The sequence below is a fragment of the Bombus affinis genome, chromosome 1, assembly GCF_024516045.1.
Source record: "Bombus affinis isolate iyBomAffi1 chromosome 1, iyBomAffi1.2, whole genome shotgun sequence".
Lineage (NCBI taxonomy): Eukaryota > Metazoa > Arthropoda > Insecta > Hymenoptera > Apidae > Bombus > Bombus affinis.
In genome coordinates, this window is record NC_066344.1 from 7,105,579 (window position 1) to 7,393,936 (window position 288,358).

Below are 288,358 nucleotides of genomic sequence, written 5' to 3' on the forward strand. Positions count from 1 at the left end.
TTACGTACATACAGATCTAGGGAAGGAAAAATTTTTAGACGGCAGTAGAAAAGAGGAGATCTTTATAGTGGCTATAAGAATTATTTGTACATCATTGCATTTTTATTATAACATTTATATGGTAATCAATTATGACCAAGCATATTATGTTTCATATCATTTGGTAATATCTTCGTGTAGTTATTTGTACAGATAATTTTCGAAGCTACCGTAGATATACAGGTATTTTTGCACATAATTAGAAGAATGTCTCTAAAAATTCTTTTACTTTAAAATCGCCCATCACTATGGAAACAAATTTTAATTTCCATTTAAAGAAATAAACAGTGCCTGTTAAATTCCTATTTCTGAACAATACTGTAAATCTACTGTTTCAAACTATTACGCGTATTATTACTTACTTCGACAACGAAGATAAATAAAACACTGTAGCAAATGTAGGTATAAATAAATGAAACACTAAATACGTACGTACGTAACGAACGTATGTAATCCAGTATCGAAAGCACATATATCAATTCCTATCTCTATGAAATTCAAGTTTTAACCCGTTAAGGATCGTTAATTCCACCGTATATCCACAGATAAAAGAGAAAGGAGAAAAAAGAAATATGGTAGCGGAACATCGTATCTCAATTATCGAGCACGGACGATTAAGATAACCAATAAAACGGGAGGAGGCGGATAGGAAAGAAAGTCCGAAGAATTCGATTAATTGCATAATGGGCGACCGTGGCGGGAATGAAATTCGCGTTATTGAAACTTTATCGCGCATAATTGGTGGTGGTAGCTGGCGCAGCGCGGAGTCACTTAAGTTGCATCCACAGGTAGTTGATTTCGCTCGGGGTGGTCGCGTTCCGCAGGCTGCAGTCGCGAGAGAACCAACGGTTGAAAGAGGGAGAGGAGTACACGGAACAGATGGCAACTAGTGGTTGAATACGACGCCGAGAGATCTCAAAAAATTTCAAACCCGGCGGTGGCTTCGTCGACGAGCGGCCGCTTTAATTAAATTCTTCGAGCCACTTCTTTCGCCGGATTTAAAAAACATTTGCTCCATCGCCCCGTTGTACTCTACGTCCTTACCCCCCTCACCCCTTCCTCTTTCTGCTTTGCCTTTCTTTTTCGAATAGTACGAATATCCGTGCTCGTTATCATGAAATTAGTGTAGTAGAATCTTTAATGAATTTCGAAGAAAAATATTCGTATTCTGGAAGCTGAAATACACGGTGGAATGATGGATACACATGATGGATAATATCCTCTTTTCGTAAACGTGGAACTATCGGTGTATCGTTTGTTTTATGGCAGACAATTCGTTTTCTTTCGCTCTTCTCTTCTCCGTCAATTCTTGCAGCGCTGGATCCTTAAACTTTCAAGCGACCACGTTGAAAATGGAGCTTTTATGAACGAACGCATGTTGTCTTTGAACAGAGCAACGTTTCGAGTAATTATAACTTTCTATTTGTTTACGATGCGTGATAGATCGAATATATTTATTTTTATTGAGCCCGTAAATTATTCTCTTATCTCAACTCTTAATTCTTCAAGTGGTCAGAGTGATACCTCTATGAACGTGCTATCCTTAAACAGAGCTACATTTCGAGTAATTAACTCTGGCGGTAAGCGCGTGGCTACATACGAGGAATACCATTGGCCAAACAGACGCAAGTGGTAACATTACACCAAGCTGGCCTCTAGTAAATACCGTTTAAACGGAATCCGGCCGAATTGTTGTTAAGCAATTTGCAACGAAAACATAGAGCGTTCGAGCGTGTGGTTTTACAAAGGAGCCAGCATGCAAATGTCCTGACGCGAATTGCGGATACGGGCACGACACGTTACCACTCTCCCTCCTATACCTTTCCAACTTCTCTGTGTGTACGTATGCGTTGCGAATAATTCAAGCAAACCGAGAAACATAAATATGTCGTTTGAGTACGACTAATGTGTACGCGCTTAAACGGATTTGCCACTTAGATTTATCGCATGGAACGATTTAAACGGATCGCGCAGCACGCTCCCGTAGAAGGTCAATGCAAGAATAACGCGTCCAAGATTAATAAATCTATAGCATCGTGAACACACACACCGGTTGTCGATTTAATCCCCAGCCACGTGAATCCCTTCCACGACCTTATAACGCGTCGCTTTGTTCCATCCCATTTGCACATCGTACCTTTCTGATCCATGGTTCCTAAGTACCTTTACAGACATCGATTTTTGTTCTCCTTTTTCATATATTATTAGCGCAGAGGTTTACGAAGGTGTTCGAACACCTAGAGATACCTTACCATGTTAAATTTGCAGAGCCGACAGGTCACTATTTGTGCCTATCAGATAATTTCAGAATGGGAGATTTAAAAGATGATATTCAATTGTCCTTATGAAGATGAATTATTTTTCAGGATAAAAAAGATCTTAAATCTATTCTCAAACTTATTCTCTGAGAAACAAATAATGGAAAATATATGAAACTGAATATTTTCAAATGATGATTATTATACATTACTACCTCCGAAGCAAAAAGAAAGAAACGAAGCCGAATGAAACAACATTTTCTAAGATCATCCAAGAACTATGTTACGTATCAAATGCAAAACGCGTACACCTTCGAGTTATGTAAGATTAAACGAGTAGGCTGAAAATTTTCTAAGGATGATTTGTGACGAAACGCGGTTTCCACGTCAAAGGTTTCCAATAATAGACCCCGAGAAGGCATCTTGTTACATCACACATTGCCAAGTTTAGCTTTTAACAAAAACATAACGCTTGAGCTTCGGCTTACGAGAAGACGTAGTACTACGTCTTCGATCGATCGCGAACGTTGTATCGGTCTCTCGAAGCTGTAGCGAATTTTTCGTGGAAGTTCGAAAAATGGAAAAATCGATGGCCAGTTTACGGCGCGTCGAGCAAAGGCCGCGTTGGTTTCAATCGCAGATCTGGACGTTTCTTTCTCGTAACGAAACAGGATCAAAGGGGACTGGCTCTGGAAACGAAACGCGCGTGCTCTCGCGTAATTGACTCTCCTCTTTCTTTCATCTCTTTCCTCATATGTATGCGTTCACGTTCGTGGCCCGATTTTTCGTTCTTTCGTGTTTCTTCCTTGAAATTGTTCGCGCGGAAAGCGAAACTCCCTGACAATGCTTACCATCACCTCTGTTAGTATTCCTCGTTGAAAAACGGGCTTCGTTTCTTAGTTGTTTCCGCTTCGCTTTGTCGCACGCGTGCATCTAAAATCGGTGTAAAGAGTACGAGCTGAAAAAGAGGAACCCAGTCTGTATAAATGTTGGAAAATAATCGTTCTTCTCTTTTTCTGTTTTTGGACCTTTGTTCGTTGAGAAAATGGGATGCAGTATCTCTGCATGTAACATGGATTTCGACACGTAAAAATACCTTGTGTCAAACTTTTTTTGTTTTGAAAACTACATAATTTACATATAGAACGTTTCGTTAATACATTGTATACAGTACAGTTATCTCGTAGATAACGTAGAAAACTTTTGGCCAATATATTGGGTTGGCAACTAAGTGATTGCGGATTTTGTGATTAGGTGGTAATGATAAAATCCGTAATCACTTAGTTGCCAACCCGATATAGTATTCTAATAGATTTCTATGAATTTGAGTGAAATTTAATGGAGAGTATTACACGTGTTTAACATCGAAGGAGTATTTGAGATACGGACTGTAGTTGGTGGGTAATTATTTACACAGGAAGCTGCCGAAAGTAACTCCTTAAATAAAAAAATAAAACGGAGGGAACGGACGAAGCACCGTTGTACGGTTCGTGTGACTTCAATCACGGTCCCTTTGAGGACACACAATTTGCTTGCTTCGGCCAGCACTGAGATCAAAGCACCTCCGTCATGCGTCGAACCGTGCTTATTTTCTTCCTTAAATTCCTCCTCGCTTCATCCTCCAGTTTTCTCTCCCGTACGCATACCGTTCTAAAAAGAAAGAAAAAGAAATGATAAAAAACAAAATCGGATTGAGCGAAAACAAAATGATTTCACCAAATATATCGAGTTTCGTTACAATCGTCTAAATTAAAGAAAAAAAACAAACGAATCTCGCTGACCAGAGTGACTTAACTTCAAGTTCATATTTGTTCAAGTCAAATTTACTCGAAATAGGCCGGTTCTTAGAGTTGGCATTAAACGTCAAGACATCATCTAATGTTTATGCGTGTTTCAGCAGAATATACAAAAGTTAAGTAGATAAAATGAATTTTTAACAAATGTTTAGTATGAAACAAAATTTCTCTTGAAAATGTCTGGAAACATTGACAATTTGGAAAATATAATTTCGATGTACGACAATGTATTAATATTCTCGTTAGTTGATGCTCAATTAAGATCCATTAAAAAGGGGAAAGGTTTAAACATAAAGATTAAACGCAAGAAAAAAAGAAAACAAAGAAGATACTCAGCATCTGTTTCTCACAAGCATTTTCCTATTTCTCGAGTTTTCCCATTCTCAAAGACTTCTCATTCGATAACTCGTACCTTTTCTATTGACTATCGTCTTTCTTTTCATCTTCGGTTCGTTTCGAGTCTCTCGTTTGCTTTTGTTCCAAATTCAATTACGCGTCGCCGACAAAGGAACGAGGTCCCGAGTTCCGCGAACGATCGATTAGGAGGGTTATGCAATTTTCAGAACGAGATCACGGAGTTCCTCGAGTAGGAGAAACTGTGCGACCGAACGTCGCGCGCTCTCGCTTCGCTCTTCCATTTCCTCTTCCCGTCTTTCCTGTTCCTTTCCGTTTCCTCCTTTTCGCCACGATATTTATGGTACACCCCTTAACGCGACTCCCTTTCAGGAGAAAACGAAATTCTGGCACGCGGAATGCGTTTGTCGAACGAGTTTTCTCCATTTCTTTGAACGAATGTGTCGCCACGCTCTTCTCTTCCCTTCTCTTCTCCACGACGATTTACCCGAAAAAGGAATTTTCCTCCATTTCTCTTGCCGTATTTCAATTGCTACTTGTGGTTAAAAGTATTTGTCGTTTGATGAGAAGTTGTAGCAATTTTGTCGAGACACCTGGTCGAGGTAAGTGAGATGGTATGGAAGAAGAAACAGATTTCTTTGAGCCATTGTGGCTATCGTATTATTGTATTTTCTATTCTTTAAAGATGCTCAAACGTTGTTCATCTTTTAGTTTCAAATATGTTGTTATACGATGGTTATGAATTTCAATCAGTATGGAGTTCTGCCGAACATTTATGAAAATTATATTCCTATAATTATCATTGTCTGCCGTTTCCATAGAAAATAACAATATAAATAGAATACGAAGTATGCGAAGCCTTTTAAATACGAGTCTCCAATAACAAAATAATTTACATTTAAATTAAAATATAAAAAATACATTCCGTAGAATATTACAGGTTTTATTAAAGCGAAATTGCGAAGTAATTGAAGCAACAGGAAACCGAAGCGAGTCTTCCCTCTGACATTTTCCATTTTCGCTATCTCTGTCTTCCTTGTTCCACGTCATTTATGTTGTTTCAGCGTTGCAACCCGTGATAAAGTAATCCCCGGTGCTCTTTGGCCGTGTGTTCCCGTCGAAAGTTCAAACTTTCGTCGAACGAACGATCGATCGATCAGGAAAGGCATAAATTAATGGCTTCCTCTCTCCTGTACCGCAGCGAAAATCAAGGATAAAGGGAGGGGAAGATTCCGGATACGCCGACTTTTATGAGGCAGCCCGAAACTCCCGGCCCTATCAACGAGAAGAAAGAAATAGAAAGGGGAAGCCTGAGGGTAGAAAGGGAGAAAAGTCATTACGGATGACCTGACGTGCCTCACTCTGCCATTAATATTTCTTTTACGCAAGATATTCGTGTGTTATACTCTGCTTCGAATGAATGATAAACAGAATTAAAGATAAAACTATTTTCGTCTTGTAAAAATTATTTTTATTTTTATTTCTACATTATTTTACTACTATTAAATATACGGAAGAAAGTCGAACTAACAGATTGTTTCTTCGAAGAAAAATAACATAAAGTTATTTGTTCGATGATTCGAGTTTTCCGCGCTTTTGGACGAGATTCAAATTCATTTTCCTTCGACGCCAGTCGCAGCAAACAAGTTTCAAAGGTTTCCATTTGTAACATTCGTGTTTCCTCGACATTGTGCGAAACGTTAAGAAAGACGAGGTTAACCGATTGTAGCTAATTCTGTTTTTGAGATTAACGTAAAATGGTTGGGCAAATCTCGACTGTAGATAACCCGAGAGAAATATTTGTACATGTCGTGCGTATCGACTTGGAAATATCTATAAGATATGTAATCTAAAATATCTAATTCCTTGTAATTTTACCCGTCTGGTTCGTGCATTAAGAGAAAAAACAAGAAGCAGATATTTTTTGTAGGATTTTTTTAATTTTATCGATCACACGAGGGATTTACCAATCGAGATACGTTACAAATGCCTGTGTATCTCGACGCGAACGTGTAAAATCTGCGAATAAACGCGGAAGAACGCAGCAAGGATGAGAGCGAAGGGGTGGATGGGTCATAAATCGAGCATCGATTGCGTTTCTTTCGATGGGACGGTGAGCGAAACGAAATCTCGATCCCCCAGCTGCGTCGAAGATCGTAAATCTGTCCTGTATCACGATAAAGCGTCCGTGGATACGTCAGCAGCGTGTTCCTATTGTTTTAGAATCCCTCGTACCCTTGCAACAGTTGGCACGCACTTGCAGGAGGGTGAAAACAGGGGATGCGACCGTTTCGTGACGGGAAAGCAACCCTACTTTGTGAAAGATAATTTCGAGGCTGCGATAATCTGTAACGCGGCGCATAAATTTTCTTCAGCTTCGCGCAACGAATCCGACTATCCTAACCACTTGTTCCACGATAAATTGGTCTCTCCTTTTTGTTTCCAAATTGTTCTCGATTCTGTTTCCTTTTTACCTTTTTATCAAGTGTCATGAAAATAAGAAAATTGGTAGAAATGAACTTGCTGATGAAAATGTTCAGATATATGAAGTTTTCATGAGAAAAGGGACGAACATCTAGAGAGAACAATTGCTCGTACGTTATTTAAACAAATGGCTCGTTTTTCAATTTTGTACAGTCTCAAAGTATTGATTCAGTGGTGGATTGTTGGAATATCTACTTTGGTAAAAAATTTAATTTCACGTTAAATATAGGAAGACGTCGTATAGTATCGAAAAATATACGCAAAATATATTTATAATATACGTATTAAGAGATAGATTATGCTAAGCTGAAATGCTATGAATATCTTTGAAATTTCCCGTATATTTTTTACTTTATGTATTTGTGTAGATTGTCTATCGTATTACGTTTTTTATCGCGGGAATTTATGATGTTTTATTGCGAGTGATTCGAAAGAGACAAGCGATAGAAGATACGAATTGATTTTAGGGAAGGGAGGAAGACGGGCAAAGAGGAAGCTGAATTCCTCGCGTTCGAAACGGCGATTGAATTGCTTCTCAAATTGTTAGGCGTTCCTCTCTGTTTCGAGAGTTCCGATATACGACGATGCTTATTGTACCGTCATTATTCGGTATCCGGTTCGAGGACGTATTTATTCACTATGAAAGGAGTTTTTATGGTTGCATAAAGTTTGGAATTATTCCACAACCGACTTTCGAATTTTTACGAATTCTCTTCAAATAGGATAGGATACTTATGAAAAGAGTATTTCATCGTTCAATTTTGTAAGTAAATATATTGTACAAATAAATGTTCTATAAATAGATATAAATAGATCTTTATAGAGAATTATAGATAAATTCGTAAACGAATGAAACACTAGGTATTAGTCGATATTGTTTTAATTAAAAAAAATAGAAAATATTCTACAACCGACTTTCGAATTTTTACGAATTCTCTTCAAATAGGATAGGATACTTATGAAAAGAGTATTTCATCGTTCAATTTTGTAAGTAAATATATTGTACAAATAAATGTTCTATAAATAGATATAAATAGATCTTTATAGAGAATTATAGATAAATTCGTAAACGAATGAAACACTAGGTATTAGTCGATATTTTTTTAATTAAAAAAATAGATATAAATAGATAGAATAGAATAAATAGATATAAAAATAGATATAAATAGATCTTTATAGAGAATTATAGATAAATTCGTAAACGAATGAAACACTAGGTATTAGTCGATATTTTTTTAATTAAAAAAATAGATATAAATAGATAGAATAGAATAAATAGATATAAAAATAGATATAAATAGATCTTTATAGAGAATTATAGATAAATTCGTAAACGAATGAAACACTAGGTATTAGTCGATATTTTTTTAATTAAAAAAATAGATATAAATAGATAGAATAGAATAAATAGATATAAAAATAGATATAAATAGATCTTTATAGAGAATTATAGATAAATTCGTAAACGAATGAAACACTAGGTATTAGTCGATATTTTTTTAATTAAAAAATTCCACAAGTTATCACGATAATTTATTCTATCGTTCTTTTTTCTTTTTTAATTTCTAACTCTGACAAGCACTGACTCTTTTTAGTCGAAAGCAAAAATACTGCAGGCAGATTGCTTCGACCAGTTGCGCATTCGGTGCACCTTTGCGTTTCAACCCCTTCAGCTCGAAGCTCGAAATATTCCCCGCAGCATGTTACTTTCAGAGCAATCCCCTCGGTATACGTTTAAATATTACTTCATGCCATCATTATTAATCACGTTACTATCTCGCAATTTTTCTTATTTCCACTGCAAAAACAATTTCGAAGAGGAAATTTCATTTCAATGTTATAAATAAATGATCACGCGGAGACCCCAAAATAAACAGCTACTACTAAAGTACAAATACCACGTAATCTTTTTCATTATTTCGTACCTAACACACAACGTGTTCAGTTTAAACGTATAATATACTATCGCATTTCTAATTAGTGCGAATATAAACAATTTTGGAATATCTATATTTGCGAAATTCTGCATTTATGAATCTTTGGAATTTTTAAATCGATAAAGTTTTGGAGCTTCAAATATTCGAATATTTGAAATTTCGAATGTTTGAATATTTGAACTTCATTTTCTTTTTTATTTTTCAGTGAAAAAATTTACGAATTTAGAACCAGCGATAGTTAAACAAATTGGACGACGATTACACAATTTTATTACTTTTTATATTTATTGTCATTTATGTCAAAGGGAACTCGAAAGATACATCAATTCTCCACAACTCGTTCCTATTCTTCGCTACAGGCGAATAGAGTCGATATTTCTCTGCTGAAACGTGGTTTTATCTCGAATGTATTAAACGTAGGTGAAAAGTCGAGATACAATACTCGCAACGAGGGTAGAATGTTGGAAGCGCAGGCCTCCAACAAGCGTCGAACGCGTTATTGAGTAATCTCACACGGTACGGACTTTATTTCGACGTTTCGCCATCGGGTGCCGGGGCCAAGAGGGCAGGATGCCAAGGGATCGGCGTAAGAAGGATCAGATAAAGTTCGAGATATGTTCGAGCTCCGCCTACGTAACTAGAAAATTCACTTTGGCCCTCGAGAATCGCGAATCGACCGACCTCGTCGACTGAACTTCCAAGTGTACGTCACTGCGAACATTTGCAGTTAAGTCGACAGAATGACAATCTGATAGACCAGATTCCGAGTTTCAAACATCTCGTTCTTATCTATGGTCGACCTTGGTAGTCCGTGGGATCCAAATAATCCAAATTTCAGATATTTGAATGTTCAAAAAAATTGAGTAGTCTCGAAGTTACAAATATTTTGAAATATATTCAAGCTTTCAAAGTTTCAATTATTCCAAATTTCAAAGTCCCAAATGTTCAAAATTTCGAATTTGTAAGATTTGAAACATTAAAAATTTCAAATACGCGAGTATTACGAATATTCGAAATTTCCAAGTTACAAACATTTAGAAATTCGAAGTTTCGAATCGAACATCTTCGTTTGTTGTAACATTTCGATCCTATTCGCAGGAATTGTTTGTTTTACAATCATTCGGTATAACATACCCTGGTGTACGCTTTACGCTTTACGCAAGCTTTTTTTTAAAAGAACATTTCATTTTCATTCCTCTGGCTCACTTTCAAAAAGAGCAAAGGTTTTGTTGGCGATGGCGCTCCGAAAGCCCTGTTACTAAGAGCCAGGATTTAGATTACGAAAGCAGTTTTCGTTGGGACGAGCCCGGGATAGTGCGATCGATCCCGGAGACACAATTGACGTTACGCAATACTCGACGGAATCGAGTTGGGGAATGAAGTGGAACGAACCGATTGTCCCCGCGATTGCTGGCAGATTAGGAATTTCAAGGCATGTCGTGCTCAGCAGAAACAGAGCGCCCCTGCTGTTCCATGCTCCGCGGTAATGAACTGTTGTCCGCGTAAAAATATGGCATCAGGGAAAAGGAACTTCGATACCCTACACCCTAATTCAACGTAATTTTCCGTCAGTATATGACTGTTCCATGAACCAGATACGAGGGTGCACGTGTTGCTTCCTGTGAGAGAAACCACGTGTTTAAATTTGCATATTTTTATACAAGAATTTGTGTATTTCTGCTGTGAAAATTTATTTAATAAATATATACAGGCCAGCTTTTACATTTATAAGTCTTACTTTTAAACGAAAATTTTATATACTCTTGTATTGTAAGCTTATCGATTTACAAGTGATCGTAATTTTGAAAATTCTTGCAGAACGCGTTACCATTGTTTTACAACTCGTCTCGCAAGACCATTTTTGTCAATAGATATTCCACTGAGATTTAATTTGAAATTGAATACTAATTGATAAAAATTTCTATTAAAATAAATCCAACATCTTCCATTTTAGAAAGAAACGAAGGAAACAGTCGTGGCATTAAACAGAAATCAAAATGAGTTTGGGGAACTCTTGGAAGGAAATGTCTTCCATTTTGTGGCATTATCTTTGATAAATTTCTTTCTGACGATCGCAAAAAGTCAGCATTTTAAAGTTTTTAAGGTATATCCTTGGCGATCAGCGCCAAACAGTGTGGCCAGCCATTCAACCTAACCGTGGCCAAGGCAGCTTAATTTTGGCGATCGATTAGAAGAGAATCGCCCGTTAGGCGATTAGAATGGTGTAGGAGGAAAAGTGGAGGGACATTATCGCTAATGGCGCGTATAATTCGCCGCCAGGGACTTGACATTTCGAATAATTTTTAATCTTCTTATACACCAAGAAGCATCAACTGTTCTTGATTATAGAATAATAAATAAAACAGTTATTAAAAAGATTTTAATAGCGAAGATAAGACGAAACGATTCTTACTTCGTGTATCTAGATATTAGGTGTTCTCCATTAGCTTCGTATCCATTAACCATTTATCAACTTTACGTATCTTTATATGTGTATATCGTTGACCTAAAATTATTTTATGACATAACAGAAAAACGTAAGAAAACATTAGACGACCTTCAAAATGTTATTCAGATATGAAATACAAATTCGACGATCGAATAAAATTTCGAAATTAGCAGAAGACAAAATGACAATATCTTGAACAAAAAGATAAAAATTTTATACAAGGAAACTTTCTATATAAAAAGCGATTCGAATCGATTAGGGTATCAATATACGGTGCACGTGCGAGGGCAGGTGCGAATGACGAAAAAAAAACAGAGCGGTTGGCGGGTCAATAAACAAGATTAGCTCATGCAGAAGCGCGTAGGAGTGACACGCAGTGTGAACGCACACCAGCTGGATAAATCACGGGTCGAAGGTAAGTGGCGTGGTTCGCGCCATCGTTTAATTAGCGATTGATTAGAGATAACGGCGGGAAGATGAATGCCACGCGAGATAAAGCTCAAATTCGACGCGGTTATTCGCGTTTCGAATTAATACGATCCAGTTAAATGAAATAGACCTAAATTAAGTACTATTAACGAGCAGATGTGTTTACATGTTTGGCTATTAACGCACTGTAGACGAGATGTTTTATCTTTGTTTCGTTAAGAATTTTTAACGAGAAAAATATTTGCATTTTTGTTCAAACTATGATAGAAACGATATAAGGCAATCGATTGAATCTAATAAATTTTGAACATAAAAGATTACAAATTTATGTATATAGTTTCGAAGTTTTAATCTTTTTTAATGAAACATTCAACATGAAAATAATATGTAATGATTAAGAAAGCACAAGTAATTTAAAGATACTTGAAGCAAAAAAATAACTGAGATGTCTGACCTGGAAGGAACAAGGATCGTGAGCATTGTACAGGATAGAGTGATATTTTTTATTATTTTCTTTTCCTCTGAAAGCTATTTGCATTAGGAGTTTTGAAGCGTGTAGTTAGGATTGTATTATGCCAGAGAGGGTGAGCAAGGGCTTGACTGTTCTATTTACCAATGCAAAGGGATTGATAGGGTCGTGTAAGAATAGAAGCACTTGTGTTGATTGCTTTAGAATGCTTTACGAGCAGCGATGGAATTGCTCCAATTGTTTCTAGTATATTGAACGATATCTACCAAAAGTAGTTTCTCTTCTTTAATTAAGAGACCTAAATAAAAAATGCCTTGAATTAGTATTTTACGACGCTTTCCACGATATGTTACTAATACTACCTAATTTTGTTGCATAATTAATTTTTTCTAATTTCTGAAAAAAATATATATATGCCACTGATTATGAAAGTGGTTTAAGTCATGTATTTTTCGTTTATTTCTCGAGATATTTAACGTTTTGCATTCAGCGAATGAAATGCGTTCTGTTTAACGACGCAACAACTTATTCAATTCAACGGCTCAATTCCTCCTACTTTGCAGACATGGTTTCAGATTATTACAATGTAAATAAACGAGTTCACGATAGATACGTATCGTAGGATCGATCTTGCAAATCGAGATGCATCAGCTGTTGCGGCACGGTTTCGTCATATGGCACGGTTATTACGCGACACCATTTAGAAAGTTTGCGCGCTGCTGGAAGAGCGACAATAGTCGGTAAATAGGACACGGGCGACGAGGAGAGTTCCGTTGAAACACGTGGCGAAACATCTGTCCGCAAAACACGAACCAATCTCGATATTGTCGTGGGTGATCGACGCCCCGAACTCCTTCGTTCCGGCAGAAATTGTAGCCGATAGTTTACGAGCCTTTGGCCACAGGTGATACGAAGAACATTGTTGATAACGCCAAAGACAGATGTGTATAAGAACTATGTACTTTATTTCTGAACTCTTGTTATCAGATAGCGAATGTTTATTCATTTACGAGATATGTAAAGAATTTGTAAAACGAAAAATTCCATTTTCTTCGATATTGAAAGATTTCCAATTATTCGTATCCTATTTCTACAATTTTTTAAATAGTACAATTGAAAGTAACTGTTATTATTTGTCGTATTACGTAAGAAAGAACGATACTATGTAACATGTAACGAATTAACACAATGTCTAAAGTCAAGGTTTACAACTCAGAACTTAATCTCTCCACCTATACCTAATACTGCCCCTCTAATTTCCAAATTTCGCAAAATCGCATATCGTCCCCGATCTCAGAAAATCCATTGTACTCCGCAAACAAAATCTTATCGCAAACCTTCTATACACAATTGTGTTTGACCATTGATCGGACCTGTGGAATCGATAACAAAGGAGGAAAGACCACTTCGAATTTTCATTCGTCGAAGGTTCATAACCTCTTGTTCCAAAAAACGGTTTAACGAGAAGGTGCCACGTACCGGTTTCGATTGGTCTGTATCCCATTTACGAAAACTCGAGCCGTAAGAGCGACGAAAGACATGGTTGGCGTGGGTCAGTAGACGGGACAGGAAGGCCAGCGTGATATTCGATACGAGGTATCGCGTGCGCGGGGTGGCTGGTGCCACCCTAACGTGGCACGTGGGGTGCTACCAGGTGTTGCCTAGACGTCGGGTCGATGCTGATCGGTAGCGCATGCGTGGCCATCCCCATTCCGCTTCGCTGTCCCCACTATCAGCTCCGCTAACCCTCGCGCGGACCTTCGTTCTCCCACCACTTTAGCCGACATTCTCATTTCTGGCTCCTCCACCCTCGACTTTCTCCCCCTTTTTGCGGAATAGGGGAGATAGAGGCTACCCTCTCCTATTCGAGATCTCACCCCAACGTGTGCCAGCTACCCTTCACCCCTCGCACCGTTCCTTCTACACGCTGCACTAACACCATCAACCCGCTACCAACAAGTTCGCGTCGCGTATCGGGCGACATAGCGTCACCACTATGCAGCCAATCTTCCATAGGAATTACCATCGGCCTCCCCCTTGGGAGTTTACACACTCGTCGTGACGCGAGGAACGAGGCCGGTGCCCGTGGCAGCCCGGCCAGCTGTTCTCTCTTCCGCTCTTTCTCTGTCTCTGTCTCTATCTCTGTCTCTCTCTCTCTCTATCTTTCCTCTATGTCTACATTCGACACGGCGCGGCGGCCTCGACACCGACCACTTGCACACGCATCCCTCGCGGACGGTTTCGGTGCACGGTTTCTTTTTTTCTTTCTCTTTTTTGCTCGGGTTCACTAACCTCCACCGTGACACACGGCCGGTTTCGAACGAGCTTCCGTTTCGGTGGATTTACGGGCTGGGGGAAATTAAGCCTCGATCGAACGTGAATTAATTTGATATGTTTTAGTTATAAGTTGCTTGGGGACGGCCTCGAGGTTTTTGGAACGTTCAACTAGGAAGGTATATAAGTATCGTTTATGAGAAAGTTAGAGAAAGCATAGAATACTAACAGCGTGGTTCATACTTCTGTTTAGACTAGCTACGATTTGGGCTAACCAAAGTTGCAGGCTACTATAAGCATACGATGGCGGCAGACTGCCATAAATCCGAGTTTGCACAATGTGTGCGTGCGCGGGAAAGAGAGAGTCGATCTGTTGGCGTACACCCTCGTCGGGACGCAATAGCGTCGATCAACAGGGTTTCCGAAATTCCCTCGAACTCCACACATTCTTCCTTATCGACCCAACCTCTGCATGAAATATCTTCCACGTTTCATTCTTCCGAAATTACTCCAACAGACAATCTTTTCCAGCAACCATCTCCTAGTTATTATAAAATTCCACGAAGTAACAAGCTAAAAGATACTCTTAAAGATCAACGAAGCGAGGCTACGCCAATGGCGATGCACACACGCGCGTTTCGCGCAAACGTGGAGGTCGCGCGCGCACACAATCAAAAGGCCTGCAGGAATCGAGAACTAGCATCGGCACCCTCGAGGGGTTGCGCAGCCATCCCTTGCTTCAGCAGAAACCATCAGCAGCAGCAGCAGCGGCGGCGGCGGCGGCGGTGGCAGTGGAGCGATTGCAGCGCCGCCCCCCGATGCTGACACAAGGGGAGCCGCAACGGAGGGACGACGGGGGTTCCTAGTTCCGTTGTGGTGGAAACGAGAGGTGGAATCGGTAGTTGAAGCCAGACGAGGAGAGAAAATAACGTAAGGTAGGGGATAAGCGACGGAGCGGCAGCGCCACCGACTAAACAGTCGCACCCCGTCGTTGTGATCGTATTCGAGGGCACCCCCTGTCACTGGCGAGAGCCGCGACAGGGAGCGACCGAGAGAGTATCGGACAGACAGACAGACGGACGGACAGACGGACGGACGGACAGACGGTCAGTCAGTCAGTCAGTCAGTCAGTCGGTCCACTCAGTTAGCCAACCAACGGAAGTTAGTAGTAGTCGTTGTGTGAGAAAAACTGTACTGCACGAGGGGACGGAAGAACTGAACAACATATATCTATACACGTATACATACATGCATATATATGTACAAACATTGAAGAGAGGCACGCTGATGAAAGAGGATCGAGAGACGTGGACGGACGGCGAGTGAAAAAGAAGAGCGGAGTAAGAACGAAGAGGAATATAGACGAAGATACAAGGAAAATCGGTAGTAGGCATCAACCTGATCAAGTAGTAGCATAGTAATTGTCTAGTGGTAGTACCGAGAGAAAAAGAAAACGTGAGTTTGCTAGTACGAATCACAGAAAGGGGTGAGGCCGGAAAAGTCGAGGAGGGTTCTCGTGCGAACAGGCTGGCATGGTGGCGGTGCATCCTACGAAGGAGCTGCCCTCGCTGTGCCGATGACGAGGCTGCAGATCACGCCCCAACGTGAGCAAGGAAGGACGAAGAGGAAGCCGCAGCAGGCACCGTCAACGGATAGCTCGATCATCCGGGGAGAGGTTAACGGCAGGTTACAGATACGGACGGCGCTGAGTGACGGACGGCGGCGACGGAGGCGACGGCGTCGCAACATCGACGACCGCATCGTCGTGGTTGACGGCTGGTGTAACGAGGAACGCGATACCGGCGATAGCGGTGCCGGTGGCGGGCTAGGCGTCGCGCTAGTCGACGTCCTCGACGTCCTCGACGTCCTCGGGATCGTCGATCGTCGTCGGTACGGTGGTGCGTTTGGTGCGGTTGGTGAGGGTGTTGGTAGTGGTGTAACAACGTCGGAGGTTTTTCGTGACAGGGATACTACGTCAGGATCATCGTCGTCGCCGGCGCCGAGTGATCAACACCTGGTGAACGAAGCACGGAGAACCCGTGGTTGCAACGGCTACGGAATACCACAACTGCGTCAACATGCCGCGCTGCCTCATGGCCAAGAAATGGAAGGCCTACCCGTGGCCGGATCGCGTCGACGATCCACAGGAAGAACAGAACGATCCTTCGAACATTCTACAGGAGCAGGGGAACCACGGGATACAGCAGACTTCCGCGTCATTAGAGAAGAGGCAACACAGGCATGAGCCAGAGGACGAGGAGATCGACGTGGTTGGGGATACGGATAGCAGGCAAGTCGATCATCAGCAGACCTGTTGGGGTCCGCATAGTCCAACCGCTGGTGCCACTGCACCTAGTCCACCACCACTGAACGCATCTGGTGCTCTGTATTATCATGGTGAGTAGGTAATCTTTAGTGTTATCAGTCGCAACTGGTCGTCAGAATACGTATATGAAAGCAACCAGCTATCCCTTAAATCTGGCCTAATATAAAATTCCACGTGTTGGGTTAAGGAGAATCCCCTAAAGGAATTACGCCATCATCTTATTTAAGATAAACGCTAGATCATCGTAGCCTACCCTCTATTTACATCTTCGTGCCACGCCCTACATTGCCCAGATTCCATGGATTCTAATCTCGCGCGTAGCATCGCGAATTGCGATCAAGAGGACCGTGCCACCACTGGTCACAGAGACTCTTTTACCCTCCGAGATTGGACCCTGGAGTCTGGCCATGCGTCGAGCCACGGGGGTGACACACCCGCCGATTGGCCGATCGGCTGCGCTATAGAGAAATTGCGGTACTCTACCGCGACGATAACACGAGGCATGCTCCCCATGGGACTCGCAGAAACGGATGCGAGATAACTATCGTGTGGACAACGTCTCCTTCGACCGACTAACCCCTCTTCATCCCTTTTGATTTAATGATTTTCCTCGTTTAGCTCGCGATCGTGCGATGGATTCTGGCCATGCGTCGCACGCACACGTATGAATACACGTGCACATGTATACATGCCCGCACATAGACGTAGGCACAGACACGTTCACGCGTTCAGCGACACACCCGCCAGGCCGATCGTTGATTCTACTGCGGATCTTTGGGTGGATCGAAGCAAAAGGGGAGGAATGATTCCTCTTCCTCGCTCTCCCTCTCGTCCCATTTAGGTCACGTTCCTTTTACGAACAAAGCGTCCGGCTGTGTTTTTTTTGGAACCGCCTTTTCTCTTGTGTCTCTCAGACAGATTTCGCGTTATGACAAACGGGGACATCGGATTTTCGGCAGACGCGCTCTGATTCGCTTTACGTACCTCTGCCTGCAGTTTCTCATCCTAAAAGACTCTCGTTAATATCGACGATCTCTACTTGTTATTATTCTCCACGGCTAAAATATAAGAACGAACATACAGATAAATTATTCGTTGATTCCAAAGAAATAAGAATTTCCCGTATTTATTTCAGCTAATAATAAGTGGTACAACTCGTAATATCCGAAACCAAATCTTTTAAACTCTCGTAGTTTCGTACCTTAAAATCCCAATCAAATTACCAGTTGCATTATTTATTTCTGTTTATCTGTAGAGACGGTAGAACGTTTTGAAAGTGCATTGAATATTGCTGCTCTGCTCTGCACTAACTGAATCGCACGTTTAATATACCGCCACAGAGAGAGCGCACAGAATTAACCTTTAATTCATAAAGTAGGAGAAACATTTCAACGTGCAATTTGGGTCAGATCTTGGTATTTACAGTTCCATCTCCGATCGAAATCCAAAGTCTGGATTCATTAGTTATTTCGAGATGTCTGCGATATTTCGAAATCACTTCGACGAGCCATTGTTCAGAGGGGACACGATGATGAACAAAATTAGCTACTCGACACAGAAATTACTAGCATTTCGAGGCTATCTTCTTCGAGAACGAGCAATTTCACGAACAATACATGTTTTAGCTGGAAACTCAAACGACGAGTTGGAAAACCAACAACAAACAGGGTACATGTTGAGTGCATTCCACAAGTTGACTCGAACGAACGCGTATAAAAAATACGTGCCCTGTCCATCATGGGGTTGAACATTTCAGTTCCTTGTTTATTTATAGCCCATTAAAGCTATAAGCACTTCGATTGCTTGGCTTATGACGTATTTTTGTTACCCTTTGTTACGCAATGAAAACGCTCGCTTTTGTCTCTCTCTATTTCTCTCTTTTTAACAATCACGTTGATCAGTTGGTTGCAAAAAATTCACGCGAAAGCAGCTGTTAATTGAATTCAGTTATCGATTATAACGCCCGACCGTCGGGTCTTTAACATGGCGCGAAGTGTTATGTAACACGTGTACCACCACGACGCCGCGACGGCGTGGTCGTGATTCAACGTAGAATTTATGAAAAACAAAACAACGATCGTTCATCGTTCTTATCGCGGAATTTGCATACCAGTAAACGTGTCCTCTTGTTTTATTCCAATCCTCGAATAAATATCGTTTGAGAAGAATTTCAATAAATATCCGTTTGTATTGTTCTGATTCTTGGATATAACGTATCAAATGGCGAATTATTTTTCTAATTTTTAATAATTATCACCGATGAAACAGTTTCTATTTTTACCCTTATTTTGATATTACCGTTATTGAAGAAATATTTTGGCTCGTCATTGGAAATTGTTAGAGAAAAATGTAATTCCTTGAGTATGATTTATTCGTAACCTTTCATCCGGTGTTCGATTTTATACATCGTTGAACGCGACCTTGTCAGATCAGAATTCAGGTCGAAAATATGTAAGAACGACGTGGCATCGATTAAACGGCTTCCTTTTACTGTGACTCTCAACACACGAATAAACGAGCTGCATTTTCTTCGCGGTCACGTAATGCCTCATTGTAAGGGCTGCTTCTCACGCTTCCCTCCTATCATATGATTCTCCTTTCACAGTGTTTACGTCCGTTTAATTTGTAATGTCAACCAATGCAAACAAATTATTAAATGCCGGACAAAATATAATATTTTAGAACGATTGTATTCGTTACCAAACACCCACAATTGTACGAAATCATCAGCCTCGGAAATAAATAGCTTTAGATAGTATTAAAGCTCAGAAAGAAATCCTTTTATCTTTGATCGATTTATTGCTCCGTAACCAATTGAATTACATATTAAAAAAGCATGTTGGTTCGAAGAATAACTAGTCTGACTCAAGTTTATGCTAGGTTTCCGTTAATTCCGATGCGATATTTTTAATAATTCCACGAAGAAGCTATGTGGATGACGATCAATTAAGGGAATGGCTTGGCTTCGAAATTAGAAGATTCGAATTAATTTTAGGCTTACGTTCGAATCACCTTCGGATTAGGTTTTTATTCCGTAAAAGAAAAGTTAGGTCTGTGAATTTTCCAAAACGCCGTAGCCAGAATTTTCGGAATCATCGGTGGCCCGGATCAGTGTCGGCGGATACGCTAATTGCCAGCTTTATTATCGCGACTCGCGAAACGGACGCGCTCGCTTGACACCCACTGCGGCTCCACGCGTTGCGCAAACGCGCGTCACATCGCGTTTTTCGTCGCAGCGGTTCCCAACAATTCCGGAATCCTCACCGAATTCGAACAAGCCTCGAACAACCGCGTTAAACCTTGTACCATACTTCAAAAAATTGGAAAATATCTATCGGCCTCTCCATCGAAATTATTCTATCAATCTCTTTCAAACGGTTCAATATCTTGTGTAATATGGTACCGATAATGTAGCGTGCACGGCTGGTTCGGAACGATCGGCGAATAACAATAGCAAAAAGGACCTTACGTCGCCCTTTGAAAGGCTAGAATCAACAGACTCGTGGGAGCGTGCAGAGCGTTCATTCGACATTATTGATTCTCACCCTCTCCCCTGACCCCTCTGTCTCTCCTTCAACCCTCCCGCTCTCTTACCCTCTTTCCACTCACGGTCTCTGTCTCTCCCTAGGCCGTTGATGAAATGCACTTCCAGACACGACCGCTCTCTTCTTTCTCTCCCTTTCTCTCGTTCACCCTCTCTTTCTCATCTTCCTTTGTGTGTGTTTGGAAGTGTACGTATAGGTTTGCGTGTGTATGAGTGTTAACTTCCTTTTATTTCAGCCAATAATAGATGCGCGCCGGTTGATCGATCGTCGGCCACGGTTTTCTGATTTATTGCTGTCACGCCCGTCCCTTACCCCTCTTCTGCTGTCGGCCCGCCGAGGAAATAGACCCCCTGCGATTCGTCAAAGCGCTGCTCTTTATTCGCCTTCTTTCCACAATCGAGAGATTTACGCGCCAACAGGGTTCTCCTGTTAATTTTCATCCGACTTCTCTGCTTTCGGCGCTAACTCATTTTTTTTTTTTTTTTTTGGTGTTGATAGTTTATCGTATTCGTGACGAACGACCGGTCGTCCTCGACCTTCGTCGAAGCTAGAGATTTTAATATCGTACGTAAGAAGATTCCTCGTTCTTAAAAACTGCGATATCTGCACACGCTGAAGTGCCATCTGTTGATATCAACGGCTCCCTTTCCATTATTCAGACGTTACGATCCGGTAATCCTTGTTGTTTATGAATCTCGAACTTCTTAAAGTCGCATGGACTTGCTTTATGGATGTTTTGTCGAATCTTCTTTAAAGAACCTCTAATACGACTTTATATGTGCGATATGTGTCACGGTATTGTCCACAAATGATACAACATATTGTTCCTGCAACTTTAGCGACAATTTCGTCCCGTTAGAACGTAATGTAATTTGAATAACGATACTCTAACAAAATCCACGTCCAAAAATATGAGAAACCATGTTTCGCTGAGATAAAAGTTATACTTGAAACTAATTAATTTCTGTTGTGTTACATACCTTTGAATATTCGTATCTATAACTTCGTTAATTTAATAAGTACGAATTAATCAAAATTGCTGTTAGCAGTGGAAAGATCTCGTTTATAGAGCGTTTATTGTTCGTTGAAAATCAGCAGGAACAGTCTGACTGATCGATGGCAATTAGGCAGGATGATCGCGTAATTAACAGTACTGCTTGACGAACGATGATTATCACGGCTGGATGGCGCTAGTGTCGGGATCAAAGGATCGGGTCAATGAAGGGAGGGGGATAAAGCCTCGTGACGAGAATGGAAGTTGAAGGAATAGGAGTTTCTCTGTCTTACGCGGTTCGAAAGCTTTGCACGAGGGAGGAAATCGATTTTGAAAATCCGCTGAGTACGTGCGGATTATCGGTTTAAGGATTGCCGTTCGACGAGCGCGGCTTTCGACGCTGGAACGGGGTCAACACCTTCCGCGATTTGTTGCATTTGCGGAATAAACTAGCTTCTGTTTGCCGAAGACCTTCCTCCAATCCCATCGTTGATGCAATTTTCTAGGCTTTACGTACGAATCGTATTATCATCTTATTCGAAGAGCAAATTAAAGTTTGCCTGTTTGTTGTTTTAGTTGGTTTAGGTTTGAAGTAGATTTAAAGCATTACGATCGCAACAAGTGTCGTATGAATAGTTAGCGACGTTAGATTTTTATCGTATGTAATTTGTTTTAATGATGCATAAAAGTTTCCCGTCACATCAAATCTGGAATTAGGTTAATTCAATCAATCCACTTTCTTAACTTTCGGGAAGATACGAGATAATCTTCGTTAATATACGTAAATTAATTTCGATTTTATGCGAAAGTTCTTTTCAAAACAATAATTTGTCGAAACGAGGAATGATTCACCGAAGGCCAAAATATTATTCGTTTCTCATTCCCCGATGTCTAAATTCTTTACGTTCGCGATCAACCATCGGAAACATCGACGAATTCAATCATATCGCGCTACAATCGTGAAACGTATTTGTATTATACGATCAATGATGGCAAAGATAATAGAACTGTAATACATTTTCAAAAAACAAAAATTACCCAATTCCAATTCCTCGTTACTTATTCCTAACGTCCAAACCTACACAAATCACCGAGAACATCGACGAACCAAGTCGTACCGTGACATGCACACGGAAAGACGAATTTGCATTGTACAATCAACGAGCACGTTTCATCGATTGCGACCGGGTAGACCGCTTGACAAATCTACTGGAAAACAACAAGAATTTCCAAATCGTTTCGTACGCACGAATCGCTAGTGAGAAAAGGAAAAGCATAAGAACCAAGTTAATCTCAAGTTGTGTTAAGTTTTAGCGTGGAAACGATTCCGACACATACATTTGTACCGAAAAAAATATTTTGAAACTTATTATAATATGAATTCCCGACTTCTGTCTCTCGAGAAGCAGCGCAGTTAACGGTAAAAAGCACGGAGACACGGGGTTGTCGACGCCGCGACATGGGCAGGCAATTTCTGCGCTCCAGTGTTCGGGTCCTATTCGCAACAATGCGAATGTCGCGTTACATTGTCGCAGCGGCGGTATCGATCGTGTCCGGTGGAAGGCAACGTGGCATCGAAGGCTAACTGTCGCGTGTCCTGTCGCGTGGACACTGGCAATAAAAGGAAGGACCGACCGTTTAACTGTTTCGCTGAACATTATGTGGAACTCTTCCGAAAGTATACTTAGAGCACAACTAGAGCCGAACTGACGTCGAACGAAAAGTTTGACTCGGTTGAAAGGTGTTGCTATAGTTGTTCATTGAAGGTTTGAGAAATAATGGAACACGTGTTTTTAACTCGTAGTTGGCATTGTCGACGATACTTGAGTGTTTCAGTACTTTGTTTCAGTTTGTTTTCTGCGACAAAGAATTTGTTACAAGATAGGATATAAAATACGAATTAGAACTACAATAGATGATCTGAGATCAAGTAGTCGAATTGAAATTGAAGTGAAATTATAGTGGTCGATTATGTTCCAATGATACCAGTTGTAGTTAATAACAATGTATGGGGCGTTGTTGTTGAATTTCATTGTTTAATTTAGTCATCGATCAACATAGGAGAAAAATAATATTGACATTTTTAATGAAAATGATAGATGTGAAAATTGGGGTAATTGTCCTTGGATAAAAGCTATTTCTACGAGGTAGATTTCAGATTTGCTGGATTTCAGACGCTAGATTACGTTAAAATTTCTACGTTTTTATCGATTGACAGTTTTAATGGATGGCTTAGGTATGTTCTTGCGTAGTTAAACGTAGATGACGTAGATAAACGCTGGATAATACTTTATCTTGACATTTGTCATGTGCCAGTGACAACAGAACTCTTATAAGCGTCAGATCGCCATTTACGAGAAATATACAATAAAAGGTCGAGAATCTTTATTTAGAAATATCACGGAATACCAAAATAAAATTAAGAAACATGAAGAAAATATGAAACAACCTGACTCGTAATGATATAGTACAAATCTTAAAAATTATGAAACCAATGCAAAAGGTGCACTTCAATTTTAATTCAACGAAAGAATAAACCCACGTATCATAGAGACAATAGAGAAATCATAAAAAATTGTAAAGATCGTAAAAAATACAAAAAGATATAAAAGTTCTTAGACGTCCTCTCGTCAAAGGACGATGCGAATCGAGAGCGACTCATGTTGTTATTTTGCCTCGAGACATTAACACCGTTATGATATGCGAAATGTAATAATGAACAAACTCCGAACAAAACAATATAGTCGATACGTGCAATCGTCAACCAAAGTTGAATTTAAAGTTTCCGGTACTCCCCCGACCAGAATAAATAAACGAACACGAACGTTAATGAGTCGATCAGTAATCAGTAGTCAATATTTATCGAGCGTTCTTATAGCGAGTCGTCTTATCAACCAGAATCAGTTAGTCAGTAGTCAATCACGAATCAGTTAGTTATTAGTTATCAGTCAGTCAGTCTTTGTATGAGTCAGTTATCGATCAGTAGTCACTAAGCAACACTTAGCGAACGACGACGAATTCTGTACTTCCAATAGTTTTAAATATATTTGACTACACCAAGTTTCCACTCGTCTCGTCACTATATACACCAACACGTTTAATCCTCTTCTATAGAAATTTTTCCCACACACACGCAACAGATACCCTTTAGTATAATACAGAAAGAAACTCATCGCCCTTTTCTTCGTTTTGGTCGTTTTCTCGTTAACAATCGCACATGCTGGGACCAGCTGACGCGTGCCAGCAACAGGAAATGAAACGGCGCACCAGTTCCGTGTGATTCACGAATTCAAATATTCATGGCGGGGACCGTGGGGGTTACGAGTGAACCGGCTGCCACCTATACACGTTAGAACGGAAAGTAAAAAGGGAGAAACAAGGAAGAAAAAGAGACAGAAGTATCGCGCTATCGATGCCCTTTAATTTTCGCCGACGACGTGTCTCGTTCCAGCCGAGAAAATCCTCCGAAGATAATTAAAGGCTGTCATTTCGTGGCTTGGCTCGATTCGTCGTTCGTATTCACGACGATCCACGCGGCGCAACCCCGTGAATCGGAAAACCTCGTGGCGTTTAATTTTCGAACCAGCAACCGTTTCCAATAATCGTTCGCCACGGAAATGGCCAAATTAAAGGAAACTTCTATGGATGGAATACGAAAACTCGTCGATGGACAAAATTTCAACTGTGTTGGATAGAATTTCGTTGCTGCGAGAATATTGCAGACTGGTTTCGGGTTAATTGAAAAATGCTTTTCCATGTTATCGCGGAATCGGAGAGATCGTACCTAGTTGTAAGAAGTCTCTTATTTTGTGTCTATATATATTGTATATCCTATTTTGTAAAGGAAAATATGAGCCTTCATTTGGCGTAAAAGAGAGTACAAGGTCTGAAAATTGCGCAGCAATTACGAAGTCATATAAATTTTAAATTGTAAAGTTACAAACATCCGTATGAAGTCACATAGTACGACATGTAATTTTATTATGGACTGAAATAACTTTTCACCATGGATGATCTAGATGATACAGACATTCCGTTATAATATTATAATTTCCAGAAATAATATTTTCATAAATGTATCAATTACAATAGATATATTAAAATTTTGTTGAAAACTCTGTCGCATTCTCTCGTGGGCGTAGAAAAAGACACATCCAATATTTGTCTTGGATTTATTGGAATATTTAATACTCAAGTAATTTGTTTTATGATTCTTTTTTCAATTCATTCAAATTGTGATTTATTAAATAAAAATATGGAGCTGGTTCTTTAGAGCTGGAATTCTTTCGATTAAAAATATTCTTGTTGTTTCTACATTAATTTCATTTCTTTTTCTGGAATTAGGGTTGTTTGTTTCGAGTGGACTTAGGCGATCAAGCTATCTGATTCGTTGCAACTAGAAAGGGTGAAAGGAGTTCATTGAACCCTCAACGGATGCGAGTTTCGATCGCATGAATTTCGAGACGCGAAACCTTCAATTTGCATTATTCATTAGCAGTCCCTAATCAGCTTCGAATCCCCCATTAAGTTTGATTGACCGTGTATCCCTCATTACTTAATATTCCGTGTTAATTTTAGCCCCGACAGTGACTGAGCCAATTCGTTACCTGCACCAACACGCCGAGATTGATAATTTCAATTGATAATCCTGTATCGATAATTTGCATTTCGATAATCCTTCTCGATCAAAATTGAGAAATATAATGGAATATACATAAATTTTATCCTTCGTTTACAAGTTTATAAATAAGTAGATTATAAAAGAAATATTTTCTAACACAAATGAGAATTCGTTAAATTTTATCAAACATACGATATGCAAAATATCAGAAGGATGAGACGCAGCAAAATATTATTTAACGTATGAAGCTTGATGAGATAATATCATCAATCAAGTATTAGATGCTAGAACCTATCTCTTAAACCATCAAGTTACAAAACTGACGAAACCTTGGAAAGTATCTTCCGTAAGAATACAAGTTATACCAAGAAACCTAAATTTGAGAAATTATGCGATACTAACGATAAGCCACAAGAGCTCGAGTCTCTAAGACGAGCTTCCCCATTTAACGAAGCAAGTTTATTAGGCGATTAATGTCACTACATCCACCAAGTACCTCATAAACCTAACCGATTTACCAAAACCAATCTACCCGCAGGTTACACGCACGAGTCATGGATCAACCACGAAGAACCACCAAAGTACGCGACGCTGCGCTCAGCGGCGGAGTTGGCCCGACCAGTGGTACCATCTCCGCCGCCTCCAGCCGCGCCTCAAGAGCTGGCCACGGTGATGACCGGGTCCAGCCTGCACCAACCACACCCAGCAGCCCCAATGACAACTCCGTCGTCGTCGTCCACCTCGCTATGTTTGCCCCCGAGAAAAAGCCTCTCGATGTGTTTTACCAGCACAGGGACGGCGCTATCGCTGCCCCCGAAGAAGAAGGATATTTACAGGCCCTATAGCCTTCAACCAATGTCGGAGATCCGCACGTCGGAGATCCGCACGCCGGAGATCCGCACTTCGGAAGTCCGCACATCGGAGATCCGCACATCGGAGATCCGTACGTCGGAGATCCGCACATCGGAGATCCGTACGTCGGCCGAGGAGGATCTGTCCGCCGCGCAGGCGATCCTCGACCTGAGCGCGTCCCCGGCTGCGCCCACGCACTCGGTCTTCATTCACACTTTATCGCCTCCGCCTCCGCCTCCTCCGCCTCCAACGGTACCCTGCGTCGCGACGACAGGCCAGCTGCAGCCGACACAGTTGCAGCCGGCGCCGACCGCGCAGCCTATCCCTGTCTCCGTACTGGTACCGGTGCCCAGCTCGCAAACCAACCAACTGCGACAACAGGAGCAAACCCCGCAGCCTCAGTCGCCCGCCACCGCGGAGGCCAACGCAAATTGCTCCGCCGGAAGAGATGGGTGAGTATCCAGGGTGGGCATTTCCATGAAAAGCGATGGAATATTTTTGTTTTTTTTTTCCTTTTATTTGATGTAATATATGGTTCTACTGAGAAGTACTATACAGAGATGAGAAGGCAAGGTTCTTCCACTTCGAGTATCTATTTTTATGATTATATCGGGTCGATTAGAAATGATCAATCAGATGCGCATTCGTTTGCCTAACCACCTTCTTATCTTTACACGGTAGATAATTCCACTGAGAAGTAGACGAATCTACCGAAAGGTAGACGAGTCTCTTTACATGTAGGGTTGTATATATACATATATATGTTGACTATATTTGGATCGTTATAGAGGATGAATGTAATATATGGTTGATGGATGAGTGATTGTGCAAATCGATGTCGCAATAAGCTTTCTGTATGTATGTGATATATACACGATAGCTTGTTATGGGTGTCACATTGCTTTAAGGTTGTTGTATAACGTATTGTGTTCGTCGATATGGATACGTGTATATATGTTCTCTCTCATGTCGTGTACATCTGGTTCACGAATCTGTCGCATGGGTGTTACTCGTTGTTTATAATAAATCTTAAACACCAACCTCGATTATAGGCAGTACACGAACTTGATCTAACCTCTCGGAACAAAATTCCAAATTTATCATAAATCACGGTGTTTTCCTTCCTCGACAGCACCAGCAGCAGCAGCAAGACGGTAGCCTACACGTACGAAGCATTCTTCGTGTCGGATGGCCGGTCGAAGCGTCGCAGTGTGAATACAAATGGCGCTGCGGTGCCTGACAAGGAGGCTGCTCAGCCGGATAGGCCAAAGTTCACGTGCACAGAGTGCGGCAAACAGTATGCAACCTCGTCGAACCTGTCCCGGCACAAACAGACGCATCGTAGCCTCGACTCTCAATCGGCAAAGAAGTGCATTCACTGTGGCAAAGCGTACGTGAGCATGCCAGCACTGGCGATGCACGTGCTGACCCACAAGTTGGCCCACAGCTGCGGCGTCTGTGGTAAGATGTTCTCCAGGCCTTGGCTACTACAAGGCCATCTGAGAAGTCACACGGGAGAGAAGCCATACGGGTGCGCGCATTGCGGCAAAGCGTTTGCCGACCGGTCGAATCTACGTGCCCACATGCAGACGCATTCCGCGGACAAGAACTACGAGTGCTCGAGATGCCACAAAACCTTCGCTCTCAAGTCCTATCTGAACAAACACCTGGAGTCCGCTTGTTTACGCGACGACGAGATGCCGCCGCAACAACAGCAACAACAGCAACCCGCTACCAATGGTAGCAACGCGACGACGCAACATCAACAGAGCAACAATCGTGGTTTGTAGCAGCGCTTCGACGACAGGAAGACCACGACCAGGCGCCTCGACGCCCTAGAGACCGCTGCTAGGGAGAGCTAGCGGTCGTTCCCAGCGACGCCCGGCTAACCGGGACGACGAGGCAAGATCGATGGAAGAAGATTGACGGGGATGAGGAGGGAGAGAGGGAGAAAGAATAAAGGTTTGCCGTAGGTTTTAAGTAGAAAAGTGCCAGTAGAGAAAATGGAGGATAATAGAGAGAAGTAACCTAATGGTAGATGGGTAGAGGGTGAAGAGAGGGGGAAATGATAGGAGTGTGTCGGTTTCTTAAATAATGTCTAACATTAATAAAAACGTCCAATAATGTTAAGTCTTAAAACGAGCAGAAAGAGAAAAAAAAAGAATAAAAAAACAAGATGAAACGACGATGGATAAAGGAGAGAACGATGAAAAAAATAAAGATGAGATGAAAGAAACGAGAACAAAGAACACGTCGAACGGTGACGTCCACACTGCAGTCTAGTCACTCTAGTCGATTATATCTAATACATTATGATATTATATTATTATATTATATATTATATTATTATTATATATATAGTATATTTACTAGCGCGTACGGTTCTAGTCGCGAGCTCGTTACGGAGACACACTATTTATTGATACTTAGCTGCCTAAATGAAATAACGAATAAAAAGAAAATTCTTCGAGGATTAAACAAGAATTACACACGTACACGCATATAACAAACCAAGGGGGACACACACCATGATATAACGATAATAACGACGATAACGAAGCAGATTATTAGAAGGAAATTAAAAGACGATAGATTCGGCGCAATAACGACTCAATTAGAAGAAGGCTCGACTTAACCACGAGCTAATGAAATTTCCGGCCGGTTTTCGATTCTCCCCAAATCCTTTCCCCCGCGAGACCCTGCATCGACGCTCGTCCTCAGCGTCCTAACGCCAATGCATTGGCGACACGGGTATCGAATCGTGTCTAGAGATCGATTCGTCGCTCTCGTTGAAACGTACAGTCGTCACCGGACCATTCTGTTTCTTTCGAAGAGCACCGGTTCGAATCTCGAGACGATCGGCCCTCTCCCATGTTCCTTTTTTCGATGGCTCCTTCCACGGTTGGACCACAATTACACTCGACCACAGGGCGATCGACGGATGATGGATACTCTCGATACAGGCGCTGGTGCAGGGCTGTACGTTTCTTTCGATGATAAGGAAGGAGGTTGTATATAACTCGCTCGTGTAACTTGTTTTCATTTTTCTCACGTTGATTGTTAGATCTCTTGGCGGCCGTTTGATGGTAACTTCTGCGGTTGAGTAGTGAACAAGGGAGTATTTGATCATTAGCAACCTTTTCAAGAAAGACATAAAAAAGCAAAAACCGAGATTCAATTTTATGTAGACCATATGTAAAGGACCTGAAGCGTTCGAGTAGACAAAATCGGGCTAATTATTTAGGTAGGAGAGAAAAATGAATCTCCTATTTGTTTTATAGAAATTAGCAGAAAATTCGAAGATTCTACGCCATATATTGCATAAGAATTATACCGGACGAAATAATAATGCGATAGATGTCAAAAATTTCCTTGTTCGCCATCGTGTACCTCGACCATCCCAATACGCTCTACGTCATGCAAAACCGTTCCATTCTTACGAACGACAGTTCGTGGAACTCCTCAACTTTTCAAATATTTAATTCCATCAATTTTCTCGTCGTTATTTTTACCTCGCACAGAAGAACACGGCTCCCATAAAAGAAGGGGGAGAGAGAAAAAAACAAGAGAAAGTCATCGACAGTGATGCGTGGCATAGAACGTGTTAACGACACGTGGACATCGATCGAACCGCCTCGAGGTCGTCGTATTTCCAATACTTCCAACGTGTTCACAGTTTTCAGCGATGTTACACGATCGGTTATATAGAAGCTCGAATACGAAATAAAGTAATATTCTAAGCGCGTTTACACGCGTACGCGTGTACACGTTTACATTACACAGTAGGTATACATAAGAACACGTAGAAGAAACAGACAAATATACACAGACACACGACACGAAGCGCGTTACACGTAATATTTAGAGCAGATTCGAGTAATAGATGCGTAACTTTGTTATACACATATTTTATAGAAGCAATATAACGAGTAAGGAAAAAAAAAGTAATAATGACGACGCGTACGGTCAAAAGCAATGTTTCGACACAACGAATTATATAATTATACATATAGAGGCGAACATCGAAGTTTAACGTGATGGAAAACGATGATTTGCTTCGGCAGAAACTTCTTCGATCGTCTGAACCCTAACCACGCTCTTCCGTTTTTCGCGATCGTCGTTCTAAATTGGCGCCACGACCAGTCGGATTTCGCGACTCGTAAAAATTCATCGTTTCTTCCTCTTTTAAACTAAAGCAATATCTTCGAACGTTCCAACGAATAGGCCGCTTCCATTTTAGAATTTAACGAAAGAAAATGATTGAATATTTATCGGTTCGATCGTGGGAGAGATCGACTAATCAGTGGCTTCGTGGTTTGCCTTTTAACGATGGAGAATGCGCTTCGTAAGGCTTAATTAGCTTCTGAGATTTTTTAAATGGGCCTATAATCAAGTAAGCTTCGTGCAACGAGTGGAACACCAATCTAGTCTTAAAAAGAAATTCCGTTTAAGTATATTTTATATAACGAACAACGACCTTCGCTCCGAATGATGAACGTAGTGTTAGTGACGCGTGTAAATTCCCACACTGTAAGCAACGCAACGATTACACATCGAAATTCGCGAATCCTTTTATCGTAATATTAAACGTAAATTCTTGGAACTACGTTTTGTAGAAAAACAAAAACAAAAAAACAAAGAAACATTTCGAAACAACGAAAAGGGTGTGTCAGCGAAATCCGACTGAAAAATCCGACCTCCGCTTCATTCGACCAACTTTTTCTCCGAAAGCAACGATTACAGCGCGCCGAATAATTCCCGGAAAAATAACGAAAAGGAAGAAAAAGAAGAGAGGAAAAGTATAGAGGGATTGAAAAAAGAAAAAAAGAAGGAAATACACGCGAAACACGATCGCGAGAGAACAAAGAAGAGCGTGGATCAGTGCCAGCTTGGGAAGAGCTGTCGCGACGATCCAACGAGTCCTTTTGTATTAATTATTGCCGACAAATAATTACCGCGTTGCATGTACAGAGTAGCCGACCTCACCGCCAAAACAGTAAAAAGAAGCAAAAAATTGCAAAAAAAAAAAGAAATATTAATCGCGAGAAAAAATGGAGAAACGAAGCACCGGAGAACAGAACACACATGAACACGTCTTGTACTATACTTTGTGTTTTCGCGTAGCGCTCGTACGCTCGCCGTTGGATTCCACCGAGGGCTGTAGGAAATTTTAGACTCTAAAGAAATGTTAGAAGTCTTTCCTCTCTATGGGATCCAACGATCGAGTGGATGAGAAATCGATCGATCCCAAAAAGCTTTTCTAGTCCTCGCCCTCCCCTTCGTGCATGGTGACGTTTGTTTCGTGAGTTTTCTCGAAAACGCCGTGTACCGCGTGCAGCGATTGCGATTGTCGCATACGTACGAACGTAGAGCAATAAAATACTAAGCAATACTAACGAATTAACGAGTTAATTAACGAGAAACGAAGTAAAATGAAATTAGTACGTCGGTCCGGGTAGAGAGCAGAGACATTTTAACCGAAGAAAAAAATATAAAAATAAGAACAAAAAAAAAAAAGTAATAAAGAATTAACGAAGTGCACCGTTTGACGCGTGTTTGTTGATTTGGTCGACCGAAAAAACGCAAATAAAAGGCATGTGCGAGGATAAACGTAGAAAACATAAAACAAAGAAACTAGGACGAGAGAGAGGAGCGATCTGAATAATCGTTGATCGCGCTCCTTTCCAGTTCCTCCACTTTGCTTTCGATCGGAGAATTCTTGACCACCGGCACTAATCGTCTCCCGGTTTTTAGCTACTGATTTCATTGTTCTTCATTACGTATAGTAATTATCTTTTACGAATTGTTATCAGTATTATTATTATTATTATTATTATTATTATTATTAACGTTTTTGGCATCATCGTATTTATTATTGTCATCGGTATTTATTATATTTATTTATTAGTACTATTATTATTATCAACGCCGTGTACCTTTATTTACCTCTATATAAATTCATCTTATTTCGTTGCTGTTGTTTGTTGTTGTTACGTATAGTCATATCCATTATCACTGGTGATAATGCTATCATTTGTAACTCTCCAGTTTGTCATCGATCATCTGTTCTATAGCGATTATAATTTTTGTTGTTGCTAATACAACGAGTCGATACAACGATCGGTATCGTTAAAATGCATCGCGCGAGGCAACGAAAATAAATGTTCGAAAAGGGAAAACGAGGCACACACAATCTCTGTCTTTATTTTTCTCTTGCTTTCCCGCGGCCGCTCTGGTGAAAACAAAATGCAATATGGCGTCGCAAATTGCACGTCTACCAAATAAAGCTGCTTCTATTCACGAGCCAGATTCGCGTGTACAGTCGTTGGTCGACGTAATTGGCCGACATAATTGAGCTTCTGGAGCGTGGTGATCGCATAAAGTCGTAGATTTCCGGTTCGAGCGAGGCGGAAATTTCAACGCGCTTAATATATCTGGAAGCTTCATTTCACCGCCGTATTGAAAGACTCCGAGCGACTATTCGAAAGCAATGTATTTTTGTATTCTCTGTTTACGGCGTCAGGGAAATATTTTGGAATAACACACGCGTGGAATTATATATATATGTACGTTTCTAGTGATAAGCTTGAATTATTTTCTATGGAACGTAATTGATAATTATAAGATTCGTAAAGCGACAATATTTATTTTCGCGATTTTTGAAGAAAATCTACCCGGGGATTAAAAACACGAAGAGACAGATATTCTTTTTTTAGTCTATCTTTTTTTTTCGCTAGATTCAGGCGATTAAAGCAAACCAAAGTCGGCTGATCTCCAATTAGATTGGTCGACGATAGGAGAAAAAAATTGGGCGGTGGATGCAAATATTCGGAGAGAAGGTTAGACTCCGAGTTCGTTACTGGAAATTGCACCGGTTCGTTACGGAAGTCTCACGGACAATTAAACTATTTTAATTGACCAGCCAGCGAGACCATTTCACGTTTGTCCTAACTTCACGGCGATATTAACGGCCGAAAGCGATTCCCGAACTAATTAAGAGTTCTTTTCCGCTCTGCCCGTGGAAAATTCGGCCTCTGTTTTCGACCGCCCACTTTTCTCCTGGCCTTACTGCTACGTCGAGAGAAATAATCGTTAATCTGTCTGTTTTCGCTGAGAGAACCATCTTTTCTTGAGGAAAACAGTCAATCAGCGTTAAAAGGCCGCGAGTAATGAACTGTATCTTCTTCTAACTTTGTGAAAAAGCGATTAAGAAAGAATAATTTCTTCAAGAAAATTTCTCTAAATTATTGTAATGAAATCTACAAAGGAAAAATTAACGAATTTCACGATTCTTGATGAAGCTTCCGATTCGATGCGCTCTTATGCACGGCATGCACCACGAAACCGGAAGTAGCGCTTAATGATCGAATAACGCGCTTCAATTAAAGGTTCTAAGAATTATTAGCTTGCACAAGGATATTTTTCATACCGATCTCACGAGAGCCATGAAAATGAAGGAAGACGAACGCTTTTGTACGCCACATTTGTGTCGCGCATCGATATTCAATTATTATCAAAAGGAAACACACACCACTTAACAATTGTTACGTAATAACGTAAAAAACCAATTCGACGAGTTTGCAGAAAGTAGAGATTTTTAGAAACGACGACACCGTTCTGGCAAAAGTAGCAGCTTCCCAGTCTAGTTTTCTTTTCCCTTTCTAAGAAAACTTTGCTCGTCTTGCCCGATTAAACGAAGGAAAAACAAACGCGCGTATCTCTTAAACAATGTATTCTGTACATACATACGTACGTACGTATATATCTATACATTACGTAAATATATAATGCATATATATACATAAAGATTTCCTAAGCTACATTTAAGGAAAACATTTACACGTACGCACGAACACAAAACTACGTACTCTATTAGATAAATCTATCGTGTAGCTCTGTAATTCGTAGTCTAATTTTCCTCTAATTATAGCGAACGTCCTTCGCTTATCTACTAATCGCTTTTCGCTTTTGACGTTATTTATGTTAGCGTTACTCGAACGGACAGCGCCGCGCGTTTTTATTCGCTAGAACAGCAGCATAAATAGTTGCGTGAAGTTCGTCAATTGAAAATTTCATGCAATATTTACTCTATCTTAAATTATCGATCTGTGCTAATGTAAAATTATATCGAAGTTCGTTGAAATGATCGTAAGTGAAAATTCCTTAAACGAGAAAATCTGTGGCGAGTTTGGAATAAGAAATTGTTTATACCACACAGAATTTGTGATGCTGAGTTAGCACTGTCAGCATCCCTGACATTTTTGACAGATCGTAATTACAGAAATGAAACGATCAAGAATATCGCGGTCTTTTACAATTGTCGATCGATCAAAGACAAGTTCGTCGCAACTATCGCTGCTTCCAGCTTCCTCCTGTCCGCGACTGTCCGTGCTATTCCTTCTGTTCCTATCTCGAGTGTCTGTGCACTTTCGTGAATTTCTATCGACGGCTGAGATCTTCGCCGTGTCTATTTCCTGTCTCCCTCGAGTGTCGATCGATGATCAACAAGAATCTTCAACTACGTTTGTCCGACTTTCCTTCTCAATCGGAAAATCAATCTTTAAGCTCGTCGTGTCGTCTATCTCGCCGCAGTTATAATTTCTTATCTTCTTCTGGAAGAAACATACAAATCAGAAGATATATATCTTTAATTGATTGTAACATCACTATTGGATACTATTGACTATCGTAGGATGCTCTTAAGTTCCTGTACAACCATGTTGTGCAACAGTTAAATACTATTATATAAAGCGCATAAGACTTTCTCGATCACATGATCAGACGGTAAATCCGGCAATTAAATTCAATTTGCTCACCTAGCAATCCTCGATCGCGAAGAGTAACCAGATGCGACCTACATCGCTGATTCGAATTGTTCTCGAATGCAATTTTCTGTGTTATCGACGCGATCGAATTAATTACATTTCGATCGCCAAAGGAGAGGGTCAGTTACGAAACCAATTTTCCGACAGTATTTCCAAAATATTGCTACGATTAATTTTAATCGAAAATACGATGGGACTCAAACGACTCGACGAGCTTTCTCGTATTCCATCGTGAATTATTTTGATAGTTTATGAAGTTTCCAAAATATGGTAAAAGTAATCAAGAATTTCCTCAAAGTATCTGTCGAACGAGAATCTCTCAACGACCAAAGACTATCAGAACGCTCTGCACTGTCGCTAGCAATTCTCCGAAACTTTGTCTGAACTTGGAACACTGTCGCGCAATCTCTCCTCTGACTAAGGCTACGTTTCGATCTTCGCTGTAGTAATTTAACAGTCGAACAAGCAACGCGAACACATTGTGGGAACACATTCGTTATTTCGTCGCTTTACTCGTATAGTTTACGGTTTTGTGTAAGAGAGAGAGAGAGAGAGAGAGAGAGAGAGAGAGAGAGAGAGAGGGGGGGGAGAGAGAGAGAAAGAGAGAGAGAGAAAGAGAACAGCAGAGACAGCAAAACTCGCAACGTCAGTAACTAGCGATCACCAATTCTGCTGCGTTTTAAGGACGAGACTCTCGTTCCGAGATAGTGTCGTTCGTGTTATATGAAGCGGCACGTTATGGTTGTCGGTGAGATGTTGTTGATCGAGATGACTATAACGATGGATGAACGACATCCTGGACGCGTCGCGTTTTATAATCCTTCCAACAAAAGCCTTGACAATTTTTTAACTATTCGTTAGTTGCCTTAGTATAAGCGAAAAGAGAAAAAGAGAAACAAAGAGGGAGAGGAGGAAATTAGATGAAGAGGATGACGAAGAAGATAGACGAGCGAACGCTTCTCCGACGCAATTTCAAGTAATGATTAATCCCGTGATTATATTGTACTTGGCACCGGTGTTTCTCTATCTGCAATATTAGAACATTTCGGTTTAACGAATATTTATTTGCCGTTTGAAAAAATAGCGTAAATAGTTCAAACTGTATTGTTGAAGGGCGAGAAATAATATCGCAATGACCACCACGGCAGACCATTTTTAGACAACCGCTCATCCCCCTGTTCCAAGATGAATCGGACACTCGTTATAAACGTGACCCCTCAGTTGTCGCATCATAAAGCGAGCCAAAGATTGTTCCTGGTTCGAACCGCGCCCGTGGCTTATTTAGTGAACGTGACTATATTGCCCGTAGAAAAGAAGCACGAATCGAACGCCTGAACCTTCGGATGAACATAAAACGCGGGTCCTTTGTCTCGATTTAATATAATATACACGCAATATAGGGATAGTCGATAACTTAGTGTACACAGTTATGATATATACGATATATTATCATACATAATATATTTTATATATTCCGAACGAAAGCGTAAACGATAATTTATTTAAGGGAACTCGTGTAGCTTTCGCCAAACGTGATTTTTCGTGTAAGACATGAACTCACTAAAATTTAAGCCACGCATAAGGAATACAACACTACCCCTATTATTCCGTATGTCTCGACAGATATATCCATATTATATATACGGGAATCGAGAACGCAGCCTCGTTTTGCAGTAGGTTCGAGGAGGCCGAGTACCTTAGACTCCGTCGATGATAATAAGATGCGCTTAATAGCACGACGTCACTTAGAGAACGATGTGTTCAGGATCTAGTTCTAGCGTTAAGTACATATGTACGCACCAAGGTAGCCACCGGAAGCGTGTTTCTCACGATCGATTCATCCGTGCTCAGCGGACCTTATTTTCGTCGGGTTTCGTTCGCGCTGGAGTTTCCATTTGTTTCTCCGCTCGTGGTTATGCCGATTACTATCAAAGATACGGTACGTATAGAAAGACATTCGTTCGAATATATTTGTCGTATAAAACGACGATATATTCGTAAATTAGGTTATCACTTTGATTTTTTAAACATACCACTATCGATACGCAAGTGTAGAGGCAATCTTTTGAAAATTGCTTGATTAATAGTTTGTTCTTCTGAAATTCAAAATTTGAAGCGTATATTGAGGAAGGTTTGAATATAAAAGATGTATAACATACGAATAGAAATTACCTTGAATGCCAGGTACCCATCCTGACGATGTGGCGAATTTTCGAACACGAATAATCAGGATAATACGTATTAACACTTCGCAACTACGCTGACACTTCATGCTTGATTTCGTTTCAAACGATTACTTTCGTTTTCAATCTAATCTCACGAATTTACTTAAAAATGTCAGCGTGTATGCACCTTCGATAACATTGCAGAGAGCAACGACACAACATTGAACACCACTGTTTCACGGTATCAACAACGAAAAGATCGTTCTTGTTGCAACAAACCGCCAAATATTGCTCACCTTAGTTCCTCGCTGATCGCGCCACCTGCAAAACCGTCGAGGTCTATAAAGCTATGTACATAGATTTACGCGTATGCACACGTAAATTTGAATATCGAAGCGCGATCGTGCAACAGCACCTCTTTATTTCTCTTTCGAAAGGTTGAAAAAGCAGAGGGACACGAAGAGTTCGGTACAGTCGAATACGATAAAAGGCTAAAGATAGAAAGAAAAATAATTCTATTTTATATTTTAACAGAAGCGATGCAACGAAGAAAGAGTTCGTGAAGTTTCATCAGTAAACTGCGGATGTGTTTATGCATCTATAGATAATTAAGTGCAAAAGTCTAGAAAATATATGTATATAACAGGCAAAAATATATAAGGTATCCAAAGCCAAGTACTTGTTGTATTATTTAGTAAGTAAAACGAGTTTCCATTTAGGTTCCATTCCTTTGGTTATCTTTACGAAGATAAAAGGTTGCATAAACACAAACATTCGCAGTTTATTTATTAGGAACAGGACGAACGAGGACAGTCGCGTAATAAATCCGAACGCTCACGCACACTCTTGATGCATAAACACAATATGTTATATATACATTATATACATCCATAGTATATACATATGTATATGCATTAGCGGATTAACGAAACTTGCCTAAGTATCGCCTACTACGGATTAATTACACCATTCATCTGTCTTTATCGATCCTTTCGTTCGGTCGCATCTGTTTCCCTTTGGTTCCCCTTTCTCCGCGTTCTATAGTGTAAATAAGAAGCTCATAGAGACGATGTAACGATGTAATGAAGTTAGTAGGATTAACAAAATAGTAGCAAAGGTGAAAACTTTAAAGCATATAGTATATAAGAGTCTCACGAGACGAGGTACACTATAAAGTAAGTAATGTTATACTGGCGAGAATTGGGTTCCCAGTTGGGCCAATATTCGATAAATATCGGCGTGAAGGATCTAGTTACTTTTCTTTTATCTCCTTAGTTCGTTCGTGATCGTAACGGTCGTTGCCTTTTTCGGATGGTAGAAGGCAGAAGCCAATCTCAACGTGACATTGCCCGGATTCGTTGGTCATAAGCATAAGAATTAATTTTAAGTTTCTTCGCTTCGCGAAACAACTTGTGTGATACAGTCACCCGTGGTTTTACATGTTTCCCCAGTTTCTTGCTGCTTCTCGACTGTATTTTAAGAGTCACGACGAATCGTGCAAAATTTAAATACTGCATAATTTAATTTAAAAAGATTTGTTCTGGAAATTGCTGTATATCGAAATAGATCACACAGGCCAGATTAGGGATAATAATTATAAACTTAATTAACGTGGATGCTAGTAAATATGGAACGTGACTGTGTAAATTGCAATATACGTCAATAGTAATTTCAGTTGCAGCTGATATCAATCGCGTACAGTATCGTAATTGCCAATACCCACTAAAACATATATTGGTTAGCTACCAATGTCATATGAGTAGTTATCGATCGTAATTAATAATCGTTAATGCAATTCTGCAGAAAAATTGAAATCAGTTTAATTGAGTTTGCGATAACGTTGGACAGTTATCTATTTTTTTTTTTTTTTTTATTCGACAGAAACTGGGGTAACGATATATGAATTTCACGTATGATTAATCCTTAAACGCTGATTGCATCCGGTGACCTAAATCCCAGTAGATTCCTAACCTAATTGCAGGCACATGACACGGGGCAAACGTAACACATACAAAATCGGTAAATTCTCGGATAATTTCTCGAATATAGGTTTGGGATGTTATACGTACGTGATTACAAGGCTAAAATCACTGAAATTGGCGATCGCTTTAACGTGGAGATGAAATTTATCGAGGATCGTTAGATGCAAAGAAATGCTGGGTTGAAGAGCCTTAATGAGAGAAGGGAACCTGATGGGTAATCGAATTTATTGAAAACTTCGCAAGGAACACATCGGACGTTTTCGTTGTCGTTTTAAAAATTTATGTTTCGTTCTTAGGAAAAGTGATATCATGCATTCATAAAGAATTTGATATAAAAATGAGAAAATAAATTTGATCGAACTTGTATTTGAAACTGTTGAGAAATTGCTCGTAAAAGCTGCATGGTGGACATCAGTTTCGTGAATAATCGCATCGCGTGCAAATCTTTCGAACGTGTTGAGAAAACAAGAAGAGTTGCACGCAACTTTACAGCAATAATGCTCAAACACGAGATTAAATGGCTACTTGTGTAACCACATTTGTGTCGTCGATGTTTAATGTTCGTGGAACAAGAAAATTAGTAAAAAAAAAAAATGTTGTATTAAATGTTCAATTATACTTGGTGTAATACTCAATAAGGAAATAAGAAAACGTGTCAATAATATTATTATATGGAACGCCATGTTTTTTAAATTGAAACGACTGGACCACACGGACGATCGTCGAAGCGGCAGCGAACGTCGCGTTTGTTGCGAACTGGCGCTTCGACGCGAGCTCAAAGATGAAAAAGTGATACCTTAATTTCGCTGATAAATTAACGATTCGGCTCATGTCTGATAGTAGAACTAGTCGCACGTACTCCAGTCAAGTCAAAAGCAATACTCGAATGTAGAATAATTTTTCGTGTGTAATGTCCATGAGTATGTACAAATATTCGAACACCGTTAAGTATGGAAACTTCGATGATTGACCATATTCGATAACACGATAACATGTTGCGAGTGAAACTTGTAACACGTCTCAATAGATGGTCGAAGTTCATAAATCTTAAACACGTAGGAAACAAAACTGATACGGAGTCGCACAGTCTCGTTTGAGTTGAATTAACAGAAAATATATAGGTATAGAAAATAAAAATTGATGCTGGAAGAAAGTTTCATTTCAAAAAAAAAAAAAAAAAAAAAAAAAAAAAAAAAGGAAGAAAAGAAAGACAAGCGCGTAGTTTTGTTTAACACATAAAAGGAGATGGTTAATGGTAATTGACAGAAGTATGAAAGTTCGAGCATGCTATTGGGTCATCGTTACAAGATTATCTACATAAGCAATAACACATTACGCCGCCTAATAATCATTTTAAAAAATGACTCCGGGTTCCCACGAGACTCGTTCTATGTGTGACACTCGATAGCAAACGTCCAACGAGAAATGCGCGCGATCGATCGATCAGTATTGCTCAAGGAACTAGAAACGAGTCAATAACGAGTCAATAAATTCGTAAGAGTCTCGTTAGTTTAATTAAACATTGTAGCAAGCTAACCAAAGTTTATAGCAGTGATATTAAGTACAAAAAAAAGAACAAACGAAAATAAAAAAAAATCGTGAAATTTCGTAGTCAACAAATGCAACTATGTATGTATATGTTAGTCAAATGTCACTTTCTTCGCTCTTCGATGTTGTTCGCGCGCATTTTCAGTCAGTAAGAAAGATCGGACAAAAGTGATCGTCAAAGATGCCGTGGTGTCGATAATGAAAACAAACCTGCAAAAAATATTTTGTACTTACATATAAACGAATGGTTCGATTTTAGTGGGAATCTACTGATGATCACTTTTTTCACTTCTCGTGTCACAAGAAATTTCTCTCTACGACTCTCACTGTTCACTGTATTTTCCACTTCGTCTGTGACCTATATGCGCACGAGAAAACATCAGTCGCAAGATCTGCAAAGCGTTCGCAATTAATAATTAAACTTTAACGAACATAGTAGACACTGAGTATAACGACGCTGGTGTTTTGTGGACGTAGAGATCTCACGTTATACCTTGTTTTTATATGAAGGATGAAAATGACTAGGTGAAAAAGAATCTTTTTTTTTCGCGTATCTAGCAAAGATAATAAAATCTGTTCCTCCTACTTTGAGTTCTTTAGATCGAATTTTTAAAACAGATACGGATAACCTGTGAAGAACTACGTCCGGAAACAAGTGCGAAAATGTAACAGAAGCCTCTCGCTCGAAATTCTCCTGTCTGTCGCTATACCTTTTCCTGTTTCGGCTTCGACTTTCCGTCTCCATGTGGCTTTATTCTTCTCTACCAACCAACTTCTCTATTATTACATATATCGCTTCCTGTCTAAACAACGTAAAGCTTGGTAGAAGGGTTAGCGGACACAAAACGACAAAACTGTTCGCCTACTCCCTCTACACTGTTTTCTATTGCTTCCCTATTCTCTCACTATCTGTCTCTGGTAACCTTTTGTAAATCGAACGAATTCTGTTAACGAAGATGGTTTGATGATTCTTCGTCAAGGTGGTACGCGTGAATTTTGATTCGATTCCGTGACGTTTCTAGCTTTAAGAAACGACTATCTAAACATAGAGGTCTGTCTTTGGAACTGCGAGCTTTCCTTATCGAAAAAAAGGAGACTAACAAGGTTGATAGATACATAAATTTGTAGCGCAGTTTGTTGTTTTGGGATAGTGTAAGAACGAGATAAGAGCGTCAGGGGTATGGAACGAGAAAGAATAAGAGAGGAAGAAAAAAGGAGAACGAAGAAAAAAGTGCCTATATACATCAGTAAAATAATTCGTTAGCGTGCATTTATGCGTTTCAACGAGTACGGACAGTGTCAATTACAGGTAAAAAGAAGCGACAAACAAGATACATGTGCGTGATGAAGACGAAAGATACGAGCAAGGATACGACGAAGCAATATCGAGTGACGATCCGAGATTACAAAACGCTTGCGAGTACCAATTATTAACAACGACTACGACGATGATGATAATGATTGCGAACTATGATTACTATTATTGTTATTATTGATTGCGAACCTAAATTAATGAGCTAATCGCCGTGGAGTGTCGCTCGGGTTCTGCTAGGTTATGCTAATGACGTTCGAGATAGATATTTTGCGATCAATTAAAAAATCGTTAGCCTGGAAGTTAATGAAACGAACAATACGAGAACACCAAATTGTATAATATAATTATGATATTATAGGTCGCAGTAAGTATCAATGCGTATTATTAACATTATATAGCAGTGTATTATCGTTTGGAAGCCAGCTTGAAATTTACGTTTAATGTGACGAAGAAAACGTCGTCGTTTAGCTGAAAAATCGTGCTTCCAAAGCATCGTCCCACGTAGATCCTCGTGAGCTCGTTCGACGCATACCACGGCGCGTTAGGGACGGATGTGATATAAGGTGAACCTTAACCTAACCTATAACGCATATAGATATTGATATTGTATGCATTGTGATAGTATTCTCGAGGAAAAACAAAACGACACACACCAATTCAACAACAAGAACAAGAAAAGAAAAATAGAACAAACCGCGTAAAAAAAAATCCCTGCCTCCTCCAAAGTGCGACTGATATTTACAGGATATTGTTCCAATTGGATGCTCCCAAGGAAGCCGGGGTATTCAAAAGCAATAACTTCGTAGGCGGTCGCGGATCCTCGATGAGGTTCCTTTGCGACCGATTAATATAAATAATAATAACGGCGCAAAAAAAAAGTATGAATAGGCCGATGAATTTTTAACCTTAATAATTTTAATTGTAATGATGACTTAGCGGTGCAGGATCACATACCGACGTTACAAGTCTGGATCACGAACAGTCGAACATACACACACGTACACACTAACGTAGTGAACAATTATTTGCTACTCGTTACGATAATAAACTACCGAGAAAGGAAATGAATAATTAGCGAAGAAGAGAGCGAGAGAGAACGAGTGTGTGTGAAAGAAGAGAATACGAGCAAGAGAATGGTAGGCATAGGCGTAGATAATGAATCATCTTTACACGAGCGCACGCACGTGCGCGCGCGCACCCATCCACATAGTCATGTAAACACAGACACACCATACAGTGAGCCTAATAAACGATTTAGTAAGAGTTATTATTATAATTAAAGAAGAAAAAAAAAAAGAATGAGAAAAGGCGAGGAGACTAGCGATGGCTTTTATAAGATGAAGTAATACGATGCAGCGCGACAAAACGCGCACCACTGGTTACATTGATATACATAAATCTATTATATATATAAATATATATATATATTATATACATAAAAAAATATTATATATATTATAGTATTCGAACTTTAGTTCGAAGAAAATAGCGACAGTACGACGAGTGGGTAGAGAGCGCAAAAATAATAATATTATGTTTCGTCGTAAAGATTTGAAGAAAATGTGAGCGAGAATGAGAGAGCGGATATGAACAAAAATTGTCAAATAGAAGAGCGAGAGGGACGTGAGTGAATGTAACAAAAAAAAAAAAAAAAAAAATGGAATAACAGTAACAGAAAGAATGAAAGAGTAGAGAAGTAAATGCAAAAAAAAAATAATACAATTGTGCAGGCATCCATATTTTATAGCTTTTACGTAAGAAATTAAACCGTACACACGCAGAACGCGAAGTTAACTATATATATTTATATAGATACGTTGACACGGTATTACCGATGAAATTATATCGAATTACTGGTAGGCTGGCGTTATTACGATGATTTATCGCTTTGATGATTAGTACTGTCGTTCGCGTTATTGCGCGTCAACGTGTGAACTTAAACAGATACACAACCCGAGAAGAAAATCACAACACGAAAGCAACCGAGTTACTTAACATTCGATAACGATTCTTTTATCATCGTTATTACTAAAATCAACTGTCGTTCTTGCTACTATTATTTTCATTTATAATTACTATTATTACCGGTTATCGTCGGTCGGATATTATTATTTATCGCGACGTTATAATTCTCATTGAACGGTGATGAAGAGAGATACCAGTTATATTATATCTATTAACGGAAAAAAAATAATACAATTATACCTTGCATGACTACGTAGGGCTATACTGCCGCCGAAGCAATACAAAGAGCAATATAGAGTTAAAAGGTAATTAACGAGATTAAAGGTACTAAAGGTAAACGATATTAATAACCGCGGAGAAAAACGCCGTAGATATTATACACTGAACACTCGACACTACTCTTCTTCATGACACTTTACACACACGCACATAAATACAGAAATACGTATTAACACACATAAGACACGCAACATGACAGAACACAAACAGAGACACGCACGATCATAATTACTTACACGCATGAACGCCCAGATACTCGGGACACAGAACACACCACAGGTGGACACTATGTATAGTCATTAATTTATTCTGACCGTAGTGCTAATTGTACTTAGCATTTACGTAGATGACACTAATTGCCTAGGTCGACCAGCTCGTCCGGGGTTCCTGTTGCCGTACGAGTTACACCCTCCTCTGATCACCCCTTTAACCTCGCCGGTATATTTCCCTTCCGCGACGCGAACCGAAGCCACGATCGTCGTCGACGATGTAATTTCCTACGGTGTATCCGGCGGCAACGGCGGGAACCCTCGTCGATCGAATTTCGCCTAATAATGAAATAACAAAAAAAAAAAAAAGGTAGCGATATAGAGTTATTCGTAGAATCGCTAATGTATTACACTCGGTGCCTGTGACAGCTGAGTTAGCTATCCGTTCGAGAACGAAATGATTGACAATACATTGTTGAATAGAGAGAGTGCAACTTATGAAGAATCTTCATATTCCTTCGAAAACTTTGATTACTGTTACCATCTTCCTATTTTCAGTCCATCATCTTTTTATATATTTTATATCTTTTTTATACTTATCTTTGAGTATTTCTTATTTTTAATTTGTTTGAAACTTTTCGTAAGGTTTCTTTGAATCGTCAGAGAAATTATCTTTTTCCGATTGGAAATATTAGAAACATATTTCCATCCTCTTTTAGTCTACTCGATCCTCGATATTTTTTTATTTATTTTGTCAAAAAATGTGTTCCTAATAAATCCGTTTAGTTTATCTCTAAAGTATTATTTAGCGAGCGACGGATAAAAAGGACACTAATCACGTGTTGTTTGTTTTCGATGTCTCTATTCGACAGCCAGTAATTTCCTCTATTTTCACTCTTCTAATTACCTACTCACTGATGTTTCCACATCTGGTCGATAACAAGTTCGACCGACTATGACAAAGCTGCTCACGGGTACCACCTGGAATACGTAGTATTAGCATGGTGTGAAAACGATAGTGACGCTAGATGAATTAGCTTTAAGCTTCTTTCTCGCTAAGAGGGAACCTATTATTATAATAACGATATTTACATACATTTGTATTATTTGTAAACTAGCGCTAATACAAAACTCCAATTTGTGCATCGACACGCGAAACAAGAAGAGAGTCCCGTTTCCCTGAACCCTTATTCCTGGACCCACGAAGCCCAGACGAATGAGTCAAACGAAACCAAAAAAAGAAACAAGAAAAAACAAAGAAAAAATGGTAAAAAAAAGTGAAAGAAATGGAAAATAAGCTCCCGCCCTTGTTCCTGTTCCGCTCGTTCGAACGGACTACCGTTTTTGTAACAAACAAAATACGAATATGTGAGTCACAACACTAAAAGAAAAAGAACACCAGGACACTTTCGTTTCTCCGTTCCAGTTTGTAATTTTTCGCTCTGTAACGTCTCTCGTCTATTATATGTATCTTCTCTCTCTGTAATATCGGGCCTTTTTCCTCCAAACGAAGTAAAACGAAAAAAAATGAAGGGAAAAACGAGAAAAAAAGAGAAAAAAACGACGAAGATGAAGAACACGGAATAAGAGAACACGAACTTTACCTATCCTGACATACTTCTCATAGTGTTGGATGGTAACGTTACAAGACAAAAGGGAATAAAACGTTAATTGAGCATTGTTATCTATGTAATACAACATAGGATGTTTTGTATTATATTTTCATAATAAATAGACACGTAGAAAAAGACGTATTAACCATACCAGTGTTATTTTTTTACTCTCCATCCACTGTTTCTTAACTAAGGAAAACTTTCGGATAAATACATACTTATTGATTTATTTTCGTTTCTTTTTCTAGCCTTTTATATATACGCAATCGAAAGATTGGGATTCTTTTCTTTAAGACAATGATTCCCTTCTCAAAATACATGGATTATTTACAATATTTGCAGTTTATACAATATTTACAAGTCTTTTGGTTTTTTCCTTCCTTCCTTACCCCTTCTCTTCTCTCACAACGTTAAAATTAACAGAATATTCGTATTTCCGAAATGAACAATTTTTGAATTCTTCGACTTTTGGATCTTTGAATATTTAAGTTTTCTCTTAAGTAATTATTTATAGAGACTTTTAAATTCGTTGTTCGTTCTTCGTTTTCTCAATCGAATTTTTAATCTCTCCCTTAGTTGACTATTATCATAATTTTACAACTCTTGCAAAGTCGATAGACAGACGTGGAAGAAGAGAGGAGTCACGGATAGCTCCGTAACAGGTCACCTGTTATATAATAGTTCCTGTCGACGTTACGAGAGGCATGAAAAGAACCTATAGAGGCGATCACGTATTGGCTCTTCCATTATAAAGCAACAACTTCGATACCCTTTCCCAGTAGCTAACAATAAAAAAGCGCGGATGTTGAACTTAAGGAGGCAGCCGAGGGCTGAGCGTAGAAGAAATTCAAGTGAAACTCAGCAGAAGTTAGCAACGTTTCAAGTACCCAGAGAATGTGGAACGTTTCGTTCATGAACCTTCTCTCGTTTCGCTTCCAAGCGTTCCTTTGCTTTAAATTTCCTTTTAATTGAAAAATAATTGAGATAACGTTGAAATTTCTCCAGTCGTTTAATGTATTTTCACCAGAAAAATTTATCTCTATCACGGTATAGTAAACAACTTTTATGATATCTTTTCGTATCTTCAATAGTTTACAAGATATTCATGAAATAACATAGAGATTACTTAATTTTTTGCTAAATCGCGATAAGTTGGAAATTCGATGAAAATCGTATCAAAGTAAATACATTGCCTTGTCAGTAATTTGATCTATGCCAGTAAATTGAAGATTAATATCTCGAATTAATGTTTCGAAATTAATCCAGCAGCATTATCGTTCCTAAATCATACAGCAGATATCATCGCGACGAAGTATTATATTACACGATAACTTTGGAATGATTTAAAGAGGATATCATCGCGTTTGGAGATGATCCAAAAGCAGTGTCTTTCTTCTGACAAAAGCCACTTGTTTTGCATTTCGTCCTATGCTGACTGCGCATGTGTAATTTGTCACATTCTTTTCAAAAGAAGATATAATATACATATACAGTCGCAATTAATATAAGCGTTTGATCGTTTAACCTTTTCGCTGTGATATTCCCGCAACAGAAAGCGCTTTGGCATACAGGTCGAAGCAATTTATCAAATCGTTAAAATGTCTCCACTTCAAGCGGACTGTATACATCATGCGATGCAACATTGGAAACCGTTTCGTTTTGTCCATTTTGAAACTGTTTCTTATTTTCTACCGTCCGGAAGCTGTAACTTGGCCTAGTTACGTAGCAAGAAGGTTAATTGGTTTATTTTATTATTTATTCTTTCCATTCTTTTGTCCTTGTTATTAGTGTAGTTCATAGCTTGCTGCTTCTATTATTTAATGTTAGACTCCGCATTGCATTTATGGAAAATTTAAAGACATAAAAGTGCACGGAATGTACGTGAAATGCTAAGACATATAATATATATAAGGTAAAATGTAACATATAGAATATATTCGCTATAAGATATAGTAAATAAAATATATTTCAATTTAAATTTTATTTCTTTAATTGTGTTTATAAAAATATGAATTGTCTCATGAAAATCCGCAACTACTTCTTACTATTTGAAGTCCTTTCTATCCACAACTTGTATCTTTATCATATCTTCTATCTAATATCATATTTATCTATGTAGTAATGTCAATATCAGCCATAGATCGATTAGATATACAAAATATACAAAAGATAGCAAATATCGTTTTGATATTTCATCGATTGTTTATGAAAAAGGAACGTGTAAATAATTACGCAATGATTCACCCAAATAAATTTGCACCACCGACGCAACTTCGATAAGTAACAGTATTGTCAGGTGAAATTCGAAACTCCGAAACTGTATTTTGAGAATTGCATACCGTGCAAAATTAGAATGCTGGTTAAGCCGATTAATACTCGGCTTACTTATTATTAGTTGGAACGAAGGTTTCAAAAGTGTCAAGATCAACTAGTCAATACAAGTATTCCTTATATTCGTATAATTTCAACAGTTTCAATACCTTAATTAAAGAATCAGCATGAATGGCGCAAATGTCTACCTTTTTGTTCTTTTAATTTCATCGTTGGAATATTTCATCATCAGTTCTCCTCGGACTTTCGTTGTTGAAACACTTAGTGGACCTGTTCGTGGTTTGGTGTTGCGCACAGTATGGAATTCAGTCAAATATTCTTCGTTCAAAGGGATTCCCTATGCGAAACCACCCCTTGGTGACTTGAGATTTAAGGTGAAATTAAGTAAAACAGTTCTTTTTTTCCGAGTGTTCTTGATCTGATTTCCACTGCTGATTACAATATAAAATTTGAACCAAAAATATCAAAATAAAAATCATATGAAAAATAAGTATCCCTTCACGAGGCAAAAATAAATATTTTTTGCGTTTAACAGTGATTTCACAGACAGAATGCTTCAGTGATATTCCATATAATCGTTTCATTTATTTTGATTATTACAGCCTCCGGTTCCGAAAGAACCATGGAAAGGTGTGTTAAATGCTTTCAAAGAGGGCAATATGTGTCCTCAGTCGGATTACGTGACGAGCGTATTTAGTGGTCACGAGGATTGCTTGTATCTGAACGTGTATACTCGTGAGGTAATTATCGTTTCAATCTCGTAAAGATTTGATACTAAATAATTTCGATAAAGTTTATCGAGTTTCTGGACCAAAGACTTTAGAAGATACAATCGTTATTAATAGATCATATTCAGGGGTAAAATAAGATTGAGACCAGTTATGGTGTGGTTATACGGTGGTGGCTATATGTCTGGTCATTGTAATTCGTCCTTATACGGACCTGATTTCTTTATGGAAGAAGATGTTGTTTTGGTCACCTTCAATTACCGTCTTAGTGTTTTAGGTATTACTATTACAAACGATATTTCTTCGTTTGAAATTAATTTTTTATGGTTGCCTAATTTAGGCAACCTTTACTGAATTCGTCGAATATTAATTATACTTCCAGGATTTCTGGCGCTAAATCATCCAAACGCAACGGGTAATGCTGGTTTAAAGGATCAACAGTTGGCTTTTCAATGGGTACAAAGCAATATTGCCGCGTTTGGGGGCGATCCAGAACAAGTGACAATTTTTGGAGAAAGTGCTGGCAGCACTTCCATCGGTTTTCACATGTTATCTGAACGATCCAGAGGTACATTTTTAAAATATTCGCTATTTTTCTGTTTTTCTTGCTTTGGATTTTTATTTCTTGTTTTATATCGTTCACTTTTTCAGGACTGTTTCGTCGATCGATTAGTATGAGTGGCACACCGTTGTGCCCCTGGGCGTACCATACACCGGAACAGATGATTCAGAATGCTTATAAACTCGCTGGCTTTCTCAATTACGTACCTAAGAGCAGGAATGATTTGTTGAATTATCTTCGTCACGCACCTGCGATCGAACTTATAAGAGCAGCGGAAAAAATTGACCTGGTAATTGATCCTACTAATACTGGATTAATTACTTGGAAATTTTAATATCGTCACATATTAATTCAAATTCCATGATTTCCTATATTTCTAGAATATATTGCCATTTCGACCGACTATAGAAAATCCCGATATAGATCCTACCAACAGCTCGTTTCTAACAGAATGTCCTATAACAAAATATCATAATGGAGACTTCTATCATCACGATATCATGTTGGGTTATACTCGCAACGAAATTCTTCTCTTCCTAGGTCGTAAGTATCACGATTATCTTCTAATAATATTAATTGCATTATATTATTGTACCGTATGATACTAAATACACTTACGTTTGACACGTTTAGCGCCAATAGGAGTGGCAAACATGATCGACTGGGCCAGAAAGTATCTCCAGAGTATAAATACACAGAATGGGAAATATACTAAAGAACCAATAGCTCTATTCGCGCAAATCATATGCAATTTCTTTAACTCCAGTTACAATAAGCTGGAGAAGGTAAAAATGATTTCTTTTTAGTATCTCTATATAACAATAGTATTTCTTATCCTTTTGTAATAATATCGTTAACATTTATAGGTCGCGATGGATATACTTTTCTCTGGCCCCATAGATCTGACTCAAAGGTTAATTACCACACACAATAAGGGTCACTCTACATATTATTATAGATTATCGTATCAATCAAAGTACTCTTGGCACATAGTTGATCACAATCCATTGAATGGTACATTTTTAAAAATACATACTATGACGTTACATATGAAGAATAGAAACGTAAAACAAAATATAAAATATAAAGAATGGTATTTCTGGAATTAATTGAGAGTTCTTTCAGGGACTGCTCATTTTGACGACGTTGGATATATATTCAATTCAAATGCACTTCATGCACCTACAAATCCGAGACACAGATTCAATCGATTCAGAAAAAAGATGGTGAAGCTGTGGGCTAATTTCGCCAAATATGGGTCCGATTAATTAGAAAATAAAATAGATACCTAATTACTTATACTATTTTATATATTTATATTATATATTAATAATATCGTATTAATACTATTCAGAAAAATTATATATGTTTTTATTTTCTCAGAGATCCTACTCCAAAGAATCATAGTCGTTCACATCTCGACGTCAATTGGACAAATTCTGGGCACAATGGTCTTCAACTGGACATTAACACCGTTTCCACGATGCATAAACGTTTGATCGATGCACAGACTGAAAGTTTCGAAAGATTGTACTACAGGATACTGCCACTGTTTTCGTCTTGCGTGAACAAGCCTATAAAATTTTTAAATTGTGTCTGATATTGTTGTATATTGTTACGCTTAATAAAATTAAGAAGAAAAGCTGTGTTCATCTTTTCGAGTTTCTTTCAACAATTATTAAAGCTCAGAACGATAATCAAAATTTTGTCGAGTGTCGTTAATATAATATCAGGACCACAAACGAAATCTCGATATTGTAACATGAAAAACATATTTTGATGAGTCAGGAAATAGTCTATCTTCAATTCCAACAAAAGAACAGTAAAAAGATAGCATTTATATGCCTAGCTTATCATTCAGATAGTAATTAACACAGATACATATAGAAATAAGATATAAATTTTCATGCAAACGAATTTAAATAAACTACGCGCAAAGATATCGAAATTCATTTAAATTTATGTGTACCGTTCAAAATAATCAGCAGTGTGTTGCTTCGGTAATTTGAAGGAAGAAAAGAAATCAGGAGAATAGAACTTATTCTTTTCGACCAACAAACTTCTGATTTAACATTTCTACCGTGCAAATCTCAGAGATGCTGACAAAATTCATTATCTGGTTGGTAAATTCCGCCAATCTTATCTCGGCAGATATACAAACTCAAACGAAACCATAGAAAACAATGTCATATGTTTTATGTATTCTTTTAACAACAACAATTACAATTCTTACCCGCGAATATTTATAAACTTTAGTTAGAAATTATACGTACGATATCTATAATGGATTCTTAATAACTGTAACACAAGCTGTCACGTGAAAACAGGAAAATACCTATAAGAATTTGTACATCGTCTTAATAACTCGAAATCAACGAAGAATGTGGCGTGAAATTCTTTGCTAATAATTACTAAACTCGTTTCGATATCTTTCCTTGTGAAATAGACTCGACACATTGGGTAATCATTTTCACGCGACGAAACTGTTTCTCTATACGTATGTGTTTCGAAGAATGGATCTTGGAAATAATTGGAAAATAATTTAATACAACGATACAATTAACAAATTTTAGGTAAATCGTACGTACTAATGTTGATCCAACTGGCTTAAAGAAGGCAGAATTGCTTTTCATGATTCATCGAATTTACAACAGAGGAGATACGAGTAAAATGTATAAAATTTGTAAAATTAATAAAATAAATAAGATTTATAAAAACGTAGAAATTATAAAAAGCTCAGAATTTTTGACGTCAGACGATATATTTATTCGAGCATAATTTGTATTAAGTGATACGAACAGATTGCGGCGGTCCAAAGAAAAGAGTTTAAGCACATATGTTGGCCGCATAACGACGTGCGAGGCCAGGACGTCGTAAAAGAAAAAGCCCTGACCAGGATGTCGTAAAAGAATAAACCCTGGGACTTGCAAAAATGCGCAAGGGCCTTCGATAATAAAAAAAATGCCTACCAATAGAAAAGAAAACTTCCTCTTTCGGGGACAACCTATAAATGAAAATGAGAAAAAACTCGAAACAGTTACAGACGATTAGTCACAATCAATCAGTCAAAGTTACAATGTAGACGAAGTTACAACCGGAATCGCATGTGGTGAATAAAGTCGAGTCGAAGGCAAGCAAATGAAAAACAGAGTAACGCGCGCTAATAAGATTGTGAAATCCGTCTCATAATGGTAATAAACTAGTTTTCAAATTGAAAAAAGTATTTCTTTGGCACCCTACACGTTCTAACACTTCAAGATAATCCCTGCAATAAAGAGAATTTCGTGCAACGTAAGACTAAAGCAAAATCTAAGACTAAAGAAGTGATATGAGTATCAAACAAAGTGCATACAAAATACATAATAGGAATTAACAGTTCTAATGCATTGCAAACAGTTTCCTTGATTAAGACAAAGAAACGAGTGTTGGAATTCTTATTCATTTAACTACCGCGTGTGCCTCTTCCTTGTTAGATTTAAAGCAATCAACGAGCCATTGTTAATAATTTGCTCTTTTTCTTTCTAAAATATTTCACAAGTAGAACATCTTTCTGTCAATTTTCTCGTATTGATCGCTCTCTTCAATACTCTCTTCGTTATCACAAAATAGTAAAAATAACCCTATTACCGAGCTGCGTGTAAGCGCCAGTTAACTGATATTTTATCTTCCAATCTTATTATCGTGCCAATAATCTGTCGTGTTTACATTTTTAGTATTGCAGCATACTAAGAAAATCACTGTTACAAATAAAATATTCCTTTCTACGAACGATGCAACATAAATTGATATACGTCACCAAGAGATTAATAAATCAAATCTTCCAAGTGTCTACTCTGAAAAATAAATTTCGGCGTATTTCGAAAGAGAAGAATCATCGCAACGTCGGAAAACACAGCTTGTTTAAAGTGGTAATCACGACTTCATGGTTCTTTCAATTAACTATCACATAGGTAGAGACAGAAAGGGGAGATAAGGAAGGAGACGTCCATAAATCGTTGAGCTCTGTGTGTTAACAAAACATGGGTTTTGCAAAATTCTGATTGACGCCATAGCACCTCGGATTACAGGAGAACGGGGTGTCCTCGACAACAGAACGTAACAAAGTTAAACAAGACCGCTATACTCGAGCGACCCAGCGCTCGATCAAAAGTGAAATCTCTCTGGTATGTACTTCATAGTGCTCCCTCGAGTTCGCGATTTTAGTTGGACTTCGTTAGCGTCGACAGACTAACGTTCGTCGATCGATCGACCAGCGCTCGATTTTTCCATCATAACACGCGTTTTCATCTCTTATTCTACTTTCTATATTATTAATATACAATGGATATTTTCTAATCGAGCATATTTTATACCATAATATCCAGAAAGTATCGTACTATTCTATGATATTTCTTGAAATAATTGAAAGAAAGGGAAAATCAAATAATTGTCAGTGAAATTAAAATATTATCGCTTTAATTGCTTGCAAATTCAATCTCTGGAGGATCTTTAAATTTATTTCTTCGTAAACCATCGTTAGATTTCACACAATGCCTTTCACTGGTGGAATCACGAAGTACTGAAGGAAGAAGATTTGTTCTCGTAAAGAGTTTTAGTTCATCTTTACGCCTGATAATTGGAATAAACGTGGATTAAGAGGAAGTGTGAATCTCGCTAAACCGTCGGTAAGCATCCGAGTTTAAAATATCGTCTCGACGAGATAAGTGGTGATTTGCTCGTTTGTTGGAAATTTTTTCCTCGTTTCCGCGGATTTTTACACCATCGCTCTATAGACTTCGACCTGCTTTGAAACGCAGCGTCAACCTCCCCGTGCTTGATCGACAGCTCGAAGATCGTATGATGTAACTGTTAAACAACGCTGTGTATTTGAAAGTGAAACTCTCGTGATAAACTTTCCAGAACATTTCTCGCCAACGGCCACTGCGTCTGCATCTAAAAATGTTCTTTATCTTGTGTACTGGAAATATTGACTGTTGTAGAGCAATCTAGCGGTTTACTTCATCAATGGACGACAAGTATTCGATTCGTTGATGCATTTTTTTCTGACAAGAGTTACGTTGATTCGAGATATTTATGTATATTTACCTATGTAATTTTATCTATTTATATAAATAATTATTTCTATACTTTATAATAAGTACTGATTATTCGTCAACAACGAAGAACTTCAGTTTACTTGTTATACTTTTCATCCTTGTTTAAGATAGCTTTCATCCAACATTCTCAAGAGCAATGATTTACGACGGTTATAAAATGTACCGAGAATTGCATCATTGTATTTGTTGCTTCAGTTACGTGCTGTTTAATTATTTCCATATTAAAATTCTTATCATATAATTACAAAAATTTGACACCACGAAAATGAAGTGTGGAAGCTGAGAAGAAAACCATACCTGTGGAAAAGAATGTGCAAACTGCAAATATTTTGTGCAATGTAATACACCAAACACCAAATATTTGATTTCACGTTGATCACATGGAGAAAACGCACTATAAATGCAGAATCGGGTCGCGAGGGTTAAAATCCTCGTTGACGCAATTTCATCTCGTGAATCTTCAGCTTCGTTCCACGACAACAGAGGTATCAATTTCACTTTCTAACTGGTCAGACACGCAGTTACATCGGTCCAATTAAGCATCTTAATCGAGATGAAGTATCATCACGATCGTTATCCGAGGAACGCGCGTTTATTTGACAGCTCTTGGCCCGATTACCGGCACGTGACTCAATTCCAATGGAAAACACACGAGCCAAGCGTTGCGTTCACGTTTGTTACGTTAGTAAGCGATAGACAGCGCAGCCGAGTTATCATAGTGTGTCGATCTTCTGTCAGACCGCGTTTTCCTTTCCGATACAACACGTAGCGTTATTCAGCTGCTCGACACGCTTGCGTGCTCCTGAGAAGCCGCAAATCATACCGTGCAAGTGGTACACGTCTCACCACCACCATGACAGGTCGCTCTCTATGGGGTTTCCCCGGTCTATCCTATAAAAACGCGTGGTTTCGTTTCGATCGAGATCGATACTATCAGTGGAGTTCTTTTCTTTGTTCTGCAACGGAGGACATTTAAAATTTTGAATTTTTGAAAATTTGAAAGTGTGAAAGTTTGCGTTCAAAAAAATGTTAAGATTTGAAAGAGAGTTTGAAACTTTCGGAAATTACAAGATTTAAATTTTGAACATTCGAAAATTCTTAATTTTAAATTTGACTTTAAGACAAGAATGATCGAATGTAATGACTTCATAGTCGTCACAGGAAAATCGAGGTCAAAATGTCGTAGGTTATGATCAATCGAAGGATTTTATATTTCGATGATATCACTATCTATGCTCACACGCGTAATATTAAAAGATTGCAACACTCACGGTCTCATCGAGGCATTTATTTTTGAGCTAATTGATTGCAAAGTGTTTGATCGATCGTACGTGATGGAAGATATTGTTACCATTAGAGTATTCCTTATTTATACCACGATTTCACAATGAGATTCAATTGAATAACGTTTAATACGAACTTAGGTGATTTCAAGATGTTGAGTCAAATAAAATACGATGTGATCGTGATAAATTTATATCTTTTAACTTAAATTTAAAATTCAAAATTAACCGTTTCAATCTACCAATCTCCTATCTCGAAAGAACACTCGTTTAATTATCCGCTCTAATTCACCCAAAGAACTTCGACTTTCAAATAATCACGTGCAACGATATCAATCTTTGTTCGAATTTTATAAAATCCTTTTCCACTTGGATAATTTCCACCTTTCAATATCATAAACTTGACATTTAAATTCTCGCGCGTAGATCGAAGAATTCCAATTGTTGGTAAACTCCTCCTTACGGCATTAATAAGCATGCGCTATACGAGACATTCCATGTAGAAAGTGGAAAAGGCCACGTGGTAAAATACCTATACTCTATAATTTCTTGTTCGTATGCCTGAGATAAGTTTACGTAATTTTGCGTAAGTCATACCGATAAACTGTTAACGCATAAGTACTTGTACGTTTGTTGTCTCAGTACTTTAATTACGTGTAACAATACACGTTGTCTGAAACACGTCTTCAGCATTTAACACGTTTTCTACGATATTATATGCCAACAAAAATTTCGCACATCGATTTGAATGAAAGAAACGAGAAGGTCTCACGAGACACGAACTAATTCACAGACGATCTAAGCGACGAGATGACGGCACTCAGCCCTGAACTAACTGTGAGACGACCGGTTTATCAACAGGACGAGCTTAATCATTTGTTCAAATATGCGAAGCCAAACGAAACACGTAAGTATCGTATGCGGATTCCCAGCAAGCAAATCCAAGAATCGTGGCGCCTCGCCAAGCCGCGATGCTTATTTGCCATCAAACGTCGCGTAATCATCGCGCAATGTGCTATGTTTCGTCTGATCAAAGGAATGAAAACTAACGATTTGTTATATAAACTTCGAATCGAAGAATCGAGCAAGGAATTTTTTTTTCGCATTTCAATTGCAGTCGAACGTTTTCTTTCCTTATTGTGCAGCATAGTTAATCGATTTTCATTATTACAGCTTTACGATTAATACTATCTACGATTACCTAATAATGTTATCGTGATTATCACGTGGAGAATTTGATTGTAGATATTCATAGTTGCAACAGAAACTGAATATATCGTGTTATTTGTGTTTGCTATATATATATATTTGTTATTGCAACGACTATCGTTAACAAGTAATATTTATCTTTCACTCTTGTACTATTTTGGGAATAGATTTCTGTCGTAATAATAAATCTTTATACTAGCTTTCAAATCAATCTCTTTTCCTTCTAACGACACCCTGGAAACCTTAATTACTCCCCACTTATTCCATGATTAATTGATGGGTTCGGAGAAATAAACGATACGAGGGACAAAATCATTAATCCAGGAAAACTAGGATTAAACTTTTAGACAAAAATCTCTATACTACCAGACATTCTATAATAATAAGGGTACAAAGATATGGCGCTTATAAATGATGGTCGATGTGACAGTTCTGAAGAAGATCTCGATGAAATGCAGAAAGGTCAAGCCGATGAAAATTCTGAAGAATACCATACCCCTTATCGGATGGTTGTCGGCTTACAAGTGGAAGGCCGATTTACTGGGCGACATCATTGCTGGAATCACCGTGGCAGTGATGCATATTCCTCAAGGTACGAACGTTTGCAAAGAGGCATTTTTATGTTTAATACAAATGAGAATAATAAATTCACTTTGAGATATGAATGAACTGATGCCAGATGTCGAGAGATGTCTGTTTATCCTGAAAATTTGAAGTCTTATGTTAAGAAAATTAGAAGTACAGTGTTTGGATCGTCTGTCCTGTCTCGTGTTTGAGTATCTTATTATCAGAGCTGAGTGTCAATGATATAAATCTGAAGAACAATATTAAAAATAAACGAATTTTGGTAGACGTCCGGAGTGGAAAATTTATTCAGAATAATTTCATATTACGTATTTTCGATAATAGTTGGACTAAAAAAATCAAAGGAGTTCATCGTCTATTTAGACGAAGAGGATCGACAACCCTATTACTCGATAAAATTTATTTTTCCTATACACTTGATCTTTACCGATCCAAGGGGTCAAAATCATTTTTCCCATAATTAACGCAATTACTTTTCAGGAATGGCGTACGCAATATTGGGCAACGTTCCACCAATAGTTGGTATCTACATGGCATTCTTTCCTGTTCTTGTTTATTTCTTCCTTGGCACGTCAAGGCATAATTCAATGGGTAAGCAGCAAACAAATATGATTCAGTAATTTCAAGACTCTCTTGATAATACTAACGATGATTCTAAGTATGTAACGTGTTACGAAATACGGAAGCTTCACGGCTGTTCTTCTTCCCTCTTTTTGTTAACCATCGATTAGTAGCCACTTGCCGAACTTTTACCATTTTGTACAAAAGTTGCATGTACATGCCTTTGATATTAATGTTCCCTCCGAATGTTTTCTCATATTCGTCCAGACGTTAATAAATTTAATCGCCGATTTCATAATTTCATAATTTCAAGGAAACAGTTTTCCGTGATTCTAAAACTGAATAGTTCTCGTAATTCGATGAAGCTTCCTAGTATCCGCTTCCTTCTAACTTTCATTTCGGCTTCACTTTCCAACCTTGCTTAGACAAAATCGCCACGCAATTTAGCATGGCACTTGACTGCTTTTTCTCGTTATAATACCATCGCCTGTGTTATTATTACGTATGTTTATCAATATAGATAACGAAAGTTCGATTATTCGAGTGAGTAATATCTCATTAAAATAGACATACCGTGTACGTATACACGTAGAACTTCGTTTAAGTTATAATCAGCTTGAAAAGTTTCATTCCCAGAAGCTTTTCAAATATTTCAACATTAAGAAAAATACCTGTAAAATTATCAATGAAATTTTCAAAACACCTTCATGCTGACCGTAGACCATTATTTTTATATACAACTCATGTAATACATCGACGTCTACTAATGTCCAAAAACATACAACGATCGAAGTTAAAAATTCCCACAACTTAATAGTTAAAATAACCAGTCTGTTGATGTCAAGGTACCTTCGCGCTGGTTTGTATGATGACCGGAAAAGTGGTCACGACCTACAGCTCTCAAGGACAACTGTCGAAGAACGCCACAACAGAAAACGAGCTATTATCCTCGACGAGTAATCGATATTCCCCCGTGGAAGTAGCCACCGCAGTCACTTTCGCCGTGGCTCTGATTCAGGTAATCTTTTACCGCCTCCTTACCGTTTTTCTTCAATCTACGAAGTGTTGGATCTACCGGAACATTCTATCTATTTTCCTACATGTGGAATCTTCAAACTTAAAATTGTTAAAAGTAGCAAATTAACGAAGAACAATTCCTTTCTTAATATCGTGTACCATATAAATGGTATCGCAGCTTTACAAATTTTGTAATTACTCCGCTAGAAGTGTCATTTTTAGAAAATACATGCAACTAGATCTGGAAAAACCCAAATATAACTTTTAATTTTCTAATCAATATTTTTATTTTTTAATCTTTCAATTCTTTCTTAATCTTTAATTTTTCTCATTGATCTGATAATCTTTCAGTTAGTAATGTATTTATTGCGATTGGGAGTGATTGCATCGCTTCTAGCAGATAGTCTCGTAAGCGGGTTCACCACATCCGCGGCGGTTCACGTGTTCACGTCGCAAGTGAAGGATCTACTAGGACTGGGAAACCTACCTAAACGCACAGGACCCTTCAAGTTGATCCTTGTGAGTATCAGATTCTTAACGGTAGACGTAATTTCCTCGTCTGTTCTCTGACAGCTTAAATTTTGGGCAAAAAGGAATATCTTTTTTCGTATAAAATTAAAACCTTTGGAGAACAGTCGAAGAAATCGATTATATTAGATAAGTAAGTATTACACGCGAAGACCACAGGAGAAATCATTCGATTTTTACGAGAGAGCAATCTGGAAATTCGAAACGTTCTAAAGCAATCTCGCGTTATTGCAATTTTACGATTGAAGAGAAAAGTAATTTTCAATTCGTTTAATGCGTTATAAATATTCGTGAACTAAAGCGAAGATAGGAAACTGAAGTCGGATTATTTGTTTGTTGAGCGAAATTTATAGGAGAAAATAGAAGGTTATCGAACTAAACGTAATTGATACGACTGGAGAGACCTTTAGTTAATTGATCGAACTGCTTGAACCATCGATACGTGTGTTGTCTACTTACTTTCTCCCAGAACGTAATATAGGAAGTTAGGCGAATTATGCGGAGAAAGATACAAACAAAATAACCTGCTGAGCTTAAATTAGAAAATTCTAGTAACATGAAAAATGCAAAAAAACGTTGAAGAAGAGAATGGAGAATCCTTTTTGTGCAAAATTAAGACTTTTAGAGAGCAATCGAAAAAATTAATTATACAGGAAAGTTTAATTTTTATTTGTCGTAGTAGCTATCATAAATCTTTAAAAGTGTATATAACACTCCACGTACGACCATAATGAATATAATTGACGTCCGACACGTGATGGTTTACCAATTATGTAGTTGCTGGCTAGTTAATCTTTTCGCTTCCATAATTAATGATGCTGTTTGTTCTTACATACGTATATTTCAGTATACCGTTGGAGGAAGTATTAATTAGCGTAACGAAATTTTTCCATGCGATAACAAAGTTTACCAGGCTATAGAATAGTCAACTTCTTTTATTTCTCATCATCGTAACATTGTCAGTCGCATTATCAAATGTTTTCTTAATATGACGAAACCATATTCTTGCGAGACCTTGTAACAGTGAACTAGTTGAAAAATGTATGATTTTTAACTGTGTGATTTTTAAGTGCGAAACAAGCACAAGGAACAGTGAGGAATAATTTAAAAAATGTGACTTATACAAGGCAAAGTGTTGAACTTCTTTTTTCGTGTAATAAAATTCGGCTGAAAGAAGATTTCTTCTTTCGCGTAAAATAAAAATGTATATCTCGTCAGCTGTCTATACACGAAAACCGTCGTTAAAAGATTTATGGGCTATTCGATCCTTGAAATTCTCCTTCATATGAATTTACTTCTTTGTAAAGGATTAACGAGCCGTATCGGCAGACCTCAATTTCAAGTACGTGCAAACGAGAAAACCGGCTATCATAGAATTTTATATCCTTCCTCTTCGGCAAACGTAACACGTGTCTTAAAAGAAACAGTAACTTCCTCGAGTGAATGAATATTTTATTCGTAATATTACTCACTTTTAGCCTTGATACTGTAATTGATTATGTTTAACAAGGAATGTTAGAATTATAGTATTATTTTCATTTCGTAAAAATATATTCATCTGAAGAGCAAGGGATGTTCCAAAGTTTTGAACAGAAGCGTACATCAAATTAAACAAAACACAATGGTCGCGATAATCACATCAGAATGTCCAACACTTTACTTTGTTCTTTTCGTTTCCGGGTCTCTACTTCCTTCAAAGACACTCTCTGAGCCTGCAACGTTTCTAATTGTTTGTTCCTGATGTCGTTAAAGAGGAAATAGCACGAGAATCAAAAAGTCCCGGTCGTTAATATCATCTCGTCTCGTTTCCTTTCATACCAAATACGTCGAATACCGCATGCAACACGGTCGATTTTCCACTTTGTCGTTTTCAACACGGACTATGTCCATTTCAAAGAACTCGGTTCTTGTTTCTATCCGGAGACAGGTGAACGCATGAAATGCCAAATGAAATTCCAACAGTGACTTTCTAACAATTTCAATTGCTCATTGAAAGAGAGAAACAAGTTCCGAGACATCCGGAATCCCACGGTTATATCTTGGAAAATGGAAGACTTCTTGTGGAAAATTGTTGGGAAAGAAAAAGTAGATTTCAAGGCTTTGTTAACACTTTAATTTTCCACGTACGCCTGTACCTTAAATTAAATTTTCATCGAAAGAGTATAAAAACGAAATTAGAAGTTCCAGTCAAAAAGCTATTTCAAATTCAATTGTCGCGTATGAAACCGAAACTTTCTCAAAATTAAATAATCTTGTGCCACTCTGTAGGCAACCTAATTTGAATTTCTTCAAGTGGTTTTTCTTTATGGTTCTAAAACTAAAGAAACCGCAGAAACGAAGAAGAAACTGTTCGAGTGACAAAAGACCTTCGCAATCTTCGTAACTTGTTGATCAATTTGCACCTGGCAAAAGAATGTAAAACGTGCTGCTTTTGACGATTAGACTATTCTTTCAGCAATACAGTTGCAAATAATAGAAACGAAGGAAATAACGTACGTTTAATGTAACAGTACTTTCACCGATTGTGTTTCACTTACATAAGGGAATTGAACTTTTGAGATACAACCTTATGGTGGATAATGACACTTACGTAAGATGATCGCGTTCGTTTGTTTTATTTAGAAGACATTGTAACAAGATTTTGGTCTTAAGAAGCTCAGTCCCTAATTATGGTTGTTTAATATCGTTTTAGAGTTACGTGGACTTCTTTAACAACTATCAATCTATCAATGGGATTGCCCTTCTGCTATCCTGTTTCATCATTTTGGTTCTCATTGTCAACAATGCGTTAAAGGTACTTTACAAAGTCGAATTAAAATATTATTTTAACTAACAGCATAAAAACCTTAGAGATTATATTGAAATATTATAAATCTTAATAAAACTTAATTTTTTATACTTCATTTCAAGACTCTTCGATATTTAAAAAATTTCAGTTTTAATATTTTCCAAAAAAAAAGAGCCAGGTAGCTGAAGTTACAATAAAAAATCGTATTTTATTTGCAGCCAAAGTTCGCGAAAATAAGTCCATTCCCAATCCCTATAGAAATGCTAGTGGTTGTGCTTGGGACTGTCCTCTCAGTGTACCTGAACCTTACGGAAGTTTATGGGATCGCGATAGTGGGTGACATACCAGTCGGGTAACCAAGTTTCTCGAAACTGTATTATTCACGATAGTTGTGTCGTGTTTCATTGAAACAAAGCAACATCTTTATGGTAACTTTCTCTTCCATTGCTTCCAGTTTGCCGTCTCCGACCTTGCCACCATTGTCTTTGGTACCGAACATTTTATTAGATAGCTTCATCATTACTATGGTGTCCTATACTATATCCATGTCCATGGCGTTAATCTTCGCGCAGAAACTCGGTTACGAAGTGGATTCGAACCAGGAGCTAATGGCGCAGGTTTGAATGTATATTTAACTTGGAAATTTCGAATGAAATTTGAATTGGAATTTCCGATGTATAACCCAAGCCTGAATTATGATATAGAAATATTCGATTGTATAACCATTAAATTAATCTTGAAATGCATTCAAGTACATCGCATGAAACGATAGCGTGTGTAGTCACACGATTAGAATCTGATGCATTGTTATTGACATTTTAATTAACCGAGGAATCAATTAAATAATTCATGTCGTAGACTTGACCTGATTCGTCAAAGTCAATCTCTTTTATCTATCGAAGCTGACACCGCGACCGCTTTAGAATTAATATAGCGCGATAGCAATCAATGTCACGCTGTATGAAAGATAATGCAACTCATTTACATAAGAAACTAATTATCGTCATTCTCAATGATTTCTAGGGTGTCGGAAATCTAGTTGGATCCTTCTTCTCTTGCATGCCATTCACAGCTTCGCTCTCTAGATCCCTGATCCAGCAGACTGTCGGCGGACGAACTCAATTAGCTAGTCTAATATCCTGTGGAATTCTAATTAGCGTTTTACTGTGGATCGGCCCCTTCTTCGAGCCTCTGCCACGGGTAATTCACAAATATTTGAATCATTGTTAATTATATAGTATACAAAAATCTAATAAAAATCTGTACAATTTTGAAAATCGACAAATTCAATCAATTATACGTGTAAGTTTCAAGTAGCTAATAAAAGATTATATTTCCATCGACAGTGTGTTCTAGCCAGCATCATCGTGGTGGCTTTAAAGGGGATGCTAATGAAAGTGACAGAATTTAAGAGATTCTGGAAATTGGACAAAACTGATGGGGTTATCTGGGCGGTGACATTCATATCAGTAATTCTGATGGACGTGGAATATGGTCTTCTAATTGGAATCGTGCTCTGCATCGGCAAATTAATCCTCTTTTCTATCCATCCTTACACCTGTTCACTCGCTCTAGTACCTGGTACTGAGCTTTATCTGGATACCAAGAGATATAAAAGCGTATGGAATAATGATAGTCTCTCTTTTCTTTTCTTTTCTTCTTTTTATATATATATTCTTCTTATCGAGTTACGCTAAAATGGGAATCTATTTCGATTAAAGGGGATTTTCTTTTTCGTATCGTGTATTTCTCGAGGCGGTACAGGCTGAAACGAGTCTGATAGATCTAACACGGAAGTCGTATTTTCAGACGGTAGAGCTGCCGGGTATAAGAATATTTCACTACTCAGGCAGCTTGAACTTCGCCTGTCGGCAACACTTCCGTGACGAGGTATATAAAATTGCTGGCCAGACGCCGAGAAAGAAACCTAATGGAGGCTTCAAACACGACGAGTTGAAGGAAGTTAAGAAGGTAAGAGATGCGATATAAAATATCTTCCAGTATCTTACAATAGTATCCAGTATAATATAATCCTGTTAATAAAATCATTATTTAAATCGACAAGAAGGAATATCAACGTTAACTATATCCTCATTACACCAGCCCGAAGAAACCATAAAACTGCCGACCCACTTTCGTAGAAAATTAATTTCCTTGTCATTGTGCACAGCTGAGAACCCTGATACTGGACCTGAGCGCAGTGAGTCACATAGACCTGGCGGGCGCAACGACCCTGGGAAACCTGATCAACGAGTACTGTGAAATCGATATACCGGTGTACATCGCCGGGTGTTCCGGTGAGTAGAATCGCGTCGCGGAACCATATGACCAAACCGGAAGCAATGTTAGGCCCGATCGATACGCAACGATTTGAACACATTGTAGGACCTGTGTACGAGATGATGAGAAAGTGCAACCTGTTGGAATACAAAGGTGGCCTGTTCGCCGCGTTCCCCACCGTGGCAGATGCCGTGCATTTTGCAAGGTCTAACACCGAGCCAGCATGGAGTTCGCCGATATACGACGACGCAACTGTCGCCAGGCTCTGATTGCGAATACTAATCGCGGCTACATGCGGCGAAGTTCATTCATGATTCCCAGGGAAAAATTTCTCAATCAACGTGATCGACTGACAATTTAACTGCCATGTTATTTCTAGACGCATGCATTTGACTGTTTGATGAGAAGTTGTGAGATGTTGAGGGATTGTATATATAACTTTGAAGAAGAGATGATTATGATAGAGTTGAATTGTGTACGTAGACAGTGTTTGTTAATGAAGAATATGTCGAAACCAGATAGAACAAATTGCTCAAGAAAGAATATTGTGAAGGTTGAATGTGCTCATCTTGCTTGATTCATTACAAATCGTATAAACAATTCTGTACCACTATATTTTTGAAAGATATTAAAGGCACACTACCTCGTTGTGGTAAATAAAACTTAGAATTGGGTGTGAAAATTGAACGATATTTATATGTACAGTATTCTTGTAATGACAAGTAATGTTTTGTGTATTATAAAATTATGAAACAAATAATATTTATAGACATACTTCCAGAATACCTATTTATGATATTTCTCTAAATATTTAGTATGTTTAGTATAAATATATGGCCTGAAACTACTTAAAATCATCATAATTCGCGCCATAGTAGAGCGCACATGAGAAAGCACGTCTCAGCGCATGCGCAAATAACGTCGCGTAATCCACGTCTAAATAAAAGCTTGTTTATGTGAATCTGCCGGCAGATCACTGTCACTTTTTTAAAATGAGTGCATGGATACAATATATCAAATCTATCCCGACGCACATAGTAAGTTTACGAATTAACCTCACACAAGTAATGTTACGACTTTTTAAAAGTGCATAACATTTGTGTTAGGTTATGTTATTTTACTACAACAGGTGTTTATATATATTTACACAAATTCGTACGTTTCCTGATTAAACAATTTTCTTTTCAGGACTATGATGGCCAAGCGCGAGCAGAAAAATTATCAAGAGTCATTATAACACTGTTCGGGGTTGGATATTATACATCAAATATTGATGTTCAATTCAACTTTATAAGGTTACTTACATATGCCTTATTTATGTTTGCAGGTGGTTGGATTAATTTGGGGATATGTTATTCAGCAATTTTCACAAACAATGTGCATATTAGGAGCAGGATTTGCACTGGCAGTTTTAATTACAGTTCCACCCTGGCCTATGTACCGTCGTAAACCTTTAGACTGGCAAAAACCACAATCTGAAGTTACAATTAAGCAAAAGAAGAAGAAATAGTTTGCTGTCATTTTTAACTATACTTAACAATATTTTGTTACAAAGTATTACATGATAATACTTGTTGGTTCAAGGCAAAAATACATGTTTCGAACATCACTTTCTATTTTAAAACCTGTACTTATGAATGTATCAATTTATGAGAAAGACTGTAATAAGAAAAAGTACTACTTATAGCGAATGTATCATGATTATATTAATATCCTAAAAGATTCTTAATTCAAATAAAAGAATGTTACAAAATTGTCAAACATTCGATGTTTAAATCGACTCGATCTTTGATTCTGGAAGGAGAGAACATTTAAAATAAAACGGCGTGTATTTATATTGCGGAAAGAAACATGACCAACATTTCGTAATTCCAACCCGTCAATTTTCTCGTTCGATTGCGATAGTCTCGTAACACAGTGACGCCCTTGAGACATTTTACTTCAATCTCGTTTCGAATTCCGCGCGAGCAGAAACGCGGTCAGACTTATACATACCGCGTGACTCGGTTTCTCCTTTAAAACTGTTACAACAATGCCGGCTAACTGTTGCATACTATTACACGACTAGAAATGCGTTTCCTAACCAATACCGTTGACACATAGAGAGTATTGTCGACACTAGTTGACTGACTCTCATTACTGTATTCCATTTAACTGATCAACGACACGATCTCTAGCACGAACTATGATAATTTCAATTGCAACCTCTTTCTATCCTAACGATACGCAAATTCGATAGAGGGGATGGAAAACAATGTGAAGGAATCCAAAGATGCAAAGTCTTAAATTCATTTTTTATAAGCGTTAATATAACTTAAGAATCAATATAAGTATATGTGTATGTATATACTCGTGTATAATTGGCTTTTGAAATCTTATACTCCAAACGCAATATATTAGATATCATTGAATTTCAATGGAGAAATTCTCATTTGGAAGCATTAGAAAGTACAACGCACGTAACGTTTGTGCACGTTATATCCGTAAAGTGATAAACCAAAGAAATTGCACAACAATTAAGAAAGTTATAATGTTATAGATACTGATTTATATCAATAATTACAGTAATATCTTACTAATTCGAAATGAAATTAATGTATCGAACGCGGAAATAAGTTATTTAATGGCCATTATTTTGTAATTTTATAAATTCGTTGGTTAAACTAAAATTTTGACTCACACGAAGAAGGCTATGATTATGAAATCTTATTTTCATTGATGTTTCTTTTATTTCCATGCTTAAAACACAGGTTATTTCAGCAATGATACACAATTTTACGAACTTGAACACAGATACGTATAAATACAACTTATGTACGTAGATATTACATTAAATTTTGTTCATTGTACTTTCTACAAATTCGTTAAAATTGGCGCTGCTAAGAAACTACCACTACAGTTTTCACACGTATAATAACAATTACCAACGTGTTAGTCAAGATCTATGACTATACTGTAGTTTGATTGCGTGGAAGTACCAGCTTACTTTATATTTGTTTAAAATGAGTTCTTGGGTGCAATGTATTAAATCCGTCCCAATGCATATGGTAAGTTAATTTATTAATATATGTAACTGTCTTTAGTTTGTGTTTTCTTCTTGGTTAGGTTATGTGGCACCATATGTCAATTCAGTCAGGTATCAGGTTCATTCCTCTATATTTCTTTGAATAAAATTTTTTTTCAGGACTATGATGGTCAAGCTTGGGCAGAAAAATTATCAAGGCTCATCATAACACTTTTTGGAGTAAAGTATTGTATTTAAAAATATTGTGCTGTACAGAATATGCTCAAGATTACAAATGGTTTTTTTTACAGATAATTGGATTAATATGGGGATATGTTATTCAACAATTTTCACAAACAATTTATATCCTTGGTGCAGGATTGATGATGGCTGCGCTAATCACAGTTCCTCCATGGCCTATGTATCGTCGTAAACCTTTACATTGGCAGAAGCCACAGTCTGGAGTTACCACCAAGTTAAAAAAGAAAAAATAGTCTATTCTAATTGTACTTAATAAAGTGTTATTCTTGTAAAAAATGCCAGTACTTGATAAGGATTTACAGCACGAAAATACTTTGTATATCATTTTATAACTAAGCAATATATTTATGACTGTGAAAGCAATGGATGAAAGTAATGGATGTGACAAATGTAGATTGAATCAATATTTTTTATTTGATCAGCAGTGTAGATATATATATATAGACTAATGTATATAATTCAAATTATATCGTACTATGTAAAGATAGTGCTCGTACCATCAGATTGCATTTACCTTTGTATCTATATATCAAAATAAGAATAAAACTCATTGTTTAATAAACTCATTGCCAGAATCGTTTATATGAAAATTTAATAATGCCACATGTTGTTTGTTACATAACAAAATATTGTTAGCAATAGCTTATCTTTGGAAAGTAACGTTTTTTGCGAAACACGAAGATCTATGTCTTCGCTGGGCTGTACTGTATAAAATATCGGACTCAGGATTTCCTTTTCGCCTCAAATCATGATTATATAATATGCAATAATCAAAAGGAAGAAATCTCGTAACAAGGTTGATTCAGTATAAAATGCTCGATGAAGACTGTTGATCGATCGATGTCGTCTTAATTTCGATTTCAATAAATCGGACGAACAATTAACCAGCCGTTTATGATTATATCGCATACCACGAGTCACACGTTGGATTTGTTCCAACGTTTGACTTTCATCGGACACGTTTCTCATTTTCTCTCGTCACACATTAACCGAAGCATATTTCCCTCAAAATCGGGCTGGTGACGTGACTTTCACGAGACAGAAGAGGTAGAAGCGTTTTGGATACGGTGGGGATGATTGCAAGCAGATTCTTACGTAAGCGGACAACGATCACAGCCACATCGAAAATACAAAATGTGCCGTAACGCCCGTTACTGTTTTCTTTCTCCTCGTCTTTTGTTGTTTATGCTCTAATCCTGTCCCTTTCGTCATCATCGTACGACGCGTCTCGTCGTTATGTATTGTCCATCGCTACGAAACTGGAATACAATGTTATGCAACGAAAAGGATTTCGTTGCAAGCCTTCTGCAAATGTACCTTCTTTTTATCGAAACGTGCACTGGCCCAAAACGAGAAAATAAAGAATTATATCTTGAGCAATGATGCTAAGAAGCAAAATCCTTTCGCAACATGAATCACTGATAATCCACGATGTTACAATCGCAATTTTTATTAATCTTTAAGTACAGATCATTCGTTTTTTAGAGGAGTTTTAACTTATTAACTCATTACTATAAAATAATGTAAAATTTTAGAAACTCTAACATCATTTGATCTCCTCTACTACTAGTTAAACCTTTTCCTTTAACATGCGTCTCTCCTTTTTGTCAAAATTATGCCATAATAGACCAACCAACTTAATTTATTCCAAATCATTTTATAATATATGCTCGTTTTGCAATACACATTTGGGAGGATGTGTATTCTCTTGTGTAATCTCGAATACTCCTAAATCATCATCATCTTCGATCCTTTTTTAACTTTCGCAGCTCGTAAAATACGGTTCGTATTCCAGGTGGAGGATTACGAAACGCTTTCTCCCTATATGATGGATATTTTAAGTATGCGAGCTACACCACTTCCTACAACACTGGCTGGGTCGACGCGGTGCACACACGAAAAAAGAAAAAAAAAAAGATGCAACAGGCATTACATCGACGCGGATCGAGGTTACCTTGCTCTTAACACTGACTTCTTTCGCAAAACAACTGAGACCACCTTGGCTAGAAAGCGAGTCAATCACTTGGACGTATTTCACCGGAAATGCCGAATCTGAAATTAAGGAATTGCATCTTTTCCTCCTGTTTTCTTTTCATCTTTTTTTTGCATCCTATACGATGTAGCGGAGGCAAGAGTTTTCACGTAACTGAGCTAATTGGTGACTACTAAACGAATTTTTCGAAGATTTAACGTGGTTCGATTCTCACAACATTTAGATACTAACGTGCAATTATTAGGTACACCCTCGCTCAAAACTCTTTGATCAGGTAATCGTTAAAACAAGAAGGAGAATTTATTTTGAAATTTTAAATACAATAAAGAAGCCAGATAATATATTAACAAATTTACTAAAAAGAATGCATGTAATTTTAAGTTCGCTATCTACTTCAAAAGTTTTATTGAGAATAAAAAAAAAGTGTTCCAAGATTTTTGAACGGGAGTGCGTAATAAATGATAGTTGCCAAAATCGTGATTTTCCACGTGGTTGTCCGAGTTAATAGATCGTTTATCGAATGCTTTGATCAAACTGATAATGTATTTTCTAACGTGCAATTAGCAGATGTATCTGTCGTAACTTTAACGCAAATTACATATTTGAGTTTCATATACATTGTATAAATAGTGTCAGTGGCACGCCTGTCAAATAAGACTTAATCAAACAGTAGAGGAATTGGGATCGATAAAGGTAGAATGTTGCAATTGCGTGCAGGAAGTTGCATATTGCATCTAATTTTTATCCACGCTGTTTACACTCAATTAACGCAGAGAAAAGGAAAAGAAAATTCGTGACTCCGATCGTTTTGCGCTAAAGGAACTCATAGAAGAGTAAAAATGTTTCGTGGAAAATGGCACTAAAAGATTTTCTAATGTGCACTATCGTCGTTAAATATTGAACAGAAAATGGGAAGAGATAAACTGAATTATTAGCAGGAAGAGAAAAGTTTTGCAACTTTACAGCGATAGCAACGAAATAAAGTTTCTAACTTATTCACGATTAGGCGCCAGGTGTTATTTGCCGAAGAAAAGGGGAACAGATTGATGACAATGTCCGCTATTAGACGTCTCCTATAATATAATTTTCCTGTTCCACTTCCAACGAGTTCTGCTCGACTGGCGTTGAGCTTGATTCGCGATACCACAATTAATAAGCAATAAACTGATATACAATGTCTCTTGCGTACATTAAGGCCGGTATGATTATATCATCGATCATGCTAAACCACAGAAAAATTTTCTGTTATGTCAATTACATGACTTTTGGGCTTGTTACGATGTTTCGACACTGTGATTTAGAGTTATGAATTTCTCTTTCTTGCCAAAACTACGAGAATATATTATATCAATGGATAGATTAATTGATGTATCTTGATAGAAAGTGCTGTTACTTAATGATTATAAGTCAGTCTTAGAAGTATTGAGCTTGTAGAATAGAAAGCATCTGTTTATCATTTATTAATTATTTATTTGTTTATACCTGATCCAGATATAACAGAAGACAAAATTTTGTAAACGTTTTGAGTGAAATCGATCACGTAATATAAAAATTTCGCCAACGCCTTCGACCAGTTACGCAGTAACGAATAATATATCTTCGACATAATTTTTTCCATTTTAAAGCACAATTTACAGCCAACGTTTATGTAACACATGCATATCTTCAACATTAAGAATTCCTTTTTGGGAATCATCCGATCGAAAGCATTTACGCATCCGATATTCCTACCTCCCATACTCTTTTATAATCGCTTCATTAGAATAATTTTCTTATTTTTATTACGACATCCTAATTTAAATCTATATTTGATGTAACATTTTGATGTAACATTTTGATGTAACATCAAATCGAGTCTTTACGTAGGAACCATTATTTTTCAATGGTATCAGAAATATCCGTTTTGTCTTTTAAAATACGAACCAGTTTCTCCTTTCTATCATTTCTGACAATAAAATTCACAAATGTTCACACTATCACCAAGTTTCAACAAATATAACGGGACACTTAAAATTCCATCCACTTTTCATTTCCAATGGCCATCGAACTTTCCTTTAGGAAATTCAACTATCGCACATATGCTCACAGGAAATTCGTGAAAATTTGGCAAAATCTACTTTTCACCACCATCTGATTCGACACGTTTCATCCATAATTCAGAAAACGCGGGAAACGCGCACTCGCGCTATTTCTACGATCGTCTACGTAACGGTGAAACGACTAACGGATTGACTCTTCCAATGAATTAATATCGTAATTACAGACAGGCTTTTGCCATTTCTCGGTCCTAAGTAAATTATATCGAACGAAGCTGGACACGTAGCGTACGCAGTGTGTTGTTACGCAGGCTTAGAGAACGCTTGGAACGGACGTAACCAGAGAGTCGGCCGCTTCCTATCTTTTACGTAACCGTAAAGTCGAGCGACTTTGGCTCTCCCACCCTGTGGCTTTTCACCGGGTGGTTTTGGCCACCTCGGTTGGTCCTTTATAAGCACACATCCCCGGCCGTTCAAAGCCAGAAACGTATCGACATCGGTAAAACATTGGTCTCACGTGTGATCGACGTATAATCGAGCTTCAGTTCGTCTCATTCGATTTTTCCTCTTTCTATCGTTTCTTTCTTTTTCTGCGACCGTGTCGTTTCGTGAGCTCGTCACGTCGAGCAAGAAAATTGTAGTCATTTAAAGAAGAAGAACAGACAGCCGGGCAGGATGCGCTCCCAGACCATCGTTGTGAGTAGAACCTTCGGCCAAGCTTCGTGTGGAGGGTGAACTACCCTTGTGGTTCGACGAATACAGTGATTTCGAACGATGTGTTATAAACTTGTAGAATTATACGAAAATTCTTTGTGAACGTTTTAGGAATTGATTCTGATATTAATTACTTTATGGATTATTTTTGGTAATTTTGTTTATGGCTTCGTTTGAAATCCGTACGAAATTTTGTGGAGATCAATGTTTCTGACCATATACCTAAAATTATATTAGCTTCCTTCTTGGTTTCTACTTCTTTGTATATTTGTTTTGTCTTTTTACCAATTATTGTAATGTCGGCCAGTCAGGTAGTTTTATAATGGTAATAGGTAAATTCATTTCGATAAATGTTTAATTAAAATTAGAACTGCAAACACTTTCACCCTGTCGAGACATGATTGCACGAAGCATGTAGGATGAGTAGTGAAACTTCGAAAAAAAAAGAGCAAAAAAAGTAACGTCGTGCATATAAATGACACGATACGCCGTGTCACGGTGCACTTTTCGCCTTATGGGCAAATCACAAATTCACATTCGTGTTGCAGCTAATCGTGTTCGGAATACTAGCCGTGGCCTTGTCTTCGCCAGTACCAGGCTACCATGGGTAAGTTGTCAAAATGTTTGAACGTTTCGTATGACTATTTTCACCTAGTATTATCTTCAAAAATAAAAATACAAATTTTTAAACACAAAATTAAGATGCATTATTCTGTTTCTTCTTTTAAGTTGTTCTCTTAACTAACGAAGTATTATCGCGTAGAATTTACATATTTTATTATTATATTTGTATTAGAATCTATAGTTAGTATATTAAAAAGGAAGACAGCCAACTCGTTTGAAAGAAAATCAAACGTATGATTTCAGTTCGCACCAGCACGTCCGTATCCATGTGCCTTATCACGTGCATACGGTTCATCATCATCACGTGAAGAAGATACCAGTGCATCACGTAGAGAAGGTGCCCGTCCCTGTTCCAATTCCTATCCATCACGTGCAAAAGGTGGCCGTTCCAGTGCCAGTCCATCACGTCGAAAAGGTGCACGTACCTGTTCCGATCATCGAAAAGGTGCCTGTACCCATCCCTATTCACGAAGAAAAGAAGTGGTGGTAATGGGAGCGCTTCGCTCTTCGGCTTGTTATTATTTAGGTAATTAAAACAAAGAATTTCTCGCATGCGTCAACGACATTGAAACAATCAAAATTTTGGTTAGAACGTAATTAACGATTGACAGACATTTAATTATTTTCATGGCGGAGGGTAAAGAATTTTATTCTCGTATTACGGAAATCAGACATATTTTGAATATTTAAAGAAAAATTGAAACGAGTACAAGTGCATAAAAAGTTTCAGTGAAAAACTTCCGTAAATGTAAGAAATTCTTGAATGACAGAAAAACACGATTGAATGGAAAATAACCAAAAGCACGTAGAATCGAGGGAAAAATTACAAGTAAAGATTTCTTGTCACTTTGTTGCAGATTCTAAAATAAGGGCGTTCGGGTTGCTAATAGAATTTCACGATGCTCCAATTTTATTCTCGCTCAACCAAATCGTTCCCGGAAGTACGCAGAAGCTACGAGAAGGGAATAGTACAAAATGTAACTCGAATTGCCTGCATCATTAGTCGTTTAAGTCTGTAATATAGAACTAATATCACTTGGTATGCACATGTGTGTACTTAGGTTAACATTATTTGTACATATTGTATCATGTTACTTTATTTTTTATACAATACACGTGTTTGTCAAATATCAAATGTACATTTTTTTCAAATACCTAAGATTTTGTGTTTTATGTTACAATTAACATTATTCGATAACTTTTATTAACAGTATTTTATTAACACAACATAAGTTCGCAACAACGGTTAACGATTATAATACAATAACAATGGAACAACGTTAACATTAAGAAGTCTTAGAAAGATATCGTACAAACTCTATGAAACTAGAGAAACTGTACGAGTTTCACCACTCTTCTACGTGATCGTGACCACCATCATCTTCTTCGTGTTTTATGTGAATCTTCTTCACATGCGTATGATGGTGTTTGTGAATCAATTCTGGCACGTGAATGACAAAGTGCGTGCTGCGGAGAACGAAACGTTATCGAATATAATGGTCCAGTGTAAAATGCAAACGATAATTAAATTTGTCGATTGGTAAATAATTACTGTTCGTGATGACCGCCAGGGGAAGGCATCGAAGCTACGAGGACGATTGAAACGACGAGGACAAGGAGGAAGACCTGAAAAATAAGTATAAATAAACAATAACATATCAAAATACCTGAGAGGGAAAGAAGCTTCACAGAAACGATATAAATAACGTGACTTTAAATGGTAGGTTAATACTACGCGAAATATTTCATGAGTCCGTAAGAGAGTAAATTAATTACGTTAGATTAAGAGCCCTGGTGAAAGTATCTAATATACGATCAGATCGCGTCGTTAAATGGTGAAATTATCGTGTCGTTGAGGCACGCCTCTTATTGTTCCTTTTATCGTTAAAGCCATTCTTCCTAACGACTTGCTGCTTCCATAGAAAACACGTTGACGTGAAATTGACCATACTCATGTGCGCGTTTAACTCAAGTATGAATTTAAAAGATACCATGAACATTGCTATGAATAAATATTTCATAACTATTTCACGGCTACGTGTATGTATGTATAGTATGTTTTCGAAGAATACGAAATGTACAGTTTTCTTCTTCTCTCTTTTATAAATTTGTCTGTGAACAAGTTAAGCAAAAATCACGAGGATGTTCAATCGAAACATTCAACAAATATCCAATTAAAAAATTTTTTAAACTAAAAGAACACGACACCGCGTTTCGAAGGTCAGCTAATTTTTGGAATTCACTCGGCGTTATTTTTGACAGACGCGTAATTTTTTGTCGAAGTAAATCAAGGTCAGCGAAGAGGATCGAGGTGATTAACACCCACTTGCGCTCGGAGTTTCGCCATTTTCTGCCTCGAGTCTGATTGCTCCAACGTTGAAATCCGAGAGTATTCCAAGACTGTTGCTCTTCGGGTACTAAAAGCTGGAATCCTGGCAAGCCTTATAAACGGAAGCATAATCAGTGAACGGTACAGGAACGAGCAAAATAGTTCCTGCGTGCACCCCACCCAACCCTCTACTCGCTCTCACTTGAGATTATATGAAATTTCACGTGCCCCTTCTATCATTGTCGTAGACACCGACTTGTCTCTCGTGTGAAAGATATCGCCCCAGTAGTGTGAGTGTAGTAGAACATTGATTTAAGAAAAAAAAGACAAATGTAATGGAGATGTTGCAAGGAAAAGTAACTTTATTTACTACGGAAGAAAGAAGTTTCGCGAATAATTCGAGATACAAATCGTTTAAGAAGAGATTGGAGTATTCCTCTTGTCTAATAATCGCTGCTTGTTAAGGAGAAAGCAAACATTGTAAAGAATTATAAATACAAATGATTTCAAAAGAAATCAGAGTGTACTTTATCTAATAATTGTTATTTATCGACGAAGAAAACACGATTTGGATATAATACGTATTAAAAAAGCGATGGAAAACAATTTTCTTTTAAAAGAAGGGACATTTTAAATTAAAAGGAGACATATTCGTCTCTCATAGACAATGTACTGATACAAGCTTGAGAAATATAAAAATTATTGAATTGCCAACGACTTTACATAATCGTATTTGCGAAACAGACCTTTTACAGTATCTTCTATTACCATAACTTCTATTGTAATCAATTGCGTTGCTTGCTCTAACAACTTAGCGAGCAACGACACTTCAAATGCTTTACTATCGACATTACGCTAATTTACGAGCTTACAGACGTCCGTTTCACCAGGAAACATTGCGCGTAATCGAATATCTCGAATCCTATTATTATTTCTTCTTCAATGGCCCATTTACGTTCATTGATACGTATTTAAACAGCCGATTGAATTAATAGAAAGTTGTAATCGATCTCGTTCGCCTATACTGTTTCGCTATTATGATTTCCAGGGAAGAAAGAAACGAAAGAGAAGGAACGGTGAAATGGCCCTTCGAAAGTGTTCGATCTTTCTGGAACTCGCGTTCACTTTCTCTGTCTTCTGTTACCGCTATCAGAGTAACGTTACATTGTCGTAACGTGCCATTTACCGTCGTAATCTCCATCATAAACACATAAACGATGCGTTTTGGTGATTCCAGCAAAGTATCTGTTAGAAATCTTATCGATTCTCTAAACACTGTAATATCGTTCGATGTCTGGAGAAATTTCGAAAAGCGTTCACCGTGATCTAGATCTGCATGTATCGATCGCTTTACGCCAATGGTACGAAGAAAGTAAACGGGGAATTATTCTTTTTTCTTTCTCAATCGAATCCCTCCTCCGCTAAATCAGCTGCACGTTGCACTTCATTTTGTTCTTTTTTTTTTGTATGTCTCGACAAATGGGCGACTTCTCACCGTAATGATACGATCTTGATATTTTTACTACGTGAAATAGGAATTCCGATGGAGAATTGGATAAACCTAATTGTATGTTGCGTTCTGTGTCACTCGTTCTTTTTAGACAATGATATCGATAATTGTTCATCCTCTGTATTTATAAAGTATAACGATGTTTCATTTTTTGTATTCAAATTTTATGAACCGGTTTCGCCCGCGAACGCCAAAACGAACGTGCGTGTGTAAGATTGGAGAGTGTAAGTACTCGCGCGTACGGTGTATCTCGTGTAAATTAGCGTAAAATTTTCTGTTATACCAAATGAAAATTTGAACGAATTAGCAACACGTCGTTTCTTTGGAAGTTCATAAGCATAGTTAATGGCTGTGTCGGAAAGTGAAGAATCTCGAATACGCACTTTTACAAGATCTCAGGCTAGAAAGTTTAATTTTCATTTCAGACAGAATATATCCATTTAAGGCAATTGCTTTATCTATTCGCAGATTTTTTATGTTTTGTCTACTTTCACAATTTTGTTATGCAAACGATCATCTTCTGAGAAACAGGAACATCCTGATTCATATCATAACAATGAGTTCGCTGACTTCTGTTATTCGTAATTTCGAAAGTCCTAAATATGAAAAAGAATATATAAACAATTGTTATACGTTGTATGCATGTTAAACAATTATTATACAGGTCGGTTCCATTTAAAAGAACGATTCGATTGTTGTTTGTACATGCATCATTGCGCTTTAAAAAAGAAAAAATGATGCTACGGATGTAGAGTACTCTTTGAGCCATTCATCTTTCTTATTCAACGTTTTTCTGTAACTGCATTGGTAACGGAATTACAGTCTGAAACAATTGCATAGACCACACTGTATATTACAAGGTTAATATTACGTTTTGTGTGATATATTACCACATAGTTATAAATGGAAAGAAAGTAACAATAAGGAAGTATTGACCGAATCTCAAAAGATTCAGACGTTCTAAACAATCCCTGTATTTTAATACCTTGTCTCGGCGAATTGTTTATACGGCCATTGATCTCGAGGCGCTGTTGCAAAACGAGAAAGATTCTCGGCGCAGACTATCGTAGATCAAGGACAACATCCGTGTTACTTGCCATACGAACGCCTAGAATCGTGCGAGTGAAATCGTCCTCCTCCGTGTACCGTAACATCTACTCTCTTTCACTTTTCGCGTACTTTCCATTTCGAACTAATCCTAGACGTTTTGAAGCAATTATCGTTCCAGAAAAGTTACTCCATTATGGCGAACAAGTTCGCAGCGATCGACAGACATCATTCGCCTGTTTCCCGAGATCAGTATCCTTGATTAATTGCTTTCTACGACAACTAATGACCATGTTGGTTTGAAACTATGGGAATTTAGTGGCTGTTAAACCCTCTACGATGATAAAATATATTTACTAGGTTTCAGTAGCATTTTTGGATCCATTTGAACACAAAGGAACGTTAGCGTTCAATTTGGGCATCCAGATTTCAATTGTTATCCAGAAAACTTTTTAAGAATTAACTTCACAGAGTGTTTGATAATAAAGAAGCGACGTTAGTAAGTAAGTGTTAATTTTTTCAACATTTTTGGAAGCCAGAAAGATTAACAAATTTTCGGATGGACAAAATTGAGTCTGTAAACAAAAGAAGTGTACTAAAGAGGATTCGATATTGCTGAAAAAAGTAGACTGATATAATTATTTTGAATTATATGTAACTTATGATGCACTGATTTGCTTCAGCTGATTATTTAATAATCATGAGTATAGTAAGTGTAAGAAGTATAAAACAGCAAATGTTTCCATTTTCCACTTATGGGATATAAAGAAAGACTCATGACTTACAAAATACAAATAAAACAATTTATTAAAGATAACAGTAAACGAATAGTATTTACACAACATATAATATATACAAAACACAATAGCTGCGATAAGTAAAATAATCAGGTAAATGCGTCGCAGTTGCGAAGCGCACGCGAGCAGTCATTAAAGACTAACTAATTGTAAAACGCAGTCATGCAGGATTTATACGAAATTGTACGAACAGTCGATCTTCTGGTGATCGAAACTATGTCATATAATCCATAATACACGAATGAAATATTCTTCCTCGTTCCTAAATTCTCGGTAAATTATTCTATTGTTAATCCAATTCATACACGATGTACCGACAGATCCGTTTAATCCACTTAACATGCTAAATCGACATTGCAAACGTTATGACGATACTAATTCCGTTCGATCGAATTTCTAAACTTTCCATTTTCTCTGCTGCGTTTAACAGTAAACGCCAACTCGTTTAAAAACGAAAGTGGAAATGACAAATAGTTTCCTCGAAGTATCTCGAGGAGAATCAGGGGAAATCGAAACGATCGTTCTGAATTAGCGTCCTGCTATGTAGCAGTGAGTGTTGTCGATGAATCGCGATCGACAGTCACGTGACGTTAATGGTCGCGTGATGAGAACGCGGCACGAGGAATAACGCGATCATCACGATGTCGGAAATCGGTCAAACCGACCGATCGGAAACACGACATTGACTCGTCAATCGCTATTATTTTTTCTTGTAATAGCCTGAGAAACCACCGCCATGGCCGCCACTACCATGACCGCCACCACTATGACCGCCACTTGAGTACGAATCGTAACCACCACCGGAACTGTATCCACCTCCGCCTCCACCGTGTCCACTGAAATAAAGATTTAATTATTAAGATATAACGTGGTTACAAATGAAAACATTAAGCGCGAAATTATGCTCAGGAAATATACAGACGCTTTCAATATCAGGGTTAAGAGCAATACTAAGAAAAAGAACATCTTGTTACCTGCTTCCGAAGCCGGAAGATATGCTGTTACTAATGGCATGGTGTTCGATTCCACCGAATCCACCTCCTCCGCCGCCACCACCGTGGCCACCACCGAATCCACTTCCTCCAAAACCTCCTCCGCCATGGTGTGCATCGAATCCACCACCGCCGCCTCCATAGCCACCACCGCCTCCATAGCCACCACCGCCTCCATAGCCTCCACCACCACCATGGTGTTCGATGATCAATCCTCCGCCACCACCGCCACCTCCATAACCTCCTCCACCATGGTGTTCATCGAAACCGCCACCACCGCCTCCAAATCCTCCACCACCGTGGTGTTCGATGATCGCTCCTCCACCACCGCCGCCTCCATATCCTCCACCGCCTCCATATCCTCCACCACCGTGGTGTTCGATGATCGCTCCTCCACCACCGCCGCCTCCATATCCTCCACCGCCTCCAAATCCTCCACCACCGTGGTGTTCGATGATCGCTCCTCCACCACCGCCGCCTCCATGTCCTCCACCGCCTCCAAATCCTCCGCCACCATGGTGAGCATCGAAACCACCACCGCCACCGCCGCCTCCATATCCTCCACCACCGTGATGTTCGATGATTGCTGCTCCACCACCACCGTATCCACCTCCTCCTCCAAATCCTCCGCCACCGTGATGTTCATCGAATCCACCACCACCGCCTCCGTAGCCTCCACCACCGTGGCCACCACCTGAACTAGATATTATGATGTCTCCGTGACCACCTGGAATGATATTTTTATTCATTCATTTGGAAGTAATCTAATCTAAAAAAAGATGCTATTTTTTCTTTGTTTTAATGATACTTTGTTTGGTACACTTATTCGTTGTAAGCGTACTGTAATTGTAATCAATTCTAAATCTGCCTATAATTAATTCTAGGCAGTTCTACGATAAAAAAAAATAAGAAAAAAGGATCTTAATACGAATATTTTCTAAAAGGGAATACTACTTTGTAGAAGGTTAATGTATGAAATTTTGAAGTTAAAGTAAAGCAAAGGACGACTAAAATGGGATTTCTAATAAAATCACGGTCAACGTCCAGCCTTGCAAAGAGAATCGCGAAGTACGAAGACACGGTTACGGCAATGAAGTATGCGGATGGGTTTGTAACGTTGCACGTGTGTATGAGTGAACGTAAGACGAATTCTCGGCTTCGAAACGAGCCGGAAGTGAAAAGCCACGAAACGAGTTCTACGGCTACGAAGGAGCGCGAGGGGAAACAGGGGACGCATTCTCTGCAAATCAACCAGATATCGCTATTGGTTAAAGAGAACGTGAGAAGATGCTCTACTCTACCATTATCTCTTACGACTCGAGAAACGCAACAAGAGCTTCTGCGTGCCTCTCCGATGATAGTAGTTTTCATCAAATTGATGAAAATTCTTTGCTTATATCCTTGCTATGCTTGCTTTGATAAAAACGACAGTAATCATTTTGACACATTTTCAATTTGAAGTTTTACCTCCGAATCCTCCGCCACCTCCGTGGCCTCCTCCGTGACCACCTCCACCGTGACCACCACCTCCAATGCTAATATGTCCACCTCCAAAGCCACCTCCTCCGTGGCCTCCGAAACCACCTCCAAATCCACCGCCAAATCCTCCGTGACCACCACCGCCTCCGTGGCCTCCACCGCCTCCAGGCGAAGTGACTATTATAGTCTGATCGCCACCTCCACCTCCTCCTCCATGATCATGTCCACCGTGATCTTCGTATTTAATAACCTTCTTCTCGTCATGCTGTATTATCTCCGGTACGTGGATTCTGATGTGTACGCTGAAAAGTTAATGGTTGAACATGCATATTAAGATTATTATCTTTCTTATAGTAATAAGATTTTAGTGGCGCCTGCGGCTACGTGTAATTGCTAATGTGTACTTACTGCTCTTTGCCAAATGTGGCAAGCGCGACGGTCAATATTGCCGCAAAGATCAAGCACCTCATCTGCAAATAGAACAACTTCATTAGTACATTTTTTGCTCCTTTCTTTTTTTCTGTAGAATTATGGAGGATTGAAAATGGGTGGCCAATATGTGAAATTGACATTTTACCCCTGAGAAAGGCAAAGCCGTATAATAATTTCTATTCGAATTATATAATAAATTCTATGAGATAATTTATGTAAACTAATGGAGGCCGTAGAAACCCAAAATTTTCTGTATCTTTTCCTATTCACAACTGATAATCCGAGTTTATTACAATAAACTCTTTGGTCTTTTTAAAATTATTCCAAAATTAACCTTCTGTAGAATTACGATGCCATCGGCAATTTCGCTAATCTATCGTCCTAGTATCATAAAATTGATCTCTATCATATCATCTCTTCGATTCATTAATAGAAGAAAATAAATCATTCTCCAATTACTTATTAATTACCTTGCTATATACATAAGTATATCATCATGAATACTATATTAAAACACGACTCAATTATTCAGCCAGTAACCCATCTACAATACTCTATTATCCTAACATCACGAAGACACTCCACCACTCAATCATCGATCTAACCATCCCCCGGATCCAAACTTATCACAAATGTAACTCCGATAACTTGAAACTCCCTAGTCGCGTATCACAACCGCGTATCGAATCTCGCCATCACAGATCCGTCACCCAAAATCCAACAGATTATCTCATCAGCACGAATATCCTTGCTTCTTACACTGATCCCGAGCTGCATGGTGCACCAGGTCCCTTCCTGTCCCTTTCTCGATCAGCTCGATTCTGTGGCCAGGAATACACTGTCATATATATCCAGCAAGGATCCTGGCTATATATATAGCGAGGCCGAATGAAGTACCGGAAGAGCGAGGCAGGTGGGGAGACGATGAAGATCGGTTTGCCCAACCAGCGGAGGAGATTCGAATCGAAGGTGGCCGTGTTCGAGCTCTCGTGCACACCGGCCACGCTTCGAGACTACACGTTTCAAAAGCAATCAATGTACGTGTTCGTGTGTGTGTGCGTGTGCGTGTGTGAATACATGCAGAAACGGCCGTGACCCAGAGACATCAGAGAAATTCGCGCTTCGGGCGGTTTTCGGCATTGCTGCCCTCTAAGGTGACCAGGAAATCGCCGATGGCCGAGCTTCTGGGATTTTCTTCAGAGACGTGTAGAAACGGACATTTCTGGTCTGCCTTCGAGGTAGTGACCGAAATTCTGAGTCGAGACTGTTATGGTGAATTAGTTAGAATTGAGCTTTGCAGGGTTGAGGATACATTTACGAATTTTTCTTTCTATTGTCCGCTTAAATCTGCATCGGTATTGAATTGAATTGAAACGTGAGAATTAAGAGAATGAATTTATGGTGAATTATATGGAATTAAAAATTTGATGAACTAGGTAGAATTGAACTCTTGGAGGTTGGAAATTATATTCAATTTCTATCGCCTTCGGACTGCATTGTGTTTCATTGAGAAACTTCAATGGAAGTTTATTCTAATTTGATAAAGAAGAACTCGTTTCTGTGGTAATTAATAATTCATGAACAATGAGAGGATTGTAGCTTTGGAGAAACTATAGTGGTGTTTTTATAGCATGAATTGATTAAAATATTTCGAATGTTAGGTAATTTGAATTGCTGAGTAATCGGAACAAGTGGAAAATTTAATTGCCATTTATTACAGTCGAATGAAATTCTAGAGATTGATGTCTAATATATCGGAGAAAGGTTTGTTTTATTCATCAAAGTGAAAATTAATCTTAAATTGATGTGTTGATATTTTAGATAATAAAAATATGATAAACATCAATGGCTCTGTAGCGATATGTTAAAATCAGGAAAAATGGAATTGTTAAAATTGGAAAGAATCAACGAGGAATATGAAAGTAATTGTTATCAAGTAACGCTGATATACTTTCAAAGAATCGCAGAGGATTCAACGTCCGTATTTAACCTACTTCTTCGATATCGACCGTACAATGAGTGAAAGAACGTAAAAAATCCACGTGTATTCTAATTGAATGTGAGAAGGCATTTCGATGGCTATAGTTGAGTTCCCACGAGCCGTAGTAAGCGCTGTAAATCTCTTAATCCACTCTTTCATTGTGCCTTTTATTTTCTAGGAGCGAAGCCAATTCCACGACTAGAAAATCAATTCACTGCTTTTTATTCTTTCCTTTAGGAATACCTGAATCTTTTTCTCCTTCTTGTATAATAGAACTATCGGATCGGTGCACACATAAATTATTTCTACTTTTCTCGGTGATCCACAAATTCACCATTTATAAGAATCTACAATCCCAACGTTACTTTCGTAATATTTTCTTTGATATAACTTATGAAAAAAATTATTCGTGTGTTTAAAAAGAATAAGTCTTGCCAGCGCTCGATATGCCATTATTACAGCAAATTCCTCTTTAATATAAAATAAAATTTCAAAATATCTATTAGTCCAACAAGTTCCTTAAAACACCCCTTAAAAAGTGTAAACTGTACGGTGGTGGGCAAAAGAAAGTTCGAAGATATCATAACTTATCAGGCAAATATCAAGTTTCACCTTGCTTTTTTGTCCGTAACTCTAATAAATAAATTGATTTTTATCGTTATTATATATTATAAGGTGAGAAATTACGAACAAAAAAGCAGAAACGTACAAGTATTCATTAATGTTTCTAAGGTTCAGAGGAGAATTGCAACTGGTCGCAGCTTTTCCATCCGCTTGTCTCCTCGATCTCTCTCACATCCTCTTTCACGTGCAATATCGAAACAGGTATTCCAATGTTTCACGGGAGATATAATCTACGCTCGGTGCACACACGGTCTGGCAAAAAGTAGCGTTTTCCATTTCACTTTACGCTCGCCACGATGCGAACGTTATCGAGGCGACGATGCTCGACGTCGTCTTCGCGCATCAATTTACTTTCCTCGAAGGTCGTTGCATAAATCGGCGACCAGAATTTTTTCGATATCTTGTTAGGCTTTCCCTGAGTTCCACTACAAAATAGAGCGGAGAGAACGCGACATACTCAAAGATACGCATTATACACTGAACTATTGGTATTGTACGAAGTTTATTACTATGATTACTCACTTTTTCTTTCAATCTTGGATCGCTATATTGGAATACGAAATTTAGTGGTGAGCGTTTTAACTTTAATTTCGAAGCGACTTGAAATTCTTCGGAGTCTTAAAATTCAATGTCTGCTCATATATGTAAATCTGAGAAAAAATTAGAGTTACTATTTTCTTCTCGTCCCGTTAAATTTGGTTCTAAAAAGGTTACAGTTCATTCTCCTCGAAATCGACTTTAAAAATCGAATTAAAAAATTTAAATTTAACATCAAATTTTGACATTAATATCGCGTTTATTCTCAACCTATCTATTAATCATGTATGCTAAATTGGTCAGTGGTAAATTTATTCGCTCTTTAATGGAAGAAATAAATGGACAAATTTTGCAAAACAAATGAAAGCCACTGATTTCGCGTTACGACAGAAATAACGAATTATAAGAAAATTTCGTTTCCTTATGAGATTTGCAAATGAATAATCGATTTGATTGTTTTAATAAATTATTTTAATTTTACAAGGAGAAAGTAGTAAGATCGGTGTTGATATGAAATATATTCAAGAATAGTTCATTTTTTAAACGTTTTTATTACGATTCTAAAAGCGATTTCGTGTTATAAAATGCATAATACGGAGTTCGAAGAATCATGCTGATTTGTTAATTAAAGAAAAAAATAAGGAAGGGAACGTTGCATAATGTTAAGTATAAATACAATTACTTCGAGTAATAGCTCTATTTAAAAGTTCACAAAGACATCCGGCAGGTAAATAGTTTAAATACCCCAGAAACCAGTTTGGTTTCGTTAAAAATCACTCCATCACCGACTATCACTTTCGTGCTCTCTAGGAGTACTCTTACTTGATGCTGCAACCTACAAAACCTCTCTAATCGAACTGACCGATTACTTTATGTAACATGAACACGTGATCGGAAATCGCTTTGCTGCAATAACGATACATCTAAAGAATCTGCATTCTTGAGATGTTTGTAAAAATGAATTTTAGGTTCTGTTAGATTGGCAACGACTTTTAAGCAACAAATTAACACAAAGCGCTTGCGCCAGCTACAAGAGAAATTAAACGCGCAAAGGTGACGGCACGCGACTCGTCAGCATTAAAAGAAAGTTATTTATAATGTTCCATCGCGTAGCAAAATTAATATCGCAAATAGAGATGTTGCTAAATGATTGAACGACTCGTGATTTTCTAGCTTGAATTTTTTATCTCCGAAGAATTAAACACTTAAAATAAAATGAAATTAAATCGTGAAGAAAGTACTTTTCTTTTAGTTGCGTCATTCGTTCAACTAATCAACGGACTCATTTCACAGACGAAGTGAATTAACTTTAAAAAAAGAGAACAGTTTTAAGAAAAATATCGCTGTGAAAGTAGAACGCTCTTGTACCTTCATCGACTGTCGATCAAAAAAAAAAAAAAAAAAGAAATAAAAAAGAATAAAAGAAAAAGAAAAAAAAGGAAGAGATCACAGACTTCGATAAACGTAGAAGCAACCCCGTTCGGTAGAATCGCAGCAATAGAGACACGTTTAGAATGTCGTCCCGCGATTAAAGATAAAGGCGAATCAAATTGGTTAAACCGTTTCAACTCAAAGGCAATCACGTCGTAACTAAAAACACGTGCAACCATTGACCAACAGTCGATGATCGGTGAAACTGAATAGGAATCTCGACATTGACATTCTCGATGGGGTTGATCAGCGGCAAAGTGAGCGGAGAGAACGGTAGCGTTCGAATAAATTTCGAATGGCATCCCGCTTTTAATCGTAAAACGACCTAACACCGTTTACTCTCGTGCGAAAGAAAGTGATCTTTAATCGATACCGCACCTATTCGATAGTTCAAAGACTGCTCGAGCCAGGATTTCACCGCAGAATCTACGATCGATTCAAGTTTTATTGTTGCAAGTTACAAGTTGGTCTTTATATGGCTAAACGACATAGAAGGTGAGTGTCCTCTTTTATTCGCATATTTTTACATAAAAGCGATGTTGACCTTGTACGACCTTGTACAATCTTGACTCTGAGCTTGATAATGATGGTAATTAACATTACGTAATTGGCAAACATTTTTTACAGGAAATTACTGTGCACGCCTCGGGTAAGCGTAATGATGATCATTGGAATTTCTTTATTAAGTCATTCGTTTTCTTTAACGTCAGGTATACTAAATTACTCTTATTATTCTCTATAAGATCGTTTACAATTACAGTCAATTACCACAGTGCAAAGAGGGAGATAGGCAAACCTCCTTGCGATCAAAGTCAAACACGGAAACAATAGATTGTAAAACAGCTTTCGCTTTCAGAAATGTTTCTTCGTCCAGCTAATTCCCATCAACTTCTCTACAATGACAGAGTAAAAGTGGCATAGGAATCCTCAAAGACTCGCGAGTTCGTAGCATCAGAAGCACCAGGTAGCATCATATCAAAGGAATATACTGAACAGAAAGTTTGTTCAAACATATATGCATACTCTTTCAAACTCCCCTATATGTACATACATATTTATTACAAATGAAGTAACTTAAACTCTTCTATTATGTAGCTATATTACACTACCCATTGCTTTTACCATTTCTTTTCTATTTTTACCGTTATCTATTCTGCTAATCTTATATTACACATCTACCTTTTTCTATCTTTATTTTATAATTCCTCCTTAATTGTCCATTAATCTTCATTAACTGCCTTATAATCAAGTACGCATACGAATCCCCAGAAATCACAAACCAGGAAGTCTTGTCACAATTAAAGTTCAGTACGATCCAGAAGATCGCTGAAGATCATCGCGCAACCTTGCTATCGTTGCACGATGATTACGCGCATGATGGCTCCGTTCCTGGATAATTAACGAGCTGATTTATGCGCGCTGGTCGCTTTAATGACCGGCTGTTGCCAGGGAACGAAATAGAAAGTGGCGAGATATACACGAAAAGAGCCAGCGGAAAAGGGAACACCAGGGAGAGAAGATGGACGAGGACGCAACGCAGGGACAAGAGGAGAGATCGAATATTCGCACGAGACTCTGCACTCGAGGTAACTTCAGTATATCCTTTCACTTCTTCCATTTTCGTGTTCCGGTCTTCAGAGAGATTCCCCTGACGGGAGAATTGGAAATTCTACCCTGTGTCGTTTGCACGTTGCCATTTTTCAGATCGCTCTAGGATCTTTCTTTGTCGGTGTTACTGCAAGAAGAATGATCGAACAGATGTTCACAGAAGCATCGATTAATAGCAAAACTACCAAAATAGTAAAAATAACTTTTTTCCTTTGAGTTTCATAGATTTATGATATTTCCTGGGGAAATTTGAACGATTTTCTTTTTAAATATAAAATTACATACGTATCAAATTTCACGTGATTTTCATTTTGATTTGTCTGGTACGAGGTTCGTACTTTAGCCGCCAGCAATTCTTCCGGGTAAAACTACGTGGTTGTGGATCGACGAAGAAAGTTAAGAATGGAGAAATTTTGGGGTCGATGGGTTTATTGAACTAGAATTCGACTGTGTTTCTGTACTCTGCTATATATATTTTCCACGATGCAGGCAGAAGATTGTTCTGTATGCAAAAATAAGTGGGAAAATAAAGATAAAGATATTTCACTTAAGTTACTCTTGAATCATCTGTGTATATTACGAAACATTAGCAGAAGTGGACAAGTACTCGATATTTAAAATGTTCAACTTTATTGCTAATAAAAGTTTATTGAATTTCAAGGAAACATCTGAGCATCCCCTTAGAAAACTTTCTTCTTTCACTTTATATAATCGCTGGCATTTTGCTAGACGAACACCGTCAAAAACTTTCAACGACGTTAATTCAATTCGTTGGTTTAATCATCGATCAGTTAGGCGAATGAATGCACATTCGTTGCAGCGCCTGAATGAGTCAGCTTGCTGATATTCCTTGATCATTTCCATTTCAAATAGAAACTGCACGTGTTCCGGTAAATTTACCGGAAAGAAAAATTTCGCTTTCCCACGAAATGCAAAGTGGCCGTGATGATGACGCGAAAAATGTACGTGGAACAACGTTTACTACAGTGAAATAATTACACGCAGTTTGTTTCCGCTTTTCCAATAGCATTTAGAGAAGAAAATGGCCCTTGCCACTTCGTTCAACCTGTACTCTCTTGTCTTCCTGTTTTCTTTCAGACAATTGTACTTGATGAACAACTATTTGTTTGTTCTTGTCAGGCTCTTAAGTAGCTATGTCGCAACAGAATTTATGTTGACGTGCTCTATCGTAAAGTAACAAAGCTTAGAATTAATATGACTTTCCTGATACTTTCTTGGTGGATATGCTATTACAACATTCTAAGAAAATTTTAAGAAAGTAACTTAATAATTTAACGAATAGTTTAAGGTAAATAATCTCAATGATTTTCGCGAATTAAATAAAGTATCCATTGGCTTCTGATCTTTGGAGAAATGAAAATAAATCCGTGAAATTTATTAATAAATTTGGGACGTGATTAAGATCGATCAAAAGTCTTTGAAATATTTCTGAAAAGTTTTGCATTTTATTGGTTCATGCCCGGATCAAGTTCTGCTTATGGTTCATGGGCTTTGATATTTGATCGAAAGTTTCTAAGGCTATGGTTCTTTAATATTTTTAATCAAAATTTTTTTTTCCCGATTTTTATATGAAATTTAACTTAGGACTCGGAAGATCGTCTTCAATTTTTCTTTGTAACAAAGGAAACAGGACAAAGAAATTACATTTTGGAAAATTTCAAAAGTTTATAATTCAATTTAAAATACCACGAACAACACGATCAATCCATGAAAAGATCGCTTCGCAGTTCTTTATCTTTCTTCAAAGTCTAAATTCAAACGAAAAATATAATTCTTCCTCGTGAGAAAGGACAACGAAATAAAGAAAATTTTCGAGAATTTGCGAAAAATTTGATCCCATTTGCAATACTGCCGTGCAATGCAATATCCGTGGAAAACTGAAATCGCGAAAGAATCATGAATAAAATGGAAGGCCAGCTCGTTGACCTTTCAGCTTACACGCAAACTCGTCCAGAATAATAAAGTGTCTTCCCAGAAATCGAGAGGATCGGGCGACAGGCAAGGTGGAGGCGGTGAGTTGAAAAGATCAAGAGGATCTCGCATCCTCGCGCGATAGAGCGACTTTCTCGACTTTCGAACGTTCAGCCGGTCATCGGACCTCGGAGTGAAAGTAAACGAGGAAGATGTGGTCCTCGCGACCGTGGCATTCGATCGTTCTTTTATTCGTGTTCGAGGCTGCCAGCCGATCGTTTCATCCGTCTTGATCACTGGACCGTGACACTACATTGAGCCTGTTTCACGCTTGCCTGTAGTTGTTTCGATAGTTTTCATAGAATTTTAAAACAGTATTTGAACTTGATAAAGTAACCCTGCTACGTTCTTCTCATCTTCGATTCGGTTTTTTCACGTTGCTCTATGTTCTTTCTTACAATTAAAAAATTTATAATTAATATTAAGTTTGAAGAACGTATGGAAGCGCGAAATTTTACGTCAGAGATCTTTTTTAAAGTATTAAAAATCTGCTAAAACGAAGTTAAGAGTGAGATTGAGACATGAAAATTTCAAGGTCGTAATAGAATTACGGAAGAGAGATATTTGACGATTCACACAGTTTGAAACATTATCGAATGACGTTTGCCTGTGTGGAGACTTGTATGATCATGTAGCAATAAAATCGACAAGTTCACAAAAAGTGGAGTCGGTCAATTTTGCTTCTGGGAATCCCAATTACAGCAGTAAAGGAAAGTAGACTATGTATTTCACTTTTACTGGAATTTTACGATCACTTTTTCAGTGATCTCCTTCTGTTTTTGGGAAAAGAAAGAGCATCCGATTTTATTCGTATATGTACAAGGTGTGTATGTATGCCATAGTGGAAGAATCGTTGTTCACAAGTTATTGTTGTTCGTGAATCGATTTAATGATGTCAAATGTCGAGTATCTAAACGCTAAAAGAGATGCTAATAATAAAATAATAAAATAATAAAATTATAATAATTCTAAGCTATGTAATAATATTAATTCTAACGCTAAGAGCATAAAATCGTTGTCATTCCATGCCCTCCAATATGTACAATTCAAACGATTCGTCATTCAAGTATATGTCTGCTACAAAAGATACAGAATGTAACTTGTAATTTTCGAGCAACTTTCCAGATGAAGCGAATAAAAGAAAGATTTACTTTCACCGATGTTCGAGGAACATATTAGAAGCCATACGAGAATTACGCTACGATACAAGTTGCGAACTTTCTTGCATTTCATTTATCCGTGCTATTATATTCGAAATCATTAATAAATTTAGACATTCACATTTATAACAAATAAATTATTAAATTTCCTTAAACATCCACAGATCGAAGTATAAAGATACACATTAACAATTACAACTCTCGAGACATTTTCTGGTCAGTGAACCTAATCTCCTCGGTATCCGATGCAGTTCAAATGCCACGACGATCTTGTAAAATTTCTGCAAAACTGAAATAAAGAGAATCATTTCACAGAATTTCAACATTTCTTCGTATCCTCCGCACGTCGTAACCTAATTGCACATGGGTCCGTGCATTCGTCCTCCATGCATGTCATTGTATTATACTTAGTGAAAACGATGAAGCGAGATGCCCAAGTTCATCCTCTACGCACATTGTTCCCGCATTCTTCCTCCATTGTGATTTAGAGAGTAACGAATTATGTATCCCTGGAATCTGCCTTCCAAGTTCTAAATTATTTAAAATTCTTTGAATATATAATACAATGAAAGAGATAATTGAACCAACATCGTACAATCCTAAACGTGGTCTCAAATTCTTTATCCCTTCCAATACATCTTGGATCAAATTACTAATTTTCATCGAAACATACAAACTTTAACGCGAAACCGATCTCATCATCTCGCTGTATCTCTTCCATCAACAATACCCGTAAAAATAACTAAATTAACGAAATAACCCTAATCTATCTAACCATGAACCGCCTGCGTGGGCGCCGGAAGCACCACGTTCATCGGAACAGGGAACGTATGATAAGGCGAACTCTGAATAGGCATATTCCTAAAATCAACCGGCGGTTCCATAGTGTCCTCCTTAACGTCGTAACCTTGCTTCGGCTGAGCAAAATTCACTGACCAGCCACTAAAACCAGGAGTTGTAGAGCCACCCGTCGAGTAACTCGCGCTAACCTGTTGGTTTTGATAACTGTTTCCCAAAGTTGTAGCCGCGTTAGATAAAAACTGTGGCCAGGATTTGGTCATCTCTTGGAGCTTTTGTTGATATTCGCCTAAAGCTATTGTATCTCTCAACACGATTCCCTCTTTGCTGCCACCGATAGTGGCCGATGGAATGCCAGCTGGTAACAGGACGCCACCTTGCGGCTGAGAAACGATGTTCTTGTAGAGATCGGTAGCCTTCTGCTGGAGCAGGAGTATCTGATCCTTATTCGTGGCGGCGCCGAGGTCGATCGGATTGTTCGTAACGAGGTCCTTCTCGATGGATCTCGAAGAGTAGAGTCTCTTGCGGTCACTTTGCCTCTCATTGTAGTTCAAGGCTGTCTCTGCATCTGGGAAGAAGGTCTCTGGCTGTGGAGACTCATACGACGAAGGTGAATGTTGAGCGTCGGATGAGGAGAACGGTGGCGATGAATATTCCGATTCTGACGTGTACTTGTGCTCTTGGGAGCTTGGATTCCTGCGGTGAGTGTAATGGTTAAAGAATGCCAGTGAAATAGCAACGGTGTTAGGAACGTCGAAGGCAGTTAAACGCTGTTCTGCTTTCGAATGATTTGTGGTAAGTAGTTAGAGTGCGTGTGACCAGTGAAAGTGCGTGAAAGAATGCGTAATTGTTTAACGATGTTCGGTCAATTCCAGTCGTGTAACTGTAGAGGCAATGATTGTTTAGAAAAAAAACACAAGAAAGTCATCTATTTTTATCTTTATCGAAACTCTATTGAATTTTCGTGTAGAAGCTTAGAAAACAACGGTGACAGGTATTTATCGAAACAGCTACAAATATCCTTGATAAATCGTTGATATATTTTGGAATATTTAATTGGATTGGAATATTTAATTCGGATTCGCGCGAAATAAGATGACAAACGCACTAGCACTGTTTTCAAAAATAGTAAAGTTGTTCCTGGAAGAACTGACCTTTCGTAATCTGAATATTTTATAGATACAGAAAATAAAATACTGTTTCTTATGAATATTATAGAATCCTCTAAAATGCAATTTTTATATTGCAATTAACTTTCATCCGTGAATATATATTGCATTTAATTCTGCGAGTTGTAATAGAGTAAATGAAACGGTTGGCCTGATATTGTGAATGCTGTTCTACTGGCCGCAGTAGAATGTACCGCCAGTAGTCAGGCACGATCGGACGGTACCATCTATTTTACTGAGAACTCAAACTTGAAACTGATTTATCCTATGTTTTGATATCTAGATGTCAATAAGTCGCGATTAATTCATAATTTTATTATAATCCAATTAGTTGCAACACTACTCTTCAGTTAATTTATTACTGTAGAATGCAAATTAATCAGAAACCACAAATTAGCTATGTATATTTGACATATATATCTCTTTATTCGTCTGGCCTTTTGTGAAAGAATTCTAGAAACTAGGGCGCTCCTTTCCTGGCAACGCCTCTTTCTCTGCGCTCGAACCATAACGTTAAATGATACGAACAAGTGAATATGGATTCGCAACATGGATCATAAATACCTTTCTGCAAATACTCGGTAACACATCTTTACGATTTTTATAATTCTATTACCTTCAACGTGTTTCAGTCTTACTATTATTATTAACTTTATCTTCTTCCTTTCCATATCATGTACTTATATTTCTCGATAAACGAATCCCCATCATTGAAACGAAGAAATAAATAAATAAATGAATGAATACATGAATAGATAAATAAGCATATGAAAGAAGGATGCGAAATGAAATCCTGTACCATCCTTAAATACAGCGTTCTCACCTTTCACGACTAAACGAGACGCTACCCTTAATCTGATCGTAAGGGATGTAACCCTTTCCGTACGAAACTGCATGACTGATGCCCTTGCCATGAGGAATGTTCACGTGGTTCACATGTTCGTAACCTTGATCGAAGTCATCCCCTCCATGAGGAAACGGTGAATTTCCATACACAGATTTCTTCGAGTGATAGTGTACGGGAGGACCATGATACTTGTGATAATGAACTTCGCTGGCGTACGATTTTCTGGGACGCGGTAAAGAAGATTGCCACGGTGGTGGTCCCATGCGCCTGGTTTGCTGTGGAATCATCAGCAACACCCTGTTGCTGTGAAATATTTAATAAAATATGTAAAAATCCGCGCTCTAATAATTATGGTCTGCGGGAAGGTTTGTAAGTTATGTCGTGCTATAAAGAGTTCGAGCTCGACACGGTCTGGTAACGAGAGTTATACTTTAGTCACGAGAATACTTACGCAGACTGGACGAGTAGAGGCTCGCTGATTGTCAGCACGAGAATGCAGAAAGCCTGTAGTAAACATAGATCGAAGATTAATAGATTGAACGAGTTGATTTTATTGAACATAAAGATTTGTTGCGTATACATAGTACAAAATACAATGATGCTAGAGTTTTGCAAAAAATATTTTCGATTACAGGGTAGAATTTAAGAGTAGAAATAGGATTGTTCGAACAGAAATTTTTAGCAAGATGCGTTTAAGAAAAATTAATCGCCGTTCTGTGGATAAGCAACAACTAATGTGCTCGATCATGCGATCTACGACGCAAAGATAGCGGAGCGTGTAATAAGAACTAAAAGTTTCCATGTAAAAGTACGGAGGCGTGTGTTGATCTTGATTGATGTTTTAACCTACATCGGAGCCAATCTAAAATCAATCTCTTCTATAGTACTAAACATTCTATTTGTACTACTTAGCCACAATCTAAAATTACTTAATTCTACATAAATCATGAAAACTGGAGAAGTTCAAACTTTCAAAATCCAAATATTTAATCCTGATGAATATAGCGATTCGCAATTGAAGATACGGTGATCAGATAATTTCTGGAAGGAGATGAGCCATACATCACTTTAATTTGTATTCTTGAAGACAAAAAAAAAAATACTTAGCCCACTTTTTACCGAGAAATTAAAAAGATCTATAATACTGAAATATGAATAAAGACAAACACTACAAAAGCAGTACAAATATACTGACGAAATACAGAGATCTCATTCCTATTGAAACTTCAGACTAGAAGGACTGAAATTGTAACTATCTAACACAACCTAACAAAACAAAACCAACCTTCGCAAACCACCCCTTACCATTCTAAATATTACTTCAACCTTTCCTCATACCTTATGCCAAATTGATTTTGTTAATTAAATCACCAATAATCAAGATCCACTTACCGAATACTTCATGTTGCAAGTTTCCTGAGAAAACCTGCCGAATCAAACAAAAACCTCAAACTCGTGGTCGTATCGATAATAAATCCGAACTCGAGGGTACAACGACGTGTAAAGTGTCCGCGTAGTTATCTTGCAACTAATCGAAATACAAACGATGTGCTCCGTATGCTCCAACCGGTGCGGACAAATTGCGGGAGGTCCGTCCAGGACTGTTCTCTTTTATACAAGATAAAAAGAGCATAATCGCCGGTGGACTCACGACCGCCTCCCACCGACTGGCTCCAGCCCTGGAAAGAGATCGCGCGTCCAGCTGTGGAATCTCCGCGAGGATGAAAACGGATTGGGTAGCCGAGACTTGGCGTGCCGATACGAAACGGACAGTCGAGCACGCCGACGAGGGGGTATTTTTCTTTCGGGGGAAATCGACACTTTCTTCTCTCCTAGGCGTTCACCCGGCGCACCGTGTCCTAAGACGCGAGTAAAACGCGACTCCACGAGTGTTAAGTCATGCGACCGCGCCCCATCGATACCGACGTGCTTTCCAAAACGCGACCAACAAGAACGAGACCGTCGTTCCACATTTTCGAGAATAACACGCACTTGCGGAGCGAATGTGAGAATACGTCTGTTGATTCAGGGTCGTGGCGAGGGAAACGTGGGTATAGGATCGTGGGAAGCTTGGATTAGGTTAGCTGGGTAGCCTTGAACTTTTGTATTTACAGTGATAGGCAAAAGAAAGTTTAGCATCGGCACTCTTATTTTATTAGTACATTTGACGCTATAGAATTGATATTTTATCTTATAAAATTATGATGCTTTTCGAATCATATATACCTTGAACTTTCTTTTCTCCATTACTACCAGTTTGATTAAAATTTGTTTGAGAATAAAGTTTCTCGAATTACTCAAATTCCATTGTGAAACTGTACTCGTCGTGTACGTTCGATATCCCTATCGTGTTTCAAACGGAGGACGCTCGTCCTCGCACTTTAGACGATATATTAAAGTAGTTCGTCCCTATGCTAGTCAAAGCGAGGAGAATAAAAAAAGAAATCAGTTACGTTCGCAGAGCGTCCGACACTGACTCGTGATGGACGAAATATCATCAGTCGCTCGTGCGTTCCATCCTTCGCGTCTCCATTAGAAAGCTTTTCACTTAATTTATTTTCCTTTTTATATCGCGTTATATACCTTCCAGCTTTGTTACTTTCAGGCTTTTAAGAAAAAACACGCGTCTTTCTTTTCCCAATTATTTATTTCACTCAAATTTTCGAAATTTACACAAGACTTTTCAGTTATATTTAACAGGAAAATAGATAAACGAGTGAAAGCGATCACGTTGAAAGTTCAGTCTCGTAGATGGTCGTTTTTCGATCAAACATTTCCAACCATCTTGAAAAATCGATGAAATCATGATCATATGTTTCACAAGGAAAAACGTGTATCAACTTGTAATCTAGTTCATACTGTGTTCCATTATATCCACTATGAAATTCAAAAACAAATTCGCTGAGGGTGAAAGATGATGGAAAATAATTCTTGACAATTAGTTAACATCTGTTAGATATAACTAAAGTTTGAAAAAGTGTATAACAAGATTTACGCGTGCTTATCATTCGTAGATAATGCGGTAACAGTGAAATCTTACGGATAAGTAATCTCCGTTTAGGAGCTGTAACGATCGCTTTCTAATCATCCCCCACGACGTTCTTCTAACACGACTATTCCGAGCTTGGGTAAAATCTCGATAATAAATACTGAAAGTCTGATTGCAAGATTTCGCAACGTTTATTACTTCATTTTCACTTGAGCAAATTAAAACAAAAGCAAAAATTCAGCGTGAAAAGAAATTCTATTCCATGGAATCTTACTTTTCGGATCACTCGAAGGGCGCTCGAAGAATTTATAAAGAAAAGAAAACTTTCTTCCGCGCTTATATTAAATCAATCGAACGACACTATTCGCCTTACGAGTTCAACGACTTCAATTATAAAAATACAAAGAAGAAGAAAATAAATTGCATTTGATGGTATGCGATCGCAATTTAACAAGCACGAAAGTGGAGAATCATCCGCTAGAATTCTTCGTTCCAAAGTTACTCCATAGCTAGATACAAATTTCGCGGTGAGAGTAACGCTGTTTGCAACAGAGAAATCTAAGAAATCTAAGAAATCGTTGCGCTATAAAATATACATACCTACAAATACAGACGCGATCCTTCCACAAATACCGCGAGGATCGTGGTAACGTGGAACGCGAAATTGCGATCGATCTTGGCGAATTCCATCGGACGAAATATCTTATCGCTTCGCGGATGACCGCTTAACGATCGAACGAAGATCAAGGTCCTCGAGGCCGACACTATCGCTTTCTATCGGTCTCGACGAACGATCGACTCGGACAGAGTTATTAGAAATCCAATAAAAGTAATAACGCTGCTTAAAGAGCTCACTGTGAGTCAGAGGGGGAAAAACTTCCTGGTTTCACACGGTGTGGTACGACAAGCGTATTATTACTTGGAGGTTTCGCTCGAATTTTATGCTTAATTACGGTTTATTACGTCAAGAAAAACGGAACAGGGAGGAAACAAGGAAATTGTGAATAGAGTAGAATCTAAACTCTGTGAAACACTGTAGGAAGTTTTGTCACTGGACAATTGGCATATAATTGGTAGATTTTTAATTCTAAATTACCTACCAATTGCGTGGTAATTTCCTTGTAAAATATTTCCTTTTTATTTCTTAGTTACTGGTAGCAAGATTTAGGGTGTCTATTTTGTTTGATATTGATATTTATATGAAAATTGGCTTTCTTACAATGCTCTACTTGATTCGCAGGCTTTTCATTTTCGAAACTTGTATAAAATAATCGAGCATAAATTGTTCTAGCTTGTCGTTGATTGTTAATTGATCGTTTATTAAAATCCGAAGGGAAGGTCTGCAACTTGCACGCTGGTTCTTAATATACTTGACTATTTATAAAGAGGAAACGAAAAAAGGAATCCGAGTAAAGATTGAGTAATCGTTTGATCCGAAAACCATTTTGTGGATTTCGGTTCATGATCGTTCCTTGTACCGCTATAATTTTCTTCTTTATACTATCATTATTTATTATTATTCTGTTCACGGAGTTCTCAAATTGCACTTCACACTTTCTCTGTTTTTCTGACACAGAAGCTACTTAAAACGAACAACTTTACATTGTATAATACAATAGTTACTATGGTCATAGTGAAGTAAAGACGAAAACTATAATCGAAAACTTATTTGAAACTTCCCATGCAAACAAACAAAAAATTACGATTTTGTTGCCAATGCTTCATAAACAAACCCCTGTACCCTGAAATCACTGAACACTATTTTCCACCATCCTTCGTCATTTGTAAAATTTTCGTCAGCCATCAAGATATCACCGATCGTATCGGACCCATATTCACGCCCATGCCTAACTCACCTGGCTAGAATGAAATTCCTCGAGTAGAGAGTTCACTGTCACGGTTTCGCGATCCGCGTTAAAAAAGGGTAACGCGTTGCTCGTTTTTGTTTTCGCCCGGTCTATCGTTGGAATGCACGCGCAATTCGGTCCAGCCGAGTATGGACGTTTTACAAGGCGAGGCGATCGGTTTCCCTTTCTCCTATAGTCTGGCGTATGGTACACACGATCCTAGAACGATGGATCGTCTTACGGCCACGATTTCTATGGATCTTCCCTCTGGATCCTCTTGGACGATTGAACGGATCGGTTTCGTGAAAGGGTACACCTCGATTCTGGTGAAACGATGCCATCGCAGAGAATAGAAATCACGAGTAGTTCGGGGAAGGAGATTCTTTTCTCCTGTCTACAATGCATTTACCTTTCAATCTCAGTATACAATATAGATTTTAGTTTAGATCACATTGTCGATAGATAGAATTCTATCGAATTCTTGAAATGATGGAAGAGAATTAATGGCAGTAGATTGGCAGTACATTTAAGCAATTCAAATATAATGAGAGATTCTGTATATCGTTAGACATTAATTAATAAATAGTTTGTTTCGTTAACCGAATTGTCGAATTTAAAAATGAACAAATTTAAGTGCCAGTTAGAAATTAATAAAGGTTCATGCTGTCTATACGAGCTCGCTATATTAGTTACGCTAGCTGTACATTCTTGCCTCAAACTTATTCACGCGATAGACATCACCTCGGCACAGGATCAAGTTTAAGATCAAGTTTACAATATATTACAACGAATACCAGCTAAATTGCCACCGTAATAATACTATGACACGAGACGTGTACACGTAATATTTCGAAAGGCGTCACAGCTCCTACTCGATAATTTACGATGACACGTCTCTCATCAACTTAACCAGCTAAGCCACGCAATGTGTTCTTGAACACGCGCCGCGTTTTATACGTTGACAGAAAGATAAAGAACGGGAAAGAATCGGACGTCTTTCATTAACCGTTCTACCGGCCAAAGAGTCGTCTATGAAAATTCAACTTTAAATGAAACGCTAAACGCTTGCATCTTATTTCGCCAAACGCAGAACACTCGAATGTTTGACATTAAACGTGTGAGCTTCAGGTTTGATTCTTATTATGCAAATACATAGAAAGTATCGTCTAAGTGAAGTCTGGTCTGACGTTAATTAAACTGCTAATTAACTGCATTAAACTGCTGTATAGAATAAGATTAAACAAAGAATAAATCTGACGTCGAAAACCTAACGATCCTACGGAATCGTTGAAGTATTGCTCTTTAATCCAACTTTCGAAAGCTTGATACAATTTGATACAACTGACACGTAGCTAGGTTGTTAATTGCAGATACAATTAATTGCAAACTGATATCTGGAGATAAGACGATGCTTTCAAGACGATCTTGAACAACAGTGAGTGAAACGGTGACCGTAACGAGCAAAGATCATCGCAGGCAGTTGCATTATGACGACGGATAGTTCGCTGACCCAGCGTTCCTTCGATCTGTTAAAAACGAAATCAATAAGCAGGTTTCACTTTGATGACGCGATGATGTTTCCTGATGTTCAATACGTTCACTACACGTGTCTATACCTTTACTACAGATGTACCTATCAAATCGACTTCTAAACTCGAATACTTTGAAATTTGGAAAAAACGAAAGAAACGAAAAAAGAAGCTTCAAATTCTAGGACATAGATCCTTTCGGAATTCAAAGCTTTCGATTCTAGGGCCATATTATGTAATATCACGTTATATGCAACGAAACTAAAGAAATGATAGGTTTAAAAGTTAAAATACGTGATCGAAATCGAATTCTAAAAATCTTCACTTACATCGCTGTGATTTTCAGTCTGCCTAAGCGAAACCCGACAAACTGCAACCCAAAGTTCAGTCGAAGCTCGTCTAGAAAACTTCTCCAAACTTTACCAAAAGCTCCATCAAAATCCCACAAACTAACATTGAAAAAAGAAAAAGTTATCCAATTCAAAAAGAAATAAAAAAAAAAACGATATCTACAGAATGTTGGAAAACATCGAAAAAACATTTCTCGCGTAACCCAAATCGCGCGTCCGTCTGATCGTGACCATCCGTAACCACTGCTCACGATTGTGTCTAATAGCAACTGCGTGTAAAAAGTGACAAACAGAAACATCGTCCTAGGCGTCGATATCGTCGTTCCCAGACGCCAGAGACGAGTGAAACGAACCGCGAGAGCACCCACCTCGTATTACGACGCTGATCTTGATCTTGGCCGTTCACCCGGCCAAGTCCAGCTTTCATTAAAAAGACCACAGAACAAGAATATAACGGTGGCGATAGAGAAGAAGAGAGCGAGGAGAAGAGAGGAGAGGAGCAGATTGGAACAGATCGGAACGGATCGGAACGTGTAACTCTACTATGAAAAAGAGGAAACGAACAAAACGATGAGATCGAGGTGAAGGGTAAGCTAGCAGGTGGAGGGGCTGCTCTGGTCCTCCGCTTTTTGCCACGGCTTCTCTATTAGCCGGCACCTTTCACGTGCACCGGCTTTACGGCTGCGAAAGATTCCCTTTCATTCTTATCCAACTCCAATCACGTACATGTATAAAAGCGGCGAGCGTGTGCACGACCAACAGCAGATCAAAACCGCGGTTGAAACCGCCAACTGTATCGCGAGGAAGGAACCGGTAGTTGGCTCCTGTAGCCTTCGTCGAGCGTTGTCTACTTGATACTTCTTCCTCTGCTTATACTCCAGAGCTGATTATTTTACGGTTAAACAAACGAAACAGGTGTTCGAGGGCGCAACACGATGATCAAGCTCGCGGTAAGTTCACCCGTAGGGTGAATCTTCAGTATCGTTAGACTCTTGTGCCCTTTTTTTGATTTGGATAGTGACGGATAGTACTTTGTCTTTTTTTTTTATATAAGTTTTTCTACCATAGAAGAATTCCTGGTAGTGGAGAATTTTTGCTAAATTTATCCTAATCTAAGCTTTTCTGAATTATCCACATATACATAATAATGGCTTTCATGGTCAATGTTATCGATTGTTAATCTTGCATTTTGATACACTCACGTTGCATCGGAGAAAATATCTTCTTAATATTATCGATAGACAAGCGAGAAAATTTTCCCGATAGTATTCAGTTCAGTTTGAAAGAATTCCTGTTATAATTGTCAATTAGAAGTTCCGACAACTTGACACATTGGAAATTACCAGATCGCTTTAGACAAATTTCACGCAATCGAGTTTCTATATGCAAATATCGTCATTTCATATAGTAACACTGCAGAAAGACGTTTACAACAACCTGAATTCACTGAAATTTCTCTTGATTTCGAAACTCTTGAAAACTTTGCATGTTTGCAGTAGCATTCTAAGACTCCGGTACTAATTGAATTGCCTTTTTTTGCAGGCCGTCTTTGTGGTTGCCTCGTTGCTCCACTTGGCTTCAGCAGGAGGACAGCACGGTGGACAGTAAGTTTGCTTTATCCCTGTAGAAAATAACATATGCGAATATTAGATCGTTCTATAATCACGCGGAAATACATGCGTCTGTAAATCACTATAAATTGGAATACGTTTAACGAACCGTGACTCGACCCACGCGTATCGACTTTCTCCACGGTTCTTTGCTTATCGACGGTCAATTTTCCTCGAGAATTATCGAACGTAAAGGAGACTGGTCGAACGAATTCATTCTTCCCCATTGAACGACTCAGGAAGTCGATGTTTCCGAGCTATTACACGCATAATCGTCCGTATCGAGGCGACATTCGAATTAGCAGTCTACGACTGAGACTAATTGAATAGTAGCTAGTTTCTGAACAAATATTTTGATATTTACTTATTTATGTAAAATTACGGTATAACTGATTAAAACGTATATTACATTTGACTTTGTTAAATGATTTTAATTCGGAATAACAAAGACAAAGAATGAACGCGTCCGTGATGTTCGTCGTACTGGAACCGTTTATTTTTACCGAATCACTCGGACTAGTTTGTAGAAACTAACCATTTTCTTGATTCCGTGACACGAGCAGACTCTGAAATTCTCCTTAATGGACTTTTAATAACATCGCTTTAACCATCAGTTTAAAGAATCTTCCTGGAACCACCAGGATCAAGAAATTGGAAACCGACGTCGCTTTCCATAAAGATCCACCATTTCTACTGAAAGAATATAAATCTTAGTCGTTTAAACGATACTGCCAAATAATTCTTTTGAAGCCACTATTAAGCGCAAAGAATGGAAAACCATCACCGCTTTCGTTAAAATCTGTTGAAATCTGTAGAAAATTTCTGTTAAAATTTTCAGCGACCATGTGGTAATTCACGTGCCCTACAAGATCAAGACGATCCATCATACGCACACCATCACGAAACACATCCACCATGGCGGTGGAGGTGGTGACAAGTACGAAGTTCTAGGCTACACCGTGGGTCATCCGATAGATTTAGGTCACGGCGGCGGTGGCGGTTACGGTGGTGATATCGGAGGCGGCCACGATTTGGGCGGTGGTGGTGACTTCGGAGGTGGCCACATCGAATACAGCAGCGGCGGCGGCGGTGGAGGCGGTGGAGGTGGTGGCCACATCGAATATAGCGGTGGCGACATTGGCGGAGGATACGGTGGCGGTGGATTCGGTGGCGGCCATGGAGGAGGTCTCGGAGGTGGATACGGAGGAGGTGGTCTCAGTGGTGGAGGTCACGAAGACTGGGGCGGCCATTAACCAGTGGCTCGCGCTAATTTTGGGAGGAATACGGTAGTTTTCTTTGCAAAAGATCGATTGGTTGTTCGAAACGCGCTTTCGACTCGAATTTTATTTTATTTGGTACTTGGTTAGGATACCAAACGAGTGTCTTTTCTTTTATTTTATCTCATTTGAGAAAAGAGGAAAATCAATTTGCTAAGTCTTTTTAAGCTTTAGTCAGTTACCGGGTACTGGTGACGTGTTTATAATTTTCTAAAATGTGGAATACGTTCGATTTGAAAAGGAGCTTCTGTTTTTGAGAAGCTTCTGTTAGAAACTATGGAATATCGAAGAAATCGAGTCACCGCGCTTCAAAAAACCATCAAGCATCCCCCCATCGCACGACACTTTCACCTCTTCACGTTTAAGGGAGATAGTTCTGAAGAGATAGATATTTCTTCCGAGAGATTTTATATATTTTATTACTGTTATTTTTGTTTCTTGACTGGTGTTCTTCGGGGAATGCTGATCGACACTTTATCGCCCTGCCTCTTACCTCTCGTCCTAGTCTCTCATTAATCTGTTGTCACATCGTTCGTACTGTTAATGTAAATATTTGTTACTCGTTTATTTGTTTGTAATATTGTTTTGTCTATTGTCTACCGCGGCACGAATGATCTATGTATAGTTACGTCGCGAGAAAGTTAATTAAATTGCGTGTGTACCTGAAACATCGCCACCTTTTTATTTCCTGTGTTACTTATTATTTATTACAACTATACAACGACCAAAACTTACAAACAGAAATTACAACAAACATCCAGAAACCACGTATCTACAAAGTCACATTACACATACATGCGTCTGCACATTTAACAGAATACCGTTCAAACGTTCTACGTTTTACTATCGTTTTTCGTTCCCCGACTGGAATTCGTCGGTGTTTTATGGATCCTTTTCCTAGATCTTCGACGATGATCGCGTTTATCCCTGGTATTCTCGTATTCTACATCATCCACCAAATATCTACCAGCGTCCGTTTTGGTTTCGAACTCCTCTTTAAACCCATCGTTCTCGATATCACCCTGTTCTTCGTGTTGATCATCGTGAAACTTGTGCATCTGACCAGATCGAACGTGTCCAGTTACCGTTTCTAAACCCTTTTTGTATCCCTCTTCGTAATTATAACTAAGAGTCTCGGTATTTGGGGGTATATCATTCACATCCTCGTGAACCGCGTAAGTATCTTCACCATGGTCCTTCAAGTCATTATCTTCCACGTAAGACGGCGGATGATAAGAGTCTTTGTGATGGTCGTACACAGGAAAATACTTTTGTCTGTCTCGTTTGTGATTCTTCGGCCATTTATCGTTCAATTTCTCTTCGTGATCCTTGTGATGGTTCTCGTGGTCAAGTTCCTCCTCGTGCTCGTCCTTCAAATCGTGATGACGCCCGTACTTCCACGAACTCCAACTCGCGTGGTGAGTCCTGTGATTCTTGTGAGTTTTCGGCTTCTTCGGCGTTGGCACGTGAACATGCAAGAGAACGGTCCTCGTGTGCGTGTGGTGGTTGATCAGATCTGGCACGAGAATCTTCAGGTGTACACTGCAAATAAGCGAAAGGGAATGAGCGCGACTGCTGTGAAAACGAGAGTGCAAGCCTCGTGAACAGACGCTCGTTTTCGTCAGAGAAAGCGGGGTACGCTGACGCTGCGATTGTTCGATCTCGAACATTCAACGATCTTAATAAATCTTTTGCTGCAGTTTTCATAGTTACTTACTGCTTGGAGGATACTCCGTAGATCGCGATTTGGTTTAGTAGAAGAAGGCATAGGTATTTGTAGATCTGCTGGAGAAAGAAGAAACGGCGAATAATGTTATTAAGACGTAAAAATTGCAGTGCTGTTATGTAAATTATGTAAATCTTCTTTTGTAGAATGAAGAATATTTAAAACAAAGGATATTTGGAATATAGAATACAGAATATATATATTTGGAAAATAGAATATAGAATAAAATGAATGACAGCATTTGACGGTCACACGTTATTAGAAAGAAGCAATTACAGAACTATAAAATTAGGCGGTAATTTTGTCAAAAATTTTCAAAATTCTAACACCAAATATTTGCACAGGATTCTATATACAACACCACTGTAATCACTAATTCTTTCATTACCATGGTTTCTATCAAAGAGGATAAGCGTCGAACGTCAGGATCAACGTTTCAACATCGTTTGACGTCGTAGAGAATGCTCCTCTTTTATATCCCACCCTCTATCGTAACGAGTACAATGGAACCGCAAAATTGTCATCGAAATTTCACGGACCATCGAACACTTTCGCCGTCTAGTTGAGATATGCTCCGTCTGCCAATCCGCTTCGAATGACACGCCCTGGAAAAACGTGACCGTGGAAGTTCATTGCCGCGCCGGTAATCCGTTGTTGCTTAAGAAACGCGGTCACTGATGCCTGTGATTCGTCTTTTTCCTTATTTATTAGTTATTTATGAAAGATATACATTAATGAAAGAAATAGCAAAGAAATATGTTTTTGGAAATAAACTTCTTTATTGATTCTTCATAAATTCTTTATCCTATTATGAATTCTTCGACATTTTTCCTTTGTCGACATAAAAAGTGACCTTATCTTCTTCGAATATTTAGTTTCTAATTCTTTGTATATTTTCTCTTACTGTGTACAAAGAAATTTGCGAGCTTTTAACGTTGGAATTTACAAAATTTGTTCCCAGCTTAACTTCGTTAAAGACGTAGTCATTTGTTATTTAAATAAACTCGTTACACATAGAATACTGTTTGAACATGACTCGTAGGCTCTATTAACTAATCGTTGGGTTGTAATTTACATCTATTTGTATTATATTATATATTATATTATCCGCTTATTTCTAATAATATTTATCGTCTTCTTCTATATCCTCCTTCGTATCTTCGTGATAATGCGGCACGACTTTGTAGATCGTATGCGTGTGCTTTATGTTCTTTATTCGATAGGGGATATGGATGATCACCTTTTTCCTATTACACGAAAATATAAAAGAATTAGTATGCATTCTGTCGATATAACTACACTTAATACAATAACGTTAATTCAAATACTCACGACTCAGCTGGTTGTTGCAGCAACACCAACAAAACCAGTAAAGCAATGGCATACTAAAACAAAAGAATATAAATTTTACAAATGAAATCCTTCGCGAATCGAAACTTAACCGAAACCATTCAGCGGTGAAATTAATTAATTTCATCTTTTACGAATTTCCCAAAGTTTACAAACGATCAGTGCTTATCTTCTCTGAAACTAAACGATGGAACTTGATAGAGTTAATCGGTGTCACTTGTGGCTCAGTTCCTTTAAACAAAGAAACTACGAAAATAAAATGATGTCTTTTCGTACCAAAAGCTTTGCTCTCATTCTGAGAAAACTCGTCACTTTACACCGCTCGCTTCGAAGACGCTTTGAGAAGCAAACACTTTCTGCTCGTGATCGTAACAAATCTAACGTTTATATACATGCAGCTGAAATTAGCGAGGCGAATCAGTCGAAGCATAAAATGTAGCGAGAAACTCCGCCCAACGTGCAGGGATCCCAGCCATCGTGTTTTAACGTGTATCTTTTCATTTCTTTGCTTTTCGCTAAACAAGACATCGCTGTTTACACTTGTTATCATGCGAGCCAGCCATGTAACTGGTTGCTATTCCAAAGAATCAACAGGTCTGCGTTTGGCACGCGATATGTATCATGGTGTATGAAATTCTTGTAATTATGTTGAATGAGCTATGATCGCTGCAATTTCTTACTAAAATTAATTTTAATTAGACTTTATCCCTGTTGTTTTGTCGGCAAACTTATTGCACGCACTTTGTAATTGAAACGATTAAATTAGAATTTGTCTGAATTTAAAAAAGATTTTTTAATTGGATGTTGGAGGATGAGAAGATGTGAATTAGGAGAAACTTACCTGAATGACAAACTACAGTATGACACTATTATTATCTTCAACGAAGTGTAATTTAATTAAAAAATTACAGATAAAGCAATTATAATAATTTTCTTGTTTTACTAGAAAATATTACAGTGCGATAAAGTCGTTCTTTTCTAGAAATTGATAGGCAACAACTATATTACCATTTGAACCTTATTGACGTCTCTATTTAAATATCAAATCACTGAAGAATCACACGTCACGAAACGCGGCAATAATTGCTTCCAAGAAACCAAATAAACTACTCGTCTCCAAGCAAAAAAACCTCTGCTGGTGATCAGAGAGTTTCTAACCGCTCAGAAGTGATGGAAGAACTGACCGCATCTAGGAAACCGCGGAATCTACTGCACTTCCTCCGGCCGCACCCAACCGAGGATCAACTGTTCGATACGTACTGCACGCGCGTCCAGTTAACAAGCAGAGATCGTTAATAAGAATGGAAAGCAAACACGTAAGAACATACATATAGTGTTATTAATTGTAATTATCTCGAGCCTGAATAACTGTTATATTTTTATAGCATTTTTATTACGTTCTCAAACGAACCGTCATTTCGTGATTCTAACGCTTCGAAATTTCTCCATTAATTGAGAGGAATTTGATTGCTTCCAAAATATTTGAAAATAGATGAACGACGTGGATAAATGGACACGGTAAACTGAAAATGTGCATAAAGGAAGGAAAATGTAGACATTACACGCTTGACGTGAATGGAGAAACGCGCGAGAACGGCGCGTCATCGCATTAATTATGTATACGAGCTAAACGATTAACGTACTTAATCGAGTGTTTTTCGCGATATTTTTGCGTAAGCACATTAATCTTATCTCGTTTTGGACTTTGCTTTCGAACGTAACGAGTCACGACACAGACGTAGCGTCTATCACGGTGTGTATCGCGTGCCGATCTAGCGATTAGGTGTCTTAGATAATTAATGCATTACTTTCGTTTTTCCAGCTTCTCGCGTACAAAGATTATTACGATATATCGAAGAAATATTTGTATAAAATAATCGAGGATCAACGTACGAAGAAAGTGATTTTAAGTAATCTACGATAGCGACTCATCGTTCCAGCATGACCATGAATTAGGCAAAAACAGTCTCGCTTTCGAACAGGTCACGCATAAATTATTTGAATTGAATGCAACCGTGGCTACACCGTGAAAGAATACGCTATTAAGACTGTTGGAAAAGCTTTTCAACGCGTCCAATTAATTTACATGTACAGCTCGCCAATTAAAAGTGAAAATTGTTCGTAACATGGAAAGTGAAAGAAACAAAACCGAATATTTACTTTTATGTAGTGTGTAATTGTTCGTGAAATAATCAACGCAACGATGGAAATTAAGATAAGAACTACGGGATAAGGGATAACGCGTGAAACACGTGTGAATTATTACGATTTTTGTACGATTTTATAGCCTCGAAAATTTCTTAGAATGATCATTTCTTTTGGTTTGAATTTTCCTACGTTTTCCTATTTATAAGTTCTGCTCGCTAAACGGATGTACTGTTTAAAATAATCAGAGCACGTTAATTTATCGCGTTCAATATTTCAGGAATTTCACGTTCCAAATAAATCGGAGCAAGCAACAAAAATCTTATAATTCAACCTTAATATCTATCCTGTGCTGTATATTTATGAAAAAAAGACGATTTGCCAATTATGTGAAACAGTGCAGCAGTTTCTTAAGACTAACGAGTTTCAATAAATACAAAACAATATCAAAAATTAGTTATTCGATAACATTTTAATCAAACAAAAATATATTCGTTCGAGTTACACTTGAGTATCATAAATCAGCCTAGTATACTTGACCAAAGGAAGCATAACAAATGTACATATGTAAATTGAAAATAATAAAATATCTGCTTTTTCTTCCTTCCTCGACAACGCAATTACAGTTCACAGAATATAGTATAAAATAGACAAATTGAAAGAAAAGCGGTAAAGATCAATTAGAAACGATCACGATATGCTTAAACTCAGATTTTCCACATGTTCGTCGAATTTCTCCAGAACAGTTAAATTCTGGGCAACTGCAACGACTTCAAATTGTCCATCGATCCGTTTCTCGACGCGGATTTCACGCTGCTCGCTGAATTATTTATCTTCTACCCGTTTTCATGTTGTTCATCGGAACCAGACTTCGCACTCCTATTTTATTATTCTTATATCTCTTTATTCTTGCGAGCAACACCTCGGCTTCGTCGACCTCTTCGCGGTCTTGGCCGTGGCCGTGTATTTAAATAATTCATCCTATCGTTGTTTAAGTTCCGAATCGTCTCTAAAAACGCGTCACCGTTAGCGACGCTTCTTTTTTGCAATACTCCGTGATTTGCTTTACTCGTCGATGATTCAATTGCTTCGCTCGGTCGTACGTTTATTCCCTTGCGAACCTTCCAATGAGGATCGACGGATCTGGGTACTTTTGAGTGAACACGGCTCAGCTCCATTGGCTTGAAACCTTCGTCGTTGCTATTCTTAATGGCGGGCTCCACGCTTCCGTCCAGATTGAGATACCTCATGTTCTTACTTGCAAACTCGATGCTATATTTCGGACCATCTTCGGTAGAACCTTTAGAATTATTCTTCGATTGACGTTCTTGATTGATCGAAGTTGGAATTCGCGGACTCGTGAAGGATTCGACATTTGGAAACCTGTCGTACGAAGTGGTTGGATTACTATAAGTTGCGTACTCCGAGACTGAAACGTTTATCGGACTCTGCAACTGCTGGAAATCGATGGTCAGCAGTTTCGAATGTTCGTTATTAGATTCGTTTAGCGATGGATAGTATGGGTACACGTGATCGACCGAACCTTGGAAACCAGTTGCTCGCTGACTACTTTGCGTCTTATTTGCTTGATCAGGTAGCTTGAAAGGAGAAACAGAATTTACATGATTGTTCCTCGGCGGTGAAACCAAAGATGGGTGTCTTTTATGATGTCCGAGTTTCTGGACACCGTGTACATTCCCATGTTTGAAATTCAATTTATACGTCCTGAAGTTGCGATTCCCTGTAGTGTAACCATTCGTGTGTCCAATGTTTTGAACGTGAGCTTTCGATGGTTTTGAAACTTGAACAACGTTGTCGCTAGAAGACAACAGACTATCCGAAGGGATCGAATGAACGTCATTATGATGCTCATACGAGCCGATCAATCCTTCCTTAGACAGGGGAAGTGGTTCGTGACTGATTATCGAGATCTCAGGGTGTTCTATTATTTCAGTGGGTGGAAGAATATTTTTATCAAACGTCGACTCCATTTCTGTAACTGGTAAATGGGTTATCAATCGTATCATCAGATGATTAGAATTTAATGGTTCCAGAAGGCGTATGTACACCTTATCACCTATTCCTGGGAAATTGAACGGTCCAACGAGGGGACCCAATGATTTTGGAGGATCGACTATTTTTTTAACTACATCCACGATCGAATCCAATATGTTTTTATTCTTCGTCACCTTGTATACGGGTTCGATGCGAACTGCTCCTTCGTCGAAAGCTTCCGCAGGTCCTTGCACAGTTTCTATTTGCTGGTTTTCGATATAGTTCTCCTTGACGTCGTACGATCGTCCCGTATGAACGCCGGATTTTGCTCCAGAATGTTGAAGCTGCCTTCTACGTCGATTTGCTTTGTATCGATTTACACCACGCGATCGCGATGGCTTCGAACGATCTGTGCGAACCGTCACTGTCTTCTTCTTTGCACCTAGGGGAATATTTGTATGCAACGTTTGTTGGTCGCGGGTCGTTTCTGGTCTTGAAGCTTCTGGTCGAGAGGTAGTGAACGTTATTTCGTTGGTGTTGGTGCCATTTTGGTATTTGGACTGCGGCAAGTGATCCTTTGGTTGCGGTTGCCTAAATTTCAAATAAAATTCTCTACGTTATTATCTTTTTTAATTCCTTTTGATACCTATCTTTTACTTTCTTGTTTTTCTTCGTATGCTTGTATTTCTTTGGTCCCTTCCGATACAATTATATACGATACAATTCGTAGAGAAAACGTACCTTTTGGAACGCACGGCTTCTGTATCGAGGAACATCGATATCAATCCGACGCAGACCTGCAATCATGGAAATAAAATAAAAAACCCGTCAACTTTATACTTCTCGTCATTAATAATTTCTTTTCTTTTCTTTTTTTTTGAACAAAAAAGCAAATAAAACACTATATTCACAAGACAATATTGATAAAAGGAGTTTGCATATTTAAGTAGTACACTCTATCATATCACAACCACATCACGAATATCGTTAAACGAATTCAAAGTAAATCTCAATGACATTACAGATCATTTTTGTCCAAGTTAAAAAACGTTCTTTCACTTTTTATTATCTTCCACTAATTTTTCATTGATCGTATTTTTATTGATTCCTTCTAAAAAAAATCGAAATAATCGCAGCACCGTCATCCTCATGTTGTACATAGCGCGCATCGATTCACTCACCGTAATCACACGTGCGATCTTCATGTCGCTGATGGTATACTACGTCTCACTAGATCACTTCACCAATCCTAGTATGGGGACGTCTGTCCATCGGCAACGTCTTTTAAAGCTTCCCCGGACCCGCTTGTACGGCAGCGCTAAACTGGATCTGACAACATTGTTTTGCGTATGTACGTGGTATTAAAGCCAGTGGTTTTCTCTTGAATGAAAGAAAAACAACGAGAAAAAAATACAAGTGTACAACGAATCTTACCTGTTTCGTGCCGACTCACCAGGAATTGGTGCGCATCACACGCTACCACTTTGCAACCATAAGACACGCGCGATGATAATTAATAAATTTTTCGAGCCACGAAGCGTTTACGAAATTTAGATTTGGTTACTTTTAAATTTGTGTATCTTATTAAATAGGGAAAGATCTCTGTTTCGTGAAAAATAAAGTGGCGAGATGAGGATTTGCCTATGAAAAAAAAGAAAAATACAAATTGAAAGAACGATCTCTGTCCCATAAAGAAGAAAGTCGTCAGGAATGCCAAGATGAAAAATCGTTTTGAAATCGCCTTGTAATTTCTGTAAGAAAAATATCGAACGTACTATTTTATAATTACAACGAAAAAATAAATTAACGAAACAATCCCTGTTTCACAAAAGGTAAGATAGTACGGAATGTTAAGATCAGAAATTTTCTTCTAGCTTTGAAATCGTGTTGGAACTTTCCGATATGACAAAAATTTGATAATAAAAGAAAAAGAATCTTATTGGGTCGAAAGACCATACGGTTCTATTCGACAAAGTTTCTTATACAAAAGATCTTTTTTGGAAAAAATCTAGAAAAACAGCCTGCGCGAATTATCTTTCGCGAAAGAACCGCGAGTAGACGCACTATAGTTAACGACGATAATGAATTAGTTTTCTTTTTCATTTATATATAAAGCGACGGTGTGCTCATAAATTACAAATAATTTCATTGCATTCTCTCAGATTCCACTACTAAACGCAGTATTTCAATGAAAGTGAATTTCCCTGTTTAAGATATTTTCAGTTGCACGAACGAATGCAAGCGCGTATTTCTATTTAAGTAATGTATCCATTCGTCTGTTATTTAGAAATGGTGATGATAAAAAGCCAAACTTTCAAGTACTCGCTCACGCATCCCGAGATATCTGTTTCAAACGACGATTGATAGAAATGAAAGCGGCAGCATACCTGTCCTAAGAAACTAGTAAACAAATACCCGTATCGCAATACCATAACCATAACGAATGGTGAATCGAACAGAGAAGGATAAAAACAAATAGTTAATTACTTGTTAAGAAGGTTTATTAGAGGTACGCCGACGAGATGATTGCTCGGCAGAGAGTAAAAACTGGTATAATAAGGAATTGTTGAAAATGAATGTGGATCGCGTCCGACAATTTCTTGTTTTTAATAAAACAAAAAAAAAAGGTCCCCTGGGAAATGTCCCGCAGAACGTCTCGATGACAGGGAAAACTGGAAAATTGCGAAGTACATAATTGAATTTAATGCGATGTACAGAGGGTTTGTTTTTTTTTTATTATTATTTCCAATTAAATCGTGCGTTCTACATCTCAGTAAATTGTCGTAGATCACGGAATTTGATACATATTGTCGTTTCTTTATATGATATAATTTAAGAGTAATTTATTTTCAATTATCGAAAGTATAGCTGTAATTCCAAGAATTTGACTTCGATGTCGGTGATGTTTCTTACGCACACAGATAGTTTATCGTTAAACTTTTCCCAATTAGCCGTAAAAGTTTCGATAGCCATACTGCGAAACGACTTAAGCTTTTTTCACGGTTTCGATAATGAAGTAATATATACCTGAAGAAAAAAGAAAAAAAGGAAGGAGGGATCTAATCGTGAAACTTGGTCGCTGCAATTGAATAAATAGCATCTCTCTAATGCATAATACAACTAAATGATAATAGAGAGATAATAGAGTCATATCACGGAACGCTACGAACGCAGCGAAGATTCTCTGTGCGTGGCATTATATTCAATTGCAAATCTCGATAGATTCGTTTAATTGTAATTGAAACGGCGCTTTCCATCGAAGCGAAAACCGTACGCAGCGCTGTTCGGTGCGCTGACTAGGGCGGGATTCTTGTACTGATGAAACGAGCCATGCAAATGCGGAGGCCTTACGGCGTTCTGTTCTTCCTCCTGCGACCCTTTCAAGTAGAATGCCTCGAACTGTCCTTCCGGTAACAGAATATCCTTCAGCGATTTGTCGTTCGGATCGTAAGCCACCCCATTCGACGCCAAAGAAATTAAAAGAGAAAAACACTGGAATCATAAATAGACGAGACTTTGTAGTATATGTAAGTAACTATTACATAAAGTTCTATAACTTAACAAACACTCGTTCATCTAATTTGTCCTCTTCGAAATAAGTGATTGGAAATAATAAGATAAATTATTAAAATGTCTTGATATAGTGGAAGTAAAGGTACGTACCGTGAACAAGGTAAGAAGGTTTGCTGCCATACTTCGATCTGTATTCTAAGTGGACCAAAGCGCTGAAATGACGAAGAATGTTCTAGGTATAAAGTGAAAACTAGCGAATGAATAAAATTGCAGTTATGCCGCTATAAAAGATACGAAAGCTCTAAATCATATAATTAAAGTTATTTGAAATAATTTGTAATGACACGGCCGCGATACGAAGCAACCAACTGAGTTATATTTTAATGTCCTAGAAAACTTTGTAGTTGCGAAGATTTCACAAATTTATTTATTTATTCGATACTTGAATCAACAGGAGACATTCCCTCGAGACAATATATTCTGTTCTATTCTTGGTCAATCCAAATATTTACACAGATCAAAGTATACAATTAATTTGTTCCAGGTGAATAACACAGATACTACATCGATGACAAGATTACACGACTTCTATCGAATTAACATACGTAACCGTATACTTTATATCTAAACGATATTGTTTTCTGATTGTTCGCAATGGTACGTGTTTTCTACTTATCTTTCCTTCGATCAGTGTATGTAATCGATAAAAAAACTAACCAATTGTGATCTACGCACTGATTCGTCATTTATTTCACGAACACGCAACAGGTTTATGTTCTTTCTCATTACATCTGCCCGTTTTCTTTTATTATACACACGATTAAAAAGAGTTTATAGTGCATGCTTAATAACTAAAAGTAAAGATATATTTAACTTACTTATTGAACTCTTCTATTTCGACGTTTACAAAATCGCGATACAGGAAGTTATCAAAGGGATAAAAATACTCATAATTAATTTAATTAGATCTTAATTAACTTTAACGCGTCATTAATTCAACTAAACTAAGTGTAAGTAATTGCAAAATCTACTTTCACTTTTCTGTGAGTCAGTAACAATTGAAACCGCTCGCGAGGAAAGAAAAGGATGAAACAGCAACGTAAATTCTATATTGAATTTAAGTCGAGATATTAAGTCTACTGTAAGAAGTTCTTTATCATAAAAAGATTGCTAAACTACGAGTTTTCATAGTTGAAACTTACCGAACGTGGTCGTAGCAAAAGTGAAAGCCGCTCTGCACACAACAGTTTAAAGAGACGTTTCCTCTACCTGCACACATTTAACGACCTTGCCACTGCCAAGCGTCCCCACCCTGAAGACCAAGAGCAACCTCGAGGCCTGCAGAAACGGAAGCCGACAGAATTGGAAAACGTGCAATCCTGGATTTTGCCACTGGCATTGGACATAGGTTTCGTAAATAAAAAAAAGTTTGTGCTGAGAAAAAAATAATAGATAACGAACAAGAAACTGCATAATTTATATAAAGACAAACAAGAACAGTGTTGGTAGACGTAAGAAATTGTATTTGTACAAACTGTACAAAAAAATCAGGTATCGTCGTAGAAATACAGTATCGAAGAATAAGAAAATGTAATTAAACTATAATATGCTTATAATCGAAAAAAATAAGATTTATCTTATAGAACCTTTTCTTTTTTGTTACATATCATATCATATAAATTATTTGTAAATGTAAGTAGTACGTTACTATCACAATGTGCAATATATATTCTCTAAAACAGTGCAAAACGTCGATCCATTAACTCTTCGAATCGCTTAAAACTCATGATATGATAAACTTAATGTCATGTTCCGCATATTACTCGTCACATATAATACACAATCGCACATAGTTTTATATATATTAACTTTCACGATATAAATTATGCTAGTACGATAAACAAGTCCCAGTATTATGCGTAGATATTGATGGATAAAAAGTAACTTGGCGCTGTCGCTATTACGATCAATAATAAAATGTTTTAATACAAGAAGCTTTACAAGAAGCATATCTTATCATATGCTTACAAGTTTACAAATTTTAATTATAATATATATGTTGGATGTTCGTTTTGTTTAAGTATCTCTCACAAATCGTCGCAATGAAATAATAAAATGTTAAATAACAGTACAAGATTATAGACATTTCCTTTGCTGGTACATGAATTCATGATGCATCACAATTATTTTACATTTACAAATATTAAATATCCCTGGGATGCATGTTATACGGAATATAAATAAGAATCTTGCTTTGTCTTTCCTTTTGGAGGAGAAGTAAAGGGTGAGAACCAAGCAATCGAAAATCTTCCAAAGACAGCTTGAATGGATTTCCATCTACTATTACGAACCCACCTGGCTTCTTCTTTTTTAAGTTGCTCAATACCCTATAAAAATGATATAAATAAGTAATCAATTTGAAATTACAATTAATTTTTTATTTAATTATCGTGTACATACAGTTTCATCATTCCAAATTGCTTGTAATTGTGTCCCTAACATTACAGCCGTGAAAATGGCAAATAATAGGGCTTCAAATGCCAAGCAAAGTAATAGTACCACTGTTGCAGGTGGATTAAATGTAGAACATTCTTTCCACTCTTGTCTTATGCATGTAGTAAATTGTTGTATACATAGCAATAAAGAATGCAATGACATTGCTGCTATATAGAACTAAAATAAATTACATAATACAGATGATGCTTCGTGTTATCACTTTACATATTTATATAGCAAGACTTACAGTAAAAAGAACAAAATACTTTTGATTATTTTCCCCAACACAATTATTAACCCATGGACAATGATGATCCATTTTTCTAATACATCTATAAATAAAATATTTAAAATATCTGTCATTTTTCTATGTATTCGTAACTAAGATATTACAAATGTTATAAATTTACCTTTGGCACACAGAACAATGATGTGCTCTATCAGGCTTAATAGAACAACATTTAGGACACTTAAATATGACTTGTCCATCCCTAAATCCCATTTGTTCAATCATTTCCTTGGTAGCATTTCCTTTCAGAACAGCACCCTATAAATATGTTTAAGCCATATTACTAGTATGTTTCAAATATGTTAGCTCCATGTTTTCGTGTCTTACTGGATCTGTGAACATTGTCCTTAAATGAGATGCAAAAGCCAAGAAAGTTAATGACTGAAATATTGCAGTGTTTAAACTAGAGTATAAAGTATTTATTGTGGGAATAAGGATAACTGCCATTACTACAAACTCTGCATAAATTATTAACAACCAGGTTAAAATTGCACATATAATTCCACATATATCCTACAACATAAAATCAATTAAAGAATACTTAATATGCATAAAGAATATTTCAATTATTTAATTACATATTATTTAATACCATAAAATATTTGTGTGTACATACTTTTATACACCACAATCTTCCACCATAACATTTATTGTGAACATCCTTTTCTCTATGAAAAGACATATAGTCATAATCCATGATTTATTGCTATTTACTAAATTTTTCACTGTTAATCACACAAAGAAATTTCAACCATGGTTCTTTGCTTGAAATAAAAATTAACCCAAATATTAGTAAATTTTATATGGCGTATTATATTTTGTTTGTGATTTGTGAGAAATCAATCATCCATTAAAACAAATTTATACTATTAAATAACATGGAAATAACATAGGATCTAACCTCATAACTAGTATTCACAGATTTCTTCTTACAGATTCACCAGAATCGGATGATTTGCATCAACTTTTATTTCAATTTTTTTTCATTATGATACATTTAACGTGTTTACGATGAATATGAAGTAACAAAATTGATTTTTTCGTCCTCAGCTTTTTCTTAATTAGTCTAAGTAGTAGATTCGTTACTAAATAATTATGTTATTAATATAAAAGTTCTCTCAAGTATCCAACTGTCGTATGTTTACACCGATTTAAACGCAGTGCAAAGTAAATGAACTGAAAACGGAACTTGAACATGTTATCACGTGTAGATTATGATAACTTGATTTCTAAACGTCACCGATTATTCGCCATTGAACAGCATTACGAACGCACCACGCACCTGACATTCGAACGAACAGATGTTTTTAAGGGAAATAATCGAAACCTAAATCCATTGTCTTATACAATTGACAATAACGAATGTTAAAAAGAAATAAAAAATGAATGTAAATAATACTAGATATTACCGGTTCGAACGTTGTCTACCGCATTCTTACACGCGACTGCAAGTTTGACAGTACATGGTAAGGGTGGGGGCTACAGTGCGCAGCCATATTGGCTACTTGTGACTTTTGGGAGGAAGCGAGCAAAAAATAATACAACTTTTCTCGTTTCTACGTGAAAAAATGTTGCCTTCGAGGATTTTTCATTGATTTCACACGTTGGTCTTGTTAACGCGAATACGATTACGATAGAACGTGCGATAATTTATACAAGCTCAAACTTTTGTACGAAAAATGGTATGTTACTTTTTGATTAGTAGATTCTTCGTCTTAGAACAGTTAAATCATTCGTTACGAAATTATAAGATATTCCCGATGTATCTACTTTATTTTTTTTTTGTAGAGTTTCTTTGGGTTTGGTCAGTCGGCTGATATAGAGATTACTTTGGATGGTGCAGAAACCAGGAAGACTGCAGACATTAAATCTGAAGATGGTAAAAAAGAGCGCCACTTGTTATACTATGACGGTGAAACCGTTTCTGGAAAGGTAAAAATATTTTTTTAAACGAATAAATATAAATAAACTAAATGAAATATTTGTACAGAATGTAATCCATAACCTACGGTGTTTATTCGTAAACTCTAGACCAATAGCCATAAAAGATAAAATAAGAAATACTCAACATTACGCTATTCTATATTAATTATTTATATTAATATTTAATAATTTATTTATTTTCGCACACTAATATTGTTATATATGCATATACTCCAAAAAATTACAGTATTTAATGTATATGGGTATATGTATAAGAGAAAGACAGATATGTTTTAATATCTTTAAGTAAATATAATTATCTTATTTAATTTGATAAATTCAAACCATAGAACTATAATAGAATATATTTAAAAATAATCTCCTTTTTGTGAAACATGACTTTTAGTAGATAATGTCATAATGTAGTTCAAATCCTTCTTGAGAAGCAAATAAGGTCATATTAATTAATACAATATTATTTGCAGATTAATATTAGTCTGAGGAAAGCTGGTAAATTGGAGCATCAAGGTGTAAAAGTAGAATTTATTGGGCAAATTGAATTATATTATGATAGAGGAAATCATCATGAGTTTACAAGTCTAGTTAAGGAATTAGCTAGGCCAGGAGAACTAACTCATAACACAGTATATACTTTTGAATTCGCAAATGTAGAAAAACCATTTGAAAGTTACACAGGATCTAATGTACGACTAAGATATTTTCTCAAAGTTACAATTGTTCGAAGACTTAGTGATATTGTTAAAGAACTTGAATTAGTTGTCCACACTCTTAGTTCCTATCCAGATATGAACAATCCTATTAAAATGGAAGTTGGAATTGAAGACTGTTTGCATATTGAATTTGAGTATAATAAAAGCAAGTAAGTTGCTTTGATGTAAAGTTTAATTATGTAACTCTTAATGCCTAATATTGAGTTTAAAGATTAACTTACACTTATATCTTTTCAGATATCATTTAAAAGATGTTATTGTTGGGAAAATATATTTTCTTTTGGTTAGAATAAAAATTAAACACATGGAAATTGCTATAATAAAACGGGAAACTACCGGTTCTGGTACAGTATAATTTTTAGATCTTTCTTCTCATAAAAATATTCATAATAATCTTTCTTATTATTTGAATACTATTATAAATAGAATATATATTTGCAGGTCCACATACATTTACGGAAAATGAAACTATAGCGAAATATGAAATAATGGATGGAGCACCAGTCCGAGGCGAGTCTATTCCAATAAGAGTCTTTCTAGCAGGCTATGATTTGACACCTACAATGCGTGACATCAATAAAAAATTCAGTGTTAGATATTATCTTAATTTAGTTCTCATGGATGAGGAAGATCGTAGATATTTCAAACAACAAGTAAGTTAAATAATAAGCCTCTGATATACTAACTTCTTATTGAGATACTTTTTACAATTACATTTTTTTAGGAAATAACGTTATGGAGAAAGGGAGAAAAAAGTAGGAAATCTCAAACCGCTTCACCACATATGCCATCGCATTTAGTATCAGCAGAAACAGGATTCCCACAAGGAGCTGCTCAGAACGGTCCACCATCCGTAACTCCATCAGTCCAATCAGGACAATTGCCATCCACTAACATTACCAATGTAGAGGATGCACAGGCGCCAATAGAAAGCATGACACGCGAAGAAGGAGATGGTGAAGGTGCAAAAGAAGTTAATTCTGAAAGTAACTGAATTTTTGCATGCAAAACAGTTACTGAAGTCAATGGAAGTTTTACTATTCAATTCAGAGAATGGGTAATAACTTCGCACGGAACTAGTAGTTTTAAACGAAACTCCTCTTCTACTGTAAAGAGAGATTGAATTTTAGGAACTACAAAATATCGAAACATCTGCAAGTAAAGTTGTAAATATTTTGGATACCTATAAATAATGCGGATGATTAAATTGAATAAGTAGCCAATTATCGATCAAAATTTCAAATTATCAAGAGCTATAGATAACATACAGTGGTGTCTAATGGGACAGACTTGAAATAATTAAACAGAAAAAAATAATATAAAACAGAATAATACAACCATATAAAATGGATATTTATAAATGGACAGTTTAATAACTGAATATTTATCTGCGGTATATTCTTGAACAGCATCTGAATGTTACAGTGTTCAGAATATTTTATACAACCGTATTATGTGTTATATTCTCAAAGATCTTTATCAAAATCTTTTGTGTTATATTATCAAACCTCTCAAATGGTCAATTTCTGTCAGATGAGAGTTTTCTAAATCTGAAATGGATATACATATACTCATAATGGCTGCCCTATTTTAATCCATTCAACTAGTCTGCAACTAATACGGTAAAGGCACTGGGAGGAACGCTTTTATATATAATACACTATTATCGACATAATTTTTGAGAAAATGTGATTTTTTCAGCAGAAGATTTTTATTAATATTTGCAATAAATATCATTAATAAAATATGTTAAGATACAGGCACGATATATAACGTAATATCAATAGTTCTGTCCCAATTATAGCATAATTGTATATACAAATCATTGAATTGTATATGCTAATTAATTTTTTAATAGAATTTTTATGCAGTTTCAAGAATCTTAATATAAATCATTGTAAGAAATACATGCCTTAGTATGCTTGTTCAATTTTTAGTATGCCTTTATTAATATAAGAGTGGACTACGATAGATTAAAAAATGGGATGGCCCCACATGTATTTATATATATATAAAAACATATTACAATATGTGTGTGGATATATACATGCATATATATGATTTTTAATGACAGTAGTTTAGTATAAACTGAGTTATATATACACACACACAAAAGTATCCACCTCTATTGTAATAATACTGAAACGTGTTCTATCAAGGCAGTATCATGATTGCTACCATGATGGAAGTAATATACCGGTATGAGAAAAATACCAATCGTTTTGTACAATTCTATGTTAACATGGGTTGACTAAAGAATCTTGTTAAAAAAGAAAAGCTGCATAATAGTCAACCGCGTGTATTTCGAGAATTTTGTTTCATGTAAATTAAAAGTTTCATATTTCATGCCTTTGTTATTTGTTGACAAGAAAGATATATGTGTAAAAGGGAGAAAATAACTATTTGTGAATTATTTGACATGTCAAATATTGTATATACATATACATATTGTCATACGATATAAACTAGCTGCATATTTTAATGCCCACATAAATATATTATACATCGCATACAGTGTGCCATTGTGTGCACGTGTATCGGAAAACATTACTTCGTCTATGCATAAGTACACCCTTCCTATCGTTTTATATAAATCAGATATCATTAGATTTTTATTCTCGCTATCTATAACTTGTTTTTTATCTGAACGAAATAGACATATCAAGTACAGATTTCACCATGACAAGTAAACTATGGATTTAAGTGCAATTAATTTTATGACGAATTTATGAAGGATGAAATCAACAAATGCTAATGCAATAGAATTTTATAACGACAATTAAAACGTCGATTAAAATGTCCCTAGTTTTTCAAATCATTTCCCGTCTTTTTTTGGAATTATCTCAATTATAAGCAAAATATTTAGAATTGACATTACGATTAAGTGCCTTCGTAAAGCACGATTAGTATTTCGAAAATTAAGGCTAAATATTTTATACATAAGAAGTACTACTATTTAATTAATTAATAGAGCTCATTACTTTTTCTCTTCAAAAGCGTCTGTGTTCTATGAATTTACTATCTTTAACTATTGTTTGTAACTTTAATAATTTAATTACTAGAATCTTTAGTCCAAAATATTATTGTGTATATTAACGGACTATTGTAAAATTATAAGTGCAACAAAAATAGTTTTATATTCAAAATTTTTTTCTATTCATTTTCATAGACCGAAGCAAATTTAAAAAGTAATAAACCCAAATATATACAAATAATATAGTAATTAAAAATCAATTGCCAATGATGTTAAAACGATTATAATTAAAAAAAAAAACATATTTTAAACTTATACATAAAACATAAATTTTACAATATTTAAATTTCTCTTGTAGTACAGTAACATTTAATATTTTAATATACCATTGAATTTTATTTATTTTCATTAACGAATGACTCGTATATTTCTCTGCAGTACATATCAGAGTGAGCATATGGAAATCAAGCTTAAATAAATATACGTACTGACAGCAAACCAATACGTAATAGTTTACAAGGAAATTATTCATAGATCATATTTTACAAATCAGACTTTGTGGCACTTCCGTAAAAAAAGTAAAACTTTACATCAAGTTCTCTTACGTCAGTATAGGTTTAAAAAAAAGTGTTTCACATATAATTATAGAAGAAAGAATGTATGATTTCAATTAATTCAGTGTAAAGTCCAAAGATTCCGAACAGTATGCGCGTGTCTCTGCGCGCAGATCTGATGTCCGGATCCGGATAAACAATTATCGTGTCTGGTTATCGTATTAGTAGTTCACTGCCGGTTAAAGTGTTAGTGTCACAGTCATCAGCAGGTTAAGCAAAAATGGAAGTACGAACAGAATTAATTACGGAACTTCGTGAAAAATTTTTTAAAAAGTTGGCTGACGAGGGACCACCAGATCCTAGTGTGTATATTTATTTTCATATCGTAAAAAGGTGTACTTTTTCTTTCCAATGGTATTTTGAAAAAACCTGATTAACTCACAGGGTAAAATTTAAGCTTAGTGTCATATATCAAAGCAATGTTTTCAATATGTATTCGATGAAAGAATAAGAATCATTTTTATGAATAATTTATGAAGCCTTTGTTCCACTTATTATTATGTATTTAATTGATAAAATGTATAACACATAAAAATATTTATGATTCAATTAATCATTTAATTGAATCCAATTTCAGAATTTCACCCTGTAGATATTGCTAATGTAAACAATAATAATTGGTTAAAAAGATTTTTAGAGCACAATGAAAACAATATGCAAGACTCACTTAATATGTTATGGGAGACTTGCAGCTGGAGGAGTAGGTTTGGTACAAATGGTATGAATAATATACATTCATATATGCAGTTTTTTTAGTTGCTATATATAAATTATATAATTTTTAATGAAACTATTACAATATTATCTAATTACAGAGATTACAGAAGAGAATGTGATGAAAGAATATTTAAATAATGGATTGTGCTTTATTCATGGTAAAGACAAAGATGGTAAAACAATGTTTGTTATTAAATGTAAGTTACATACTAAAGGCAGTAAAGACTTTAGTCAATTGCAAAAGCTTGTTGTGTATTGGTTTGAAAGATTAGAAAGGTAAGATTAAATAATCTGTAATAAATTATTTAGATCAATTTGTTTTCAGAATTAATGTTATCTTTTCTATGATATTTCAGACAAACTAATGGCAATCAAATTTCACTTTTCTTTGATATGTCAGATACTGGTATTTTAAATATGGATATGGAATTTATCAAGTACCTGATCAACCTTTGTAAAAATTATTACCCCAATTTTTTGAATTATATCATTATTTTTGAAATGCCATGGATATTAAACACTGCATTTAAAATGATAAAGTCATGGTTGCCACCTAAGGCAATTCCAAAAATTAAATTTGTGCATAAAAGCAACATACATGAGTTGGTAGAACCTAATGACATACTTACATGTTGGGGAGGTAGTAACGAATATACCTTCAAATTTGTACCAGAAGCACAAAATAATATAGATGCTACAATAAATGGAAAATTCGATAATAAGAAGGTATATAATTAATTAATGGAAAAATAAATGTCAATTAATTCACAACTTCTTTTGAGAATTAATTTTTTATCTTTATGTAACTATAGGTACATTTTGCAGAAGGTTCTCCATTAACAGAACAGTCTACAACTAGTTTTGGAGATCAATCAAATGAAGAACAATGTAAGTAAAATTATACTTTTATAGGCGTTATTAAATCATAGATGTAGAGATGATTCTGTAGAATTCTTTCTGATTTTTGTGTGAAATGGAAATTTCATTGTCAGAAAGAATTCATTTTTACATCTATTGTAAATATTGAAAATATTTGCGAAGACAAAAGCTCTACTTTGATTCTTATACTGACAAATAATACTTATTCTTCTGCAGTATTATCAATTGAACCAGATGCATTTATATTTAATAAAGTAGGAAATGAAATTAGTGGAACAATTACAATTAAAAATATAACTCTAGATAAACCTTTATCTTATAAGGTAAGATGAGTTTTTCTTCTATGATAAAATTTACGATACAATATATATGGAACATAGCATAAATATTTTCTATTATATATGTAGGTAAAAACAACATCGCCGGGAAAGTTCAAAGTACGGCTAAGTTCGGGAGTTTTATTACCTCAAGAACAACGTACGATTTCAGTTGTTGTACAGCAAGAACATAATATGCGTAGTCCCTTTCATGTCGATAAATTCTTAGTTATGTGCCTTCCATTAAAAGATCCGAACGCATCGGCCCAAGAACTAGCAGTTCTATGGAAGGTAACACATCGATATATATTAATTATATAGACGTTTAATGTGTAATTGTTAATTTATGTTTTATTCAGTCTGAGAAACCAGCAGAGGAACATAAATTAAGATGTTGCGATGGTGGAATTACAAGTAATGAAACATCAAAATTACATTCCACCTCAGGCTTGTCAGAAACTGGTCAAATAGATATACTTTCCCGGAAAGTAAGGCAAAATAATGTGATTAAAAGTATGGTATTAATGAACACTATACTAATATATAAATTGGTTACTTACAGATAGCGCATTTGAAAGATAGTCACATAAAGTTGTACAATGATGTTGCTTTCTTGAAGCATTTATTATTCTTTTCTATGATAGTGACAATCATAATGGCCATAGTAGTTATTTATATTTTAAAAGTTGATATTAAAAATTCCATGGATCAACAAGCCTGTGACATGCATGGAATATAGGTTGTTCAGATAGAAATTTATTTAATTTCTACATACACATAACACAAATTTTAATTGTTATATATTTATGTTTACGCTATAACTCTAATATTTTTACATTGATCTTTCGTATTCATAGTTTATATTTGTTTTTCGTTATTTTTGTTAAAAAAGAATTATGTAAGATACGTATAAAACATGTTTTATGTTATCAATATTAACATAAAAGAAGTCAGTTACTGTTATAGTTTGGGACGTTTATGTATACTATTTAATATATTTAGGAAGTAAATATATTATTATTATAAGAAAAAAATATAACAATTGGAATTATTTTTATAACGTTTTACACGTATTTCTACATACTATTTGTACAATTTATCTTTCTTGTAATTTATAATCTAATAATACAAATTATTTCAAACTAATCCTTTTATTTACATAGCTCATCTAATATCTTTAACTGGTTAATAAAACAATTATGGGAAGTCCTTTTTGTTACATATACATGATAAAACTGTTAATATCAAATTCATATAATATATCATATGTAAATATTTCATTCACGATAATTTTATAAAATGTATTAATAAACTATATATTTAAAAAAAAAAACAGTTTCTTACTTAATTATATACTTTTACTAGAAATCATTGTATTCTTTTATTTCAATATCATATTTGTTAATTTACTCACTAATTTATATATATCATATAGTGTACTAACGTGTAATATCTGTTTACTTCAATGCAAACTTATAAGATTAGAACTGTTGCAATAAAAAACTGATTGAAAGTCAAGACATTTTTTGTGTCTCATGCTTGACAAAAAAATTTTAATATTGTATCTAACAAATGTTCGAATAATTGCACATACATATGTATATAATTTTTTAATACTTAGCATATGATTGTATCGTCATTGTATATATTTTCTCATCAACGTATATAAGTTATTAATTATTTAGGAAAAAGTGATATTTCGCATAAGTAAATAGGTGTTGGTCTCCCCACTAAGATTTTAATCCTTGCTCCCACCTTAACTATGGCTTTCCCGCTCTTTTCGCATGGCGGTGGACTTTTTTTATTTCGTCGAATGCACCTCACCAGCAAGTATATCACATGAACTTACATCTCAGCATTATCAATGCTACATTTACTAGTAACAAAGTATTATTAAAGTAGTTTCACCGCCGTATGCTTATAAACATGCTTCAGTGAGTGAAAACTGAATACATGAAAAAAGGAAAAAGTTAATTGGTAATATGTAGGTAAAATTACTACCCGGAAGTACCTAAAAACGACAGTCGTCCGGTGTAAACATGACGAGTGATGCATGCCAGTGCGCAGCTATCAACGCGCAGCATTTGAACATTCGTAGTTCGATCGGCCATATTATCCTCCGGGTCTTACACAACGCCCTCACACGAACTTTCTCGACTTTACGAGGTAAGCGAATATTTAGAGGTTTCGAGTTGTAAGCGATCTTAGCACAAAGTGAAAACACGATTCTGTGTGAAGAAAGACGATTTTTGAAGGTATTTAAAGAGATCTGTGCCAGCCGGCCGCGAGCTGAACGCAAAAGATTGGTAAGTTATATCCAACACGTAGCAGAACGAACAGTATTCCCTTCCGTTGCGTCCTCCATATTGATGACAGCGCCGACGGTGATAATTTTCTGAAATTTTTGTCGTTAATGCCCCCTGTGTCCTGAAATCGAAAGCACCCGCGTTGTCTTAAAAGCTTTCCGACAGAATGCGCAACTTCGGAGCCTCCGATGTTTGACAAAAGTCCTCGGTTACGGAACCCTGGAGGCCCGAGACCCATTTCCACACGCTCCTTCACCCGTCACGGCGCAATCACATTTTGCCCATGGCGTCATCATCGTTCGCATTACCCGCTTCGCGTGTTACATGGCGTTCCGCGACAGCATGCGTCGCTTCTGTCAATTCCGTTTGACTTTCCAATGATATAACACCGATGCTCGATTACGAGGATTCCAACACATGGTCAATCCTATTAATTATTCGCTCTTGTCTCCTCTGGTTCATCCGTACCTTCCGTACCTTCAATTTCTTTACAAGGATATATTTATTTTTCCTTAATTTCGCACCACTCATGATGCCTCATGCATTCCCACTGATATATCAGTAGTGATCGATGCAATTTCCGAATGCATGCACGTGTTTTCGAATGCTCTCGAAAGTAAAACCGATTACACTTGTGCATTCTTACGAAACGATTGTCATATTCTATGTATGTGATGTTTCGACTCTATGTCGTTTCTGTAATAATTCGATAACTATGTAAATGATTCCATATATTCATGAATATTTACTCAAGTAAATCTTTTTAATGCCAGAACTGCATATTGCAATGAGTGACTAGATATGTAGATAAATATCTTCTTCACAATTAGATATAGTATGTATATATATAGTACTATGTTATCTATAAGTGATGATTGTGTAGTTAGCATAAAATATAAAATTTTGTTTGCAATAGAATAACTCCATTAAATTTATAAAAAGATATACAAATGCATAACTAATTACAATATGTTTTTATGACAAAAAGTAAAATATATGGTAAACTATTTGAAAATGATACTTTTATTTACAAAGCATTCAGTAAAAAATACATCTTTTGTCCTTTCAGATTAATGACAGAAAGTAGCCTTCTATGAGTTAATGATTTGACCATGACAACTAACGTAGCAACAATTAAGTTAGAAGAGGAGCAGGAATCTGTAACGGAGATACAGACATACTTAGAAACATTTAATAGAGAAATAGAAGGGGGTCAAGGGGAGCAATTACAACATGTACAGTGTTAGTATTTTCAAATGAATTTTCTATATTTATCTTAGAAGGAACAAGCTTCTATTAAAACTTTAGCTTATAGTGCAACAAGTGGAAGGACTGTCTGGTGGAGAAGAAGGTGGAACTTACTTTGTTGACCAATCTGGTCAATATTACTACCAAGCGAATAATGATGAAACACCTGTCATGACACAGGTTCAAATTCAAGAAGTAGAAGAAACAGATGTAAATAATGACGGAGAAGCACCTCAAGAAGAACAATACCATGAAATTGAAGAATTAGAAAATGTTGATGGTGATGAAGATGTAAGGGAAATTATCTTTGTTCATGAAATACCATACTGTATACCATTACTATAAAAGTATGTTGTTTTTTATAGGGCCAGGTAACGAGTAATGGGAATAATGAGGTTGTAATCAACTCTGGAGATGCATATCAAACAGTTACTATTGTACCATCTGATACCAATCCTGGTGAAGTCAGTTATGTACTAATAGTTCAGCAACCTGATGCTGAGGATAAGGAAAGCAAACCAATAGCACGAGAAGGAACAGAAGGTGAAGAAGGAGAAGGAGAACAAGATCTTACAGTTTATGACTTTGAAGATAATGAAGATAATGAAGTACCTGTGGAATCAGAAGCAGAAGATGACAAAACTAAGATTGTAAAAATCTTACCTAAAAAGTCCCAAACTGTTACTCAAGCTCATATGTGTAATTACTGTAACTACACAAGTCCAAAACGGTAATTTTTTAGTTTGTTCTAAATTATACCATAATTAAAATTTGATTAACTTGTAAACAATTTCTTAATTTGCATATTATATAGTTATCTGCTATCACGACATATGAAATCACATTCTGAGGAAAGGCCACATAAATGTAGCGTTTGTGAAAGAGGATTTAAAACACTAGCTTCTCTTCAGAATCATGTTAATACACATACTGGGACCAAGCCACATCACTGTAAATTTTGTGATAGTGCATTCACAACCTCTGGTGAGTACAAAATATTTATGGACTCTTTATATCTTTTTTCATTTGATAAGCATTTGACCTTGAATTATTAAAAGAAACAAGTAGCATTGAAGTGCAGGAACATAGTAATCATTATTAGTAATAATTTGTAGGTGAACTTGTTAGACATGTTCGATATAGACACACCCATGAAAAGCCACATAAATGTCATGAATGTGACTATGCATCTGTTGAATTGTCTAAACTCAAACGTCATATTCGATGTCATACAGGCGAACGTCCATATCAGGTATATTGTATACTTATACTTTAAAAAGTGTTAATTACGACCATAAAATTATTATTACATTACAGTGTCCACATTGTACATATGCAAGTCCTGATACTTTCAAGCTAAAACGCCATTTGCGCATACATACGGGAGAAAAACCATACGAGTGTGATTTTTGTCAGGCAAGGTTTACTCAGTCTAATAGTTTAAAAGCTCATAAACTGATACATAACGGTATGTTGATGCTTTATATGTTAAAGGTTGTTACATTTGTTATGTAATTTTCTTTTATTTATAGTTATAATAATATGTGTTATAGTTGGTGACAAGCCAGTGTTTCAATGTGAATTATGTCCAACGACGTGTGGAAGGAAAACAGATCTCAGAATTCATGTACAAAAATTACACACCTCTGATAAACCTTTGAAATGTAAACGCTGTGGAAAATCATTCCCTGACAGGTATGTGGCAAAAACTGGGCTGTATAATAGCTACAAAAGTGAAAATATTATATGTTGCAAACATAAAACATATAATGTATTTTACCATTGTAGATATAGCTACAAATTGCATAGTAAAACTCACGAAGGGGAAAAATGTTATAAATGTGATTTGTGTCCATATGCTTCTATATCCGAGCGCCATCTCGAGAGCCACATGTTAATTCATACTGATCAAAAACCATATCAATGTGATCATTGCTTTCAATCATTCAGACAAAAACAACTTCTCAAACGGCATTATAATTTATATCATAATCCTACTTATGTCCCCCCTCCGCCACAAGAAAAGACACATCAATGCCCTGAATGTGAACGACCGTTTAGGTATGTAATATTTGTGATACACTTATCAAGTGAAGATATGGAGGAGCATACAGTTGAATGCTTATGTATTTTGTTTTTCAGGCATAAAGGGAATCTTATTAGACATATGGCTGTTCATGATCCAGAATCATCTCTTCAAGAGAAGCAACAAGCATTAAAGATGGGCAGACAGAAGAAGATTCAAATTATAGATGGACAGAGAGTTGAGGTCATGACAGGTAAAGTTTCATCAAACTTGTGAAGCAGAACAAGGAAACTTGGTTCATTTATATGTGTATAATTAGGAATGAGTCGCAAATTTGATATTTCTAAAACAATATTTAAATTTTATGAATGAAGCAAATTGTACTACACATATACAATGAATGAATAATCATAAAATATTGTAATCACAGGGACACTTACTCAATGATCTGTATTCAGGTCATTGACTAATATCCATGTGTTGTGTTATAATAACAGGTGATTTAGCTACTAAACTTAAAGGTTACGAAGATGAAGAAGAAGATGAAGAGGATATGATGGCGGTCGAAGGAAGTGATGGTCAACAATATGTTGTATTGGAAGTTATACAACTAGCTGACAATCAAGGAACTGATCAAGTGTGTATTATAACCAACGCTAAAAAAATATTAGTTTATTACGTTTATATATGAATATAATTCTGATTGTTTCACTTTTGTTTAGCAAATGGCCGTAGTAGCCAGTGAAGACGGAGATTTGATGATGCAAGATCCTTTGAGTCAAGAAAGTGGGATCGTAACTGGTACAGGCGAAGAAGGAGATGAAGCAGAAGAAGAGGAAGAAGAAGAAGAAGAAGAAGAAATAGAAATGGATGAATTAAAAATCGAAGCAGGAACGCCTATGAAATCTTCATCTCAGAACACACAAAGTGATCCAAAATTACAGAAGGAAATGGAAACCTGTTTTGGTTTTGATGAGGTAAGTGAATTTAATCTTTTACCACCTTCATAAATTGCCATTTATTATGACGTGAATTTATTGTAATATTGAATATTAGGAAGAGGAAGAAGAAGATGGAGCCAATGGCAATATAAATATATTACAGACAATTTCGTAATATGAAAAATAAATGCGACAAAATCTATCTACGTAATCGTCAAACATTTTATCTGTTTCGCAGTAACACCGTACATACTGCGAGGACTGTTTAATATTATTTAAGATCTCTGTAAATAGCTCCAATGGAGCCAATTTTCGGGGCCAGCGTGGTCCATACGCATGGTACAAGAACATTTTTTGCCACTAGTGCATTAGATGTATGTAATAATTTATGAAAAAGTAGTAGTTCTGTGGTTTAGTGAAATGTGAAGCGAATGTACAATTATAATAATGTAAAATATTATTTTACTTTATTATCAGTAAAATTTGCTTTAAAAAATCGTAAGTGAACAAGATCGTCACTAATGCATTCGGATATATTATTAACATAGGTTGACTTCATGTTTTTAAATCAGTCACTTAGTAAATGTTAACATAAGAACATAGAATGTAGCAATACATTTCCATTGACTGATTATTGTTGATATGTGGTTAATGGAACTAAAATTACGAAATAATGCGAGGCTGCAATGTATATACATGCTTACCATTACATTTCATTTTATGGATAAACATCATATTCTATAAATAACTAGAGGAAAGACAAGCGGTAAATTTATAATAATAGTGATGATCGAGTTTTAAGTTATTTAATATAAATGATATCTGCATATATGTAGGAATGTACATAATAAGAAATTCGTAATGCAGCATAAAAAGTTAGCAGTTTTTCATTGACCTAGCAGATGTTACATTTGTGATTGTATAGAAGTATTTCATAATATTAATAAACGATCATTCTATAAATAAGTACCTATATATAATATTAATGACCATGACTATCAGGTCAAATTTTTTGTGGATACAGGATAAGGTATGAATGGCAGAAAGTAACTTGATATTAGGAGGACTGTAATGATTATTAGTATAATTATAATAATTTTTTATTCATCTTTTTTAATTACGTTTCCTTTAGAACATTAAATGTTTAGGCTGCACCTTCTTTTCCATATTGATTGCAACTACTATAACAAAATGCAAATAGACTATTAAGAAAATATTACATATGATTGTAAACAGTGACGAAACTTTTAATTCATTGAATCCTTTTGCATTCCGTCGTTTTGTGACAGTTTAAATTCTTGTATAATTTTGTGATTGCGCAGCATCCAAAAACAACCATTTTCTATTTATATGGATTACACGTAGACTTCTCTTATGTAGCCAATTTCTTGTAAATGTAATATTACACGCAATTTTTCATAAACTGTCGCACGTAAGTTATTCTATATAAATCGTCAATGTAATTGATGCTGTAAAAACAATGTAAAAATTTTTTACGCTCTTCTACACTTTTTATACAATTGTAATTGAGCAATTGATAATTGTGTGCTATTCAAGCCGAAGCACTTTCATACAATATCCCAAAGAAAAAATGGTGTAGCATCTTCTTTATAATAAACATCATGTCGTCGACGATACTTGCGCATATTATTTCTGTTGATAAATTATCATTTCGATATTTGTTAGGAATTAAATTGTTCAACGCACATATTATTCCGAGCAACGCATAAAACTACAGGATCCAATCGTTATATTTCGGATCGTTTATGTATGGCATTTAATATATTCAGGAAGTAAATGCATTATTATTATAAGAAAAATATGGCTAATTGGAATTACTTTTATAATGTTTCATATATATACCTACATATTATTTATACAATTTATCATCCTTGTAATTGATAATTTAGACACATTATTTCAAATTAGTTATTTCAACTCATCTAATATGTTATAATATAACTCATCTAATATGTTAAACTGATTAACGATAGAATTGTAGTCTTTTTTATGTTAAATATACGTGATAAAATTCATATAGTATCACATTCATATAATACATCATGTATAAATATTTCATTCATGATAATTTTATGAAATAAATAACAAACTATATACTAAGAAGCTAACAAGCTACATACTTCATGAAAACAGTCTATTACCGAATCATATATTTTTGAAACAAGTCATAGTATTTTTTTATTATAATATATTTATTATAACAGTTACCAATTTGTACCTATCGAGGTATATTTACCTACAAGTAATAAATCTATACGTATTGCAATCTGTTTATTTCCATGCAATATATGAGATTACAACTGCTATAATAAAAAAGTGATTAAAAATAAAAATAATTTTGCATCTCTTCCTCTACTTTTATTACATCATTATTTTATAATAAACAATATATAAAAACAATATAAAATCAATTGTTTTATTAAAATTAAATGATAATATGTCAATTTGTAAAAACAAGATATGTGTCAACTATGAATTCAAAAGAATTTAATATTATATCTAATGAATACCCAAATAATTATAATATATACACATATAATATACTATCTGCCCACTCGCGGCTTCGCTAGCACAGTATTTGAATTATATTTTGTTGTTATTTTTATGTTCAGAGGTAGGATCACATTAGTTATTACTATGTTTCACGGATAAATCCATCGCACCGCTCTGAGCCGAAAAGAACCTTTATTGCACGCACTTACAGACTAGGGAAAAAAGGGGAAACAAAAAGTATCTAGAATTATCGATCGAATCTATTGATTGCCTCTAGAGCAATCTTCTAGTTACTGCCTTTTGTAACTAGCGCATCCGTATGTGGAGGGCGAGCACGAACTCACGTTGCTATCTTCAACATATTTACTAGCCTTCGGTAAAATACTCTTTAAGTATCTAATTTTGAAAACTGGTCAAACATGTGTTCGTTTATTTTTAATGAGTTCATATGCCGAATTTCACATCATTAACTTTAATGGACATAGAAATACGATTATTCTGTAAAACAAATTTTACCCTCTTCTTATCACCTCTAGGGTTAGGTTCCGTATTTAAGTATACGAAATGAACTTATATTTCCGATTATCAATTTACGTTTGCCGTAATACGATAGCCTCGTATTGTTAAATGAATTTAACTATTGCATGTTCAAACATACTTTAGTAAGTGAATGGATAGGAAAAGGAAAAAGATAAGATCTAGATAGGTTTAACTCCCGAGTCTACCTAAAGAGATAATTGTCCAGCGTGTCAGTGCGCAGTTACTAATGCGCAGTATTTAAAGGACTTCCACGGTTTGGACATTCATACTTCTATCGGCCATATAATTTTCCGGGTAGTATACAACGCCCTCACACGAACGTTTTCGACTTTACAAAGTAAGCCAATATTTGGAGATTTTGTGTCGTAAACAAATTAAACATAACGTGGAAATACGATTCCATGTGAAAAAAGATGATTTTTAGCGGTATTTGAGGAGACTTTAGGCAAATGATTGTGAAGTGGACGCAGAAAGCTCCACTATCTATCACTAATCCATTTCCAGCACGCACCATATAGCAGAACGAACATTACTCCTTCTGTTGCGTTCTCTAGATTGATGACAGCGCCGACGGTGAGAATTTTCTGAAATCTTTGTCACTATTGCCCACTGCGTCCTGTAATCGAAAGCATCTACATTGTCTTAAAGCTTTCTGATAGAATGCGCAACTTCGGAATCTCTAGTGTGTGACAAAAGTCTACGGTTAGAAACCCTGAATGCTCGTTACGAATTCCACGTTCCTTCACAGCATAATCACATGTTGTTCATGTCATCATTTTCGTTCGCATTACACGCTCCATGGCATTACATGGCATTACATAACGTTCCGCGGCAGCGTGTGTCGCTCCCGCCAACCCTGTTTGACTTTTCAATGATATAATATAACATCGATGTTCGATTACGATTACAATTTTTTCTTTAATTTCACTTGGCTTATGATGTCTCGTGCATTTTCTTTCTATTAATATACCAAGTGATTGGTACAATTTCGAATGTTCCTATGTATGCGTGTTTTCAGATGTTCTGGAACGCAAAACCGATTACGCTTGTGCATTTTTGCGTAATGTTATATATGATTTTTGGACTCTAGGTCATTTCAACTCTACGAATATTTACTTATGACCATTATAGATCCTCGAAACTTTATTCCGAAATCTACATATTGCAATGAGTGATGGGATACATATATATAAATATTCTCTTGATAATGAGATGTAGTATACATACATATCCTACACATATAGTACATATAATAGCTAGCTTAAAATACAAATTTCTTTTAACAACAGAATATAACATTTTAATAATAGAATATTAACAATAGAATTTCAATATTTTGAAATTTAACAATACAAAAGGTAATGCATATGGTAAACTATCTAAAAATGATAACTTCATTCATTTAAAACATTGAATCAAAAATACATATGTTATTGTTTCAGACTAATGAAAGAAAGCACACTTTTATGTGTTAATGAGATAAGAAATTGAGATTTTAAATGGTACAGGTGGAAAAGGAGATAAAGCAGAAGAAATAAAATTAGCAACATCTAGTAAATCTGTATTTTGCTCGTCAAAGTACATCAGTTACTAACCATTTAGGAAAAAAATAACAATATTTCATATAAGTAAATAGGTGTTGGTATCATCACTAAGGTTTTTAGTTTCTTTTCTCTCTTAGCTACTTTCATATGGCATCAGATATTATTTCTTTCATCAAGTCTAAGTATCTTCATTCGCAAGTATGAGATAGTTAAAATCTTGGCTTTATCAAGCTGCGTTTACCAATAGCATCGTATTACTAAATAAACCGTGGTATGCTCAAACATGAAAACCGGATGCATCGAAAAATGAAAACATTACTTGGTAAGATCGGGTAAGATCGGGTAAGATCTAGATAAGTTTAATGTCCGGAAGTACCCAAAACGTCCGGCGCCTCGGTGCGCAGTTACCAACGCGCAGTATTTGAACATTCGTAGTTCGATCGGCCATATTGTCCTTCGGATCATATACAACGCCCTCACACGAACGTTTTCGACTTTACGAGGTTAACGAATATTTGGAGATTTTGTGTTTTAAGTGAACTTAGCACAACGTGAAAACACGATTCTGTGTGAAGAAAGACGGTTTTTAGTGACATTTGAAGAGACCTGTGCCAGCCAGTTGCGAGCTAAACGCAAAAGATTGGTAAGTTATATCCAGCACGCAGCAGAACGGATAGTACAACCTTCCGTTGCGTCCTCTACATTGATGACAGCGCCGACGGTGATAATTTTCTGAAATTTTTGTTGTTAATGCCCCCTGTGTCCTGTGATCGAAAGCATCCGCGTTGTCTTAAAGCTTTCCGACAGAATGCGCAACTTCGGAACTTCCGATGTCTGACGAAAGTCTACGGTTTGAAAACCGTGGAGGCCTGCTACGAATTTCCACATGCTCCTTAAGCGCGCAATCACATTTTGCCCATGTCATCATCCTCGTTCGCATTACCCGCTTCGCGAGTTACATGGCATTTCGCGGCAGCGTGTGTCGCACCTATCTTTCAATCTTGTTTGACTTTCCAATGATATAACACTGATCCTCGATTACGAGGATTCCAACGCATGATGAATTGAATCACTTTCGATCCCTGTCATTCATTCGCTCTTTCGTATCTTCAATTTCTTTACCTCAATGTATTGATTTTCCTTTAATTTTGCACGATTCATGATTCATGATGTCTTGTGCTTTCCCACCGATAGACTAGTGTTGATCCCTTATTTCAGCTATTTCCGAATATTCTTATGTATTCACGTGTTTTCGGATGTACTCGAATGCAAAACCACTTACACTTATGGATTCTTGCCACACGAATATTGTCATATTTCATTTGTATGATGTTTGGACTTTGTAGCGTTTCAATAATAATTCGATAACTATTTAAATAATCTCATATCCTTAATGATATTTATTTGTATAGATATTTGAAGTTTTTTATTTTGAAAACTATATGTTGCACGATGTATTTTTTAATTTTCAAGTCATAAGTGATTGAATATATACATAAATACTCTCTTATCAATTAGATGTAGTATGTATGTGTATACATATAGTATTATGTTTTTTAGAATGATTGTGTAATTAGCTTAAATTACAATTTTTTTTTAACATAGAGATGTATTGAAAATTTGTAAGAAAATATGCAAATACATATTTAATTTTAAGTTTTGTTGCTAAAATAAATAATAATATGAGGTAAACTGTATAAAAGTAATAGCTTTATTTATTTAAACCATTGAATAAAAAATACATTTATTGTTGTTTTAGACTAATGAGAGAAAGTATACTTTTATGAGTTAATGATTTGACCATGACAAGTAATGTAACAACGATTAAGTTAGAAGAGGAGCAAGAATCTGTAACGGAAATACAGACTTACTTAGAAACATTCAATAAAGAAATAGAAGGAGGTCAAGGAGAGCAATTGCAGCATGTACAGCGTTAGTATTTACAAATAAATTTTCTACATCTTTTACAAAAGGCATACCTTTATTAAAACTTTTTATTATAGTGCAACAGGTGGAAGGATTGTCAGGTGGTGAAGAGGGTGGAACTTACTTTGTTGATCAATCTGGTCAATATTACTACCAAGCAAACAATGATGAAACACCTGTGATGACACAGGTACAAATCCAAGAAGTAGAAGAAGCAGATGTGCAAAATGAAGTAGAAACACTTGAAGAAGAAGAATTCCATGAAATTGGAGAATTAGAAAATGTTGATGGTGATGAAGCTGTAAGCAAAATTATCTTTGTTCATGGCGTGCCATGGTAATATCATTATTATGAAAATATATTGTGTTTTATAGGGGCAGGTAGTTAGTAATGGAAATAATGAGGTTGTAATCAATTCTGGGGATCCGTATCAAACAGTTACTATTGTACCATCTGATACTAATCCTTCTGAAGTCAGTTATGTACTAATAGTTCAGCAACCTGATGCTGAGGATAAGGGAAGCAGACTGGTAGAGCAAGAGGGAACTGAAGGTGAAGAAGGAAGAGGAGAACAGGATCTTACAGTTTATGACTTTGAAGATAATGAAGATAATGAAGTACCTGTAGAATCAGAAGCAGAAGATGACAAAACTAAGATTGTAAAAATCTTACCTAAAAAGTCCCAAACTGTTACTCAAGCTCATATGTGTAATTACTGTAACTACACAAGTCCAAAACGGTAATTTTTTAATTTGTTCTAAATTATACCATAATTAAAATTTGACTAACTTGTAAACAATTTCTTAATTTGCATATGATATAGATATCTGCTATCACGACATATGAAATCACATTCTGAGGAAAGGCCACATAAATGTAGCGTTTGTGAAAGAGGATTTAAAACACTAGCTTCTCTTCAGAATCATGTTAATACACATACTGGGACCAAGCCACATCGTTGTAAATTTTGTGAAAGTGCATTCACAACTTCTGGTACGAAATATTTATAGACATTTTCTTCCTTGCTTTTCCGATAATAATTTGTCCTCCTTATTAAACAAATAAAAAATATTGGAATGCAGAGGAACAATAATCATTACAGTATTAAATTTATAGGTGAACTTGTTAGACATGTTCGATATAGACACACCCATGAAAAGCCACATAAATGTCCTGAATGTGACTATGCATCTGTTGAGTTATCTAAACTCCATCGTCATATTCGGTGTCATACAGGCGAACGTCCATATCAGGTATATTGTATACTTATACCTTAAAAAGTGTTGATTACGACCATAAAATTATTATTACATTACAGTGTCCGCATTGTACATATGCAAGTCCTGATACTTTCAAGCTAAAACGCCATTTGCGCATACATACGGGAGAAAAACCATACGAGTGTGATTTTTGTCAAGCAAGATTTACCCAGTCTAACAGCTTAAAAGCTCACAAATTGATACATAATGGTACGTTGATACTTTACATGTCAAAAGTTGTAAATTTTGTTATGTAATTTTTTGCTATTCTGTTTATAATAATATATCTTATAGTTGGGAACAAGCCAGTCTTTCAATGTGAATTATGTCCAGTAACTTGTAGGAGAAAAACAGATCTCAGAATTCATGTACAAAAATTACACACCTCTGATAAACCTTTGAAATGTAAACGTTGTGGAAAATCATTCCCAGATAGGTATGTGGCAAAAACTGGGCTGTTATATATTCCAAACATAAAACATATAATGTATTTTACCATTATAGATATAGCTACAAACTGCATAGTAAAACTCACGAAGGGGAAAAGTGTTATAAATGTGATTTATGCCCATATGCTTCTATATCCGAGCGCCATCTCGAAAGCCACATGTTAATTCATACTGACCAAAAACCATATCAATGTGATCATTGCTTTCAATCATTCAGACAAAAACAACTTCTTAAACGACACTGTAACTTGTATCATAATCCTTCTTATGTTCCTCCTGCACCTCAAGAGAAGTCACATCAATGCCCTGAATGTGAACGATCGTTCAGGTACGTAATATTTGTTGTGCAAATATTACGTAAAAATACAAAGGAAAATACAGTTGTATGCATATAAGTTTTGCTATTTAGGCATAAAGGAAACCTAATTCGACATATGGCTGTGCATGATCCAGAGTCATCCATCCAAGAAAAGCAACATGCATTGAAGATGGGAAGACAGAAAAAGATTCAAATAATAGACGGGCAAAGAGTCGAGGTCATGACAGGTGATTTAGCTACTAAGCTTAAAGATTATGAAGAAGATGAAGATGATGTGATGGCAGTCGAGGGAAGTGATGGTCAGCAATATGTTGTATTGGAGGTTATACAGCTAGCTGACAATCAAGGAACTGATCAAGTATGTGTTATAAGCAATGTTAAAAGCATAGTAGTTCGTAATGTTTATGTACACATTTGTATATAAAATATAATTTTTTCATTCTTGTTTAGCAAATGGCTGTTGTAGCTAACGAAGATGGAGATTTATTGATGCAAGATCCTTTGAGTCAAGAAAGTGGGATTGTAACTAGTAAAATTGAGGAAGGAGATGAAGTAAAAGAAGATATGGAAACAGATGAGTTGAAAATGGAACCAGAAACGTGTACTAAATCTTTGTCGCGGAACATGCAAAGCGACCCAAAATTACAGAAAGAAATGGAAACATGTTTTGGTTTTGACGAGGTAAGTAAATTTTATTTTTTTATGGTCATTATGATTTGCTATTTAAAGGCATGACTAATTATGATGTGAACTTGTTATATTTATTCAGGAAGAGGAGGAAGAAGAAGAAGAAGCTAATGGTAATATAAATATATTGCAGACAATTTCTTAATAAGAAAAATGAATGTGAGGAAATCTATCTATGTAATAGTCAAATGTCTTATCTCTCTCGCAGTAACAGTGTATGTACTGTGAGTGCTGTTTAATATTATTTAAAGACTTTGTGTATAGCTCCAATGGAGCCAATTTTCGGATCCAGCGTGGTCTATACGAATAGTACAAGAATATTCTTTGCCATTAGTGTGTTAGACATACGTAATAGTTTATGAAGAAACAGTTTTGTGGTTTAGTAATATATAAAGTGAATGTACAATTATATTAGTTGTGCAAGAAAGTAATGGCAAATTTTTACTTGGTAATATACACGCGTTGGCAATTTAAGGTCATTACTTTCGTATACACCTAATTATAATTTTACTTCATTTTCAATAAAACTTGTGCTTTGAAAATTTTAAATCGGCGAAACCTTTGCAAATAAGATCGGATATATTATCAACATAGATTGATCTAATATTTTTAAATCAGCCATTTAATAAACGTTAACATAAAAACATAGAATGTAGCAAAGTGTTGACATTGGTTGATTCGTTCATTGTTGATATATGGTTAATGGAACTGGAATTGCAGAATCATGCGAGGCTCCAATGTATATACATACTTGCTATTATATTTCATTTTATAGATAAACATCGTATTCTATAAATAATTAGAGGGAATATAAGTGGTAAATTTAACGATCCATCGAGTTTTGTGTTATTTAATATGAATGATGTCTGCATATTTATAGGAATGTATATAAGTAATATATAATGCAACAAAAAAAATTAGAAATTTTTCATTGACTTGAAAGATGTTACATTTGTGATTGTATAGGAGTATTTTATAGTAATAATACACAGTCATTATGTGTATAAATAGAATAATTATTAATGATATACTGTTAACAATTATGATTATAAGATCAAGTGTTTTGCGGATATAAGATAAAGTATGAATGACATAAAGTAATTTGAAGTTAAGTGTAATCTTATAATTATTATAATTATAATAATTTTTTATTTCTCTTTTATTAATTACATGCTCTCCAAAACATAGAATTTTTAGAATGCACCTTTTTTTCACGTTGGTCGTAACCATTATAGCAAAACATGAATGTACTAATAAGAAAATAGCACGTATGTTTGTAAACAAGGACAAAACTTTTAACCAATTGAAACTTTTTGCGTTTTGTTGACAGATTAGATTATTGTGTACTTTTTGATCGTGTAGCATCCATAAAACGACAATTCTCTATCAATCCAATATCAAGAGAAATTGACATTGTAAAATCCTTGTAAACTTGTATATACAATAGTATATACAATTGTAAATTAGCAGTTGTTAATTTTGTGCTATTCGAATCGGAGCACTATTGTACAATATTCCAAAGAAAAAGTGGTGTAGCATGTTCTCTATAATAAACATTTTGTCTTCGACGATACTTGCGCACATTATTTCCGTCCATGAATTATCGTTTCGGTATTTGTTAGAAATTCAATTATTCATTATACACATCATACCTATTACTCCGAACAACGCGTATAGACGTTCTAACACAACCGTCTATTTGCTTTGTATCCTGTAAATAATCGGTGAAACGTTTGCTCCCACCTTTAACGATATTAGGAAAAGCCGCACCCAACTGCACCCCCTGCGGTCGTTAACCCTGTATATACATGCGTATTATATCGTCTCGTTTATCAGGGTACATTTATAGAACACGCGATAGTTTACGGTTCATAAGAAGTGAATTCTTTTGTATTTACAATTACTACATTAAAAGCGAGTGATAACAAGTGAGGAAAAATACAACTATATATTGTTAATTAATCTAGAGTTGTACTAATTTCTAAGATATATATATAAAATATAATATCTACTTCTGCGACCAATTTTTGACAATACACGTGTAATTTATGATTCGAGACATTATGCTAATTTCCCCTTTTTTACCCACTCGATAGTTCACGCCTTTCATTTGTATTCCTGATGCGTCCGTAGGACGTAATAATAATCTCTCTTTCAAAGGAATGTCGAATGAAAGCGGATGTAACAATACGTGTATATAATTTCGTGCGTGCAAACGATTCGCCTAACGTTGGCATATTTGCTGGTAGCGAGTGTTAACCCTGTTGTATACCCGTCTCAAACTGATAACAGTACCTTGAAAGAGAAAGAAACGAATATGTAAAGTAAGTGAAGTATCATTACTCTTTCTTACGTACATGAATTTTGATTCTTCTAATATCTACGTTGCATATTCCATACGCAATAATTAGGATAATGCAAAGTAAAATGTTAAACACGCGATGATACGTTTAATTAATCTTTACTCAGCAGGGGCGGTTTATCCTTCTGCTAGGCTTACTATAAAAGACGAAAGACCGTAACGCGTTATACGATTTACGGTGACTCGTTTTCCACCAAAAGATAATCTCGACAGCGCATACATACTACTGTCGACAAACGAAACGGACACGGGGACAAATGGACGTGGCACAGGATACAGGCCCACGCGAATGCACTCTCTTCGCCTCCCACGGTCCTTCTTTTACACGATGGTATATATCGGTGGTTTCTACGCAGAAGAGCTTACTAACCACCTGAAAATTCATATCGGTGCGAGAATACATTTTGGTCCAACGACATCGTGCGACCAGTCTAGATCAGATATCTCAATCTCATGAAATCGATTTCGATGCAAAGTCTCGAAGATTTGCATCGCGAAGCCATTGTTAAATATATGAAAATTATTATAATATCGAATATATACGATATAACATCAAGTTTACTGTTAATTCTATGCAGACGAATTTCTCTGTTTATCGTAAAATAGTTGTAAAAAAAAAAGAAGATGTCATTTAAAAGAATTGTTTAAACGAGAGGTTTAATTTTTGTAAAGTATTTCGAACGCAGAAGAGAAAAGAAAATAAACGAAAAATTGTCCTGGCACCACTTGCGTCATGTCTGATTCCATCACAGCGCATAAGATAAACCAGCGTGTCGGTGAACTCGTGTCGCGCATAATGCGGTTGCCTTTCCTTTATGCGTTTGCCCGCGTGCCGCAATAAAACGCGTGTGCATATATTATGCAGTTTCCTTTTCACGAGGACCACCTAGACGGCCCATGACCATGGACAATGATGACCTAACCGCGTTCTTCGCTGTGGGAATCCATGTGCTGCTCTCCGCCCGTATGCAACGTGAATCGAACGTTAGAATTCAATGAACAAACGAAACGTTCGAGACAGCGGCGGGGACGATGAATGAATAAAATATACGGTGCGATATTTTAGACTGGCAATCAACTTGTGTATTCTTCCATTGCGTTTCTATATATTTTCCAGAATTTTCAATTCTATAACGTGAAATAGATCTTCGCTTACCGATCGAAGATGGTGACCTAGCTTATTAGTTAATCGAAAAGCGTGGATAAGTATCTTGATCTTCACTTTGCTGCAGAAGTTCAAAATAAAATTGTAACAATGATGATTAATAGATATATATATTTCAATAATTTGTTCGATTCGATATCTGAACGAGGATGGTTTTTTTAAACGAGCTTCTCAATTACGAAAGAAAAAGAGAAAAGAGTGAAAGCCATCGTACGAAACCATTCGAAAATTGAAGAAGATTTTCGATATTTAGATATCTTGCCTAAAGTAAATATAACTCTGAAATCATTTTAAATGATGCCCAATGTTGAGTCACTTCGTTTTACGTCGGATCATATAATTAATTCCCTAATTAAAATATCAAGGATCGCGTGATATCGGTCGATGGTAGTCTGACTGGATTCTCGACGCGAGTATAATATAATCGTACAACTACAAGCGTTCGTACATACATTCGAAGATATTGAATGAATAAATAGGAAACGCTGGCGGCACATCGAACGTAGACACGTATACGTATGTGTTTTCCAAGATCTCTTTACGAGCGTCGTTTTGCGTGACGAAGAGACCGCCTCGCGTGCGATTCCATGATAAGACGTGGAGCATATTAAGCACGCCCGTTTTGTTCTCCATGATCTACAAAACGCGTATTGTCCTGAGAAACGTCTACCGTTGTTTAAATCGACGGATCGTACGGCTTTGTTGCACGACGCGTTTATTCACGGAGATCACAGGTTAACGAGCGAAACCTTTTAAACCACAGGGTGTGTCGGTAACGAGGTAACCCTTACAAACGGGGTAATTCTTGGTATGAAAGTTGGTCGAAAGTCTAGAGTCGCTTTCTTCTACAGAGGAAAACTTTTGTTCACGGGAAAATTGAATTTCTTTGCACAAACACAACGAATATTAATCGATAGGTGTTCAGATTTAAAATAAAGAGCAATACGCTTTCTATTTTAACTCTTTGTACATTAACGATTGTTATCGTGTTGTAGCGAAGCTTTTCCTATTTTGCTATTTGAGCTCGTTAAGTATGTCTTACGTACAGAGCGCATAACGTTGATTTATGAATTTGCGGGGAAAGGCAATCAGTTATAGGCGACTGAGAATGATTTCACCGAAATTCGCCGGCCGTCGTCTTTCGATCTCTGCTCCACATGTCGTGGAACTGTATCAGAACAAGTACTTTAATTGCAGGATGTTGTTAGTCCATTGCGACGATTGGCCGCGTGAATGACTGCATCCACGAAGCGTGACCATGGACAGACACAGTTCCCTATAATGCGTACGCGATTAAGTACAAGATAGGCTCTTGCAAAAATTTATGACGATAATTACCTTACTCTATTTCCCGGCGTTCGTTCAGTTGCAAAATACACGCCCATTCACGAACACGTATATTGCACGTACACGTATGCAAGGACATATAAAGAAATTGGTGAAACGCTCTGTCCACTCACTGTCGTATTTCTTTCAATTATAATCGTTTCGCTTTCCATCTTTTTCCGTCCCTTTTACCGTACATACATATAAAATATAATCCTCGCGTGTCTTCCAAGAATTGATTTTCATGCTGCTTGCAACGTAAATTAATTAATGAAAGTGGTTTTATTTAAACCTCAACTTTGAAGGATAAAGTTAAGAAAACTTATATCGTTTCCTGTAATATAATTGTACGATCGATATTGTTCGTCTATAGTATATCGCGCACCCTGAAAGTTCTACCTCGACAAATTACCTCCTTGATGATCATCTATGTTCGCCCTTATACAATCCAAACAACGCCGTTAACAATTGCCAAGAACGCGATAAAAGTAGACGGTTAAATAAAATAGAAGCTAAAGTAACTTTTAACATTTGCCTTCGTTATTATTACATTACAAATGTTTAATGCAAATAGATAAATTACATTCATTTCATTCGGCAAATATTACAACAACTGCTTTGGATATTTTACATATTTATTGCACGTTCGAAGCATCCTGTGCATTTTTTCATCTTGAAATTTCCACAAACCCGTGAACGTCTGCAGTCTAATTATTACAGAAAAGTTCAATGTATTGTTTGAAGTTATAGCTCAATCGACTATGAAATTAATCGAATGATTATGAATCTTAATCTCTTTCTGTATCGGTCGGAAAGTTGATTCGCGCGAACGAAGGTAAAGACGTGGATGGACGGAGGAGTGTTGCGAATGCTCAAGTTTTATTGCACAATGAACGGCGACAGTTTACGATCTTCCGTAACGATCGTTGACTCTGCGGCAGGATATCTTTTCTCCAGGGCGGAAAGTCAGAGCGGAGCCAAGAGTCGGCTGGAAATCGCGTAACGAGAGACACGCGCGATAATAACCGCACATACGCGGGACAGTGATCGATATTTAGCTCAGGACAAAGCCGATGACGGCGAACCATGGCTCCGTCATCGGCGCGGTTGTCATTACGTAATTCGAATTACGCAAGGCTGCCACGCAGGATCGCGTCAGCTGTTGGAAGCACGCGTTTCCTTCGGGCTATTATATTCTGACAAACAATGCTCTTTCATTACATCGCGTGGAATTCATTCAGCTACCGCAGAAGCATCGGTCGAAGGTATCAAGTACGCGAAACACTCGACACTTTGGGAGTGACGTGTAAGCTTCGTTCAAGTTGGTAACTCTGACTTTATCTTCGTACGAGTTACATCGATCATTTCTATTTAAATAACCCGACTTCAAGTAAATATCTAGAGTCTCGTTTGGATTAGATAAGTTTCTTAAATTGAAGCTACTACTTGAGTTCGAGGAATTTGAAATCACTTTACCAACATGAAATTGTCATTTACTTAACATGGAACGTTCTTTCAAGTTTCTTGCTTCGTGTCTTGCAATAAGACAATTTTTTCGCGATTAGTTCGCACCTTTCTATCGTACATTGATCATTAACGATCATTAAATTGGATTTAGTTTCTTCCGTGAGGCGTAGCAGCATCTTTTAGAACCAGGCTCCTTGCTATTCGGAGAAATATCCGCGTATTTCACTACGCTCCCCGTGCCAAAGAGCGTGGTAGTCATACCTATTGTCTAAGTTCGATTATGGTGAGGCTCACATCCGTTCTGAGTTAATTTACTCTTTGTGTTCCTTGCCTTCGATATGCTGTAAACCCATAATTAGACTCAGAGAAAACCGGTTATCGCTTAATTTCGTCGTCAACATGCATCGATATCCGCGAACCTGTGAACGTATAATCGAGAGCATCTGGTACTTTTAGTTAGAACCTGAACTATCAGCCAATCACATTTGTCGAGTAATATACCGTATGTGTTAATAGATAATTGCGACCGTCTGCCATCTGTCGATGACTTCCTCTTTCCTTTTATCTTCTCTGCTATTTTTACTTAACATTTTATTCTTGATACTCTGCTTCAAACTTTCTGCATTCGACGAGAGATGGTTTCGATCATAAAATCTTATTTTTCTATCGTTGGAAAATTTCTCGAGTTTGAAGGAAATGTGAATAATTAATTAATCAAGTCACAACTTCATTTTCTGCTACGGATGTCTTTAGGGCTGTAATAATGTATAATGAATTTGTTATAATGGTAAACGCAGAGCGCTATTTTTTAAAAGATACCAAACCATCACTATGATTCTGAGCTAACCAATTACAAGAAGAAAATAAAGATTAAAAGTTAAATAAAAAGATAACAAAGAAAATTTACCTTAATCTTATCGTATACCATTCTTCACCGCTGACGCGACGTCCCACACCCTGCAAGCGAACCAAGATCCGGTCAAGGAATGCTCTGAATTATTAATGCGAAATCACGAGGCGAGATTCGGGATAGGTTGTGGACCCATATCAGTTGTTTGCCTTTCGACAGGTCGATCCATATAAGAAGCGACGCTGGTGAACCGTTGCGTCGCGCCGTGCGAAATTAAATGGATTCGTGGCCGACGTGCGTGAAACATAATCGCACCCACGAGCATTACCATAATCGGTCGTTATACATTGATTTACGAAAATATTTGAACATTTACTACAGAGAACACCTATGCATATATCGTGTATGTTACGTAAAACATTCTGAAATTTCATTAGTATATACATGTACAATAGATAACCGGATCTCGCTACAGTGCTAATAGCATTTCGAAACGATTCCTACGATACACATAATATAATATATTCATAAAAGGTGTCTACAAGTGTTGGAATACTTTCATGAGCCTGTGTATACGTTACATCTTTATTAAGACGACGAACATCCTGCGTGTATGCTGTGAAAGAAGCGGACGACGGCGATGAGGGTGTGGCGTCGTTCTTCGAAGTTCCGCAAGGACAGAGACATTAAGCTTTTATTCGATTGCGCCACCATTCGCGGATTTTCTTGCGTGTTACCCACGCGGCGAGCGGGTTTTTCGAGCGGACGCCTCCGTCCTCGATATTCCGGAGGTGCGAATCAGGGAAAAAGTCTAGGATGACTTCTTCCAAGGTGAACTTCGTGGTGCAACGTTCTCCGTTCGTTCGCCGTGGTATATCGAACGCTTCGCACGCGTTTGCATCGATCGTTCGAAGCTGCAACGAATCCACGTTCTCTTTTACGACGTGGCTTGTGCGAAGAGCTCGCAATGCGGAAAAAATTCTCCATGGAAATTGTGTTTCGTTGCGCGTCCCATTTGCATATAGGCCGCTTCATCTTTGACGGGATTTGATACGTTTGGCCGTTGTCTGTTGTTAGTTAATTTTTCGCAATCTGAAAATTGCGTCTGTATTAATAAAATAAGCTCAGATAGATCTGTTGAAAATTGATGAATGCTTTACTGCTCTTTTTAATTGGAATGGTCTATTTTTTATTTGAATCTTTCGTTCATGTTTCGAATATAATACTTTCTATTTCCAAAGAGATTCATTTGGACCTCGTTAAGTCGTAGACGTCTAGATTAAATTCCCCGCAATTCCGATACAAGGTCGATCGTATGATCATATACTATGGGAGAAGTCTCGGTTATAATGAAACTCCTTTTACAAATACTTTTCGCAAATGGCTAATGTGTTAACGTCAAAGGATTTTTCTTTACGAGACTATGCGATCCTTACACAAGAGTACGTATTGTAAATGCTATTTGAAGCGATCAAAACGTTGACGAGATTCATGTCAGACGCGTTCAAGAGCGCCTCAGAGGAGATCCATCAAGAGCAGGCATCTGAAACGGGTTAGTCCGTGTCCTTGGATCGCCGCGATGCTTCGCTTGCGTAACGAGACAAATATTCGTCTTTGCGACGGAAAGCACCGACGTCAATGATCCCTTTTTAACGAGGGATCGTGTATTCTTATGAATACTACGATCAAATCGTTATTTACAGTAAAAAAAATGTTTAATGTTAATTGGTGGAAAAGACTGACCTCTGGCGGAATATCCGATGTTGCGAAGATCTTGATATAACGTACAGTTTTATATTTAATAAAAACCCGTTTTTATCGTGGATGAGACGTCTGGCACGACATAAAATTATTTGCAGTCAAATGTTTTCCTGGAATTTTTCAATATATATTCTAAAGCAGCTTTCGCGTTCGTGTTAAGACCTCGTTATTATAAATCATTATAAAGAACCGAATCTACATGATACGGCAAAGAATGCCACTTAACACGATGGGACGTGACATACACGAGATAATCGCTAACTGATCCCATTCACGGCGATAATGACCAGCATCCTTGTTGATACGTCTTTAACGGTAGCCGAAGAATCGTCAGATGCCTGTCTTCGCACGTAAAGAGTTCCGTAGCCTACATTCCGCGAAGAAAGAGTCGTCGTGCAGGATAATCCATCTGGTAATCTCGATAATCCTGTAAAGATGAGACATGTGTATAAAAATCGATGACTGTGTAGACCGCTTCTAATACGAAGCAGCAGTTATTGGCAGTGGAGATCAAAGTAGCAATCGATCGTCAATCAGAGAGCTTGATCGTACTTGTCATTCGACTACAGTTATCGGCTTTTTAGCCTTTCGTTTTCCGCGTTATCAGCTGGTCGACAGTTCCGTTGGTTGTTGGTATTGCGTGTATTAAAATGACGATAGAGACGGTATTATGCGTCCAAGGCAAAAAGTAGCAGAAAATCTCGAGACACGATCGTTCGAATCAGAGTAGTCGACCACCAGCTTTCCTCTTTTTACGATGACTCATCGCTCGTGTGTCTTTTCTGCTCGTTTCACTTTAGCTTCTTTCTCGCGTTCTTCTTCCTCCTCCGCTTCGTTCTTTCTTCGCCTTCCTTCACCTCCCGCGCCACCCCTTGTGCCTATCGTTCTTTCCTTCCCGCCTTTCTTCCTCCACCCTGTAGGTATCATCCGTTCCTTTTTCTTCGTCGTCTTCGTGTATCGTTCTCCACTTCGTACACCGAACGCGCGTCTACTTGAACGCTGGATAGGTATTCACTGAAAAGAATGCGAAGAGAAAGAAAATGGCCGCACGAGCAGGACAAAGGCTCTCGAGAAGGCGCTTTGAACGCACGAGTCGAAAGGGTATGGCGGTGCCTCTTCGTCGCGTCGAGCTGTATCGTCGCCGAGAACAAAAAGAACGCGTCGTAAATGTTGCTTCGACGTAGAGAGCCGGATGGTTGTAAAGAAAAAAAGGACGTGGTTGGTCGCGGTTTAGTACGGCGAAATATCGACGATTCCCTGTCGAAAAAGGAACGTCGCCGCCTCCCTTTCGAACCAACGACTCTAACTATACGTGCACCTCGTACAGGCAAAAAGTGATTTGTTGAAGAAGAGAAGAAGCCTCGAAAGTTCTGCGTAATCGACGATGCTTGTGCGTTACTTGTTTCCTTCAGCTTCACCGACATATTTGTCCGTTAAAGCGTGCGATTTACTGGCGTCAGTTTGTTCTCCAGTCCGGAGAAGAGACTCGAGGTCGGCTGAAATTAAAATTCATTAGGAATTCCATTATTTTGACTACAAGTAACGTTTCTCCGGTTTCTCCAGACTTAACATCAGATTACTGATATTTAGTGTTAATAAAGCGAAAAGGACGGCGCTTGGTTATACACATTCTTTTCTTTTTTCAGTTTAAACAGATGAACGTGAATCCCGAATCAGGTTCACAACGAATTCCGAAACGACGTTCGTCTCATTACCGGGAACGTTTTCACGGATATTTATGGGAGACCGTGTTCCGCGATCAACGGTACGTGCTAATTGTTAAGAGGGCCGTAACCCCGTTGTATGTTCTTTCGTTATTTTCGTTGTAACCTTACGCTGACAGTGTAAGTACCTGTCGTGGCATGCACTCAGGATATAAAATGTAACGTGCAAAACCTGCCGGTCGTACGACGTGCGGTACGACGGGTTTGCAAATGCGGTGCGGGATCCGAGGCGCCATAATTTAGTCCTCGGGGCGGCAATCGTAAATCCGCGGAATGTCAAATTTTTACACCACGGTAAACCGTTAAGTAGCATCATTCTCATTATCGTTACGTACTCTCTTTTTTTATAACTCAGCGGCTGCGAAAGTAAATGAAACTAGATGATGGAAGACTATGAGACTAAATTAAAATTCATTGGACGAAAACAGTTTGGCTGACCAGATTTGGAAGCGAGGATTCTTATGAGTCAGCTTTACTTTGCTTCGAGGCAAGGAGCCTTAGGACGCTTAATCCTTTTTAGATCCATTCTTTGATCTTGAAAGCGTTCGCCGGATCTCTCGGCTCAACTTTTTAACTACAAAGAAACGAAACTTGGAGTTAGGCAGATGAATTAAGATAAAGCGTGGGATGGCAAGTTTTTTAGAAGGTACGATTCCCGGTGTTAAAGTAACAAATTAAAAATTTCGCAATCCACGCTGAAACATGCAACCGATTTAAAATGCCCTAATGATCGTGTTGGCCAGCTTGAGAAACGCTCTCAATCGGCGGCCGGAATCGGGCTGGATAATAAGTGGCTTCTAAAAGGGCTACGGCGCGCGGCGCGGCGCCGTGTTCGCGAAAGTGGCTCGAATAAGATCGATACGTAGGCGAATTTCGCCAGATCGAATAATAATCGTCGTCGTTACACTGGCTGGTTCTTCGATTAACCCGGATAACCTCGCTGGGTCCCCAAAGGATCGTGATAATACGATCTCTCGCGCATTTATCTATCGTCAATTCGTGGTGCGGCGTTCGTGGCGAGCACTCCCTCTTGCTCAACGAGCGAACCAGTGATTCACGATTCGTGTTGCACGTTACGATTTCAGACCGATACACATGCAACCGATACACATGCAGAACGCTGTTTCTACAGGTACGTCTTACGACACGTTAATCCGCTCTCTAATTACCTACGCTTCCTTCCACATATCCAGGATGCTTGCCCTTATAGAAATTCTAATCATCATCGATCTGGATGTTATCGACAAAAGAAGACGTTTCGGAGCTGTCAATTTTCTCCACGATGAAGGAATCTCTTTTTTCTATGCGTAGATGATAATGCCTGGAGCAACACTATTGATGAGCGGTATTATACGAATGCCTCGTTTCCTGCAGTTAGAAACGGTGGTTTACGTTTACAGTTGTGTAACAGTAGGTTTATGTTAGCTCGAATACTGGGTCGTTGCCAGTAACTTCTTACCGACAAATATTTGCATGGTCCACCTGTTGAATTTCAGTTTTAAACCTAGCTGCGAGCTGAAAGTTTCGCTGTTTGTTCGTATGGCGTGTCTGCCTCTTGCACGCGATGAAAATTTTGCTCACTTGGGAAAAGCCAATGCTGTTCTATGTTAATGTAAATTAGATTGCAACAACTTAAATGTGCAAAAAATTACAGTAGATGGTTCCTTGTTCCTTCTACTCACCAGAACTTTTTTCCGCAGATTACCATCTACGTAGTGGTTCGCGTAACTTTCTCGAAGAAAAGTGACTACTTACCTAAGAAAGTGTGGAAAATTTATCGAGGTAGATTCGTCTGATTTTTGCAACAGAAGAGATTGGCAAAAGAATAATCTCTACCTGTCACTAATGGTCGAGGTGTCGATGCGATATAAAGCCAATATGAAAAAGAAATCTTTGTAAAAACGTATAAATTGAAACAAGAATTTGCATTATCAAACACTGGCGTCTCGCTTTCCAAAGCAACTATTCAGTCTGATTTTCCGCGTATACATTGGAACACGCATGAAACAGTTGCCAGCCCGAAGCGGTCGATTCATGAACGAAGCCTAGAGTCGTTACAATTATTGCGCAGTGTAACGTGTCGGTCCGACGTGCAGAAAGCGTTCAAAGTTTAAACGCACCGCGGGGGAGTGACTCAGAGGCAAGCTATCTCATAGAGCAGCTAGACATGCCTGTTCGTTGCCCGGCAATTACGATTTGTGAGGGTCGAGCGCGTTCACACGGGAGGGGTTGCTTGCGAAATAATAAACGTTAGTTCCTTTATCGATTCCGAGCACGATAGCGCTATTGGAAGAGATCCAAGAATAGTCGTGAAACCATTGACATTGCCGTTCACTTGCTCGTTTTTATTACGCCGCATTTCGTAGATCGAAGAATCCTGTCGTCGATCGTCTTCTCATTTATAATACTTGCGTACATACATTGTATAAAGAGCGTAAATGGTTGAATAAATACGAATTCAGAAGTACGGAAGGTCATTGTACTTGGTGCACAAGACGCGTTTATTTACCTTTATCCAAACACACTCTATCTTTCACGGCTTATTTAAGTAACAAGTTCACTGCATTCGTTCCACGGATTATTCTCCTGTCCCGGCAGGGTACTTCTGTCGGGCAGCGGTTGAGGCTGTCGAGCAAAGGACATTGTTACGGTGACGCATGGTTTGCACGGTGTAATCGTCCGCGCACCTGCAAGACTCACGAAAACCGTCTCTGAATGGTACACGGTTAAACAGCGGTTTTCTGCTCTTTCTGTCGTTCGGTTCTTCTTGACTTTCCGACGCGCGGTGTAGGGTCATCAGTGTCGACCACGAAACAGGCAGACCAGTATGAATGAACGTCAGGAACCGAGGGCCCTTTTTAAGGGTGCTCACGTGCCAGTCACGTGAGGTGGGCACACCCATTGTCTCGCAGAGAATGCACGCTTGTATGCATATGCTGCGAACAGGCGCATAGTGACACGTACAGAGGATAACACGTTGCACACATGCGCGATATATTTGTGAGGTACGCGTATTTACGTGTGTCTGGCGGCGCGGCGGCACAACGTAGGTTACGAGAACGGTGGCTGAATATTAAAGAAGGGAAGAAGTAAAAGGCGATAGGATGTGGCGCGAGGTAGAGACACAGCGGAAGTGCCGTGACACCGGCGCTAATCGCGAAAGAGAACCATTTTGCTGGGGTGTGTTTCTTCGTCGTAAGCGGTTCTCTTTTCAGTCGACGATCGAACAAACGCGTGGCTCGACGTTCGGTGTTCGATGTTTCAAGCATGTCGCCGTGTTTCAAGGCAGAATTCATGATACGCAAGGGCTGCACGTTCACGTATTAAAAATTCAAGAGTTAATGGCGTCGACGAGGTTCGCGTTGCCTCCTACATCCCGAAACATTTGGCATTTTTTATGCGCCGTCTACCAGCTCTCCGAGCAGTTCTCCATATTTCTTTTCACCCTTCGCCGTTATATACGTTCTTCTGTCGTTTCGTTCTCGCGCGTATCTGGAATTTAAAGAGGGAATTATTGGAGGCATTCGAAGAATTATCGCGGTTTGTAGCGTTTCATGTCACGTTTCGCGATATTCCTTTAATTTTTCCACGCCCGATTGAGCACGGAATCGTTCAACGACTCTGAAAATTTATCGCCAATCTCTTTGCCTCTTCTTTTTTTCCTTTACGTTCGTCTCGCGAAACATATCATTAGCAGTCGGAAATGTTCGCATTTTAACGTCACTTACGCTGCGGGATACACGCGGTATAACGTCAGACGTAAGGAAACAGGGAAAAAACATCGATGCTGTAACGAGAATCGAGATAGCCATTGCGAAAGTCAATAACGGGTGCATTTTTATCTGTCCTAATTGTATCGGCGATTAGGTCTCGTTAACGAGAGTGCCTTGAAAACGTTTTATCGGCTGATAAATCAAACGGCCCGGATGTGTAATATATAGGGATGGTAATACAGTCGCGTAATGTGCAGCAGCGAATGGGAAGTCGAGTTGGCCAGCATTGAAGTGAAAACAAACGAATGTAAACAGGAGAGGGCACGTGTGGAGCGGGGGCATCGAGCCTTCCGCTTGTTTAGCTCTGTTTGTTTTGGCTGCGCCGTGAGACACGCTGATTCGTTTTAACTCTTTCCTCCATTACGACCGCCTCGCGTTATATTGCTTTTTAAACGCCCGTTTTTTTCCATTTCTCCTTCGACTCCCTCCAAACCATTCGCGTCACCGGTTTACGATGTCACGGCGGGGAACAAAGATCGTTTCTTAAGAAATTAACCTTTCTGTTAAGCGTCGCATACGATTTATAAAAACGACGTTCGCCCTGAAAACGTTATTCGCGGAATAACGTAAAGAAATAGAGGAAAAAGTTAATTTAAAATCGCTGTGTTTCTTGATTAATAGCTGATTGATAGCTGAATTATGCGGTATAGTAATTAAATGGTAAAGAGTCTGAGTTGTTTACCGCCTATATGCCTCGGCAGATGCCAGTATTACTATGAATGGTTTCTTTTTTGTTTCTTCATTTTTGCGTGACAAACAGCTGTTAGTGGTGTCTTTAAGGCGTGTTACCAACCATGGTGCCTGGCATCTTCTTCGAAATGGATTGATACCTCACATATTCCTTAAACACGAATTTATAAATCAATACAGATATTAAGGCAAATTACATTAAGTTATAGTATCGATTTATTGATTAAATCGTGGCACTTGTCCTTATAATACTGCCAAACTATGATATTTCAAATATTTAATACATTTTAAATTGAAGTGTTTAGGGGTTAAGATGGATTAATATTAAGCAACATAAAATAAAAGTATAAATAAAAGCACCTCGATACCAGAGTTCAGCGAACTCGAGATTTCAGGGACATAGACCTCAGGAGCACACCCTTTATTTCCATTAAACGTGGTGTCGGGTGGTTAAAGACACGCCTAAAGTTGCGCTGAAACGCGATTCAGGTATATATCGTTCCGTAGTTCCGGCGTTCCGGACGTTCCGTTTCATCGTTCCACGGTTCGAGCGCGAGAGTAGGTAGTTGCGTGTGTCGTGTCAGTTATATCTCGGCAGCGAGAGCCGTCAGGCATACGGGTGTTTTGACGCGCGTCGTTCGTTCAAAATCCTCGTGCGTCCTGCTGTATCAATACCAACAAAAACTTTCGACGGAATCTCCGTGATCGAAGGCGTTCTAATTGTCGAGCGTTGTCATCATAGTCTTATGTGATTTTCCTTTGGAGTAACGTATCATACAGAGCGTAGTTACGAGAGTGTTTATATCCTTCGAGGACGACAGAAAGTCTCATTGGTTCGTCGATTAAATCATGACAGTCGCTTCCTTGTATTCTGGTCTGACGACATTTCTCGTGACACTGCGTGCAACTGATTCATTTCCGCCTGTGTACAGACGTGCATCTTCCCTGCAAAAACGAAGGATTTCAAGGTTAAGTTTATCCTCTGACACGTGATTATATATATGTGTTGAATCGGATGCCGTACCGTGGTTTCGTATAAATCAACGTATACGCGCAGCGGCGATTTCGATCGACCGAGTGAACACTGGCTTTGATGTTTATCGATTATATCGTGCGCGTCGATAGTATTGGTGGCGTGCATGGCCGGACGCAATTACAATCGGGACATTATAATGAATTATGCAAGAGATCGAATTGCGCCGATTCAAAGATTATCAGCTTTCGCTGTTCTGTATTTTTCTGTTAATGCATGGATCGCGTTCATTCATTTTTCGTGACGGTTGGAGAAAACGCGAGTTCTTTGTATACTGAAAATTATCGTAAAATGAATGTAATATCAGATACAGGAATAGAGAGGTGTTTTATAAAAACGTGTTACGAGGTCAAATCTTGGTTATGTTTTTCTCTATCAGAAAATAGTGAAATCTTGGGAACGTTTGAGTAGAAAAATACATACTGTTCCTTTAGAAGTGAATGGTGATTTATCCAGTCGCTCATTATCGGAACGGCATGAAGTTTGTCGCATCAATTTGTACGCGAGATGTGTTGCTTCCTCTTGTAACGTACGCGAGACACGTTTCGTTATTTTTCTGCTCGACGATTCTCTCCTCCCTTTTCTTCGCTGTGCTAATACGAGAACCTTGTACAAAGTGAGTATCATTGGTTAAGGTTAAACGGTCGCGGGGTTGTTTCACGCGGGAAAAGTGGCGCTATAGACGAACCATTTTCGAATTCGATATCGACTTTTTATCGCGCAATCGTGTTCCCGCCATTATCCCAAGAACCGATTCGGGATCGAGATGCGGAGCAATTTCGATAATCGAACGATCGTATCATGGACGGATGTTTGCGAATCCGGACGCTGATGGTGTTAATCTTTGAAATTTTTACGTGAAACAGTGACAAAGTGTGAAAGGTGACGGAATAATCTCGAAGATAACCTCAGGAGTGAATCGGAAGTTGGATAATCGTCATGGCTTACGTGCTCTGGCGGGTCTTTATGAAGAAGTACTCGAAGGTGCGGCTGGGGCTCAGGAATCTGCCTGTAAGTGTTGCACGCTTTGTACTTCGTAATTTGGCGCCGTACGCGCGTAGTTTAGTTTACGCGCGGGCGTGTGGTTGTTCACGATGCAAATCATTTGTCCGAACGGAGCAAAACCGCCGTTTGGGATGGGTTTCCATCGACAGCACCGGCGAGAAATAAACGTACGAACGTTGCATCGTAATTCTCAAGGTCAGGATTTTATGACCGAACTTAGCCGCGCTTCGCGTCAAACGGCCGCTATAATTGCGGTAGCCATTGAATACGTTATGCAACGAGCCGACCGGAAACCGTACTTGGTATGAAAATTACCACTTACCGGCAGCATCGATCTTTTTTTTCTCCTCGTAACTCTTTCGACCGAAAGTACAGAATACTTACAACGAAGTTATACATATAAGGGTTTACGTTCGGAACTATTAATGAGACGTAAATTCGTTGCATGGTTGTCGAAGTTTAATAAAAGAAAAGGAACTCAATATAGAATGTTACAATTTCATAGCCGCTAGATATTTCTATCGAAATACTGTCCAAAATAATTCAATTTTCCCTCGATTTTCGATTAGCTGAATCGCTGGTTGCGCGCGCATTGTATCGCGACTTACCGGTGAGGTCGTTTCACGTTCGAGCGTTTTACCAGAACGAAGGTGCAATTATTAGACGTTGCAACTGTAGCTAATGCGAACACGGTAATTGGATAATTGCCGTAGGAGCCGACGTAGCAGTTCTAATTTCTTTTTGTACCGTTTCGTGCCGGCCGCGTTGTCGATTTCCATCGATATATCATTATTGTTATTATTTATTTATGGCCTGTAAGTCCTATAATATACATTGTATATTACAAGATGAATATCGTTATCTCGATCATCATCATGATCGATCAGATGCATGTACGGTTCATTGGTTCATTGATTTTTCATCGAAGTAGGATTCGTTCGCCGTTCTCAGCTTGACGTAGACTAGATCTCCCCTTTCTACGCTTTTTTCCTTCGTGTCTGCTTAATTATCGATACTTGTTGATTAATCGATAAACAATACGACCACGTATAATTTGTCGACAGATCTTTTTATTAAATTTTATCGTTGAACGGGTTAGCAATGAACACGGCAGATCCAGCAAGATGTGTTAATCAATCAGGAAAAAGATGGCTGGTCTGTGTACCGTACCTATAGGCACGCCCTGTTAATAAATTTCGTATAGCGGAAGGGAAACACGTTTGGGTTGGGGGTGCGCGCAATTTACGACTTGTCGGATTGGATTACTTTGATGCGTAAGCACGGAGATCCACCGCACTGTTATGCAAACGATTGTTATACCCTGATGTAACGGGGGTTCGCATCGAGCGTTAAGTCTTGGTGGAATAAGTATGTGGATATTCCGATTATACAGTCAGTCATATATTTCGATGTATTTCGATTCCCGTCGTTGTAATGGATTTTAACCAACTTCTTAAATATTAAAATTGAAACGCGTTTGGGTGAACGAGTAAGCACTAGAGTGAAATGAGAGTATTTTAATTCTTCGGTAGTTCTGAGACACCACGGTCAAAAGTTTAAATCTCTGAAATTATGTTATAATTGTGGATCAAACTGAAAATCGCTGAGATGCTTCAAGTGAAATATCTATCGCTAGAATCTTCGTGCAGAGTGAATTGGATTAATATCATTAGCAAAGTTTTACACAATAGTACATATTAAGTTTAAATAAAGATCAAATTATGACTCAGGCTCACCACCAGGGAGACGCATCATCACTTTTGTACGCGCTGGGGACATCAATGGCGTGAATGGAAAGTTCAACGTGTATCCATTATTAGATTCACACGGCACTGACTGTGTTAAGGGTTAAAATTAGAAAACCGATAATATCGTTTCTAATATTAACAACTCTCCAATTCATCCGATTTTCTCTACGTCAATCTTCACCCCCTGCTCCACACGAAGAATCCAATGAATCCAAATCCGACTCTTCGAATCGTCGCAAGAACTCATCGCGTCTCGAGAATAGCGTCGACTCGCAGTCAGTCTGTTTCCTAGAACTCGATCCGCGGTTCTCGTATTGTAATTATCGGGAGGGAGAGAGAAAAAAAGGGACGGCGCTTTTGCAAAGTCCCGGGTCGGTGGCTCGAGGGAAGGGGGGCGGAGGGGGGTCAGCATCTTAATAAATTAAACGGATCGGTCCGCTGGAGGAGGTGGGAGGTTCGCGAGTACAGCTAGGGTAGACGAATGGAAGAATAGCAACGTGTAGAGACGAAGATCGGTTCGAGAGGAAGAAAGGAGCGGTAGGCGGTCGGAAACCGGGGGGTTAGGGTGGACTAGGGGGTGTCGAGGGGCGGACGGGGTGCAATTCAGTTTGCGGTCGTCGAGTCAGGTTACGTTAGGTTAGTCCAGCGGTTGGTCCCCGTGACCGTGAACCGCGGCTGACCTGCGACACAAACACACAGAGTCTCTCTTTCTCTCTTCCCTCCCACCTTCCATAAATCTACCTGCACTACATCGCGTCTCGTTCCACAGCCTGGCGAACCGCTCCGTTCACCTCTCTTTTCTTCTCTCTCGCCTTGCATTGTGCGCTCTTCGGGATCTCGGAGTGATAAATACGGCCGACCACCCCTCTCCCATCCCTATATCTCGTTATCTGTCCTCGTCTGGCCCTCGAACAACTCGCGAAACCGGCGTGAACCGTTTCCCCGTTTTATCGTGCTTACCAGCAACTCCGGAGCGGGACATCGTCGCGTGGGCGTGTTGATCTATTTCGATTTTCGTCGTCGTACGTTTTAAGCTTTTTCTCGAGGACGATCGCCCTCTATTGTCATTATCGTTCTTGACAATTGCATGGAATATCGAAGATGTAAGACAGAGAGAGAGAGAGAGAGAGAGAGAGAGAGAGAGAGAGAGAGAGAGAGAGAGAGAGAGCACAGTGGCCCTTCATGTATCTGAACTTGTCGGGGGAGAAACAATTTATGCGACTGGAGTTCATATGATGGAAGTTAGCCAATTTTCTCTATTACCTATCATCCTTCGTTCGCATAATAGGAATTCGCGATCAGATAATCGAGCATTAACTAAAATTTCGTACCAACAGATGTAGCTTTACAATAGATAGCATGTATGCGTATACGAGGATTTAAATTGCTCGTTTGAAGCGCTTTGTAGGTACGCGTTCGAGAATTACTTGAATTACACATATTTACATACGTGTATAAAATAGAAACTCTTTCTCTCGGAGCGAGGAAGAGTTTCAAAGAAAGTTAATAAATTCTTAAAGACTTTTACTCGCGTTGATCGGCCTCGGAGACTGATGGAAACGACGTTGAAAATCGTTGCGATTCAAAGGCAGTTTTATCTGAAACTCGTTAACGCAGCATTTTCTCCCGTTACTCGCGCTATCGCAATGTTTTGCACATCTCGTATCGTGGTTCGCAGTCACGACCGCGGATCGGAACAAGAAACAAGAAGAAAAGGAGGAGACTTCGGTGGCGTCGGTAATCAAATCGTTGTTTTCTTTCTTAGCAGTGTTAATTTAATTTGCTTCGTTCGTATCGGCTCTTGCCCACGCTCTTCAACTTCTTCGTTTTATCGGAAATAATTTGTTCCATTATCGAACGGCGTACTTGAATCGAAAGTGGAAACACCGAGAAGAATGTTTGCTTTGAACGAATGTAGGCGGACAGATTGATCGATGACTCTTTAATCGCTATTGTTAACGTTCATGGCCGTTGCAAATCGGATCAGCCATGTGAGATACGATGTTGCAGTTGAACGAACGAGCTTCTCTCCGTTCTCTCCCTAATATTATACTTGTTTCCAGTTATATAAGGTGTTATAAAAATAGGCCGAAAGACTTTGTTTGGAGATTTATAGTACGTTTCGAGAAAAATATTTGCTCGATTTTAGGATCTTCGTTTAACGAACGTATTTTACTCCTCTTGGCGATAGCTATAGGCTTACGAAGATCTAGATCATTTTTTTTTTATAACATCCTGTACATTCTCTTAAATCGGTTAAAACGCTATCACGTATATCCTCTTCCGCGTGGATCTTATTATGTTACGTTCGAGGCGCTCATTCATCGTCCCTGAAATTAAATAGAAACGAAACGAGCTACGTTTCATCGTACGATACTGTTTTCTTCTCGAAAGACTCTCATACTATATGAAGCAAGATCGATGATATCATTGTTCGTTCTTGGCGTATATGCTTAGGTTACACGGTCGCTGCTCGCGGATCGTCAGAAAAACGTTTGTCCCCGGTTTAATCGCACGAACCCCTTGTTTAATATGTATTAACGTACATATTTCTTACGAAACCTCTTTGTCACGACTGAAGAAGCTAATTTTCACTCGACAGCGATTCCTGTCGGAACTATGACGCTGTGATTTCGAAGCCACGTTGGCAAGCCTACGTTTATGTACATTGATACGGATTTATTACTCGGCACATATTTGACGTTGTTCTAACGCGACGCCCTAAAACTTCGTGTGTCTACAAATTTTCTGAAAACATACACATGTATCTTAACTTTACGACTGAACGCTTCGCTTCGGTCAACATTACCGACTTTACTTAGTTACTTACGTTCATCGTCTTGGAAACGGCAGAAAATTTTCATAGAGTCTCGCCACGTTATCTTAGGCTAGTTATTGGTTCGATACGTGATACCTTCGAAACTGGCGATTTCGTGTAGAATATGAATAGTATACAGGTTTCGACAGAGCCTTCTTTTTTTTACAAAACGATGTTAGTATTTTCTATGAATAGAAATAAGGTTACTATGATAGAAATGTAGAAATAATATAAAATGAATAATATAATAAATTGGCTTATGGCAGTAAATCATTTCTTTCTCGAGAACTGAATATTAATCGCATATTTATGTAACAAAATTAAGGAATGAATAAAACGTGGAGTTGATCGGCGAGGCTTCTGAGAAGTTCGAATATCGTTCTCGTCAAATAGTCGAGTCGAAGAGTTTGATCTGGGAACGAAGTGATTATATAGAGCGAGGAACGTTATTCGCGCGCGTTTCGTATTTTCACGCGACCTACATAAGTGATTATGATTAACCGAGAAAAATAGCGGGTCGACATTCCGCCTTGGCTGGAGAGTACGGCACCTGGACGCGGTTAGCGTCGTGCAGGGATGCGCCTGCCACAATGCACCGTGTGCAATTTCACTTACTTTCGCCACTAATTAATCGAGCGCACTTCTAGACGGCCGACTTGCCCCGCTCGTGAGGACCAGAGAAAGGTACTATGCAAATTCCATCGAAAAAACGAAACACGTGCCCTTCCCCCACTCCTTCTGCCGTTCTTTTATCGCGAGCCGCTTCGTTGCTTCACGCTTCGTTGCTTCTATTAAATATCGTCATTGTGCCGCCAGACGATGCTTCGTTCCTCTGACGCGACGTTCAGGTGAGCTCGTAAAGCCAGAAAAAGTCAAACACCACGAATTTTGATGAATCGTTGAATTTTCGTTTCAACCAGATTATTATTTCACGAATAGGATGTATGATGTTTATCGCGTTGGAAGAACAATTTTGAAGTTTGGAGAGACTTGGGGAAAAAATAAAACTTCAGATGGGACCTCTCTACTAGATTTCGGATCGTTCTTTGTATCCTTAACTGGTATGGTTTAATAGAAATATATTGACTTGCCGCAGATATATATAATTGAAAATGTTGAAGTGGGTCTGACTTCTAGGAAAACTCTACATCTTCTCTAGTGTTTAGTTTTTGGTATAACGATTCTCTTTACAGCGGCTTCTTTGGTCTCTGTTATAGTACCGCGGAAAGATCGTCAACGTACAGACAATGTCAACGATGAAGTGCAAATGCCGACAAGCCGAAAGGGTTGGAAAACTTCGATAAGCCTAACGGCCATCAATATATTTCGGCACCGGAGCCGTTGATGTTCAGTTAGCCACTGGAGGGTGAAGAGTCGTTAATCGAAAGTTGTCATATTACACTACTGCATTAAGTTCAAGTTAAATAATCATCTTTTTCTGTTTAATCCACTGTAATATATCCATCTATCAATAAATTATCATATAGGATAGAAACCACTGGAAATCTTAATTTCTAACATTTTTGATAAAGAAATCTTATAATACATTCATCCACGCGTTTCCTCTATCTATTTCGAGATATATGAAATCTCAAAAGAAAATTATCGAGACATTTGGCATCGTGTGTTATTTGAGTTAAGGGTTAATTATAGTTGTATAACGATATATAATATGTATAGTTTGTATTATAGGATATAGTTGAGTTAACGGTTACATTTTCAGTCAAATTCAAGGATGTCGCGATAAAAAGCACATAATTAGTATTATATATATATAGTATTCACGGTTAAGCTTATAAAAGACATCTGAAAGGTAATCTAGTCTCTTCAATGAGCTCTATTAAAATGTAAGGACACGGTTACCCTATATATCTCGCTATTACAATGTCTTTAGTCGTCCGACAAAGTTGGCTACAGCGCTTGCGAAATACCGGAAACGTTTTCCTTAACGAGCATCGACTGCAACAGCTCTCGGCTATCAAGATCCAGAAAACCTCGTACGTTGACGTATCGCGGAAAGAATTCGTACTTTTTCTTACAATCTCTCCACACCATCAATGTGTCTAACCGCGCTCTCAAATCGAATCAAATTATTCAACATGAAGGACGCGACAAATGATCTATGGAGCAACGTCATCAACCTGATTATACTTGGCAAATGTAATAACGTAATGGGGACGTGCGTAAGGCGAACATTGTTGAGTTTCAACGACTTAATTTAGTAAGACAGACGAACAGTTTTGGGACGCTTAGAAATCACGTTGACCAACTCCACAAATTAAATCGCACAGACGAACGACAATTACAAACATTGTTTTTAAAAAATTTTCTTAGAATTTACAGTTATTTACGCTTTCTCTATTTCTAGTAAATAATTTTATGAAAATAAGATTTTTTTCGAGCTATTGAATACTATTGTAAATTTGCTAGCTTGAATAAGAATTGGAGTTAATTAATTTGCCTTTTCGACGATTCAATTGTCACGCATCGTATAAAATATGTGTCCTAATACTTACGAAGTATACGTAGGAAATCCAGTATTCGATAAGAATCTAGAGTGTCGCGGGCTTTGTTCGCGTCTCGGGAGAAACCTAGTTCTTTCTCTATCCTCGTGCATACACAGGAACATCCGGCGTCGACTGACAAAAACTTTAATCACAATTAAGACAATTTCACGGCAGGAATGGGCATTGTGTCGAGAGAATCTGTACCGTCGCGAGCCGGCCCACTCCGGTTCTCTCGTGTCGGCGTGAGGTGAACGCTCGTAAGCCTCGAAGGATAGAAAGAGCGTCGTCTCTCCCAGCTCTTCGAGGCTCTATCGAGAACAGCTCGAGATGTGCCACGAGCCGCGCGTTGCCAATGTCGGAGGATAATTGATGATAGTTGCTTAGCAGTCGACGACGACGCACAAAAGATTCCCGGGCTCCTTCTCTCCCCTGGCCACGGCTACGTATAAAAATTTAAATTAGTACGATAAAAGAGCATTCAGTTACGTGTTCTTCCTTTCTTTCTCTCTTCGTGCTCTCGAATACCAGCCGGGCCAAGGTACGTTATTGTTCCAATGAATTATGTTACCGGCCACGCTTTGTAATGAGTTCGAAGAGAGCTGAAGGGGTGTGAAGCGGACGCGAGTGCTCGAAGGCTCGTTTCCTCGATAGAAGGCTATGTTTAGGTTGTTTCAATAAGATTGATGGAGTTAGATTTTTTTTCATGTTGCCCCCTGTATAATTATATCGTTAATTGATTCATAGGTACGGATAGATGTTTGGAGTTACACGTATTTGAGCAAGACAAACGTTTTTGGAGATTTACACGATTTTTGTAATTTATCTCCGTGGAGATAGGACAACCTTGTTAGCTCACTTTGGAATTAATCTTTCTAGACCTAGTTTTACGTCTGTGATAACTAACACGACTTTGTATTATTCTATGGGTGACATAAGATTCTGTGTTCTTTGCTTCGAAAACATTGAGATATGATATTAAACCGTAGTCTTCTGACATTTCTCTAACAAGATAAAAACAACGAACACTCGATAACAAAGTTATTTCGGCTTATTCACGCCTCGGTAAATAAATATCACAAAGGAACTAGCAAAATATTACTCGTAACATCTATCCATTTGGACAATCTAAGATGGTATTTATTTTATTTCCTTTACTCAAGATAGCGGAGCGTAAACTCGGTCACAACGAGAAAAGAATAAATCCGCCCGGTAAATAAAAGATCAACCGATAAACTACCGAAACTTGTGAATTGTTATCGGATTATTTGTCAGTTAGACCACGCGCTGTTCTTCACTTGCGCAACGCGTTGTTTGAGTATACGCGCGAAGGCCGATAAATTTTGAATATGCGGCGCATTCGTCTCTCGCGCATCTATCCGCGCAGGCGCGCGCATTCGCGCGTTTCAATTTAACTCGCGCGCTTGGCGCGCCAACGCGAATGAAAGTGACTCACGCAACCGTCCGTTCGGTTGCGGTTTTTTACGGTGTGCCGTTAATTATATCGTTCACGCAATACGTTGCAGAAATACATGCAATTAATTTGCTATCGTGAGATCGTATTTAGGTAGAAGATTCAAGAATTTAGACAGGAAACTTCTTGGGATAGAGGTGTATAGAAGCTTAGTAAGATTAAATGTGATTTGGGAGATAGAGCTTCGATATTTTTTGCAGGTTTTCTTTTGATAGTTTTATATGGTTATTACTATTTTTAACTAACATTAGAGCTGCCTAACTAGTCAAAATTATCGGTATCAAACTTTTTGTGTAGCGTGTTCTAGTTGGAAATTATTTTTGGAGGGGTTTAGAGCAATAAACTCTACATTTTATCGCATATTTCTATTCATTAATAACGTTGATAAATGAAAGTATTCTTACATGTACGAAAGAATTTAGATAATTGAAATATTCAAATTTCATTTTCCCCCATTTGGTTGGTATACGGTTCGTGCATCGAACACTCAGCGAGCACTTTCAGTTCTGCTCCGCGAGGCGACGGTGTAATTACTCGGACTTTCTGTTGCACGCGTACCGAATCCCCCATCTGCATACAAACTGCGCCGGCATCCACCTTGATTAATATTAATTTTTTCACAATGGATTTTGTCGCGACGAGAGCGTGAGACAGTTCCTGTCTCGTTATTTGCCTTACGCGTTTGATAGCCGTGAAATTCATGCTACGATTTCCTCGTTTGCGTTGCTGGAGATGTCTCGTTCGAACGATCAGAATGAGGCTTCTTTCACCATTGAGAAGATCGGTGGAAGAGCTCGACGTTCGAGATACCTTGAACCTAACGACTATAAGGGTGAGAAAATTCTCTTTGTTGTCACGCATTCGTATTCTATATCAATAAATAAATTCATCGGAAGTAAAAATTCACTGCATCTACCGTACACCGTGAAATTTTTAAACGTTTATGCACAAACATCGCTTCTTAGTCAATACGACTGTTGAAGAAGCGTTTACCAGCCTCGTTATCATCCTTACGTGAAAGATCGAAGATTTACGAGTTTGTTCGAAGGTGATCACAAATTCCGCGTGAGAATCGAAACCAGGCCAACCGCAGAGGTATTTACCGTTTTTCAGCAACGTCGATGTTCCATGTGTCGGGAACTGTAAACTAAGTAGAACAGCGAGGATGCACCGGAGCATTATCGATTGTCAGGAAGTTATTGCATAAAGTTAGGAGGCGCCAAGTTCGTAACGTGATTTCCTAGCGGGACAAGAGCTTTTACGAAAGTCTCGACGATTGTGTTGGAGCGAGGGGTTGTTTTCGTGGAAAAATACACGAGTTCCATCGATCACTTAACGATAACTAATATTGTCCGAACGTCTCTTCCGGCATAGTGATCCTATCGTGCGGCAAAACACGAGAACACCGCCACTTTTGAATAATTATTACATCCGTAGCGGGGTAACGTAACGGTCTATCGCTTTCACTAAGAGATTCGTGTATAAACGTTGGGCGAGGTCAGTCTAGTACGTCGTCCATGATTGATCGGTATTAAATTTGTATTTGTGTTCCACCGCGGGCAAACTAGATGATAATAGCTGTAAACATCTCAGCTTCTATCTTCGATCTGGATGTTGACCTTTCCCGCGATGTGAAACGTGGCTCCGCCGATTGTATGCTCGCTAGACACGATGTACAGGCTATTCGGAATATGTGTAGTGAAATATTAGATGCTTCAGACTCGTTGCATTCGAAACGAAGTATAATAATCACGAGCCACTCGTGATTGAACCATTCAAAAAGCGATTTTTTTTTTTGAGTCACTTAAACAATGGAATTAGCCATGACTTTGACAAGTTCGTTTGTCATCGTTGATTTTAATAATTTCAATAACTTGGAAGATCTCGATGGACTGACACAGTTATTGATTATCTACGAATCTACGTATATTGATAACTTTAATGATTTCAATGTAGTCCGTAATCAGTCAAGATAGGCACGTAATTGTCAGTGGATCGCGTCAGGCACGGCTAGGTCTTTTAAGAGTCAGGATAAACGAATGCCGTATCGTTTCAACGTAGGGACATCGTACGGTGAAGAAGCGCGCACGAGATTCGTATCTTTATTTATAATGTTATTAGAGTCGGCGTTCACACGAGTAACTGTACAGAGAGTCGTGGCACCGGCGATAAATTGAAACACTTCGTTCCTTAGTTGGCTTCTGTGTACATACATCGCGCGACGTTCCACCGTAAAGTATCAAGAGTCGCTTGGTATCTACTCGTTTGATTACAATCTTTGTTCCCCTCGTGGGATCAGCTACCACGCGACTACCTCTGTTTTCGGTGTAAGCTCCGTAAAATATAGAAAGGTGCGAGTTCTAACCTGAAATTTATTTAACCTTCGATTGATAACGCCGCCATGGTGCGTGTATCCACTTTGCCCTATTTCTTTTTTTCGCTTAACGCAACAATAAGGATTACTAGATTCCTCGTACAAGGGACCCTCAGGCAAATATTACAGATTTAATTTCAAGCGAATTAATGGCTGCTAATGAACGAAATGGAGGAGGAAACGCGAGGATACACATACCGGTAAAGGTCAGGCAATAAATACTGACTCATTAGCCGACAAGAAAGCGCAGCAACTGCGAGAGACTCTCTTCGGTGAACGGAACGAGCGTTTGTGTCTCCGCGTTTCCCGCTTCCGGTTGCTCGTATTTTTCGTCGTTAACGCGGTTCGTTACTCTTGTCCTCCCTTCTTATCTCCATTTTTCTTACTTTTTTGTCTGCTCTTTAAAGCATCTAATCCGTTCCGTCTTTCACGTCGCGCGATCCACGTCGTCGCACTAAATCAATCAGATGATAAACAGTGATAGCATATCGGAACAATGTACAATAGAGGTTTCTCGCCTATTGTTACGAATTATCGGCACTGATCGTTCGTTTCTTTAATAAGCACGCCTTTTGTTTAACGCGTATCGCGTGGCCCTGCCTTTCTTCCCTTCTCTCTCACCCTTTTACGCTCTCTCTCTTTCCCTCTTTCTCTTTTTCTCCACGTGTTTCGATACGCTTTCCGCAAATACGGAAACAGACTGAAATGGAACTCGTAGAAATTCTTCCTGCTTGTCGCTGATACCACGGCGCAACAACGCGACGATACAATGAATGGCGAACCACGGTTATGGTAAGATTTATCGCGGCCAGGAAGAGTTTACCTACATAATTATTTATCCGATTCGATAGGAGGTTTCGATAAATGGCACAAGTCTTTGTTCGACGCGTGTAACTCGAAAAAATACGCGCCTCTCGTCGCCTGACCAATTAATATTCGATAATAACGGTGGTTGTTAATTGATCGGGGGTGAAGCGTGCAATTACGCTACGATTAAAGCGCGAGGACGACACGTAATGTGTTGGCTGTTGATCGAGTCGATTATCGATCGTTCGTTTGCAAATATACCTCGAGATAAAGGTAAAATTGTAATTGAGCGCTCAAAACGCGTACGAAACTTTCACCTTCGCGATCTGGCTGCTGATCGTGAATCGTGTAAGTCGATAACGATCGCTGGTTGGGTAATTTTAGTGGAATGCGTTCCGGTAAACAATGGTTGAATCAAATGGTTAGTCTCGGTTTTATAAGACTGACGGAGAATGATGATTCACTGGCATTGAAACTGAACTATTTTACTTTTGGAATTTAGGAAAAATGTGGTGCTGAATTGTTCAGATATGGTCCTCTTTTACGGAATCTCAAGTCTGTAAAAAGTATATATTTTCAGATTGTTTCGTTCCTAATACCAGCTTTATTTGATGTTTGCGAAATGGTGTTTAGATATTAACGTTGACTGTTATCGGGACTTAATTCATGCATATATAAAGATCAATCTACAATCATAAAATATTTCGCGTAATCTGATTTCAAATAGAGATCTAATGGCAAATAGAGACCTAATGGAAAATAGATAGCGTAAAACCGAGTGGTCTCAATTCAAGGAACATATATAAGCGAAAGTGGAAATAACATTAACAAAGTATGAATAACATTACGTAGCAACTATTGTTCCTTTCAAGTCGAGTAAAATAACTGGTTTCGCGTTAGTAAGTTGGTTTCGAGCTATTTGAATACAAGCGACTCGAAACCGAGAGACCTGACTAACGAGGACGAGCATAGAAACTTGAAAGAATATTTCAACTTAAATGACAAGTTCACGCTGGTCAGATGGTTTCAAGTCGTTTGAATCCAGATAACATAACAGGTCTCATTCGGGTTATTCTAATTAATTACACCTGAATTTATCTCTCTAAATTATTACACTCTTATGAAACGCTATTCTTGTTAGAAATTTAAAGAACACTCGTCGAACAGCGAAAAGGCTAACAGAAATAACTTTTTTTTCATTAATCGCGTTTCTGCATTTCAAACGAAGCATGTTCAGGACAAGAACGCTACAGGCTATTAAATTTTTTTCTTACGTAATCATCGAACGCAAGCTTAACTGGACAGTTATAGCATCTGGTAACGACTGATTTATTCGACGTTCCTCGAATTTCTTCGTGTCACGCGTTTCTAATTTGATTCGCAATTACCCAGGTATTAATTCGAAAGCTCTTTAGATCGGGGCGATATCTGGTGCTCGGTTAGCCGCGGTCGCGTTCCCCGCAAGATCATCCTCGTTAGACGATTATCCATTTAGTGGAGCGGATCTTGACTCGCCATCGATGAATTATGCATTTCCGTCGCATTGTTACGCGGCCAGTGGCATTTTAATCGAGAATTAGATTCCGATGTTACGATTCTTAGTATGAGTTTAATTTTCATTCCATCCGTTCCCACCTTCCAAAGGTTGAAAGAACTATGATGGCGATGACAAGATCGGATAATTATGATCGGTGGTGTGTGAATCGCAGTCTTTCTTTATCTATCGTCTTACAATGCTTCTTGAATATTCGTTTCATATGGAAAAACGTTCGGTGTTTTGTAAAAAAATTCTTAGATAAAGCGAACATGATGATTTATGTTTTCACGTGTTTAATCGTGAAGTGATATTACAATCAGGAAATTAAGAATAATATTTATTATACTATTCTCTTATGATCTTTCTGATCTGTATACATCTGTTTATTTTCACGATATTGCTTCGATTATAATCATCGATGTACAATAGATGTAATTATACATGACAAGTTGTTAGGTAGTTGATGACAGTTCTAGAACTAAGAGGGAAATTATAACAACGTTTATATGGTCTAAAGTTCTTCGATTTAACAATAGGAGTTACAGATTAATAAACGATGTACGCTAAACGGGATAGGTTATTGTTATCGTTGAATGATTTCCTAGGTGCAATAGATCACGATTACCACGAAGCTACTTAGCATTCGAACATAGTACCGTCGATTCACTCTCTGAAAGGTTCGTATCATCGTATTCATATTTGAATCACGAACGATCATTATAAAGCGTGATCTCTATCTAGCATTTCGATGTGTACTTCCGTCTTCAAAAGGAAGAGCCCGGAGGTTTCTCAGAATAAACCGTTGCGATTAATCATCGCTGGTTAAACAATGACGCGCCTAATGTAACGAATTCCAAGTTCGTCGAGTCGAATTATACGATTCCTTTCTACCATTAATTCGAGAGCAACTCTTTAATCGCCACCTAAACCCGATCATGGCGCTTACGAGCCTGCGAACCGCTCTTTGATTCTCGCATCATTCGCTGAAACAACGATTTTTCCCATTATTCCCTGCCTTGAGAAACTTCAGCGTGCCGCGAATCGTATCTTTCATACCGATCTACGACTCGGTCGCTGGAAAAATGTTCCAGGTAAATCGTGTTGCATTTTCTCGATGCAGTGGAAACTTCGTGACATGAAACTAGTCTACTTCTATTTTCTACAGTGAAGTTGAAACTAGAGATATATACTGGATCACGAAACTATTTGAACGCTTACCATAGAAAACTTGTACGTATTATATAAAATATTTTGAAACATTTAGTAAACCTCGATATTTACTGGAACTCAGATACGAGACCTTAATTTTTTATTACATATATGCCTGCGATAAATATCCTCTGATTTGTACGTACATTTTCAGATTAGTTCCAAGTTTCAGCAATATAGTCATGAAATTTCAGGATGTTTTATACAAAAATCACACAATACACGCGTCACAGTTTTCGAAGATAGGTATTAAAATAGTTTCGCGAGCTATTGTATTGTACTATAAATCCCAGTCAATCTTACGATTTTCAAGATACCTTTAATTAACTCTTCAAAGTTCTTCGAGCAACACGGAAACGCTTATCGGTTGTTTTTGCTGCAAAGGATAATTAACTTCTTTGCTGGCGCGGAGAGAACCAGCCAAGCTATCGATCGAACGACAATTACAAAAACGTCGATAAAATTTTATAATGAAATTTATCGGTTGCGTATTTTCTTCTCACCTAGCGTGCGCATCATTGTGCCTCTTAAATCAGCCGGAAAGAAGACGAGCCGTGGTAAGAGAGTACGCATTACGTTGGCTGACGCGAATCAATTGCGAAAGAAGCTTCCTCGCCTCATTAAGATCCTCGACGCAATCAAACGTGCGCGCGACCGCCCAGCCACAATAGCACGTGCAAACGAACGCTCCATGTTACCAATGGAACTCTCTTCGAGAACTCTCTACTATGGCGAACAATGTTTTCCTACTGTGTTTTTATCCTCCGTGTACGGGGAATCAATGGATGATCGAACTAAAGTCGTTAAATTAAATCGGATTAAAATAACGTTTGCATGTTCCCACGAGCAAATTTTAGAGAAAACTTCAAATCTATGGATTGCTTGCAGCGTTGATTTAACGATAGATAGAGAGTAATTACTTAAATTCCTTGTTTCGTGATAACCATTATGCGTTTGATTTTCAAATCCTTCAACGTATATTGAAATTTCCTTCGAGTCGTTTCCAAAGTTGTTTTATTTTACTCTTCGTTAGGACTCGGAATATTCAAAGCACCTAAGGTTGTAGCGTTCCTAATCTGAAATCTTCGTACTCGAGAGCGAATTATATAAGCAAATTATAACGAGCCTCGTTTTTCACGCATCACGCTCATTGCTAATCGCGTGCTATTTTAATCTCCCGATGCATGATCTAACCATTTATTCGAAACGCGTTATCGAATCTATGTATGTATATCGCAGAGTGTTTCTAACGTTAAACATCATATGTTGAGAAATTAAGTAAATGAAAGAAAGTGCATGTTCTTTCTTCCTGAAATTATAAAAAGATATCCGTGTCGAAAAACTTAAGAGATAAACTACGACGACTACACGATGATTTAATCTAAGCGTAACTTTAAAGATGAAATTAGTAGTTCTATTTATAGATACGATCGTACTTAGTATCATTGCATCGATCAAAGATCTCTTTCTAATAAGTCTCCGATTGAAATTTTGTTTGCCCACATGTCCGTACCTCTGTCGATTCTGTTGTTTCAACTGTTCGAAACGTGATTATATATCACGATCGCTGACCAATTTTACAATCATCCTATATCATGACTTTGACATAACCTAACATCGAGTAAATTAAGCAATCAAACAAGGTCCAACGAGGGATGAATCTAAAACGGTTCATCGAACAAACTCTGGTATAAGAAAGAAGATTGAAGATGGTTGGAGCGGATGCCAGGATCGTATCATCGACGCCTGGCATCGATATTTCCTGCTCTCGCTGGATTGATCTACAGAGTGGAAAGATTAAAAGGAAGAAGAAAGGCTTGGTAGTTGAAGGCGGGCTCTCTTTCTCTTTGCTCTCGTATATTTAGAGCAACGAAGAAGTGGGATTCGCACTTAGAGCGTCTGACAATTTGATTGCTATCCGGCAGCGATATCGCAACATCGTCGAACCAGGACAGTCGAGTACACCGGCGATTTATCTTGATTTACACGTGATCGTGATGCCGGTTACCCCGTAATTGAATCATAGCGCTTCGGCTCGGCCGTGCACATTCTTTACCAAGAGCGAGTCGACTCGTGGCGATTCCCGGTCGCGATTCATCGCTCACGCGCCCTCCCCTCTTGCGCCTGTAATTTGCGGTTTTGGAGACAAGACGTACTGCTGAACTCGTTTACCGAGCAAGCACACGTTATTACGTGAATATGGGTTAACTGAACGATGACACGTTATTTTTGACAGAAAGTTTCGAGTTGCTGGTGTTTAGAATCTTTGGGTAAAAATTAGCGATTGACGATTAACGAATATACTAGGTGCGAGACTTAAAAGCGAGTCTCTAGTCATCCTACGCGGTCTCGCCTCGGCCCACGTTGTCCCACGAGTGTAACGCGAACCAATAATCGTGAGAACAATCAATTATTGTATTTAATAGGTAAGAAGAATAAGAATAGGGAAATCTTAATCTTTCTATTATTAAGTCTTAATAATACATGATAATATGCAATGCCTATTTAAAGTCGATATTACAAGAGTAAGCGAGTAAAAAAATTTTTTTTTATCTGTACACACGTTACAAAGGTTCGGGTGGGAATGAGGTCGTGCGGTGTCTCGAATGTTTTTGTATCGCATAGAGAGTGACATTTTTGCGAGGTTAAATTCACTGGTAAAAATCGTTTGCCCGTTATATATTTTATAATTTAGCAATTTTCACGACCAATCGTGATTCAGTGATCGACGCGAGGAATTGGATTTTTAATTGACGACGAACGCGCGATTTTGCACAGGGGAAGTTGAAAAAGACGAGCTAATAGTACACGGTACGCCCGATTTGCATACAAATTTGCAATGACTTTCTCGTTAGCGGTGATATTCGAGGGTCCCCTGTTGATCTATCACGATCCCAACTGCATTGTTGATGAAACGCGGAAGAGGTTCCCTTGGTGCTGACTTCTCCTGATAGATGGCGCCAGTCTATCCACCCATCAAACTTGCATATTGCCATTTTTTGCCCATTCTCCCGCCATATCCGTGCCGAATAACGGTGATCGAACTTTGTCGCACTTTCCAGACACGATTAACAATTTGGAATTTTTAATATCGGTGACACAGTTTCGTTTTTACTTGAAGGAGTCTGTGATGGTACCACGATTGTACTCTTCGAGTTTCACAGATTAAGTACCTTGCAATTGCAGTACCATGTCTTCGTCTTCAGAAAAATCGATCTTTTTATGGTCTTTGCCTTTAAAAATTGGAATTATAGAATTTTACACCAATGTTTAATCGATTACACGGACAAAGAAATTTTAAGAAAGTAACGAAAGGCATTGATTATTTTCTTTAAATAGTTGGAAATTTTTAATTACATAATTGAAATTTCGTTGTTGATCAGAATTAATACGATGCCATATAATTCCTGGAACATCGTATTTTCGCATTTTTTTTTACCAGAGGAGGAAGGTACAATTAGAAACGCATTTATCTAAGTTGCATTGATAAAACAAAATGTGAATGGAATAACAAGAGCTCAAAAGGTTTCTCTTCCGTGGCGAGTTCGAAAAATATCAGGTTCGATCTGTATTCTGCGTGAAATTCATCTGTGAAGTTGATCATCGACGAAATGTATGAACCGTCAGCGTGGTTTCGTTACGAGGATCTCTATCGTAAGATTTATCGTTGAAAATCATAATCGTATAATATTAAAGGATCCCCGGTGGAAGTGAAAACAGATGAAGTTTCGTCCCGTGATATGTAGGATTTTCACTTCGTCGGCCGCGAACGATCACGCGAAGCAATTCGCGTGAGATGAAAGTACGCGAGGAACGAGTGGTCGCGGTGGATTTGCAAGATAAGCGCGGCGAACGAGCCACCCGATAAATTTCGCTCGGCTTTGTTGGACAACGAGGTCTCGACGTTTAAAATGAAAAAAAAAGAAAAAAAAAGAACGAAGTAGGAGAAGTAAAAACTTGATGCTGTTAGGGGAATTGAATACGTTTATACCGTTCTCCGTTTGACTGTAAATATTTACGACTTCATGAAAGGTTTAAAAATGTAAAAATGGAGAAAATTCGTGTGACATGTAAAATTGTTTTTTCTTTATCCGATCAGAGGAAGATAATTACATACATATTTTCATTACATTGGTTTAATTGTATGTTTCGACGAACATAAGAGATCAACGTCAGATTTCGGTCGGAAGTTCTCTGCGAATTAATCTCCATTGTTGCAACGCGGATTCGGAGCAAGTTGCCGGAATAGCTTTCGAGAGCACGAATGGGACCGGTGCACGCGATTCTACGTAGAAATTAAATTCGACGTTGCGATTGAAATAAGAATTAACTGTTATGATTCCCGGAGAACAGACGTGACTGGAGGCAGTCACGACGCTCTTTCAACTTCGATACCTGGGGCTTCTCTCGGGACTTCCGAGTTTGGGGAATGAATTGGAACTCGGATTATTGGATTGAAATGGCCAGAGAAGAATTTTTCCTTGTAATTCAAGGTTTTTTTTTGGATGGTCTAAAAATAGATAGAGAAATAGCGTGTATAAACATATATACATAACATAATAAATAATTAAATGCAAGTACGTATCAAAGTTAGACCATCGGTTCGCAATTCGTATCGTATAATATCGTATACCTGACAATATTTATCTTACAGCACTCATGAATATTCCTGTAATTATTTTTGTCTCGTGTATAATACATGTAGTTTAAAAAGCTTTCTGATTTTAAAGAAACAATGCCTACCTTCAAACATCTACAATTTACCTATCATGCAACGATGGAGATTTCGCGACGAAGATTGACGACCACGGTACGACTCGATAGCGGATGAAAGAGTCATTCGATTGATCGAGTACTGGATGACGGGACGAAAGAGACGATCCAATGAGAGGCGACCTCTCGGTATCTTGCCCTCGCGATTCAACAAAGAAGATGACTGCGACGACATTAAAGACCGTGATTTCATAGTCACGCGAGCAGTCACGAGTGGAAGAGTCGTAACCTCTGTGTTCGCCGATGACAATCGTCGCTTTAAATCCGACAAAACGTATTTTCCTCGCCGATATACAAGCCAGATATAACCAGGCACAGTGAACGTACAATGCGCCATTAAACCGTAAAATTCTCGTCGACATTGATAAATAATTTCGTAGCCTTTCCCCGATGCTTCATGCCGTGGGAAAGCGCATTACACTGATTCTCTTTGCGTCCATTTCTATGCTTCCTTCGCTTTTCCATCGCGCTTGGTTACTTTGCCACGAATTTGCGAAATTACTTCGTTCTACAAATTGGAAGCTGCGAAAGTGTCAAGGTTTTTTATCATCGTGCAAATTGATTTTCAATCGAGGAAGTTGCCCGTAGCAATTATCGAATTTATTTTTGTAGACTTGCTTTTTTCATTTTCTCATTCCGCTGAAACGAAAACGGATATAAAAGGAATGTTTTAAGTCAACGCTCGAGGACAATTTGGAACATTTAAATTACTATTGACACATGGTATTAAAATAGACGAAGCGATAAGGAAAAAAATAATATTATACGTCTTTAAAAAATTTCCTGGATCACACACAAACACTAGAACATTAAAATCGTCAAGTAATGAAAAAAAGAGCAGAAAATATCAAATTCCCAATCTCTGCGTGCGAAGCCAAAGCGTTTTCAACGATCCTAGATCCAAAATACACTCAAACCAACTCCAAAAACTACCCTAAAATCTCCCCTCATTTAAAAATTCTTCTCGTCCCGTCAACAAATCACTCAACGCGCACGACAGACACACATCACGTAAACTACCTATAATAAATCTCGACGGTGGACCTTTACCGTAGCACGTTACTTTCATTGAGCTAGTAGCTGGCGTAGAGTCGATGGCAGAGAGAGGACGGTGTTCGATTATCCCCGCGTTGACGGGAGGACCGCGTTCATCACGCATGCCCGTGTAGCGCGCAGAGCCCCGGCACGTCGACGTCGGCTCTGTGGAAACGGCAGATATTTTGACAGTACGCCGCCCTGCATCCTCCGCTCGGTGCCACCCTCGTCGTCACTCCTCTCTCGCGCCCCACTGAACTTTCCGATTCTTCATCTCGTGAAAAAGACAAGGAACTTCCGGTGCAAAGGTTCGAAAGATAGGAGTTTGTGTCGATGGCGTTGTACCAGAGCGCCACTTTCGGAATCAGGTCAGTCGATAGACGTCGAGGCGAGTTTCGCGAGAGTGTTGGTGCGCTCGTGTGCTCGTAGAATGAATGTTCTGGTGGCCCCCAGGGGCGGAGGAGGGCCCATAGATTTACGTGAATCGACGAAGGAAAGTCGTGTCACGAGACATCGCGTCGTAGAGGTTTGGTCGTCGGCGAGGGATGGAAAGATGGCACGCGAGCTCGTCGGCTGCACGAGCGATGCGAGGGTGCGGGAATCGTCGCGTTGATCATTCCGCCGCCGCGTTCATCGATCGCCCGCGATAAAAGCCGAATACCGGTGTCACGGTGCTCGAGGCGTGTGAAACAGTGACAAAAGCAGCGAGGTGGCCCTCGATGCGTCCTTCGTACGTCTTAATCATGTTTCGAATGTGTCGTCGTGTTTAAGTAGCGTGATGAATGCTTCGTTATGAATACCACGTCCGGTGGTGGGATTTTCGCGATTCTCCATCGTGAAGGGGTGACGTGTAAACGCTGTCGGTCGAACGTCTTGCTAAGGATCGGTGAAACGATATTATTAACGAAACAAGAGAAGGGGGATGATACTCGAAGGAAAAAATGATGCTCTTAACGTGAGTCTGTTAGACTGTTTCGTGCATCGTTAATTCGTTGATGGTCAGTGGTGGAACGAAAGGAAGAAAAAGACAAGGAGGAGGGAGAAGAAAGGAGCGAGGGTATAAGAAAAGGAAAAATCAGTAGACCTTGGCGGCGAATCTCTCGGCGTTAAACCGTTCTCTCGAGCGGGTCTGGACAGATCCCGCGTTGTTCGCGTGTATTCCAAGTGGGCGGATGCCGCTGTCCATACCAAGGACACGTATCCTCGGGCGCGAGACCGCAGAACAATGAGGATTTCAACGTGGAGGCTCGCGAGGATGCCGTGTCGGGAATGCAGAGTCCATAGCGTCTCGTGTCGGTCGTGTCTTCCCTCGTCGTCGGCGTCGTCGTTCCCGTCAACAAGACGCGTCAACCAAACCTAGCTTGGTCTTCGTTCCACGACGACGAAGAAGGACGAGGCGACCACGAGGACGCTGTCTCGTGTGTACTCGTGTTGTGTGTGCGTGTATGCCCCGTGTGTTGTAGCGGCGTGGGAATAAATCGACCACCTAAGCCAGGGTGACACGAGCGTAGAGGTACGAAGAGAGGAAGAAAGGAAGAGAGGAAGAAAGGAAGAGAGAAAGAAAGTGAGAGAGAGAGAGAGAGAGAAAGAGAAAAAGAGAGAGAGAGACAGAGAACGAAGACGAAAGGAGTCGCGGGAGGACGAAGCACGATAAAAGAGAGGCTAACGAGGCGAACAGGATGAGTCACTTCGACTGGAAGCTGCTGCGCCGGAAGAAGGTACACACACAGCCTGTCTTCGCGACGCGAACACACTTTCCGTGTGCTCCTATTCCGAACTCTTGACCCCTCGCATGCTCCGTCACCGTTACTCGACTTATCGACCCGTGGAAAAATTAGCACGGGGGTGGATCCTGTACGAACGATGGGACGATGCGAGTAGCGGCCAGGTAAATGGATGATGCCTATAATAAAGGCGTTGCTCCGACCGTTACCATCCATTTGTCAATGGTCGCGACCGAGTCGTTGACGTAGTCCGCCTCGTCCGTTGTCGTTCTGGCTTTCCCCCTCTGCTACAGGAGATGGAGATAGCGCTACTGACAGATGGACGATCCTGCTGCAATTTCCTGTAAATGCCATTTTATCGAGGGGTCGGTGAACGGAACCATGAAATTGCGACTTTTTCGGCCAGTATTTTGACGAGGGAAGGTCTGCAGTGGATTTAGTGCGGAGGGTTAATCGGAGCTCGATAATTAACGAAGAACTCGCTTCCTGTTCTTCGAATGGGATTCTTTTTCCCATATTTCCTTCTCTATCCGTGTTTCTTCATCAAATACAGAAACCAGGAATAAGAAAACATTTTCTAAAGCATCGATTGCGATTTGTTTTGGAAGCTTGAAAAAGTAGTCTCTGGAGTTATTTAAGGGTTGGCAGGACAACGCTATTGACTTTGCTCTACAATTTATATTTTCACTCTTCTTTCTCAAACACGGAAATCACGATTAAGCAAACATCTCCTAAACTGTCGCATCCTCTAGAAAGTAGTTATATGTACAGCTATAAGACTATTTAGCGATGTAGGTACCACTTGGCCCAGTTACTTCTCAGTTTTGCTACGACGCTATTTGTACACGTTCTTCAACGTTGTAATTCAAGGTTCTTCCGTGCAACTGAAGTCGGTACTTTCATCGAGGCATTGCTGGCTGTAGGGTTCCGCGAGGACAACCAGAGTTAATGGGAATTTCGAGTCAACCGCGTGAACCAGAGCGATCGTGCGCGAGAAACAGAGGCGTGCTTTCTCCGTCGACGGTCGATACCAGAACAAACCGTAGAAAAACCGATGCTTCCGATGAATCTTGGTTAATTAATACCGAATTGCCGCTGGTGGCGCTCCTTTCAGCCTTTCTACGTAAATCTAATATACCCAGCCTCGCGGCGTGTACTGTGTCTTCCCTAGAGTTTCCATTCTCTTCGGGTCCTAGAGTTTCTCCCGAATTCACGATTTGTTGCATAGAGGAGCATAGTTCGATCCATTGATTTTTGATTATCGATTTAGAAACTAAGTAACTGGTGTGCGCTTGATTGAATGACGAGCTTGTAAATCAAGACTTCCCTAAACAATAATTTTCTAAGTAATAACATTAACGAATTGACAAGTGAGAAATTGTAGATTATGCACTTCTCCTTTATGATTTTATGTCGAGCAGGATAATCGAATGACTCGTAAATGAATGATCGTTTCACTATCAAATTTGTTGTAACCTAATATAAGAGCATCTGTTGGTGCTAATAATTTGCAACGTGAGACAGGATTATCGTTGATACGCTGCGCATATCGTGAGGCGTACACGTGCGCGCAGGCACGATCAACGGAGGGACATCTTTCGATCGATCGAGATGTTTCACGTGGATAAGGCAGGCCACAACTCGCGAGCTAGGTATCGTATCGCGTTGAAAAACAGGCAAGAAAAGTTATATGGAATGATAGGAGGAGCGGGACAGCGTGGCGTGCCTCCAATAATAATCGGCCTGCCGTACAACGTATTATGAAACGCCTTCGTAAATATCATCGAAACAGCCCTATTAGCAAAGTAATGCAAACTTTCCTGCATGAAATTATTGCTCGACACCACCTGGTGAAAGCTACTTACAGCTTAATTCATTTACCTTTGCCAATTATCGCACAGATGTGCGCCCAAGTTCCGCCATCTCCACGAACGTACGTACGGCTTTCGAGAACATATGGTGCTTGTGTTATGACGATGATCGGCGCATGATATAGTTCGATAACGTCTGATGATTTACAATGGCTACAAAAAGTATCGACCACATAGCCTTATTTTGAAAAACAAATTCAAAGGTGAAATTTTGCGTAAATCTTTGATGACTCAAGTTGCGCTCAGAGAGTTAGATATTTTCGTTCTTCTTTCTCTTTCTCTCTCTCTCTCTTTCTAAATCCATTGCATTGAATTTCTGCGGTTTGACGTTGTACGTTGTTCGTTTTACTTGGAGGTTTCTCTATCGAAACAACGTACCGTGGAAAAAGTAGCCTACGCAAGGAGCAATAAATCGAATCGCGTCTCTGCTCGCGAGTCCTGCGAATCTGAGTAGTGAGAGGACATTATAGCGGCAGCTAAACGATTCCCACGCTCGCAGCCTATCACCTTCTTCATTTTTCGTTTTACCAAGTCCCTGCTTTGTCCTCTCGACACGTCACTTCTAAGTATTCCTGTCATCGATCAAACATGCTTTCATGGAGACTTTATCTTTTTTTAACTTTATTCGAGTACTCTATGTTGCTGCTTAACTTCAGCTCTATTTAATCGAAAATTTTATTCCTTGTTCCACTTTTCCACTGAGCGTTTCAATCACAAAAAATCAGACAACAGCGTTTCTTTCTCAAAAATGACAAAAGATATTTTTATTGTCCCGATTATTTAAAGATTCATATATATTCTTAACAGAGACGTTTGTACAGTTACAGTACGCTATAATAATTTCTCGTGCTCGTCGTCGAAAGCATCCTTTCTTTCTGCAATTGCGGCAACGAAACGATATCTCTTCCTTTTTGTTGCCTCGGATCATCGTGTTTCCGGTAAAATAGTTGCGCAGAATACGAGCCGCGGTTATTACATAAACCGTTGTTCCTGTGGCGTAGGTTCGATGGTATCGACACGCGGTTTCTCGTAATGGAAAGAGTTTTAAAACGTTTCGGTATTCAAACCGCGACGGGCACGGGATCGTGCTGGGAAACACGAACAGCGGACAAATGGAACTAAGCGTTCCTTTACGTGCAAGTTGTGAAATATGGAATCGTCGTCGCGTGTCTTTATCCTTAAACTTTGATTCTATCCCTTTCAAATCTAAAATAAATTAGCTTTAACTAAATTTACAATTTTAAAAAGATCTCCCACACTTGGAAAATGGCAATTATAATTTTTCATTCTCGAGAGAAATATCGATCAAGTAAATTTAATTTAAAATAATTTCAACTTCTACTTCTATTTAACGTCACGTTATGAAGAAAAATATCGACGAAGTAAATTTAGTTAAGTACTTGAAACCGCTAGACCGTAAAATTGCGACTTTGAACTTTCGACAACTCGCAATTTCACCGGAACCGAGGAAACGCTGGTAAAGAAAAAAGGGAAGCAATACTTTTAGCTCGTTATTTCTGTCATTCACAGTTCACGCTATATTTTAACGTACCGATAGTCTCGTCGTTCGGCCAGAAATGTCACGTACGACATACTTGTACGCAAACTGGGCGATCGATCGGTCTGGTTTTCGTGATGCATCGCACCGATAAAAATCGAATATCGCGTGCGAAACTGTGAACGGAATTTTCCATGACTTTTCGTGACTATGCCGTTTGCATAGCGTTAAAGTAGGCCAACAGAAGCGTGTATTGGCTAGCTAGAGGGTAGAAGGAGGGTCGATGCAGTTACAAATCAATAATCGCGTCTGCAGTCGTCTATTTAAGTTTCGTCGGGCATACTTGCACCAGGAATAGCCTCGTGTTGCCGGGGTTAATGATATACGCGTATCGATCACTTTTTTTCATACGATGTTTTTAAATTATCTATAAATATTTGGTTTTTCATTTTATAATAATTCATTTTATAATAAAATATTTTTAATCATTTTCATACAATAAACGTGTATATTCTATACAAAAATTCCGGTTTCATATTTACATACCTGGTAAAGCTAGAGGAAACGAATTATTTGCGCTGGAAAATATAGACATGAGATTTTTTCAACTTTATATTAGTTGCTGGTTAGAAGAGAGTGGTTTTACGTAAAATTGTTGTAAAGGCTAACAATCTTGTAGGTTCGAAGATATAAAAATCCGAAGACAGATGGCAGTTCATAAAATTTTGTAAAGAAAGAATAACAATCAAACGATCGATATCTTTCAAGTGCTTGAACACATATGTTTAACCCAAAAATCCAATGAAAAGAGCGTCTCTTAATTAGGATTGACAGTACATAGAATTTCAAAGCTACTCTCCTATAAAAAGATGCAAAATGTGGCTTACGTCTTTTCCTTTGTGGTCTTCATTCGTAAATAATAGCGGATAAATAGACGTATAAGTAACGCAGACAGTTTTACGGTATAAGTGTAGTATCAGTACATGATCGGACTAAGCAATGTTTATAGTGTTAGCAAAATAGTTGAAAGTTGGCAACGTTAGACCATATGTGCAAGACGTGTATGTTTACAGTTACGTTGCTATTTAGAACTGAGTTTGATATAGACGTTTATGTGCTTCTTGCTATTCTCCTGATAAGCTAGATAGGCGGATGACCTTTCCTGTGAAATCAAGTACAAGGCAGCTTTTGTTAGAGGTACTGTATGCCCATGTTTCTTCTTACGGTTTTACGATTCCTCCTCCCATTTGGAATAGGTAAATAGCTAAGTTTGAGATAAGATCAAGCAGGATAACTGTCCTGAAAACACTTCTCAGACTTTATCTTTACATTATTACCCGCTTTGCATAACCTTTACCTAACTGGATCAAACAATAATTCGTAAATGGAACTTCTTCTTTATAATAGACATATATTCCAGTTATATAAAATTACCACCGATTTTGCATATATTTTCTAAAAATTTATATTCGTATTCACGGGCTGTGTTATGCGAAGATAAATCGAAAGAAAAAGAAAACAATAAAGTCTTTTCCTTCATAACCTTGTTTCCGAGGTTGAAATCTCAAACATACCAATTTCGAATTCAATTTTCTCGAAAACGAAACCTTAAACGGGAAAATATTATTCTACTTTTTCCACTTACTTTTATCTATAAAACAACCCCCTGTCCAGTTGTAACACAGCGTATGTTTTGGCTCATGCCTCACTGTTAATGAAAGACATTTTCGTGCTAAACTGTATCGAGCATCGGTCCTTGATACAAGAAAAGTCAATTTACTTGTTCGATCGTAATAGTTGCCGCGCGCGCGAATCGAAATTATTTTAATGAACATCCTTGTTGCGCTTCTCTATGTATTCGCGACATATTTGTCACGGTATACCGATTCTCGCGGCAGCGGGAGTTTAATAACTTTGGAAAAGCGGCAGGAGCGCGTCCAATCTTCGCGCAGACGAACATACGTGAAGGCTCTTGGTAAATTCCCGGGTTTTACGAGCCTCGGCAAATACAGCAGGGGGACGCGGCAATCCGCTTGGTCTAATGGTATTGTCAATACATTTTTTACGAGCTACTACGCCCACTTTTATGAGAACAAATAGCACCGGTGGTACACGCGATCCCTCGATGCTTGTCCTCTTATGTGTTTGACTTTTCTCGGTAATCGTGGACACGTCGATCGTTTGTCTATTTTGAAAATGCCAGAGAAAGCTGCGTTCCGCTAACCACCCTGGGAACTGGTCTGCTCGAATCGTAAATTTACAGACGAACGTTTGAACAGAATGTTTCGAGGAACTTGTTTCTTCGGCTGGAAGAATTGCTAGGTATTGTTACATGGTGTTGATGAAACGTATTTTAGCTTCTTTAAAATCTCATCTTATTAAGATACTCAAATTTGTATGTTCCGATGCAAGTTTCATTCAAAAAAGTACTAACAACGACGATTATTTCCCGAACTTGAAAGATATTGTAACGACGGAAAATCAAAAACAAACGGAGAATGATCGAGAGGAAGCGACACCACGAAGCTTACTTCGACAATTCCTGAAAGTAAACTTTCCATTTATTCTTACGATCGAAAAGAATCACGATTTCGGTATAAACTCAAAGGGAGTCGTCTCTCTACCTCAGAAGCTACCAGATCTAAGAATTCCATTCCGAGACTCGGCATTCTATTTACTCTTGAAGACTCGATACGACGTGATTTTAACAGCGTAACATCCTTCGAAGGGGAAAAGCAAGTTGTTGGACGGGAGCTCCACCCTCACCGCAGGGAAGATAGACCAGAGATGCCGTTGACAAGCGATATATTTCACGATTTTCCACCTGCCGCGTGGTCGATAAAGTATCTTATTATAAAGCACGACACGACGCGTCTCCCTCGGCGATGCTGCGTCTACGAGTGCACGAGGATCGAGGATAGTGCTTCTGTCGGTTGCCTATCGCGTCTGCGGGTGGGGCTGAAATCGATTCTGCACCCCCGGCTACCCCCTTGCAGCGACTGTTGGCCCGCTGAGTCGCTTCGAGGACTGGCAACCCCGTAGCAAAAAGCTCTTTCACCCTCGATGCTGTGCTGCTTTGTGGATCTCAACCCCTTCTGGCTATTTTCTTCGTCCCGCCATGCTCCCCAGCCTCTCCTTGTCCTTGGACCGTACAGGCCAACTCTCTCCCTCTCTCTCTCTCTATCTATCTATCTATCTATCTATCTATCTCTCTCCTCTTTCATCGAGTAGACACAACTTCCGCCCTCGTGAATCCGCCTGTACGCGCGGTGTCGGATGTTTGGGAAACTGGCCTGTCACGTTCATCATACGAGAGGGTGTTTTATTTCCGCGTTTCTTTTTTATTTTTTTATAGAGAGGGTTACTACCTGTTTCCTGCTTTTTTATTCTCCTCTGGTTGGAGTGGTTGCTTTTTGCTTAAAATGTCTTTTCTTTTTCGATGACGTAGAAAGATGGCTTGGGTTATGCGGCGAGAAATTTATTACCTGTAAAATTGACCTGGGAATTTTTTGGTAGAATAGGCCGAAGGGATTGAATCAGGGAGAATAGAATTGGTTGGGTTAGACGGTGTTGACGATGGGGGTGATTATAGAATAGTGAATTATAGATTTGATGATTATCGTGGAATAATGGTACGTGTGATGGTTAGTACGGTATTTGTACTGCAGTATATTAATTTATATAAGACGAATGATATATGTATGCATAGTAGCGTTTAAATCACTTGCTTCTGTATTATATTATTTTGAGTCGAATCGACCAGTCATATTCAGTTGAGAACTTAGTATTGCGAAATTCTAGATGAGAAATTTGATGTCAAATTAGTATAATGCAGTACACGTAATCACTAATGCTGATTCGTGTAGGTGTAAATAACTCAAACGTACACCAGCGTCGATTTCATAGGAAAGTAAATCAGGTTCGTAGTCACGATTTATCCGATTCTACGTATTATGGTGATCACGTAGACTCGTTACTACCGTAACGTGCACGATGACCAGTACGTGGTCCGTGAATGAAATTTCGCTCGGCTCGCGGCGAGTCATAATGGAAACTTCATTGGACGAGAGCCAAACTTTTCTTCTCTTTGCTCGTGTAAAATCGCGTACCACGGATAAACCTGAACGCATTTGACAGACTCAATTTTCTTAGAGTGGCTTTCGAGTAATTGTACCCGCAATTTGAGAGGAAATCTCTTCGAATATCAAACAATCGCACGTAAGAATTAAATGTATAGAGATTGGAAATCAAATGGTTTTCTACAAATTTTCTGACTGTTTCTTGAATCACATATATGGAATTATATCATTGTTTTCTTTTTCTGGGAAGCGTGTATCTTTGAAAATACGATACATTAGAATTATGACTGAAGAAACAAGAGCATGCAGGATTCGATTAAAAAATTCTACATTTGTAGATAACATTCGCTGCGTTTTCAAATATCTGTCTAACGAGTTTAAGAAGAAAAATTTCTATTTTCAACTCTCTACGATCAAAATACTTCGCTTCTTGAAATACAAATCACCGAATACGTTTCAATTTCTAGCAACACAGAATAACACACAGCACTTTGAATCTGTCTCACCTATTTAAAATCTATTCCTTTCTGTTCACGAATGAAGCTCATCGTCGGAAAATATCCATGTACGAAAACCACGAGATAAGTTTCCCAATACTAATCGGTGCAGCGTCCTTTAAAAATCAGTCCGCACGTTCCCTCATCGAAAAAACGTCGACTCCGATGCTCACCGAGCAAGAAGTTGATCGATGATGAAGCGTTATTAAAAAGTTTCGAAACCGCGAAATTAACGTAGAAGAAGATGAAACGAAAGTCCTGGCGACACACTGGCCACCCGCGCGGCCTGTTTTTTTTTAACCAAAATTTCTCTGTCGGACGGACGTAAAACGCGAACGGAGACGTCGATGTAGCTCGCGGTCATCCGTGTCTACCAGTGATTCTCTCTATATCTCGCCTTAGCTGACCCCGATTATATCTCAATAACCTTATTTCATGACGATCAACGACGCGGAGACGTGAATGGTCTTCTGGGTGAAATTTAAGCTTGAATTTCACGGGGTTTCACGCTCGAGTTACTCGAAAGCCTCGATACGGGGTCCGATCGCTGGGCATTAAAATCAACGCAGGCATAATTTCATCGAGAACCTTGTTGGCCGGTTAAAACGTGAAATGGTGTTAAACAGTCATACTAATTTGCTAATTTGCTTATTTCGATCGTTTGCGTGAACTAATTGTTGTTGATTATGCTATCTGTTTTGGGCGTTTTGGTTACGAGAATTGAAAGTGTAATTTCAGGGAAATACGATTGTAATTTTGTGAATTGTAATTTCACCGATGTCGAAAGTGGATAATTATCATAGAATCGATGAATTAGGGCAAGTGAACTTGGGCAATTCTGAATGAAATACATTTAGGTCAAGAATAAAATATGTTAGAGCTTGATCTTTATGTATCGACTTTATGAGAATTCGGCGTATGCAAATGTTTAGTCGAATTTCTCTTAAACTTCTGTTTAAACTGCAGTCAAACAACAGTTAAAGCTTGTCTCGTTAATCGCATCTGTCTTTCCCATCTATCAAACGATTTAACTTGTCTTAGCAATTCTACTTTATGTCGCGAAGCTCATTCGCATATCTTAAAATCTCCTTTCTTACGTACGCCATACTGAAGATTCCATCCTTCAAACTACATGGACCACGTTTTCTTCTAATATGTCCACATTACCTGTAGAATTTTTTATTTCACCCAGATTTCTTTTTACTCGTTTCATCGTCACATAGTACTGATCATTAGTCACAGTTTAACAGTTTTAGAAGGGATTTAAATTAATGATGAGAAACGACAGGTATTTATATAGTAGACACCCTAAGATTTTTGAAAACGTGCATAGTAAAGTCGAATGACTGTGCAAGAATCCCATGTTCTCTCAGTGAAGCGTAATTCTGATTAACGATCCTGCTTCGAGAAGCCTGTTTCACGCTTCTGGGTATTTACATTCCATCGGATCTGTCATTAAGCTGAAACGAAGAGGGAAGCCAATTCGTAGAGTCAGGATCAAAATCCGAGGCCATATCACGAAATCATCGAATTTAATATTTTTTTTTTTAACGTTTCGGTACACGTCTACATTTCGGTCGAGAAAGTTTCTTGTGAAAACCTTTTTCTTCCTCGTCGAATCTGTCCGTTCACCTATGTATTTAGTTTTGTAAACTAGTTCTGAGAGTTTCCTTTTGCAAACGCCTCCTAAGATTGCAATTTGCCTATTGACAATTTTACTTGTTACGCATTCCTTAACGACAGCTTGCTTTCTCTTTCGCTCAGAGGCAAAACGCATACCCCGCGTAAGACGTAAATCATACGAAATGTGAAAGAAAAGAGCTGGAACTAATTCGCAACGGTCGGGAAAGGATAATTCGAGGAAACGAAAGGATAGTTCCAATGACTGCTTCTACCAAATTAAGGGGGTGCTCTGCTACAAGGCGCCTCCTACGGCATTTCTTTTACGAAGAAATTATACAACCTTTTCCATCCACATTTTCCGCGTATACGTATATTTTCCTACGTTTTAGTAACGTTCTACATTTTTTAAAGGGTAATTTTTTAAATATTTCGAATTAATCGTTGTTCTCGTTTCATATTTACGTCTGCAAAGACAAAACGAATCCAAGTAAAATCTATGTGCTTTTATTACATTTTACGTTTGTAAGAGAATCTAGTTAACAGGTTGAGATCAAAGGAAAATTTTCCTCGCTAACAAACAGTCGTATCTTTTCAAATCAACGTTCCATTGTTGGAAAGACAGATCCACCACAGGTCGATAGACGATCGAAACGACCTAAATACGATCGATCGTGAATTACGGAGACCCACGCGACAGAACCGCGTGTTGGCTCGGCTGGTTCGCGAGGTGGGCTCGCCTCGAGTCCCGGAGGAGGTTTCTTCATACGTCGCAGGCTGCGCGTGATTTACGAACAAGTCGTCCGCGACGCTCCTCTCTGTTTCCTAACGCAATCCATTCCGCTTCGCCGGCCTCTGGGCGACAGATAGGGTACCGATGTATAAATTACTCTCGGGCCAATTAACATTGTCGCCTAGCGAGTGGACGCCTCGCGAGGAACCGGACTTTGAGTTGCATCGCCATTGCATGCGGGGGTGGGCGAGTCAAGATTAATCGAGACCTTCTTCACTGGCTACGCGGTGTTATCTGGAAATTCTCTGGCTACTCCTAAGAACCCGTTCGACCCCGAGGAATTAATTTCGCGTGCAAATCGTCTGTAGATCGCTCCGTTGACAGGCGTTTGCTTAGCTTTTTGTTGCTCATCCGTTGGACGTTAAGCTCGTCACACTCGGCTTACCGTTTCGAGGATCGTACTCGTAAGTCGACGGAGAAAAAGGTTTACAAGTAGACTTGTTAAAAGGGCAGACGTTCGATATACAGTATTATGGAGGCTCTTGGATTATGGACTATGAAGATTTTATACCTTCGCGCGGAAACTGAATGTACGTAGCGGAATACGTTTCTAAGTTTATCGAGCGATAAAGTGCATTATTTCGGGTTATGTCGTGTGTTAATCCGCGAGAAATTCCTTTACAATTTGGAAAGTCGTTGAATCGGATCTTGTTTATACCATGATTTAAATTTCGCAAATTGTCAGATTAGTTTGTTAGATTTAACAATGTTGGCAATTGTTCAACATTATTTACTATTTGGAACGAGTGATGGACTTTCTAAATTTTCCGTACACATATAAAGTTACTATCTTTAGTAATCACAATAAAATCTTTGATCTCTTCCTAGTTTCGTATTTCAATTACTTAGCGATACCGAAAGATCTTAGCCCTTAAAACATTCTTCTTAGTTACAAGAACATACGCGTTCCTATTTACCGTACGTTCGTGAGTTCAGGAAACACGTTGCGTCGAGCGTACTTAAGCGACACGACACGGTGAAAAGATGACGCTGGTGTACGCAACACCGGCAGCTTCTCTTGGGTACACGATTACACGATATTTCATTGTCTCGTCGAGCATTGTTGCGCAATTATCCACGGCTGTACACCCTTTTGGCGAGAGTGTTTGCGTAACGCTACGAGCGCGGTTACCGGTATACCTATTTATAAACCCCCGTTGCATTGACGATCGGTAACTTCTCGTTACCGAGACTACCGCCAAGCGGCTATTTCTTAACGGGTTTCCGTACAGAGGAGTGCTGGTTGCACTTGTGTCGCGTACACGCGCGTCTTGCGACCATGGTTCCGGCGGAGAGGTGATTTAGCGGCGTCGCGACGGAGTCGCGTAGTACTGCCATGGATCGCGTCGATTTCACGTGTCACGGCTTGTATTATCGGTTCTCGGAAGGAAGGCATGCCGTAAGCGATCAAGAATTTACGCTCGTTACTCTACACCGAGTCAAGGCTGACGTTTTTAGTCGAAGTTGCCAGTTCGACAGCGAGGAAACGGTTTCGGGAAAAGCGAAAGCGACCCGTGAACTGTGCAGGTAGATCGGTACGGAGGCTGCGCATGCGCAGAGGAAATGCTGCGTACTTAAGCTGCGCTAAACGCATATTTTACCAACTCTTCTGGCGGAAGAATCTTACGACTAGGTTTTACTTACTGTATTATGTATCGTGGGGCGGAGAAGGAAGATCTCGCGTCTTTTATTCTTTTGAAATCGAGCACGCTAAATGTCTACCACCTGCAGCTTCGAGTAATAAGATAAACACAGAGTTGAAAATCACGGGGAGAGAATGAGAGATGAAAAGGTGTACCAAACAATTCGATCAGGAAGCTCGTTGAATCGGTACTCGCTTCGAGAGAAAGGGTACTCGCCTGTGTTCTCTAATCTTTCTCTTCTCACAAAGAACAGTTGGCAGGACCGTTTAATATTCTTTAGCGATTTTTGCACGCGTCGCGCTAAGCGATCGCGTCGACGAGAAGACCGCGCTCGAACGAACTTTCCCTCTTGATGGGTTCGGCGAGGAGGGAACCGGCCGAGGAGACACGCGCTTTGAATGAGCTGCTTGCCTCGAAAGATTAGCTTCGACTCGCTCCCACGCCTCATCTCGCTATCGCGTCATCGCAGAGATTGAATCTCGCCGCTTCCAGACTCCTCGGACGATAAAAGCAGCCGGCCCCGCTGTCGATCCGCACTCCAACCTCGCTCACCGCGAAAACATGCAAACTCTGTTAGCTAAACTTATTAAGGAAGAGATATTCGCCGGTCGTTTCCGCGTTTACATTGAATACCATCGCGCTGCCGCGGACCCGAGGAGAATTGATGTTCTCGCGGACGAGCCGCTTATCGATTTAGTCGCAGAAGACGCGTAAATCAGACGAAATATGAACGGAGAAAGATAACCATGTATTCGCGCCACGACGGTGACCGATGATGACGTTAAATACGATAGTCGGTCCCCGGTTTTTCAGCTTCCTTGTGTGGCGCGAGACCCAATGCGTTAGATGATCTATGCGTCCCGCATTTTCTAAACTATCATCGATTTATCGTCTGTTTGCGTCTTTATGAATTAAGAATACGCTTGCCGCTGTTGATTTATTCATTTATTTATTTTATTCGTTTTACGAGTATGCGTATAAATTTACTTCTCTCTTTTACTCTACGCGATACGCGCACGTGAAATGCTCGTGATAGGTAACGTTTAAAGACGACACAGATCGCGAACGAGATAATTTTTAGATTTTTAGTAAATCCGCAAAAATCTCCAAAGACATATTTCCATACCTAAATCATCAAATTACAGTCCTCAGAGTTCGTTAATTTTTTCATCAATATATCGCCGAAAATCGTACGATATATCGCGTCGCAAGTTGCATCGATAAGATTTGTGCGATCCCTGACAGCGAGGGATGAGGTTTCACGGGACGATTCGTAGCAAGCGTAATCTGTTGCTCGCGTGTGCAGAGGACGGTGAACCAGCAAACAGGGTCCGGCCCGGGATGCACACGGGTTCGTAAGTCAGCGCAGCGTGACTCACGTTCACGTAGGATCCCCTGATTCACGTTGTATTTCAGAAAGCAGGAAAGCAGGAAGTCGGTGTGCATTATGAAATCGGAGATATTACGCGAGGAAGTTGTATTCAGCGTGATCTTATGGGCACGGTCCAGCTATGGCGGTGCTGAAGCGTAGCGTAAAATATCATCGTTATGCACCGCTCGAGGTTAATATTAGCAACGACGGCGCCGTCCGCCGATATTTACTATAAGCCCCATTGTTTTATGCGGCGCTGAACGTTGGCAGACAGCCGCTGATACAGTTGTACGCTCGGCGCACCTCCGCGCCCGCTACCAACTGCGGAACTCCGCTCTTGCGAAATAGAATTGAATGACCGTTCGCCGCCACGCTGTTTGCGCTCGATTTCGATCCGTCTCGCCTTTTTATCCAATGTTCAGCTCCTGATTTTCCCATAGTAGATCAACGCAGAATTAATCAGCTTCTGAAGCAAGCTCAGCTTGCGAAACCGCTGCCGTTGATCGTGACGTTGCCTACGATTCCCAATAGCTACGCGACTCTTTCGTTGTTCTTTCGTGTTCTACGGCGGATTTAGAGCTGCAAATATGGATACAAGGGATGAATGTAGTAATCTTCTAAGGGATTCGATGAAAGTTTTTGGTATCGATCGACAGTCGAGATGGGGAGCCGAACAACTGTGATGTGACTTGTAATAAAGAGAGAAATTTATAATACGAGTATTTTGGGGGAAAAGACGCTACAGGCAATATTTTTGTTTCTGAGAAAAATAATTGGGTCGATTGGTTGAAATAGCCACCCCTCGTACTTGGGATAGCATAAGAAATCATAGATGATGAAACAACAAAACTGAAAGATACACGGCTGAATCTTATTTCCAAGATCTTTAGGAAGGAAAACTTGGAGTAATCAGCTTATGTCAGTGGATTAAGATACTAAATCATATTTTCTAGACCACCTCCCTAATCTAAACAGACTTTCCCCTGTATCTAATATCCCAAATAGCTGTTGCCTCCGATTTATCAATTCTGATAAGTAGGAACCCACTTCTCTAAATTGCAGGGAATGAAAAGGTCGATTTATCAACTTCTTAGTTCATATTTCAAAGACGATCTTTTTCTCCATCACACTATCGCCACTTTATCTTCCTTTTAAGAGTAACGTTCCCAATAACTCACATCCTCAATTTTACTTTAATCTTTATCAAAAAGAATCGCGATCTGGAAATCTTCCGGAAAGCTTTCTTTAGCAAATATTTGGCCACGAAAGGCGTAATGTTAAAGGCCAACGTACACTGACAAACATTTTCAGCAGCAAAATCTTTCTGTCACAGGTAATACCGGCGGAGCGTCGTATGCCAGAGCGAGAAGAGACCTGGACGCTGGCCCCGGACCAACACGACCCATGTTCCTTCTTCGACGACATCTCCGATGTCAAATCCAAACCAGTCCACGATGTGGATCCCACGCAATCTCGGATTGTCGGAGATACGGGTGAAACCGGCGAGCACCCAGAAGGTGGGACCTTACCACGTAGCCAAGAAACCAGGAAGAGCAAAACGAAAAAAGTGAAAAGTTACCTGAGGAAGTGTAAGGGCGCTCTTTCCAAAGGCGACGAAGCTTCCTCGGACAAGAAACGTCACGAACACTGTACCTCGTGGTACCTGGACGAGTCTCACCAAGAGGATCTCGACGTTCTCTTACAGAAACAGTCAGAATGTCTGGACGATAGGATCGTGGAAGCGCAAGAAGCTTCGAATCTGATACCAGACGAGACCTTGGAGGACACTCCATTACCAATTGATACATTACCAACACCTGATCCTCTGATAAATCCCACGAAAGAAGACGATCGCGACGACCCTGACGACGAAGCTCTGACAAGACTAATCGAGGATGAACCTAACGAAACGAGTGACTTAAGAAGAAGCCGGACGTCCGTGTACGAGGACGCTAGAGATTGCATAAACGATCGAGAGTGTACGGTAGAAGAATCCTGCGTATCCGATAAGACTGAGAGAAACGATGCAGTGTCTCTGGAAACTCTGACCACGGAAGATACGAATTTGAACAAGTGCGACTCGAACGACACTCTGATAGCGGAAGTGGCGGCCAGTGGACCGGACAGCCCGTCACTGGTCGACGTTGAGGAGGGAAAGGAGGAAGAAACGCGCGACCAGGAGGTGGACGGTGAAACACCGAACGCTCTGTCTCTGCTCGGGGTGAGTAGACTATTCGATTATACCGTGATCTTCGATTGTACTCTTTGTTTACTTGCGTTCGCGCGTTCGTGCGATCGTCGTTGGACAAACATAGGAATCACTCATAACGCGAGATTTCTCCCGATACCGGGGCCGATAGCATCGATTCGAGACGGTGGTTGTATCGAATCTAACGGTACCACCGGCGTGGAAGGCACGGAAAAGGAGCGTGCAGCTCCCATTTGAATACAAACCACAAACGGTTGCCGCGTGTGCGAGCGCGGGCGAGCACGCCGCTAAAGCAAATTGCAACACACAGAGAGGCGGCCACGGGCAACGTCGGCCTCTCTCGGTAATTTATACCGTCGCTCTTAATGCACTTGTACCGATGATTAAAACGTAATTTCCACGGATACGGGTAAACGTGCGCGGCCTTTTTCACCTGGTTCATGATTTACGGCGCCCAGTTTCGCAGTCGCCTCGTGATTTACGACGGGCCATTCCGTTGTCGTGGGATAGATACCAAGTTCTACGATCGTGCGTCGCGTATTCCATCGCGTACAGTTGATGAAATTCGGCGTTTTGTGGGAATGCAGCGATCGAAGGCGATCAAGCTGCTTCTGGTTTGTGAAAAGGTAGTTGAAAATTGACCGTATAATATGAGTGTTGTTTATATGGCAAACAGATTTTAGAAACGTATACTGTACGGAGTTAGAAAGAAGGATATTATTGCACATAATTAACATCGCGGCTGTTTATCTTACGCGAAGGTCACGAATGAAAAATATGGTAAATGCATCTGTCTTTTAGTTTTAATTCGTCGTCTTATACGACTACAATTTCATTAATTATAAAATCCGACTGCCCTTTCGAGAACGACACAGGAAGATTTGCCTGTCGCAATCGTTGAATTTACAAGTACCACGAGACACGCGAGCGCGTCCGTATTTATTCGGTTTCGATCTCTGTCTCTCCAGTTGAAATTCACGTGGGCGTAACTCTGCAGAGATAACCGTGAATTTGTCTCGTTTATCGATCGTGGCTTATCGATGACAGTCGGCGTGGCTACATGACTTGAATTCGAGCTCATACCGCGCGCGAGTTAGCGGCGGGCCACGGTTGACAAACGACGATGTTGGGCGTTTCACGACGCCGCGCCTGTGCCGAAAGGTGCGTGCAATAATGTTGCACGTCGCACGCTGCGCTCCAATAGCGTTGCACGCCTGCTCGTGATCGTGGAAAAACGGTCGTAAACCACGTGACAATATGAGCGTGCTTGCAAATGCCACGCGACCGTGGTAATTGAAGTTTGGAACGAAGATGAAGGGTTGCGTGACTTTTAGTTTCCTTTTTCTTCGTTGCGCCATCGAAGAGTTTGATTTAGGGCAGGCTGCCGGATGTTTTATGGATATTGTGCCAAGTTTATGTGGGTAGGAATTTTAGGAAGTTCTAAAAGGCGTGAGGTAATGTTGGATGTGAACCTGGGTTTGATTTTGCGATGCTACGATTAAAAAGAAGGAAAAAGGTAGATTTTTAAAGAACAGTTAAAAACTTACAGTTAAGAATTACGCAGCAAAGTGTACCTGCCCCTCAAACTCTCTTTCATTTTCACAAAGATTCCAACCCTCCCATACAATGCAGTCGTTTTAAAAATCACGTCGCTTTCTCCCGGAAACAATCACCATCGATACACAATACCCCCCGACCAGAGAATGTCTCTCGGAATCGTTTCATCGGTCGTTCTTTCCAATTCTTTTACTGCGAGTGGGTAGAGACACGGCATTCCGCGCTATGCAAATCGTTTGATAATCGATAGGGAATAATAGCGTTCGGGCGGTGCTCCGATTATTAGACGACAGTGCGATCAGAGCGCGTTTTTTCTGAAATATTGTCGTGGCCACACGGGAACATGCGCGGCGCCTCTCACCTAGATACCTACATAACTTCCCCGCGAGTAGAATAATTCTGTTGTCGGCATGACTTGTTGTCACTCTGTCACTCTCGCTTGTGTCACTTTGTCGTATACCTGATTAGGTTTAGGTTGGGTTGACTTCGTCGAGGTACTTGTTAAGGCGGTCCCGCCAGAGGTGTGTATGGGAATTGTAGCTCGTGCTCATTAATTATATCGGACGTGATTTATCTGGACCACGATGCGCCGTACACGTCTCGCCACAAATCATCGAGTGTACTCTAGAAGTGTCGTGCACTGACAATCGAACGAGCTTTCGAGGATTCTCCATTGGACGGTGGATTTTTCTTCGTAATTAAAACAACCCCTGGATTTTATTAACTATTCAGTGAACCTTGACATTCAATGTCGAAGAAACTGAACGTTTACGATTGAGATTAGCTACTAAATTTTATCTAAGATCGTAAATAATTGCAGTCAATTTCTGTATTTTTCGACAGTACAATATCTAAGAGCTAAAGGCCGAAGGTTATCTTTTAGATACCTCTGGACATTCGTTGCAATTATATAGAAAGATTTATATCCTCCAATAAAGTGATGCAATTCCGCGTGTCATTCTTCAGGTTTGAAACCTAAATATACGTACGTATAATATAACGGTAAAGGTGATTCGATATTTCAAATGGAACGAAGAAAAACAAAATCGATAAGACATTTTACCTAGGGAAAGCACTATAGATACGAGAGTAAAAAGTGATAATTTAAGTTTTCTATGCATTTACCTCGAATTTTTCCGCTATCGTACAACGATACAGGGCGAAAGGTCCCGGAAGTGGTGGATAAGTATGTTCCACTTGTCTCCAGGGCTGAGACTCGATGCGATGGGAAGCGTGTGTTTGGTTCGCGTGAGGCAATAGCTACAGGTAGGCAATAGGTGGGCGCGTTTGCACTGGCATTAGAGCGTGCAGTGGGCCGAGAGTGGCCGGCAGCGTGGTTCCGTGGCACGTACGCACACGGGGTGGCGTAAATCTGACCAGTCGACAGAGTCGATCGCCGCTGAAACGCTACCCGATCATCAGTCGTGAAAGTGTAGCCGGGGAAAATGATCGGCCGTGTCCGCGTGCACGCCACGCACGCACGCACGCACCCACCCAGCCTCTGCTCTTCTCCGTTTTCCTTCCTCTCCGTCCTTGTTCGGTTTTCGAGCTGCGCATAGGCATCGCGAACCCGTTACATCGGCCGGATTATAGATTAAGCCGCGCCTCCGCGTGGAAAAACGATAAGCGGAATACTGTGCGGGATTTATTGTAATTGGCGGTAATGACGGTTTTACGCCGTCGCTGCCACCATCGTCGCCATTAAACAGCCGTGCCACGGACGCCTCGTTGAGTTCCGTGTGCGTTTAGAACCGCACGCTATTCTCAGAGTATGTATTATTTGCTGCGTATATCGAAGAGTATAAAGAGTATAAAGAAGATCGGAGCTTCTTCGTTTTATTGGACATTGAGGATGCATCTGGTGTGAAACGTAGCGTCGCAGGAGCTTTCTGTTCATTCTACGATGATTCTGGTCTTGAGAAATTCTTTCTTACAGGTTGCTGTGAATCCTAGAGTCATTTATTTTAGACTCTGTTTTATACGCAAATACGCGAGAAATGTCCAGTATTGGACAATATTTAGTGCAATTAACGGTTGGCGATTAGGATTAGGAAATACTTCAACGATCGTGATTAGGAATGAAAATTTCTTACGACCGATGTACGATTATAATCAACGATTATGTTCGAACGAAACACGCGAAGAACGAAATGCATGCAACGTAGCTGCTCTCGTAAGAATCTGTCTATTCAATTGTTCTGACAAATTCGTCAGTGTAATTGCCAATTACATAAACGACCTATTCGAATTCTCTTCATCGTGCAACTAATATTCAAATCTGCCCTCGGGTCTAGTATCAATCAGTTTTACTCGTCGACAGTCTTCGCTTAATACAAATAGAAGTTAATTAAATTTCGACTAAAAACCGATCTTAACCATCAATCAATCAATCAATCAATCAATCAATGGGATTAAAAATTTTAATCCATTTATTCTAACACTGTCAGAGACTGAGAAAATCGTGTCGGCCCTCGATATCGATCTGCCATAAGAAACTATCCGATCGACTCGCGTGACACGCGATCTCGGAACGCACCCGGGTGGATGTGGTTCACCGCAGCTCGCGTGGTCCGTAAACCGCGAAATTTAATTGCTCGTTAGTCAACGGCAGTGTCCCGTATTCCTGGCATTGAATTCTCGCGGGAAACTCGACGACCTTGAAAGTCGATCTCGCCCGGATCGTCCCGTCGACAGGACACATAACGCGTTCGCTTCTCAATCGACCAGTTCTCCTTTCTATACCACCGCCGACGACGACGATTCTCTGCTCGCTTCGCGACGAGGAACTCGAAAGAGCGACAAAGAGAATCGCGCGTTCCGAACACGTTGTAAAACATATATTTAACGGTAGTCAGGTACCGTAGCGAGAGAGAGGATTGTAATCTTATACGTTCCAAGTGGTGGGTATCGGGTGTTGCTCGTTTCAAACACTCGGGAAATATTAATGACCAGTCCGTTTTCGAGAAACCCTCTGGTCCCTCGATCCTACATTTTAAGAAAAAGGACAAATGCCAGTCGAAACATCGTTACCTACGATTATCGTCGATTAGGTGCCGATAACTTACCGATAATTGGCCGCGGATAATCTGTTACGTATTGGAAAATTACATGTCATTTCGAGGCGATCGTTTCGCAGCTTCGCGGCACCGGTAAGCATTGTCCTCGTATCGGCGAAGATTGTAGCGTTTGTCGAGGAGAAAAACACGGTTTGGATTTCATGAGGGGACTTACAAGCTGGATTATTGCTTCTTCGATACTCTAGCTTGTAATACGTTCACGGTGTTACGTCGATGTTCACGGTATTACGTGTTTTCGATTCCACTTTCGCTCATAAGTGTCCAACAGTTTAGCAACGGATCAATACAAAAGGGAGCTACGTTCGTGTCGTTAATTCTCATTAAATTTTAGACAGAAAACCACGCAGTTAAATCGGGGGAAAGCAATAATTTCGATCGACGCGATCAAATTATTTCGCGTATTCGTTAATTTTTTAATATTTGCCTTTGTAACTCAAAATTTGCAAAAATACAAATCTTTAAAACGCAGTTTGTTCATGCACGCTTGAGCAGTTCGTGGAGAATATCCGTTTAGAAATTCAAACGGCACACAACACTGAATCAACACTGAAGAGTGGTCTGAATATTAAGTTGAACGTCACAACAGTCTCGCTCCAAATCGATCGGGTTCATTGTTGGAGGTCAGCGAAGAGCGATCGACCGCAATCCTCGGACGAATATAGCAGTGTACAGTTGTTTGGGTTCGCACGAGCATAACCCGGAAACGGTTGTCTGACACGAGACTAGGGGTTCGTGAACGTTGACACCTTATTATCGGTGTGCCTGGGGGCCGCGATCATCGGGTAGAAGAAATTGCTCTGCTCGTTCTCCGCGGCACGGCGAAAGTCACCGAGTGAAAAGAATGGCCCGCTAAACTATATTCCGATCGGAAGTCACGCGGAATAATCCCGTGGCGGAGCCTTCTTTCTCCCTTTCTCTCTCCTCTCCTTCTCTTTTTCTCGTTTTACAAAGGATCGTCCATGAGATTCGATCGGCGAACTGGCGATCGGACACGGTTCAACGAAGAAACGATCCTTTATCCGACACTCGAGAACCCTCACCGCGAACGTAACCGGCTTATTCAATATCTTCCATATTTAAATAGCCGGCACACGATGCTAATAAAGAAACTAGAAAGGTACCTGGCCCGTCGCGAGCGAATCTCGTCGCTTGATAACGTTATTGAACGCGGTTTCGCCTCTATTGAACGCGGCGATGCGATTTAATAGCGATCCTCGGTTACTGGTACACTGGTACAGCACGGTGAAATCGAAATCGATAATGTTTATGCGATTATGTTGAATGGGAAGAGTCCGATCAATGTGGCAATGATACGCGTTACGTGATGTTTCGTAACGGATTTACGAATACTTGTTTTTATGTATTTTTGAAATTGGTTGGTACAAATTCAACTGCGGATGCGAAAGGACGAATGTTATGGTTAAGAATTCACGAATATTCGCGATAAAAATTCGTTATTAGATATGAAAGATTCCAAGAATATATTCGTATTTCGTATATAGATGGACTCTTAGGAGAGTGAGAAAGTTTCAAAATTTTTAAGGCTATCGATATTTTTGCTTCTGATATAAGAAACTTGTATATTATTATGAATATTACGAAGGAAACATAAAGATGTTCGGGTTCGGTAAAGTTCAGCTAAGAACTTTCACATCTTTTATGAAATTTGTAAAATTTGGAAAGATCTGTTTTGAAATACGGGAGAAATTTCGATGGTCTTAAGAGATGCTCAATCGGCAAAATGAGAAAACTGTTTTAGTCTTCGTATAAACGATCGTAATTATCGCTAAGAGATAATTTATCCTCGACAAGGATGAAATCGTGGAGAAGTTGGTTTATTCGTAAACTGTCGGTAAATAATCTCTTAACGTATAACAGAAAACACTGGAAATCAGCGAGGATTTATCAACTACGGTCGTTTCCATGAAACTGTCCAAAAGATTGTTGCGAATCTCGCGACTGAGTCGTAAGCAGCTGTTGGCTCGGTTCATACGAATTCTCGAAATTGTAATACACGAGGGAGAAAGCATTCGCGGAAACTACCGCTTTCACAACACCACCGAGTATCTTAACAGGATACTTTTTCCAGATGTCACACCACCTGACACTTTGCGATATTCCAGAACAGTAACTCGAAATCTTCTTAGTCTCTGGCTCGTCGTCTGGCTGTCCATTTAAGTTGAACTTCTTCCACTCTCACACTCTCTTTTGCTACGAATCCATTGATCATTCGATTTGATAATTTAACAATTAGTAGATATCGGTAATGACAGTTTTTAATTTCCCTTCTACTACAACCATTCACAATCTTCCACCTTTCCAACGAACATCGAAGAACATCCTCAAAATGTCCCACGGAAGTTGAAAAATTTACGATTGTGAATATTCCGAGGATGCAAAGTTTTGCCCCTGGCAGGATTAAGTCGAATCAGATGAGAATCGGGCGGACGTGTTCGCGGAGAGAAAGTGATTGGTCAGAGAGAGACTCGTAGTCTCGACGCCCTGCTCGAGTCGACGTTCTTTCGTGATGCTCGTGATACGACGATATCTTCTCTCGCTGCACCCGATGCACATGAGCCGTGCAGCGCGTGTCACCAACCAGCGGGTCACGTTTCCGGTAATTAATGGTTCACGTCATCGGCGAGGTCGAGACAGCGGTTACATCTGTCGATTGTTGTTCGTATCCGGACACTCGGATCAGGGACCGGCTGATTGTGCGGTTCATTTGGGGCTGCACGGTGAAAATTAGCGAATTAAGCGACGATTCGAGCGTAACTGCGGGAAGTTCGCTTGCCGTTTCACGCGGCAACTGGTTTTGTACTCTGTCGGTGATTTGTGAAGGTACAAATTAAACGGACAGTTGTGGAAACTACCTCAAACGTAGGATCTCAATGGAGGCACGAAAGGTATCGAACGGAATGAAATGAACGGTTGTGCGAGGTTGAGGAAAAAGTGGAATTTTCAGCTGTTTGAATTGGAATTTAAAAGTTTCTTTTGCTTTTAATTGAACGCGGTGTTGAAGCGAATGGCTGAAATTTGAGCAATTATTGAGAATTAATTATGTCATAAAACTGGTAAAATTCACAATTTTTTTGACAGAAATTCAAACGTGGTTTTATTAGACGCACGAATAAAATTTAAGAAATTATTATATAGGAATCGCCATAAAAACCGGGGCTATTGTACAATAACGAGAATGATTTATTTTTGAAGAGTGAGTTGATAAAGCATTTTCAAACGGGATTGACTTGGTTTTAAGCGCTCGAAGCGCGCCCGAATTATTAAACCTATATGAATTTCACGACGAATGACCAACGACACGATAAAGAACGGTGAAGCATTAATTAATTTTTTCCTCTCGTTCGTCGGAACGTTACGCTCGTTATTCGTTTGGCTCGAAAATTTATCACGTTACGCGTATGTATACGCGAGGCTGGGACGCGCGACTACCGCATAAATGTATCGAACAAACACGCTCAACAACTTTTTCACGGCTGCTTCGGTGAGTACGTTGAAAATACATCGGTAATCGAAATTCACTCGCCGGAAATCAGTAGTTTACAATCGCGTTAGCACTGTTTGAATCCAGCGAAAATACGAGTACCGATTAATTTAAAAAGTGCTTTATTTTTTCCCATGATTTTCCATCATTGATTTACATGTCCTCTGTAAACGGATAAAAATGTTTCATATTTTTCGTTTTTAAATAATATCTTCCAGTATTTCCAACACCGACAGACGAATAATCGTTGAACGAATTACGAGTGCCAATTAAATTCGACGCGATCTAATTTCCTCGATCGAAGGAGAATTCTCGTTCGCTCCGTGGTAAAGTCGTGGAACTCGCAGAAACTCGAATCGAGTACAAATTCACGGTGGTATTCTCGGCGCGGTACGGAAGTCTAGAGTTGGAACAAAGGGAAGGTTCGAGGCGGCGTTTCTTCTGCCACGAACGGTTACGGCTGTACACGTCTGAGGGATTAAAGGATACGGCCGATTAATGGTCGACCAGGCCGCTCGTTGCCTTACCCACCGGGCTCCGTAGGTTTCGTGTGTTTCGCAGTGAAGAACGACATGCTTCGGATTTAGGACAAGCGTTGCGTGATTCTATTTCCATGGCACGACCATGCGGCTCCGTGTAACCCATATTCGTTCCAAAGAACCCCGATGAATCACGACGATCGATCACGAATGTACCCGCGCGCTCTACGCAAATGTTCGTGGAGAACGCGATCCAAGCGAAAAGTTGCCATACTTGTGCAACTTCTTCGCGTAGCTCCGTACTATTTCTGTTTACCAAGGTTCGATCGTATTTGCCAGTGTCCTATCGGTTATCGAATATCGAAAAGATTAAGAATTTTTGTTTGCCACTTTCCAATAGCGACGCGCATATCATATAATACGAAGATCGGAGGAAAATATTTTGACGACTACCAAGGGATATTTTAATACAACGTAGCTACAAATGGAAAGAATCTGTTAGGTCTGAACATATTGTTGACAATTTGTTTTACAAGGTATGATTATTCGGGCAAGAATGTTATTGGTAACATAATTAATTGACAACATGCTATTTTAAAAATGCTTCCTTAGAAAAAGTAAGTTAAAGTTGTCGTGTTCCCTGTGGTCTTTGTGCGATACGAACGCGTCACAGATAACGCAGCGTTGGTTATCGAACTTGTCAAAGATTCGATTTTTCTCGGAAGGAGATAAGATGTTTCGAATCAACGCCCGGCTGGGAGCCAAGACGTGATCGACTGCCGTCGCAAACACACTGCCAGCGGATATATCGTGTCAACGACGACGCGTGGTTCGTGCACGAGGTCTGAAAATCACGGACTACCCCGTGTGCAGTCACGGATATTAAGTAATGGGCGGTCATTACATCGGTGACGCGTACACGGTGTCGGGTTGGCGATCACCGACGTGGCATCCATCGCGTTTCTTCGCTTTTTCCAAGACGATCACACTCGACGAACCCTGTGACCCACATCCCACGGTCGAGACTCCTCTTCCGCCACGAGGATGACATTTTCCATGTCGTCGTCCCCGCGAGTTGCACGATGATCGTGCGCCAACCATGCCGCTAACCCGCCTGACAAATTTATGGACCCGGTTCCGTTGCTGTGATTGAAGCCCTCAGGATAGAGGAAACGCGATGTCCAAGTGGCACGCTGTGCTTATGTACGATGAAAGGTCATGTAGTCTCGCATACCGCAATTTGGTAATCTCGAATTTCGTGGGTTTGTTAGTCTTCTTATGATCCTTCGTAAAAATTAATCAATTGGGAAGCGTTCGTGTACTGACTTTTAGCAAATTAATCATAGGGAGCACGGTTGCAGCAAGATCGAAGAATAATACATCTAGAATAGAGTGGTTCTGTGTGGAGAAATAAGCACAAACTTTAGTATGAAACCTTGTCTTTTTATGACTTCGTTCTCGAGGAAGTCAAATTTAGAAATGTTACTCGAACGTTTCTAGTTTCTTGCGATTTCTCCCCAGCTTGTACGTTTCCTTAAGGTTACCTTAGCCTTGACTCAAATGTTCTCGCCATTCAATTTTCAGTGACCACCGTCACGTGATCGTAAACCATTTTACAAGCAGGTCACGCGCGCTTAGTAATTCCGATTATGGCCGAGCAACTCAAGGTTTCGGTCTCGCCCTTTGACGCTGAGTCCGTCGATAATCTTCCATGCAACGTACGTGCTGTTAGGACCTGGAAATGTTTGGAAGATACAGATTTTCCCATTTTACTACATTCGAGAAAACCACTTGATCAGCGGTGGGTCTTGTTATGAGACTTCAAAGGAGACCGGAAGAGCAAGGTTAAACGAACCTGTTAATAAAGACCGGTGGCCGATTGAAAAAGTTGATTGAATCCGTCCCGGGCGAAAGCAGTTTTCGTCGAAGGACGATCCTCCTCTTCTCTCTCTCGCGTGCAATAAGATACTCGCGCTTTTTACCCAGCGACGATGACTCTCTTCTCTCTTCTTTTTCTCTCGCGCTGGTGGCCGGCATGACCGGTAGAAAGCACCCGGCGACCAGTTGATCGCACTTCACCGGTTTCTTTGGCAAAGAAAGCCGAGAACCCGAGTCAGCCCGGGTTGAACGCCGTTCTATGGAAAGTCTGGCGAGGAGAGAAGCGACACAACGGGATGAAAGGACGTGGAGAAGAAGTACCAAGGAAGGATAGAGGCAAAGGACGAGGAAGGAAAGGATAAGGAAGGATTAGCGGCGTGTTAGCAACGCTTGTAGTCCGTCAGCCACCACGACACTGGATGTCTTTCTTCATTAAAGACCGTTCAGACGTCCCGGTGTGTCGAGACGTCCATCTGGACGGCTCAATCGAGACCCTGCTACGACGGGAGGATACCCCCCTGGTGCGAACAGACCCGTTTCCATGCGCGAAACCATCCCGATAGTTCGCCATCTTTCGGCTCATCATCGTGCCTGGCATATCGCAATTAAAGGTCACCCTTGTCCGAGCCACTTGCCCCGTAGAGAAACTAACGTTCCACTTGCTTTTACCTTGGTCTATTTTCATGACCTACAGACATTGTACAGAGTGTGTGGAAAGGCGATTACGACGTACGTATTCTGAGCGTAACTGTATATTATTGCGATCATCTGGTATAGAACATCGAGGCTTACTACTGTCCAACTGTAGTATCAAGAAGGTAGTAGACTCTTGGTATGGCATTCTTACGATAAACTTTATGTAAATACTAAGTACACGAATACGCAATGCGGGAAACAAAATCGGAAGGTTCCCAGTACTCTGTTGTTCGAAAGAATTTTTCCACGGCGAAAAGTCGATAGGGAGAGTATATAGGAACCATAGAAGCGAAGTCGTCCGAGGATCAATATTTGCCGTCTTGTCTAGCGCTGACTTGGACGTAGTCGAGAACACTACATCGAACCAATACCGCTTCACCAGTGACACGAAGCATCCATCTCCCTTTTCGTTCTATGGCATCTTTATCTTACTTCACCCTCAGTCGTAGAATCTTCAAAAATGCTGAAAGCTTCTTCCATTTGTGAAAGTTCATAATGTAAATACGATATACGTCGTTCGTACCAAACTTTTCTAAAAAATTCGTCGAAAATTCCCTCGTGTGTCTCTTTCATAGAAAAATGACTATGAAGGTATCGAACTAAATATCTTTCTTTTCTTCCGATAGAATCTTCGTCCCTTCTCCCACTTCCACTTCTCCTCCACTTCCTCGAATCTTTAAAAAAGACCGAAACGTTCAAGCGTGAAACGTTCGTAGCCTTAAATAAAATACGTTATTCGTACGATTTCTACCAGAAAACTTGTCGAAAATTTCCACGTGTCACTATCTCACGGAAAAATGAAAATGAAAGTTCATAGAAGCTGACTGCTGTTAGTCGGCAGCCGCTGTCCGCTCGGTGTTTGCGCACGGAAGCGTGTGTTTGCGTTGGTGCGCGGTGCAAGTGTGCCGTGTTCCTTGGACAGGCCGCTTGATCGGCGCCCATGACGTTAATGCTTCCTGCAACCTGGAAGCGGATAACCTCGCGTCGTGAACTGAGGATCGTCGACCCAATGACGTTTCCATCGTCGACCCCAAGTGTCGTGGCGAAAAGGGGTCAACGATGTCGCGAAGCAGTTGAATCGTCGATTCGTTCGATGGTCGAGAAAGTATATTTTGGAAACTGTATTGGGAAACGTAAACATCTCCAGGTGGCTTCTGATGGGTGGTCGACGTTGTCGAAGATCTGTTTGGAGAAAGTTGGAATATGATGTTCCTATTGGCAGGTTTGACGTTGGTTAATTGATCGATTGGTATTTGAAATTTAACCATCGTCCCCGATAGTGTTTTACGATGTTAGGATCAGTCCTGGAAGGTAGTGGATCGGTTGATTGGGTCTGAGAAATTGTAACTCTATGTTCGATAGGGTAAGCTAATAAGTGGAAACAGTTTGCGTGAGTTTGAAGATTAGACAAGTAGATTATTGACTCTACTAATTGTAGGTTTTACTGGTTACCCTTTAAACGCAAACATGCTACAAACATCTTGTTAATTTGTAAAATCAACTTTCTCTATTCTAAGATGTTACATATAAAAATTTCAATGGCCGGCCTCAACCTTCTTTACTCCGATTAGTTGCACAAGAATCCCACAACTTTCCAAACTTAGTCCTTCTTTCTATACTATAGAAAGAAATAGATGGAACCATGATGAAATATTTGCCAACAAATTTTCAGTTTTGGTAGTTTTGCCAGTAAAATAGCAATTGAAAAGATCTAATTCTCGACAGAGAAAAATCTTTCTTTCCAAGATCTATGGTAAAGATTTCTCTTTTTAATAAAGGAGAATCTAATTCGGAACGATTAATCGAATTGGAAGTTCATTAAAACTCCCCATTTACCGTTATTCTCCACTTTTCCCGCTATACAAGGAGTCAGATAGCATAACTCTAGTTATCATCGAACAAAGTTCCGCTACAAGATTCCCTAATCTATCTTCCCGATTCGTTTCACCAACGGTTCACCAAATGAACTCGAAAGAACCGTCTAGGAACAAGGAAAGCTCGTGGTGGCGTTCTGTACCGTTGGTGGAGCTTTGAGAGCGGCAGCGAGGTTAGAAGAAACGGGACGATAGCGCGGTACAAGTCCTTTCCATCGTGTCCCCTCTGATTTGCATGAAGTTAGCCTGTTACGGAACGGTTGCAAAGCGAGCCCGTTTCCACCCACGCGAGCGTGCGCCGCCGGCTGCCGTTTGCAAAAGGCACCGCGCGTTCCGCTTGCTAAACGCGCGCGCGCCCGCTCGCACGCTGCTGACAGAACGCGCTTACTGTGCTGTCCACCGCGGCGACACGCACAATGCGCCCCTGACCAAGCTTTTACGGTCTTTATCACTCGAATCTATCGGCCTTCTCCTTCTTGCTTATTGGATCCGTGGCTAAACTATGTTACTATCAAAGCCGCGGAGAGTTGCAGCGAACGGATTGGATTCCGCACACATGTTTGGATTTATTAAGGGTTCCGTTAGCGGCTCGTTTCCTGTTGCGGCCGATCGGTGAGGTTGCAGATAGTGGAGAGTAGGAATTAGGATTGATAAATGGAGGGAGGGGCTGGGTTATTGCGCACGTGGGTTTTTGGGATAGCTTGGGGGATGATGTAGAGTGGTAAGGGAAGATGAGTGTGTTGGAGAATGATTGTAGATTGTATTAATCCTCCAGCCGCGGGCGATTTTCATATTTTTCTGTACAAAATCGCGGATGAAATTTATATCTTGTACATGTATTGTATTATCATAAGGAGACTTTTAACGCAATAAAAAAAAGTCAGCATAAGCGAGTAAAAGCAATTAAAAACGTTAGCAACATAGAAATAATTTGCATAAATGTGCATGTCTCCACTGAAGCTTCGAACGTGTGATAAAAAGACAAAGAACAATAAACACCGTTTTACGTGGCAGTTCTTCATCTGCACTAAAGTTAACAAAGTCCCTACGTTAGTTTTTAGATCGTCCAAGGATTTCATTCCAGGAATCCGACATTATTGCGCACTTACTGTCGCTTAAAAATGCAAATGCCTCGCTAACGACCATACTAGTCGAGACCACTTAGCCTAAAGTAAGACATAAAGATGCGATCGTCCCTGCCCCGAGACATCGTTCTTCCCCTATCCCTGATTCGTTGCGTTCGTTCTCGATTAATTAGCGCGTAGCTTAATTACCCGGCGCGTTTGCTCGAGAGAATTAGCCAGAGGTATAGCGCATAGTTCCACGCGAGGCTCGCGAGCACCGGTAGCTCGCGCTTCGTTCTGAACTATTCCAGTTATCCTCACGGTGTTATCAAGATGGATTCCAGCCGAACGATATGGTTCGCGGAGAAATATGAAACGCGAAAATAATTAGTCGTGACACCTAACAATTTGACGAAGAATGTGGCATTTTCCGTATCGTTTTTCCGTATATACGCCGAGATAAGAAGAAGAAAAAACTATGATCGCACGATTGTTTCTTCTTTTTTTTTGGAAAGTTACTTATCTTATCGCTGTGTGACACGACGTGCCAATTTGAGCGATGTAAAAGACAGTCTATCGTAACCTCGACCTTTCCGGGTACCTCTCAAAATTTCTAGTAGATCGTAATTCGAATCAAGGCGTTGTCTATTCTTGTCTACGACCTCGAACTCGGAGCCGCCTCGCGATTTATCACGATTCCGCTTGTCTCTCCGTCTCGAATCGCCTCGACTTCGTGGATGTTGATTAATAATGCAGACGAGTTGCATCGTATGCATCGATAAACCCTCGTGTCTTCTTATTAGCAAAGATGAACGTTACCTGAATGGTGGCCTCGATTAATTATTCGCCGGTGATAGATGCCACGTCCTTGTACAAGCGTTCTGCAGTCCAGAGAAAGAATTTTTCCTGTTGTTCGGACCAAGGATTTGGACTAGGTTGGAAACAGCTGTTGGTGGTCCAATTACGAAGGCAGTACGGTTCAGTGAACCGCGAAATTGCCATTACATTCTTTTTTCTATGAAAATCTAATTTTCTATGGCATTTGACATTTTTCCATTCTGCCTGTCGCCATTAGGAAGTGGCGACTTCAAGTAGTAAATTAAACTACAAAAATATCGAGTTAATATTTTTACATTTAATAAGAAGTATCGTACCATTAAGAGGAATTCTTTTCAAATATTTTCCACATACACCGTTTCATCAAATAGCCACGCAAGTGACTTCATCTGTACCAAACGGTATAGCAATCACCGGTAATCCATGATTCGATTGAAATTAACGTAATTACTCTCCGCTTCGTTTTAACGAACGTAGAATCCTCGTTACGGTACGATACCGCGATTTCCTTTAAATTACAATCCCTGGAATCGTCGCGATGCAATTAAGGGGTAATTAATACTATCTCTTGTACGTAATCGAGCGATGTCTCAGCGCTCATCGCTCGATCACGTTCCTCAATTCTAACTCTAACTCTAACACGAATCACGGGCTATTGTCATAACTGTCCGCGGATATTACGTCGCTGGCTTTAATTCAACGGTTGAGGCCCAACGGTTGATAGGGTTTTGCGGTCGAGGCTGGTTAATCCAAGCCGATTCGAATAACGAAACCGACACAGCGTTACGTAAAACGGCCACTTCTCATTCGGATCCTTCCTATCATTTCTGATCGGATAACAGGAGATGAAATGACGAGGCTGGTTGGATGTTCGTGAAATTGCGTTTCGTTTACACTATCGTTAAGGGAACAATTGAAATTTCTAACAAATTGCTCCATATTCCTGAATTTCTTTTTTCCAAACATTTCACGTTATGGAAATTCCACGTTTATAAAACGTATCTTCTATGTAAATTCTACAACTTTATGAAATTTGAGGAAATTTCAAAAGTATCTTCATAATTTCGATAAATTCTTATATAAAAATCGATGTTCTACCTTTACTCCGACTCTACCAATGATTCTGACCTCGTAAATTTCCCCTCATAAGCGCGTACCACTGCGTAACACCGTTCAGTCCGTTCCAATATAACTTAACCCAGCAAGAAATTCCCGGTGATGGCGTTAAATGTTTATAAAGGGCAGTGACCTGTTTCTTGGCTGTGCAGGAATGGCGTAAAGTCGATGGGCAAATATTTGCGGTATCATCGTAGTCGGGAGGTGAACACGTTCAGCTCGCAGGGTTAATAAAGGCGGAGAACGGCTCGAAAGAACGGATAAAGAGAAAGAGAACGAAAGGGAGTTAAAACGGAGGGACGAGGAAACGAAGGGAGAAGGAAGCTCGAAGCGCTTGAGAGAGGCGGTTGCTTCTGTGGTCGATCGGTACGCGAGCATCGAGATCCGAGTTTCCACCTACGAGTCGCCGGAAGGGACAGTTTCCGCGGTCCGAGAGCAACGGGGATTTCATTTGCCGCGCGATTCAAGGCGGCTCGGTGATCTCCAGGCGGCGTCTGTCCTTTCTTTTATGCAGCACGCTCGGATCCCTCGTGATCGTCGTGCCATGCGCGAGGTGAAAGTCTATCTCCTCGGATCCTTCGCCTGCCTCGTTGCTTTCTTTCTCCTTCTTCGATTTTGTACACCTAATCCTGATATAAGCTCCGTTACAGATATACACGATGAGCGGAGAAAAATAAGGAACGGTGTAATCAGCGCGATTAATCGAAACTATTGAAATTTTACTGAATAAAAATAGAGACTCGTGATTCGAGGTGTATCCCATTCGTTAAAATTATTATAAAACGAAATCAGCTTAGAAGTCTACTATCTTAAGTCACGGCCAAGATAGATTCGTGTTCTGACGAATTTGTCAGGATAATCAAATATACTATATTATGGACACGGATGTATATGGAGTTTCGTCTACGGATATCTCATTCATCAGAACATGATACAATTGGTCAGCAGGTGTCCTATGTTCTATACAGTGCGCATATTGGGATATATTCAACATATTTTGCAACACATTACGATGTAGACATAGTTTAACGTTCTTCTTTCACTGGGTAAGGATCACTTGCTTCTACGTTGCTGCAAACTCGCTAGAGAAGAATCGAGGCTGATTTTTTCACGAACACGGATAAGCAGGCTATACGAGATTATATACATCTCGCTCGAAACATGGAAAATCACGCGGAGGTTGAGGAAATTCGACTCCCTTGAACTAGCTGTACTCGTTCATCACCCAGGGACTTTGTTACCGCCGCGGATGTTGCACAACGCGCGAATACGAGTGAGTCTCCAAGCTGATTTACGGGGTGCGTGTTTCCCGGCCTCGAGCGGTTCCTGTCGTCCGATCCACCGATAACTTCGTGGATACATGGAAACGTTTTTGAAGAGAATGTAACGGCCAGGGATCGCCGTTGTTGCCAGCGATCTTCTAGCGAAGGATCGATAAATTGGATCGATAGCGTGGGTGTGTTGATTTGGTGAGAAAGTAAATGACGATGTTCGTCTTTGCGGATGAGAGGATCGCGCGTTGTTTAGCGCGTTAAGCGACTGTGATATGTTTTAATTTTCTAAATTCTTAGCGAAGCCTGTATACTTTTAACTCTTTTTTTTCGCCTTATAATTATATTTTTGGAATTTACTTTTGACAATTGGAATTTTTATAGAAATTCAGAAGCAGTTATATTAGGTTGGCGACTAAGTGATTGCACAATCCGCAATAAATATGGACTATTATTTAAAAATACTGTTGTATCGATGTTTTTCAATTTTTCTAACATGGATCAAATATTTTCAATTGGAAGATTTCTATTCCAAGTGGTATGTTAAATAAGACAAGAACATAAAATGTGTATTATTTTTGTCGGTAATTTTGTTAAAATCATATAGAGCAAATATTCGGCGTTAATAGCGACGGGACTGAAAGTTATTACAGTATCCTCAACGATCCTAGAAATCGATTCATCATTTTCGAGATATTATCCGCGATGGATCGGGCAATCGACGAATCAAATAACGACATCGTTCTCCCCTTTATAGACCCGTCACCTCAACCTCCATTATCCTTAAAAGCCATCTCGCCGCGTCCTTTCTCGCTTACGATTTTCGACCGCGCCAAAGCCTCCGTCTTACATAATCGTACGTACGGTAATTTTCCTTCGAGTTAACGACACTGTGGCAATTCGACGTGGAGATTTCCGTTGCGCAACACCGTTCGCCGCTTCGAAATTTGCAGTAAACGGGTGCGATTTGCGGGACGATGTAACGCAAGAAAATTGGAGCAAATATTACAGGTTATAGCGAGCAAAAGCGACGGGAGGAAATGTTCGCGTGTAGAACGTTTGTTGGAGTTAAAGCGCTTCCGCGACTTCTTTGCGGGTGGCCCTCGTGCCAGCCGCAATTAATTTCAACCGTACACGCAACGAGAATTTAATCGCGCGGATCCACGGGAACGACTCGGAGGTTGTGTCAAAATTTCGTTTTCGAATTCTCCTTGACGTTTCCTGATGAGGTTCGATAGTTAATTAAAAGTTCGAATTATGCGAATTTAAAGATTCAAACATGAATTTGAATTTGAGTTTGTGTTTGAGTTTAAGTTTGAGTTTGAAAGTAGAAATGATCTTTACTTATTGGACACTCGGAACTCAATTGGACACAAATTGAAAGATCTGAAACTTCTCTGTTCAAGATCGACAATAAAAGTGAAGTAATTTCAAAGCGCTTTATACGTAGTAACTTCATAGTACCAATTTGCAAGCAATGTAGATGGCGATTGATTTATTACAGCGCGCACGATATTTCCGCAGAACTCGCGAGCGACATTAAGAGCATAATTGGCAATGTCGTTGATAACGTGAAACGCGAATTATAGTAATTACCGAATGAATTTTTCAGTTGAGTCGCGTTTTCTATGCATTTACGCGCGCTTGTCAACCAACTAGGACCAATGTTCTGCTTGATTTTTAGATTTGGAGGAGAGAGTTAAACGATATCGACTGGTAAATAGGTGTCTTGTACGATCTGTCGCGTTTCCATTATTACTCGTTCCCCTGCTCCGCGTTATTCGACTTTCCCTTATTTGTTTCGTGGCTCGTGTAGCGAGCTTTTCGATCTGTTCGATTCTTATAAAAACGTTTCACAGGCTGTAGCACATACCTTGGCATATACTGGCGATGTTACATTTCAGAATTTCTTGCTACGTCATATAAGAAACGATCTTGTAAATCTCCCTTACGATAGCACAAGTTCGTTTCTAAATAAATTGTACGAGTTCTCTGAACTTCCGTAAAGTGAATTTTCGTGACGCATTATGTTACGTTCGGTAACTATCTACACAAACCAGGCCCAGATGTCTACACACCCTTATTGCGTATCCTCAGCAATCTTAAGGACCCACCATCTTGGTAGTCTCATAGTTAAGGTCCCTCAGACCAAATATGTATCTGTTTACTTCAAGTGTTGCTTGGTATTTAGTGTCTACTCCGGGAAGGTACAAGAAATTTGGTTTTTCCCACCTACGGTGTCTCCCTCTAGCAACTTTCTCTCGGAGACGGCTAGAACCCTTCCTTGCCCACCAACCTTTTTCTTATCCAATTGGAAGCAATGACTGTTGCCCTCACTTTCCTGGCCAAAATTGCCATCAACGAATCCGATGTGCTAGAACACCCATCAATAGCTTTCCTCCGCCACAGCATCGTCACCTAATTTCACAAATTTTCCATTTTTAGATCAGTCAACATCCCTTGACTGGTTTTCCACCCTTAAAATCAGTCTTCTATTTAATCTACATATGTCTATGTCTATAAAGTAACTGTCTATATCTATAAAGTTGTTGGAATAAAATGTATATTGTAACCTGTTACTTCAGTGTTATAATCAGTTCAACCACCTCTACTATCCTAAACGAAATAAGGGATCGATCATTTCGTGGCGTCTATTATCTAATCGTAACGGAAATTTAAAACTCCCGTTGGCGCGCTTCCTCGCGTCTCTCCGCAAACGGTCGAACACATTGGAAAAACTTTTTTAGGAAATTCCGTGTGTAGCGCATGCTCCAGAGCCATACGATAGAACTCGTCAAAAAATCATAAAACATTCCAAGTTCTAAGCTTGAAATTCGAAATACTATGATATTTCCTGCTGGGAACGTCGGTGAAAACGGGATGGCGAATCGCGGTGGCGGCCGGCTACGATTACCTTCCCTTTCGCGGCGGGTCGTTTACGCGACGCGGCGCGACTCTGCGACGGTTAAAGCCGCGCGGCGTTTGTAAGGAGCGGGCTGGTCGCTCGTAGCGCCAGCGCGGAGTCATAAAGGGTATGGGAGCGACACACCCACCGGATGCATTTTACACACTCTGCACCGGTAGGTAAGCCGCGGTGACGTCATCGTCCTATATACAGGGTGCTGCAGCCGTGACCCGTCGCCGCGACCTGCACAGCCAATTCTTTCCTCCGTTCTGTTGGCGCGCGAAAGTCGGATTCTTGATATCCACCACCGATAATCCAGCATCTGCGTTCCAACTGCCGCGTGACTCTACATATTCCTCGTTACAACTTATACCATTTTTTCTTCGTGTTTACACGCATAGAAACTCAATTAGACTTTAAAACGCTTTATTCCGGCATAATTCTCTTGTCAACGTCGAATCGACCCCTGACTCGTTCTCTCTCGAGTAGTTGTCGAGAGGTGTCAGCGATATCGCGAGCGTGTCTACACAGAGAGATTGTCTCTTTCTCTTTCTGTTTGGCGTGGCTGCATTGCATCGTTGCTCGAGTAACGCAATCGCACGAGTCACGTGCGCCGAGCACGTAATAGAGGCTGGAGAAATTTTTGCTGGATCGGTGATCCGTGGGCTTCGACTTGCGTTCTGCTACAATGTTGCTTCGAGCGTTTTTGCGGGACAGCGAATTAATTGCGCGACCGCAATCAAATCGGTACAGGGTGGAGATTGACGTGGCAGCTGACCGGGGGTGTCGCAATAGGAAGTGCTGCACGGTATTCCGACAATTTTTCTGATTCAGGGTTGCTTTCCACGTTTCACGTCGTTTTCATTAATTTTGATTTCTCGTAGTGAACCGACTTATAGACCGACGTTAGACCGATGCATGCGAAATATCGTTTCCATGGGTTAATACCAATCGTTATGTTTCATCTCGCTGTCAATTATCGTCGATGACACGAAAGAAGAATAAATTTTACTTTGGCATAATCTGTATGGAATATTTGCAAGATTTGTAAAAGAGACGTTACAAATTCGTAATTGACCAACGAATTTTTTAATTAACTTCGTTCTCGAATTCTGTTATCGAAATCGTAATAAACTACTTTTTCGTACTTAGTAGGTGAAAATATTCGTGGAAGTTATTCGTATAAACGTAAATGTAGCATTTGGAGAAAGTTATGCAAATGTTGGGACATATCGATTTTTCAGTAGAAAATGAATCGACAGGGAAGCCATAAAATAACGTTGACAACAACATTTTAAAGAATATTACTATAAATAATACGTGACAATTTGAAGTGAAAGTCACATATTTCCCATACGCTATGTTATCCACCACTCTAATAAAATTATACGAGTTTTCATAGAAAGTTTCATTCTCCCTATCCAACAGATATTTCCCCCGCAAATAGGAGGTAGATTATTTATCTCCTTAGTAGTTTTTCCTTTAAGTAATCTTTTTTCACCCTCGTATAAAAGATCATAAAAATTCTAGAAACAGAAAGAAGGTAACTTCCTCTGCACTCAACCCCCGCAGCGTGGAAACCGGTGAGTTAACGACGGGCATTGGTGGCCGTTTCTAACATGAAATATCGGTCGGTTGTCGTCGATATCTGCCGTTGTAATCTGAGTAGAAACAAATCCTTGGAATGCACCGGGCTGGTTGGATTGAGTCGTCGTCGTCGTCGTCGCTATTGCGATTGCGCTCCGGTCTGCTCGTCGGGGATCGAACACGCCGCGCGTCGGCCTGTTGCGTTCTCGAAAGCGGCTGCCATTGTTCCGTCGACGGAAGACCGTGTTCGCCGTGGAACCGAGATAAGGGATCAATTTTAGATACAAATATCACACTGACATATAAAGTTGTTGCGGCCTCTGTTGTTGTCCTATCCGGGAAAGGTTGATGAACTTCGTTCGATTAGCATCAATCTTTGCGATGAATTTTTCACACTTCTAAACTCTGTTCTCTGTTCTTCTGATACCCTGCGTCTACCGCTAAGGGTAAAATTTATGATTTTTTTCAGAGTTGTTATTTTCTAATGTTTCGATTAATTACGTCTTTGTAATTTTATCGAAGCTTTAAGTTTGTAGCGATTACATCAAACGATCAAATAACGACACCTACCTCCCTACTGCCGAAAGCGGAAAGAAAAAGAAACGCGTGTCTAACGAATCTCACGTGCGTGCCACAGCGTTAGAAAACGACAATTCACGAAGCTTATCGGACTAGCGAGCGAGAGGCACTTCATCAGGCCAGCGCGGGTTTCCACGTGCGGAGATTGATTAATGCGCGTTTCCATCCCGTTCGTGTCCCTCTTCCCCTTTCCTCCTGTGTTCGTTCTGTCTCGCTCGAGAAACTCTCTCCTTCGGCTCGCGGACTCGGTGGTCCGTTGCATTATCCTGATCCTAAACAACGCAGCATTGATGGATATCGCGAGCGCTTCTGGTGTATTGTGCAACCATTCGAAGTTGGCTCGCGGCTCCGCTTCCGATGGCTTTTCTCGGTCGCCGCGGCGATTTAATTAACGACACCGGCCTCTCCACTCTTTCTCTCCGCGTGTTTCGATTTTTCGATAATTACGAAGCGACGCCGCGTCACCGTCGCGTTGGTCGATCGTGAAACAGTCGGCTGGCCGCTTAGGAGAGTTCTTAACGAGACGAGAACGAGAAAATATCGGCGAAAGTAAGTGGATCGAGCTGCAAAAGTGTCCCTGCCACTTCTCACAACGCTTGCAACGTCGATACCTTTAACGAACTTTGCTCAAACACGATCTTCGAGAACGACCGATCGATTCGCGTTTTCTTCTCTATCACGATGGTTATCTGTTCGGTTCGATTGTCGTTGCCCGGTGTCTATCGTCCGGTTCAGGGTCTCGGCCTAGCGGTACACTGTTGCTATTCATGGGAAAGTATGATAGCGTTTGAAGCACGGTCGTGAAGTTTGTACTTAAGATAATTTGATTTGATCCTCGTTCGCACGACGAGGTGTAGATTTCAAACGGTGATTGGAAACTTAGTTTTAATAATAATATAAATTTATCGATTGTAAGATCTTGGTAAATTAGATAGAAGCATACATAGACGTAGCAGACGTAGACAAGCATATTACATAGACGTAGGAAAGCGTTCTCCATAAAACTGCAACGAAGAAGCAGCTTTTCTGGTTTCAAAATGTTGATTTCTCTGCTGTTGAGACAGCTAAAGGATCTTTGCAAATCGACCACGAAATCTTGTAGAAGCATTGAAAGGACGAGTCAGTGAGACGAAGGAAACGAAGTACTTACGGAGAAGTAGAATAGGAATTTTCACGCAGACTCAAGGGGAATCGACCGCGAGAGAATCGCAGGCAGAGACTGGTGCGAATTCGCCACAAGCCCTCGCGAATACCGGCCACGTAAGAAGTGTCAGACACGCCAGCGAGAGTGATAACCCGTCAGTTATATAAATGTATTAAATTATATTCTATGCCGCAGACACGCATCGCGGAGAATGGACTGGACGTCTGGCTGATTGGTTAGGGAGATCGTGTAACAAATGTTTTCACGATCTGTATTATTCCCGCGCGAGAAAAGTGTTCTATGCTCTCTGCCTGCAGCCTGTCTCTTTCTCTCTTTTTCTCTTTCCTTCTTCTTCCTCTCGGTTACGTTTCATTGTTTCCATTATGATCACCATAGATTCCCATGACCGGAGTTTTCGAGCCGCGATCTGTGTCACGGTGAAGACAAATCTCCCGGGATTACATTAGATCATTGCGAAATCTGTACACCTCGAATATCTGTTCGGCTCGAACGTACTAATCAAATGTTCACCGGTTGACGTGGTCGCTCGATACAAACTGGTTTACACGAGCAGAACGCTGTCTCGGACAGTTCGACGAATTAATAACGATTGGTGCCGATGGAAAAACGTGATCCAGGCGTAGATATTAATTGTTCTCTTGAAACACCTTTGGCTTGTAGCAACAGTATGTGGGTGTTACTCGAATCGTGTACGTTCATGATAAACCGTATAGTGATCGAGGATGACAGGTATTAGCTTCCGTCAATTTGAATTATTTGCTGAGAAACTTACGAATATCATTCGTAAAGTCACAGCCTTCCTATCGTACGAGCAAACGTCAATTTTGTCGTCTTACAAGATTTTATTATACGTACGAGAATAACGACTGAACAATAAAATCAATTTTATCAGTAACTTAACTTGTTCAAAATAAGCAAATATGCAAATACCCTGGAGCAACGGTATTTATAAACGTTCGCACCGAGTCGGCTAAGGTTTTCGAGCAAGTTTACCCTCTCGCGCAACGTTCACCCTTTTCCTCCCACTTTCTCCCAAGTGGGGGAGACTCCATCTCCCACAAAATCCCAATCATACACAAAAACTCAGACCGTGCTGCAACATGAAATTCGCGAGTACGTACGAAATGCAAATTGGTGGGCGTGAAAGGAACTCGCGGCGCTTATAACGGGACGCGATTAAACAAAGCGACCGGTTAAACAAAGGGGCTAATCAAGGCCCACCCCGTGGCGTTCTCGGTCAATTTCAATTCCGCGATCGTTCCAGCTTTGCTGTCAGCGAGACGGGCGCATGAAAAAGGCAGGGTTGCTGGCATGCTGACGTCCCAATTCTCCTCGCGTTCTTTCTATGCCGGCACTCCGCTTTGTACCGCCGACAATTTCGACTCTCTCTCTCTCTCTCTCTTTCTCTATTTTTCTCTCTTGCGTTATACTTTTTTCTACCCTTCTCACCCTCCGATGACTCTCCCTCTCTCTCTCTTTTTCTTTTCGTTGCAACGTAGCTTAATGAATGCATTCGCTGCGGGGATTTGAGCGAATTCGATCGAAGGCTCTTGTAGTAGTTGATCCGATTGATGTTTGGTGGGGCGAGTTTGTAAGGGAAACGGCCACTGAAATTCGTTTGAAGTATCTTTGATTTCGTTATGCCAGGTTAAATTGTCGGGCTTTATCGAATGTTTGCTTGGAGGTTGATTAATTTGGCATTGTTTTGGTAGCGAGCTCTCGTTTGGAAGTATTGTGTATCTACAATTTAGGTTTGGTTGAAATTAGGGAATGAGGAAGTTTTTAAATGAGACAAATTTTAGAATTTCTGGAAAAAATATTTTCATTTGTTCAAGCTGTTTATGATAGCGATCCCTGTTGAACTTTTGTGCTAGATTTGTCAATCTTATCGTGTTATTAGTGAGTATAGCTGCAGTTTATCAATAAGATCATTAAATATAGAATCTTCGAAACTCGTATGTAAATTCCCAACGAACTTCCCACCTAACTCTCATTAGAATATTTAAATCTAATTTATTAATAATACATCTGCCTTCAAAACCCACCACGTGCTTCTAAACATCGAAGCGTGTTTAGTCCAGCATTTCATAAATCACATTATCACAGGGAAGTGTAGATACATTACGGTGAATCAAGAGCGGACTGTTCGTGCGAGCAAACGCATTAATAAACAATATGCCTCCATAAGGTGGTCTATTAAAACAGCTAGCGCTGTAGCCACGGTTAATTTATGCGAACCCTCGGCTTCCACGTCCCTTTCCATTCTCCGGAATCCCCATAGGGACGAGACCATCCTCCCTAACGAGTCTTTTATCCACCGTCGACTTACCCTTTTCCCATAAATTTCGACTGACCAAATATTGGTATTGACGAACCCTGAAATGGCCCTATTATTCGAATATCGTCGTATCCTGAGGGTCGGACTCCCGTTCCACCACGAAAATTATCGATACTCGGCATTATCGATCCAGCGAGACAATAGCTGATTTATACTACTCGTTTATGAGATCGACAACAGTTGCTCGAACCATGTAATCGGGACATTACAAATTGAAGTGGCTGTCACTCGAGCGGCGATCCAAGCGAGCGAATAGCGATTGTCGAGGGTGATTTAGATTCTTTTCTTAAACTGTTTGATCTTGTTAGATCGCTGTTTTCAGAGAAAGGAATGTATTTGTTCTACCTAGTTTATGCTTTTGTTTGTGAAATCCACGAGAATATGTCGCTATTACTTTATTCGAGCTTGTAAAGTCCGATGCCGTATTTATACTCGACTACCTTATCTACAATTTTTTTATGTAACGCTATTTCTTTACAAAAACAAGGTTGAGACGATAAGCGTAGGAGCGTGTGAAAAGAAATTCTAGGAATGAAAAAAGACACGAAAAAATGCAAAGGGAGTAGTAGCAATGAAGATAAGTAACGTTTTCTTAATAGTTGTAAGTTCAACACTATCCATTTGCAAATTTGTGATGTGCTACCTTTTAAAGTTGTGACGTCTACTAAATCATTTGAAAATCTCAAGCTGAAACATAATGACAAACAAAAAATATCCCATTAAACTCTCAACCGGACGCATTCCACACGTAGCTCGCGTAAGTTTCGTAGCATTTTCGCTCATCGAGCACGGAGACCAGGCGGATGAGGGCGGATACACGTGGGCGATCGAGTACGCGTATAATGGTTACATCGCGGTGTTCCCCGGTTTCTCGAGTGGCCGCTAAACTGCGATGTTTATGCAGTCCGGTGTAACGATGCACGCCGATATAATGCAGCCACATCGCCGCTGGGGCGACGCATGCCACTTGTCCGCTTCGCCATCCGACGCCCGCCGGCCGAGCGATTCGTAAGCGGATAGCACCGGGTCCCGATCCCCGCTGCGTCGTCGTTCTGCGAACAACCAGCCGATTTTGCTGGAAAGTATCTGGTTTACGGTCTCGAGAGGCCGACCAACTTTGCGTTCCTCGAAAAAGACGAACTGGATCGCCTCGATTCGCATCGATGAAGGCGAAGGGCCACGCGGATTGGAGGAAGGGATCTTGGATAAACGCGTTTACGTCTGCCGGTGATTTGTGTAAATACTAAGGAGAATCGTTCTCTGTCGTTGGTTTTTACGAAGATGGACCTTTTTTCTTTTAGTTTCTTATGGAGTTTGAATCGTTGACACGTTATAGGTGAACGAAGAGATCTCGTGTATTTGTATTTTATTGTCAGAGTCTGTTGACGAAGTACCCTGTGTTTCGTGAAGATATCAGTCAAGAAATTTGATCAAGATTTTATGCTTAGAATAAACGATAAAGTAAGAAGGGTTGACAGTGATTTATTTAACGTGTAATATTTGACACGAAAGAGTAGCTGACGATTAGGTTCGTTTAGTACGTAAAATGTTTAGTTCGTAATGTGTTAGAATTCAACTCTTGAGACTGTAAAATTTTACCACGTAACTGCGCGACTATAAGCAAAAGTACATAGCCAGCTTGAATTAAAGCGAAAAGTTCCTCGATAAATCAGCACCCTCGTTTCAATACACTTTGCGTACATCTCTCGAAAGCACAAAAGACAGGCGGAAGAAGCGGAGTCCAGCGATGCTCCTCGAATTGACGCACATACCTCCCCAAAAGCAAGTTCCAAGAGTTCATTGGAAGTGGTGGACGGGTGCTGCCATAAAATTCAATTTATTCCCCCTTGTTTGTTCTCACTGTTGGGGGAGATCGGTGTCGATAACAGATTCTCCTGGCGTAGGCCATGATTCTATAACAATATGGAAGAGAACTTGGAACCGTTAGCTCGCTTGTCCCCTCGGCTTCTTCGACCGCTTCCCGTTTCCGGAACCATGGCTCAGCGCGTTAAAAGCTTCTGGGAACGCGGAAACCCGAAGGTGTTATGTAACTCAGGAATGTACGCCGCCATATATTACGTGAAATCTCTACATTACGAATATAGTAAGGTAATGGCCAGTAGTAATATCCTTACCCTATTTTGCGCTATTATTATATTATGATATCGTTATGATATTATGCAGGAATAACTGGGCCGATTTCATAGGAGATTTAATCAGACACTATTTCATTGTATATCGACGTACATGTAGTGGCAACAATGTAGTTAATTATCGACTATCTGTTGGAATTAATCTGGTTTGCCCCAGCTTACTACCAGGTATAATAATAATGATCTGGTATTCGTCCATTTATCACGGGGCTACAATAAGGAGATAAGAACGCGCGCATTGTGCTGCTGCGTCCGTGATAAGTGCTGAATATTAACAATGCAACTATCTCGACCTTTACCAGCCATTATACCGTTCATTAGCGATAATGGGGATTGTATATTCAATTATCAATTGTTTTCTAAAATTAATTTCGTGTTCCTGGATTAGGCCTTCATCCAAAAGAATCCCGCGAACAAGGAACAGTTATTCGCTACCGAACTTGTTCCCCGTGCCAAATTTCTAAACTTAAATTCTGATCACGCGTGTAGCTGTGACACTAAAATTAATAAAGTACACGATGGATCGATTTGAATTCCGAATGACTCGCTCGTCACATCGCATTACATCACGTTCCACCACCTGTCGCCATTCTATCACGTCCCAACCCTTGAAATTCATTCCTGTCCAGATACGAACAAGCCACGTCACTTCACGGTAATATGTAACGTTTCTCCGGGAAACAGGCTCATGAAAGGACCGCTCTGTTGCAGGGTCGCGGAGATGTCGCATCGTTGGTCCGGAACTTGCTCGGACCGATTTACGGCGATGGTGTTATCAATCTGCTGATAAGACAGGCCCGGGACATCCTGGTGTGCGCTTATCACGGCAACTTGGAGAACTTCCTCAGGACTTATCTGTCACCAGCCGCGTCCCTTCTGGCGGAAGTGAAGTCTGTCGCCTCCGAAACGGTGAGTTTATTTCCTCTTTTCGCGTAGTCGCTAGCGAATGTACGAGGTTCGTCCGTGAAACTGGATCGTCCGCGAGGCAGGAAAGGTGAAAGAGCGGCGGGAATGCGGCTCAACGGACGGATTGTTCCTCGAAGCGATTAAAGTAATCAGTCTCATAGATGGCTATGTCCAAGTATGGTCGCGACCGGATCCACTTCGCGACCAATTGCGAAATCCGACTTATCGTCCGGATGACACGGCCTTCTATTTATATAACCGGTGACCGATTTAATCGGCGATGAAAGCGCGCATCGAGAAATTCATCTTTTTGTTCGGCGGTTGTTTCTTTGATAGCTGGAGAAGATAGCAGAGTTTCCGATCGGTGTCCTTTGCCTCTGCTACGATCTACGAATTTTTTCTTATCGTAATCTCGGTACCGGTTGAAAAAAAAGAAAGATGCTTAACATTTTACGCTTTTAATATTTATAATTTCAACAGAAAATTGAGGCCAGAAATTAAACGGGAAACGATAGGATCGAAAATGACTTAGAATCTACCAAAATTAAACTTAAAATTAAATTTTTCAGAAAAATCGCGACTTTTCCTTTGACCTGGTACATACGTAGTTACTTAACCTTCCGAAGTTTGTCTCCAATGACACAAGTCGGCTGGCGTGAATGTGATATAACGGCAGATTAACCGAGTAACGCCGTCGCAAAGGTACTCAAGACTAGGTACGCGAGACATTCCAAGAGACAGTTCAGCGCTAACGCTTAGAAATTCAATTAAACCGGCAAGAATTGTCGAGCGAGGAGTGGTCGTCGAGAAGAAAGGCAACCCTTGCCGGTCGATCGTCGCTAATAACACTTGTAGTTGCGGGTAACCGGCCTGTCTCGAATCTCGTGCGACGAGGGTTGTCAGCGCGTCGAAGCACGTGCCTTCACCGAGGTTAATTTATTTACGCGGAGAGCCACGCCAGTGGCACAAAGTGTCTCGAGAGGGCGTTCGCAAAAGCCTCCGCCTAACCACCGATCTCGAAATCTCCCGCTGTACGGTTCGTAAACGTTAATTAAAACTCGCAGTGAAATAGGGACAGTTCTCGGCTTGGGGTAACGGTCGAGCACGTGGCGAAATAACCTAATCTCGTGACACCAAACCGCTTTTACTCGGTGGAGGAACGCTCTGATTCGAGATGATTCGAGGGGAAGATGGGTTTGATGAATAACGTTTGGAAGGTCGATAATTGGCGCTGAGAACTTTGACTGATTGATTCGACCGACCTGAATTGTGTTTGATCGGAGAAATGAATTTCTGATGATGGAGTTGAGCTGTGTTTAAAGGTATGATGATATAGAATGTTAGTGATATACGAGTTTGTAATCGGAGATCCGAGGTTTCTGCACAGTCTCGCGGTGTCATCAAAATCAAAGCCGTTGTGTTTTATCGAAAAATGTACTTTGACGTTACAACGTTATAGTTTATTAAGAGTCAAGCAAGACAGTGTTCGTGTTCGGAATAGTTGCGGAATTAAGCTTCAAATAAATTTAGAGAAGTTAGAAGAAAGTAACGTCGACTCTGTTCGCAGACCAAGCTTGTCGCGAGTAAAAATAGGTTGACTGTGTTTGAAACGAACTGTCAATTATCGAAGAGAGTACCTCGACCCAATAGTAAGAACCTGATAAGATTACAGCTACGAGTCCATCGTTCTACCCTGAAGCCTGAACGAGGAATTTCCGAAAACTAACTCTTATTACGACGTGAAGCGAGTACGAGGGAAATTTCTACACAATGGAAGGCACGGCGAGCGGTACTCGATAAATTCTAAGGAGAAGACCAATAAAGAAAACGACGCGCTGGCTCACGACAATTTGGCAGATATGGGGCAGCGATGTCCACGGTGGAAAGCGGAGCGACGCGAGCGGAGCTCTGCTCGCTCGTTAGCGCAGAATTTCTGAAAGTAGGTAGGCAGAGAAGCTAACCGACGCGTTCTACCTAATATAGGCGAGCTGTGGCCTTTGTCCGCGCGCAATCACATCCGGTACTGTCGATCTGGAAATTTGTCCGCAGACCAGTCGACTCTTCCGTCACGATTCGGGACTTGTCTTCTAGCTAGCCATTTCGGTCGCGTTGTCTTCGTTGCGATTAGTAGATTGCCTTTTAAAGCTCTTCGATCGAGGAGCAATCAGGGTTCAAGAATCGTAGAATTTTGCTAATTAACGGAACGACCGTAAACGTTCGAATTTAACATATAAAAACCAACTACATTGAAATCTTGAATGTAGCCTCAGACCGTAAAGAATGAATTTGCTAGATCAAGTATGACTGTTCGCGAACTTGACTTACCTTAACAACTACCCGCAGGAACTTAATAAATCCCTCCCACTGTCGTACGGTGTAATTACTCACCCTAGAAGAATTATCCTGGTAGAAAGTTCGATGCAACATGGAGCAGTCCCTTGGAAAAACTGGAATAGGTAGCTCGCGAGCGACGAAAGCGTCCGAGAGGCGGTACATCAGCGCAATTTGCCAGCGTCGTTTCGATCAATAAACATCCTGCACGATGTATACGGGACGAAACAGGAATTATCCGTCGTTAAACGACGACCGGCTTCGCGGAGCGAAAGGTTGTCGAATGTTGCGCCGAGTGAATTACCTACCGGACAAGTAATTCGATAGAGCTCGTTACACCCGAGCTTGTATCCAATTAAACTAGCCTAGACGCTGCTTCTTTCTCTTTTTCTCTCTTACGCGAGTGTGACTAGTGATTTTCCGTGTACGAGCTGGTGTACGTAGGTACACGGTGCCTCGCCACCACGCGACGCATCCGTAATCGCCGTATCAACCAAGCCGATAACAAGGTTACGCGCGTGTGCTTCGTCCGTAATAGCAATAATTTCTTGCCAAGTAACGACCATTTCGAACCGTATACGGAAAAGGGACGCCCGGACTAAGAACGGCTCTGGACTCGCCCTTCACGTTCTACTGGAGAACACGCTCGTAAATATCATTTCGCGGCTTTTCAGGCTCTTAACTGGCTCAGAGATTTTCGTTTTGGGAAATTGAAGCGGAGAAAAATTGATTTATAGGCGGTTGGTTGCTGCTCGTGGTACTTCTTTCGATACCTTGGCTAAACTTAATCGACGGTTGGATGGAGGATGTAGTAGTAGAGATACTTCCTGAAATCGTGCTGTCCAACTTCGTCAACCAAAATGAACAGGAAGATATGGATATTACAAATATCTTTTAACATTTACGTTGGAATTTACCATTATTTATATCGTCTGTTTGCAATAAATAAGCTTAGAGAGGTAGTCTTTTTTTTAAGAGGTTGAACCCTAATCATGTATTCAGGTAGTAAAATTCGAGAATTTATACGACGACCTCGAAATATTTCCATAACTTAATATTTCTGCAATTCATTTGAAACAAAAATACAATTCAGATGCTTCACTTCGAAATCCCACGTCCAGTTTTGGAGCTATCGTAACGGTTGTTTCTGCTGGAAGAACGTTTCACCGAGGAATCACCAGCGAGCCTGTGACTACGCTGCAGCAGCAGAGAGAAAGAGAGACAGAGAGAGAGAGAGAGAGAGAGAGAGAGAGGGAGAAAGAGAGAGAGAGAGCTAGAAACGTGCATAGTGCTTGGCTCGATATTCGAAGGGCAGGAATTCGCGTGGGTGGGTCGAGCCCTGCAGATAAACGCGGACTGGCGAACGGTCGCACAGGTGTACGGGGCCGAGAGAACCCCGCGACATTTATTTCCGTTCGTATCGCAACATCAAGTTACAGCCGAGACGCTTATCGAGCGTACTTGGGAGACTACGATCGCGAAAGAAACGACGGGGGTCAGTGGTGGGTCGGTCCGTTTCAATCATCCACTCGTTCTCGATTCTCTTTCTGTTCACCTTCGGTATTGTTTCTTCGGCGACGTTCCCGTTGCATGTGAAATCGCGTCTCGAGTTAGCGATGAAATACGATTCCAGTTCCATTCTCTCGAGCAGAATGTCTTGTTAACCAGCTTGGCAGTTTTAACGCGATAACTGTCTCGCGTTAACCTCGATGACATGTCGATAGAGCAGTCGATACGGTTCTTGATCTCGCCACAACGACAGATTTTGAGCGTCTTTAGGTCTTTTAGGGCGCACTTTTTCATTCTCTAGAAGTTGATCAATCGTTTTCGTTAACTTAGTGTTCGTTTCAACGAGACCTCTCAGATCCAATCATCTCCTAACAAAGAGTAGATCCAACGTTCGCTTCTTAAATTCAGGACGTCCAGTCTAGTCAATTTGATCGAGAGGTTGTGTTAGGTAGCCAGGACCAAGATGGACCTGCGTCCACATAGTCGAAGGGTGTGCACAGATTGACGAAGCTGGTGGAAAACGGGACTGTAAGGTAAAGGCTGGAATGTCGGCGAAGAATAGCAGTAGGTAGGTGTAGCCAGATAGCACGGGACGAGTGCATCGAAGACACCGTAACGGTGCCTCGTCCGAACTGATTGACAATGATTGAAGGCTGCGGGTTTCGACTTGGGACTACGATAGTCATAGCCAGGTTCTAGGTTCCTCGTGTAAACCACCAATGGGTGTACATGTATGTAGGTCTCTGTTGTGGCTATCCGGCGATCTTTCGCCATTGAATCTGGAAGATCTGCGCCGGGAGCAGAAACGACGGCCCACGCCACGCGATCGCTTGGTTTCTCTCGATCGTCTCGTTCCAACAACCGCCCAATGCGCTCCTATTATTCCCGTTCGATTAAATTAAGGCTATTTCCACGATCTTCTGTCATCGATATCCCCCGATATTGGATACAACGGTGGAAAGCTCGGCTTCGTTAAGACAGAGAAAGGTGCTATACAATGTGTGTAAAATTCGTCATAGTCTATGATCCTTTCGTTTAAGACAGAGTTAGCCCAGTTAGAATTGACTTATGTGTACCTTATCTACGGTTCTCCAAAAATCGAAATATCCTACTCCTTCGAGATTCTCATCGTTATCGTTCGAAATCATTAAACGATACATTTCACAAATACTCGTCAAATGTTCGTTCCCTTTCCTAACCCTGACCTCGTTCAATACGGTTTCGTTATCGAATATGAACTCGTCATGAAAAACCTACTAAAATGCTACCGTGCAGAAATCTTTTCATCATGAACCATTTGTCACCGGCGAACGCACGGGCATCAGGCCATGAGGAATTTTAAGGTTTCGTTGAATAGGGCTAACGCGTACGTGGTTCACGCGCAGCTTATTGGTATGCAAGTTTTCGCCTGCATAGGTAAAGCGAGACTCGTGCTCGCGGGATCGACGACACGCTCGAGGCTCGACCGCCTCGCACCGCGTGATATATCGATACCGCGGAGACAGTATCCGCGTGCTGCTACCAGCTACTTAACCCGCAACCAATCGGTTACGTATGCGACTGGTTACATTACCTACCTACCTACTTGCTGGCTACCAAACGAGGACCGACCTCCATGCGAGAGACAATGAGCCTTCCTCGCTTTCCAGCTACCGTTCGTTGTTCGCCGATGCTTCTTCGACGGGAACTTGGAAAATCTGTCGAACAGCAGAAGCTTGGATATTCATTTCTTCGAAACTTACAGAATTTTGAGACAATGTGTGTATCAAAACATCCTACCGCTCAATCTTTAAACCGATTTTCGAATAAGAATGACAAGTACTCCAATGACTACCAGACCCGTTTGTTATCCTTTGGATAACCGCTTCAGCCACGAACCTAATCTAGCTAGAATCACCTGCGAGTGTCGAGCTGCGAAGAAATCGAAGAAAAGTTGATAGCTTCGCGTTTCCTTTTGCCTCTTCTTTCGCTGCGAGAAACGGGCGGTATCTGCGTTGGCATCGCTTACGCGTATCACAGCGGCTCATTGTTCGTGGAAGATTCAATCTCTCGGGTCCGAGAGAGCCTTTCTCCTCTTCCTGCATCCGCGCGAGCAACGCCGCGCCGGGAAGCGAGGGGAGCAGCGGGAATAGAAGATAAATGAAGCAAGTGTTATTTTCCAAACGGGCCGCTTTTACATAATGAATAGGAAAGCGAGGAAACGCGGCGGGGAATTTTTGTTTTATTTACGTAAGCGCGATCGAGCGGACAACGAGGCGGGTCGCGTTGAATCCGCGCGTGTAAAAACTGCGACCAATTTCTAATAGCTAGTTAGAAACGTGGCGGGGGGAGGGAGTAACTGGTAACGCGCGTGGACAGTCTCGCCAACGTAAAACGCTTAACTACGCATGGACCCCCCTCCCTCCTGTCGTATCGATTCGATGGGAGATCGCGATAAGATACGCCGCGAGGCTTGTCATCCTATCACGGGGCCTGGCCTACGTCCACGGCTATACCAAGGATGCGCTTGTTTCCGTCTGCTTGCCTTCGTACTTCCTCGATCTTGCAATTCAGTTTGTCAACGAGGTACTTATCTCAACGCGGCAACTAATAACTTATTGAGAAATCGCGTCTCTGCCTGTGGCAAGGACCGAGGAAAGTTAGGCGAAAGCTTGTAGCAGTAAGATTGCTGGGATAGGAAGTGTTTTTGACGTTTCTTTGATCTTCTACGTTTTATTGAATTTCGAAGATTTTTGTACACAACAGCTAAAAAGAAAACAATTTGCGTTATACCAAAATCGAGATACGACAAGTTTCGTTAATAATACGAGATATTTCAATTTCTGATGTCGAATAACATTTTTGTATCACTTTGACACGGGAAAGTTTGACACCCCGCGGCGTATCAGAGATATCGCGAAGAGATAAAACGTTATTCTTGATTCGCTCTATTTACATTCAGCTATAATATCAAAAATGTTACAATTTTTTTCGCGAAACTTAGCCTAAACGGAATCAATTGCTCTAATCAACATTGTCATTCGATACCCTCCTCGAAGTAAAGAAACGTCTCGCTGTAACAAACGTATCAAGACCACCTAGATCATCAAAAACAAAATTAGAAGACTTTCACAAGATTCCAAAGCAATGATGCATGAAGTCCAATATGTAACACTCACCATCCGCTTCCAAAAGCGTAGCGTCCAATCGATTAAGATCCCCTTGAAATTACCGTGAAATCAGTCTTGAAACCCTTGAGACGATGGTTCTAGGCTGGGCAAGAAAGTGGCGTGATGAAACGTTGGCGAATCAAACGGCTTGCGTTTCACGAAGATTGGAAGGAAGATTACGCGAGTTTCTTGCGAGTGGCTTAGCCTGTACGCGTACGAAGGCCGAAGGCAGCCGATGGTGGAACGGTTCCGTGATGCTCGATCGGGTAGTTAATAAATTAGTCCCATAACGTTGCGGACGGGGCAAAAACTGGCGCTGCTTCATAAGCTTGTTCTCCTCCGGTTGCGGTAGCCGGTGTGTTCGTTCGTGTGCTCGCTCTCTTACACGCGGGGGAGAGCTATACCCGCGAGCTCTCGCTCGCGTTCTGCCTTAAACAAGCGGCACGCGGGCTATCTGTAACGGCAGCGGCCCTCTTAAAGGAGATACAATTTAATTGGAGCTCAACTTCCTCAGCCTTTCACCTTGAACACCATCCTTCTGTCTCTGGCCTGCAGTCCAGGTTTCTCGTCGCGTTTTGATATCTAAAAACTGGTAAATTGCGATGTACACCCCTGCTCAGAAGTATTAGGCTATTTATCGAAGAACGAGATACTGAGAAATTATTAGAAGATTATTGACGTGTTAGGAATTATTGGAATTAACGAAGAATTGTTTCGTTCGGTTCTATTCAATTGTAAGTATTCTAACGAAAATCTTCACAATTACGTATAGTAAAATTCAATTTCTTCAATTCAATATCCATTTGAATTACGTATACCTTTCAACGTTCTCTCACGTCTCTTTAAAGGATTATGTCCTCTAGATTACAATGATGAACGAACAAACTACTAGAAACTTTCCGTTCTTTGAGTTCAACCGGTTCAATTTGCGAATAGCGAGTGACATAACGCGTAGTAGGTTGTTCGGATCGATCAGAGTTGGATGTTTAGCTTCGACGCCAGGTTACGTTGGATAACGTTGTTGGAACGGAGAAAGTGGAGTTCGTAAATCGTCGAGTCAAACGGTAGCCAGCGGTGACCGGCATGAGAAAGCAATCATACGCCGGACGAGATTCGTTGGTCGCTAACGAGTCCGTTTCCCGTGGTTCGATCTATTTCTCCCGATGGAATGCCATCGCTTTCACGCCGGGATACATCCTCTTTGCGATGCCCTGCGGCCCGCTCTTTCTTGTCACCGTTGACGCGCGCGAGCCTTCACGCTCGTGTGACGTTTCTAGTTTCGAATTTGTGAAATTTTACGCGTGAAACGCGTTCTTCCCTCGAGGATACGCCGGGTGATTAACCGTACAGGAAACGGGAAACACAATGATGAGAAAAATCGATTCTTAAACGGAGAAACGTTATATTGGTGATTGTTTTTAAAAGCTTAAATATCGAATATTATTCCAGATAAATATTACAGAGGCATCCAATTAGAGAACGCTCCGATTTATGTAAAGAGGGAACTTATTAATTTTCATATCTAACCACCGAGATAATCTAAATTAACGTTATATCTAGATTATCATCTTATATTTTATTCGATGTTTTATATTTTAAGTCAATTAGGTATAGCTTTGTCTTTAATTTGAGATATTCCTCGTGAAGAATACGTAGAAGAAAGATATAAAATTCGAAAGTCCGAGGAATACTCGAATACACGTGAGATAGACCACGTGTTAAATGTTCGAAACAGCACATTCTTCCTTTTCCAGCTGGCGCATCGTTTTATTAAGCGCGCCGGAGAAGCTCGCGAACACTTCGTCTATGCGCTCGTGTTACACGCGTTGCCTGGAATTTACGGTATTGCCATTAAACCTCGTGGAATCTCTCATCGTTAGCAGCTAGAACGTCCAATGTCCATTATAATTACTGTTATGATTCAAGTACTATGAATCGCCGCATCTCACCGACCACTTTACCCGTGTGCTAATGAAACAATATTCTGATAAAAAGTTGGACAAATGAGTTATACACAGTGATTTGTATAACACGGATATCTTCTTTGTCGTTGATATATGCAAGACTGAAAACTTCGCGAAAAAGCAAAATAAAAAAGTTTGCACGATTTTACGCAAGAACAAAGAAGTACGTAATCGAAAAATTTCAAGTAATCCTAAGAACTCGAACGTTTGTCATCAGCTATATGTCTTTTACGATCTGGTCACCCAGTACGTAGAAAGAGCAATTAGAAGCAAGTAGTATAGAGCTGGCGCGAGTTTCTTATCAGGCGTGAACGTGAAGGTTTACGTAGGTGCGATATTTAAAAGAAAAGGCGCGATACGAAGAAGTTTTCACGGAGCTGCATCGCCAGCTATTAATTGAATGATCGCACTCTCGGCGATTTATTATGCGCGGTTTAATCGGATCGGGTCCCGACAGTCGGTACTGTTAATCTGCTCGCGGTCCTTTTCTCGTCGCTCGTTATCTCAAGTCAGGGAAGCCTCGAGTCGCGCGCGGAAGCCCATTACACGCCTTGTAATAAGCGGTGAGCCGCGACGTCCAGGAAGAACTGTTCATGTCGGCATCGCGAATTAGAATCTCTTTGGCTGCCTTTAGCATGTACCTTCAGTTCGATGGAAACCGAGCTTTTTGGTTACAAAATAGATGGAACTTCGTTTGGTGCCTGAAACGAACAGTTTCTGAGAATTGTAAGTGTCATATTGAGCAAGGTAATAATTCATGATTTGTGTAATACTGGATTAACGAGTTTCCAATTATGGGGTTGAATGTCGATAAGCATAGAATCGTAGAATGTGATGCGGTTGATCATAGGTTCCTAGAATTCGATATGGTTAATGTTAAGATCACGGTCTGTTATAGGTACTTGGGGATTCGTAGAAGTCGTTGCAACTGATTCTGAGCACGTAGAGTGTAGGTGAAATGTCATACTTAGAACGCTGTGTATACTGTCCAGAAATTGCAGGAGCTTGCACAAATGGCTCATTGAACCTGATAGAGACATTGGATCCATTACGTTCTATGTAAATGACGTTATCGAAATCAATATACGCGGTACGGTGATCTGTAAATCTAGGATGTTGCATACCTCGATATCTCTGGTACCTTATGACCGTTCACGAAACTTTCATCTCATGACGTTGTCTGAAATTTCTGGCAACTGCGAATTTGAGTCCCTACGTGCCTCTGGTCGTTGAGCAAGGTCCTATATTCCAGGATGTTGAATTCCAGATAACATAGTCGTATCTATCGTTAGTAGTGGTTTCTACGAATCTGTCGTTACTTATCTAAATATACATACATTTGAAAGCCCATACGTATCTTTTTCTCGAAATTTTAATAATTCACGAAACGATTAGTCAGGCGTCGAAAAGAGTCTTCTCTCGGAGGAAATAAGAAATCAAACTATGTATCTGTAAACCTCGATAAATCGAGCAACGTTACACACACGAGGTCTAATTATGCCAGAACGTTCCTTTTCGGTCCAAATTAGATCAACGGATAGATTACCATAAGCTAGGCGAACTGGGATATTTATGAGAGAGAATGTTTCTTACCGACGCGCTTCCTCGTTCGTTACCTCGCTGGTATATACGCAACTAAATTCGAGAACCAGTCGAAGACCATTATCATTACGCTACCATGCGGATAACGTAATTGAATCTCTAAAAGCAGTTTCTTCCCCCCCCTCGCCACTTATTACCGCGTGGCTCGTTAATCCATGCGGGGGGAGGGGGGAGCCGATAGAGTCGAGCGGAGCAGGTGCTAGAGAATAATGCCCTGATGATAATGGATCGGCAGCCGTGGATGTGGGCCGCGCGAGATCGCGCGGGAAATTAAATAATTACCGTCAGTAATCGATCTGGCGGAGTTGGTTCGCGTGATATTGATGACAGAGGCGTACGAAAACAGCGGCGCTGCGTTCGCAGTGAAAGCGCGCGGTACTTTTCAACGTGATTGATCGCCGAGGAGATTGAGTATCGGAGATGTATCTCGCACATGTGCGGACGTCGCCTTCTAATGACCGTTCGGTTTATTCGTGCCGCGATTACGCCGCGTCGCGTGAGAATGCGTTCTAAATTCGTTTTTCTATTGTGCTATTCTTCGATTCGTGCGAGGCACGAGTAGCATCGATGCGTTGTTTCATGAAGTCTTCGACCGCTCGAAAGGTATGCGACAACGTGAAGTTTTTGCTACTAGAGGATGCACGCGAAGGGTGCGGTGTTGTTGCGATTTTAGATCCGTTGCAGACGAGCGACTTTTTGACGCTGTGTTCTCGCTGCTTCGTACGTCTTTCTTTGTTTCCTCAATGAAAAACAGGGAGAATGCAACGTCAAAAGATCGCTCGTTTATATCAGACCTTACAGCAACAATCTTGTGTAATTTTGCACGTCTATATTTCCAATAACAGGCTCGTACGCCTGTGTGAATTGCATTATTCATAATATAATCTCGTCGACTCGCGTAGCTTTACTACCAGGTAATCGTAATGACACTGCATTAGGTTTAGGATACAGTGTTTTGACCAATACGTGCGTCAGGATAACTATGAATGTATGCAGTTCTGATGTTTTATTATATATATAAATATTATATTAAAACGACAGTCTGTCAGAAAATGCATCCAGGGTAATCAGAACCTTATTCGGACGATTTGTCGTTTTGGGTTGGTTTTAGGCGAATTCGACTAAGGCGGATTGCGTTAAAGGCGCGGGAAAACTCGCCGTCTCGTTGCGAGCTTTTCACGATAACATCGGAAACCGGTAATAATCTAGTCGTGGGCGTATGAAAACGTAAAGTCCTCGGAGAAAGTGTATATCGCTGGTGTTTGCGTTCGGCGCGTGCGTGCACGCGGAATGATTTTCACGGTAGAAATTTTGCACGTGGTGAGATACGATCATGATTGGAGCAATCATGTTTTCCCGCGTTTCGCGAGAAAATACGACAATCGTGAAAAAACTTGATAATTATTATCATTACGTCGTGCTGGTATTTCTGATGCCAGTACTTACGTACGTTAGGATTATGTTCTTAATAATCGTGGGAGGAGTTCGTTAGACTGTGACCTATTTTGCAATTGTCTTTTTGAATAGATCCACGTTAACATGCGTATGGAATCGTATAAAATCGAAAGGAATCGTTGTTTCAGCGCTTCCTTTCTATGAATTCGAGAGAAACTTGCGACGTGATTGAATACGTGTACCATTTGTGTTTACAGGCTCGTTTCAGCATAACTTCTTGATGAAAGGGTAATGCGTGCGCTATTACACTTAGAAAAACCTACAATAAATCTCACTACCATGCGTGGTAGAATAATTACAGGAGGGCTGCGGGAAGCACTCATTTACTTTCCACTTCGCTCGTGTTACGAATGTCTATAAATTAATTTTTTACTCGAGCTGTGACGATTAAATACAGCCGCTCAGCGTATAATTTAAACTCGTACAACTTTTTGAATTAATATCTTTCGGCTTTTTATGCGAAATGCAACGGTTATCAAGCATGGTCGTTTAAAGCATTTACATTTCTATCTTTGGTCAATGAGATATACATATAATAATCGTAGGTATGATTTATCGCTAACAAAAAGTATGTAACGTCATCGAGAAATTTCTCGTTCATTCAGATATATTAATAAATTTTCAAAAGTATTTTTAGAATCGATTGTTCACTTCCTCAACAGGGGTAAAGTAACTTTGAACAGGGGTGAAAACACGGTTATGTACAGCGTGTAGAGAAGAACGTTAGTTCTATCCTCGAGAACTAGATGGCGACTCGATTCGCGTTGTTTCTCGCATATAAAACTGTTCGCGGAATGTTATATCTGGAATCAAGATAGGTTGAATCTTTAGCTTTGCGCAGTGGCGATATCGTAACCAATGAGGTTCTACCGAGGTGCGATTATTGCTAGTTGAAAACTTTTACCAATACCCCGCCAAGACGATGTGAAAAACCATCGGCTACGGCAATTTTTGGTAACCCCTACGGGGGTTTTGAATAATTTCCAAAGAAAAGTATTTTAATATTTCAGCTGTTCAAAATTGAAAAATCTGTAGAAATAGTAGTCTAATCATGTTTTTTCTCGTGGAGTATTCATTTTAAGTGTTTTTAACAAAAGTGAGTTTTTACTGCTTCCCAATGCTTACGGAATTTACGTGTTTTGTGCTAGTCGGTACTCTCGATATATTTTTAATACGAGAAAACAACCTTGACATTATAAACATCACAGTTCGCCACCCTTCTCGGTGATCATTCTTCGACTCCTGCGTTCGCTGTAACTCAATCTCGGTTTGACGTTCAATTCCGGCTCATCGAGTGGCAATTTCTCTGCATGTTTACCGCGCGGTAAATTTCTTATCGATTTCACTCCATTCAGGGGCCGATTCTCGCATTGTGCGCGAGGCCATTAAGACGCGATTGCACGAATGGAACGTCGGATCCATCGACTGTTCGGCCGCATGTTGTATGCGTGCACGTGTTATTGCGTGCAGCCAGGTCGAGGTCGACGTTTTGGGGTCTATCGAGCGTGTGATTTCCGGCGAATCGATAAAACGTGGAATAGTTGGCTCGCTTAGAGCCGCTCGCGCCACTCGAAACTCCATTCAGGACGAACGAAACGGCGATTAGCCTATTTACCTATTGATCGGTCGCCGCTTCCGGCAACCTTGTTTCGTGGATCAGCGTGTATCCGCTGGTTGTTACGCGCAATTACCGTCGAGGATGTTACCCAGGTCTTGGTGCGGAGTCACGGCCCAAGAAGTATCCTTGTGCTTACGTAATCGCGAATCGAATCGATGGAACTTAATGATCGTCGAAGACGCGCTTCGTGTTACAAGATTGATCAATGTCGGTGAATGTTTGAACGGTAGTTGAAGTATGTTGTGCGTAATATGATATTATTTGGAGTTTATGAGGGGCATTTATCTCGCGTGAAATACGACGTGCCGTAAAGTTTGTAGATATTTCTTTATTTTCGAAAGAATCCAATTTAACGTTAATTGTACTTTATGTGATTGGTTCAGTTATGAAAATTATGAAAGTCGATTTGCCAATAATATTAACGTCCATAATTATTAGAATAATAGAAGCTAGGAAAGTCTTTTATCTTCGCGTTGAATAATTTGTAAATCATAAGTTAAATCAAGAAAATTAGTTTCATTAATTCAACCACTGATATTCAAATCAATGGCTACATCGACGAATCACGTATTTAGTCCTAATTGAGTGGTGGTAAACTTTTTATCAGATAATTTACAGCTAGATGTCATAAGAAGTTAACTGCTACTTTTACTCGCTAATTCGCCATTAATTTATATAATTTGCGCACTATTACTAGAAATTGCTATCTCTACGTTGCTTCCCGAGTTTCTACATATTTTCAGAGCTGAAAGGTGTAATAATGGATTCTAGATATATCCATAGGTTTGTTGCTTTTCCTTAAGTCACTTCAATGTTTTTCACTTTTTCCATCGATCATTTGAACTTAACTAGAGAGTTCAATGCTCAACGTGACATGGATATTGATGAAAGCTCTAGCGAATCGAGCGATTTCTGGCAGGGAATGTTTGGAAACGGGATTCCGTGTATCGAACGGCGTATTTCCATAATGATGTATACATTCCGTTAAACGTGCCGCGAACCAATTCGATGCGTACAGACAATACGGATCCTCGTTACTCTCACGCAATAGCCGGGCATGCGAGGAATAATTGCGCGTTGCTCGGGCCTTCCACCGAAGATCTGTCGGAAGTTGGCGAGGCGTGCGTGATTCGCCAACTTTGGCGTCCGTGGGAAGAACCATCGAATCCCGGTCTTTCGTTGCCAACGATTAATTCCCGCCTCGATGTAACGAGTATCGTGTTCGAAGTGAGAATTTTAATATACCGTTTCAATTTACCTTCCTTCATCCTCTCTAATATTACGAGACTTGAAGATTATACATATCCATATGCTTGTATTCTCCAAGTTTGTTTTACTCGATTATTGCTGTACTGTTTCGTCCGTACATTATGGCACCGTTACCGATCAGCTTTACGATTTGAGCAGATTGGTCGACCACGTAGCCTTAAAAGTGGAGAAAAACAACGATATCGTAAATACTATTTCTCAAAATTAATCATAAAATTCACGATTCTTCGTGCTCTGATCTTTTTAATTAAAAAATCGACTGCTATGTACTTCCTCTTTTTTTTTCTTAATTTACGTCCACACATGAACGCGCAAGAGAAACAAAGATAAAAATAGCATTTGTAATCGCAACAGCGGCATCGAGAGCGCGAAACGCGGCTCAGGGTCGGAAATGGAAAAGGGAAGGCGCGAGTTCACGGTCGGTTCCGGTGGTAACAGGCTGGTGCTGTGCAAGGCGCGGAAAGTTGGAAAGTTGGAACTTTCGTGGCGCCTTCCCGGGCTTCTCTGCGACACGAGGAGCTCGCGGGGGTGGCTGGGGGTTTGATCGACGACGGCAGACTTTTAATTACGCCGAGAACGGAGCGCAAGCTTCGCCACGTGGAAGCCAGAGATAAGCCTCCTCGGGAATGGAACCGAGTCCGGCGCGAAGTTACGCCTCAAATTATGCAGTTAAAAGTACGAACGGATACGGGTATTGGAGGGCGTCTTGCAGTCTACCAATTTCTCCTGACATTCGATATCGATTCCCGGCTGTGATTGGCATATTCTCCTTCCCCTCTTTAACCTCGATTACCCTACAAATGATTTTCCTTCTTCGTGTTCTTCAGATTCGATGGCATGTTCAATTTGGAGCACGTTTTCAAGAATTTATTCACGAACTAGTCTTTAAATATTGTATTATACCTACCTGGTCTTCCAAGTTATTGTTTTTCTTCTATTATTAGAATACAGATTTGAGAGATTCATCGATCTTTCGTTGGTAGTTGTCGTCAGTAATAGGGGAAACGTAAGATTCTCATTTACCTAAACGATTTTGTTAAGAATTTTCAGGTCTGTACGAATACGTATTGTCGATATTTAGAAGCACATAGATCTTCTATATCAATGCATGACATCACACTTCCCTCAAATTATAGATTTTATCATTCCTACCACTGTTCCTCTAACTGGAAATCAACTAATTCGAACAGATAAAACACGTTCGGTTATACAGATCGAAATTGAAAGGTAGACCAGGCTACATCGAACAAATTAAATCGATCGATATCGTTGAAGATTTATATATTCAAACAGAACCCATAAGACACGATAAAGTTAACTTTCCATCTCACTATCTCCATGTAATCAGACACAGTCACTGGTCAAAAACGTTTCTCCCACATAGTTCCATTAATTAAAAACCGTATCTCGGTTGGCGCGAAATTCACGCCGCTAATCGGAACTTGACCCAAAGGTGATTCAATTATCAGATACACGGTTTCCATACGTCGAGAAGGCGTCGGCTCTCCCTTCCAACTCTCTCTTTCTCACGCGACGCGTCATCGACGAAACACCTAATCGACGCGAACGGACCCGTACGTACGGAAAACAACATTTTCCTCCGACGAAAGACGAACGAACAAGCCACGAGAACGAGAAAGGTGGTGGCGTCGGAAGGCGCACCTTTCGGCGCGTACTCATTAATTGGATCGCCAGGAGGGACTGGCGACCAGGCACGGCCAGCCTGTGCTACGGGAACTCGATAATTTCGCGTCTGTTTACAGCCATTTCCGATGGAACACCAGCAGATCCATGGTGAACGCGTTTAAAGAGGTCCGCACAGCTATTTGTCTTCGTTTTGCGCCGTTCACGCACTGATAGCAACGCCATTAATCATAATCCTCGGTCACGACGTGGCCACAGCGCGCTCGCGGCCTCCGCGCGAGTCACACGCGCGAGATAATCGAACGACTACCTGACGGAGCGCGCGAGGACCCTCTCCCGATACGCGTCATTATTCCTGGCTGGCGCGAGACTCTGACGCGTCCGATGGATTAATTGCGTATCACGTCGTCACGCCGATTGGAATATCGCGATTCTTCCCCCGAGCGATCCTGAACGCGAGCTACGTATCGTACACGCGCGACCGTTCCCCTCGATTATAAATTAAATCCGCCGCGATCCGTGGCGTGTTTCGCTGCCCCTTCGAGGGCTGTTCTTGTCCCTTGGAACGAGTGGATGTTATGCTATGAGTGCTATGCAAGGGTCCAAGGTTGGCTTTCGTTAAACGAATCTTCGATATCGATTGTGTACCTAACTCATGGTCATAAGTTCGTAGGTATTTGGTATGTATGCGGTATGTACTTCTAAATGGGGGTGTAAGTAAACTTTCGAGCTGAAGAGCAGTTAGAAAACTGCCCTCGTTGTTGCGTTACCGTTTCTCGCGAGAATGCATCGACTCGTAACGCTAACGTATGATGAGATTCTTCATGCATATGGAACAGCGTGTTCTCGGCGAAATGTCGAACGGGCGATGATAGGATAGCGTCTACGATATTTTCCCGATTGGCGGTTTCGCGATTGCGCAATGGGAAAGGGCACGATCGTTACGATATTGATGCGTTTCACGTGTTCTTTATCCGTGCATTATACCAAAGACACGGGTGGGCTAAGTTCCTCGAACAGACGTCATTACGACTGTTGTAGCATTTTGCCTGCACCCCAGTAATTCCACCTGAAAATAGCCGGAGGAGATTTAGACTACGTAACGAACAATATGCCAACGAAAAGTCGTATAAATTTACGATCGTCTCTGAATTTACTATGAGCTCAAACGAGTACTTTAACAAGAACGTTCGTGAGTGACATGCGAGAAAATGCAGATAATTTAGGAATTTGAAAATGTTGATAACTGGGTTACTATCATAATCTGCATTTTAAAGCAATATAGAGGAATTATAATTTGTTTGGGGATCAGTGAAAGTTTAGAACAGTAACAGAGGGATTAAGCTGATTATTATTTTCTAAATGGATTTAGGTATTATCAATCGTATTACCAAAGAGCGCAAGTCATTAGAATTTTGCAACAAATCTTCCATTTCGTCTTAGTTATCCTAGATGGCATGTCATAGTAGCATACTACGAGCAAACCAATTAATTCCAAAAATAAATTTTCATTTATATGTATACGAGAGAAGAAAGAGATGAAGTTGACGAAATTAAAAAAAATCACAGTTACACCTCAATCGATACGCGTTGCTAAAACAGCAAGGTAAGGGTCGTTGTACCCTCCCGTCTAGCAGTCACGTGCGCGAGCAAGCGGACCTCCCTTCTCTTTTACTCTCTCTTTCTCTCTCTCCCTCTTTCTCGTTCTTCTTCCGTTTCTCTCTCCGCGTTGGATAATGGATGAGTCCCGATATTTACATATTTTTCCATGTTCGTGCTGTGTGCCCGGCAACGGCTAGGTCAGGCAAGGTACAACCTAGCACAAAGTAGCACCGAGACCGCGGCTGCGGCAACTGTGCCTCGGCCCTGAAAATACGCGGTCTGCAGACTCCGAAGACCATCCTTCACGCGCGTCCATCCTGTTATTGGACTCACGTAATTTCCATCTACTCCGAAATTTTTCAATTATTATTATTTCGTTAGCATCATATTCTTTATAATTGTTTTGTAACACTAATTAAGCGATAACGTTGGAGAAGAAAAAGTTGTGTTTGACAGTGGAGATTATCATTGAACTATGTTATGACGCCATAAGTTTCTTGAAATTTCCAAAAAATCGTCAAATTTAGATGGAGGAATTAGCCTATTCGCATTCGTCATAATTAGATTAATCAAAGACCTCTATAGTTTACAAATTCGTAAACTCCAGATCTTCCATCATTTTGTTTACAACTATACGATTCAATTTCACCTGTACAAGCTTGCAACGTGTGTTGATGACAGCACGCTGACGGCATTGTTTCGCAGTAGTCGCGAAGGGACGCAATCCGCCGTATAATGGCGATTCTTCCAGCCTTTGTTATTCTACCTATGGTGGTACGGCGAATTTCGAAAGCTTGTCGGTATTCGGTGCGTTGCGTAAGGGCGGGGTTATAGTCCTGGTCGAGTGGCTGAACTTCCGACTGCAGGGTGAACGGAGGTTACTACCCTTGGTCGTCGAGCAGACGGTAATTTTTCATTTCGACGCCTTCGTTTCTGGTTACGCGAAAATCCCGTTCCACCGATTTTATGAAAAATTCTTCGTCTTCTGGACTTTGATCGCGATGCCACCTCCTAGCTGCTAAAACAAAAGAATTTATCAAGGGAGTGCCGTGAAAGTGTCGGAAGCTCTGGAATGTGGAATTAATTAATCCTTGTTCGGGAGAACAAGCGTAGTTCGTGAGTCAGGTTGGATTTATATAAATTGTGTATTTAACGCGATTTTTTACGTTTCGATATATTGGAATTTTTTTTTAATTTAGTAGACTATTGTCTTTTATCAATGAGCAATTTTAGAATTCTACACATATATTATTGATTAATCCTACAATAATTGGATTATGTACTTCATCTATCGAATAAAATCCTTTTTATTTGATTATGATATTAGACACAGCGTTCCGATTATCTTGAATGGTTCAAAAATATTGATCGTCGTTAACATCATTGTATTAACATTAATTACACCGTTGGTTTCTTCTAAACTTTCACGGCTTTGACAGTTAGTTTTAGAAAACTCAGATATATGTTTGAGTCAGACTCGTTAATTATACTTCTGGAATCTAGTAACAATTTCTAAACAAACGTATCCTCGAATCAAACAAGTCTACCCTATCAAAAACTCTCTCGTATCAATCAAATGACATCAGAATTATAAAACCGATCTCGTCACTTTACTTTCCGAAACAAAATTTCTTTCAACTGCTCTTTTTATCCGCGACTTCGTCATACCATCGGCACACCTGGAATGATCATCAACTCCCAACTTTGATCAAAACCAGCCTCTCTTCCATCAAAAACGAGCGGAGGGAATGAAAAAAAAGCGTGTCTCTGTAATTACCATCCCACCCGTGAAACCGCGACACCGTACGTTAGGCGGGAGTGCGTGCGGTACAGGGTGAATGTGTCGCGGATGGGAAGCGAGTAGAAGCGAGTAGAAGCGAGTGGCAGCGAGTGGCAGCGAGCAGTGTGGCGAGCGCGGTCGGAAAAGTGTCAGCGGAGTGGGGATGTGTCTGGTGGTGGGGAGGGGAGCTCAGGGTTCGAGCGCGTCAGCGGCGCTAAAGCGCTCGACGCGGGGGCATTGCCGTCGTGGCCGCAGTTACGATCCGATCGAGCGTCTCGTAGCGCGTCGCGACATCCTCTCGCAGGACACTCGCAGCCACACACTTCAGTCGGACACGTGTTCACGTATTTTCGATACTCTGGTGCTTGTTCCAACAACCAACCGTGATCGATCACGATATATAAAACGTTACCTCGATAATTGTATCAACGAATATCGATCGTACCGAATGTGAATCGTTAGCTCGTAGCTCTGCCGATGAACCAGTTTCGAGCCCATGAACCGTTGGAAGGATCAACATGTACGATCGAGCAGAGGATCGATGGTCACTGTTTCAGGAGACGACGGAACGCAGCTGAGTAACGAAGGGACGAAGGGCGTCGCTCGATCGAAAGACAGTCGTCGAAAATGAAGTGATCGAAGGTGGCATTGGACGCGATATTTTTTCTCGTACGAGCGTGTGGTCCATTCAACCGATCGCCGGTGAATGAAGCTTCCAGTGGCGAGCGATTCGCCGTAGGTCAGTTTCTCGAAGAAGGTCGTCGGGTACGGTTGTGCTCCGTTTTCTCGCGTATATACGTGAAGTCCTTCGTTCGAAGCGGAACACGACGGCGGACGATGTCCTCTGGGGTTCGATTGGCTGTTGGATTCGAGTCCGGAACGGAGATCGTGCTTTGCAATTTCGTGAGACGACGGGATCGCGATGAGCGAGTCGCAGTGTTGGCTGGAACATCGTGCTCCGATCAATAGCGGCTCGTAGAGAAGTTTATCGCGATTTTATGGATGCATCGGATTCTCTTTGATCGACGATTCAACGTTTTCGTGCCATTTTTCGTTGCCATTTTTCATAGGATATCCGGTGGTCGTTAACCGATCGTTGATGAATCAGTCGTTCGAATTCACGTGTTATTTTTGTTCGTTTCGTTGTGGTTCCTGGAGACACTTAAATAAATCGTGACAAGTGTGCCGATCGGACTTAGTGAAAAAGGACGTTGCTGGTCGAGAGGGATTTAAGTGGATTTTTGTGAGTGGAGATATTCCGGTTTTTACGTCGTTTGGGATTATTCTACAGAAACAGAAGGTGAGTGAATCAGTGTTTACATATTAACAAACTTCTTATATAGGCGCGGAAACCTTCGGAGAATTGTTTATGTTTCTTCGTATACAGCTCGCGTGCTCGCGCTTCTACGGTATTCGCACGATCGATAAAACCTTTCATGTTGAAATTCGTCAGAGCGAAGAGTAACTCAGCGATCTCGCGTCGTCTAACGGATATCGTTTCTAATCGTTTCTTCGACGTTGGGACGTATTACTTTCTGCGATAGTTTTCGATTTGGGATTGGTGCGTGGTCAAACTTTTCTTTCGAGGTTCAAATATTTCTAAGTAACGTATACGTCCCATAAGAAATTCAATAAAACCTTCGATAGAAAATGATACAAAATTATCTAAAGCTCTAGCAAGCAGAGCTCCGAAGCAACGTAGCAATACGAGAAAAAGCGCTATAAAACCCGAGTTTACTATCATCGGTACTCTAAATCACGAAGTAACCCATATCGCAAAGCTCATAAAACGCGTCTCTCCATCAAATATAACCGCGTTCTCGAGACTCTTTCTTCGACACATATTCCTCGTGATAAGCTCGTAGGAAAGCACGGTTCCGAGGCGTTCTATGAAAGCTCTTCTCCTCGAACGGTATTAAATATCACGAGGAAACGGGCGCTGCGCTACCATAAATCGCGCGCGTTACAACGGGCTGCCGGCCCGTAAATCGGCCTTGCGACACGTTTATTTCCAGGCGCCATTAATTAAAAGCCACGCTCGCTGTTATCCACGTACCCTCACCCCTTATCCTCGCTTCCATCTCTCCTCCTTCCTTGCACTTTGTGAATCGGAACGGGTGCGAGGCGAAATAATTACGCAACGGGATGAAGGAAGGGGCGGGACGAGGAGGGGAAGGTAAGGCAACTATACAGTAACTATCCTCGTCCGAATCTCATTTCCATTCACGGCGTTTACGGTGGCCGGCTGGATCGCGGTGGAACGAGTTTGGCGGGTCGGACTGGCATAATCGCGCGTTTATCTCGACGAGAATGGTCGCCACGAGTTCGACCGCGAACACTCTTGCTTCGCGAAAAAAAAGAAAAAATGTGTCGCCAGTGTATGAATGGTCGTGAGCTGTTATTTTTTATTCGACACATTTTTCTACCCTGTTCAGCTCTACCTGACGTGGGAAATCTAGCTTGTTAATGCGCGTTGACACAGGCTTGACAGGTGTCCGTTTACTTTTCTCGTTTGTATGGAACAAGCACTGGTTGTCAAGCAGTTACACGATCGTTTCTTTTCTACGTATAATTGGTATAATTACGAAAATTTCAGGAAACGTAAATACCATTTTACTTTGTTTTCTTTGCAAATGTAATATGCATGTAACAGGTTACTGTTAGATTATAGCAGTTTCGTATTTTTCAAGGATATTTGCATCTCCTTGAATATACAAATTAGGTAATAATTTCTAAAGATTTTAATAGTTTCCTATAATTTTCCAAGTTAATCAGATAACAGGTAATAAGATAAGATTTCTCGTTTCGCGTAAATATCGTAAAATGAATTTAACTGCTTTCGATCGTTGTTGGTCATCGATGGTCTGCGAAAACCGATTCGTAAGATCCGAGTTCTCGTTCTTAGGGCTTGTTTCGCGTACAAGAAAAGGTTCGTCCAGGAAAAAGCGGAGTTCGAAATTGGGGCGAGCTTATCGCGAAGCGGATTTGCCATTGGCGACCAATAAACCTCCGGGCCGTGAGAAAAACGCTCTCGATCGGTTGTTTAATCGCGTCTCGATCGTGGGGACTCGACGTTCGATCTCACGCTCCGGCGATCGTGGATTTGAGGCCCCTTAACTCCGCTCTCGTTATCGTATCGTTCCTGGGCGTGTATATCGTCCGCGTACAAGGTTCACGAAATGGGCTAACGTTGTTCCAGGTCGCGATAGCCACGGCGCTTTCGAAAGTTTCCGCCCCCGCCATGTATAGAACAGTTTCGCCGGTTGAAGAATTTCGGACGGACTCGGGTTGTCTACGTTCGTGTTTTCACGCCCGCGACACACCGATCGTTTGCTGGAAACACGGACGCGGCCGATCACTTTCTCGTCGACACGTCGATCCTCGTTTCCTCGCGATCTCTTTTCAGCTGTCTTTTCAACGATTTGTTGTCTGTCGAGAGATTTGCCTGGATAAGACGATGTTGTTTGATTGGACGAGAGTGTTAAATTTGATGATGGTTTTTGTCGAAAGTATTTTGCGATGAAAGTTAGGAGAATAATTGAGAAACTATACACTGAGAAGATTTTCTTAGATATTTTTTTAGTATCCCGCTGAAACATTGCTAAGACGAAGTGTGAATCGTTCAGTGAAGCGTGACATGTACCTACCTTATACGAGTAATTAATCTACGTGTTTTTATTTCTTCTTAAAGCATGTTACCTTCTATGTTTTTCTATTTTCACGATATTCTAGCGAAATCAAACGAGAGAACCAAAACTGCTACCATATTTCTATCAGAAAGATTTCCTTCCATAGGCATCGCTATTTCCATATCCACTGTTAAAACAAACCAACAAAACGCACGTAACAAACCCAATTACCCTTTTTGTTTTACAAAACGATTCATCGTCTCACTACCCACGCTTCAATGTAAATTTTTTGCCTACCAAATTGATTCTAACCGAATCTAATTGATTTTAAACCAAACACGTTTCCTATTTGCAATAAACCCTATTAAAAACCGCGCATACCAATATCGTCACGTTAGTGGGAAACCCGTCGCGACTCCAGCATAGTCTATTGCACGTTCTCCAATCAATTATCGAGCCTTTCAGCCAGACTCCATAACGCAGGCAGCGCGATGTGTCCCTGTCGATGACGCGCGCCTGCACCTGGCGGCAATTATGATATACGAAGCAGCTCCCCTTTCACGTTCGACCATCGACCGAGCTGAGAATGCGGCTCCGTGGTCTGTCGTTTTCGAAATCGCTCGTTTCGCGAGCGCATCGCCCACGTATCGCTCGATTATGCGCCATTAAACCGCCCCCTGTTCTCTCGTCCCCGGTTGCACCCCGTGGACGGTTCTTTCTGGCCCTGGCAGTTCCCGCCCACCCCCCGTCGGCTCTGTGGCCACCTCGTGCTACCTGCCGAGTCGTGGGCAGTTTGGAATGCGCGTATGCGGCCGCCAAGAGCCGGCTCGTCGGGTATTATCGTCCTAATACTGCGAGCCGTCTTTATTAGCGAGCACGCGAGCCTCGGTTAAGCCGCGTTTTCACCAGCTATGGTACGCGTTCTGGGCGTGTTGTACAACTAGACCAGAGAAAAGCATCGGTTTCACTTTTCCTCGTGATAGGTCGAAATAGGGCGGAGTTGGGATCGATTCGTTCAGGGTGGAGCTGCGAGGTTTGGTGTAAGAATTTTGTGTTTCAGGTGGCCTTTTTGGAGATGTTTGATCGATGTTGGATAGAGATTACGTTCTGTAGTTTGGAATCTAGATTTTGAAAGATCGGTAAAGAATAAATACGACGTGATCGTAAATCGAAGGATTAGATGGTGACACGAAGTGAGGTTTACGAGCACTCTATGTCTCGGCCTGTAAAAATCATTCACGAATTGATATTTTCTTGTTCAATAACAATTTTCGTACGAGTAAAAATCTAAACTATACAGTAGTAAACTATACGTATAGTTGTTAAAAATTAGAATGTGTATCCTCGATTAGAGAGAAGCCAGAGGAAACAATTGCCATTTCTACAAGCGTATATCATTTTCATTTAGTATATCCATTCTGAAAATCACAACGAATTGCTGTAAAACGTGTTATTCTTATTCTAATAGAAATATCAATTACTTACATGTAGGAGAGAAGGAATACCAACCTTCTAGGCATTGAAACGTCCGAACATAAGTCTGTAGGAGAAGCGATGCAACAACGCTACAGGCCATCATCGCCTCGCGAACACACCGATCATCCGCGGAATCGTCGAAACCATTTACGTCACGCACGCAACTAGATGCTCGGTAATTTCATCGAAAAACGGCCATCCGTTTCTCGGGTTCGCGCGTTACACGTGTGGGAACGCGCCTTAAGGCCGTGTCGGAGCGGTCCACGCTGGTAGGCCGCAGGTACGCCCACGCCGTTAGATAATTCATATCATTGATATTACGAGGCCCCGCGGCCAATGCACCGACAACTCGCTACGTCATTCACCATAAAGATCGACTCGGGAGATTCGTGGCCCTCGTGGAGCGCCCGGTGCACCGGCTCGATCCTGTGTGGGTCGTTCGCGTTTCGCGTTCTTCGTGCCGATGCGAAAAATCGTTGGAAAGATCGAGTCGATATATGGCGTGGTGTACCCGCGTTCCTTACGCCGAGAGGAATCGCGGTCGACCTGGACGGCATCGTTATCTGCAGCTGCTCTACCGCACGATCATGTGGATAAAGGATTTTTCAATGTCAGAATAATTGAGAATGGAAAAATTGCATGGGTGGATCGGGAAGTGGTGGATTATTTTGTAATAAGCGGCGAACAGTCTGTAATCTATGAAATTTATTTAACTATCGGAGCAAAAGAAAGAGGACTAGATACGTATCTTATGGAATTATCAGGTCGACGAAAACGATCGATTGGTAATTAGAATAAGAAAATTAGGATAAACAGATATTATTTTGTATTTACAGGAACGTTTGGAATCTTGATATCTTAGTTAGAAAACAAGTCTGTCCGTCGAAGAGACACATAGGCGCGATCGTACCGCTGGTGATGTTAACGTGCATTGTGACATCGAGGTGACGTAGCGGTTTCGATGGCACATCGGAGTTTTCTAACGCGACACGGTGGCAAATGATACGACGTGTCGTATAATTAACCTTGAATGTGACGTCCACATGCCTTCTCTGCACAATAATTTTTGCTTTCTAATAAGCATAGTCGGTGTGCAGCGTATATAAGTTCTCCAATTACGTTGTTCCGTCTGTACCAATTTCCTTCGCACGCTAATTAACCATTATTTATTCTTATATCTAAGCAGCACAGGAAATCAAGCGTCGTTGAATCTTCTCAAATATTTTTCTTTCATTCCATTCTTCTTCTTACTCGTTATACAAGTTCAAACTCGTCTTAAGACGCGAACCATCGAAGTGAAAACATTCAGCCGGACACAAGTCATCGATTATCTCGAAAGGAAAAGTGTTTGAACCGCTATGTAAAAACCCGTGAGAAACCGCTATCTAAAACGCGTGAGGATCGTCGATTTTGCGTTTCCTCGCTTGCTTTCACCGGACAAAGCGGATTTTGTCGCAACGTTTCGCTCGTGATCGTTGATATTTGCCTTGGTTGCGTTGCCGACATCGCGCGTCAAGCTCGAGGGCCACCGAGCCAGCGCGTTTGATACGCCACGTCGCGTCGCTCCGTAAAATTCGCGTTCCACGCTATTGTTTGCTTTTCGTAATGCCAGTTGTTTCCGGTTTCTGTAATTTCTCATTACCAGCGTCGCACACTTGTCCTGTAATTGGTCACACGATTAACGCGCCAACAAATCACGACCACTACTATCTAGATATTTAGGATAATCGTGAAATATTTTTGCTTTCTCTCTAGATTACTCTTGACTTCTTCAAAGCAACTCCATAGGAAATCTCGTTAGAAGATATTCTTTTATAAAAATACACTATCTAGAGATTATATGTACGGGATCTCGATCTCTTGATTATTTCCTCGTTTTTACACGCGAGCTTCGTTCGTCACGTTTCGCCAACGCATGGCAGGATACTTTAATTAACCAAACTGAATTTGATATAACCAAATTAAGTAGCGATAGGCGGCCACGCACGGAACTTAGCCTCGCTGCATTTACCGTAAGAAGTATCTAAGATTGGCAGCTAATTGGTCACCTAGTTCACTGCAAAATTCTCAATCCTCGCCTGCACTTTCAGTCCCGTTCTCATGCAACGAGCGAATTTCCACTGTGTTCTATGGATAAGTCGAGCATTTAGGTTAATGATTCTCATCTACAAATAACAACGTTTCTACAAAAAGAAGTTCGTAGTAATCATCCAACCTGCGTCTTCGTATCGTATAGAATCGGAAGAATCAAAGTGAAGGGGAAGTTTCAAGAACTAAATTTGCATAGCGAGTTCGTAGAAATTTTCGAACGAATTAGAGTGAAAGAAATGGAAGTTTCGCAGGAACTTTGCTCAGGACGGTCTAACGGTGTTTCGCGTCCTCAGGATCGGGGATCATCAGGCAACTCCTGCTTCCAGGATTACAGTAATCGTTCCACTCGCCGACTTCCTCATTTTTCTCTGTTATTCGAGAAAGAAGCGAAGGTTTCAGGCCCGCGGACGTTAACGTTCGAGCCAGCAAACGGTCGGAATCCCTTCGGGCGTCTAATGCAGATTCAATGGTGATTTACGTGGTACGCGCGGCCGCATCTCTGTCGATGCAACCTACGCATAACCGCGAACACGATGTATCGTAATAACGCGATGCGAAAGGGAAGCGCGCCGACTGATTGCCACCGTGTGTCGCGGTTCTACACCGCGATCATAGAAAACCGCTTCGCCTCGTTCCATATCGGCTCTTCGTCATCGTTCCGATGAAAATCACTTCGTATGGATAATTACATTGACGACCGCGTTCTTTGGTTTTTTCTTTATTTAATTGTTCTGTTTCGTAGCTTCGTTTCTTACGATTCAATTCACAAGTTTCTCTTTTAACACTTCGGTCTCTCAATGACGTAATTCTTTAATATTTCTCAGTTTTGATTACTTATAATTCTTCAGTGTATTTCTTTGGTTTCTGGAATATACAAAAGATACTTTGTTTCTTGATTATTCGATTCTCTGTTTTAGCCCGTTTGATCTATCGATTCCTCGATATTACGTTTATTTGACACTTTGATTTTTCGGTTTACCGTGGCTTCTCAACGCCTTCGTACTGTTTAATTCCTTGATTCTTCAAAGTATCCAGCGTTGCACATTTTAGTAAATTAATACTTTGTTTCATTAACCTATAGTTCAATTGAACTGTCTTTCTCCGGTATATTATCATTTACAATCTATCAAACCCTTGTCAAACCAAAACGTCTCTCTCACAATTTCTCAGTTCCTGCTAAAACCAAAGTATTTCCAATCATCGCAATGGCGCTATTCCATGTAAGCGCATGCAGATTTCATTGCTCTTTGTGTACAGGCCGCGATCATTCGGCGGAGCGATACCCAGACAGAGTCGAATTGAAACGGGGCGAGGGGCGTGTACACCGACGCGATATATCAACGCGAAGTGAAGTATTCCAGAAGCGTGTTTAGTCCGTTGAACCACACCGTTCTACCCGCAAATTACATTACTCCTTCACTTTTTTCTCCGTCTACTTCTCTTGATACGCGTTCAACGGCTCCAGAGACCACCATCGGTTTTCCCCGGCGTCTCGATTCCGCGAATCGATCGGCGACCAGGTAAAAACGCGACGTCACCGCGGGACGCAATTATCTGGAAAAGGAAACGGGCTTCTGTCTCGGTTTCCCTCGATTCGTTATCGTAATCGTGGTAAGTAACGTGACATTAATCCGTAACGAAGCGATCGCGATAAGTATCGATAAGTATCAGGTATTACGCGTACCTAGGTAAGGTATTAGATGAAATGTTTCTTCGTTTCTAAGAAAAATTCTCAACATAGATTTACGAAAGATTCTAATGATTTATTTCGAAATAATTTATTCGTTGAAAGATTGTTTGGATATTTAGGAAAATGATAATTGTTAAGGGTTGGAGAAATATGGTGTACGTAACAAAATTTCATATTTTACGATCCATTTTGTGCGTTTCTTTAAAGTAGCGAAGCTGTCTTCATTCGTCTTTGCTCCGGCTTGTCGCTTAACTCATGCGGAACCCATTTGTCCATTTTCTTTGACTTTCCTATTTGCTCCGAGTGACGAATAATCATAGCGTGGTTTAGTTTCAGTTGAAATATTATCTCCTGTTATTTGTCGGTGGCATTTTCCAGCCTTCCTTTTAGCTGATTCTTCGGTGAAAGCTCATTCGTCTTAAATTCATCGAATCGGCGTTAAACTAAAAATTAATTCCATGTTAAAAACGAAACGTTCTTAGTAGGAAGGATATTAAATGTTATCTAATATCTGATTAACTAAACAATAGCTTGTAATACCTACTTCATTGAGCCGTAGCAATACACCGTAGCAATCATTCACTTCGTGCAATCTCCTAAAGGTAAGAAAAACATATTCTTCCATCGACTTCTGTCTACCCAAACGCACGACAGCAACACGTTCCTACTTTCGGCATCGACGTTATCTGCACCCGCGAACAACGTCGTTTCAGCAATCTTACTCGGCGATTCTCGCACAACCAGACTCCATCCAATTTCCTTCATGCTTCCTCTTCCCGTTATCACGTGTCAGTCGAAACATAATCAGTTTAAGGTACGTCAGGTCGTTCGATATTCCCGAAACGGAGCCAGCCATTCGCACGATACGTATATGCACTCTTATATAGGAGCCTCGCTTTCTCCGCGAGCTTCTCTACCCTTGCTCCCTCGAATCGTCCGTTATCTGACCGCACGTCGATCTCGTTGCACGTTTTCTCGTCGAGCAATTACGGATTAATCGACGTCACAACAGCCAACTTTTCCTCGGTAGTGTTCCGCTCCCTTTGCAACAGGCACCTCGCGCAATCCACGACGCGTTTTCGCGTTTATCTGTGGTTCCGTGACAGCCTCGAACAAAGGATTGCTCTGTTCAAGCCACGGTTATTAATTATACCCTCGTCGCGACAAGATTTCGTTTGGCGCCTGTATTAGCTCGATGCAAATATTTGCGAAAGTTGTGCCTTTTTTCCTTCTCTCATGCGGCTCTTTACAGACAAGTTGATTAAACCTAAAGGGAGATAATCGTCATTTATTTCCATCCTAGTCCTATTTGTTAGAAATATATTTAGAAATGCTAAAGGAGAAAATGATCGAAATGTCCGAGAAAAATAATTCCACCATCGATGGTTTCACGAAAAATTTCAAGCGAAAGTTTATCAATATTACACGAAGAATCTTGTGGTGTAAGAGAATCTTTTGAAACCTACCTGTTCTCGTAACGACATTTCGCTTTTTACATTCTTAAATTACACAAAAATACCAATTCAAAAATATAATGTTAGAACCACCAGAAATTTCGTAGCGATAAATTTTCGTGCTGCATCTTGCAGGCAATCGTTTGTCCATTACGTCATAGTGTATTTTCCAGTCACACTCAACTTAGAAAAAGATTAACTAAATGTCCATACACGCCTCTATATTCCAAAGCTATAAATTCTTTCTTCGTTTCGATTTCGAAACGTCTCCTTTCTGACGAATAGCAGCTGATAATAAAAGTTCAAAGCGGTTGGAAGGATGCGTCTTTGCGTAAAAACGCGCGTAAAGTCGCTCGCAAAACGCGCTTTCTCTCTTCTCCATCCACGTTTTTTCATTCGTTTTTCTCAAACGTTTAGCACCGTCGCCGCTTTATCGCCGATCCTCACGAAATTACGAAACCTGTTCTTCGCTGTGCCTCTTGTTCGCTTCTTATTTTTTTATGACGTTGTTGTAATCGTTTATTGGCTATGCGATGCCTGCGGTGTTCTTTGACTCGAAGAATTCTCTGTTCCATTGCGTGTACCTGGATTCTTTTTCCTCTCCTTTCTTTTCTTCCTTTTTTCTTTTTTGCCGGATATAATGAAACTGTCTTATTCAAATTATCTTGTACTGCCACTATGTAGTTACTAGAACAATTAACCTTACTAATAGTAGGATTGTTATCGGTAATGCTGGTATTAGGTTTACTGTTGCTTTTACTAACAGTAGTGCTACTGTCGCTTGTGCTGTTTCAATTAGTAACGCCGCCGCTATTATTTCTTGCATCACTGTTGCACCTGTAGCCGCATTTGCTAGACGTAATCAGACATACGTTCCATTCTCCCTCTATAGCCGTATTTTTCTTCGCTGGTGAGAAAAAAGTTAATGTTGATTACCATTTGCATTCTTGTGGGAGGGGGAAGAATTAGAGACTGTTGCAAATGATCATTGAATTTCTTGGTAGCGATGTAATAATATAACAGTAAAATCAAATATCATGTGTATACGTACGAAATAATACTTTCGAAATATAGATATATTGTACATTCTATCGAATTGGTAACTAAGTGATTGCGGATTTTCTTATTAGGTGGTAATGACAAAATTAATTTTTTTATTTACCTATGAATTAATTTCCCTAATTTTTCCTTACGTATTTGTCAAAATTTACCACACTGAGTATTTTAATTCCGCGAGTTGCTTAAAAATTACGATTTTCAAGCTTTCCCTCCACCCACAAACCACACATACACGTATACCGTGAAAACCTTCGCAGCAAACATCGTAAACAGACAGCAGGACTCGGAAACATATCGCTACATAGCGATCGAACGTCGAAGCCGCTTTCCACCATCCGTGTCGTCGACGTGGCGATACATTCGAAATGGCATCTATAGGAAGAGGAAAAGTCGCACGGGGCCGTACCAGTGATAATCGTTAGTCGCGCTGCCGCCTCGTCCATGGTGTTCGTGAGCGAAATACGTAGCGAGACTTTCGCGCGCGAACAAAGCATCCGCACACGATCGCAAACTCAAACATACACTGCAACTTAAGAAAATATCTTAATGTTAACCTTAGAGACTTTTATGCGTATATTGCGTGTATTATTAGGTTGGCAACTAAGTTATTGCGGACTTTGTCAATACCACCTAATGACAAAATCCACAATGACTTAGTTGCCAACCCAATATATGTATTGGTCAAATTAGGCCAATATAATGACAGTCGTGTCTGCTCGTATGTCGTGGCAATGAAATTTCAGAACGTTTCGTATGGCACATAACAAGTATATTCATAAATACGTATTTCTGTAAGTATCCAAATACTTTATTGAGTCACATGTACAATAGATAGATACAAGGAGAGGCAGCAGATGTATTGTGGGTCAACGGTCGTAGGTTTTCTGGTCGCAGTGGTCACAGACCCGGACTCACTCGGCCAATCGTCGAAGATTTCGCAAGCGGATCAGCCGCTCGGACAACGTTCTCTGCTATGCGATAGTGTGGCGGCGGTGCAACGGCATTTGCATGTCACGTTGTGTACCGCTGGCAGAACGGAGCCAGGTAAAAGGGGAAGGCTCCCTGAGGCTGATCGAGGATTAGTCCGGCGATCGACGCGAGATCGCACGGTGATCGATAGAAATCGTGAACGTTCGCCCCGATGTAATCGACACTCGGGAAATTATCGACTACGTGGTTCCACGAATCGAAATAAACTTCGAGTATTTTGCGTTTCGTAGCGAACGATTGTGGGATCGTGGGATCGTTAATTCGCTGGATGGATCCGGGGAAGCGACGCGTGAATGTTGGATACAGGGCTTTTTTTTAAATGAAAACGATACGTTTAACGGACGAAATATATGTTTACGAACTGATACGTAGCGGTAGAAAATCGAATTATTTGAGAAAGCCATGGCATGTAGAATTTTTCAAGGGAAAAGTAAAAATCGGATTTTTTCTACCTTATCTCGTACATAGCTGTTAAATATACAAGGATTGTAAATTAATAAATAAAATATATATACTAATATATAGGATAGTTAGAAATGAATAGAATTAAGGATATCTGGAACAATGGAATCTCTCGGTATTGTAACGTAAAATCTTCTGGGTGGTCTAAAGGATGCAGATGCAGGAAAAGGAACTACCGTTCCGTTGGAATTCACTCGGTAGAGTATGATATTCATCGGCCGATAACTCTCTACCAAGTAGAAATTACTCGTTGTTCGATTACTGAAGTTAAGTTGGCATGATTAGTGCTTTCCAGCGACCAATCATCCGGGAGCTTCGTGCGTCTGTTGGTATTGCTGATTCAAACGCGATCTGAAATCGTAGCTGCTCGATTGGGCTTAGGTAACGAAGAAAAAGGAATCGTTCGAACAAAGATAGACGCGTTAACTACCTTTCATACCCTGAAGCTTTGTTAAACTATCACTTTCATTAAGGTTCAAGTATTATAATGCCTACTGACATGTAGATACTTATTAGTACTACCTTGAAAGAGTTGTACGTAAGCATTCGTGCTCTCCTTTCTCTCACAAATCGACGCTCCTGCAACCGGACAAAAATCTGTCATTGAAATTTATTGCTTTATCGCTCGATAATCCAATGCAGAGAAATCAAAACAAAAGCTGTATAGAGGACTCGTGTAGAGGATGTTTGATCGTGAGATTTATTAGACGAGATTGCTTGTTGTTGAAACCGTCGAATATATTTAAAAATAATTAAATAAATTAGTATACAGACAATATTCGCTGAGACGCTCGTACACTGTATAAATCGCAAAATAAGATCGCTGATAAATACTCGATAGATACTCGTAGATACTGATCGATAACTGTTAGATAACTGGTTGATAACCGATTCGCACGATTAACGGATAATTCTCTTCCTTACGATCGCGTCTGTTTATTTATACTGATCGGGGGAGAGTCGGAAAATTCAAATTCGTCTTCGTTCGACGATTGCACGTAGCGGCGACATCGTTTTGCCCGGAGTTTATTTATTATTACATCACGTGTTTCCTAACGATATTGATACTCCGAGGCAAAACAACAACATTAAATTGATTTGAATTGTCCTCTGGCTCATGTGCGGCTACAGCTGGATCATTAAGATTTGCTTAACTCCAAAGCTGATCGACGCGACGACGTATCTAAAACGGGAATACGAGCGGGAAGGAGAGAGTTGCATAGGCGGTGGACCGGTTGCAATATTTTTCTTTCTACTCTCCACCGTGTATACACATATAAACTACAAACGTTTGCGATAATTGATTCACGTCCCGTTGGTGACATTTTCAACGGTTTTCCGTTTCGTGGCAAGACCAATCTGAAATACAGAGGCAACATAGCGAACGAGCATTTGTATTCCACTGGCAATAAACGCGGTTTCATAACTGTCTCGTTACCAACGGTTAACACTAGCACACGGTTACTTACGTAATCGTAATGGCGCGTGGAACGTTTAATCAATCGGTGATTTTCAACAAAAAATCAATTAACCGAGCTCGCGTGACAGATGGCCACCGAAGTTGCCGTTTCTACTGGCAGGTGGAACGATAACGTTTGCTGGTTACAGCGCTGGTTTGATCGATAGATTTGTCTACGTGATTATGTAATTGTAATATCTGATTGACTGACGATTTTAATTAATTGAGCTTAATATGATACGATAGAAAACAGGTTGATTGTTTGCTGGTTTGGTTATTTAGTTTCGTTAGAACGATTTTCTAATTATTGTAGCGGAGATAAATAAGGAAATGCAACTGGTTGTAATAAAACCAGTTAACCATTTATGGTACTATGTGACATACAAGTTACATACCTGTATAGTTAATCTCTTTTACTTTTATTTTATTAGTGCATTTGTCTGGCTTAATGTCAAAGAAAAACCAAGCACTATTTTTATTCTAGAGAATTAATCGAAACTAAATTCTTTTTCGTTTAGTCTCATTATGTCTCTGGTCGTCTTTATCGTCGATTTAATTGTTTACATTCTCAATTCGCTTGTTAATATTCTCCGCTATATTTGTTTAAACTTTCGATTAATTTATTTACACTTTCCGCCTGTTGTGTTTGTTTAAAATTGGTACTAATGCCACGCGCGGCACTGATCGTGTTAATTAACACCGCGGGACACGCAATGATTATTAGTCCCATGGAACATTAATATCCGTCTAATAACCAAAGGTCAACCGTGCTTAACAACATCATTTAATCGCATATTCTTAATGGAAATTAATTAGCAGAGACCGTGCAACGAATTATCGTACGGTTCGGCTTTCCTAGCTCCATCTACCATTAAATCAAACTTAACACAAGCGTAATTAAAACCTGATTACATGATTCCCGGTTTCATTTATCCGATCACGCTGCCACAGCTTCGCCTAACGAACCTATGCTGTGGTTTCGCAACTAAGAATCAATTAACCAACATCGCAAGGCACATTGTTAACCGTGACAAATGATCGCGTAATTCGACGCTTCGTTCTTAAATAAATCCTCGTCCTCGTAAATCATTCGCGCCGTAAAAAATCAATTAAGGCCACGCGACAAATATCCAAGGTAATAGCACGTTTCTTTTCGTTAACAAGCAATATTGGCACAGTGGTGGTGGTGGACTCGGCTGAAATTAGCAGAAATTGCCTTTATAAGAAACCGCGCAGTACGCCGTGTCCCAAATAAAGAACCAGGCAATAAAAAGCTGTATGATCGATGTAAAATATAAAATAGGTTTTTCAGTCGCCAGTTTACCCGTATTGTGAAGTATATTTACGAAGCGTATCGGTAGTGTTACCAGAACGGGCCAGCTGTGTTTACACGATCGGCAACAAGCCTCGTGTGTCATCGCGAAAAAGGAACCCCTGTCCCGCCGTGTTGGAACACGTGTTTCGTTGCGTTGTACTCGTAAAACGCGACACCGAACCGGAGTTCCGGTACGTCAAACATCGCACTGGGTTTTTTCGCTCTCCTGAGTTTCCGCGGTTAAATGACTCCGTTCTAGTCTTACCAAACACACGCCAGAGGTTGCAACAATAATTTCTACACAGTTTAACAACTTTCCAGAAGTGATAATTTAATCCATCTCACATCTCTCTCGCATCCACGTGTCGACGATCAATTTCGCGAACGACCCATTAATTAGTCTTTGAGAACCGCGTTTCGCCTTTAATTCGCTACGAACGTTAATTTCATTGTCGATGTTTAACGACACTCGTTGAACGAACGCGGTCTCGCGGTCTCTGGCATGCGACTTGTCAGTTATTGCTCGTTAGAGGTACGCGTACAGCAAATAACAGTGACTAGCCTCATGAATGAGGCAACGATACCACGACGGAGGAAGAGAGAGGCGAAGTGAAAGAGAAACTAGAGAGGGAGAGAAGTGGGCGTACTCGTCGGGCACGGCAAAGGGTTTGGCTCGACGTTTTCGAGGATCATTGAACGGGTAATTCATACGCGCAGGAGGACGTCGAACGATCAACAAATAGTCGAGTACACATGTTCGGCCAACTGCGCGGTGCACTGTCGCGATCGATTTATCGCGCAACAGGCGGGGCTGTGGAACGCGAAATCGCCGTTCCTTGGGTTACGATGAATGGATCGCTTGCCATTCTCGTCGGTCGATTCGTTCCTTTTTAAAATCGCTATCGTTTGTTTTGTCTCGCGTTAGAGTTTAGATCGCGAATCAGGCTGTGGATCGATTCGTTGGTTGCTCGAAGTTTCCATTTTTAACATTGGATTATACACGTATGTGTGCGCTTGGCAATTCTGTCAACCGGGTGCAGTGTTTTGTATTACATCTTGTCGTATTTTAAGCAACGTCGCATACTACGTCAAATTTCTTCCTTCTGACAGTAAGAAATTACGACCGAGCTCAAGTCCCAATCGAAATCGCTATGCCATAAATGACACGCTTTCCGAGATGTATAATTTCTACGTGCTACGTACTGATCGTATTATCGTACTCGAATCTACAAAATTTTCAGTACCGCTGAAACATTTTCGAATTCATAAAAACTGAAACGACACCGTCGACAAATCACCCAGCAATAATTCGTCGATCGAGTTACGCAATATTTCGAATCACCCGGGCCAGGTTTTCTGCGCGCAGATCGGAGTCAGGCAGATAGTCGATAACCTTTAATCCGAGCGCCCAATGAATCAGAGTCGCATTATCGTGCGGGCCTTTGGTCGTGTGTAAGCGTAACACGATCGATACACGGGATTGCCGCGCCACGGCGTTTATTCGCTACTCGACCAACCCTGTCCATCGAGCGTACGACGGATAATGGGAGCTGGTGAATGAAAGGATCGGTCGCAGGTTGTCCGGTGTCGTGTACCCTGGTATTTTTCCCCTTTCGCCGGCGGACGGAGCCCGATTATTTGTAGGTAGACACGATCGTCAGAAACGGAGCTAAGCGGCCGGATAATTGAGCGCACATGTTCCCCGTGTTACCGTTTCTTTTTCTCTCTGGCCTCTTTCTCCGATCCGCCAAGTGATTGCGTGTCGGTGCACGCGGGTGAATAAGCGGAATAAGAGATAAAGGCAATATTGCATGGAACGAAACTGGAAGGCGGAGCGGAGAGACAATGCTTGTTATGCATTGTTCCAGTCGTTGCATTTCTCCTTTTCTCTATCGATCTATATCCTAGCTGTGTAGGTGCTATTTATTATGATATTTTCGTGATTGTAACATCATCGCATTTCTGTACTTTCCAGTGGCTTGTGAACGGCACACTACTGTGGCACAGACATAATCCTTCTTACAAAACAACCTAATATTGTCTTACGGAACACGCGTATCCATTCAATCGATTTTCACCGGTAAATCGAATACTTTCCCATCTCTCGATCGATTCGATCATCTTGATCACGAAGGAAACCTTGTATAACGATAGCGAGCTCCGAGTTTAATTAACACCAGAAGGAACGATACAACTAGTGAGCAACCAGTGAGATTACTTCCCCTTTCGCAATTATCATTACGCAACGAGTAATCATTCTCCACAGATTACATACACCTCCACTGAATCATCCTATTGTTCTCGCATAATAAACTCTCCGTGTCTGTTTCTCTCGAAAGGAATCACGCCGTGCATTTCACGGGCAAATTCCACCCCCAGGCCACTCATAACGTTCGAGTGCATGAAAATTCGCGAAAGTGGTTCCTCTATAGCGAGCAAACCGAGCCGGTGATGCATGTAACTGTGCTCGACCCAGGAATATGATACAGTCCGCGTGTTCCTGCTTTATAAGGCCGCGTAAGCAAGCAACCAGGAATCCCGCGTAGGGTCTACTTTATGTACTGAAGTATCTAGCGGGATTATGTAGTGACCTATGTACCTCGTGTGTTTCTGCGTCTTCTCTCTGTGGCCCCGTGCTCGTAGATGGTTTCGTATTGCAAACTAGGCTATAGCACGCGATGCATCCTCACCGTTTCTAGAACAATGCATATAGCTCGTCGCATTCGCGTGTACCGACGTATTATCTACTCGTGCAACGTTGCACGCACCGATGGAATATCGCACGTGCGCTTAAGTGTCGCGTTTAGTGTGTGTACGAGCATTACTTCTTCGCGGCTGTCCAAATGGATTTTGATGCTTTAGTGACAGGACAGTGATAGAACAGAAAGATAGGAGTGAAAAATCGTTGTTTTGTACGTGTTACGGTACACCGACCCTTACGCAAACTATAGAGCGTAAATTGTCGCTTATTTTTTTAAATGAATACTTAATTGACCTCTTAAAAGTTCAACTTTAAAATTGTATTTTTCGAGAATTTGCGATTTGGAAAATATTGATCCTTCTGCAAAACCATCGTAACTCACAGAGTTTAACCATTTCCCTTCACGTACGAACTGCTCGGTTTTGAAACCTGTAGTTTCTAATTCCCGCCAGCATAAAGACGTCGGATCACGTGGGGTCGTTCGCCACTGAGATCGTTTTAGTCCAGAAGCGGCGCTCGCGAGCGATAAATCATCGCGGCGCGCGCTCCACGAGCATAATTTAACCGCGAATAATAAACTGCCGCGCGACGTAAGCGATTCACGTGCGAATTTGCATCGCGCCGCGCCGTGGTCCGTTAAGCGCACCCACGCGACCCAGGACGCTTCATTAACGCGCCGCCTGTCCGCTCGTCTTGCCTCATGCGAGCACGACTTCCTGTCCTCCACCTGGGGTTCAATGCTTGCGCAATAATACGAGATCCCGTGACCCGAGCCAGCTCGAATTTTTGGTATACGTACTTACGAACGAGCGTATCGCCGTGCCATTTGCGAGCCAAGCGCTCTTTGTGCGTGCTCGCGATTTTATCTAACCACGTGGTTGCGTGTTCGAAACGGTACCGGCTGCTCTTCCGGTCCGGAAGATGCATCGAGATCGCTGCACCGGTTGCGTATATGGATGTTGAGAAGTGGTGCAAGAAAATATAAAAACGGAGCTCTTGTTTCGGGAATTATTTATTTTTTTTTTTTTTTTTTTTTTAGTTATTTGAAAGTTGATCTTATGCGTCGTCAGGATTATGTGACGTGGCTTACAATTAGAAGCTACCGATTCTCTTGCAAACTGATTATAAGAATTATGGATTTTTTCTTTTTAAATCAAAGTAAGAAACTGTACATCGTTCTTTCTCGCGAATAAGATGGATTTCGATCACGGTATGTTCATAAATTCTTATGTATTATTCGCCTAAGCAAAATTTCATTCCTAACGATCAACGTGCATCGTCCAACTACACAAGTCCAAATTAATCTCCACATAGTTCTCTGCGTACTAACAAAATTAAAAAAAAAAGTTGAAGGAGTGAAGAGAAAAGAAGTGTCCTTGAAGATCACGACACTTGACGGCTACAATCCTCCAACCAAGTGCCACTTAAACTTCAGCGATCAAGGACAACGTTCCCAGCCGACTATCTTCCACTTCTGTCAATGCTGTTTCCTTCGCGTGTACATTCTTTTAACCATCCTCGTGTGCATCGTCACAGTCAACCGTCTCGAAGCTTGGAGAACGACGTTAGATCTAATTGGGAGACGCGTGCGGCGAAGCAGACCGACGCGAGACGAGTTTGCCGTTGGATCGCTGTAGAAAGAGAGAAACTCGCGAGTTGGAGGAATAAATTTCCGATAACGGACGTGTGCGTTGCCGCGGCGAGGAGGATAAACTCGCGGCGTGTGTACCGCGCCGCGCTTAATATGCGCATACTAAGGGGCTGCGCGCTGCCGATGGTCCGTTGATTTATTGAAAATCGATTCCGGACCGACGTTCCCGTTGCTACCGACCGTTTCACTGGCTGCGCTCACCGACGCCGATTACATAATAATTACAGGTAATGAATTCGTCCGCGGAGCCAGCGATAAGCGGCGTTGCACGTCGCATTCCTGTCGTGTTCTTCGGCCCGTGTCTTTTCCGGGAGCTTCTGGTGCACGTTCCACGTCCATTCGAATAAACAGCCATTTCAATTGATCGAGCGTGTAGTTTTATAGTTTATCGAGCGGAATGGTGGAATGTTGAACGGGGCGCGTGTGTAGATTATTATGCATCGGACGTTGCAGTCTGAAATTATTTCAATGCTTAGAGTATTCCTAACACGTAACTCATATCTACGATATGCATAACATGTGTTTGACGATCGATTAAAATTGAAATTGAGTACCGAATATTCATCGTCATTAATTAGAAGTGACACTAACAACGCTACGGAAATGTAGTTTGGATTCGGGACAATTATTTTATGAAATAAGAAACAACGAGTTTGGAAAAAGAGACTGTTGCTTCGCAAAATGAAAAGACGCCTTTTTCAATGAGAAAAAGAAAAAGAAACACGCAATGTTAAATCGAACCATCTTCTAAGTGCAAAAGAAGAAACTGCTCGATCTTCCCACGAGGCTAAAACATTACTGATCATTCTCAAACGACAAACCGTGTCCGAGAGCAACAAAGCGGATCGAGAATTTTTCTTGACCCAAGCGGAACCCAACGCCCCCAGACGCCAAGAATAATCCGAACACGGTACCAGAGAGTAATTAATACAGTTGTACAGCCACGGTCGACTCGGACACGCGAAACGAATCGAACCTTACGATCGCCGGCGAACGGTGTCGAGGAACGCTCGTTGGTTCGACCGTTTTAATCGCGAACGCACTTTGTACCGTTTGTCAACTACGTAGCCCTTGTGGCTATTTATTTGTGGCTGCCAGGCGCGGATAATTTCTTATCGTGACGGGGCTTCAAGGTACGCCGCGTGTCACTGACCAGGCCAACGCGATTATTATAGATCCCGTATTTTCCCGTGCGTACGTGCATACGTGCGTGAGTGCGTGGGCCTGTTTATTTGTGGAACGCACGCACGCGTCGACGAATCGTCACGTGCCTCAACGCGAATGCACGCGTGGCTCTAGACGCCTGGATTGGTCGCGTGTTTCCTCCAAAATAGAATCGAGGGTTTCGTAGGTTAGGGAACAGGCTTGAGTTTCAAGAAGCGTGTTTGAGAAATATTTGATAGGTTACGCGATATTATTTTAGCAGGAATTTCAGCTTTTAATCGCTGTAATTATGGAATGGCTGTTTTTTTCTGACTACTGTACGCCACACTGCAGTTTCTTGGATTTCGCGTGTTTTTCGCACATTTTCGATACGTGAAACATGCTGCGAAGATTCTTTCCAAAAGAATAAAACATTTTCAAGTAGGTAGTTTAACGTAACTTGGACTCTGTTAAAGCAAAGAATTGTGGCGGCACTCGACAGCAAAACTTTCCAACGGTTTCTGTTCCGTGGCTTGCTACACAAACACCCTATCCTAGGCCCGGACGACGGCAGCGCTGTGGTTAGTGTAATTGGTTACGAACGTTCTAGACCCAGGTTCGAATCCTGGCACTCACAGTCCTGTTTTACACGATCCCTAGAAGAGAACAAGGGAGCGGTACAGATGGTTGGGAGAATATCCTTTAACCTGGACGAAGACAAATATCTTATACACCACCAGTACTTATCACGACCTATCCACCTCAGAATTATAAATAACAACAGCAACATAGAAAAACAACTGCGTAAATGTCAGAATATCTCGTTATCCACTCACACGACACAAAGGTATTACACAAAGTTCGTAAAACAATTAAAAGGAAAATAATCTTTACGACTTAACCTTCTACTACGACACCGATGAAAAAGTCTAACGTCGGCTAGTAACGACGCGTCTTTCTTCCTTAAGTCAACAACAGGATGCCAGCGGTGGCTCTGACATAGTAGCGGCAAGAATCCGGAGGAAAAGTCGCCCGATCCTCGTGCGCCGTTTCTATTATCTATTGTCTTTTCTTGCAAGTCCGTAAGACTGTGTCTTGCGAGAAGTCGCGCACGTGTATTCCGGTATGCGACGCCGAGAGAAGCGGACGAAGCCTTTCGTAGCGTTGGCGCCGATACCAAACCGGTAGAAGCAGGTAGTCCATCTAAGTCCCCGAGGATCGGAGTTACGCTCAAGACCACGCATCCTGGAATCTATTTTGCGATTTTAGAAAAACGATTCCTCTCGTCGAACCGCATCCACCAGTGTATTTCAATGTCTGCGGCTTCTGCACTCGAGGGACTGGTTTTCTTTTTCGTTTAGAGTTTATGGCCAAATGGGCAGAATGTCGAGACGAAGAGACGCGTCGCTAAGTCTGGTCCTTCCAATTTTGTCCTTGCAATATTTAATCAAGATAATCATAATGCACTTTTTCTAACAATTTGGTAACATTTTGTCGTTACAGATTCATAAAACTTGTGATTCCTAAAATTCTACAATTCACGAACGCTGTTTTTACAGTTCTTTGATTTGAAACGATATATTATGAAATTGTCAGGCCATTCAGAAAAATACGAATCTGATATTCATAATCTTACTTACCTGAATTTCGTATCCGAGTGCAAATTCGAAACGGCGTCCAAAAGTCGCATAAAAGATCATCGATCGTTTCGAAAATCACTTATCGACGTTTTACAGCTATTACGACAGATCTCCGAGCGATTGAAAAGTCGTTAAAAGCTCCTCTCTACCGTTTCATTAGCCAAGCTTATCGATCGTGTCCCTTCACGATCGCACGCAACAGATACGTGTAAATTGTATCGATCGTGAACAGACACGCGGTGTCGAAGTAACAGGTGATCCACGAACGATCGATCCATTAACAATTTGCCCGTGACACGTGTGCGACTCGCACACGACCGTCGGGTTAATTTCAATCCTCTCTGGAATACATAACAAACGAGCTTCGGGATTCCAACCGGCCGAATTTGCATGGATTAACCTTCCATAGCACCGGCCACGTCTCGTTGCATATTCTTGTCAGGCTGTTGGTTGGAATGTTTTATCTCGAGTTATTCCGGCCGCAGACGCGTTGCAACGAGCTTACATTTATTCGACCGTAGCTTGAATCGACGAACGAATTCTCGTAAAGGCGTCCACGATCGTTCGTCGTATGTTATATAATGACAGTTTCGATGTATACAGTTGTACATTAGCATTGTTAAATATGGTAAAACGTGACTAAAGAGCAACATCGATACGAGGTCAATAACACCACGGCGATAACGACAGACTCGTTTTTCTTTACTTCGTCGCGTCGCGATGTAAAGAGCGAGAAACCGGTATCAATGCTACTATTTTAAAATACGCCCGATGCTCGACCGTTTTATAGTCGTTTTATCTTTGACACACGACTTCTGATACTTTCGATCGAAAGCTTGGGCAGGATTTTCGAATTACGAGCGATCGCAATGGGATTGTGGCTGTTGTACGGCTCGTATAATACGGTAATATGTAGCATCCTATTGGGAGGAATGGTTTGTCATTTTAGAGGAGGATCCAAGGTCTGATGGTCTTCGGTGGCGACGAAAGTGTCGGTGGCAATTCGCGAAATTGCCAGTTCCTTTGTCTCTGGCTCCTGTGGGATCGTATGAAGCGAACGGGGACCGAAGGGACAGCCAGCACGCGGCATCCTGTGTTCCGCAGGAGCAGCAGAGAATTATGTTCTTATTGTATGTTAATAGGATCCCCTCGCGCGCGGGGAGTTCCTCCTTAAAAATAGCCGCTGAACTCGGCGACCGTGTGCGTCTACTCGTTTCTCTTCCCTCTTTCGATCGGGATTTTCTAGTTTCTGGAACTCGTATTTTAGATAACGCCGGTCACGAACCGAGGCCTCTTTTGTGATGCTTCTGCGAAACTCTTATTATGCGTCATTGTGAGCCAACCTCGTGGTACCTCGGTAAATACCTACACGCTCCAATATACAGTCTACGCGGAAGATGATATCGTCCTCGTCAAAATTGTTTCATCTTCTTGGCGAAAGTGAACCACTTTGTTGCAACGTTTAATTATGTTTCCTTCGAGAAACATTAATATGCATGTCCACGAGAGTAGGTTTCGACAGTCTAGAATATTCATAACAATAGCGATTCACAGATATCTTGACAAATAACTTTTACCAAGAGCCCAAGATTTAAAATGCTTCTACGAAACGAATACGTTCTTTGTTGCATCCCTACCAAATGGTATTAATATTCGATACTTCGATCTACAATCGCGTTACGTTCTTTCTGCTTATTATTCGCCGAGATATTTTCAGCTCCCACCGTCGGTGAGACGAAGCTTTTACGCTTGTCGCCATTAGTATCTTTTTCGGTGTTTTCACTGAAGACGTCGTGTCCCTGGGAGTGATTCAAGGCAGGAGAGAAGCTCAAAGGACGCCTTTACGACTTCGTTTGCAAATTAGGGGAGTCGAGTCCGTTGAAACAGACGGTACTTGGTCGTCCAGACGATGGATTTCGCCGACAGAGCGAAAGAGGAGAACACGCGACGTTTCTCGTAACGCGTCCAGTCAGCGTGGCGTTACGCGGTTTCACTCGTGGAGTGGTATGAAATTAGCATGACCCTCGCGCGAGTTTAGCAGGGAAAAAAGTGGCACGGAGAGTATAATATGGTAACGTTAAGTGAAAACGTTGAAACTCGCCAGGGCGGGCCCGCTTTTCAACATAGAAATCGAGCCTCTCCCTCTCTTTTGGATCTCGTTTTCACAGAAAATTACGCGAAACCTGTAATTCTCGTTCGTTTGTTGGCTCCTTGTAATCTGCCACTTTCAGCTCCAAGAGAGTCGGTTTTGGTATTAGACTCGACAGGGTCTTTATGTTGCTGTTATTAGGTTACGGAAGTTTTTTACTTTGGACAAATACCTATCTATGCGTTTATGATGCGACTTTAATAACACCATCTGTCACAATCTTGTCAGATTCATCCGACTCCTGTAAGATTCGCGTAATGGTCTCCAGAGGATCCTTTAGTTGATTAACCTGTGTTTTTTCTTCTTACTGACTCACCTGATGCGTCTAAGTTAGTCGATTGACGTAACCCTGAGTTACCTTACAACGGGTCATTTAGGTAACCCAATTCATTCGATGCACACAATTTATTTTATCTGTTACTGTAATTCGCGTTAATTATGATTTGCACACGAAGTGTCGAATTAAATAATAAGGATTATATTTAATAACGAGGCAATAACGGTAACGATTTGACTATGAGTTGTAACTTTCGTTCTGTTCTAAAACTCTTACTCTAATTTCTCTCATAAACTCTCTCTTTCTCCCTCGACTATTCATTTTGAACTTGTTGACGTCAATCGCTTGTACACGCATTTTTCATAACCATTTATTCCTCTACATTTACATTTACTTTCGTTTTGTATCTCCTTTATACGAACTATACACTCCCAGAAAACGTGTCTACGTTTAACATTTGCGCACGTCTATACAAAACCTTGAGCATTCATGTACCCTTCTTTCAACCCATACATCCTTCTTTCACCTATAACACTTGTCACATGTGCGATATTGTAGATTAGACTCACATGCTACCGTTTTGGTTCAAACTTTGAACTTCATTTAACCCTTTGCACTGTGAATTTTATTTCAATTTCTTTACCAGCAGCTCCCAACGCTTTTAAGTGTTTTATTTGAAATTTACTTTAATTAAAAAAATAAGACAATTTAAATAAATAAAGGAAGAAACAAATTCACTTAAATACCAGTTTTATTCACACTATTATTGTATTTTGTAATTTTTAAGTGTATGATATATCCTGAAACAATTTCCAGAATGCAATCCTGACTTTCGCACGTTTCACACAAATAGGTGAACATGAATGAATGTCGAGTGGGACTCGACAAAGGAGCTTCTGAGATTAAAACTGATGTCGAGTCACACTCGACATAGGAGTGCAAAGGGTTAAAAGCATTACAAACTACATTTTTAACTCAATAGATAAACATGCTTTATGTAATTCGTAGATTCGAGCCAGTGAATTCGTACGATTGCTGTTCAAAAACATTCCATAGAACATCATCCATCGAATCCAAAATGACAAAATTCCTATAAAAAGTCACGTCACAGGATGCTTCCGCTCGCATATCATCCGGTTTGAGAATGTGAATAAAAAATACAAGGTAGTGAAGGGGCGTGTCGAAAAGCTTGGCCCCGATTTCAGGCATCTCAAGCCGCGTTTACGAGCCCCTCGTAAAAGCGACTGGCCTTCGCCAAGCATCTCGTTAACGCTTCTCATAACTTTATCGTTCTCCGTCGTGTCGACGTTCACCGACGACGTTCCAAAGTCTTCGCCTTTCCGTTGATGTTCCAGAGTCTTGGTCTTTCCACTGATGTTCCAGAGTCTTAGTCTTCCTACTGACACGACGTTGCACAGTTGTGGCCTTTGAAGAGGATCTACTCGAAAAATTCGGAGAGTCGAACATGAATTCTTCTACGATATTTATCACATGGCGAATCTTCAAAAAAGAAACTCGTTCTCTCGGCGCCGCAACTTGCGCAACACGTTTCGCGTGAATTTCGTATGAATGTCATGGAAACGTACGGCGTTCTTTGCCTCGTATTTCGTTGTGTAATGAGGAATCGCCTGTGCAGGATGAATGTACGATGCTCGTGGATTCGCGAGGCTAAGAGAGGGTGGTTTGGCGAGTTTACAATGTAAGTTGAAAGTTGGATGTGGTAGGTGCGAAAGACGAAATAAATTTCAGTTGTAGGTTGCGAGTGCAAAGTTGTTGAATTTCGCGTGACTTTGTAAATCGATGTGACTGGAATTCTTTATAAGGACGAAAGAGAAATGTTGTATAATCTGGTTTGCGGGGACAGGTTGTTTCGAATATTTTAAATTAAATTAGTGTGGTTCGCGCGGCTTTGTTATTTCGTGTTCTTATTTTTATTGCTTTACTTGAATATTTTTTATCGAATGTAATAACCTCAATATATAAATAAATTATTCACGAAAAAGCTTAGCTGAATATGTTTAACGATGGCCTATGTATCTTGGACAAATTGCAGTACCATCAGGAACATTGTGGATACAGAGTCGTCGACCATGCTTCCACGTCCGTAGAAACTTTGTCCGTCGTCAATTTCCCCATAACGTTATTTTGAACGTGGCACTGCGCCAGGAATACATATTCACCGGTCGGTCTATTCGCGTACTTGAATCGTGGTATCTATATATAACTCGCCACTTGCGCATATTGTTACTAAGAATGTTTTCTTTTGCTTTGTTTCAGGTATGTATCGCGCAGATCCACGTATGAATATGCTTAAGAGTGCAGCACGTGAGTCAATAACGTTATACCTATTACCAACGCATCGTTATTTTCTTATTATTTAGTATACGTATATACGAATAAATAACGAAGAATAAATGAGCGAACAAAAATAGAAGAGTGGAGAGTTGAAAAGAGCGAGAAGAGTGAGTACCTGACGAATAAATACAAAGGTTAATAGAGTGTTAACAAAGGGTAAAGGAGTGTAGAATAAGAAAATGATAGGCAATGTCCAATGGACTAAGAGAAAGGTTAAAGTTAAGAAGACATAAAAAATCGTAGAAAATCAAAAGTATGTATAAAGTTAGGAAACAGTAAAGCATTTTTGCTTTAAAGAAGTAGGAAAACCGGTAGAAAAGGGGACGCGAAGAAAGATAAAAGGAATTTAAGAACAATTCGTAACTTTGAATAGTAAATTGAACAATCCAGGCGAATAATCATCGTCGTGATACGGATATCGTTGCGAATAAATCGAGAGGGAAGCGTGCAGAAATCCAGATCTATCCTGCTCGTAGTAGCCGCTCTAACAGCTGAAATGTTTTTAACAATCGGCAACGACTAACCGGTGGTACCACTTAAACCTTAATTTGTTCCGCTGCACTTAGGTAGCCGGTTTAACAACCCTTAAGACAACGTCGGTGACTCGTGTGAACGCCCATTACGCCTGTTAAATTGAACAATTGCCGTCGATGGGATCTCTCTTAAACACCTTCGATCTCACGCGCTTCTCTTCCCACGCGTCGCTGCCGAACGCGTTCCGTTATTCCTCCAACTCGTTAGAATTCGCAAAAACATCGCGGATTAATTAGCATAAAATCGTAAATGATGCAACGAATTAACGATAAATTTATAGATAGGAAAAACCGCTAGATTTTCAGAGTTTCGATTAAAATAAAATAAATTGTTGAACCTAAAGCGAAAGAGAAACGCGACGTTCTTGCGATTTCGCAGCGGTGATTTGCGGAAGATTTCGTAGTTTTACATTTTCAATGGCAATTCTTAGCAAATCATCGAAATTTCACCGAAAATATATTAGTTTGACAATTTCGGCGTTATTAGAGCGTTAAAAGCGTAAATCTTTCTCATCGTTCGCAGTCACTGCTGCGAAATCTCGACAAGATCGCTTATCTACATCCAGCCATTGAACGTCGTTAAAAAGCTACGAATATAACTCAGAATTAATTATTACGAGCAATCGCTATACTTCGTTCCATCAATCAATAAATTACAGAATCTTCTTCTAATACGAGTCTTCCTTTCGTCTAACCACGACGAGCAGAGGGATGGAATCGGTGTTTACGGAATTAGGTGGTCACGTAGGTGGAACACGAATATACGTGGCGGTGTAATTCGAATGAAAATTCTTTCCTCATGTTTTATTCCGAGAACGGATGGGCGGTTCGCTTTGAAATCAATTGCTAGGGACGCGTTACATACTCTGCCGGATGGAGAACCAGTCTCACCGTCTTTCTCCATCCAACGTCTCGATTCTATGTGAGACATAATGAATAGAAGAGAGTGAGTAGTTTCGACGAGGAGCAGCTGAACAACGGCAGAAAGAGAAAGAGTGGACCGCCACGATGAGACGCTGCCCTCTTCATCGTTCTCAGCAAATGAATTCAGTCATGAATATGTATCGGCCGCTCTTATGACTGAATTCATAACGTACCGGGTCGAGATGTACAGAACTGTTCGTTCATGACGAACGGAAGTCGCTGCAGAATCAGTCGGTCGACTTCCGAAACGTGTCCAGCGTCGTTGCTTCAGCGAGGATGCAGCGTTAGATACGAAGAAGGGAAAATGAGAATTGAGACGGAGTAAAAGAGGTGGAAGTAAAAATGGTAAATTATAACGAGGGTTAAGAAGATGGAGGTAGGATGGAGATAAAAGGTATTTCTGAAAGTGGACGGCAACTTTCGTAGGAAAGGAAATCTCGGGATAAAAGTAGCTGAAATTTTTACTACACTGCGAGGAGAAGAGAATCGAGGGTAGAAACGAAAGTAGGGGAGTTAAGTAAAATGGACTGTAATGAAAAGGGAGCTAAATGAGTAACGGTGGAAATGAGGCTGGGCACGAAAGAAACGGCGAAGTGGTGTAAGACGGTGAAAGGAAGGAAAAGAAAAGGGGTGGTAAAGGAATAGTGAAAGGAACAATTAGATGAAAGAACCGAGTGCTTATAACTTTGACACTGCTTTAATTTCCACTCTTATATTTTTGTCACATTTCAAACTTCATATACAGATCACTTCTTGTCGATACCAATACTAGCATAATAGAGTTGAGCTATAGAGTCAGTGAATTGCCTAATTTTGTTGATAATACGTCACACCTGTACTCTATTCTTCAGTTTCCGATTAACCAAGAAATGCCGAATTAATTAAATTACAGCATCGTCTTTTGAACGATTCATTTTGCTAATTCTAAGTTTCAAAAGACACATTCTTAACCTTCCTCGCCTCGAAGAACCTCATTCGTCTTCTCTCGCGTATATAAATTAATACTATCTAACCAGCATTAGCAATACAACATTTCACACACCTTCCATTTAAATTAGCATTATTCGCTTCTTTATATTAATCAGATTCTGTATTGCCATTTTACCCTTAAAATCACTTAAAAGACATTGAAGTATCGATCGAAAGAAACACCACGGGTCGATCCAGCAGCTCGTCCTCGTGATCGTTTGGAGCGAGTCGAGCGCAGGCTCTCTGGTTCCGAGCAGGCTGAGCAGAGTTGGAAGGGGTCGTAGGGTCGGCGATGTCGTGTCTCTGTTTTGCAACGCGTAATTACCAACAACGGGCAAGCACGGCGTTCCCGTGGCGCACGGCTGCCAGTCGAGCGCGGCATTAGACGGATTTTTATGCGAACGCGTAACGAACGGCGTTTTGCATATTCCGTGGCAGCCAGCGTGGCCGCCACCAGGCCATGTCGCGTCGCGTTCAGCCGCTCTCGCGATTGCGCCCTTCCAAGTGCCGCCGGTGTTCCGTCACGCGCGACGACCTGAAAAACGATAGTCCATCGCTACGTTGCTGCTCTTCGTTAATCTGATCATTTGTTTTACGTCGTTTGGGATCGATATTGGTACGACATTGTTTAATGTTTCCGACTGAGTGTTAGAATAAAGAGCAAGTAAGAATTTCCTTCAGCATTCGTTGTAAAAATTGTCGAGTAAAAGAGGCAACTTTCGCTGAGTTAATGAGTTCCTCTAGTGTGCATCAAATGTTAGGAAAGTATAATGAACCGTTCATATGTTCAGCTGTCTCATTAAGAGGAACACGGCGATGTTGGCTATTTGGAACAGATTTATTCTGCTTGATTGAAGATGGTACGCAAAAGGAATTGAAATTGCTGATTGGAACTGCTACGTCTGCTGGAACTACGAGATTCGAAGCAGGGTCGTTTGTTTCATCGATGAGACTGCTCGAATGATCGATAAGTTTCCATGCTCGATGTGCCAAATGACTGATGCTTACGGAATAACGAGATATTGCATATATAGATGTCATAATTATAGGGACATAATGAAGATTAACGAGACGTTTGTTCGTATGATTTTGCGCAACGAAGAAATCACGACAAAGAAAATATTAGTAAAATCACTTGTACTCGTTTGTTACTTCGGAAATATCTGTCTTTTATCCCAAACTCTGGACACTTGGTTCTTTCAATGCAAATGGAAGATAAAAATTCCTTGGGTCTCGCTTTTTAATCGTCACCAGTTAACTTTGAAATTGAAATTCACGAAAGAAGTAAGGGGAATGAAGCGTGGAACGTTTCGAAATTCAAAGATGTCCAGAGATGTTGGACGATACCGTCGCAAAGTTACGCGTCGTCGATGCAACAGGATGCATTCTCACGGGTATATCCCCCCTGCGTCAGATAAATGTCGTGCCATCGAGACGTAGATAAATGATAATACTCGTCGGGATCTCTGCTTGCCGTGTGTATACTTCTGGAAAGACAACAGGATTGAAACAGGAATCCTCGGCATTACGATAACGTGTTTATTACAGCCTCGATATCAAGCGTTTTGCATTTTTTAGACACGCGGTTCCGCGAACCCTCACCAAGTCGAATTCCTTAGATATTAATTTCGTGCTTATTCCTCTTGTTGTTATAAATATGAACCTTATATACTACGATATAGGTACAATACATTACAACGATATCACGTCGTTGGTCTATTATACGTCTCAATTCTTGTAAATTGTTTTTCCTTTCGAGCAAGAAATTTCATATTTTCGCCGTATTCAAGCTTCCGTTTTGTTGAGGTTATTCGGTGTATAAAGAGAGAAAAACGTGTGGATAAAGTATAAGGTACAAAATATATATTTGATTTAATAGTGAAGTGTAATAATAAGTAGGAATACAATTTGAGCTGGTCCAGATCCGCACGCTAGTAGTGTTACCTTATAACAGAAAAACCCGAAGCCAACGTCGCCGGTCTACTGTTTATGGTCTGCCTTCCTGCTATTCTTTTGTCTATATGCTGTCGATGGCTTCAGCGCTTGAGAAAACTAAAAAGACCAGATGTGGAGTTTTCCTAGAAGTGGTGACCACTTCAACACGTTTTAAGTGCAAAATTTCTCATTTCTGTTGAATATAATCTCATATACTAAATTTCTAATTTTTCTCAATATTTGAAAGTTTCTTCCCGGTGTTCTTGAAATTCCAGCGCTTCGTTCCACCATCGAGTCAGTCTGTTATTCGTACTGAATTGCCGCGAATGGCAGCTAATTCGCTCGCTATACCCTCCGGCGCTTAATCCGTCGATGTTGCAAGTATATGCACTCACAGTACTTGGTCGTCATCGTCGACAGACTCGAAAACGTGGGTGTGCCGGGCGCAGCGAAGCGAGCAGAGTCGTGAAACGCTCTCGAACTTGTCCGCTACGTGATTCCAGTTAAGTCGAGCAACGATCTTAAGTACGTGTTCACGCCGCCTGGCGGCGGTGGTAGCGGAGGAGGCGGAGTCTTTTCGCTTTCCGGCGTCTCGTCACGATTCGCATCGAGTGGTCAAGCACACGGGACACGTACCAGCTAGGACCGAAAGGTCGATAATGAATCCCGGGATCGGAATTATTGGTCACGTTCCTCGCGAATATCGACTCTCGAGAAGACGATTGACCTAATGTCATCGGTTAATGTCACTGGTCACACGATTTCACCGGGACCAGCTTTTCGATATCGGCACCGTGAAACTAAGATGTCCCTGGTCTCCAGTTTTCTACGTGATCGTTGGAGAAAAGAAACACCAGAAAATGGTGGATGAGAGATCGTATAATCGATGGAAAGGATATAACGAGATTATAAATTAAGGCGTTAGATACAAACACTCGTATGGATGTAATCACACCTAGGACTAACGTGATGGGTTTAGTAGGAAGAAATATCACTAATAGAGTAATTTAAATTCTTAATGTTTCATTAAAAACCTACAGTATTCCCATCGCTTCTTGCTCAATAACATTTATCACATTACTCATCGTCAATTTTACGACCATATCTCTCTTACCAATTATACGAGTATAGGCATAACGTGAACGTGGATGCAAAGAAAAAAAAAAGAGAGGATGCAAGGTTGTTGTGTCTGTGCATGTGGGTATACGATAATGGAAAAAGTTGCGAGTTACTTCTGACACGTGCAACCAACAATTACGATGATTGGCGGTAGTTGAGTCGACGAGGCATTTAAATATCACTGGTTAAGGGTGAAAACCAGTAAAGAAGCATCCTGGTTTTTCGTGGGAATCGGAGGTGTCTGTTTGTTCGGTTCGCGGATGTTTTCAGTCGTTCTCGCGTTTAGACTTGTAAAACAGCCGGGGGAAAGGGAAAAGCGACGTTTTCGTTTGCCGGTGTTCGTTGCTTGTGTCGATGCTCCACATTCGTCGAGAGGCGAGTACACGAGCGCGAGGAGAAACCGACGAGATGCATCGAACGCAAATCGGTGAATCATAAGAGGGTGGTGTGAACGCGGCCTAAGGTAAATCCCTCTGGTCCCGGCGGGGTCTCAGACCGTGACCGGTCGACACGAGGCCCGTCACACGATCGCACGGTTCTCCATCTGCCGATCCTCGTGGCCGATTCTACCTCCTTTCCTCGCCGTCTAAACTGTCCTTGGATTTCGCACACACAAGGTGTCCTCGTACAATAATATACACCGTTTCGCGAAGGTACTTGAATACCTACAATGTTGTATATAGCGTTAGAATGTTATGTAAAACATTTTCAAATTTCATTAGCAAAGACGACTGCCATGATTATGTGAATTTATATAAAAGTCACAAGATATTTACTGCAAACATATTGTATTTAGTAAAAAGTTAATGTACAAAGTGAATAGCTATTTCAAACATATACGCAACAAATGTTGAATTGAAAAGAGATCACCTGGAAGATCTCCAATTCGTTTCATCTTTCGTTACCATGGAAACAGTGTACAATATTTGAAAAGTCACACCGTATATATGCGAGCCACGAGGCCGTGGCATTATTATGGGATTGTCACGCCGATAGCACGGCTGGGCTGCACGGTTCTCGTCTTTTCACCGGTTGTCGTCGGCGTCGATAGTCGTCTTCGTCGTGTCACCGTTCCATGGCTCTGGTGCACTAGTTTCCCTGACCGATTTCGTGGCAGCTCGGGCTCTCGTTTTCTGCACGAGCCTCGTGAGAAACGCAAGGAAACGGAGACACGCCGCCGGATACGATCAGCTGTGCGACATTTTCGATAGATCGTTAAGCGATTCTCCTCTGGGTTTAGTCTCGCAGTTGGATTTTCTAATTAAACGCAGACAATACCCCGTGATTCGTGGATCATGGCGGAATTTTCTCGTAACCTGAATTCGAATCTACAAAATCGTTTCTCTTCCGAAAAAATTCGGTGACATTCCTCGTTGTATGATTTATGGAATAGCAGTTCCTTTCTTGGTACGTGGTTTAGGGAAGAATTCCTCGCGAAAACTAACTATCAAGAAGGTCTTAGTTCTGGTATAAGATGAATAAATGTGGCGTTTTTCACAAAATATCACGATTCTTATCATGTATGGCTAAAGGTGCTAGCAGTTCCATGTATTCTTAATATATCGGAAAACAATTAAAATCTCAGAAATGTATCCTCGAATTCGAGCAAAGTTCCTGGCTTGCCTTTACTCCAGCCAATAGTTGTTGTTCGAGACGATGGTAGATCCGTTTCCGCATAAAATATTTCACAAAGATTCGAATCTGCTCCCTTAAAGGGGGAACTGGTGGAACTGTTCGTTACTTTTCCACCGTGGACCCGGCGGTCGCGCTCTTTTTCCCTTTTGTCTCCCCGCGGACACTGTGTACTTCCCTCATAAGACATTCATATATTCGAACGATCTCGACGTTCCACGGGTTCCTGGAAGACTGGCATTAGAAACCGGACGGGGAACCGGAGACCGGCTCTCCTTCCTTTCCGATTTGCTCTCCCTAGCCGGTGTTTATCTCGTACCGGGATCCCACGGTGGTGGCTTTCGTCCTTTGACCCTTTTCCCTGTCCACCAAGAACAAGCCGCATCGCACGATCAAACCTGGACTACGCGCCGTATCCTGCCGCGGATTTATCGCGTTTCGATCATCGCTGTCCCATTGATATAGCGTTCGCGGATGCTTCTTTTTTATATTTCTTTTGTCTTTTCTTTCTTTGTCTGTGGACGAGAAGACGGCGAAACCGAGAGCGTTCCAGAGGAAATCGAAAGCGAGAACGTGGTTTACAGCGGCCACGTGGGCGAAGAGAATTCCTAACGCGCCGCTGCCACCCGCTAGGGCTCCGCTATTGTGCGCGAGAAATCAATTGCTCGTTCAAGGACGCTGCCCCACCACTAGAGATGGCTTCCTTTCGAATTTCGACGACTTGTTTAATTGTCGAATTAGATCATTGAAAATAATTGAACCTAGAGTTTCGGATTGTAGTTGTTTCTCAGGCAATCAGAGACCTTAAAGCTTTAAATCTCTTGGATAATTTATATATTTCTGCATATTCTATGTATTTCGTGTATTTTTGTATCTTCGAAAGTATTAGGTTATTAAAGCATAATTCTGTGGGAAATTTTAATTTTAAGTAACACGTCCACTAAACGTTCGTGCAACTTTCCAACTTTGAAAAGTAGGATACGAACACCCACGAGGTGTACGATAAAAATTCGAATTCCGAAACAGGATATTATTTTTACGGGAATCATAGCAACATTCCTTTCATCGCAACTGGCGATTCAGTTTGCGTAATTACTTTCCACGGGCGATACACGCGGCGCTTTTAAATAAATCAGGATATACGTCGCGCATTAACGTACAAAAGAGCGTTCGCCGTATATTATCGCGTGTATAGGCTCCCTGACAACCAGGATACACCGCTGTGTCTTTGTCGAGCACGATGCAGCGCGTCCCAGTGTATAATTCATCGTGTCACCTTTATCGTTTCCGCGACGTTTTATCGAATAATGAACAAGTGGAGTAGAAGCGCTTGTTTCTCTCGCGAGATTCGCCTCTTCGCACTTCGACGCGTTCATTCAGTCACCCTATACGCGTCTCCCTTTTCTCAATAACAACTTGAAACTCTTTAAAGATGATCGTCACAGTTTCTTTCGATCATTCTGCAATTCGTTCGTTTCATCCAAATCATTTAACAACCATAATGATTTGTATATAATTTTTCTCACCTAAACTTCGTTCTCCTGTCATTTCTAAAGTACAAATCGAATTAAAAAGAAAATTTCCTTTGATTGATAAAAAATCTATGATGGTTGATTAAACAGCGGTATATGATCCTACATCGTCGAAACGAGAGGGTCAATGGAAGAATCGCGAAAACATCGTGCGACGAAAAAAGATTAAAATGGAAGTGGAAACCATTCCTGGAATACCAGTTAACCAGGTGACAGCTTTCAATAAATAGGATATCGGAATTCAATTATCCAAATGGACGTTCGAAACTCGTGTATCACTCCAGGCGAGATATTCACTGAACTTTCCACTACGAGAGATCCTGGTATCTTCCCCATATTTTAACGCGAGCCCGTTTAACAACTGTGTCCCGCTACGCGGCTGCACACCGTTCGGTAAATAAGTGCCAATAAACATGCAAACTCTCGAGACGCGGTTCGGATGCAGAAATCGAAATCGACGTCTCTGCCGGCCGGCAGAAATAAGTCAGAGAAAGCTTAATTATCTGTTGGATCGCGCGTGCGCGCCGAGAGGCCCGGCACGGATAGACCGCGCGAAATTTAAACTCTGAACCTCGCGTTTAATGGGACAATAAGAGCGATGGTGGAAAGATTCGACGACGAGTGCAACGGACCGCGTCACGGAAATCACTCGCCGGAGATACGTTTCGCAGCCTGATCGTTCCTTCTAGAGAGCGTCGATCCGAGGTGCGATCCGACGTGTTTTAATGTCACCGTGGCGCATGGAGCTGATCAGCCAATAAAGATCCGATAGGAGAATCACGGAGAAAGCGGCGCTCGCCGCGAGGACCGTAACGCGTCTCCGTAGGGGGCCCCATGACGAGAAAATGGAGGGGAAGCGGCTGGGCACGAGCCTTTGAATATTTGTAAGATTTTTCTTGACCCTTCGTGAATCTCAATGGGAAAATAAGGGAAAGGTTGGACGAAGAAATTGGTGATAATTAGAATGAAGGTAATAATTTAAAGTTCTTATGAACAATTTTGCAAGATCGTAGAATTTTGTCTAGGAAATAGATGCAGAAAGAAATTGTTAATAATCGTGACGATCGAAGTTCTCGTGGATAAAGTTGATGATATTACGCGACGTCGCCGTTGGTTTTTAACAAGTATCGATGAGTAGAGGGAAGAAACGTGTGGATAAGACGAGCGCCGTCTTCGTTTGGATTCTTGAACTGGGAATCACGTAATTAACAAATATATCGATGAGGAGAAGGAAGAAATATTCAAGTGGATAAGTTGACTACTTTTTAGGTTTGGGTTCTCAAACTCAGAATCACATAATTAGCGAATAAAAACTCGAAGCTTAGGACTTTACGAATGTATATGTCTTTCATAATGATTCTTTACCATAAGAAGATTGCGTTAGATCTATATCGGAGTGCGCTACTACAATCAAAGAACGAGGAACAACATAATAAAGCAAACGTTTCTGTCAGGTCTCACGCGACAACTACCGGATTCCGGCAGGTCTATCGTAAAGATCGGCGAAACTCCGTTATCGCCATTTCCGCGAACCAGTTTCCAGGTGTTCAAGTACTCCGCGCGCTCGTATTTCGCGGGTCTAAGTGCGGAGAAGTGTCGCCGCCCACGTGAAGCTTCGTAATTCAGCGACATGTGTGAAAGTGCGACTTCTGCGTGAAAGCATAGAAAATCGTCGATTTACCGCGTGAAGATAATTCTTCGTAAGATCATTCGTAAGTTCAAGAGAAGCGAATCGTAATTCGTATTACGTGAAAATAGTCGTTTGCGATTAAATAAACTTGAAGACCACAGGTAAGGGACGTGACGAGCAACTTTGAAATTCTAAAGTCACGAATATACACGAGGGTGGTGAATCGTTTGGACAAATGGACGCGGTCTCGCCGCATCGAACCCTGATTTTCTGACACGATCAATTTGTAAAGAAGCAAGGCCGCCAGTCATTGCGCGATGGTAAAAAGAGCGGCTCGAACCAGTCCTTCATCGTACAAAAACGAGTTTTATGGTTCGTTACTCGTACCGTGTCTCTGACGGATCGAACATACATATTGCATGATTCGTCCTGATCGCCTAGGAAGTGGCGACTCGTCGCGAGCCTATCGCTCTTCCGTCGCGTCGAGGAATTCCCTCAGGATTCTCCGCGTGTTTGTTTAGTCTCCTAAACATCCACGGTTTCGAGTCCGTAAATCGATACGTTTCCATTCTATGGATAGCTAGGATATTTGCTGACATCCTCGAAAAGGGAAATGCGTCAGTAATTTTGCTGGTAGATTTTAATGGAGTTTGTGTCTGATAGATAGACGATCTGATCAAACACATTCACCGTGTACGTCTCGGATTCAAATCAAAGAGCACGTCAAAAAATGTTGAAGCAAGTTTTAGCAGTAACGCGAATAAAATACACAGAGTACGCAAAATATTTTACAACATGGCAAGAAATTTTACACGAAAATTATTTATTAATGAAGACGAGACGCTCCCTGCGATCGATCATCTCTGTGATTATGTGTCGAGAAATTCTACATATTTTCCATAAGCGGCTGCAAAATCATGGAAATAACCCCTATTTACTGTCATCCTTATCTCGGCACGCATGCACGAAATCGCTTTAGGAAAAAAACTGCCTACTTTTTCATCGTAAAGTCGGTCATTAGCGCGGGCCATGGCACGACTCCGGTTCTTAAGCACAGGGAGGTAGAAGACCCCCGTTGCTTCCGGCGAAATCACCGAATCACCGACGAGGGTCTTCCCCGATTCGAGTTTAATTGCCGTCAGAGAACCGGCGATTTTCTCCGACTTCGTCGTCTTACGACACACGGCACTCGAGATCTACCTTTTTTTTCCCTTTCTTTTCGATCTTCTCTCGAAGCGATCGATTCGTGGAGCACGCATCATTCCGTGCACGTCGAAGGCCACGCGACCTGCTACCTGCAGGACACATCGGTGCATCCAGTATCCTCTTCTGCCTCGTCATTTCGTCTCTTCTTTCTTCTCTTTGTCTTCCTCTTTGTACCTCTTCGAGGACTTCTCGACGGTCTTCGTAGTCGTCGTCGTTAGCTGTCGCCTTCCTCTCCTCCTTTTCCTTCTTTTTCTCCTGTCGAGGAGGGCATGTACGGGTTCCTGGAAAACACGCTTACTCCGGATGCCGATATCTGACGATCGGAAATAATAGTCTGGCTTGGTCGATGTTCGAGTTTCAGGCTGTCTCGGTTAAAGACGCATTGGGAATTGGATTGGCGAAAGTCCCGTGGCGCCCGACGATGTTCCTGAAAATAACACAAACGAGGAAATGGAAGTTGAGGATGTGACGTTTACGAAATTCGAGGAGCGAGTTCCAGTAGTGGAAAATTAGATCCGACAGAGCTTTTGGAGCACAAAGCTTTCACAGTCTCAAGATTCACATAACCGGTCACAGCGAACCTATTAAAATATCTATAACACGTCGAGTTACTTTTCCCACTTTCTCAAACATTCTCGGAAACGAAATTACCGAAGAACGCAGAGGCGTGGCAAGAGCTTTTACGTAAATTCGATACACTTTCAAATTTCTTATAATACATAAATCCCTTAATGCAATAACGAGACACCTTATCCCGTTACTCTACCAAATTTCTGAAATAACGCTGGAACCGGAGTTTGCGAAGAACACACAGAAGCGGTATTTTTCTCGTCGCGGCAAAAATAGCCCGAAGGAGCGCGGCAGCAGTTGCACAATACCCTGGATAATTTCGCGACCGGTCTTCACTCTCGCTTCGTTGCTAACGCGCGATCCTCGCGACGAGCGTCGTCCTCTCTGTCGCAGCTTCTGTCTTTGCTGCTTCCCGTTCCGTAGCAGGCCAGAAGAACTGGAATCACGGCCTCTGGCTCGTTCTTGTTCGGAGTCAAGCGATGATTATCGCCGCTAACCGAAGAAGATCCCGTCGCCTTTTATTCGCGCGGACGTTCCGCGACGACGAGGGACGAAGTTCAGGGACGAACGTGCCAGCGCAGCCAGCGACGAGGAAGCGGTTCGATGTTTTTGATGGCGGGAAGATTGTTCGGTATGGGGAAACGTCGCGCAGCATCGCCAAGAATGCTGGCACGAACAGAGCAGCGAGACTATGTTTTGATACCATTTTTCAGTTAATTGGGATAGTTGCTGATTTCCTGTGTCGTGTGGGAATGTTTACCAGGAATCGAGTACTCGTACTGGTTAGAACTTAGCATGCGGATATCGTAGTTCCAATTCGGTTCGATGTTACATTTTTTGTGATGTGAAACGAGGAAGAAATGTTCTATATATACATACGTTAAAATTATCGAAATCGTTACATTTTTATCAATTAACGTTACGAACCATTGGGATATTCACAATGTTTGCGAGTTTGAGTTTAGAGAAATGTATCGTAGAAGCTGTTGGATGTATGAAGACAACATTTAAAGGAACCTACACTGTATATGTTAAGATAAATGAACGTTGATTTATAGAATTTAAGATCGATGATCTTTCATTGGTGGATAAGTCAAGGGAAAGGCTGGAAAATGCCATCGACGATAATGGCTTGAGAGAAATTATTGAAAATAATCCACGGCAAACATTAAGAAAGATAATATTTCAAATGATACCAAGCCATTCTAGAATTATTCGTCACTTACTGCAAATAGGAAGGAAAATGGACAAATGGGTTCCGCATGAGTTCAGCAACATGCAGAAGCCAAGATGAATGGAGACAGCCACTTCGGAATAAGTTACTTCCTTCAAAGAAGCGAGTAGAATGGATTGAAGTATGAAATTTCGTTTCGATTTGCGCTTATAGATTACAGTCCATTTCAAGCGTCTAGATGTTTCTTTAATGAACACGTTTCTTCGAAACGTTCAAAGAATTTCTTAATCAATGATTCCCATAAGTATTGTATAATTTCGCAAATCTTACGTTCAAATTTTGATCCTATACGTAATTCGTTGTTAAAGACCATCTATAATGATCGTTTTATGAAAACACGAAGATAGTAGGACAGCGACGAATCACAGTTACGTTTATTCAAACGATGCGCTGTTCGTTGCACAAGCAAGGGACTTAAACGTGGACACGCGCGCGATTGTTTCGCGGAACACGTTTAAAGGCACGTAAAAGCAGAATTAATAGACGCTTGTTTGGTTGTATCAGACTCACTCCATTAACAGTTGCCGATGAACGAAAAGGTCGTTACGAGTAAATGCCAGGTAGTTCCTCAATGGATTCACGATCCTTACTGGATCGTTCAGCCGGCTGAATTCTCCGCAAGCTCTCTGCCAACTGGGACCATTAGTCATCGAGCTGTTGCCCGGCTATCACGGGACCGTTGATGTGCTTTCCATTCGTCCGGGTGGTCCGACGACCGGATACCTCGGGCAAATCCGATTAGAACCCCGCGTTCCTTACCTTTATCTTGGAATCCGTCTGTCGAGTAGGAAAGGGTGTCTTTTAAAATCGATGCAGAGATAGTAGGACGAATAGGTATGTTGGCGTGTGGAATATTCGAAAGACGATATCGATGGAACGTAAAAGAGAATTAACGGTTTAAATGTAACTACGTAATTGTTAATAAGTTTTGTCGCTAAACATACTCCGTTTCATAACTATTTTCAATCTTCTTGTCATTTAACTATTCGACAAATCTATCGATTATTCGTAGTAATTTCCTCGAACTCTGAAAAACGAAAGGTTCAGAATTAGCTATTCGTTAATAGCTTTCGAGTACTATAGATCTCGTGAGAAGTTTCAAGGATTTCAGTGGTCTAAATAGAATAAGACGTACTTTTTGTTATCTTATTACCTTAACAACTTTCAAGCATAGACAGCCACCTGTTTTACCCATTTCCCAATGGTATCATTTTCCACGTGTCTTTACAAAAGCCAGGCGATTCCATTGGGTGAAGCGTTATCGAGTTAAGAGGTGGTAAAGGCCGCGCGAGTCGAGTTTCGTGGCTCGACTCCGTCGGAACGTTGTAATTCTATGGAGATAATGATGCATCGGGATCCGTTTAATTTACTACCGTGATTAACGATGGAAAGCGAAGCCAGTAACCGAACATGTATATTTCCTTGGGCAGCATCCACTTGCTTGTGCTCGCGCGTTTCGTCTCCCCCTTCCTCCCTCTCTTGACCTTTCCGATGCTCACGTACAGCCGCCGCGGCTGGCGCGGCCCCCACAAGAATAATCTCGCCTGGCTTCCGGGAGGAAGACGTTTTTAGTGATGGATTGTTCGCCGTTTTGTCCAGTTTACAGCTGGATTAAGATTTATCGTCGTACAAGCCAGAGGAAGAGCAACGGGCCCGCCGTTCACAATCGAACGCGAAACCACATTGCGAGTTCGAGACGAGATCCTCCACTCTCTCGATAACTATCGCCGTTCGCGATACGAGCGTCATTTTTAGTGGCAGCGTGGGACGACTCGTTGCAAACGTCCCGGTTGA

General features: G+C 39.9%; 18 protein-coding genes, 5 long non-coding RNA genes, 1 other non-coding gene and 2 pseudogenes across 45 annotated transcripts in view; 14 read left to right on the plus strand and 12 right to left on the minus strand.

Moving 5' to 3' along the window:
* Nucleotides 1–3,754: 3,754 nt before the first annotated feature.
* LOC126919850 (uncharacterized) lies at nucleotides 3,755–55,879 on the minus strand. The gene is made up of 2 exons (XR_007711801.1): nucleotides 55,743–55,879; nucleotides 3,755–3,947 (listed from the first exon to the last, which is right to left on the minus strand). It is a non-coding gene; the product is annotated as an uncharacterized LOC126919850 (long non-coding RNA).
* On the plus strand, nucleotides 15,448–35,090 carry LOC126919716 (zinc finger and SCAN domain-containing protein 21-like). 3 transcript variants are annotated; one of them, XM_050729235.1, is made up of 4 exons: nucleotides 15,448–16,387; nucleotides 16,455–16,886; nucleotides 26,514–27,279; nucleotides 27,960–35,090. In XM_050729235.1, the coding sequence occupies exons 2-4, from the start codon at nucleotides 16,568–16,570 to the stop codon at nucleotides 28,615–28,617; spliced, it is 1,743 nt and encodes a 580-aa protein (XP_050585192.1). In that variant the 5' UTR covers nucleotides 15,448–16,387; nucleotides 16,455–16,567; the 3' UTR covers nucleotides 28,618–35,090. The 3 variants fall into 3 exon arrangements, with proteins under 3 accessions (XP_050585192.1, XP_050585202.1, XP_050585212.1); XM_050729245.1 differs by having other exon boundaries at nucleotides 15,448–16,379; XM_050729255.1 differs by having other exon boundaries at nucleotides 15,448–15,875; nucleotides 15,958–16,886.
* LOC126919842 (uncharacterized) lies at nucleotides 36,160–39,384 on the minus strand. The gene is made up of 2 exons (XR_007711797.1): nucleotides 37,686–39,384; nucleotides 36,160–37,577 (listed from the first exon to the last, which is right to left on the minus strand). It is a non-coding gene; the product is annotated as an uncharacterized LOC126919842 (long non-coding RNA).
* On the plus strand, nucleotides 48,880–51,991 carry LOC126919726 (juvenile hormone esterase-like). Of its 2 annotated transcripts, XM_050729268.1 has the most exons (10): nucleotides 48,885–49,433; nucleotides 49,662–49,799; nucleotides 49,905–50,064; nucleotides 50,170–50,355; nucleotides 50,439–50,638; nucleotides 50,730–50,892; nucleotides 50,983–51,134; nucleotides 51,216–51,363; nucleotides 51,475–51,607; nucleotides 51,733–51,991. In XM_050729268.1, the coding sequence occupies exons 1-10, from the start codon at nucleotides 49,227–49,229 to the stop codon at nucleotides 51,947–51,949; spliced, it is 1,704 nt and encodes a 567-aa protein (XP_050585225.1). In that variant the 5' UTR covers nucleotides 48,885–49,226; the 3' UTR covers nucleotides 51,950–51,991. The 2 variants fall into 2 exon arrangements, with proteins under 2 accessions (XP_050585235.1, XP_050585225.1); XM_050729278.1 differs by lacking the exons at nucleotides 50,983–51,134; nucleotides 51,216–51,363 and having other exon boundaries at nucleotides 48,880–49,433.
* LOC126919666 (solute carrier family 26 member 6-like) lies at nucleotides 55,807–66,479 on the plus strand. 3 transcript variants are annotated; one of them, XM_050729154.1, is made up of 14 exons: nucleotides 55,807–55,930; nucleotides 57,522–57,635; nucleotides 58,368–58,529; nucleotides 59,003–59,113; nucleotides 59,929–60,101; nucleotides 60,452–60,619; nucleotides 63,321–63,422; nucleotides 63,635–63,768; nucleotides 63,871–64,033; nucleotides 64,440–64,616; nucleotides 64,763–65,035; nucleotides 65,226–65,387; nucleotides 65,587–65,713; nucleotides 65,802–66,479. In XM_050729154.1, the coding sequence occupies exons 1-14, from the start codon at nucleotides 55,846–55,848 to the stop codon at nucleotides 65,963–65,965; spliced, it is 2,115 nt and encodes a 704-aa protein (XP_050585111.1). In that variant the 5' UTR covers nucleotides 55,807–55,845; the 3' UTR covers nucleotides 65,966–66,479. The 3 variants fall into 3 exon arrangements, 2 of the variants coding, with proteins under 2 accessions (XP_050585111.1, XP_050585117.1); XM_050729160.1 differs by lacking the exon at nucleotides 55,807–55,930 and adding an exon at nucleotides 56,105–56,305; XR_007711747.1 differs by lacking the exon at nucleotides 65,802–66,479 and having other exon boundaries at nucleotides 64,763–64,997.
* A 92-nt stretch (nucleotides 66,480–66,571) lies between these two features.
* LOC126919807 (signal peptidase complex subunit 1-like) lies at nucleotides 66,572–67,457 on the plus strand. Its single transcript, XM_050729402.1, has 3 exons — nucleotides 66,572–66,733; nucleotides 66,885–66,944; nucleotides 67,024–67,457. The coding sequence occupies exons 1-3, from the start codon at nucleotides 66,689–66,691 to the stop codon at nucleotides 67,204–67,206; spliced, it is 288 nt and encodes a 95-aa protein (XP_050585359.1). The 5' UTR covers nucleotides 66,572–66,688; the 3' UTR covers nucleotides 67,207–67,457.
* Nucleotides 67,458–68,536: 1,079 nt separating this feature from the next.
* Nucleotides 68,537–69,523, plus strand: LOC126919811 (signal peptidase complex subunit 1-like). The gene is made up of 3 exons (XM_050729417.1): nucleotides 68,537–68,743; nucleotides 68,881–68,940; nucleotides 69,012–69,523. Exons 1-3 carry the CDS (start codon nucleotides 68,699–68,701, stop codon nucleotides 69,192–69,194), a joined length of 288 nt encoding a protein of 95 aa, XP_050585374.1. The 5' UTR covers nucleotides 68,537–68,698; the 3' UTR covers nucleotides 69,195–69,523.
* Nucleotides 69,524–73,449: 3,926 nt separating this feature from the next.
* LOC126919091 (uncharacterized histidine-rich protein DDB_G0274557-like) lies at nucleotides 73,450–75,432 on the plus strand. Its single transcript, XM_050727770.1, has 4 exons — nucleotides 73,450–73,686; nucleotides 74,253–74,311; nucleotides 74,572–74,854; nucleotides 75,186–75,432. Exons 1-3 carry the CDS (start codon nucleotides 73,666–73,668, stop codon nucleotides 74,816–74,818), a joined length of 327 nt encoding a protein of 108 aa, XP_050583727.1. The 5' UTR covers nucleotides 73,450–73,665; the 3' UTR covers nucleotides 74,819–74,854; nucleotides 75,186–75,432.
* Nucleotides 75,433–75,523: 91 nt separating this feature from the next.
* Nucleotides 75,524–77,858, minus strand: LOC126919118 (uncharacterized; annotated as a pseudogene).
* A 2,137-nt stretch (nucleotides 77,859–79,995) lies between these two features.
* On the minus strand, nucleotides 79,996–83,915 carry LOC126919019 (uncharacterized). Its single transcript, XM_050727708.1, has 5 exons — nucleotides 83,674–83,915; nucleotides 82,891–82,952; nucleotides 82,471–82,784; nucleotides 80,986–81,730; nucleotides 79,996–80,847 (listed from the first exon to the last, which is right to left on the minus strand). Exons 1-5 carry the CDS (start codon nucleotides 83,689–83,691, stop codon nucleotides 80,712–80,714), a joined length of 1,275 nt encoding a protein of 424 aa, XP_050583665.1. The 5' UTR covers nucleotides 83,692–83,915; the 3' UTR covers nucleotides 79,996–80,711.
* Nucleotides 83,916–92,363: 8,448 nt separating this feature from the next.
* LOC126919032 (uncharacterized) lies at nucleotides 92,364–96,679 on the minus strand. 2 transcript variants are annotated; one of them, XM_050727711.1, is made up of 5 exons: nucleotides 96,454–96,679; nucleotides 95,819–95,923; nucleotides 95,513–95,565; nucleotides 95,038–95,364; nucleotides 92,364–93,741 (listed from the first exon to the last, which is right to left on the minus strand). In XM_050727711.1, exons 2-5 carry the CDS (start codon nucleotides 95,861–95,863, stop codon nucleotides 93,018–93,020), a joined length of 1,149 nt encoding a protein of 382 aa, XP_050583668.1. In that variant the 5' UTR covers nucleotides 95,864–95,923; nucleotides 96,454–96,679; the 3' UTR covers nucleotides 92,364–93,017. The 2 variants fall into 2 exon arrangements, with proteins under 2 accessions (XP_050583668.1, XP_050583677.1); XM_050727720.1 differs by lacking the exon at nucleotides 95,819–95,923 and having other exon boundaries at nucleotides 96,454–96,672.
* Nucleotides 96,680–102,397: 5,718 nt separating this feature from the next.
* On the plus strand, nucleotides 102,398–105,243 carry LOC126919087 (uncharacterized). Its single transcript, XM_050727756.1, has 3 exons — nucleotides 102,398–102,726; nucleotides 103,319–103,380; nucleotides 104,225–105,243. Exons 1-3 carry the CDS (start codon nucleotides 102,712–102,714, stop codon nucleotides 104,637–104,639), a joined length of 492 nt encoding a protein of 163 aa, XP_050583713.1. The 5' UTR covers nucleotides 102,398–102,711; the 3' UTR covers nucleotides 104,640–105,243.
* A 15-nt stretch (nucleotides 105,244–105,258) lies between these two features.
* On the minus strand, nucleotides 105,259–107,105 carry LOC126919075 (uncharacterized). The gene is made up of 3 exons (XM_050727747.1): nucleotides 106,778–107,105; nucleotides 106,381–106,448; nucleotides 105,259–106,205 (listed from the first exon to the last, which is right to left on the minus strand). The coding sequence occupies exons 1-3, from the start codon at nucleotides 106,778–106,780 to the stop codon at nucleotides 105,497–105,499; spliced, it is 780 nt and encodes a 259-aa protein (XP_050583704.1). The 5' UTR covers nucleotides 106,781–107,105; the 3' UTR covers nucleotides 105,259–105,496.
* Nucleotides 107,106–107,144: 39 nt separating this feature from the next.
* On the minus strand, nucleotides 107,145–108,705 carry LOC126919101 (uncharacterized; annotated as a pseudogene).
* A 201-nt stretch (nucleotides 108,706–108,906) lies between these two features.
* LOC126919108 (uncharacterized) lies at nucleotides 108,907–110,051 on the plus strand. The gene is made up of 3 exons (XR_007711508.1): nucleotides 108,907–109,055; nucleotides 109,125–109,492; nucleotides 109,562–110,051. It is a non-coding gene; the product is annotated as an uncharacterized LOC126919108 (long non-coding RNA).
* A 561-nt stretch (nucleotides 110,052–110,612) lies between these two features.
* Nucleotides 110,613–113,220, minus strand: LOC126918997 (uncharacterized). The gene is made up of 4 exons (XM_050727675.1): nucleotides 113,061–113,220; nucleotides 112,621–112,676; nucleotides 110,755–112,470; nucleotides 110,613–110,717 (listed from the first exon to the last, which is right to left on the minus strand). The coding sequence occupies exons 1-3, from the start codon at nucleotides 113,082–113,084 to the stop codon at nucleotides 110,778–110,780; spliced, it is 1,773 nt and encodes a 590-aa protein (XP_050583632.1). The 5' UTR covers nucleotides 113,085–113,220; the 3' UTR covers nucleotides 110,613–110,717; nucleotides 110,755–110,777.
* Nucleotides 113,221–114,320: 1,100 nt separating this feature from the next.
* LOC126919096 (uncharacterized) lies at nucleotides 114,321–116,701 on the minus strand. The gene is made up of 3 exons (XM_050727784.1): nucleotides 116,595–116,701; nucleotides 115,543–115,604; nucleotides 114,321–115,371 (listed from the first exon to the last, which is right to left on the minus strand). Exons 2-3 carry the CDS (start codon nucleotides 115,570–115,572, stop codon nucleotides 115,108–115,110), a joined length of 294 nt encoding a protein of 97 aa, XP_050583741.1. The 5' UTR covers nucleotides 115,573–115,604; nucleotides 116,595–116,701; the 3' UTR covers nucleotides 114,321–115,107.
* Nucleotides 116,702–116,892: 191 nt separating this feature from the next.
* On the minus strand, nucleotides 116,893–119,614 carry LOC126919052 (palmitoyltransferase ZDHHC3). 2 transcript variants are annotated; one of them, XM_050727746.1, is made up of 8 exons: nucleotides 119,460–119,613; nucleotides 119,079–119,353; nucleotides 118,794–118,941; nucleotides 118,505–118,690; nucleotides 118,299–118,435; nucleotides 118,136–118,220; nucleotides 117,853–118,065; nucleotides 116,893–117,779 (listed from the first exon to the last, which is right to left on the minus strand). In XM_050727746.1, the coding sequence occupies exons 3-8, from the start codon at nucleotides 118,872–118,874 to the stop codon at nucleotides 117,618–117,620; spliced, it is 864 nt and encodes a 287-aa protein (XP_050583703.1). In that variant the 5' UTR covers nucleotides 118,875–118,941; nucleotides 119,079–119,353; nucleotides 119,460–119,613; the 3' UTR covers nucleotides 116,893–117,617. The 2 variants fall into 2 exon arrangements, with proteins under 2 accessions (XP_050583703.1, XP_050583702.1); XM_050727745.1 differs by having other exon boundaries at nucleotides 119,079–119,614.
* Nucleotides 119,615–119,669: 55 nt separating this feature from the next.
* LOC126919045 (vacuolar protein sorting-associated protein 26B-like) lies at nucleotides 119,670–123,381 on the plus strand. Its single transcript, XM_050727733.1, has 6 exons — nucleotides 119,670–119,859; nucleotides 119,966–120,109; nucleotides 120,586–120,980; nucleotides 121,069–121,175; nucleotides 121,273–121,484; nucleotides 121,556–123,381. Exons 1-6 carry the CDS (start codon nucleotides 119,857–119,859, stop codon nucleotides 121,823–121,825), a joined length of 1,131 nt encoding a protein of 376 aa, XP_050583690.1. The 5' UTR covers nucleotides 119,670–119,856; the 3' UTR covers nucleotides 121,826–123,381.
* Nucleotides 123,382–124,259: 878 nt separating this feature from the next.
* Nucleotides 124,260–127,207, plus strand: LOC126919005 (motile sperm domain-containing protein 2-like). Of its 2 annotated transcripts, none has more exons than XM_050727696.1 (9): nucleotides 124,260–124,752; nucleotides 124,997–125,137; nucleotides 125,235–125,412; nucleotides 125,493–125,862; nucleotides 125,949–126,024; nucleotides 126,232–126,338; nucleotides 126,423–126,623; nucleotides 126,692–126,820; nucleotides 126,895–127,207. In XM_050727696.1, the coding sequence occupies exons 2-9, from the start codon at nucleotides 125,074–125,076 to the stop codon at nucleotides 127,069–127,071; spliced, it is 1,302 nt and encodes a 433-aa protein (XP_050583653.1). In that variant the 5' UTR covers nucleotides 124,260–124,752; nucleotides 124,997–125,073; the 3' UTR covers nucleotides 127,072–127,207. The 2 variants fall into 2 exon arrangements, with proteins under 2 accessions (XP_050583653.1, XP_050583644.1); XM_050727687.1 differs by having other exon boundaries at nucleotides 124,261–124,721.
* LOC126919113 (uncharacterized) lies at nucleotides 126,924–128,488 on the minus strand. Its single transcript, XR_007711509.1, has 2 exons — nucleotides 128,344–128,488; nucleotides 126,924–128,277 (listed from the first exon to the last, which is right to left on the minus strand). It is a non-coding gene; the product is annotated as an uncharacterized LOC126919113 (long non-coding RNA).
* On the plus strand, nucleotides 128,274–134,490 carry LOC126918949 (transcriptional repressor CTCF-like). 5 transcript variants are annotated; one of them, XM_050727566.1, is made up of 13 exons: nucleotides 128,274–128,638; nucleotides 129,708–129,880; nucleotides 129,954–130,177; nucleotides 130,252–130,616; nucleotides 130,701–130,870; nucleotides 131,002–131,138; nucleotides 131,204–131,354; nucleotides 131,440–131,581; nucleotides 131,675–131,947; nucleotides 132,029–132,165; nucleotides 132,410–132,549; nucleotides 132,635–132,889; nucleotides 132,969–134,490. In XM_050727566.1, exons 2-13 carry the CDS (start codon nucleotides 129,751–129,753, stop codon nucleotides 133,026–133,028), a joined length of 2,184 nt encoding a protein of 727 aa, XP_050583523.1. In that variant the 5' UTR covers nucleotides 128,274–128,638; nucleotides 129,708–129,750; the 3' UTR covers nucleotides 133,029–134,490. The 5 variants fall into 5 exon arrangements, with proteins under 5 accessions (XP_050583523.1, XP_050583551.1, XP_050583542.1 ...); XM_050727594.1 differs by having other exon boundaries at nucleotides 132,434–132,549; XM_050727585.1 differs by having other exon boundaries at nucleotides 128,274–128,498.
* A 3,406-nt stretch (nucleotides 134,491–137,896) lies between these two features.
* LOC126918974 (transcriptional repressor CTCFL-like) lies at nucleotides 137,897–143,664 on the plus strand. 6 transcript variants are annotated; one of them, XM_050727616.1, is made up of 12 exons: nucleotides 137,897–138,775; nucleotides 139,211–139,383; nucleotides 139,455–139,678; nucleotides 139,752–140,116; nucleotides 140,201–140,370; nucleotides 140,494–140,630; nucleotides 140,696–140,846; nucleotides 140,931–141,072; nucleotides 141,141–141,413; nucleotides 141,495–141,762; nucleotides 141,855–142,085; nucleotides 142,174–143,664. In XM_050727616.1, the coding sequence occupies exons 2-12, from the start codon at nucleotides 139,254–139,256 to the stop codon at nucleotides 142,234–142,236; spliced, it is 2,154 nt and encodes a 717-aa protein (XP_050583573.1). In that variant the 5' UTR covers nucleotides 137,897–138,775; nucleotides 139,211–139,253; the 3' UTR covers nucleotides 142,237–143,664. The 6 variants fall into 6 exon arrangements, with proteins under 6 accessions (XP_050583573.1, XP_050583593.1, XP_050583601.1 ...); XM_050727636.1 differs by having other exon boundaries at nucleotides 137,897–138,301; XM_050727644.1 differs by having other exon boundaries at nucleotides 137,897–138,283.
* Nucleotides 143,665–147,462: 3,798 nt separating this feature from the next.
* LOC126920107 (uncharacterized) lies at nucleotides 147,463–158,322 on the minus strand. Its single transcript, XR_007711890.1, has 6 exons — nucleotides 158,234–158,322; nucleotides 157,570–158,154; nucleotides 157,202–157,360; nucleotides 154,206–156,238; nucleotides 153,916–154,114; nucleotides 147,463–153,320 (listed from the first exon to the last, which is right to left on the minus strand). It is a non-coding gene; the product is annotated as an uncharacterized LOC126920107 (long non-coding RNA).
* The window catches only part of LOC126919906 (uncharacterized), a 303,683-nt gene continuing 173,473 nt past the window's right edge, over nucleotides 158,149–288,358 (plus strand). For 2 of the 5 annotated variants that reach the window (XM_050729590.1, XM_050729594.1), the window contains exons 1-3: nucleotides 168,477–168,623; nucleotides 195,957–196,844; nucleotides 225,622–225,819. In XM_050729590.1, the coding sequence (XP_050585547.1) occupies nucleotides 168,492–168,623; nucleotides 195,957–196,844; nucleotides 225,622–225,819 (1,218 nt within the window). In that variant the 5' untranslated portion in view covers nucleotides 168,477–168,491. Of the gene's footprint in view, nucleotides 159,254–168,476; nucleotides 168,624–179,639; nucleotides 181,245–181,303; nucleotides 181,415–195,956; nucleotides 196,845–225,621; nucleotides 225,820–288,358 lie in introns of those variants that run through there. The other 3 variants (XM_050729613.1, XM_050729623.1, XM_050729605.1) reach the window with 3 other exon arrangements.
* Nucleotides 238,656–238,796, plus strand: LOC126922930 (U4 spliceosomal RNA). Its single transcript, XR_007713001.1, has one exon. It is a non-coding gene; the product is annotated as a U4 spliceosomal RNA (small nuclear RNA).

Bases quoted from the DNA above. Each gene is read 5' to 3' on its own strand.
- LOC126919716 (XM_050729235.1), top strand. From the start codon at position 16,568: ATGCCGCGCTGCCTCATGGCCAAGAAATGGAAGGCCTACCCGTGGCCG. The intron at 16,887-26,513 runs GTGAGTAGGTAA...ATCTACCCGCAG, and splicing joins TGGTGCTCTGTATTATCATG to GTTACACGCACGAGTCATGG. The intron at 27,280-27,959 runs GTGAGTATCCAG...CTTCCTCGACAG, and splicing joins TGCTCCGCCGGAAGAGATGG to CACCAGCAGCAGCAGCAAGA.
- LOC126919726 (XM_050729268.1), top strand. From the start codon at position 49,227: ATGAATGGCGCAAATGTCTACCTTTTTGTTCTTTTAATTTCATCGTTG. The intron at 50,639-50,729 runs GTAATTGATCCT...CTATATTTCTAG, and splicing joins CAGCGGAAAAAATTGACCTG to AATATATTGCCATTTCGACC. The intron at 51,608-51,732 runs GTCCGATTAATT...TTATTTTCTCAG, and splicing joins GCTAATTTCGCCAAATATGG to AGATCCTACTCCAAAGAATC.
- LOC126919666 (XM_050729154.1), top strand. From the start codon at position 55,846: ATGCAGAATCGGGTCGCGAGGGTTAAAATCCTCGTTGACGCAATTTCA. The intron at 63,423-63,634 runs GTACTTTACAAA...TTTTATTTGCAG, and splicing joins TTGTCAACAATGCGTTAAAG to CCAAAGTTCGCGAAAATAAG. The intron at 65,388-65,586 runs GTAAGAGATGCG...CATTGTGCACAG, and splicing joins AGTTGAAGGAAGTTAAGAAG to CTGAGAACCCTGATACTGGA.
- LOC126919807 (XM_050729402.1), top strand. From the start codon at position 66,689: ATGAGTGCATGGATACAATATATCAAATCTATCCCGACGCACATA. The intron at 66,734-66,884 runs GTAAGTTTACGA...TTTTCTTTTCAG, and splicing joins AATCTATCCCGACGCACATA to GACTATGATGGCCAAGCGCG. The intron at 66,945-67,023 runs GTTGGATATTAT...TTATGTTTGCAG, and splicing joins TCATTATAACACTGTTCGGG to GTGGTTGGATTAATTTGGGG.
- LOC126919811 (XM_050729417.1), top strand. From the start codon at position 68,699: ATGAGTTCTTGGGTGCAATGTATTAAATCCGTCCCAATGCATATG. The intron at 68,744-68,880 runs GTAAGTTAATTT...ATTTTTTTTCAG, and splicing joins AATCCGTCCCAATGCATATG to GACTATGATGGTCAAGCTTG. The intron at 68,941-69,011 runs GTAAAGTATTGT...TTTTTTTTACAG, and splicing joins TCATCATAACACTTTTTGGA to ATAATTGGATTAATATGGGG.
- LOC126919091 (XM_050727770.1), top strand. From the start codon at position 73,666: ATGCGCTCCCAGACCATCGTT. The intron at 73,687-74,252 runs GTGAGTAGAACC...TTCGTGTTGCAG, and splicing joins TGCGCTCCCAGACCATCGTT to CTAATCGTGTTCGGAATACT. The intron at 74,312-74,571 runs GTAAGTTGTCAA...GTATGATTTCAG, and splicing joins CCAGTACCAGGCTACCATGG to TTCGCACCAGCACGTCCGTA.
- LOC126919019 (XM_050727708.1), bottom strand. The intron at 82,785-82,890 runs GTAAGTACACAT...TTAACTTTTCAG, and splicing joins GCCACATTTGGCAAAGAGCA to CGTACACATCAGAATCCACG. The intron at 80,848-80,985 runs GTAACAAGATGT...TCTTTATTTCAG, and splicing joins TCTTCCGGCTTCGGAAGCAG to TGGACACGGTGGAGGCGGAG.
- LOC126919032 (XM_050727711.1), bottom strand. From the start codon at position 95,863: ATGGAAACTTTTAGTTCTTATTACACGCTCCGCTATCTTTGCGTC. The intron at 95,365-95,512 runs GTAAGTATTCTC...AATATTTCACAG, and splicing joins CCTCTACTCGTCCAGTCTGC to CAACAGGGTGTTGCTGATGA. The intron at 93,742-95,037 runs GTGAGAACGCTG...CACTCACCGCAG, and splicing joins GTCTCGTTTAGTCGTGAAAG to GAATCCAAGCTCCCAAGAGC.
- LOC126919087 (XM_050727756.1), top strand. The intron at 103,381-104,224 runs GTAAGTTTGCTT...TAAAATTTTCAG, and splicing joins GGAGGACAGCACGGTGGACA to CGACCATGTGGTAATTCACG.
- LOC126919075 (XM_050727747.1), bottom strand. The intron at 106,206-106,380 runs GTAAGTAACTAT...GCTTATTTGCAG, and splicing joins TACGGAGTATCCTCCAAGCA to TGTACACCTGAAGATTCTCG.
- LOC126918997 (XM_050727675.1), bottom strand. From the start codon at position 113,084: ATGAAGATCGCACGTGTGATTACG. The intron at 112,677-113,060 runs GTGAGTGAATCG...CCATGATTGCAG, and splicing joins AGATCGCACGTGTGATTACG to GTCTGCGTCGGATTGATATC. The intron at 112,471-112,620 runs GTACGTTTTCTC...TTTGAAATTTAG, and splicing joins GAAGCCGTGCGTTCCAAAAG to GCAACCGCAACCAAAGGATC.
- LOC126919096 (XM_050727784.1), bottom strand. From the start codon at position 115,572: ATGGCAGCAAACCTTCTTACCTTGTTCACG. The intron at 115,372-115,542 runs GTACGTACCTTT...TTATGATTCCAG, and splicing joins ACCTTCTTACCTTGTTCACG to TGTTTTTCTCTTTTAATTTC.
- LOC126919052 (XM_050727745.1), bottom strand. From the start codon at position 118,874: ATGGATTATGACTATATGTCTTTTCATAGAGAAAAGGATGTTCACAAT. The intron at 118,436-118,504 runs GTAAGACACGAA...ACATATTTATAG, and splicing joins GGACAATGTTCACAGATCCA to GGTGCTGTTCTGAAAGGAAA. The intron at 117,780-117,852 runs GTATGTACACGA...TCATTTTTATAG, and splicing joins CAATTTGGAATGATGAAACT to GGTATTGAGCAACTTAAAAA.
- LOC126919045 (XM_050727733.1), top strand. The intron at 120,110-120,585 runs GTAAAAATATTT...TATTATTTGCAG, and splicing joins GTGAAACCGTTTCTGGAAAG to ATTAATATTAGTCTGAGGAA. The intron at 120,981-121,068 runs GTAAGTTGCTTT...ATATCTTTTCAG, and splicing joins TTTGAGTATAATAAAAGCAA to ATATCATTTAAAAGATGTTA.
- LOC126919005 (XM_050727687.1), top strand. From the start codon at position 124,640: ATGGAAGTACGAACAGAATTAATTACGGAACTTCGTGAAAAATTTTTT. The intron at 125,863-125,948 runs GTATATAATTAA...ATGTAACTATAG, and splicing joins GAAAATTCGATAATAAGAAG to GTACATTTTGCAGAAGGTTC. The intron at 126,821-126,894 runs GTAAGGCAAAAT...GGTTACTTACAG, and splicing joins TAGATATACTTTCCCGGAAA to ATAGCGCATTTGAAAGATAG.
- LOC126918949 (XM_050727566.1), top strand. From the start codon at position 129,751: ATGACAACTAACGTAGCAACAATTAAGTTAGAAGAGGAGCAGGAATCT. The intron at 130,871-131,001 runs GTGAGTACAAAA...AATAATTTGTAG, and splicing joins TAGTGCATTCACAACCTCTG to GTGAACTTGTTAGACATGTT. The intron at 131,582-131,674 runs GTATGTGGCAAA...TTACCATTGTAG, and splicing joins GGAAAATCATTCCCTGACAG to ATATAGCTACAAATTGCATA.
- LOC126918974 (XM_050727616.1), top strand. From the start codon at position 139,254: ATGACAAGTAATGTAACAACGATTAAGTTAGAAGAGGAGCAAGAATCT. The intron at 139,679-139,751 runs GTAAGCAAAATT...TGTGTTTTATAG, and splicing joins ATGTTGATGGTGATGAAGCT to GGGCAGGTAGTTAGTAATGG. The intron at 140,847-140,930 runs GTACGTTGATAC...TATATCTTATAG, and splicing joins TCACAAATTGATACATAATG to TTGGGAACAAGCCAGTCTTT.